Source organism: Prionailurus bengalensis, chromosome F2 (genome assembly GCF_016509475.1).
Source record: "Prionailurus bengalensis isolate Pbe53 chromosome F2, Fcat_Pben_1.1_paternal_pri, whole genome shotgun sequence".
Lineage (NCBI taxonomy): Eukaryota > Metazoa > Chordata > Mammalia > Carnivora > Felidae > Prionailurus > Prionailurus bengalensis.
The window spans coordinates 46,610,709-46,899,066 of record NC_057353.1 but is presented as its reverse complement, the minus strand read 5'-3'; the positions used below and the strand labels follow the sequence as shown (position 1 = coordinate 46,899,066).

Below are 288,358 nucleotides of genomic sequence, written 5' to 3'. Positions count from 1 at the left end.
TTCGCAGAGCCTGTCCCCCCACCCCAGCGTGAAGAGGCTTCCAGAACCATCCAACGAATGGCGCCTCTCCCTGAAGTCACTCCTGTCACGTGAGAGCAAGATGGCTCAACAGGCAGACCGACAGCATGACTGACAAGGCTGGGGCAGCCGCAGAAGGGATGGAAAACGAACACGGGAGAGAGAAACTTTTTAGGGAAGGGGATTTTTTAGAAATAATTTGACGTTCGATTAATTTCTTAAAGCATCAAAGTGTAAAACAAATAGCCGTGAGTCCATACTGGTACAAATAAATAACTGAAAAAAAATAAATACATGTAGGAGGAAGGACATATCCCCCTTATAAAAAATTCCTTGTAATCTGTAGAAAGAACGAAGAGAATCGAAAATAACTGTTAGAACACCACGGTAATCATTGCTGCAGGCAATCCGCTGATGGATGCTAAAATTAGGCAGAAGTCTGAGGAGAAACAGGATAAATGCGTAGTCTCAAAGTAGTTTCCTCATCATATTTATTAAATACAAAAAGAGTCACTTCACAGTCGGGAAATCCAGCAGACACTACCCTATCCAAGTGACCAAGGTTCACATCACCAGTAAGACACATCGACACCCATGTACCCCCTGACATTTTGCACCGGGAAAAGTTTTCTTGCCAAAAATGCGCAATTTTAACTCAACCACGAGAAAACATGGAACAACCACCAAGTGAGGGACGTTCAACAATACAACGGGTCAGTGTTTCAAAACTGCCGAGGTCGTGAGAGACCAGGAAAGACCAGGACCGTCATAGATTGGACCCAACTACACCTGGTGACTAAATGCAGCATGGGATTATCTGGATTGGGTAATGGAACGGGAGGGGGACACTTGTGGAAAACTGGTGAAATCTGAACAAAGTCAGTAGTTTAGGTAATAACATTGTGCTTGTTTTAATTTCTGAATTTTGATCATTATACAGTGGTTATTGCTAGATGTTAACATTCAGGGAAGCCTCGGGGGAAGCACCTAGGGGAAGGCTGTGTATTATTGTGCAACTTCTAAGTCAAACATTATGTCAAAATTTTTTTTTCTTTGAAGCATAAAGTGACAGGACTGTTGTAGGACCTCCTCACGTTGTTGAGTGCTTTGGTATTATATCTTTTTTTCTTTTTAAAATGTTTATTTATTTATTTTGAGAGAGAGAGAGAGAGAGGGAGAGAACATGTGAGCGAGTGGGAGCAGGGGAGGGGCAGAGAGAGAGGGAGACAGAGAGAATTCCCAAGCAGGCTCTGCACTGTCAGCACAGAGCCTGACTCGGGGCTCAGTCCTACGACCGTGAGCTCACGACCTGAGCTGAAGTCAAGAGCCGGATGCTTCACAGACTGAGCTGCCCAGGCACCCCCGTTTGATATTATTTCCATTGTGAGTTCCATCTTGGGGATGGGGGAGGAAAGATGAGGCACTAAGCTCATTTCTGGGCTCAAGGCCTGGAAATGCTGCTGTGGGCAAATTGATTTTTCCCCCAGAAAGTCACCAGGCGGTTCTATCCCTTACCCAAGCCCATTTCTTCCTTTCCTGGAGACTCAAAGAACTTAGAAACACCTGCTACTGTATCACCACACCCTCTTCCTGGATGGTTCTCAGGGTTTGGGCTCCTGACCCCCAGGGCATGGCCATACTTTATGGTGTCAGTCAGGCAATCGCACCAGGATAGACCATTCAACCTTAATTCCAGAGACAGCATGCATACTTGGGGGTAGGGTCATTTCCTTGGAGTAAGAATAGAACCTGTTTTGCAGGTTGTAGGAATTAGATGAGATAATCTATGGTACAGCACAGATGGACCTTGAAAGCATTATATTAAGTGAAATAAGCCAGACGCACAAGGATCAGTATTGTGTGATTTCACTTACATGAGGTACCTAAAAGGGGCAAATTCACAGCGGCAGAAAGAATAGTGGTTATCACCAGGGCCTGGGGGACGGGAGAAATGAAGACTTACTTACTGCTCAGTGGATACAGAGTTTCTCTCGGGATGGTGAAGCTCGGGAGAGGGAGAGCTCTGATGGTTGCACAACATTACGAATGTATGTACTGCGACTGAATTATACACTGAAAAATGGTGAAAGTGGTAATCTTTATGTTTCACATATCTTACGTAATAAGCACTTTTTTTTTTTTTAATTGAAAGAATTAGCTGAGCTGAATGCAAAGCTCCCAGAAAGCCCCGGCCCCGAGTGGGCCCTCAGATACCATTCGTCTTCCTCCTTCACTGAAGTTTTTAAGAGAACTATTACATAGTTGTTCAATGTGATTTGTGACCATGGCGGTCACATACGATTTTTACAACTAACCGCATTCTTCACTCCACCATGGCCTGGTTTTCAAAATTTATTTTTTTACTCCAGGCAACTGAAAGAGGAAATTTTTTTTTTTAAATAGTAGGTTCGAAAATCCTGTAAGAACGTTTCCGTTTAGAACAAAAGGTAAAGCTGAAGTGACCACGTGATTCACAGCGCTGCTATGGGGGCACGTGACCGCGGCTCTTGGTGCAACTTGACCAATATGGTTGCAGCTACGCTGCAATTCTGTTGATGAATTAAATCATGTTCCTTCCAAGATTTGCCCGATCACTTCTAACCCTCTCCCCCCCTCCACTGCCACTGTCCCTGCCACCACTTGCAACCAAGGACACCTGAGCACCCCCGCCCCCCCCGGGGAGGTAGTTTCATACCCAGGCTCACAGCCTAGGTTTGGCATTGCTTGTGTGGCCTCTGCAGCCGAACTTGAAAAGCACTCTTAGAGTTAGTGTTTTCATGACATCTTACTGCCGCTGAGCGTGTGGCCAAACTCCACTAATCCGCTGACACACGGCTGGCATTTCATTGCCCTTATCACTCAGCCCCGTTTTCTGACCAGGCGCCCCGCTGCCTGGTGAGACTTTAATGCTCAGCCTTTTGTTAAATGAGGCTTACGTGCAGGGTCCTGGCCTTGGAGGCTGGGGTGAGGCACCGTCTTGCAGAATAGTTCTGTTTTATGGTTTTCTGTGGTGGAAAATTGTATTGTTCCACATTTCGGCTTTGGTTTTGTAATCACTGATTATATAATGAATTCTGATTCCGTGCCTGCAAAATCCGTCTGCACTGTTAAAGACACAGGAGAGAATATAGCTGCTTTGGAACACACGGAGATGGAGACTCTGCGCCTCCCACCCCTCCACCCTCCCTGTTAATCTCATGAAACATCAGTCTCACGTTGTACTACAGTTTGGGGGTGGGGGCACAGCATGACACCTCCTTCACTTTTGCACAAAGAGTAGCAGATTCCAGGACGATCTGAAATTTGCCGTTTTGTGAAACATATGTTACCTTTAGTCGGGCTAACTCAATGGGCCGAAGTCATCTCCAAGCACTGTCCTTGACCTCAAGATTAGAGTTGCCAGAGAAGATGCCCAGCTCCCAGCTAAATTCCAATCGCAGAAAAACAGTGAATCCCTTTTTAGTGTAAGTATGTCCCAGTTATTGTGTGGCACATACTTATGCTGAAAAATGATTCATTATTTATCTGAAATTCAAATTTAGCGAGGCATCCTCTTATTTTATTTGCTAAATCTGGCAACTCTACTTGAGATCAGACTCTCATCACCGTTCTATCCTCCAGGTCTGTCCTTGTGGGACTCCAGTAATTCGTTCTGCCAAGAAGCCTGAGACAGAATGAGGCAAAGGAAGAATCTTAATCACACTTGGCTTTTTGTTCTTATCTAGCTCCAAGTGTCACGGATCTGCATTAAATTCATAAATAAATGAAAACCGTTCGCTTGGACAGCTGAGGTTTGGTTCATTTTTATCGTGAAACTTTAGCAAGATTGGATTCCACTGAGAAGGATAATGTGAAGAGGAGAGTGATCTAGAGATCAAGAGACATGGTCAGTTACCCCAGGCGAGTGGCCATGGTGTGGTACTCTCTCTTTAGACTCTGTTTGAAATCTTAAAGCATTAGATTAAATGACCTCTAAGGTCCCTTCCAAGGCCAAAAATGCCTTGACTCTAGCTTCAAAAAGTCTGAAACTTCTGAAGTATGTTACTAAAATCACAAGCGTAGACGGAAAAATGTTTAAACATCAGGAATTTTTATTTATGCTGAACATTTTTGTACGTTGCTTACCGAATATCCACCTGGGAAGAGTACAAATCTTGACATCCTCAGAACTCTTGCTATTACATTAAATATTTTGACCCAACTTTTTACTTAGTTAGTATCCAAGTATGAGATTTGCCTGTCAGGATACTCCAGTAGAATTTTCCACGTGTCTCACGTCCTTAAATGATTTTGGTGAAACCCAACAAGCTAAATCAAAGCTTTAACATGAACTCAAGTCATTAGGAGTTACTATAAGGAGAGATAAATATGGTCTTGGGTAGAAGGAAGACATTTTATGGAAATATTCTTAATATAGGCCCAAAATACATGCTGAGGAAAAAGGCACTTAGGTGAGCATACTATCTGTTCTTTCCAAGCAGACTCAACAAACATTGATGGCTTGGGTCATCCCACACAACCCCTCTGGCTTCCACCCCCGTGTATATGTTTATGGCGTCCAAATCACCATGTCCACATTTCATTTCTCTCCTAAGTTTCAGAATGAAATTTCCAACTCCCTACTAGAAATCTCCACCTAGATGTCTCAGAGGCACCTCAAACTCAGCAAACACAAACCAAAGTTCCTATTATCTTTGCCCCACGACCTGCTCTGTAGGTCTCCTCAAACTTGGTTAATGGTATTGTTATCTACCATCATTATTATTATTAGCACAAGCTAGAAATCTGGTAATTACCTCCACCCTGAGTCAACAGGCTACAGTCTACTCAGTTCTATCTACTACGTGTCTCTGGAATCTATGTCCCCTCTATCCATTCCAAGGCTGTGGTCTAGTTCAAGCCCTCTTGCGTGGACGACGGGAGGTAGTGGTCCTCCGAATCTTTCCCACCCATTTGCACAGAGGCAGAGTGGCAGTTCTCAAGTATGGCTCCAACCATCCTGTCGTAAGATGGCCCCTGATCGTGACAACTGTTCACTGCCTGGAGAAGATGGTTCAACATGGTAAATGTGGCCTTTTGATTTGTGACCACAGCTGACTGCTCCAACTTCATTTCCCTTCTCAGTACTCTAACACCCATTTGTCATTTCCCTGTACCATTATCTCCTTCTAAGCCTGTACTAATCTCTTTATGCAAATATTCCTCCTTCATCTTCTCCAGCTGGCAAATTCCTACTCATCCTTCGTGACCTTGTTCAAGTGTTACCTTACCTCTGGGCAGGCTTCTCTGCCTAGTCCCCTTCCTCGTTCCACCACATGCCCTGTTAATGACTCCTCTGTGAGAGGCCTCAGCACATTGTTTATACCTTAATTGTACTGCTAACTCTTTGCATTATAATTAGGTGCTTTTCATCTGCTTCCTCTACGCAACTAAGAACCTTTGAAGATGGGGCTGTGATTTATTTGGCTTTGTATCCCTAAAACCTAGCAAAGGGCCTGGTATGAGGCAAGGGCTCCATAAACATTAGTTTGGGGGCAGGGGGATGGATAAATGAAATAAAGAAGTGGCATTTTTACATAGGTATTGTCCTAGGTGATTTATCTCATTTCTTTCTTAGGACAACTCTATAGCAAAAGGTATTACTATCACTTTCATTTCATAGATTAAGAAACCAAGAATTTAAGCAACTTGCCAAATCTACATAGTCAGTAAGTGATACAGCCCACAAATGGCTTTTGTTCCTCTAGATTTCTTCCATTCTCAACTATGTGGGGGTATTAATGGGCAGAGGAGAGGTCAAATGTAAAGAGCCCTTAAAAGGCACTATAAGGAACAGGGAGATTCTACAGATTGGATAATCTGTTTCTCAGTTATTAGAAACTCATTATTAATTAAATATTCTGTAAATATTTAATTCCAGGCTTCCTGGTCTTTATTTTGACTTTTTAGATTTTTTATTATGAAATATTTGCTATTACAGAAAAAAAAGTACATAAAACATGTATGATTCAGAATAATCATTACATGCGTAACTTCCACCCATGTCAAGAAGTAGAATTGTCAGGGCCTCTTGTCTGTCTTCCTGAGCACTGGAGAAACCATTATCCTGACTTTGTGAGAATGATTTCCTTGCTTTTATTTGTTGCTTTGCTACATAGATAAATATAGGTATAGATAAGGTATAGATAGGGGCACCTGGGTGACTCAGTTGGTTGAACGACCAATTTGGGCTCCGGTCACAATCTCACAGTTCGTGGGTTTGAGCCGTGCATCAGGCTCTGTGCTGATAGCTCAGAGCCTGGAGCCTGCTTTGGATTCTGTGTCTCCTCCTCTCCCTGCCTCTCTGCCCCTCCTCTGCTTGTGCTCTCTCTTTCTCTCTCAAAAATAAATAAATAAACATTAAAAAAAAAAAGATATAGACATGGAGTATATCTTCCAACAGTTTCCTATTGCTGCTATAACAAATTACCACAGATTTAGTGGCTTAAAATTATCTTAAGAGTTCTAGGAGTCCGAAGTCCAGGGGTCTGCAGGGCTGTGTTCCTTCTAGAGGCTCTAGGAAAGAATCCGTTATCTGGCCTTTTCCAACTTCTAGAGGTTGCCTGCATTGCTTGACTTGTAGCCCCTTCCTCTACCTTCAAAGACAACAGCATGGCATCTTCTCTCCTTTCTGCCCTCTGCCTCTGTTTTCATCTGTCTATGACTCTGTCTCTCCTACCTTCCTCTTAAAAAGGACCCCTGTGGTTGCATTGGGCTCATTTGGATAATCCAGAATAATCTCCCTATCTCACGATTCTTAGTCACATTTACAAAGCTCCTTTTGCCATGTAAGGCAACACATTTTCAGGTTCCAAGAATCAGGATATGAACATTTTGGGGGGCCATTATTCAGCTTATCACAAACAACCCCTAAATAATTTCCTTTAGTTATGTCTGTTTTTTAACTTTATATGTATGGAATCATATGGTATATATTCCTTTGCTCAGTAATCCATTTACATTTAATATAATTATTTAAAGATTAGAATTTAAAACTGCCATCTCATTTATATTTGGCCCATTTATTATGTGTTGTCTTTTCTTTCTTCTTGGATTGGTAAAAATAAACAAAAACTTTGTTTTGTTGTTTTTTGTTTATTTTTACCAATTATTCCATTCTTTTACTTCTACTAGTATGAAAATTATATACTATTTTTTAGCAATTATCCAATAAGTTAATATACATCCTTAACTTAAAGTCTGAAAATAATCAATACTTTTACCTTTCTCCCACATAATTTAAAGGCATTTTTTAACGTTTATTATTTTTGAGAGACAGTGAGAACATAAGTGGGGGAGGGGCAGAGAGAGACGGAGACATAGAATCTGAACCAGGCCCCATGCTCTGAGTTGTCAGCACAGAGCTGACGGTGGGCTCAAACCCATGAACCATGAGATCATGACCTGAACTGAAGTCGGACACTTACCCAATGGAGCTACTCCTAAAGACTATTAAACATTTTAATTCCATTTGCCCTCCCAGATGTGTTTTTGTTGTCAGATATTTTAATTCTATCTTGTTTTTATTAGAAGTTTTGTCCTTCCAGACATTATTATCATTATTTTATAAAGTTAATGCTTGCTTAGATATATCCATATGTTTATCATTTTCTTTGCTCTTTCCTTCTTCTTTTTCAGGTCTTCCCTGTGAGATCACCTTCATTTTACCTAAAGGAAACGTCTTAAATTAAAATGTGCTGGTGGCAAACTCTCTCAGCTTTTATCTGTCTAAAAATCACTCTATTTTGACCTATTTCTGAGACATTTTGGCTGGGTATAGAATTCTAGGTTGGCAATTATTTACATGCATTGATGGTTTCATTCCACTTGCTTTTGGCTTCCTTTGTTACTTCCTTTGTTACTACTGAGAAATCAGTTATTGTCTAGTTGCCACTACTTTGAAGATAATCTTTTTCTCTGGTTGATTTTAAGATCTTGTCTGTCTTTGGTTTATTAAAGCCTCACGATGAGTCTAGGTGTATATTTCATTTTATTTTTCATGATTCTTATTCTTGCACCTGTGGATTTATACCTTTGATCTGTTCTGAAAAATTCTGAGCAATTATTTCTTTAAACATTATCTTCATCCAAGCCCTTCTATCCTCTGCTTTTAGGGGTCTCATTAAATGAATGCTACATCTTTTCATTCTGTTCTTCATATCTCCTAATCTCTCTTTGTAAATTTGCTTTGTTGTGTCTCTATACTATATATACTCTTGAATAATTTCTTCTGATCCATATTTTAATTTTCTAACTCTCTCTTCAGTTGTGTCTAAACTGCTTGAGCATATCTGTTGAGGTTTTAACTTTGGTTATTATATTTTTTTACTTTGAGTTCTATTTATTTCTTTTTCAAATCTGCTAAGTCAGTTTATATTGTTTCCTTTTCTGCACATATATTTTCTTTCTTTTTTTTTAATTTAGTGAGTATAGTTGGTTTTATAGACTCTATCTAGTAATTCCAAAACCTGAAGTGATTAGAGGCCTCTTTATATCCAGTGTTTGTTCTTTATGGCTTGTCCTTGTAGGCTTAGCTACTTTTGACTATATGCTGCTCATTGTCTTTCAAAATTTATTTCAGGGGGATTGTTTGAAGTCCAGGATGACACAAATTTTCTCCAGGGAAAAAAAGAAAACTTTCATTTGCCTTTAAACTAAGTTTACAACTTGAGAGGGTTATATAATTTCTTTTTGTTTTTATTTATTTATTGGTAACCAGAGTGATAAGGACTTGGAAGGAGTAAAATTATTAACTTGCACTTGTTAGAGCATGTTCCCACTATTATCAACTATCCTGTTCTGATCATCATAAAGGCAACTTGTCCTGTGATCTCCTGAGCCTTAGTGGGGGAGTTACATTTACATTTAGCTTCACCCTGCTCCTGAGGGTTTGACCCTTATTAGTGAGGGGAAGGGCAGGCCCTGAGCTTTGATCCTGTCCCCTTTGTCCTGAGAAGCTCTCAAAACCTAAGTTCAAGTTTGCCTAAATTGGCAAATGCCCTTAGTTCAAAAATAGCTTTAGGGTGCCACTTAACTTTCAGAGATCCTTTGATTTTGGATTTGAGTTTCTTATTAACTTGCCAGATCTTTGATGCTTTTAAACATTTTTTAAATTTGTTTTTTTTTTTTTCCCAGTCAGCAGTTTGGGTTGTTTTCTAGTAGGAGGTTGGTTTCATTCCTATCCTGTCTTGTTCCTGCAATGAAAGTCCTTCCCTTATCTTCCTAGGCTTGGTTGAACTGCACGCTTAGGAACTAAAAAACTAACATGACCTGCTCTAAGACAGTTAACATATGGAAAAGCAACCATATGTTTTTTTAAGTCTTTTATACTTCAGGAAAAGAATCACTGCAAGATTCCCTTAAATAGACTGTAAAAATTGAACTACATAAAACTCTTTGGGGACATATTTAAAATTTTCTAAGAAATGTTTTCCCCCCCAAAATTAAATTTTCCCTACTAAATTATTTAAAAATTGCAACATTTTATCCAGAAGTTACTTTTCCAGCAAACAGCCACCCAAGAATCCAAGAGTAAATATAAAATGACTACATAGTTCAATTTATTCATCAGAAAGTCCTTAAGGCCTCATTCAGTGTTGATTAACTCTTATTTCCTACACAATTCAAAGAAACCTCATTCTCTGGGTTTCTAGCCCATAAACTCTTAGAAGCAATAACTTGAAAGAACACATGCATTTTGAAAGGTGGGCTCTTTATAAAAGCCAGGAATGGCATCTGATGGCTCCATGAGTAGAGAGTAGATAGGACTATAAAATGTGTCCAAAAGGTCAAGAGAAGGAACAATGGAGACATTTAGCCCAACATTCAACAACAGCTCGTGGGAGGCTCATTGAACCTCTTCACAGCGTTGTGAACAAACATCCATGTTCCCGGTGCTGATCCTGCTGATCCTCGTGAATTCGAGCCCTGCATCGGACTCTGTGTTGACAGCTCAGAGCCTGCTTGGGATTCTCTGCCTCCCTCTCTCTCTGCCCCTTCCCACTCATTCTCCATCTCTTTCAAAAATAAATAAATAAACATTTAAAAAATAATCAGGGTTCAAAAGATGCATAAGGAAGGGGAAGTGAAGGGAGTCAAAGGAAAGAAAATTCTCCCAGATGGTCTTGCTTTTGTTTACCTCCCTTTTAGCACAAATAATGCTGCCCTTGCCTCCTGATATTGAAGGCAGGGCTCTCAACTTACACATTGATTTTGGATCCTACTGAGATCCCTGTTTCTGTGGTGTATTAGAATCATTACTTAAAAGGTTTCAGACTTTGCTGATCCCATGAGATGAGAGCCTGAGTTTAGTATCATTTTCATTATTGTATCATTGGTATCATTCTAAGGTCTCAGAAGCTGGAAAACTCAGCTTTTTGCAAGATGCTGGCTACTTCATATCCTTCCAATGTTATTCCCTGTATTTTCCCTGAGTATTTATCATACCTTCTTGACTTTTTAAGTACTTGATTTATATTTGTGAGTTTTCTTTTTTTATTTCACAAAGGCGGTTAACAACTGAACTGCGGTAGAAAGGACTTGTATTTTGTTTAGAATTGGCCAAAAGTTTCATTTTGCAAGCCAGTTTTGGTCAATTTGATGGAAGACCATGTGAGTTGTTTTTTTTTTTTAAGTTTATTTGTTTATTTTGAGAGAGAGAGAATGTGTGTGTGTGTGTGTGTGTGTGTGTGTGTGTGAGTAGGGAAGGGACAGAGAAAGGAGAGAGAGAATCCCAAGCAGGCTCTGCACTGATGGTGCTTGGGGCTTGATCTCACAAACTGTGAAATCACGACCTGAACCAAAATAAAGAGTCAGCCACTTAACAAACTGAGCCACCCAGGTGCCCCTGGAAAACCATGTTTTTGTTTTTGTTTTGTTTCTAATTTTGTTTTTAATTTACATTCGAGTCAGCATATAGTACAACAGTGATTTCAGGAGTAGATTCCTTAATGCCCCTTACCCATTTATCCCATCCCCCCTCCCACCACCCCTCCAGTAACCCTCTGTTTGTTCTCCATATTTATGAGTCTCTTATGTTTTGTCCCCTCCCTGTTTTTATATTATTTTCATTTCCCTTCCCTTATGTTCATCTGTTTTGTCTCTTAAAGTACTCATATGAGTGAAATCGTATGATATTTGTCTTTCTCTGGCTAATTTTGCTTAGCATAATACCTTCCAGTTCTATCCATGTAGTTGCAAATGGCAAGATTTCATTCTTTTTGATTGCCGAGTAATACTCCATTGTATATATATACCACACCTTCTTTCTCCATTCATCCATTGATGGACATTTGGGCTCTTTCCATCCTTTGGCTATTGTTGATAGTGCTGCTATAAACATGGGGATGCATGTGCCCCTTTGAAATAGCACACCTTCCCTTGGATAAATAGCTAATAGTGTAACTGCTGGGTCATAGGGTAGTTCTATTTTTAGTTTTTTGAGGAACCTCCAGACTGTTTTCCAGAGTGGCTGCACCAGCTTGCATTCCCATGGAAAACCATGTTTTAAAGAACATTGAAACTGCTTCCAGGCCCAAGAGGAAAGAGTTCTAAGATCCATTATCAATGTCTGTCCCAACACAGGACAGAGGCTGAAACATGCCTGTCAAATATTTGTTATCCTTGGCTTAGTTCATCAAATATTCATTGAATGTAAGGTGCAGGTTCTTTATTTGTTTTCTATTGTCTTTTGTTTTCAATAAAGGCGACATGGTTTCTGACTTTACAAAGTTGTAATAAATGGCAGACACATGAACAAACAACAAAAATACAGTGGGAAATAGCCAATAATGAAACTGTACCAGCGGGGAGAGAGGAAGAAGTGAGATGGGAGCATCAAGGGAGAGGTCTAAAGCAAGGTCAGATGTCAGCAGTTTCAGAAGCCTGGATGGTCTCAGTTTTGGTCTGGATGTACCCCTTCTTACCTCAGCCACTTCCAAATGGTAGACCACCAGGATATTGCCAGTTTCTGGGAAGGCTTCCAATAGGCATTCTAACAAGCAGCCCATACAGTCTTCTCTGTGTTGTCCATAGCCTTCCTCTCATTATTACTGAATACTGGCCAAATGTCACAAGGCTATGCCCTGTGAGCATGTGAAGGAGTCAAGGTTGGACTGCACAGAGAGTACCCCAAAGAGCTCAAGCTGTTAAAGTACACATGCTAACAATGACAGGTATGGCCCATAACCGAGAACAATTAACTTTATTATTTTTAATTTTTTATTGAAGCATAACACACAGTGATATATTAGTTTCAGGTGTATGACATATTGACTCAACGATTCTGTATATTACTCAGTGTTCAACACAAGAAGTGTAGTCACCATCTGTAACCATACAATATTATTACAGTATATTGACTATATTCCTGATGCTGTACTTTTTACCTCCATGATTTATTTGTTTGATAACTGGAAGCTTGTAGCTCTTAATCCCCTTCATCTATTTTGCCCATCCCCCTATCCACCTCCCCTCTGACAACCAGCAGTTTGTTCCCTGTATTTAATTTTTTGTCTGTTCATTTTGTTTTGCTTTTTAGATTCCATATATAGGTGAAATCATATGGGAGTTGTCTTTCTCTGGCACTTGACATAATACCTTCTAGGTTCATCCATGTTGTCACAAATGGCAGGACCTCATTCCTTTTTATGGCTGAGTAATATTCCATTGTGTGTATATACACATCCACACATACCACATCTTCTTCATTCATTCACAAGAGAATAATTTTTATTTAAAAAAAATTTTTTTTTCACCATTTATTTATTTTTGGGACAGAGAGAGACAGAGCATGAACGGGGGAGGGGCAGAGAGAGAGGGAGACACAGAATCGGAAACAGGCTCCAGGCTCTGAGCCATCAGCCCAGAGCCCGACGCGGGGCTCGAACTCACGGACCGCGAGATCGTGACCTGGCTGAAGTCGGACGCTTAACCGACTGCGCCACACAGGCGCCCCAAGAGAATAATTTTTAGAAGACACCTGCTTTGTGAGTAGTTCAGGAAGATCAAAATCCAGGATAATATGAGGTTTATGAGAAATGCTAAACAAAAGGCTTTTTACAAGCCATATTTAGATTAAAACCACCAATGAGATAAGACTATGATCAATTCAGGCACCTGGGTGGCTCAGTTGGTTAAGCGTCCAACTCTTGATTTCGGCTCAGGCCATGATGTCACGGTGGTGAGACTGAGCTATGTGTCAAGCTCTGTGCTGAACCTGGAGTCTGTTTAAGATTCTCTCTCTCCCTCTTCTTCCACCCCACCCCCTCTTAAGAAAAAAAAAAAACAAACGAACTACGATCACTTTTTGGGAGAGATATGTAACACTAACATATATAAGAACGTAAGAACATTGTATAAGACCATTACAAGAAAAATCATAATTACCGAATAACTTCCCATAATTTTTCACTATGTAAGGTGTTTCTACAAGGTGGTGCATCAGAATGTTTGTTAAAATGTGTATTCCCTGGTCCCATCTTAGAGATACTAAGCCTAAATCTCTGGGAACAGCCTGTGAATATGCATTTCTAATAGACTCTGCTTCCTCCAAGCGATTGTGATTATGCTCTAAAGATTTAAACCACTACTCTTATGGAGAGAACGACAACAGTTATAAGGAAATGACGTCCAAGATAAATGAGGAGATGATAAGAGAGTACCAGCTTCCTCAAATGGGTTTAATTCTGTAAATCTGACGGAATTCATTTAGGATAATAAAATAACTTGCAGATGTGATCATACAAACATCAACATCAATCTTTAAGCCGTCCTAGAGAATGGCAGAATCACTAGAAACTTGGAGATAGGCAAATACTGGTTGCCATTAGGCGGCATAAAGGGGGATTTGAGAAAATATAGAATTGTCAGTTTTATATGGATTTCCAGCAAAACTTTGCAAATAACAGTGTTATTAACAGTGTTTGTAAGCACTTAAAAATGCAGTGTTGATCATTAAGAGTCACCAGGAGTCACTACAAATGAATCTATATGTGGCCTTTTATTTTTAACTGCATCAATCCCTTGTTGAAAATAGTCAAGTTATAAATTATAAAAAAAACTACGCATACTAAACTGGTCTATTTCCTTTTTCTTTTTTCTTTTCTTTTTCTTTCTTTCTTTCTTTCTTTCTTTCTTTCTTTCTTTCTTTCTTTCCTTCTTTCTTTCTTTCTTTCTTCTTTCTTTCTGAGTCTGCTAAAACAGTGGAATGATGAAGTCAGTTTATATTGAGTTTTTCCTAGGCATTTGGCAAAGTGTCTCATGATATGCATTGAGCAAGACTGAGAAATCTGAGAAAATTGATAGAATCATTATTATTTTCTGAGAGCCCACTATATGTCAGGAACTGTGCTAAGCATTTTGTGAGTATTAATTCATTTAATACTCAACCCATCCCCATAAAGTAAAAAAAAAAAAAAATTACACATAAGGAAACTAAGCAGAGATTTATCAGGTAATTTTCTCAGGATCATGTAACTAGGGTTTAAGGGGTCTACTCTGAGATCAAAGCTTGGGCACCTAACAATTGCACTATATTTCAGAAGGGTGGACTTAAAACTGGGTAAAATGCCTGTACAGAAAGAGTTGATCTGTATATTCGTGCCAACCTGAGGGAATCACTAATGCCTGCCATGAATCTACAAAATTGTACCAGACTTGCTCAACATTTTTATTAATGACTTGGATAAAGGATAGAAGTTGTGCTTATCAAATTTATCGATGTCAGAAAGCTAGAGAGAAGATAGCTAATGCTGTAAATGAGAGAATCATGATCTAGAATGATCTTGGCAGATGGGAATAACAGGCCAGAGCCAGCAAGAGGAAATTTAATGAGGATCCCGGTAAAATCCTAAATTCTGGCTACAAAAGTAAGTACAGTGAGGAACACCCTGCTTAAGGGCATAATACAAAATGTGGAAAGCTAGGAAAATCATGAGATCCATTGATATAGTCAGTCTCCTACAGATTGAGTTCAATGTGATAAATATGCAACAATGGCCAAATGACCTCATGTACTTCTCTCACTGGCTCTCTGACCTCTACCTCTTCAAAGCTGAAACTACCCTATTTCATCTAATCTGAGATGCCATTGATTACAAGATGCACCAGGACTTAGAACCACTGAGAAGTGTGGAGGGAATGCCATCAATAGAACTAGGACACAGTGCTTTCAGATCACCTCGCACTTTTATTTTATAATCATTGAAAGAACTTTTTGAACTTTAATAGCTCTTTGAGGCAGATGTAGGGGGGTTGTTGCAGCTCCCAACTTACAGCTGTTAGCTCTTACCCAGGAACAGACTTTTGGGGTTTTTTTTGTTGTTGTTGTTGTTGTTTTTGTTTTTTAATTCTCAAGTTCGTTAACGTACAGTGTAGTCTTGGCTTCAGGAGGTTTTTAAGGACACCAGAAAGACACCCATGGAGCCAGAGAGGGGGATTCATGGAATTAGAGTCTCACTAACCAGCCTCAACAGAAAGCCCCCTGCAGAAGTGTCAGCAGACTTGATTGGAGGCATAAAGGAAAAGAACCTCCAAGTGAAAGTACTTAGTCTTCCACCAAGACTCTTAGGATCACTACGAGAAAAATTCCTCATGCTGCAGGGTCTAGGACTTGGGATGATTTCCAGATGAGAATCCACAAGTGACCATGGACTTGGCTATTTCTTCCAAAATTGTTCAGCAGATTACTTCCATCAGTGTAGAGCCAGGAATGCAGGTTGAAGTCACTATTGCTGATGCTGAAATTAGCTTTTTGAATTAGTTGATTACGAGTTACTAAGAAAGAGGCTTAATAGATTTTATCACATCAATTGTGCCTAGCACAGAAGGAAAATATAAGAGAAATAAATAGGTTAAACTATTCTCCCAAATGTCTCCTTTGGAGTCCGATCTTCTGAAATGCGTTGCACTTCAAAGTTGGGGTATATATGTCTTGTTTTTCCAAGCACAATTGTCCTCTGTGCCACCAGGAACATCAGTGAGGCAGCATTTATTTAAACGGTTCCTTCAAGGATTTTCTTCAAGCCAATGGCTCCACCCTCTACCCCCCACTTTAATACAGGTTCTTTATCTCTTTAGAAGGTGTCAGCAGAGGATTCCAGAAAACAACCGGGATTTTATTACTTCCTGAAACGGTCCTTAAATTGTTGAATGAAAAGTTGATGAGTTGCTGTTGTCCATTTGTGCCATTAGAAATATAAAGCAGGTTGGTACATGTACAGGCAGCTGGTGCTACATCATGTCTGGTGCAGCAATTATAGAATACCATGGATCAGAAGATGCATCTTAATTTCAGAGATGTTGAATGTGACAAGATGCGTATCTAAGAATCAATAAATTTCGGTAATTATGTTGTACCTGCAGGTTGGACCTCTTCCAGACTTTGGGATCTGTACTGTCCCGTGACAGGGGAAATTCAAAAGACTCTTACATTCATGAATTTAATAGTCACAGTGTGCCTACTTGGTGCAACTTAATCTGATAACCCATCATTTTGCTAAGAGAAGAAGTTGAATCCTCAGCTTCGAGGCAGGGGCATAAGTCAGTTACCCAGGTGGAGAGTGACTTTGGGTGACAATCAGTAGCCCACCTCAGTGTTCCTTCCCAGTCCTTTGCACCTCATGGAATGGGCAGTAATCGTCACATACTCAACGACGATCTTTCTTGAAATGGGTGGTGATGAAGCTAGGATTTCCAGATAACAGGATGCCTCTCATAAATATTACAGTGAAAAGCAAAAAAATTGAACTCAGGCTGACTTGGGTTCTATTCTGACACTTACTGGATGTATGATCTTGGCTGAGCTCATCTTGCTAAGCTTCAATGTCCCTGTTGGTACAATACCCCATTGGTATCATCATAATTATCATTATTAAATAAGGTAACATATGTAAAATGCTGAACGTTGTGCCTGGCACATACAGTGAGTGAACAATAAGTGGTGTATCAGAATGAATTTCAGATGGATCAAAGATTTAAATGTAAAAAGTGAAATAATAAAAATAGTTGAAGATGATGTGGGAGATGGTTTTTATAATGTCGGAATGGAGAAGGCTTTTCTAAATAGGATATATGTGAAGGAGGAGAAGGAGCAGAAAAAAAGCCCAAAATGAAAAGATGGATACATTTGACTACTCAGAAAAGAAAACTTTCTACACAGAAAAATATACCACAAACAGGGACACCTGGGTGGCTCAGTCGGTTAAGCATCCGGCTTCCGCTCAGGTCACGATCTCGTGGCTGGTGAGCTCAAGCCCCGTGTTGGGCTCTGTGCTGACAGCTTAGAGCCTGGAGCCTGCTTCCGATTCTGCGTCTCCCTCTCTCTCTGCCCCTTCCCCACCCTCTCTCTCAAAAACAAACATTAAGGGGCGCCTGGGTGGCGCAGTCGGTTAAGCGTCCGACTTCAGCCAGGTCAGGATCTCGCGGTTCGGGAGTTCGAGCCCCGCGTCAGGCTCTGGGCTGATGGCTCAGAGCCTGGAGCCTGTTTCCGATTCTGTGTCTCCCTCTCTCTCTGCCCCTCCCCCGTTCATGCTCTGTCTCTCTCTGTCCCCAAAAAATAAATAAACGTTGAAAAAAAATTAAAAAAAAAAAACAAACATTAAAAAAAAATTGTTTAAATACCATAAACAAAGGAAAGAGCCAAATGACCAACTGGAAAAAAGTAGTTGTACCATATAGCACAAAGGGTTAATTTCCTTAATATATAAAGATCTAATTAAGTAGAAAAGTCAGAACTACAACAGGCTATTTGGTTTCTGCACCCTTCCTCTAATAGTGTGTTTTACTCACCTGTCAGGACCTCTGCCCACCACCAAGGACAGGTTCTTCCTCATACTGCTGCTCTTCACCTTGGACTCCCTTTCTTGCCTCCTTCTAGAAATCCCCACTGAATGTAAGCCCACTGAGGAAGGAAAGCCTTGCCCCTCCACTGGCCCAGGACCTCCCCCTAGCTTCCAGGTTCTGAAGATGCTATATTGGCTCTCCCCAGTGAGGGCTGAGCTCCAATTAGGATAGAGTTTAAACTTTTGTTTTGTTTTGGGGCGCCCGGGGAGGGGGGGTGGGGCTCAGTCGGTTAAGCATTCAACTCTTGGTTTCAGCTCAGGTCACGATCTCTCCGTTCATGAGTTCAAGCTCCATATCAGGCTCCATGCTAGCTGTGCGGAGCCTGCTTGGGATTCTTCCTCTCAGCTCCTCCCCCACTCATGCTGTCTGTCTGTCTCTCTGTCTCTCTCTCTCTCAAAATAAATAAATAAAACTTAAAATGTGTTTTGTTTTGTTTTGATATAGTATTGCGATCATACTCAGGGAGCAATACTCTGGAATATTCTGCACTGATCAACTCACGTTCCTTTTTTAGATAAAGGGCAGTGCATTGAAAGGAAGGCAGTCATCTGGGGGTAGGAATGAAAACTATGTCATTCAAGAAGCAGCTGAAGGAACTAAGGATGTTAGGGTTTGGGGGAAGCTGCTTCAAGGAAACACAACTGTCCTTGAACAGGTGAGGGGCTGTCTGTCCTAGGAGGTAGGTTAGGCTTGCCGGGTATAGTAACTAACTGAAGGCAGAACTCAGGGCAAAGGGTAGAAGTCACGGGAGAGGATTCAATAAACTTCAGAACAATTAGAGCTTGCTAAAAATGAAATGAATGCCTTCTAAGGGAGTGACCTCTTTGTAGCTAGACATATATAAGCAAATGGTGGATGACAGACTTTTGAGGGAGAAATCCTTTTCAGAGAGACTGCCACTGGCCAACCTAATACCTGTCTCTGTCTCTGTCTCATACACACACACACACACACACACACACACATCCTCTGCCTCCCCTTCTGCACTTTATTTTTTCTCCATAGCATATAGCAACACCCAACATCCTATATATATATTACTTTTTTATCTTGCTTACTGTTAATCTTCCTCAGCTAGAATAGAATCTCTTGGAGATGAAGAATTTGGTCCATTCTGTTTGTTGCTATAACCCCGTTATTTGGGACATGCTTGGCACATAGCAGGTGGTCATTGCTGAATGAATGAATGAATGAATGGTCATTGTAGGAGATGCTGCCTGGGGTGAGTAGAGGGTCTGACTATCTCTGGGTGCTTTCTAGCTCTAGAATCTTGAGAGTTTATGTATCCTATGAAGTGCGCCCTGTGGTTCCAGACATTTGGAGCCACCCCTGGCTGGAGAGGCATGTGACTGAGAGGATCATCAAGGCCCTGTGTGAAGATTTCTAAATAGGTGCAGAATGTGTGTGGCTCGTGCAGAGCAGGGACAGGTGTGACTGTTGGGTCGGTGGGGGGAAGTCTTCAATGAAGGGAGTGATTTGAGCCATGAGCTACAGAGAGGCAGGCTTAGGTTTTGGATGGCAGCCTCAGCCTTTGAGCAAGTTACTTAATGTCTCCAAGGCTCAACTTCCTCATTTTCCAAAACCTCGTAGGATCGTTGTGAAAACGAAATGTGAGTCACTGGGCCCTAGGCCAATCGCAGAAGTTTGTTGTTCAGAAAGTGCTTGCTTCCCTTATGGTGATTCCTGTTGTGCTATTTAACTTGAGTTTCGATCGGGGGAGACTTTCTAAATAGAGATGTGCAAAAAGGACTTGCAAAGTAGAGGACGGGACCTCTGCCAAGGCTTGCGTGCAGGAAAGCAACAATTATATTGGAGCACCAAGGTCGGAGGCAGTGAGTCCAGACCCAGACTGTCTGGGTTCAGATCCCCCACCGGAGATTGGTGCCTTCCATGTACGTTTCCATGTACTGCATTGTATGATCATGTATGTGTTCATATTCTGCCTCACCAACTCAATTGTGAATTCATTGAGGAAGAAAAGAAAACACCTGTCCTAGGCCTAAGTTAATCCAGTCTCTTTTCACTATATTCTGCCATGAGTGTAAGAGGGATATGTGGGTGGATAAGAACAGCCTTGGGATCAGGCGGTCCTGCGTTTGAATCCTAGCTCTCTTCCTTCCCGAATATACGACCTGGCCAAATCGGTTCATCTTACTAGATCTGTTTCACTCCCTATAAAACAGAGACAGTTTTATCACCTACCTCATCGGGCTGCCGTGAAGATCGAGATGATGCACGAAAAGCATTTAGCACAGAGCCTGTGGTCATAGTAAACATTGGGTAAGTGGTAGCTTTGATTATGCTCAAGACAAAAGAGAACGTGGCTAAACGTGATCCTATCAGAAGCACAGTCTGTGATTTACAGTGGATTGGAGCAAAGAGGGCAAGGCGAGGCCCCCACTGCGACAGTCCAGCATTGAAGTGAATTTTGGTCTATTATCTTTGGTCCAGGGCACCCCACCCCGCCAAGGTGGAAGCACCGTTCATTTAACCCCATGAAAATGACTCTCTTGGTTTCAGTAGCAAAATGATTAAGTACCTACTATGAACTGTATCAATACCAATTTCCTGGTTGGGATGTTGTGCTACAGTAACGCAAGAAGTTGCCTTTGAGGGAAACTGGGGGAAGGCTATATGGGATCTCTATTATTTCTTCTAACTAAATATAAATGTACAACAATCTCAAAAATTATTTAAGAATAAGTACCTAAATTAACTCTTATTTTTCACACCCACTCTTTTGCGGCCTTCTTTCTCCCTAATTCCTTTTCCACAGGTCTTGATTATCCCCGTGTCCTGCACACAACAGCACTTAAATTGAATAATATTGAGGTCCCACCAAAAATACAGTGAGAAAAAAAAAATAATGGACCACAATTGAGTGTTTGGTACCTGCCAGAATGGTTCAGAATACTTTATATATAATAGCTCTTTTAATCTTTATAATAGCCCTTGAAGTTTTTATAATCCTCATCCTACAAACGAGAAAAATCAGGCTTTGAAAAATTAAGTAACTTGTTCAAGGTCGTGCCTCAGAGCCAAGACTCCAAGTTTACTGGGCTCCAAAGCCTCATTGGCCACTGTGCTTTGCAGATCTCATAAAATCTGAGAGCTCAGTCATTCAAAACAACATTTTAAGATGTATTTTTGATAACCATTGGGGTTTCCTTTATCTGTGCTCAACAGATTCTATAGACTGGCCCCCAGGAATCAAACATTAAGGAATGGCAAACCAAATCTCTCGCCTCTCTCAAGCCTTTGCCCAAATGTCTCCTTGTCCGTGAGACCTTCTGTGACCACCATATTGAATGCCTGCCACCCACCCCCCTGCACCCTCCCCTGCACACACGTAACCCTGCTAGGTGACCACTTGTCCCGGTCTGCCAGGAACTGAAGGGGTTCCTGGGATATGGGGCTTTTCACCTTTAAAGTCAGTACAGTCCATGGAAAACCTGGAGGAGCCGGTCCCCCTACCTTGCTGAGCCTACCTTATCTCCCTGCCCTGCAAGTCAGGCGGACATCTGGGAACAGAACATTCCAAGCAGAGACAATAGCTAGTCCAAGGCCTTGAGGCAAAACATGCTTGGTAAATCAAAGAAAGAGCAAGGAGGTGAATGTGGCTGGAGTGGAGTAAACGGGAGAGGAAATTATGACAGAGAGTGAGGGGAGGAGGCAGATCACGTGGTACCTTATAGTCTCAGTAACGACTTCAGATTCTAATTTGATTGAGAACAGAAGCCATCGGAGCGTTCAAGAAAAGCACTAACATGCTCAGACTTACATTTAAAAAGTATCCCTATGTTGATAATAAATTGGGGTGGTGGGAAGGCAGGGGCAGGGTAAGGGCAGACGCGGGATGAAGAGTTTGGAGGCCATCGCAATCATCCAGGTTGAAAGATGGTGACTTGGACCAGGAGGATGGCAGTGGATAGAGTGACAAATGGTTAGAATCAGGCTAGGTTCAAAGGCAGAGTTGGATTTGCCGATGGGTTGGACGTGCAGTATAAAAGAAAGAGGGGACTGACAGTGATTCTTAGGTGTTTGGCCTGAGCAACTGGTGGGAAGGAGCTGCCATGTGAAGAAGACCAGGGGGAGAGCAGGTTCCAGGGCACAAGTCAAGAGTTCAGTGTGGGAAGTGTAAGTCTGAGTCGCCTAGTAGAACACAAGTGAAATGCCATGTGCCGGTTTTAGACAGGCCAGTCTGGGGCTCCTCAGAGGGGCCAGAGACATAGAATCAGAGCCACCACCGCCTATGGGCCACATGCGATGTGGCGTCCTGTACGGGATCAAACAGAAACCGAACGTTACTGGAGAAACTGGCGAACCCCTAAGAGTGCAGCAAATAGTGATGTACGATGTTAGTTTCTTGGTTTTTTTTTTTTTTTTTTTTTTTTTAAATTTTTTTTTCAACGTTTTTATTTATTTTTGGGACAGAGAGAGACAGAGCATGAACGGGGGAGGGGCAGAGAGAGAGGGAGACACAGAGTCAGAAACAGGCTCCAGGCTCTGAGCCATCAGCCCAGAGCCCGACGCGGGGCTCGAACTCACAGACGGCGAGATCGTGACCTGGCTGAAGTCGGACGCTTAACCGACTGCGCCACCCAGGCGCCCCAGTTTCTTGGTTTTGACAACGTACCGTAATAATATAAAATGTTGACGTTAGAAGTAACCCAGGTAAGGGATTTTGGGGGGTTCTCTGTCTTACCTTTGCAACTTTTCTGTAAATACGAAAGTATTCCAAACCAAAGAGTTGGGGGAGGGAGGGGCGGAGGGAGCTAGAGAAAATGGAGAGTGAGCCATGAAAAGGACTAGCAAATACGGACACTTCTCTCAAGGCAGTACAGTTTGTCTGTGGATGGTTGTTGGGCTTTACTGAAATTCTACAACTACCACTTTCAACTTTCAACGGTTTGGCAAAGACTATTTCCCTACTTTTAAAGCAAATACTCCTGGGGCGCTTGGGTGGCTCCGTCAGTTAAGCATCCGACCTCGGCTCAGGTCATAATATTGCGGTTCCTGCATTGGAGCCCCACGTTGGGCTGTGTGCTGACAGCTTGGAACCTGGAGCCTGCTTCAGATTCTGTGTCTGCTTCTCACTCTCCCCTCCCCCACTCATGCTCTTTCTCTCTCTCTCTCTCTCTCTCAAAATAAATATTCTAAAAAATTAAAAAGAAAGAAAGCAAATACCCCTATAGAAGGTAATCCATGAATCATTGTTAGTCATTTATACTTTAGTATAAATGAGTTTATCAGATACTTTTCTGAAAGCAAGTAGAGGAAGAAGGCAGGAAGTCGGGGTTTGCTTCCTTCATAATTTAATCTAGGACTAGACATCTTGAGTGAGGCACTTTATGCATGTTTTGGTTTTGCTTTCATTCATTATATTACCCAAGTATAAATTCATCATTCTTAAGCCTGTTTCTTTTCTTTTCTTTCTTTTTTTTTTTTAAATAGTTGCTTACAAAATTAGCAAAATTGGGGGCAGAAACTTATTTCTCCCTTGGTTATGAGTGCTTTTAGGAAGTTACATTTTTACTACTTTGCTTCTGGCAGTAACCCAAGGGTAATTCACTTTAGAAAACTGTATCTGAAGCCCCAGATGGCATTGCCTAGCCAGAGGATGATGGTGGGAATGGCAGTCTCTCTGAAAATTGCATGTTCTTGCCTTATCTCACTGTCACAGATCCTAAAACTTTTTACTTCTCCTGTTATTTCGGCAGAGTGTTTGGGGTTCCTGGGAGTAGCAGAAAAACTCATAACAAGGTGAGAAGATCTTATATTTAAAGAAACAATTCTCTGCATCCTTTTTTTCTGAGTCACATACTATATTTGGAACTTTGTCATCCAACATTAATAAATGTCTTGTGAATGAAAGCAGTAAATATATTTTGAACTACCTGTATCTTAAATAAGAAAGTTCATAGTTTCTTAAATAAGAAAGTTCAGGGGCGCCTGGGTGGCGCAGTCGGTTAAGCGTCCGACTTCAGCCAGGTCACGATCTCGCAGTCCGTGAGTTCGAGCCCCGCGTCGGGCTCTGGGCTGATGGCTCAGAGCCTGGAGCCTGTTTCCGATTCTGTGTCTCCCTCTCTCTCTGCCCCTCCCCCGTTCATGCTCTGTCTCTCTGTCCCAAAAATAAATAAACGTTGAAAAAAAAATTTAAAAAAAAAAAAAAAAAAAATAAGAAAGTTCATAGTGTTGCAAACAACAAAACTTTGACTTTTCAAGGATGATGAAATCATACTTAAATAATCTTGTTTTAGTTTATCAAAGCAAAAACTTGAACTTCCAAAGGCAGAGGGAGATATATACTAGCCAATTAGGAACCATGCAATGTCTACTAAACTTTAAAATACAATTGAGTTTGGGGCGCCTGGGTGGCGCAGTCGGTTAAGCGTCCGACTTCAGCCAGGTCACGATCTCGCGGTGCGTGAGTTCGAGCCCCGCGTCAGGCTCTGGGCTGATGGCTCAGAGCCTGGAGCCTGCTTCCGATTCTGTGTCTCCCTCTCTCTCTGCCCCTCCCCCGTTCATGCTGTCTCTGTCTTAAAAATAAATAAACGTTGAAAAAAAAATTTTAAATACAATTGAGTTTGGTGTGCCTGGGTGACTCAGTCGGTTAAGCATCCAACTCTTGGTTTTGGCTCAAATCATGATCTCGTGGTTTTGTGAGTTCAAGCCCTGCATCTGGCCCTGTGCTGACAGTGCAGAGCCTGCTTGGGATTCTCTCTCTCCCTCTCTCTCTCTGTCCCTCCCCTACTTGTGCTGTCGCTCTCAAAATAAATAAGTAAACTTAAAAAAAAATTTTTTTAATATAAAACATAATTGAGTTCATTATTTCATGTGAACTCATTTCCATAAGATGTGCATTGTTTTTTTTTTTATTAGAAAAAAAAATCCTACCGTAGTATCCTTTTTCAATTTATAATGTTGTAATGGGGCCTTTTTGATCTTTGAACACCAAAATTCTCCTCAGCTTACGAGGCCTGTCATTGCCTTCAGGGCCAATTTATAGAAAAATGAGAACCTGCCCAAAACCTCATTAAAGAGAAACACAAAACCTTTTATGTTGATTGGATATTCAGCCTAAAATCACAGTGCTTGTGGAACCAAGGATCCTTGTGTCAAGTGTAATTTAAAATGCTGTGTTTTTACCTGGAAAGGAAAGGGGGTCCTTAGCTTGCCTTTACACACTGATCAGAAGGTTCCTTTGGCTTGGGTGGTTAGGAAGGACCCCTCTGGAAAAATGACACTTAAGCTGAGACTGAGCTTATTTTCATTTTGCACGGGGCTCCGCGAGTTATGTAGCCAGTTCCGCTTGATATAGACTAGCGCTTTGTGGCATATTTGCTCAGGGGATGACAAGAAGGAGCCAGCCGTGCAGATGGATGTGCCAGGCAGAAGGTCCAGCAAGTAGCAAGCCCTTGCAGTGGGAAAGAGCTCAGCGTGTGTAAGCTGGGCTGCCAGGGGCATCATCCACCCTGCAGCCCGCTGAAGAGCCCTCCTGGAGTTACACAGTGCACAACCTCCGCATCTGTACATGGTAGCCTTGTGTTTGAGAAACGGAAAACTCAGTGTGGATAGATCACTGTGAGGTGGAGGAGAGGCGGTGTAGACAGACTATTACAAGGCGGAGGAGAGCGGTATAACATGAGATGGAACAGTCAGGCAGGGGCCGGATCACATAGGGCCGCACAGACCATGGTAATGAGCTTGGATTTTATTCTGAGATGAGAAGGAACCCAGGTAAGTTTTAAGCAGATAAATGACATGATCCAATTTACTTACGAGATGACTCCAGGTTCAGCGTAGACAATTGTTGGAGGGGGTCAAAATAAAAGCAGGGAGACTGGCTAATAGCCCAGGTCAGTGACAGTGTCATGATGGCTTGGACTTTGGTGATAGCAGCACAAAGTTAAGTGTGAGCTGATTCAGTATATATTTTAGAACCAGTAAGGAGCATTTACTGGTAGCGTTCATGCCTGGTTTCTGCTGACAGCTACTAACCTTTGTTCTATGTCATAGGAAATCACTAAATTCTCAATCAAGGTCATCCCACGTGTCAAAGTTGACAGAGTCCTGTCTGTTTCACCTGTTACGAGAGTGTGCAGCTGCATCACAGATCCGGGTTTATTCAATCTGGATCATAAAGCTATGGTCTTACATGAAACAAGGGATGCGGGATTTATGAACGTGTTTGGTTTGGGTTATCAAGAGTCTATTTCCTGTCAATAGGAAATGAAATCATAAAAAATAAAACTACCGATAGGACTCAACACGGGAACTGCTGTATCATAATGACCGTGTTCCCATGGTGATCTCACAAGATATGCAAACACCCGGGGCCACTTTACCGTCAGCACACGATTTAGGAGTGACACTGAGCCCATTGGTAGATGGTAGGCGTCTGCCTGTAGCCTCAGAGGCCTGCCGACAACCAAAAACATTTTCCAGGAGCAGGATGCTGGAAGCTGCCATGGTATTCCACTCACTTGAAAGCCACCCTGATGCGTGATTGTCAAAGATTTAGGAATATAAAAGAAAAGTCAAATTGAGCGCTTTGGAGGTAAGCAACTTTGGTGCCAACTCCACGCTCAACCTCAAGACCCATGGGCAGCCTAGAGGACAAAGTCACACTGGTGGACCTTGTCCTTGATTCAGGTGTCTGGTGCCTCCAGCAAATCAAGCTGCCCACGCTTTACAAATCTGTGGAAGGTAGCATCAGCCATGCCACGGACTTGAACTTGAGTCAGGCCTGCTTGTCACGAGGCTCCTCTTTCCAGCGGAGCATGGTGGGTGGAGGCCTGCGACAGTGACTTCGCTTTGCTCTGAAGTTGGGACGCAGGCACAGCACACCATAAAGACAACAGGCAACATGACGGTGGAATGTTCGGGAAGAAGAAGAAAGCCTGGAAGCCAACCTGCTGTGTCCCGATTAGACTCCGGGTGGGTTGGCTCAAGCAAACGGGAGGCAGAAAGGACCTCGATCATTTTGGAAATCCGTGCTACCGACGGACAGAGGGCCATCATCCAGAGGACAATTTTTATAGCCCGGTCCGGTGTCGGGGAGAATGCTGAGCCTTTCTGTGTAGGCATGGTCTTAGAGGAGAGCAACCGTGGCTGACGGGGCACCTTCTAATGAGAAGATTAGAAACAGAACACACAGCTCGTCCTGGCTGTGCCTCCAGCTGTGGAACCCAGGGCACGTCCCTTAAGTCGAATTTCGGTTTTTCTCCTGTGTCACCAAAGATCACTCCTGAGTGTCCGTCCTATGTGTCGCTCGCTGCTGCAGCATTTGATACTGGTACCTGTCCCGAGCCTAAAACTCCTTCCTATCTGGTTCGAATGCAGATTCTGAATCCGTGGGACTGGGGGTGGGGCCCGAGATTCTGTATTTCTACCAAGTTTCTAGGGAAGGCAGGTGCTGGTGGTCCGTGGACCACGCTTGTAGTAGCACGGCCCTCGCCTAGTTCCTGGCCCTTCGAGGCACGCGGTGGCATTTACCTCTCCCCGCCCGTCTCTGCTCCTCCCTCTTGGTGCCTTTGACATTTTCTCATACCACTTGCACATGGCTCCCCGCACCATGCTTTAGTTAGGGGCTGTCTCCGTGTCTCCCACGAGACTGCGAGCGGTTTGGGGGTAGAAACTACACAGCCTTCCTTTCAATGTCATCCGTGCCCTGCGGTGGACCAGGTACATAAAAAAAAGGATCAATCAATGTTTGATGAACTAAGCCTGTAAATTGGAAATCAGAACATCAGTGCTGCCTGCCTCGACGAGTTGTTGTCGTGAGCAAACGCGGTAATTTGGGAGAGAGCGTGGAAACGGATCGTACGGTACAAACATAAAGTGTTATTATCAATCAGCTTTCTACTCTGCAGCAGTTCAGACCCCTGTAGCTGAAGCATGTTGGTTGTGGCATTCGCTCGGGCTCTGATGATTATAAGAACTCAGATTCATCTATGATTTCAAAATAAACCACATTCTCTCCAGGCTAACGAGGGTGGCAGTCTCTGCCCATGGTAAGCAAAGTCATTAGAATGATGTAAATGAAAAGGGTGTATCTTTCACCAATCAATCAGTCGACGAATCAGTTAATCGTGAAGCAGGTGCCTCTCCCCAAGTGGCAGCTGGGCTTTCTTAGCTGCCTCCCTGAAATGAGCAAGTGATGTCAATCAGCCTTATGCCTGTTTGGAGGTGGGGAGGCTGACGGGGGAAGGCGAGGTCAGAGGGTAGATGTGAGAGCAGTTCAGAACGAGGCTGGAGACCAAGAGGAAAACACCCACATCTCTCTTCGGGAGGGGCCTGGGCCATGAGGTGGGGGTGTTCCAAGTGGCTTGACAGCCACAGGCGCCACCCTGCCTGTGCCATTAGCAGAGGTTCCCAGGAGGGTTGGGAGGGCACGTGCCTGAAAACTAGTCACTTGGATGGAATTCGTTCCTGGAAAAAAGTTACACTTGCGAGCTCCTGCTGCGATTCATCTGAAACCCGTTCGGGTATGTTTTCCTTTTGTGTTGCAGATGATGATGGGAGCCAAGAGCTCTCCCAGGCTCGCCCTGCTTTTTGGTAGGGGTGGGTCGGTGGTAGTGATGGCAGGCAGGGTGGTGGCACAAGGGGGCTGGGATGAGAAGGTTCTGTGTAATCCTTAGGTGTCTCTGGGCAAGTGTGGGATTCCGGCCAGTTATTTCTAAGTAGGGATGGGAGGGGAAGAAAGTTAACGTGGAGGCCAAGTTCCTAAAAGCCAGCAACCCGGGGACCTTTAGCAAGGGGTGGCTAGTGTGTGACAGTTTGATGTAGATCGAGAATGAATGCCTACAAACCAATAAAATAATATTGTAAAAATAATTTCGGCGATAATGAGGTTGAGTTCATGGCAAAGAAAAATTGTAAGAAACCAAAATACAAAGCAAGCCATGTACTAAGAATGTTCAAAGTAAGTGGACTATGTATGTATGTATCATTCACAGAAGTATTAATTCTGGTTCTACGTGGGTGATTTTAATTTCCATGTTTGCTTTTTCTGTATTTTTCCTAACATGTATTATTTTATTCCGTGGGAAAATGTTTTCCTCAGAAAAAAAATTTAGGGGCACCTGAGTGGCTCAGCTGGTTAAGCATCCAACTCTTCATTTTGGCTCAGGTCATGATCTCACAGTTCATGAGTTCAAGCCCCAGCTTGGGCTCTCTACACTGACAGCACGAAGACTGCTTGGGATTCTCTCTCTCTCTCTCTCTCTCTCTCTCTCAAAAATAAGTAACTTTAGGAATAATTTGCTTAAGTTTAGAAATAAATGAACAAACCAAAAGATTAATAGTAATTGTGAATTTTGGAGTCATGAATATCTGATATTTCTTAATTTTACTTTTAAAAAATGTTTGCCACTTGCATCCACGTGGATGGAACTGGAGGGTATTATGCTAAGTGAAATTAGTCAGTGAGAGAAAGACAAATATCATATGACTTCACTCATGTGAGGACTTTAAGACACAGAACAGATGAACACAAGGGAAGGGAAGCAAAAATAATATAAAAACAGGGAGGGGGACAAAGCATAAGAGACTTTGAAATATGGAGAACAAACGGGGTTCCTGCAGGGGGTTGGGGAGGGGGGATGGGCTAAACGGGGAAGGGGCACTAAGGAATCTCCTCCTGAAATCATTGTTGCACTATGTGCTAACTAACTTGGATGTAAATTTAAAAAAAAATAAAATTAAGAAAATAAAACAAAATGTAAAAAAATTAATTAAAAAAATTTTAAATGTTTATTTATTTGTTTGGGGGGTGGGGGAGGAGCAGAGAGAGAGGGAGAGAGAATTCCAAGTAGGCTCTGTGCTGTCAGCACAGAGCCTGACATGGGGCTCGATCTCATGAATGGTAAAATCATGACCTGAACTGAAATCAAGAGTTGGACACTTAACCGACTGAGCCACTCAGGTGCCCCTTAATTTTACTTTGTGTATGTTCATGATGTTCAACATGAATACATACTGCATTTGTAATTTCAAATTTTAAGTTTTCTTAAAAAAAATTTTTTTTTTAATGTTTATTTAGTTTTGAGAGAGAGAGACACAGAGCATGACAGGGGAGGGGCAGAGAGAGAGGGAGACACAGAATCTGAAACAGGCTCCAGACTCTGAGCTGTCAGCACAGAGCCCGATGCAGGGCTTGAACCACGAACTGTGAGATCATGACCTGAGCCGAAGTTGGACGCTTAACCAACTGAGCCACCCAGGCACCCCAGATTTTAAGTTTTCATAAAGTATATAATAGCAGAAGCAAATAAAGAAAAGTCCACATTGCCCAGTTCTAAACCTCAAAATGATCCCTGATTCCTTCCCCTTTTACAACCTGCACTTTCCTTATCAGCAAACTGTGTTAACTCTGTTTCCAGAATCTCACCATTTCTCCCCTTCCGCCTCTTGCCCAGCACCTGACTTATACTGTGGTAACCTCCTGATAGCTCTGATTCCACTCTCTGCCCTCTACAATCTCTTCTCCACATTGTAGCCAAAGAGAGCTATTGACCCATAAATAGGGTCATGTCTATCTTCTGCCTAGAACCTTCAATGGCTCCCCAGTGCCCTTAGAGTAAAATCCAGATGCTTCACCCTGGCTAGAGCCATCTCTCCAACCTCTTCCCCTTGCTCATTTCACTCCAGCCATTGTCTTTCTTGCTGTTTCTCAGCTTAGGAAGAGCTTGCCTTTGTGGTTCCCTCTCCCTTAGAATGCTCATCCCACAGACCTTCAAATGCTGCTTCCTTCTCCTCAAGAAGAACAGAGCCTCCCACACAGGAGGTGCCGATAGTTTAGAATAAATTAGAGGTGGGGTGGCTAATGGAATTCCATGTCTATACTCATCAAGGCAAAGGAAAGCAAAATTCTTTCTTCTGGCCAATTCTGAGGGGCTTCATGGAAAAGATAGAACATACGGGGAGGTATACAATTCCCACAAACTGGTCCCAACCTACCCTTTCAGCCATCGTTTCCAAAATGTCCACTCTCTTTGAAACCTTTCCCCGGAGTATCCTTACTCTCTCTTTTTTCTTGTCGCTGGATACCTCCATTTCCATCATCAACCCTTCAATCTCTTGATCGCTGGTCTAACTTCAGGAGCAAGTCTATATAAGGACCATAGAAGCCCAGAAGCCTGCTTCCCCTTCCACGGTTTAGCTCTGGAACGCTCTGGTTCCAAAAGAAAACTTCAGATGTCTTCCTTACACCACGTTTCCCCTGCTGCTCCGTAGAGGCAGTGCTGAGGTTGGCGTAGTCTGGGCTGTAGAGCATGGGGCCCGGGGTGATATCTGACTGCTCTTCTAGAAACTGTGTGTAAGGAGAACTATGGCAGGGGAAAGTCCTGCCTTTGGGTAGTATTACCTGAGGACTTTGCATTTAATAGCTAAGTCCGTGCCCTCGTGCAGACATACGATTTTAAATGTATTAGATTCAATAATATATGTACATAGACCAGGATCCCCTGGATGATCTCCTACCTTTTTCCTACGTGCGGCCACTGTTACCAGTGTGAGAGATGATCGTTTAATTCATGAGATTTAGTTATGGTTCCTAGTTAAGGATCTCCAGGACTGCAAATATTTTCTCTCCCTTCCCCACATGTTCCACTATCACAAAGACTCTCTGTAAGGAGTATAAGATACAAAACCTGGAGACGGTTTGCTGATGTTTAATTCAAATTCTAACCAGGCTCTTGCCCGAACCTTTGAGGCCCTAAGCGAGCCCGTGCTGTGTGCTGCCATTGGACAGATTTCTAGACAAACTAAAATCCAGAACTAGATCGTATTCTCTAGATTCCATTCGCTGCCCTCTACCATCTCTTCTGGATTTCTACAGATCTCGGGGGCGATATTAGGGGGCAGCGAATCTTCCAGTCTCTGAAACCACCCCAGGGGTGTTATCCGTCCCCTGGTATATCACCCACATGGGCTTTCTGCAACAGGCACAAACTCCTCCTTTGTCCTGAGGCACAGTGAGGGTAACGTAGGGTCCTCTAAAGAGCATGTGTTCAACAGGCCTGGATTCAAAGCCCAGGTCCACTTGTACACTCGGTGCCCTCGGCCATGTTGCTGAACTCCCCGGAAGCTTCTTCCTCCCGCGTAAAATCAAAACAGTATCTACCTCTAAGGGTCGTTGTAATGATTAAATGCAATGATATGCAGGAACAGCTCTCCCCCGGTAGGCATTCCCCAGTTTGTGAAGGAACTGAGGGTCCACTCAAAATTCAGACGGCCTCCTCCAAGGGTATCTCACGTGCCTGGGTCCACCTGACTCTATGTAACACCAGCAATGGCTGGTTTCTCCAAGAAGGGGTCTCTCTTCCTGTTTGCGGCCAGCTCCTCTGTGAGCCATCCCGTCGCCCATCCCCTCCTGGCTCCTCCAGGACCTACTTCCACCATTAACTCTTTCTCTCCTGTGTCTTGAGTCTCTCTAGTCCACTGGCTCTTTGCTGTCGGGCTTGTTCACGCCTTTCACACTAAAAACAAAAGGCCCATCAGTGAATCTGGTGTTCTCTACCACCTCCCGCTCATTTACCTTCTCTTCTAACAGACAGACTTGAAGAGGAGCCTGGGTAAGAGGTCATACCCTGCAGGCCGGAATAGACTTTCAGAATCTGCTCACAGCTATAGGCTAAACCTCCCTTTTCTCTCCATGTTGGTGGTAAATGGGGAAGCCTTTGGATCCCACTTGCGGCCTGGAGCAGGGAAGGGAGGAAAGAGGCCCACGTCGTCTTCCTTCTTCTCTGCTTTTAAGAGCCCAGGGAGATTCCAGGTGGAAAAGCAGCCTTCCTTCCGAAGAATCATACAGACCATTTTAATTGAGTTCAAATGCCTGTGGTCTACACCAGCATCTCCACGGAGGAGCTCAGCAAGCCATGTGAAAGAATGGTCCACACTGTCTTCACCTCTTCCCCATTTATTCACTCCCGCCACACCCCGTGGACCGTCATCCCCAGGGTTACTGAAGACTCCCTTTGTGCCGAATCCAATGGACACTTTAAAGTCCTTATTTCCTGGGGGCGCCTGGGTGGCGCAGTCGGTGAAGCGTCCGACTTCAGCCAGGTCACGATCTCGCGGTCCGTGAGTTCGAGCCCCCCGTCGGGCTCTGGGCTGATGGCTTGGAGCCTGGAGCCTGTTTCCGATTCTGTGTCTCCCTCTCTCTCTGCCCCTCCCCCGTTCATGCTCTGTCTCTCTCTGTCCCAAAAATAAATAAACGTTGAAAAAAAAAAATTTGAAGTCCTTATTTCCTGGATGTCTCTTGGGAGATCGTCCTCTCCTCAAAACTATTCTCTTGGCTCCTGAAACTCTTCGATTCTGCTTCTCTTTCTCTGGTATCAGGACCTTTGTTCCTCTTCCTGGGCTCTTCCTCTGCCTATCCACTAAAAGTTGCTGCCTGGAAAGTTTTCCTTGGACCATGGTCCTTGGTTGCCTGGGCAACCTCATCCAGTCTCAGACCTTACCCACCACGTCTATGTGGAGACCTTACGAATCTTAAGTCTGGCCCTGGCTTCCCCTCTTGAGAACCCAGAAACTATATAAAACTGAATGCTGAACATCTCCACTTGGAGATCTCACACGTACCTCCAGATTGGCATTTTCAAAACTGGCATTGTTTTCACCCTACTTAATCCCACACCCCTCAGATTCTACAAACCAAACCCTGGGATGCCCTCCCCTCTGTTCCATATACGAGTTCACGGCAGTGCCATCTACTTGGATACACAAACTGGGACCCGGGTGTCCTCCTAGCCTTCCATCTCCCTCATGCTTCCTTTTGACATTTTGTGTCCAGATATTAAATCCTGCTGGTAGCTGCTTCTGAAATGTTTTTCTGGATTATAATAATTCACAACTACCTCTTCCTTTAGACCATAACCTCCTAACTGCCTCCGGACTAGCTGCTCCTTAAAATCATACTGTACCCTAGAGCTGGAGTGGTAAAAACAAATTTGCCCTGTCATTCTCTTGCTTAAAAAAACTCAAGGGGCGCCTGGGTGGCTCAGTCAGTTGAGTGTCCAACTCTTGATTTCAGCTCAGGTTATGATCTCACGGTTTGTGGGTTCGGGCCCTGCATCGGGCTCTGTGCTGGCAGTGTGGAGCTTGCTTGGGATTCTCTCTCTCCCTCTCTCTCTCTCTGCCCCTCCCCTGCTTGCGTGCTCTCTCTCTTTCTCTCTCTCTCTCTCCCTCTCTCTCTCAAAATAAATAAATAAACTTAAAAAAAATTCAAATGGGGTGCCTGAGGGGCTCATTCGGTTAAGCATCTGACTTTGGCTCAGGTCATGATCTCAAGGTTCGTGGGTTCAAGCCCCAGTAGGGCTCTGTGCTGACAGCTCAGAGCCTGAAGCCTGCTTCAGATTCTGTGTCTCCCTCTCTCTGCAACCCACCCCCCCACCCCCGCCAATCCCCGGCTCTCTCTCAAAAACAAACATTAAAAAATTTTTAAAAATCCTCAAATGATTGTTTCCCCATGAGATTCAAGAGGCTCCTTGATTTAACCCCTCTTTCTCCAGTCACCCTTCAACTTAAATTTGTTATTCCTGCAACTCACCATGCTAGTTCTGTTCTCCGTGCCCTGGATTATGCTGAGAATGCTCTGCCCATCCCTGTTTATCTGCAAACCCTTGCTCAGTCTTTCAAGATATAACTCAGATGTTATATCTGAGTTCAAAGGACCCTTCTTTGAACCCTCAGGGCGGGCTATGGCTCCATATCGTCATAGCCTGTCACCATATGTCCTGGGGAATAACGGGGAAGACTGGTAGTCTCCTGAGATGTTCTCTTGGTGAATGTACCAGTCTGGGCTCTGCTAGGAGTACTCAACCTGCCAGATCCAGAAACCTGATTTCATCAGCATGTTGAGAACAGAGCCACGTCTTAGCGGCTAACTCAAATTAACTAACTTCCTGAAAAATGTACAAAGTCAGAATATCAACAGATTAATTACAATAATTACCTGAACTTTCCTAAGGACTGTTTTCTTGGAGTGTGAGAGACCAGTGTGTTCTTGGAAAGCAACCTACCCCTGGAGGTGAATGAGAATCAGAACAAGGGCAGCTAGATAAATGAAGCAACTCATGGAATCAGGCTAAAGAAATGTGATGCCCTCATCCCCCCCATCAGGAATGGGCTTGCCGATGGCACCATATTAGAAATCTGTTCACCGATGTTCCTTCTCCCCCGGCCAAAGCCCGGGTAGTCACTGCCCAGGCTCGCCTCTGTAATTCCCTTTCGACTTCCCTGGCTGACCAAACCCCTCTACCTCCTGGCCTGGGTGCTCCTTCTCATTAATCTTCTAATGAAGTTACCGATGAGACCTGTTGGCAAAGGCCATCCTTTCAGCTTTTGCGTTGATCCTCTAAGTGTGGATTTCAGACTTTAAGAACTCGACCTTATTTCCAGGTACTTGAGGGAGGCCTCTCTGTAGCAGCCAAATAGAGACGGGCAACTTGTATCTGTCATGGGGAGAAGCGGGGGCTGGGACGCGGCAGGGGCTGGGGGGACTGGGGAGAGGTTTCGAATGGGTCCCCTCCTCCACCTCCCTTCCAGCACAATGTTGAGAAGCAGCAGGCTTTCAGACAGGGTTTTGGAGTTAGAAGCTGTGACTGCAGTGGTTCACGTTGTGGGGAGAAGACTAGAGGGCACGTGGCAGAACCCCGGTGGTCAGACCTGGAGACCCCTAGAGCAGGAAGGCACACAGGTTTCTCTGCACTCTTATACCTCCAGCCCCACACCACCAGCAGCCTAGGGCAGTGGTTCTCCTGGCAGTCCGGGAACCAGCAGCATCGGGCGTCACCCGGAGCTTCTCAGAAATGCAGATTCTCAGGCCCCACCCTGACCTGGGGAATCAGACTCTAGGGGTGTGGCCCAGGAATCTGTGTTGCTTTTTTTTTTTTTAATTTTTTTTAATGTTTATTTATTTTTGAGACAGAGCATGAATGGGGGAGGGGCAGAGAGAGAGGGAGACACAGAATCAGTCACAAAACCGTGAGATCGTGACCTGAGCTGAAGTCGGACGCTCAACCGACTGAGCCACCCAGGCGCCCCTAGGAATCCGTGTTTTAACAAGCCCTCAGAGTGAGCGTGATGTGCCATAAAATTTGAGAACTGCTGTCCTGTGGCCCTCCCACCGAGGCCCCACCTCCCCCTCCCAACCCATACACAGGCCGGCCTGTTTCCCAGCAGATTCCCCCTGCATCAGGAAGTAGCTTTACCTGGGACAGCCTCAGCCATCTTGTTTTCCTGCCGTCTGTCTTCTGTGGGTCTGGCACACTGAAGACGTGTCTCGCGTGGCTGACCAACTAAACTGAATTAGATGTGTCGGGCTAATTGCATTTATTCTCAGGTCTCTACGATTTGGCCCTCTCCGAGATCTCCTCTCTTTCATGCCATTTCTTTCCATTTTCCTCAGGGGTTCCTTCTCCCGCCCGCATCTCCCTAATTCAAATGGGCAGAGCTCTTGAAGTCCTGTGATGCACAGTCTGTTCTTTCCTCCCTAAGTTCAATCCCTCGGAAGCATTTACACTGTTTCAGACACCACTGCTGTGCCATTGCCTCCAGCCATAGAACTCGCCAGAAGGGTCCAGCGCCTCATACTCAACATGGCTACCCCCTGCCCTCTACCCTCTTCATTCCTTCCTGCCCAGCCCACCCCCAGTTGTCTGGCTCCGTTCCTTCTGTGAATGGTCTCACTGGCCTCTCTCAATTTGGCTCCCACTCCTATTGATACTCTCTCTTCCATCTGGGGCTTCCGCTCCTTTACCAGTCAACACCTCACTAGTATTTAAAGTCTCAATTCCTAGACAGTTGTGATTGACCCCCAACTCTTCTCTACCTCCAGTCTCTCAGCTCTGATGCAACCACACCTCGGCACTGTCAGGTTAATTTTCCTAGGACAGCGCTACGGTCCTGACAGAGAAGGGAACACCGACTGTTCCCCAAGAACATCACGTCTCCCTGTCCCAATGGTCCAGGCACCATTCCCATCAACAGGGAATTTTTATAGGCCCCTCCTGGCAGGGTCCATCCACCCACCTTGTCCTTACACCCTTGAGCTCAGCTCCTCTGTCTCCTCATTTGCCCTAATTTTTCTCCTCTTCTCTCTCATTCTGCTGTCTGGAACTCAAAGTTTATTCTTCATCATGCCAAGCCCTTTGACTCACTCGTAACTTATCCCCTTAGGACTACCTTTTGACAATCAAAAGGCCTGAGAAGGTGTTGTGCTAAGTCAAGTTCTTTAGCTAGAGGCAGTTTTTTCTCCTAAAGGGAATTCTGTTGACTGCTTTTAATCTTAGCTGTGTATTTTTTCTTCCCACTACAGGGTGATGAAGGATCAAAGAGGTTCAGACTACAGTGGGTTATCAAGGAGACTCGACCTGGTCCAGGCCTATGTAGGCAGCAGCTTAGGCCTCCAGAGGCTCCCTGAGTACAGTGGGATCCTGAGAGAGGGAAGGCACCAGCTTTTAAGCAGGTGACAAGAAGAAAGTACAGAACTGGAATCCCCTCTAGAGGGAAAGCTGAACCCTGCCTTTAGAGAGAAGCAAGAGAGAGAGAACCACTAGAGAGAAGGCAAGAATGGAAGACCCAGAGGCCAAGAGACACTCTAATCATGCAGAAACCTCCTAGCCAAGAAGGTAAACCCAGCCATTTCTTGGGAAGGTGTTCCTAAATTTGCTTTAGCTGACATAATTGTTGTCTTAGTAAATACGCATCCCTCAGTCCCGGGAAGATTTAGAATTAAAGAGAGCTACGGTGAAGGACATCACACCTCATGGTGTTATATTTTTTATAGTAAAGAATCTACCTAGTTGGTATTTTAAATGCCTCTAATGTTTAAGGTTTTAAATACTCATATTTAATAGAAATATTTTAATTTTAATAAAGTATCTGAAAATGAACTTTGCAATGCTGATTTAAAGTGTATAACTGACTGGGGCACCTGGGTAGCTCAGTAGGTTAAGTGTCCAACTCTTGATTTCAGCTGTGCTTTTCGCTCCCTCTCTGCCCCTCCCCCCACTTGTGTATGCATTTTCTCTCTCTGTCTCTCTCTCTCTCTCTCTCTCTCTCTCTCTCTCAAAATAAATAAATAAATAGGGATGGCTGGGTGGCTCAGTCCGTTAAGTGTCTGACTTCAGCTCAGGGCCTGATCTCACAGTGTGTGAGTTTGAGCCCCGCATCAGGCTTTGTGCTGACAGCTCAGAGCCTGGAGCCTGCTTCGGATTCTGTCTCCCTCTCTCTGCCCCTCCCCCACTCGTACTCGGTCGGTCTTTCTCTCACTCTAAAAAATAAACATTAAGAAAAGTTGAAAATAAAAAAAATAAAAATAATAAAGTGTGTAACTAATTGTTCAGGCTTTTGATTTTAAGTTAAAAATCTTATAAAAGCGTATACACTATATTGGAATTTTTAAGAAAACACCATATGTGTTTATCAGTTTTATGAGAATGACTTAAGAATTTGCGAGAGTTTGTTAGTCAGAAAATTGATGTGTTTGAAAAACTACTCAAATTATTAAATTAATGAACGCAGTTTAAAACGATTAGCCAAGTGAAGCAGACATCAATTTACTAGATTTAGAAATTGAATAATAAAATAGATATATTTAATGTAAAAGCTTCACCACAAATTTTTAATTTGAAGGTAACAAATATTAAACTTAAAAAACCAAAGTAATTTTTAACATATATATACATTTTTAAATGGTTATTCATTTGTCAGAGACAGAGAGAGACAGAGCATGAGCAGGGGAGGGGCAGAGAGAGAGGGAGACATAGAATCGGAAACAGGCTCCGGTCTCTGGGCTGTCAGCGTAGATCCCAACCAGAAGCTTGAACCCACGATCCATGAGACCCTGACATGAGCCAAAGTCAGATGCTTAACCGACTGAGCCACCCAGGCACCCCCAAAGTAACTTCTAAATAATCATTTCAGGGTAAAAAGTCTTACTGCAATTTTATTATTTTTTTTTTAATTTTTTTTTCAACGTTTATTTATTTTTGGGACAGAGAGAGACAGAGCATGAACGGGGGAGGGGCAGAGAGAGAGGGAGACACAGAATCGGAAACAGGCTCCAGGCTCCGAGCCATCAGCCCAGAGCCCGACGCGGGGCTCGAACTCACGGACCGTGAGATGGTGACCTGGCTGAAGTCGGACGCTTAACCGACTGCGCCACCCAGGCGCCCCACTTACTGCAATTTTAAAATCCTTTCCTTTTCCTTTTTTTTTTCATTAAAAAAAAAAGATTTTATTTAAAACATTTTTTAAATTTATTTTTATTTATTTTTTAATTTACCACCAAGTTAGTTAGCATATAGTACAACAATGATTTCAGGCGTAGATTCCTTAATGCCCCTTCCCCATTTAGCCCATCCCCCCTCCCACCACCCCTCCAGTAACCCTCTGTTTGTTCTCTATAATTAAGTCTGTTATGTTTTGTCCCCCTCCCTATTTTTATATTATTTTTGCTTCCCTTCCCTTATGTTCATCTGTTTTGTATCTTAAAGTCCTCATATGAATGAAGTCCTATGATATTTGCCTTCCTCTGACTGACTAGTTTCGCTTAGCATAATACCCTCTAGTTCCATCCATGTAGTTGTAAATGGAAAATTTCATTCTTTTTGATTGCCGAGTAATACTCCGTTGTGTGTGTGTGTATATATATATATATATATATATATATATACCACACCTTCTTTCTCCATTCACCCATCAATGGACATTTGGGCTCTTTCCATACTTTGGCTATTGTTGATAGTGCTGCTATTAACATTGAGATGCATGTGCCCCTTCAAAACAGCACACCTGTATCCCTTGGATAAACACCTACTAGTGCAACTCCTGGGTCGTAGGGTAGTTCTATTTTTAATTTTTTGAGGAAGCTCCATACAGTTTTCCAGAATAGCTGCACCAGCTTGCATTGCCACCAGCAGTGCAAAAGAGATCTTCTGTCTCCGCATCCTCGCCAACATCTGTTGTTGCCTGAATTGTTAATGTTAGCCATTCTGACAGGTATAAAGTGGTATCTCATTGTGGTTTTGATTTGTATTTCCCTGATGATGAGTGATGTTGAGCATTTTTTCATGTGTCGGTTGGCCATTTGGATGTCTTCTTTGGAGAAGTGTCTATTCATGACTTTTGCCCATTTCTTTACTGGAGTATTTGTTTTTTGGATGTTGAGTTTGATCAGTTCTTTATAGATTGTGGATACTAATCCTTTATCTGATATGTCACTTGCAAATATCTTCTCCCATTCTATCGGTTGCCTTTTAGTTTTGCTGATTGTTTCCTTTGCTGTGCAAAAGCTTTTTATTTTGATGAGGTCCCAGTAGCTTGTTCATTTTTGTTTTTGTTTCCCTTGCCTCTGGAGACGTGTTAAGTAAGAAGTTGCTGTGGCCGAGGTCAAAGAGGTTTTGCCTGTTTTCTCCTCTAGGATTTTGATGGCTTCCTGTCTTACATTTAGGTCTTTCATCCATTTTGAGTTATTTTTGTGTATGGTGTAAGAAAGTGGTCCATGTTCATTCTTCTGCATGTCGCTGTTCAAGTTTTCCCAGCACCATTTGCTGAAGCGACTGTCTTCATTCCATTGGATATTCTTTCCTGCTTTGTCAAAGATTAGTTGGCCATATGCTTGTGGGTCCATTTCTGGGTTCTCTATTCTGTTCCATTGATCTGGTGTCTGTTTTTGTGCCAGTACCATACCGTCTTGATGATTACAGCTTTGTAATACAGTTTGAAGTCTGGGATTGTGATGCCTATAGCTTTGGTTTTCTTTTTCAAGACTGCTCTGGCTATTTGGGTCTTTTCTGGTTCCATACAAATTTTAGGATTGTTTGTTCCAGCTCTGTGAAGAATGCCGGTGTCATTTTGGTAGGGATTGCTCCTTTTCCTTTTCTTATGATACCATAGAGAAAGTTCACAAGGAAATTTTCCAACCTATAAAAGTGAACTCTTCTCAACAGCGAATTGCCAAGAAAAGGGCACTTGAGGCTGTGTGGGTAGGCAGCCTGGGTGCATTTAGCAAAAATGACACAACATACATCCTGACTTCTCACCCTCTTGCCAGACTGGTTTCTCGGTTTGCTTACAGGCCTTCAGCTAAATATCCTTGCATTATCTCAGACTTGCATTTCACAAACTTAGTTCATCCCTTCTTTATCCTCACTCGTCTGCTCTTGGCCTCAGCTGAAGGGCTTCCCTGCAGAAATAACGTGTTTATTGCACCTATCAGCCCAGCTCAGCAGGCTGGAAACCCTGTAGTGGTTTCTCTTCCCTCCCCTTCCCCGCTCCTCTAATCCATCATTCTCCATGAGCCTTTCTCTGCAAGGTCCACCTCCCTTCCCGTTTCCTCAGTCACCACTGCAGTCTCTGGCTGTGTCACCTGGCATCAGGATTACTGCCCTGGCCTTCGGTCAGTTTCCCCTGCCGCAATTCCTTCTACACAGAGCTGCCAGAAGAGTCATCAAGATTTATTTTCATCTCGAATATTTTATTTGCACGAGCTTGTGCCAGCCTCTCAATATCTGTCAAATACAACCCAAGTTCTCCTTGACATCTAACGTCTTCGAACAACTAGGGGTACTCCACATCTTGGCATCCTCAGCTTTCATGATTTCTTGATGGAGCCCCTTATTTTTGTCAAGCTAATTTGCTTGTCATGTTGTCCACACAACACTGTGTCTACATGCACGTCTTTGCATACATAGCTCGTTGCCTCTGAATGGAAGGCTCGGATCCCTCTTGTTTCTGGCCCTGTGAACCTGATTTCTTCCTCTTCCTCCAAATCCTGTTAGCACCCACCCAAGTACAATTCATAATCTCCTTGGCATCTGTATACGTTTCCATAACTAATTTCCATGTCTCTATATTACCCTCTAAAAATTCTCCAGTTTTGCATTATATCATTTTCTTTTCTTTAAAAAAAATTTTTTTTTAATGTTTGTTTATTTCTGAGAGACAGAGCATGAGCAGGGGAGGGGCAGAGAGAGAAGGAGACACAAAATCCGAAGCAGGCTCCAGGCTCTGAGATGTCAGCGTAGAGTCCGACCCGGGGCTTGAACCATGATCCGTGAGATCATGACCTGAGCCGAAGTCGGACGCTCAACCGATTGAGCCACTTGGGTGCACCTGTATACCATTTTCTTAAAGAGACTATATAAGTTCTTCAGGGAAGGAATTTTACCAGCCTTGTCAACCACAGAGGATGAAATGAGATGGCTTATGTGGAAGTACTTCGTAAACTACCAAGTTTTATCAAACAGGAGTGTTAGAATAGCTGTGGTGTGGCCAAAAAAAGCCAGAGATTTGAACTTAGGAGTTTGGCTTGGGAGAGCTGAGTTCACTTATGAGCTCTATCTTTTACCAGTTACGTCGTTTTAAGCAAAATTTAATCTTTCCTGAGTTCCAGTAACCTCACCAGTAAAATAGCCATATGATGCCTTACAGGGTAGAGGTATTTGTGAAAGATCAAATGAGTTGACAGCAATAAAAAACTTTTTGCAAACTTTAAAGCACCGCATGAATGTATATTTTTCAGGAATGACGAGATAAGCACTTGCCTAACAAATGTTGACATAATGACCAACACATGTTGACATAATGACTCTAAAAGATTGCAAGATGAGAAGCACATACCATTATGGCCTCAGCAGCCACACTTCACAGATGACATATCACAGCAGATTGCAAGTAGCTTTTGTGATTCAAACATAGTAAACACCTCTGACTTACAAAAGAAATGAATAGGACTACAGATAGATGTTAGTGGAAGCAAAAGCATATAAAAACCCCATTTCTTTTAGAGTAATTTACTATGATTATTCAATTATGAGGGACTATTTGAAAGGCATGGAACTTGTCCAAAGGCCCTCAAGTTCCGGGCACTATGTGTGAAATGCATTCCGTATTTGCTCACTCAACATTTTTTTGTCTTGGCAAATATTAATTGTATGCCAACTGTATGGCCCTATACTGTTGTAGGCCCTGGAGATATATCAGTGAAGACGGTTCAAGTTCCTGCTCTCAGGGATCTTACATTCTACTAGTAGAGAGATAAAATGTAAATAAACAAAATAATTATAGATTATAATAAGCGCTCTGAAGAAAGTAATGTTGGGGTGGGGGTGGAGAGCTATGGATGGATGGCACATGGAGAAAAGACATCAGGAAGACAGTGACATTTAAGCTGAGGTTGAAGAATGAAGTAGAGAGTGACAGAAAGAGCCCAGGAAAGAGCAAAGTAGACTGAGGGAAGAGTGGGTACCAAGGCCCTGAGGCAGGAAAGGGCTGGCTCTGTTAAGAGGCCTATGTGATTGGAGCCTAGTGATTAAGAAGTCTGGAGCCCAATCACACAAAGCTTGGTGGGTCTTGGCGAGGAGTTTGGATTTTATTCTACGTGCAATGGAGAGCCACTAGAGAAGCTTACATGTTATTAAAATTGTAATCATTCTATTTTTTAAAAAAAATCACAGTCCGTGTTACCATAATATGACACCTTGGGTCATTTCACAAAAGTTAGCATGATTTGGTTCAAAATACAAGTTTAAAAGAAAAGGACTAGGTATTTTAAAGTTGGGGCCTCCTCTATATGGGGGGGGTCCACTGGGTAGGGGTGCCATAGATTCTACCTGCTGCTATCCTCACCTGTGTTGTGACATTAAGATTCTTCACATGCTACATGCAAGCTATCTCATCAGTTGTCAAGATAGTAGACAGGCCACCTTCTGGGACCCTTTCAAATAGATTGTTAGGACTATGTATTCATAAGGATAAAGGAGACTGTTGATGCACTGATACAGAGTGACCCCTAAAATATGTTAAGAAGGAAAAGCCTTGTATACATTAAGGGTGTGCTATCATTACTTGTGTATACGTAAGGTGTCTGTAGGATGCATAAGAAATCCTACATTTTTTTCCATATAGAGACTTACCTTAAAGAAAATGGGCAATGTTCCAGGATTGGTGAGAAAGAATGTATGTTGTTGGTTAAACCTAAAGTTATGCTCCATGATAACTACGAGGAGATTTAAAATCTACACCTATGCTGTCCAGTGCAGTAGTCACGGGCCTATTTAATTTTAAATTTAAATTAATTTAAATAAAATCAACTTTCACATTCAGTTCCTTGGTTACACGAGCCACAATTCAAGTGTTCAGTAGCCATTCGCTGCAGGTGACTAATGGCTGTCATTTGGATAGCACAGACATAAAACGTTTTCACATCATGGAAAGTTCTATCAGCCAGACTGCTGTAGAGTTATGCAAAATACCACCAGGGCTATGAACTAGCTCTTAAAACTTAGCTGATCAATACAAAGAGACTCAGGAGTACAATAATACAAAAATATTCCAACACTGATTTCTCCAAGGTGACTCACTAGAACAGCATTTAGAGGTGCAGTCGGAACTCCCAGCATTCGATTTCTAAGGCAGGTTGGTATATAATTTTGTCATTACAAAAAATCAGTCTGCACTAGTATAGCAGACTAGATTAAGTAAGCAGGTTAGATTAAGTAAAACTAACATAGTTGATAACTTACTGAATTCGATATTCTGCACTGATTCAATAAATGAGTCAATAGTGCTAACATGGTAAGGCTGAGTAATGAGATTCAATTACGTTCAACTTCTTTAGTACAATTTGTCAACTTTTATCATTTGTGCTGTCATTATGAACCCAGCTTTTCACAAATTAACACATTTGAACTAACCACCGTTATCATGTTGCTTTTTATACTCAAATTGACAGAATAAAGCCAGTGAGTGGTCCTTTAAGTCGGCCTCTGTGTTCTTCTGTGGGGCACCATTGCTTTTTTTAAAGCACAGGTATTGCTTTCCGCCGCAATAAAATATTCCAAGACTTACCTATATCTTCCCAGACCCAGACACGAATCAGCCATTTTTCGGAGACATATTGTGTTTCCTTCAATTGAAAAATAATATTAGACCCAAAACTGTCGGCATTAGAAGTGTATATCCTCAGGCTCGTGTGGGGGAGTAATATTACTCCTTGCCCATTTCACTGAACGGAGCTAGAAAAGACCTATTTTATGATATGTTATTAGTTGATATTAATATTTCCAACTTAGTTCTCACATTCCAATATGCCTATTTCAATTTTTTAAAATCTTCATTCAAATTATATTTCCTTTTTTTTACAATTCAATGAACAATTATCGCTGTAAATAAAAATGTTGGATTCTTGACAAAGTTAGCATAATCAGTCATTTCTTTTGCCTGATGATAAAAGGACTGAATAGTAATATAAATGTTAGCACTAACAGTGAAACTACCACACAACATTCAATTTTTTCTCTGCTTTTCTCTTCGAATGCATCTCACTAATCCAGATCAATCACTATCCAGATCAACTACTTTGCCACTCAGTGAGACTTCATTCTGCATGCTCAGATGATACGTAGGAGTTTTTGGTTCTGTCCTCTTGTCTTCATCCACAGACAGGCAGACAACTAACCCTTCTGAGTTCTGGGATGGAGTGGCTTCCAGCGTCTTAAGTTTTCTTCCTGAGGATTTTGCTTTGAAATGCAAATGAGTTTATCAATAGTTAAATGGCAGATAGGCTATTTTCATCTGATCTTTTAAAAATTAGTTTTTGTATGGAAAGGAATGGACAGTGTTTCAAAACTATTAGTGAAAAGGAAATGGTATCACCTGGTGAACCTAAAGTAATTCTAACTGATTAAAAGTAGGCTTGGGGTGGGGCGCCTGGGTGGCTCAGTCCGTTGAGTGTCTGAGTTCCGCTCAGGTCATGATCTCGCACACGGTTCATGGGTTCGAGCCCTGCATCGGGCTCTGTGCTGAATGCCTGCTCGGAGCCTGGAGCCTGCTTCAGATTCTGTGTCTCCTCTCTCTGCCCCTCCTCCACTCATGTTCTATCTCATTCTGCCTCTCAAAAATAAATCAATGTAAATAAAAAGGATAAATAAAAGTAGGCATGGGGTGATTGGGTGGCTCCGTCCGCTGAGCGTCGGACTCTTGATTTCTGCTCAGGTCATGATCCCAGGTTCGTGGGATCAAGCCCTGTGTTGTGCTAAGCACTGAGCATGGAGCCTACTTGAGTTTCTTTCTCTCTCTCTCTCTCTCTCTCTCTCCCTCTGGCCCTCTCCCTTACTTGCTCTCTCACTCTCTCTCTAAAATAAAGTTAGATTTTTAAAAAAGGCTTAAAATCCAGACTCTACAACTACAGGTTTCCCAGTCAGAGACACACTGGACAGGTGATTACACTCATGGTTCTTTAACTACAATCATTCAAAGTACACTTGTAAGGACATGGGCAGTTATCCACCATCATTTAGCTCAAGTATATTTTTTTCTAGAAAGGAGTTGTTCATACCTGATTGATATCCTTAAAGAAGAAGCAAAATAAACCAGTGAACCACAGTTATAGGATATGCCTAATAATAATAACCTAATAACCTATATGCCTAATAATTAACAATACAAAACCAGAGTTGAGTTTCTTCATTTAATCTGACAGGTAGGTGACTTATGACTTGGGAGAGCTGCCACAGGGCTCTCTATCAGGGCCTAACCCCGAGAAACTGTCAACCATCACCAAGTGCATCTCTTGTAGGCCTGGACCTGTGTCTAGCTGTGTCTTCACTTTGTTCTTCCCATGAGCTGTGTGAGTAAATGGGCTTGATAAATGGTGGCTGATATTAAATTAGGGAAACCCAGCCTGATTGCTCCTTTCACCTCTAGCCCCAAGCACCCAAAGTTGAATTCAATGCACCTGCCTGTGTATCCAGAACACCCTATGCTCAGCCTACGACTATATACCACATATCGTGTTGCATTGTAATTGTTGGCAATCATGTCTGTCACCCCATTAGACTGCATCTTTCATGTAATACTTGACAATTATAGAGGTCTCCAGAAAGCATACTTGTTCAATTGGAGGTTGCTTTGGTCTCTCATTAGTCACAACAAATAGGCCTCTTAATATTAGACTTAAAAGCCTCATGAACTCTGATTTGTCTTATATAATGAGATATAAGTTATTCTAGGTATATCCTAGAGAACAGTACCTTGAAGTTATTTATAAATCTCTAAGAAAGTTCAAATAGTCAAGTTTTCTAGAGAAACTCACAGTCCATTCACTAAGGTTAAAAATATATCCACACACACAGATGAAGTCAATATTAAAGTCATCACATATTCTTTTTTTTTTTTTTAAATCTTTTAATTTTTTTAAATATTTTTTTTTCAACGTTTATTTATTTTTGGGACAGAGAGAGAGACAGAGCACAAACGGGGGAGGGGCAGAGAGAGAGGGAGACACAGAATCGGAAACAGGCTCCAGGCTCTGAGCCATCAGCCCAGAGCCCAACGCGGGGCTCGAACTCACGGACCGCGAGATCATGACCTGGCTGAAGTTGGACGCTTAACCGACTGCACCACCCAGGCGCCCCTCATCACATATTCTTTAACGCAGCGATTGTCTTGCCATTTCTCTTTCTTTCTTCTTCCTTCCTTCCCTCCCACCTTCCTTTCTTTTTTCTTTCTTTCTTTCTTTCTTTCTTTCTTTCTTTCTCTCTCTTTCAGTAGACTTCTTGCCCAAAGTAGAGCCCAATGCAGGGCTTGAATTCATGACCCCAAGATCAAGACCTGAGCTGAGATTAAGATCTGAGCTGAGGTCAGGAGTTGGACACTGAACCGACTGAGCCACCCAGGAGCCTCTTTTCTTGCCCATTTCTATACCTGCAGTGTTTCAAGGTTCTTCACATATCACTCAGTAAATATATACTGAATGAGTAAAGTTCATATATGTAAATATATATATACCTTTTTAATCACCAATCCAGAGTACTTGTCCTTTAGTCACTGACCAGAGACCTCAGTTTGAAAGTGACTTCAATCTACCTTCTTAAAAAGCCTATTGATATAAGAAATATGTTGCCTCAAGGCTACCTGACCCTCAGTTTCTAGAGATTTGGTAAGCTTTATGTCAAATTTAGCTCTCAACAGAAATAACTTTGCCGGATTGTAATTAGCATTATTAAGAGTTGACAAAAGAAAAACAAAAGAAAACAAAGGAAAACAACCCACATGAAAATTGTTCCCGCAGTTTTGCAAAGTCACTAAGACAGTTGCCCAATTTTCTAGAAAGTAAGCTCTTGAAGGCAGAGACTTTACTGGTTTTAATATGTTATATGCAGTACTTTAAATAACACCTGCTACAGGCCTAAACGAGTATTTGGTTTGTAGTGAATGAAGGAATGAATGCCTGAATTCTATAATTTGATGGCTTTTATATAAAGAGTTATACAATAAAGCTTTTTTTCAGGTTTGCTACAGTAAAAAAGTTTGTCTTCCTGAATAAACTGGTGTGCTTCTTTTTGTTAGACAGTAAGAATGTGTTTTCTTTGACTTCACTTCCAGGAAGATTAATCCAGAACACTTCCAAGAATATCTTAATTGATCTTCCTTTGTCTCTCCTCTTTCTTTTTTTTTTTTTTTAATTTTTTTTTTTTTTTACATTTAGTTATTTCTGAGAGAGCACAAGTGGGGAGGGGCAGAGAGAGAGAAGGAGACACAGAATCAAAGCTCCGAGCTGTCAGCACAGAGCCCGATGCGGGGCTCGAACTCACAGACCATGAGATCATGACCCGAGCCAAAGTCGGACGCTTAACTGACTGAGCCACCCAGGCGGCCCCTGTGCTGGCCTTCTTAAATCCCACTGCCTGTGTTTGAATCAAAGTTGTTCTTTAAGCCTTGATTTCCTCATTGGCAGTATTGCAGCTTCATACCTGATAGGGTTATTGTGAGGGGGCATGTAAATGCTCAATAAATATTAGTGCTTAGTATTAACATAATTTCTTCTATTTTCCTGAAATGTATTTGTCTCATAGTTTATACTTGAACTTATGTAATTAGGCTATTTGGACCTTAGGAACCATTGTCCTAGAATGTAAGCCATTCAAAGTTCTCACATTGACCCTCCCCACTTAATCCACAACCTAGAGAGGCAGTTGACTTAACTTAGGATTTTTTTGGTTGCTCGTCTAATACTTATCATGGTCCCAATGTAGCCATTGCATTTTTCTGTTCTCTACATTAGTTTAGGACAGTGACCGTTTTATCTTTTGTAGGTCTACATGTGACTGTCTCTGTTTAATAGCTATACTTACAGGAGTGCCTGCGTGGCTCAGTCAGTTAAGTATCAGACTCTTGATTTAGGCTCAGGTCACGATCTCTGGGTTGTGAGATCAAGCCCTACAATGAGCCACGCTGTCAGCATGCAGCCTGATGTCCCTCGCTCTCTACTCCTCCCCCACTCGTGATTTCTCTCTCTCTCTCTCTCTCTCTCTCTCAAAACAAGTAAACACTTTGAAAAGTTATATTTATAGAAATAGGAGTTGCTCAAAAATGGCAGCCCTATACATTATGTAATTTAGACTTATAAATAATATCTTACTCAGGTCTCATCATAATCCTGCTGGGTAGGTAGTGGCTTTGCTGTTGCAGTACTAAGCCTGTCGTTAGCACTGTAACAAGAACACTGGCCTAACACAGATGGCAATGCCGTTGAAGAGCACTTTGTAAGGAAACCTAAATATTCTGAGGCTTCTCTGCGTTTCTCTGCAACAAAGCCATTAATTGTTTTTCTCTCCCAATATTGTTTGTGTTTATGAGCCTGTGTTTATGACCCTTATGATCCTGTTTCGGGATCTCCTTTCTTGGCAGCCATTTCCTCACAACAAATGTCATGTCATGTTACATCATCGGACACACAATGTTAGAGACAATTTCAAAGGCTTTTATAAATCTTTTTCTTTGTTCTTGATGTGAGGAAAATATGTCATGCGTGTGGAAGAAAAGACAAAATCTGAACAGGACCCTGGTCGTAGGAATTCTGACCATGGGCATAATTTACAAATTTGAGTAGGTGTTGTGTTCCTCACCAACCGAGCAAACCAAGGAAGCAGATAGCTAATCTTCTTAAACATTCTATACTTGGGTATTGTTATGGACATTATTTAATATTGTTCTATTTCAAGGATCTACGGAAAGTTTCTCTCTTCAGGTGGGAGAGGGCTGCTATATTTCATTATTCATCTCAACGAAATCTCACGGTAATACCTAAAGGTCTTATAAGGTCAGTCAACTTTTATTTGTCATACATTACATGAAATACTATAAATTATTCTAGATATATTCTGAATATATCTGGATATTGCTGAAAATCATTTATAAATCTCTGGTGAAGTTCCAGTGAACAAGTTCTCTGGAGTACTTTACATTTTATTTTATTTTTATAGGTTAATTGAATGATGTTGATGTCATTAGACATTCTCAGGCATCCACAGTGAGATGCTGCACATATAAAGACATTATTCTGCCCCACAGCTTGCAATCTAAAATTAGATATACACAGGCAAGCCAGATAAACATAGCACATTTTTTTAAGACCAAAAAGAAATGATGGGAGAGAAAAAAGAGTAGTGAATCAAAAAGTCGAAGGGAATTGACAAATATTCTGTTTTCTGCCTTTTATTCATAGCCTTGACTTCCTCTAACAGAAGTGATCGTACCGTGAAAAGTCAGTCATACTGTATAATGTCCTCAGCTTTGGAGGTCCAGAAAGTTCTTTCCCCCAGCAGTCATTGTCCCTGCTTGCTTGACTCTGGATACTCACAGTCTACTACCTTTAAGCTCAGCCAGTATGTTAGGAAATACTCCCTTCAGTAGCCTATGGAGTTTGAAAGTGGTACAGCAGGCCAAAAGATCTGGAGTTGAACAAGCCCTAGGTGCCCATCCCATGTGGACTTCAGGTTGAGATCTCCCTATTCACCCCTATGTGCTCCGTCCACAAGCCCATCTGGCCTTGTCCCTGAAGTTAGGATACAAAAAAAAGTCACCTCCAACGTGCCTGGCTTCACGCTCCCTGGTAGGAATCTAGATAAATAGGACATTGGCTGTCTTTTAGACCTTACAACTTATTTTGGAGTTTACCACTGTCTGGGGAGATAGCTCATAAATAGACTCTCTTAACATAACAGGGTAAATGCAGTGGCAGAGAGGTGGTCAGGCTAAAGCCCAAAGGAAGGGTACCCAGCCCAGTCTCGTGGTCAGGGAAGGGTGATGAGATGAGGGACAGTCTGAGAGCTGGACAGAACCAGGAGAGTTGTAGCTCAGAAGCCAAGAGAGTAGGTTTCAAAAAAGAGAAGGAGCGAAACAGGGTCAGATCCTACAAATGACGAGCAAATGGACCTCAAGAGAATCCACTGGATTTGCCAAAGAGAGGAGGGATCATTGGCAGGGCAGATTGAGTGAGTGTGGTATGGAGGTGAGAGACATATCATAGTTGGTTGACGAATTAAGGAGAAACAAGACGTGGAAATAGGAAGCTTGCCTTCTTAGAGAGGAATATGTCATTAAGGGAAAGTTTGATTAAAAAAATTTTTTTATGTTTATTTTTGAGAGACAGAGAGAGAGAGAGAGAGAGAGAGAGATGGAGCATGAGTGGGGGAGGGGCAGAGAGAGAGGGAGACACAGAATGTGAAGCAGGCTCCAGGCTCAGAGCTGTCAGCACAGAGCCTGACTTGCGGGGGCTCGAACTCACAGACCACGAGATCATGACCTGAGCCGAAGTCGGATGCTCACCAACTGAGCCACCCAGGTGCCCCTAGTTTGATTTTTTGATCAGAAAGACGGGTTTCTAATCTGAGAGAGAGGAGCTCGTTGGAAATAAAGGGAAATAGGTGATCGGTGGATCAATGGAACAGGTTCTTGGTTCCAATTCCAGATCCCACTCCTGTTTCCTCTTGAAATAGGATCTGACTCCCTCTCTCGATTCTAGTCGTTCCCTCCCCTCAGGGGTGGACTTTGCTTGTAATCTCCCTTGCAAACACTCAACTCTACCTCCCTAAAATAGAACGACATCCACTGGTTGTCACGAACGACAGCTGCACAGAAGTCCTGATTGACCAGCTTCCTTCCCAAAGTGCTTATTAATCCACAAAGAATTGATACATTTTTCCAGTGATTACAATACTTTTGTCTACCATGTAGGACATCCATTTCCTGTGTCAAGGTGCCCTGGAGGCTCAACTGTTAATTGGACTTATCAATTAGTAAGTTGCTTATTCAAAATGGCTTTGTAACAGAGAAGTCTTTTGAGAGTTATTTATTTTAAGAGAGAGCGCATGCGAGGAGCAGAGAGGGAGGAGCAGAGTGAAGGGGGGAGAGAGAATCCCAAGCAGGTTCCACGCTATCAGTGCAGGGCCCATGATGGGGCTCACTCTCACAAACCACAAGATCATGACCTGAGCCAAAACCAGGAGTCGGACGCTTACCCACTTACCCACTTAGCCACCCAAGGGCCCATCTTTTGAGATTTAATACAGGTTCTAGTGAAACCTGAGAGTGAGCTCTTTCCAATGACTGAAGTACAAACTTCACTCTTGTCAAACTCTTGCTCTCCGAAAAAATTTTCTAGACTCTACTAAGCAGACCTTTTTTTTCATCCTTGTTATTTACAATCATCTTTTAGTTGAGGTCCACCAAGCTGTACCCTCATCTTCCTTTACCAGAAATATTATGTAAAAGCCCCCAGATAATCTTAATAATTGTATATGGTTTTGGGTAGTTTTAATTCTTGCTGTAGACCAATTTCCAAGTTTTTGGAGGTGACCTCCCTTCACCCTCCTTTGAGTACACCTCTTCTTTTATCCCTGTTTTCTATTATCTGTAATTTAATAGAAATATTAAAATGAAGTTATGTTTTCTTTCAAAGCACAATAATGGAATTTCCACTCTCATTTAAAAAAAACAAATTTAGAATCTAATAGAGAATTGTCACAGGCAGACAAAATGCTGGGATTGGATGTTTATTGTACTGATTTTAACACTGATATTTACAATTACTGGAGAGCTCTTCATAAGCTTCTTGAGGACAGGAATTTGTCTTTATCTGTCACGTATCTTCCTTATTTACAGATACAGTACTCTCCACTCAGTAGGCGTTCAATAAATATATTGATGGATTGATTTAACCAGAGTTCTAATAGATTGAATGGTAATAGATGTGTCTCCCTAATGCACAATCCAAAGTTTTGCTCTTTTGCCTAATAAGGCACATGAGGCAGCGTGTTTTTCAAAAATATTATCTTCCTACCAAGATAGGGGCAAAATACCACTCATGTGGGATTCTGCTGGTTTAAATTTTAATTGAATGAAAATAAAGCACCCAGTCCACACCTGGCAATGTATCTGGCATGCATTAGAGTTTATTGAATTAAAGAATAAATTGGGCAATCATTTAAGTTGAGATTGTTCCCTTAACAGTAAAATAAAATTATTACTACGTGCTCCACCACCCACACAAGATTGCTGTAGGGAACAAATGATAGGATGTTTATGCAAGTGCTTTAAAAACTGTAAAGTACGTTACTACTTTAAAGTGGGAATTTGAATGTTGACCTAATGTCATTCCTATAAACTGGTATTTTTTTATGGCCATCAATTTATTAAATTCGGCATTTCTATTAAAGTCCAAAATTAATGTATAAAATTGTTTTAAACATTTGCAATACTGCGTTGAAACTATTCCTAATGTTGCCTGCTTGAGGGTCTGTGCTATGTACGAAAGTGAGACTCCTACTTTACGGAAAAACACTAATTTTCCTTGAGTCCTGTATTCTACTTCTAATTTCAACGAGAAATAGCACGAATCAATGACTCCAACCCAGCAACTCAAGTTAATAGTGATCACGATTCTTTAAAAAGGGAAGCGGACAAAGACACCGAAACAGTTTTCCCAGATTAAAGCCACTTTGACTAACGGCAGCGTCCGGTGGAGACCGAGGTGAGTCCAGGACTCGGAAACCAGGGGACGAGAAGCCCAAAGACCCCTCCCCTCCTCACCTCCCCCCCCCCCCCCCCCCCCCCGCCTCTACTGGAAGCACCGCGGGGCGGCGACCGGGATCAAGCGCCAGGACGGTTGGGGGTCCCCGAGCGGGCGGCCAGTTGGGAGTCAGCGAGCGCCTCGGCCGTTGGGGACTCCAGCTCCCAGCAGGCACCGCTTCCGCGGCCGACGCGCGTGGCGGCGCTGCCCGCTGGGACTCGTAGTGCGGTCCGGGTAGGAGAAAGGGGAGCCAGCCCCGGCTCCTTTCACGCACGTTTCAGAAACTGGGTCTGGAAGGGACCACGCCGGCCCACCTGCGCCCGGCGTCCCTCCGCGGCGGGGGCGAGCGGAACAGGGCGGGCCACGGCGGGAAAGGCCCTGACGGCCGTGCACGTGGGGGGTGGTTAGCGCCTAGGAACCCGGAAGCCCCGCGCACCGCCCACCGCCGCAGTGACGGGTTAACGCTTCTCCGGGGTGGAGGTGGGGGCGGGGTGTGTGGAAAGAGAGGCCGTCCCAACCCGACTCCTCTGAGAGCCGCTCGCGAGCCAGCCCTCCCCTCCCCCGCGAACCCTACGCAGCACAGGCCCCGCCCCTCGGCCGCGGCGCTTGCGCAGAAGCCCCGCCCCTCCGCCCCAGCCCCACCCCCACACCCGCAGCAGCCGCCGCCGCCACCTCTCCCTTCCTCTCTGCTCTTTCCTCCTCCTGTTTTCTTTTCCCTCCTCCCCCTCGCCTCCTTTTCTCCTCCTCCTCCGGCGCTGACGCTCGCGTAGGGCCCTGGCGTCAGACGCGCGGGGGCGGGGCGAGTGCGGCGGGGGGTATAAGTAGAGGGTGCAGGAGGCGGTGCTTCCCCTTCTCCCCGGCGGTTAGTGCTGAGAGTGCGGAGTGTGTGCTCCGGGCTCGGAACACACATTTATTATTAAAAAAACCCAAAAAAAATCTAAAAAAATCTTTTAAAAAACCCAAAAAAAATTAACAAAAAATCCGCGTCTCCCCCGCCGGAGACTTTTATTTTTTTTTCTTCCTCTTTTATAAAATAACCCGGTGAAGCAGCCGAGACCGACCCGCCCGCCCGCCCGCGGCCCCGCAGCAGCTCCAAGAAGGAACCAAGAGACCGAGGCCTTCCCGCTGCCTGGACCCGACACCGCCACCCTCGCTCCTCAGCCGGCAGCCAGCAGCCAGCAGCCAGCGGCAGCCGATCGACCCCGTTCTGCGGCCGTTGAGTAGTTTTCGATTCCGGTTGATTTTTGTCCCTCTGCGCTTGCCCCCGCTCCCCTCCCCCCGGCTCCGGCCCCCGGCCCCAGCACTCGCTCTCCTCCTCTCACGGAAAGGTCGCGGCCTGTGGCCCTGCGGGCAGCCGTGCCGAGATGAACCCCAGCGCCCCCAGCTACCCCATGGCCTCGCTCTACGTGGGGGACCTACACCCCGACGTGACCGAGGCGATGCTCTACGAGAAGTTCAGCCCGGCCGGGCCCATCCTCTCCATCCGGGTCTGCAGGGACATGATCACCCGCCGCTCCTTGGGCTACGCGTATGTGAACTTCCAGCAGCCGGCGGACGGTGAGAGCCGGGCCCGGCGGGCGGGCGGGCGGCCATGAGGCGCAGGCGGCGGCGGGCTGGCTAGGCCGACGGGCCCGGGGGAGGGGGGCGGGAGGGCATGTCAGCCCCCCACGGCCGGCGGGGAGACGCTCGGGCGCCGGGACCCCCGCTCCCGGTGCCCGCGGGGACCCGCGCTGCCGGCAGCCGCACGCCTGGCCACTTCCTCCTTTGCGACCATTTTCTCGGCCTCAGCCGCTCTCAAACTTTAGGGTGATGACGCGCCGGGAGGTTGGGTGAGATTGGGTTCTTCCACCGCGCTCCCGCCAGTAGCTGCGGGATTCTGGGGCGTCGGGAGTCGAGTCCCCTTCTCCGGTAATAGGTGAAGGCGCTCCCACCACCCGGGCTCTTGCCGGCGCCCCAGGACCCGCAGGAAGTGCGATTCGGTGCTCGAAAAATACCACGTGTTGAACCCTGTAACCTCACAGGCCCGAGGCCTGTTTCTGCTACTGGCCCAATCGCCTGGGGGAGCCACAGGGCCTTAGAATAAAGTTAATTTGGTGATGTGGTGGTCCTTGGGTTTCTGAATCCGTTCTTAATCACTTGTCAGTGACCAGTGGCTCTAGAGATGTAAATTACCAGATGAGACACGCGTTTGGGGGTTTCCCCGAGTTCAAGCATTTCTCACTCTAATACGAACAGCAGAATGGTAGAAGCAGAGGTTGCGGAGTATGGCCCTTTTGAAATCAACTGTTTGCTCAAGCAGTGTGGGTCATTTTGAATGTTTTATCCAAATTAGTTTCATAATACTGGTAATTTGTTCAGAATGTTTTTTTTTTTTCCTGTGCTTTTGAGAGGTTTTCCTTAGAACGTATTCACCAATTTTGGCTGTGAACTGTTTACTTACAAGTGTAGTGTGGACTGGACCATTATACTTAGTAGCATTCAGGTAGTAAAGGTTTGTTTTTTAAAGTGGTCCAGAATATCCGTACATTATGGGAAATTGCACAAAATAACAGATGAGAATAAGATTGAAATTCATGGAGAGAAATGTGGCTAACCTTGTATTTTTATTTTGAAGTTAAACCATTCACAAAAACAGTTTGGCAAACCGATAAGATAATGTGGCGTGGTGATGAGTTACCAGGATTTTCTTTCATATCTGGATGTATGACTTCTAAAAGTTGACTTCTAAAAGTCAGCTTCAGTTGACTTTATGGCCCAACTTGTTTTTTTTCCCCAAGCTGCTTGGATACATGTTAAGTAATACAAATTACAGGGAGTTGGCTTTTAAATTTTTATTTTATTCACTCAGAACTGAAGTTACTTAATGATCAGCTGTTTACCAAGTGAAGGTAATAGCGAGATTTGAGGTAGGCATAGTGACCCAGAGCCAGAAGTTGTAAAACTGCACTGCAGCTTTCCTGCCCTTTGGCTCTGTAAGCAGGAGCTCCAAATACCCCTCCATAACAATTCTTCCCGACCCTGGACAAGGTTTGCCACTGAATGAAAGATAAAAATTAGGGGAAATAACTTTGGGGCAGGTAATCACAATTTAGAGTCCATAGAGAAAACTTGAACAAACCCTGAAGACCATAAAATGTAAGTTTTGGAAATGGCTGTTACTTGGTCTCAGTTTAACAATTTTAAAACAAAAAAAACCCACTTTTTAGAATTTCTTGTGATTTGAAAAGTTGAACTTCAGGTTACCATGGTTACAGTACACTGCCTGTATTCTCAGTCTATTCCGTAGACCAGTACCGTAACTGCTCAAAAGAAAATAGCATTTTTTCATCTTCCATTTATTTGGTTTCAGTACAAATTACCGTCTTTCTAGTTACTCCAGTGGTTTTCTCTTTCTTTTCCTATTTACTGCAACACTGATGAACTTGTAGAATAGCTTCCAAAAGTGACCAGTTTCCAATTTAACAGGAAGAGGTGACTCATTCGAAAGACGCTCAAGCAAAGTCAGCTAAAAAACTAGGGGAGCTGAGTAGGTGTGGTCAATTGATAATGAGCTGACAGCTGATTGTCACTATCTTCTAGAAACTGGAGCTTTCATTTATAAAAAGAAGTGGCCGGAAAATTTGTCCTCTCAATAATTTTCCAGTTACATTGGCATGGAATTTGTAGAAACTGGTGTTTCAGGACTTCAGATGGACTATATTTTTTCTTTTAGGATTAATTTTTTTTTTTACTTAGAATACATTTTTCCATGGAAAGTCTCGATAAGTGCTTCATGGTAGAGGTGGACATAATTCAGTCCTTCAAAGACCCTGAGATCATAGGGTAGATTTTGAAATATTCTAGCACTATCTAGGAATAATGGATTAAATGATTAATAAATCGGTGACTAAAGAAAGAATTGGTTTTATGTGTCAGAGTGTTAGTGAATTGTGAATATTGTAGACCTGGTATTCCAAAAATTCTGTATTCAGTATAGAGCTAAGTATGCCCAACATCGGATTAGTTTTTGAAAGATGGATTCAAATCTGGATCTGAATGGATGTAGCTTTTTTTTTTGTTTAATATGGCAATAGGAGGTTGGGCCATGATTTCCTGAAATCACACCTACCCCCCCCCCATCCAGGAATTTTTTTTTTTTTTGATGGACTAATTTTTATATAATATTGACTGTGGTAAGGAACGAAAAGATTGATTTTGACAATAAGGGAAGGCATTGAAATGCTTGAAAATGTAAAAACTGTTGAGTCTGGATAATTTATAATTGCCTAATATCTTTTATATTGCTTATTAAGTAGATTGTATGCGGAGGTATCGTGGTTTTATATTGAGTAGGAACAAAAAGGTGATTTTAAATTATGGCAGTTAAAAATTGTTTCAGAAATACCTTATTAGTAATAGGTCATCTAGTAACATGGGAGATGGGAAATTTCTGATAATTCTTTTTTTTGCCTTATACAATTTAAATCTAGACCAGTGTGAGGCAAGGTCCAGCCATCTTGAAGTTTAAAGAAGTAGAGGCACTGCCCCCCCCCCCAATGATTTATATAATTTTTAGTAGCCTGAAAATGTTTCGAAGTAATATTCACTCTGAACATGTCTTTCCTGCAGCGGAGCGTGCTTTGGACACCATGAATTTTGATGTTATAAAGGGCAAGCCAGTACGCATCATGTGGTCTCAGCGTGATCCATCACTTCGCAAAAGTGGAGTGGGCAACATATTCATTAAAAATTTGGACAAATCCATTGATAATAAAGCACTGTATGATACATTTTCTGCTTTTGGTAACATCCTTTCATGTAAGGTAAGCCAAACTGACAGGTAAACATTTACAGTGTTTTAGCTTCTCGTAGTTTATTCCTTAAAAGAGTAACCATACTACATAGGTAGCTTTATTTCCCAAGTAACCCAGGCTAGGAGGCTGACAAGTTCTCTCTGAACACTGGGGGAAAAAATGCTAAATCAATAGCAAGTAATGAAAAATTGGTATCCGTTTTTCCCTAGGTGGTTTGTGATGAAAATGGTTCCAAAGGTTATGGATTTGTACATTTTGAGACACAGGAAGCAGCTGAAAGAGCTATTGAAAAAATGAATGGGATGCTTCTAAATGATCGCAAAGTGTAAGTATAAATAGTTAATCATATTTCAAATCTGTTTTTAATAGTTCAATTCATCTTACAAGTTAGTATATTTGTGTTCGTAAAGAGCTAGAGCTGGAGTGAAAGTTAATAAACCACATCTTGGTAGGTTTTGTAATTGTCTTTTCTGATTTGTTGTAACATACAAATAACGGTGAATTAATGTGATTGGTCAGCATTCAAGCCAAAAAGAAAATGAAGATAGGTATACTGAGATAAGAAACTTTTTCAGAATAAGTGCATAGTGAAAAAACTAGGAATCCAAACAAACTTAATCATAATTCCTGAGGTGATCATTGACCTATTTTACATTTGAGGAAACTGAGGCTGAAATAATTTGCCTGTGTTAACCTGCTGGTTTGACAGATGAGCTGGGATACAAACCCAGTGGTCTAAATTCAGAGCTTAAGTTGGCTCTTTACTTGGCCTTACTACTACAATTTATTGATGAAGTTTAAAGGTTTGGGTTTTGGGGGGCTTTTTGGTTTGTTTTTTTTTAACCTTGTGACCCCGCCCCCCCACCCATCTAAAGATAAAGTGGAATTAAACCGGAAATCTTCATAACTAATCATTCCTGAAAATAAACTTGTTTTTAAAAGTTGCTAACTTTTTATACAATAGCACTGATAAAACCTCTGAGACTATTTTTGCTGCAGGTTAAAATTGCAGATTTTGTGAGCCCAAAGAAATTACATCTTAAATTTTTTATCCTCCACGCCAGTCGATTTTGTTTAATTATCCAGGCAAATTCAACTGTAAGACCATACTGTAAATGATCTGAGTTCACATTGCTGTGTAAACTGCAGTGATAGCATGCATATTGGGTCTGGTTGTTCTTAGAACACCTTAAACTGCATCACTCTTAAAATGTGGTCACCTCGTCAAGTGGTATGGTCAGTCTGTACATGAAGGGATCATGCACGTGATGCACATGGTGTTAACCTATTTGAATTTTGTGTCCCTGCATGATTAAGGAAAGACTTGGTAAGGTGTAAAGAACCCATCTAAGTCTAAGAAACCAGCAGTTGCTCGATATGAACAATTTACAAAGGCTAATTCTTAGAAGTAGTGCATCATTATTTATTTTTGAAGTAGAACATCTTTAAATGAGAGAAATATTTAGCATCATTAGTATTGGAAGATAAGAATCTTACAGTTTGTCCACATGCTTGGGGGGGTGGGAAGAAGAATGTCCAGCATCGGTGGGGGTCTAGATTCAATAACTTATTGCTCTTTTGAGTGTGAAGTAATCCTTTTGGAAAGCCGTTTGTGTATGTAAACTTAAGGTCACTTATAGGCTTTTTGAACTACTGCGATTGCTGCAAATCTATCCTAAGAAATAACAGAAAGGCTCATTAAGTTCCAGCATTATTTACAAAAGCAGAAAGTTGTGATGTCCGCAGTGGAGTATTATGCTCCTGTTGGGAGTGTTTGTAAAACTGATAGCAAGGAGAAGCACTGCCGAATGAGTGGGGTGGGGAAGGTTAAGGAACAAAGTCACAGGTATGTCCATTAAAGCAAAAGGACTTAGGGACTAAGTCAGTCACGATTTGGGTGGTATTAATGGGAGATGGCTTTTTGCTTTGGTGTCTATTACAATATTCTTTAAGGACATGCCCTACTTTTAGGGAAAACTAAAATTTTAAAACATTCAGTCGATAATGCTGCAAAGAAAATTTGCGAAGGTGTTAGGTGTTAAGAGTACAAAATTCAGAAGTATAAATTTTCCTTTTAGGAGATTACAAAAAATGCACAGGGGCCACTTGGAAATAGCATTGACGAAAGGTTTTAGGTCTTTTCCTTGGTGTGGTGCATGTGTTACCCCCCACTCCTTTATATTGCTAGGCATGATCTCTTTAACCCTGGGTTAGCTAGAAGGAAGGGAGAGGAGTGTGTATGAAGAAAAATGCTTCCTTTTTTATTGTAGTTAAGAGGTTTGTTCTTTTATGCTTCCATTTTTTTTCACTTAAGGCACTTCTTGTTTTATCGTGTGCTCTTTATTAGAGATTCTGAAATTATCAATAACAATTACAGAATCAACCATCAGGCTTAATTAATCTGAACTTAATAAAATAGAACCTAATTTTATAGTCCTTACATATTTTATTAGATTTGTTGGACGATTTAAGTCTCGTAAAGAACGAGAAGCAGAACTCGGAGCTAGGGCAAAAGAGTTCACCAATGTTTACATCAAGAATTTTGGAGAAGATATGGATGATGAGCGCCTTAAGGATCTCTTTGGCAAGTTTGGTAATGTGTCTGAATTAAATTTTTACACTCAAAGTTCTGAGTAATTGCTCAACATTAGTTTTGGCTAATACTTTATACTAAAGTAAATGAAATGAAACTTAATATGGTACTTAAAAGTAACTGTCATTATGTGGATCAAACTACTGATAGTCCATTATACTACAAAGTAGTATATAAATAAAGGTTAATAGTGTTGTTATTAGCACAGTAAGGTGTGACTGCATAATTGGAACAGAGTTTAAAAGGTTATGCTACAGTAAGAAGTTGTGCTGGATTTATGCACGTACAGATCCCATCTCATCAGAGGCATGCACACGACACAGCCAACTTAGGTCAGAATGCAGTCCTTAGTTAGGGGACAGGAAAGCTGGCCAGCTTTAGGGTATTTGGCCAGTCTTAAAAGCCTCGTGTTTGAGCAATTTGAAACCATGACATTCAAAGACAAAGCCAGAGATCCTGATTTTCCCGTGATATCTCCTTGGGATGGCCTTCTGAATCCATGGGATCTTAAACTATTTGTTCCTTGCATTTCAAAATTAACTTCATTAAATTTTAAGTCAGCGAAGTGTAACCAGCCTCACTTTAGATAGTTGTGTGACTGATCAGAGGATGGACTTTAAATTGAATGCTTTTGCAGGTGATTTGCTTTTCCTTATCATTTGTTGAACTTATTAAATAGGTGGCTTTTTTTTTTTGAGCACCTCAAATGATACAGAATTAGGAAATGTAATTTTTTATTGCCGATCTAACATACCACATTGAACCCACTGCTCCTTTGAGCAAAAAACTTGTCCTTTTGCACAAAGGTAAATTGTGTCTTGCATCTTTAAATTCTCTTTAGTGAATGGTTTTGTATGTTTCATCTGTCTTTTTTAATTAGAAGCTGTTTCTTAAGTTGGATATTATTAACCAGTTATGCCAAATTAATGTGAGGTGACCACCAATATGTAAATTTGTCAAATAATTTTCTTGGCTATTTCTCAAAGCAGAGATTGGAAGTACAGCATTAGGACCAGAGGTACCTTAAAGGAAACAATCTACCTGTGCCCGTAGCTGTTCCATATTCTCTGTAATCAGATGTGATTTGAAACCTTTTTTTGGCCCCATCTCCCAGGCTGAGATAACACCCACCTCAGTTAAGTGTCTTTCACTTGGGCAGACGGGGGCCATGTGTCATCAAAAATGTGCCACCTTCTCCCAAGTGATTTCTGTCTTTCCAAAGGTTCCTGTATTCCCTCCACTCCCAGTTGAAAGTCAAGTGGGCCAAGGGTTGAGAAAAACCAGTTGTTGGCTTAAAAAAAAAAAAGCAAATCTGTTTTGAACAAAATAAAATCTCTCTCATTTACAATTGCCTAAAACATAACCTCCTTAAATGGAAGGAGGAATGAGTGTTTCAGGGAATAGAGTACTTAGCTTCTTAGTACAAATAAAAGGTCTTTGAAGAGACTTTTTTTTTTAATTTTTATTTTTTTCATGGCTTTGTTTTTGTGTGTTGAAATTTGAAATGTATAAATGTGTGAAATACCTTTGAATCATCTAAAAACTTTTTTTAGGACCTGCCTTAAGTGTGAAAGTAATGACTGATGAAAGTGGAAAATCCAAAGGTTTTGGATTTGTAAGCTTCGAAAGGCATGAAGATGCACAGAAAGTAAGACTCAAATATACTAACTAAAGACAGTGTGGGTTTCCCGTATTTTGTAGTAAGAAGGGAGATGACACATTTCCTTGCTCTGCTGCTGAAATTTACATGCGTTCTGGTGGCTATTTTACATGTATTGTTTTCAGTTACTTGTATTTGATTAGTTTTGAGGGTATAAATTGGGAACTGGTATTTCCCCAAACAAAACTTAGTTTTTGTGACAGATCCACCTTTAGCTCTCATAACCTAACATTTTCCGTATTGTTAAACAACTTCTTTCTCCGTTGCAAGTTAGTAATTAAAGTTTTTGTGATTTCTGTAAGGCTGTGGATGAGATGAACGGGAAGGAGCTCAATGGAAAACAAATTTACGTTGGTCGAGCTCAGAAAAAAGTGGAACGGCAGACGGAACTTAAGCGCAAATTTGAACAGATGAAGCAAGATAGGATCACCAGATACCAGGTTCATTTTTAATTGACAAGCAAAATAAGACAGGGATGAGCAAACCTAGTTTACGTTCATGTCAGTTACTGCCAGGTAACTGGAGGGTTTGAGAGGGGGGAGGGAGAAGAAACGTGGGATAAAATACTAGGAAGTGTGCTTCAGTACCACTGTGGTTTTCTTTTTTCCTTCAGTTCTCTTTTCTTTTTTTTAGGGTGTTAACCTTTATGTGAAAAATCTTGATGATGGTATTGATGATGAACGTCTCCGGAAAGAGTTTTCTCCTTTTGGTACAATCACTAGTGCAAAGGTAAAGCATAGGGATACTTTTTTACCATTTAGGGAAAATCCATGCATGTGGATATGTATGTATAAATTTCACATTAATACCCCTACTGGAATTTTTGTCTTACTTTGTAAATGAATAGAGAGGGGTTTTTTTTCTTCCAAAAAAAAACAGGCTTTCATTTTTCTGGAAATCAGGTTTCTGTCTCAAGTAGATGCAGCCTTGGTGGTTTATTTTTTGCAGGTGGTGAGTTCTGAATGCTTCCTGGGGAAGGCTACATTTGTTGACCATAGTTCATGATTGATCCTCACATAATTAATACACGTAGTTCTGTATACTCTGTTCAACTCGTTATTTTCCTGGTTAAAGAAGGCAGTTTAGGGGCACCGGGACCTTTGTGGCTCAGTCGGTTAAGCGCCTGACTCTTGATTTCTGCTCAGGTTGTGATTTCATGGTTCACGGGGTTGAGCCCCCTCACCACGCTCCACACTGACAGCACGGAGCCTGCCTAGGACTCTCTCTCCCTTCCTCTGCACACATGCCTTCTCAGTCTCTAAATACCTTTTTAAAAGCTATTTATCAGGAAACTGTAATTGTTACAGGGGAAATATGTATTCATTAACACTTCATTCTGGGGAGTCCAGTTTCAAGCCCCCCAAGCAGTAAAGATTGATGTACTTGAACTCAGAAATTAAGAATTACAGCAATATGTAATAGGTGGTTTTAATCTAAATTCCGGGATTTTAAGAACCTCTGCTCCAGGTGTTTTTTTTCTGATGTCCGTGATCCAAGAATTCCTCCGTGTGTAAAGTTCTGTGCATCTGTATTTTGGGATATAGGAGGAGTGTCAAAAACTTAGATTGGTTGTCTTTTGATTTAGAGAGAATTTTATGTCAATTTTGTTTTATAGTGCAAATATTCTCTCCAGTCTTTCACTTTGGGTTTTTTTTTGTCATCTTGTTTTCCCTATAGTTTACATTTTATGTTCAGAATCTGGCAATTTGATTTTTCAGTGTGACATGAATTAAGAGTTGTGACTTAATTCTTCTCATTTCTCTCAATGTACCATGTATTGAATAACGCAAGGTCCATTTTTTCATTATTTTAAAATGTTAACCTTAACACACTAAATTCCCATAATTGCATGGGTAGGTTTCAGGATCTTGTTTTAGGTAGAATTGACATATATTAAGTATACAACATAATGACGATGTTTGTGTGTGTTGTGAAACGGTCATAATAAATCTAGTTAATATTTGTCACTATACATAATTCTTTTTCCTCTCATGATGAGAACTCTTGAGATCTACTCTCAGGAACTTTCAAATGTGTGATATAGAACTATTGAGTATAGTCCCCCATGCTGTACATTAATTGCATCCCCCGGACTTATTTTATAGCTGGGAGTTTATACTTTTTAAAACCTCTTCGTTTCATTTCCTCTCCCCCCACCTCTCTGCTTCTAGCAACCATAGCTCAGTTTTTTTGTTTGTTTCTTGGTGTTTTGCTTTTATTCCCCTTACGTGTGAGATCCTTGGGCTGTGTTCCTACGCTACCCCATACTGCTCAATGTAGTTGTAGAACGTGTTTATTGCTGGGCTAAGGAGGAGTTCTTTGCGTCTCCTCGTTGCTCCTTTAAATGATCTTTGCAGTGTTTGGAAGCTTTCTTCTAGCCAATATTTATGGCCCTTTTGGTCTTGAATGTGAAATTTTTATTTGAAATTGTGAATTGTGGCTATTTCTGAGATTCAGCTGCTTCTCCACCCCACCCAAAGAATAGTAAAGCATGTTGTCCACTTGAATTGCTGAGTCAAATGTTAATGATGGTAGAGTTAAATTTAGCAGGCCCTGAATGTATTACTCAGATATTTAAACCTTAATATTTAAGGTCTAATACTTAATTGACTATCTAAAATCCTACCGCATTTGCTGTCCTACCTCCACCTCTTTACTTCCCGTTTTGTTTGGCTGAGGTGTACCACGTGTGTAGCTTGCCCTGAATATTTAGGTATTAAGGAAACATTGTAGAAAACAATGAAAGCATTAACAGTGTTTGAGTCAGTAGCTGTAATTGACAAGTTAGTAATAATGCTTTTTTCTTAGCGTCCTGTTCTGTCCTTGAATTAACTTTTTCTTAAATCTTTTTGTCTTCTAATAGGTCATGATGGAGGGTGGTCGCAGCAAAGGGTTTGGTTTTGTATGTTTCTCCTCCCCAGAAGAAGCCACAAAAGCAGTTACAGAAATGAATGGTAGAATTGTGGCCACCAAGCCATTGTATGTAGCTTTAGCTCAGCGCAAAGAAGAGCGCCAGGCTCACCTCACTAACCAGTATATGCAGAGAATGGCAAGTGTCCGAGCTGTGCCCAATCCTGTAATCAACCCCTACCAGCCAGCACCTCCTTCAGGTTACTTCATGGCAGCTATCCCACAGGTAAGTTTCAGAAGAGAACAAAAACCTAATGCAGGTTTTCATATTTGGTCACGTTTAGTGTCTTTGCCCTAAATAAAGGCATGTGAATTACGATCACGTTTGAAAAAAAACGCTTAGAGCGTAAGGACTTGCTGACTGTTTATTATAGAGTGTCGAGCTCGCTGCGTCACTTGCTTGCTTCTTTACCGGACGCGTGTGTTTGCTCTCTGCAGACTCAGAACCGTGCTGCGTACTACCCTCCTAGCCAGATTGCTCAACTCAGACCAAGTCCTCGCTGGACTGCTCAGGGTGCCAGACCTCATCGTAAGCCTTTGGTTTTTAAGTATGGTTGTGAATTGTTTGGACTAAAAGTGTGAGACAAATAAGCTGTTCTGTTTCAATGGTATATTGACTTTTTTTATAATTTAGGGTTATGGGTGTTCATTTTGGGGATCCTAGCGTTTTTTGTTTCTTGTTTTTTTAAGCAAAATCCTAAAATGCCTCCCCCTTCCTGTCTTACGGAGGCAGTAAATTCTGTGATTTGATTTTCCTTTATGACAAGTTTGGGAATGGATCCAACTCTTCATTTCACATTTGGTTAGGCAGTAATTTTAAAAGACCTTGTTCCAATGTGCGAGGATCAGCGTCCTGGCATTTTGAGCCTTGCCCTGTGGACCAGGGCTGCATCGCAGGAGCACTTGGAACCAGGTTTGTGTATCGTGTTCAGGTAGTAATAAGTACTTATTCTTACACGAATGAATTTTTTTATGGACTCATTCTCCGGGCAAGTGGCAAGTGAGAGACTAAGCTTTAAAACATGGTAGCTCTATTTAGTCATTTTTATCCTTTTGTTCAAACCTCAACTCTAAAAAAGAGTGAGTTTTTTAATGCTTTCGGTGAGTTTTTTCCCAGTTAACGTGTGTCTGTATCTTCAAATGCAGCATTCCAAAATATGCCCGGTGCTATCCGCCCAGCCGCTCCTAGACCACCATTTAGTACTATGAGACCAGCTTCTTCACAGGTTCCACGAGTCATGTCCACACAGCGTGTTGGTAAGTCAGAACACTTCCTGTAAAAATGGGTTTCCGCTTTGAAAGCACGGTCAAAGCGCAGACCCGCATGTTCGTTTTTTAGCTAACACGTCAACACAGACGATGGGTCCACGTCCTGCAGCTGCTGCCGCTGCAGCCACTCCTGCGGTCCGCACCGTTCCACAGTATAAGTACGCCGCCGGGGTCCGCAATCCGCAGCAGCATCTGAATGCACAGCCGCAAGTTACCATGCAGCAGGTGGGTCTTCGAGTTCTTGCCGAGAGGACGGGCCTTGGTTGCAGTTAAAGAAATAGGACAGCTGGATCATGAGAGCTTGAGGTGTCCAGAATGTCTTGTTAATTGGTGTCCCGTTAATTGGCCGTGTGAAAAAACGTCTTATTTGCCCTATACTGTGGGAGTTAGACAAGCATTCAGCGTCCCTTATCCCGACCTGCTTGTGTGGTTTGAGAGCTTTGTTAGGCATAGTCCTAAGGGAGAAAAGGCGAAATAAAGATTGGTCTGTGAGATTTGGCTCACCCCCTTTTTTCGACCCTGAGACAAAAATTGTCAACTGTCATTGAGTGTAACAGAAACAGAGCTCAAAAGAATATTCCAGGTAGAGAAGGAAGTATCCTGTGTGGTTATAATACTTGGGCTGTATTGCTGATTCACTCAGCCTCTCCTATTCATGTTTAGAATGCAGTCTTCATCATTTTGGGATTTTCTGGTGATCAGTGTTTTTATGTGCCATCACTTCTGTACTTTAAAGTTCGGAATTTTCCTGTTTTTCTAGCCTGCTGTCCATGTACAAGGTCAGGAGCCTTTGACTGCTTCCATGTTGGCATCTGCCCCTCCTCAAGAGCAAAAGCAAATGTTGGGTAAGTGCCTTTGTCCCACTTAGTGACAGAAAGACTGGCTAGAAAAGAGGAGGGAGATACTCAGAGCCCTGCTTTGCACCTAAAAATGGCAGTGAAGGTGGTGGGATTGGTTTGACTTGGTGTGTCTGCCAAACTTCTTGATAGCTTTCCAGGCTTTTAATTAAGTATTTTGCTTTTGATGAATAGGATAATAGGGTGTTACTTGCCATGGATCCCATGACATGTTGGGAACAGGGAATTTGAACTAAATGGAAAAAAAAACTGAGCACACATTTAACAACTTAATTGCCTTGGGGTAGAGCTTGATCTGTTTGATAACAGTATCAAAATGGTGGATTTGGGGTTAGCATTTATTTGCTGTATCCAAAAGTAAGGTTCTTCAACCCAGTTTTAATATTGGCAGGTGGCTTTATTCTTCTGATGAAAGGAATTTATGTTTTTGTTCCTAGGTGAGCGGCTCTTTCCTCTAATTCAAGCCATGCACCCTACTCTTGCTGGTAAAATCACTGGCATGTTGTTGGAGATTGATAATTCAGAACTTCTTCATATGCTTGAGTCTCCAGAGTCTCTCCGTTCTAAAGTAATTTAAATTCATCATTTATCTAGCAGCTTCTTATACAGTGTATTCCAGGGCTTTTTATAGAAACTTGAACATTAATAATAAGTGCTTTATACAAGCCACGCACCTTGTAAGTTTTATTACAAATGTAAATCCTGATGACCACCTGTGGTTCCGTCATCCCCATTTTTACTGTACACGGGGAAACAGTTTGGAAATTCTACCCTTTGTTCACACAGCTAGTCCATGGCAGAGCTTGGTTTCACATCCAGCATCCATGCTCTCTTGGCTGTGCTGTTTTCTTAGTGAAGAAAGACATGTTTGCCAATGTTTCTCAACTCTGGGGGAGTTTTGGTGAGGAGAGCGTGAGAAGCACAAGAGGGTTCATGATTCCAGGACGGTGGTGGATTGTAACCCCACAGGATATGGATACAGTTGAAATGTGTTCTGGAAAGCAGTTCCTTCCACTTTCCTCTGAGGAAGAGTTTGGTTTGCCTTTGGACATTTACATGTTGTGAATTGGAACTTCTTCCAGTGACTCCTTCACAGAGCCAATTTGTTCTTTAGGTTGATGAAGCTGTAGCCGTACTACAAGCCCACCAAGCGAAAGAGGCTGCCCAGAAAGCAGTTAACAGTGCCACTGGTGTTCCAACTGTTTAAAGTGAGCATTACTCCCTGGGGAGTTTCATACTGATTTCCTTATCTCTTACCAGTTTGAGTAGGTTTTGAGACGTCGCAAGAATTTGTTTTTACCAGTATTCCAAACCTATTGCTGACTTTTTAAAGAGAAGTAGAAATAGAAACTAAAGGAGATTTTAGTTTACTTGTTAGCCTGGTATTGACTTGAATTTTTTCAAACACTGTCAGACATTGTGTATTTGAATTACTGATTGAGTGGGCTGGGCTTTCTGTGTACTTACTCGCAGAGGACTTTTCATAGCTTACACCTTTTCTTGAGTTGCAGCAAGGACAGTTGCCCCCGGCCTCTAGTAGTGCCCTTCTTTACTTTAAGAAACAGGGTGATGTAGTTGTGTGGCCCAGACCGGAGATTGACAGGACGTTTTCCTGTAAAGGACCAGAAAGGAAATATTTTGGGCCTTGGGGGCCGTGTTGTCTATTGCAGTTACTCTGTTACAGTGTTAATGTGAAAGAGCTCCTAGACCTGATGTAAACAGATAGTTGCAGCTGTGTTCCAATAAGACTTTACAGAAACAGGCTGCACACTGAAGTTGGCCATGGGCTTTCAATTTGCTGTTGACAGGTACCAGTATTGGTTATCTTCTTTTGTTGCTGGTATTTGCCATTAGCATGCTGTGTACTTGAAATTTGCACAGCGCTACATTTGGTACATTTGCATACTGGAATATAATCGCAATAACTAGCAGCTATTATCACTTTATAAGGATTGTTGACTTTTATTTTAGCAACTGGAATCATTAAATACTAGCTTGGCAAGTCTGATGATCATAATTTTTTTTTCCCTGCATTCACAGATTGATCAGGGACCACGAAAAGAAACTCGTGCTTCACCGAAGAAAAATATCTAAACATCGAAAAACTTAAACATTATGGAAAAAAAACATTGCAAAATAGAAAATAAATAAAAAAAGGAAAGGAAACTTTGAACCTTATGTACCGAGCAAATGCCAGGTCTAGCAAACATAATGCTAGTCCTAGATTACTTATTGATTTAAAAACAACAAAAAAAAAAAAACCACAAAAAAATAGTAAAATATAAAAACAAATTAATGTTTTATAGACCCTGGGAAAAAGAATTTTCAGCAAAGTACAAAAATTTAAAGCATTCCTTTCTTTAATTTTGTAATTCTTTACTGTGGAATAGCTCAGAATGTCACTTCTGTTTTAAATAACAGAATTGATAACTGAGCAAGGAAACGTAATTTGGATTATAAAATTCTTGCTTTAATAAAAATTCCTTAAACAGTGCACAGTGGTGTTATGCTATTTTATTTCTTTGTAATTGGCTTGCGCAAATAGGTGATAAGCTGGGATTGGCAGAAGAACCTCTTCCGTGAACCTCTTAACCCGTGCTGTTAAGTTCAAGGGTATCCTAGTTTTACGAGAAAGAGCCAGAAGAATATCCCTAATGTGTTTTTACGTTTCCATGTGAATTCTTGAGCCAACGTATGTCTGTCATTAAATGACGAACCTTTTTTGAGATGATGCCAGTTTATGACTAGTAAGGTGTCTAAGCTGGAAAGATAATTAGCTTAAACCCTCATTTATATGGTGTAAAACAGCAACAGCAGTGACAAAGTGAGGGTAACTTTAAGTTGCTGATTGTGACTTCATGCCTTAGACTCTTGTCACCTAAAGTACTTGTGGAAAATCAGTATTTGGGGGTTCTACCTCTGGGGGATGGGTTTAGAAGGTGGGGGCCAGGACCCCCGGTCAACCTGCATAGAAAAAGACCCTGGCAATTTAAATACACTTTTGAGAATGGTCTAGTTTTAATCTCTGTTCCATTCTCTACACATACTTCTGCCAAAGTTCGCTTTCTAAGTTGCACATCTGACGATCTGAATCTCAACACCAGCTCTTTAGGAGCAAATAAATGAGTCCAAATAAAAACCATGGTTCCGACAGTGTCTTTTGCATGATGAAGCTTTGAAGGCTTTTCACCTCAGCTGCTTTTGAAACTCGATACACACATTAACCTCTGCCTCCTCCCATGGCTTAAATACGTACACCCAGTAGGCATTCTCCTTATTCTATTTTGCCTGACCATACACTTACCTCTAAGAGGCTGGATAGTTCATTTAGATTCCGAGTTGCCACGAAAGCTGTTCTCAAAGCTTTAGGAAGAGAGAAATATATACCTTTGTTAAATTTGAATACAGAATGGTCAAGTTTTGAGATTTAAAAGAGCAGACTTTAGAGACACCTTAGAAGTTGTATCTATACAAATCCCACAGTTCCCATTCCAAAATCTAAAGTAGCAGATATTTGCATAGACCGTAGCTTTCTTTGTATGTTGCGTAGTTGGAATTTCTTGTGTGATAAGATATCCCCATCTGTTTTTGAAAGGTCTCAGATGTCCTGACTGGAGACAGAAACCAACAAAAGTGTAGACATTTTTGATCTGCTTGTAGGAATTAGGAAAAAATAATAGTTGATTATTCTGTTAGGTATTTATTTGCAAATATGTACTAACGGTTACTTGTAGCCCAAAAAATCAACTGTGCTTTCAGTCATTTGCCAACATGGCCATGAAAATTCTTTGAGTTATCTGAAACATATTCCCAGCTGAGGTTGAATAAGCCTTCTAACTTTTTATCAACTTTCATACCATAAACAGGTCTGCTTTTTGAGGTCTGTTTAGTGCCCAGTTACTGACACTTTTGTGCCCATTGGTGATTTTGCTATTTAAATGGCCCCTAAGCATAGTGGTGAGGTGCTGTCTGGTGTCCTTAAGTACAGGAAGGTAGGTAAGCTTTATGAGTTACAGAGCCATTCGCTGTGAGTTCAAGGTTAACTATATAGTGAATGAAGTGTCTTAAAGCAGGAACACATAACAAGGATCTATTGATTGTTGAAAATGCGGCCGGCTTACAGGTGCCTATCTCCCCTAGGAGCACTGATTCAGTATTTGCTAATACACTGTTAGTGACACTTTATAGAACCTCTTAACTGCCACAATTAACGAAGGTTAGTTGCATCTGACAAAGGTATAGCTCATAATTGACAATGGTCTATTTTAAAGGACCTACTTTCATGTAGGATTTGAAGTGAAGCAGAAGAAGATGGCTGACCGCTGTATGGCTTTCTAAGACATGTGGCTGCTGCTTTGGAAATTTTAAGACAAATTGATACGTGACATTTTTCTGTGGATACTTCGATGTACAACTTGGGCTTCTTTGAAAACTTTTTAGCCTGCAATCCTTTCCTTTTCTCCATCTCCCCACGAATTACATGTTTGTGATCTAGAATGAGGGAACGAATTGTATGCTAAGACTTGCATGGGTAGATAAGCTAGAGTGATGGGGCTTGTTTTTACAGTTCATCATCTGTGATTGTAACTCCTTCCTTCCCACCAAACTGATGGAGCCCAAGTGAGTGATGTGGAGACTACTTTGAAATTTTCTTAGTCTTTTGATATAAAACCATGGTCCCAGAGTATTTGTTTGCTGTGAGCCAATGACTTTGAAGAAGACCTGGCTACTTGGGTTTAATGAGTACATTCTCCCTATTGAACAGTTCTCGTCCAACGAGGTGAATCAGAAGTTTGGTTCAAGTTGAAGCAAAACGGGTGGAGCTAGATTAATACCCTGGCCAGTACAATGAAGCCAGAATAGTTGCGGGCCCACTGCTGTTCTAGGAGACCAAAGGGTGACGAGGACATCCTGGAGTTTCTTATTCAGGACAGCCACACCTTTGGACAATGCCAAAGCCATACCGAATTTCTCTTTTCCTAGCCTTCATACAGACTCTTCTGTAAATATAACCTATCTTCAGTTAGACAATCTAATTGGTTAGATTTAAGGGTTCTTAAGTTACCGTTTTGATAAATTTCCGATGTCGCTGAGTCTTTACATCCGCCTAGTTGCAAGTGTTAAGTATATACATGGCAGAATTAGAGTAGCCCAATTTCACATTTTAGGTGTTAGCTTTTTATCCATCACAATCATGGCAAATTTGTGGGGTGGGGAGATTGTCTTATCCACAAAGGTAGAGAAACGCAATTAACTTTGTTACGGGCATTATTCCCAGAAAACTTGAAACAACATGGTATATTTATTAGCCTCAACTAACATTCTTTCTAGAGACAAAAAGGTCTTTGCATCAGAAAGCCAGATTTTGTATTTTGGGGGACAATCCCACAAATTACGTCATGACTGTTGATAGGTATATATGAGCAGATGGGTTTATGGTTGATAATGGTTTTGATACTGGGGGGTGTACCCCCCCCCAGTAAAAAGTAATTGGATAAGTATATAATATAGAATGAGTTGAAGATAAATTGTATGCTAAAACACATGTCCTTTCAATTTTTAAACTTGAGAGTCATATTTTTTAGAAGTAATTAAAGTTGGTGACTTATTTACATTACCAACCGTGTTGCCCTGATAATTCGGTGATGCCATAATTATGCTTGACAATGAAAATGGTGAACTAATACTGAGGAATGGCATTCATGCACTAAGAGGTATAGTAGTGTGATTTCTTAAAGGCAGGGGCATGAGAAATCAGAGAATCTTTTTTTTTTTTTTTTTTTAACAATGAAAGATGCCTGCCTTTGAATCAGTAATTATAACTGCTAATATTGAACATGTACAGCGTATTTATTTATCAAGTGAATTCTTTATGCGCACTATCGATTCTTATAACCACCCTGTGGGATTGGTTCAGTAATATATTCCCATCTTACAGTAGAGGAAACTGAAGCTTCAACAAGTTTAATGACTTGCCCAGAAGTACATAGTAAGTGGTGGTGAAGCTGCAATTTGAATCCAGACCCCCAGGCTCTACATAGTTCATGCTGCCTATAAACTACAAAAAAAGTGAAGTTCCAAAAAATCAGGTACTTGGGGTTACTACCTTCAGCCTAGGGGGTGAGAGGTGGGACGACACAGGTCTATCAAAGCACATGCTAGGAAACCAAAGCATAGAAACCGCTTTTCCCTTGACATTTTGGGGCAGGAAACAAAACAAACAAAACTAAGGAAAGAGTCATTATTTAGAAGAAAAAGGTCTTTAAAACAAGGCTGAGCTTAAAATTCTGAATCAGGATATTTTCCTTCTGAGCATCTTGGACTGCCTGGGAATATTAAACATTCCCTTTAGCAACCCTGTGATCGTTTTTCTGGGCTTGTTCATATGTCCATTCTAGGTTCTCTTGGAATTGGTAAATGGATTTAATCAAAACCTTTTATTTATCATGAGTTTTTATAAAACGTGTGAAATTAACCTTCTGACTCCTGTATTGCATTTCTGTGCCAATTAGGAAGGTATCAACATTTTCTCAACAGTTACTAAGAAATGCATTTGATACAATGCCAAGTGCTGCTGCTAAAGAAGAAATTTCCAGCAAATTAGGTATGTTTTAAGTAACACATACCGCTAGTAAGTGGCAAAGCCAAATCTCGAACTCTAGGAGCTGAGTCTGTGCAATTAGCTTTTACTTTAATTTGGCTTTTATTTCTCTTGCTAATCCTATATCCGGAAAAAGTTCAACACATAGGAATTCTGTGTATTTTCCTTATCAATATATTAATAGATAATAACTTTTTAAAGACAGAATTTTTTTCCTCTTGTCATTTAAACTTAGCTTTTGTCTTGTCTCAGGGTGAGCAAAGTGACATCAGAATCATGGCAATGTTAAGTCATTACTCTTTTCTCTCCCCTTTTAGGACAACTAGACATCCATAACTTAGCAAAAGTGTCTCCGCAGGTTTCCTTAAGGGACACGCAAGCCCACCTGTGCACCCAAAAATAAACAGGTCCTTAGTAAGGGCTGCAGATGCAAGCGATTTGGTGAACCTCCTCCATCTTCCACGATGAGGCATAAAAAGCCTGGAGAATGCAAAACTGAGCAGATCCCAACTGACCCAACTCCTGGGAAGTCCAGTCTGCCGGAGGGGAAATGTCAGCATGCCATCTGAACCTGAACGGGACAAAGTTTGGATACAGAGAAGAGGGAGGAACTCACCAGGGCAGCCCCCGCCTCCACGGGGTGACACCGCAAGGGGCTGGGCTTTCGGCAACCTCTGCGGCAGAGGAGATGGAAAGTCAAAGTGGTGAGTGAATGCCTGGCTACCTCCGTTGTGCGAGAAAAACCAGTTTCTCTCCCAGCGGCACCCAGATTTCTGAGGAAGGACTTCCACAACTTGGGTGGGTGGCTGGGAGGAAGGAGAAAGGGAAGGAGGCAGATAAGAATATCAAAGGGCATTAACGTTATCTGGTGTTTTGTCAGGACTTCGGCAGGAAGTCTGCCCACCGACCTCTGGGAATACCCTGCTCCCCAGCCCTCCTCCACCCGGCGTGGGCACCTTCAGTGCCCCAAGTACCAAACCCATACCTCCTCCAACTTTGCTGCCGGCTCCTTGGGTGCACTTTCAAGTGCATCCCAAGAGCCAGCTCCAGTGAACAAAGAGGGTGCCTGGATAAGAGGCCAAGCTCAGAGGGCGAGGGAAAAACCACAAACGTGAGCTAACAGAACAATTCCAGCTAACAGATTCCAGAACAATCTGGAAGATGAAAGAAAGGTTGCTAATAGCCAGCCTGTTGAAACGTAAGAACCGAAGAGGAAATGATACCCTAGTTAAGAAAGCACTTGCTACTTCAAATGCGAAAGCAGAAATGCATACCTACAAATTCCATCGAGGGAATATGGTAACACAAAAAGAATTGTCCATCAGCTGAATGAATGCCAAGGCACAGAACAGTATGATCTAACTGATAAAGAATTCACGATAGCTTTTATGAGGAAATCAACGAGCTCCAAAAAAAAAAAAAAAAAAAAAAACTCAGACAATTCAATGAACTCAGGAATAAAATTAATGAACGGGAGTTCTTTTCCAAAGAGATTAAAATTTTAAGAACACTACATTCTAGAGCTAAAGAATTCAATGTGTGAATGGAAGAATGTACTGGTCAGCAGCAGTAACGAGGCAGACCAGATGGAAAAGAGAATAAGTGACTTGAACGGGAATATGGAAATAATTCAAGAGGAGAGCTAGGATCTAAAAGGAATGAAGAAACACTGCTGGAGCTATTGGATTCAATCAAGAAGGCAAACATCAGAAAAACTGGTATAACAGAAGGAGAGAGGGAAAAGAGGGCAAAGAGATCATTTAAAGAAATAACAGCGGAGGCGGTACCTGGGTGGCTCAGTTGATTAAGTGTCCAACTCTTGATTTTGGCTCAGGTCATGATCTCACAGTTTGTGGGATCAAGCCCCCCATCGGGCTCTGCACTGACAGTGTGGATTCTCTCTCTCCCTCTCCTGCCCCGTCCCCTGCTTACACACACACACCTACACACACACACACACACACACACACACATTTTCTCTCTCTCTCTCTCTCTCTCTCTCTCAAAATAAATAAATAAACATTAAATTAAAAAAAGAAAGAAAAAAAGAACAGCTGAGAACTTCCAAAACCCAGGGAAGGGCTTAGACATAAACATCTCCAAAGCTAACAACACCCTATTATTTCTATGCAAAAAACTTTCCCCAAGACACAGTATAATGAAACTCAAAAATCAATGATAAAGAATCTTAAATGCAGGCAGGGAGAAAAAGAACGTGATCTACAAAGCAACCACATTAGGCTATCAGATTTCTCCGCAGAAACACTACAAGCCAGGGGAGAGTGGAAGGACATATTCCAAGGGTTAAAAGATAAAAAATGCAATCCAAGAATACCTTATATCTGAAGAATAAGTTTGCCTGATGAAGAAGAAATAACGGCTTTCCCACACAAAAGTTGAGAGAGTTCACCACCACTAGACCTGCCTGGTAAGAAATGCTGAAAGAAATTCCTAAAGCTGAGGGGCGCCTGGGTGGCTCAGTCGGTTAAGCGGCCGACTTCCGCTCAGGTCATGATCTCGCGGTCCGTGAGTTCGAGCCCCGCGTCGGGCTCTGTGCTGACAGCTCAGAGCCTGGAGCCTGTTTCAGATTCTGTGTCCCCCTCTTTCTGACCCTCCCCTGTTCATGCTCTGACTCTCTCTGTCTCAAAAATAAATAAATAAACGTTAAAAAAAATTAAAAAATAAAATTCCTAAAGCTGAGATGAAGCTATGCTAATCAAAGACCTGAAAACCTCTGAACGTACACAACAGTCTGGTAAAGGTGAAAAATAGAATTAGAAAACTTAACTCTATCTTAGAATAGTGAGTTAGCCACTTAACTATAGGATAAAAATTAAAGGAAAAAGCATTAAAAATAAGTATAACTAATATGATTTGTTAATGTATACACAGCATAAAAAAAAGTGTGACACCAAAAATATAAAAGGGGAGGAGTAAAAGTGTGGAGACTTATAGGCAAATGAAGGTAAGTTACTATCAGCATAAAATAAACCATTTTATCTATGACATGTTATATGTAAACCTCACAAGGTAACCACAAAGCACAAGTCGAGAGACTTATGAAACCAAAAAAAAAAAAAAAAAAAAAGGAAGCATTGGGGAAAAGAGCATACCACCATGGAGAAACCACCAATTTACAAAGAAACAGAAACAGAAGGAAAAAGAAACAATGGAGATCCAAAACAACCAGAAGTCGTTAGTTGGCCTTCATGATCTTTACATATCAGAAGTCACTCGGTGTGAATGCACAATGGTTGGATAGATAAAACAAGAAGCCTCAAACATATGCTGGGTAAAGGAGAGTCCTCTTGGCCCTAAAGACACATGTAGGTTCAAACTGAAGGGAAAGAAAATATTCCAGGCAAGTGGAAATGAAAACAAAGTAGGACAGATATATTCATATCAGACAAGTAGACTTGAAGCCAAAAATGGTAACAAGACAAAGAAGGTCATATAATAATAAAGGGGTCAATACAATAAGAACAATCACAAGTGTATATGAACTCAACATTGGGACACCCAAATATATTAAGTAGATATTAACAGATCTGAAGGAAGAAAGAGACGTACGATAACAGGGGACTTTAATGTTGGGGACTTAGCAATTGATCATCCACACAAAAAATTAACAGGGAAATATTGGCATCTAGCCATACTTTGGAGCAATTGACTGAATGGACAGGTGGAACATTCCATCCAACAGCAGAATATACATTCTTCTCAAGTACACATGGTACATTCTCCAGGATAGATCATATGATAGGACACAAAACCAGTCTTAGCAAATTTAAGAAGATGGAAATCATACCAACTATCTTTTGGGACCACAATGGTATGGAACTAGAGATAAATAGGAACAAAGCTGGAAAATGAACAAACCTGGAAACTAAACAACACATTTCTCAACAACCAGTGGGTCAAAGATAAAATACAAAGGGAAATAAACTTTAAAAAGTTATTTATTTTGAGAGAGAGCATGAGCAGGGGAGGGGCAGAGAGAGAGAATCCCAAGCAGGCTCCACACTGTCAGCACAGAGCCTGATGCAGGACTAGAACCCATGAACCTGAGATCATGACCTGAGCCAAAACCAAGAGTCCAGACACTTAACCAACTGAGCCACCCAGGCACCCCAGGAAATAAATTCTTTTAAAACAAATGAAAATTGAAACACAATATAATCAAATTCCATGGAATGGTGCTTGGAGAAGTTGAAAGCAATGAGTATTTTAAGAAATTAGAAAGATCTTCAATAAGCAACCCAACTTTATACCTCAAGGAAGTAGTAAAAGAACAAATTAAACCCATAGCAGAAGGAAAAAAAAAGAAAAAAAGAAATATTAGAATGGAAATAAGTAAAACAGAGACCAGAAAAACAATAGAATGGATCAACAAAATTAAGAGCTGGCTTTTCAAAATGGTAAACAAAATTAACAAACCTTAGGCTAGACCAAGAAAAAAAAAAAAAAGAGACAAGACTCAAAATTAAAAAGGAAAGAGGAAGCATTACAACTGATACTAGAGAAATACATAGGATTGTAAGAACCTACCATGAACAATTATATGCCAACAAATTAAATTACCTAGAAGAAGTGCGTAAATTCCTAGAAACACACAACCTACCAAGACTGAATCAGGAAGACCCGGAAAATCTGAACATAATAACTAAAGAAATTGAATCAGTAATAAAAAATCTCCCAACACAGAAAACCCCAGAACCAGACAGCTTCACTGGCAAATTATACCAAACATTTAAAAAAGAATTAATGCCAATCCTTTTCAAATTCTTCCAAAATATTGAGGAGGAGGAAACACTTTCACACTCATTCTATGATGCCATCATTATCCTCATACCAAAGCCAGTTAAGGGCAGTATAAAAAAACAAAACAAAAATATCAGTCAATATCCCTGAGGAATATAGATGTAAAAATTCTCAAAAAATGTTAGCAAACCAAATTCAAAAGCACATTAAAAGGATAATTCAACATGGTCTTTATATATCCAAAATATATAAAGAATCTATAGTAACTCAAAGCCCCAAAAAACCAAATAATCCAATTAAAAATGGGTAGAAGACATAAATAGACATTTATCCAAAGACGACATCCAGATGGCCAACAGACACATGAAGAGATGGTTCAACATCATTAATCATCAGGGAAATGCAAATTAAAACCACAATGAGATCACCTTATACAGAATGGCTAAAATCAAAAACACAAGAAACAACAAGTGTTCGCATGGATGTGGGAGAAAAAGGAATCCTTGTGCACTGTTAGGAATGCAGATTGGTGCAGCCACTGTGGAAAAGAATCTAGAATGCTGTTCCGCAAATGAACATTACCATATAATCTAGTAATTCCATTACTATGTGTTTACCCAAGAAAATGAAAATGCTAATTTGAAGAGCTATATGCACCTCTGTGTTTACTGTAGCATTATTTATAATAGCCAAGATATGGAAGCAACCCATGTGTCCACTATAGATGAATGGATAAAGAAGGTATCTATATCTATATCTATATCTATATCTATATCTATATCTATATCTATACCTATACCTATACCTATAGCCAGCCTGTTGAAATGTAAGAACCAAAGAGTAGATAATGCTTTAGTTACGAAAGTACTTGCTACTTCAAATGCGAAAGCAGAAATGCATACCTACCAATACTATCAAGGGAATATAGTAGCACAAAACGATTCTCCATCAGCTGACTGCCTATATCTATCTATCCATAGATATAGATTTATAGATATAGATATTGCCATTTGCAACTAATGGAAGCACCTAGAGGCTATAATGTTAAGTGAAATAAGTCAGTCAGGGAAAGACAAATAGGATATGATCTTACTCATATGTGGAATTTAAGAAACAAAATGAATTAGCAAAGAAAACCCAAAAAACCACCCCAGGCCCTTAGATATAGAGAACAAACTGGTGGTAACCAGAGGGGAGGTGGGTAGGGGCTTGGGTGAAATAGATAAAGGGGATTAAGAGTATACTTATTTTCATGAGCACTGAGAGATTGAATACAGAATTTTTTAAGCACTACGTTGTGCATCTAAGACTAATAGAACACTGTATGTTACTTATACTTGAATTTAAACAAAAAAGAAAACAAGATGAACAAGTGGGATTAATCACGAAGATGAAAGGATGGTGCGATATATGCCAATAAATGGCACACATTACATTAATAGAATGAAAGATAAAAATCACATGGTTATCAAAGTAGATGCACACAAGCACTTAACAAAATACAACATCCCTTCATGATAAAAACCCTCAACAACAAAATACAACATCCCTTCATGACAAAAACCCTCAACAGATTGAGTATAGAAGGAACATATCTCAACATAATGAAGGCCATGTATGAAAAGCTCACAGCTACCATCATATTCAACAGGGAAAGATTGAAAACATCCTCTAAGATCGGAAATAAGACGAATATGCCCACTCTCACCACTCTCATTCGATAAAATACTAGAAGTCCTAGCTGGATCAATTAGGCATGGGGTTAGAGCCCCATGTTGGATGTAGAGATTACTTTTAAATAAATAAAATTTAAAAAAAGAAAAAGAAAAGGAAGAGGTAAAATGATCATTGTTTTAGATGATACGATTTTATGTATAGAAAATCCAAAAGACTCAACTAAAAAATTGGTGGAACTAGTCAATGAATTCAGTAAAGTTGCAGATATAAAATCAACCTATAGAAATCAGTTGCATTTCTATATACTAATCATGAAATATTTGGAAAAATAAAACTGTCCCATTCACAATAGAATCAAAAACAACAAAATACCTAGGAAAATTTAACCAAGGGAGTGAAAGATCTGTACAACAACTACTAGACTTTTTAAAAGAAACCAGAAGGACACATAGATATCTTGTGTTTATGGATCCGAAGAATTAATATCGATAAAATGTCCATACTACCCAAAGCCATCTATAGATTCATCATGATTCCTATAAAAATTCCAATGGCATTTTTCACAGAAATAGAACAAACAACCCTAAGATTTGTATGGAACCACAAAAAACCTTAACCAGCCAAAGCAGTCTTGAGAAAGAAGAACAAAGCTATAAGCCAATACTTCCTGATTTTGAACTATACTACAAACCTATTATAATCCAATGGTATTGGTATAAAACTAGATATACAGGCCAATGGAACAAAACAGCAAGTGTAGGATTAACTCCTGCATATACAATCAACTAATGTTTGACAAGGGAGCCAAGAACACCCAATAGAGAAAGGATAGTCTCTTCAACAAATGGTGCTGGGAAAACTGGATAATATATGAAGAAAAGTGAAATCAGACTTACACCACGCACAAAAATTAACTTGAAAAATGGGGCACCTGGGTGGCTCAGTCAGTTGAGCATCCGACTTCAGCTCAGGTCATGATCTCACAGTTCATGAGTTCGAGCCCCGCGTTGGGCTCTGTGCTGACAGCTCAGAGTCTGAAGCCTGCTTTGGATTCTGTGTCTCCCTCTCGCTCTCTGCCCCTCTCCCACTTGCACTCTGTCTCTGTCTCTCAAAAATAAATAAACATTAAAAAAATAGAAAAAATAACTTGAAATAGATCAAATTAAACAGACATTTAAAAAACTTAAAAGAGACTTATGTATTTTCAGAGACAGAGACAGAGACAGAGCACGACCAGGGGAGGGGCAGAGAGAGAGGAGAGAGGGAGGCACAGAATTTGAAGCAGGCTCCAGGCTCCAAGCTGTCAGCATAGAGTCCGATGATCCAATGTAGGGCTTGAACTCATGAACGGCAAGATCATGACCTGAGTTGAATTTGGAAACTTAACCGACTGAGCCACCCAGGTGCCCCAAACATAAGTCTTGATAATATAAAACCCCTAGAAGAACACCTAAAGAAGAACTCTTCAACAATGATCTTGGCAATGATTTTTTGATAGGACCCCAAAAGCAAAAATCAACCAATGTGACTACATGAATCTTAAAATCTTCTTCACAGCAAAAGAAACAATCAAAAAATGAAAAGGCAACCTACAAAATATGAGAAAATATTTGCAAACTATGTATCAGGAATTAATACCCAAACTATATAAGGAACTCATAAAAACAAAACAAACAATCCAATTAAAAATGGGCAGAGGAACTAAATAGACATTTTTCCAAAGAAGACATCCAGATGGCCAACAGGTACATGAAAAGATGCTCAACATCACTAGTTATCAGGGAAATGCAAATACAAACCACAGTAAGATTATCACCTGACACTTTACAGAATAGCTATTATCAAGAAGACAAGAGATAACAAATGTTGGTGAGTATGTGGAGAAAAGGGAACCATTGTGCACTGCTGGTGGGAATGAGATTACTTTAGCTACTATGGAAAACAATATGGGCTTTCCTCAAAAGATTAAAAATAGATCTACCTGATTCAGCAACTACACTTCTGGGTATATACCCAAAGGAAATAAAAATTGGGTATCAACATACCTCGAGATTATAAAAGTCATATACGAAAGACCCAACATTAATATTATCCTCAATGGGGAAAAACTGAGAGCTTTCTGCCTAAGGTCAGGAACAAGACAGGGATGTCTACTCTCGCCACTGTTATTCAACATAGTGTTGGAAGTCTTAGCCTCTGCAATCAGACAACACAAAGAAATAAAAGGCATCCAAATTAGCCAGGAGGAGGTCAAACTTTCACTCTCCGCAGATGACATGATACTCTACGTGAAAAACCCAAAAGATTCCACCAAAAAAATGTTAAAACTTATTCATGAATTCAGCAAATTATTCATGAATGCAGGATAAAAAATTAATGCACAGAAATCGGTTGCATTCCTATACACCAACGATGAAGCAACAAAAGCGAAATCAAGGAATGATCCCATTTGCAATTGCACCAAAACCCATAAAATACCTAGGAATAAATCTAACCAAAGAGGTGAAAAATCTATACACTGAAAACTATAGAAAGCTTATGAAAGAAATTGAATAAGACACACACACACACACACACACACACACACACCAAAAAAAAAAAAAATGGAAAAAGATTCCATGCTCCTGGATAGGAAGAACAAATATTGTTAAAATATCGATACTACCCAAAGCAATCTACCTATTCAATGCAATCCCTATCAAAATAACACCAACATTCTTCACAGAGCTGCAACAAATAATCCTAAAATTTGTATGGAACCAGAAAAGACCCAGAATAGCCAAAGCAATCTTGAAAAAGAAAACAAAGCAGGAGACATCACAATCCCAGACTTCAAGTTATAGTACAAAGCTGTAATCATCAAGACAGTATGGTACTGGCACATAAACAGACAGTCAGATCAATGGAATAGAATAGAGAACCCAGAAATGGACCCACAAGCATATGGCCAACTAATCTTTGAGAAAGCAGGAAAGAATCTCCAATGGAATAAAGACAGTCTCTTCAGCAAGTGGTGCTGGGAAAACTGGACAGCGACATGCAGAAGAATGAACCTGGACCACTTTCTTACACCATACACAAAAATAAACAAAATGGATGAAAGACCTAAATGTAAGACAGGAAGCCCTCAAAATCCTCCAGGAGAAAGCAGGCAAAAAAACATCTTTGATCTTGGCCACAGCAATTTCTTACTCAACACGTCTCTGGAGGCAAGGGAAACAAAAGCAAATATGAACTACTGGGACCTCATCAAAATAAAAAGCCTCTGCACAGTGAAGGAAACAATCAGCAAAACTAAAAGGCAACCAACAGAATGGGAGAAGATGTTTGCAAACGACCTATCAGATAAAGGGTTAGTATCCAAAATCTATAAAGAACTTACCAAACTCAACACCCAAAAAACAAATAATCCAGTGAAGAAATGGGCAAAAGACATGAATAGACCCTTCTCCAAAGAAGACGTCCAGATGGCCAACCGACGTATGAAAAAAATGTTCAACATCGCTCATCATCAGGGAAATACAAATCAAAACCACCATGAGATGCCACCTTACAACTGTCAGAATGGCTAACATTAACAACTCAGGCAACAACAGATGTTGGCGAGGATGCGGAGAAAGAGGATCTCTTTTGCACTGCTGGTGGGAATGCAAGCTGGTGCAGTCACTCTGGAAAACAGTATGGAGGTTCCTCAAAAAATTAAAAATAGAACTACCCTATGACCCAGCAATTGCACTACTAGGTATTTAGGTAATGGAATGGATAAAAAACAATATCCAGCTATATGCTGCCTACAAGAGACTGAAAGACATGCAGACCCAAAGTGAAGGGATGGAGATACATTTATCATGCAAATTGAAGTGAAAAGAAAGAGTAGCAATACTTATAGTAGACAAAATAGATGTTAAAACAAAGGCTCTAATAAGATTCAAAGTACACTATGTAATAATAAAGGTGGCAATCCAACAAGAAGATAAAACAGTTGTAAATACTTATGCACTCAATATGGTAGTATCCAAATAAATAAAGCAGTCCATAGCAAACATAAAGAAAATAACCTATAATAGTAGTAGGAAACTTTAATATCCCACTGGTATCAATGGATAAATCATCCAAACAGAAAATCAACAAGGAAACAGTGGCTTTGAATGACACATCGGACCAGATGGATCTAACAGATATATTCAGAAGATTCCATCCTAAAACAGCAGAATATACTTTTTCAAGTGCACACGGAACATTCTCCACAATAGATCATATATTAGGCCACAAAATAAGTCTCAACAAATTCAAAAAGACTGAAACTATGCTATGCATCTTTTCTGGCACAATGCTGTGAAACTAGAAATCAACCACAAGAAAAAAACCTGAAAAGCCCACAAATACACGGAGGTTAAATAACATGCTACTAAACAATGAATGGGTCAACCAAGAAATCAAAGACAAAATTAAAAAAAAATACATGGAGGGGTGCCTGGGTGGTTCAGTCGGTTGAGGGTCCGACTTTGGTTCAGGTTATGATCTTGCGGTCTGTGAGTTTGAGCCCCCAGCTCAGAGCCTGGAGCCTGTTTCAGATTCTGTGTCTCCCTCTCTCTCTGCCCTTCCCCTGCTCATGCTCTGTCTTTCTCTGTCAAAAAATAAATAAACATAAAAAAAATTTTTTTTAAATACATGGAGACAAATGAAAATGAAAACACAATCGTCCAAAATATTTGGGATACAGCAAAGCTGTATTTGTGAGGGACATTTATAGCAATACAAGCCTACCTCAAGAAGAAAAGAAAGAAACAAAGAAAGAAAGAAAGAAAGAAAGAAAGAAAGAAAGAAAGAAAGAAGAAAAGAAAGACCAAAGAAAAAAATCTCAAATAAACAACCTAACCTTTAATCTAAAGCAACTAGCAAAAGAACAACAAAACCCCAAACCAGCAGAAAGAAGGAAATAATAAAGATTAGGTCAGAAATAAACAAAATAGAAACTAAAAAAACAATAGAATACATCAATGAAACCAGGAGCTGGTTTTCTAAAAAGATCAACAAAATCAATGACCCTTTAGCCAGAATCATCAAAACAGAGAGAGCGGGAGAGAGGACTCAAATAAAATCAGAAATGAAAGGAAAGAAATAACAGACCACAGAGATACAAAAGATTGTAAGAGAATATTATAAGATATTACATGCCAACAAATTAGATGACCTAGAAAAAATAGATAAATTTCTGGAAACCTAGAACCTCCCCAACTGAACCAGGAAGAAATATAAAATTTGAACAGACTGATTATCAGCAATGAAATTGAATCAGTAATCAAAAAAAACTCCAGCAAACCAAAATCCAGTGCCATATGATTTCACAGGCAAATTCTACATAACGTTTAAAGGAGACTTGATACCTGTTTTCTCAAACTCTTCAAAAAAAAAAAAAGAAGAGGAAGGAAGACTTTGTAATTCATTCTATGAAGCCAGCAGTACCCTGATGCCAAAACCAGACAAAATCACTGCAAAAAAGAACTACAGACCAATACCTCTGAGAAACATAGATGCAAAAAATCCTCAACAAAAATAGTAGCAAACTGAATCCAACAATACATTAAAAATATCATTCACCATGATCAAGTGGGATTTATCCCTGAGATACAAGGATGGTTTGTCAATCAATGTGATATATCACATCAAGAAGAGAAATAAGAACCATATGATCATTTCAATAGATGCAGAAAAAGGATCTGACAAGGTACAACATCCATTCATGATAAAAACCCTCAAGAAAGTAGGATTAGAGGAAACATACCTCAACCTCACTGAAGGCCTTATATGAAAACCCCGCAGCTAACATCATACTCAATGGTGAAAAATTGAGAGTGTTTCTCAATTTTCTTGTTCCTAAGGTCAGGAACAAGACAGGGATATCTATTCTCACCACTATTATTTAACCTAGTACTGGAAGTCCTAACCTCAACAATCAGACAGGAAGAAGGAATAAAAGCCATCCAAATTGGTAAGGAAGAAGGGAGACTTTCACTATCTGCAGATGACATGATACTATATATAGAAAACCCTAAAGACTCTGTCAAACTATTATTTAGAACTGATAAATGAATTCAGTAAGGTTGCAGAATACAAAATCAATGTTCAGAAATCTGTTGCATTTTTATATACTAATAATGAATCAACAGAAGAGACATTAAGAAAGCAGTCCCATTTACAATTGCACCAAAAAATAATAAAATACCCAAGAATAAACTTAACTAAGGAGATGAAAGACCTGTGCTCTGAAAACTGTAAAACACTGATGAAAGACATTGAAGACCTCATAAACAAATACAAGGATATCCCATGCTCATGGATTGGAAGAAAATATATTGTTAAGATACACATACTACCTGAAGCAATCTACAGATTTAGTGCAATCCTCATCAAAATGCCAATAATGTTTTTCATAGAACTAGAACAATCCCAAAATTTGTATGGAACCACAGAAGACCCTGAATAGCCAAAGCAATCTCGAACAAGAGCAAAACTGGAGACCTCACAATTCCAGATTTCAAGTTATACTACAAAGGTGTAGTGATGAAAACAGTATGATTTTGGCCCCAAAACAGGCACATGGATCAATGGGACAGAATAGAAAACCCAGAAATAAAGCCATGTTTATATGGTCAATTAATCTTTGACGCAGGAGGAAAGCATATGCAATGGGGTAAAGATAGTCTCTTCAACAAATGTTGGGAAAACAGGACAGCAGCATGCAAAAGAATGACACCATGTTACATTATACACAAAAATAATCTCAGAATGGATTAAAGACCTAAATGTGACATAAAAATCCTAGAAGAAAACACAGGTAGTAATTTCCCTGACATTGACTGTAGCAACTTTTTTTTTCTAGATATGTCTCCTAAGACAAGGGGGAAAAAAGCAAAAAACTATTGGTACTACATCAAAATAAAAAGCTTCTACCCAGTGAAGGAAACAATCAATAAAACTAAAAGGCAACCTACTCAAGGGGAAAAGATATTTACAAATGGCATATCCAATAAAGGGTTAGTACCCAAAATATATGAAGAATTGATACAACTCAACACCCAAAAAACAAATAATCCCATTAAAAAATGGGCAGAAGGCCTAAATGGACCTCTCTCCAAAGAAGACAGTCAGATGGTCAATACACACATGAAAAGGTGCTCAATATCAGTGATCATCAGGGAAATGCAAATCAAAACTACAATGAGATATCACCTCACACCTGTGAGAATGGCTAAAATCAACAACACAAGAAACAACAAATGTTGGAGAGGATACAGAGGATTAGGAACCCCCTTGCACTGTTGGTGGGAGTACAAACTAGTGTAGCCACTGTGAAAAACATTAAAATAGAACTACTCAACTCAAAAAGTTAAAATGGAACTACTCTACAATCTAGTAATTGCACCATTGGGTGTTTACCCAAAAAGTACAAAAATATTAATTCAAGGGGATACATGCCCCTCTATGTTCATTGCAGCATTATTTATAATAGCCAAACTATGGAAACAGCCCAAGTGTCCATTGAGAGATGAACGGATAAAGGAGAAGCATACATACCATGGGATATTATTCAGCCATAAAAAAGAATGAAATCCTGCCATTTGCAACATGTCTGGAGCTAGAGAGTATAATGCTAAGCAAAATAAACCAGAGATTGACAAATGCTGTACGATTTTACTTACATGTGGAAATTAAGAAACAAAACAAACTAGCAAAGGAAAAGAGAGACAGAGAGGAAGGGAGGGAGGGAGGGATGAATGGAGAGGGAGGGAGGGAGGGAGGGAGGGAGGGAGGGAGGGAGGGAGGGAGAGAGAGAGAAACCAAGAAACAGACTCTTAACTGTAACAAACTGATGGTTACCAGAAGGGAGGTCGGTGGGGGGATGGGTAAAATAGTGATTAAAGAGTGCACTTATCATGATGGGCACGGAGTAATGTATAGAATTGTTGAAACACTATATCATACACCTGAAACCGATATAACACTGTATGTAAACTATACTAGAGTTGAAAAAATTTAATAAAAAGAAAAAAAATACCTGGGAGTAAATTTAACCAAGGAGGCAAAAGACCTGCACACTGAAAATTATAAGACATTGATGGAAGAAAGTGAAGACAATAAATGGAAAGATACTCTGAACTCCTGTATTGGGAGATTTTATATCATTAAAATACTCACACTACCCAAGCCATCTACAAATTCAAAGCAGTCACTGTATCACAATTCCAATGGCATTTTTCACAGCAACAGAACCAACAACTCTAAAATTTGTATGGAACCAGAAATGACCCCAAATAGCCAAGGCAATCCTGAGAAAGAAGAACAAAGCCAGAGGCATCACACTCTGATTTCAAACCACAGTAGACCCTGAATAGCATGGGAGTTAGGGGCTCTGAGCCACCCATGTAATAAAAAATCTACCTATAACTTTGACCCCCCAAATTTAATTATGAATAGTGTACTATCAACTGGAAGTCTTATTTCAATAACAGTTGATTCACACATATTTTGAATGTTATATGTATTATATACTGTATTCTTACAATAAAGTAAGCTAAAAAATGTTAAGAAAATCATTAAAAAGAGCAAATATTTTTATAATCCTGTATTTATTTTTAAAAATCCACAATTGGGGCACCTGGGTGGCTCAGTCAGGTAAGCATCTGACTTTGGCTCAGGTCATGATCTCATGGTTCATGAATTCAAGCCCAGCATCGGGCTCTGTGCTGACAGCTCGGAGCTTGGAGCCTGCTTCGGATTCTGTGTCTCTTCCTCTCTCTGCCCCTCCCGACTCATGTTTTCTCTCTCTCAAAAATAAATAAACAATAATAATAATAATAATAATAATAATGATAATCCCCAATTAAGTAGATGCATGCAGTTCAATCCTGTGTGGTTCCAAAGTCAGCTATATATATTACAAAGCTCTGTAATAAAAATAGTATGGTTTTAGCATAAAAATTACTCATAGATCAGTGAAACAGAATAAATAGAAATAAACCCAGTCATACATGATCGATTCATTTATGACAAAGGAATTAAGAATATATAGTGGAGAAAGGATAGTCTCTTTAATAAAAGGTGTTATAACTGGACAGCCACATGCAAAAGAATGAAACTGGACCCCTATCTTACATCACAAACTAAAATTAACTCAAGATAGATTAAAGATTTGAATGCAAAACTTGAAACCATAAAACTCATAGAAGAAAACATAGGCAGTCAGTTCCTTGACATCAGTCTAGGCAATTACTTTTTGGATTTGACACCAACAGCAAAGCAAAAACAAAAAACTGGGACTACATCCACTGAAAAGCTTCTTTCAGCCAATAAAATCATCAATGAAATGAAAAGGCAACCTATGAAATGGGAGAACATGTTTACAAATCACATATCTGATAAGGGCTTAATATCCAAAATATGTAACTCAATGGCAAAAACAAAACAAAACAAAACAAAACCTAAAACACCCACAAATAATCAAACCCCAAAATGGGCAGACTCCCTGAATAGACATTTTCCCAAAGGTGGCATATGATGGCTGACAGCTACATGACAAGATGTTCAACATCACCATCAGGGAAATGCAAATCAAAACCACGGTGAGATTTCGCCTCCCGCCTGTTAGAATGGCTATTATCAAAAAGATAAGAAATGACAAGCAAATGCTGGTGAGGATGTGGAGAAAATGGAACCCCTGCACACTGTTGGTGGGGGTATAAGTTGGTGTAGCCACTATGGAAAACAGCATGGAATTTCCTCAAAAAACTGAAAATAGACCTACCATCTAATCCAGCACAACCGCTTCTGGGTATGAGAAAATGAAACATCTCAAAGAGATATTTGCATCTCCAAGTTTATTGCAGCATTATTTATAACAGCCAAGATGTGGAAACAAATTAAGTGTCCATTGGTGGATGAATAGAGAAAGGAAATGTGAGACACACACACACACACACACACACACACACACACACACACACACTGGAATATTATTCATCCATAAAAAAGTAGGAAATCCTTCCATTTGGGACAACATAGATGGACCTTGAGGGCATTATGCCAAGTGAAATTAGTTTAAGCTTAATTTAAGCAAGGCCCTAATTCTCTTCAATTCTTTAAAAAAATTTTTTTACATCTATTTATTTTTGAGAGACAGAGCACAAGTGGGGGAGAGGCAGAGAGAGAAGGAGACACAGAGTCCAAAGCAGGCTCCAGGCTCTGAGCTGTCAGCACAGAGCCCGACGTGGGGCTCGAACCCACAAACCGTGAGATCATGACCTGAGCCAAACTCGGACGCTTAACCAACTGAGCCACCCAGGCACCCCTAACTCTCTTCAATTCTATGAAGGCTGACAGAGGTGAGGAAGCTGAAGAAAACTGTGAAGCTAGCAGAGGTTGATTCGGGAGATTTAAGGAAAGAAGCCATCTCCGCAGAATAAAAGTGCAAGGCGAAGCAGCGAGTGTTGATGTAGAAGCTGCAGCAAGTTCTCCAGAAGATCTAAGACACTTTATTATGGTAGCTATACGAAACAACAGATTTTTCAATGTAGAAAACCTGGAAACAGCTACCAGCCCTGACAGCTTGCACCCAAAGACCTGTCTCATGAGAAGTACAGAAACCCCCAACTTGGATGTTACTGGATAGTGTCAGCCCAATGTTCCTACCAGTTTAGAGAAGACTGCCACCAGCTCTGTTTACTATTTAACATCCTCGTGACAAATACCCAGGACTTTCCCGTTTGTTGTCATTTTATGGGACAGCATCTTTTCTTTCCTTGAGTTTGGTTATCCTCTCTGGACGACTCGAACTTCTTCCAACACAGTTTTTAACAATAAGAGAGAGAGAGAGAGAGAGAAAAGGAAAGAAAAGAAAAAGAGAGGGACCCCCCCCCCACAAAAACAGACAACCCAACATACTAGACACAACGTTTGACTTTGCACACAGCCCTTCCACAATAAAGCCTGCGGCCACCACTGGACTTTTACAAGGACTGAGCAAACGCTGGCTGATCCACCTCCCTCACTGGATACACCAAAAGCAACACTATCATTTTCTTAGACAAACATCCTGGGCACTTTGGCTTCTTTTACTTTGTCATGAACACAACCGGTTTTGCGGAGTCCCTTAGGAGACCTTGAAAGACCAGTGTTATTTTAACCTCCTCACTGGCTTATCCCTTCGGTTTATGAGGCTAACATATTTGCCCATGGCTTCCCGGTACCAATGAAAGAAATACCTAAGGAAAAAAAAAATGCTCTTTATCTTCTTAAAGAGATTCGTGTTTCCAGGACATGATGGGAAAAGACTGAAGGAACACGCGGGTGTGTGGGCGTTGTTTGTGTTTACGTAACACCAGGACTAAGCTCCTGTTGCCACTTCCCAGTTTGGTCGAAGCTGCTGGAACTAATTCCTCTGCTCTTTTAACCTCTGATTTGAGCTGGAACCAGAAGGACACCTGGTTGGCCACCTCAGGGACCAGGAAAGTAAGTGAGAAGGGTAATAGTACCCCTACGGGTGTGTGCCTAGGACAGCGAACTTGATCATCAGAATTCTCACTCAGGGTCCTCCTGAAGACAGAGGACTGTGTTCCTTGGTATCTGGCCTGGTGACACTCTGGTGATTAATGGTGACTAAGTGTGGCACTTACTGCCAGTAGCTCATGGAGGCCAGAGACTGGCCCCTTCCTGTGATCGCTGCAGGGGGCTGTGGTAGCTATGGCTGGGGTCTGTAGGTCAGTTTTCCATTATTCTTTTCCTGGCAATAGTACCTCCTCTCCTTCAGGAAATGTCTCCCCCCACCAGGCAAAGCTAGCGGGTTTGACGAGCCACAGTGCCTGAGCCTGTCTAGGGGTGAGATTATGATCGAACCGGGCCAGGCTTAGCCCTGCACCCCTCTGGACGTGGTTGAGCAAGCTAGGGAGCTGGAGGACATCCTCGACACCAATCTGTCCTCTACCTGCCCCGCTCAAGCTGTCAAGGCCTGCCAATTATACCTTCCAGATTTCTTTCCTGTCCATCTGTCCTATCACCCCCATCCCAGCTGTGAGCATCTCTCACCTGAACAGTTGCACAGCCTCCTGAGCAATGTTCTCGAGCCCACCCCCGGCTGCCTCCGCCTCGCCTACTGCAGCTGGAGTCATTCTTTCAGAGGACAGATAAGATCGTGTCACCCTACACCTTCCCTGGCTTCGTGCAGGCTTAGGACAAAGATGAAATTCCTTAACGTGGCCCACAAGGCACTGCATGGAGGGTTCCCTCCCCGCTTCTCTAGTCTCACAGGCAGTGCTCTCTGCTGGGTATTTTCATTCTAACTGCGCCGGCCTTCTTGTAACCCCAGGCTCTGATGTTAACAGGCTGCTCTCCTCACACTGTTCTCTCCACCCTGCCTGCCTGCCCTTGCCCTAACTCTTCCCCCTGCGTTACTCATCCCTTTGATCCTAGCTCAAACGTCTCTTACTTAGGAATGCTTTCCCTGACCTCCAAGGTCAAATCCTCATGCACACCCTCATAGCACCATCTACCTTTTCCTCCGTGCGCTTGCCACAGCTCGATTTTGCACTTGTTGGCCGGTGGATTGATGTTTCATTTCCTCCACTGATCATGAGCTCCATTAGCCTAAGTATGGTGTCATTTTGCTCACAGTATCTGTTGAGTGACTGACAACGAATGAATTGATCCACGTGGCGGGCACCCAATAGGTGAGGCCCACTGTAGCCTTGCCTCAGAATTTCCTAAGTTAAAGGTGGAGGAGAATCGCCTTCTTTTCCCTGGGACTCGTTAACTACCAGGGGTCAGGCTCTGGATTGCAGATGACCGTCTTCTCTGCCTCAAGGCGCTCACGTGTCTACAAAATGAGACTTGGCAAGTGGAAAGAAGAGAAGGTCCTGCCAGAGTGGCCTCCCTCTTCCATCCCCCATGCCCCGGAGCTCAGGAGCTCTTCCCTCAGTTCTTCTGGGCTCCCCAAGCTATCCCCAGCTGCATAAGCCAGTAAACCCCCAGTTTATGTAAGCTGGTCTGAGCTGTGGTATTGTCACCCGCAACAGACAGCTCCTTGGCGAAGGCAGGTTAAGTGGGTGGTGTGGGCCAAGAGATCTAGGACTAGAGAGACATCGGGTCGGGGCTTTCACAAAACAAAAGGCAACTTAGAATTGTATTTGATGCAGCAACACTTTGCCCCACTACCACGAGAGTACGCAGGTCCCCAGCGCCATCTGCCATACGAATAGTGGCTCTAACCCGCCGGCGGCGAACATTTGGGGTCGAAGTCCAAGTATTTCAAGGCTGAGTTCGTCTCTGCAGCAAACAAGCAGCAACCATGCTAACTGCTATCCGTTCCTGCAACAAACGTGTGTCGTGCACCTACGATGTGCATCGCAGGGAACACAGAGTGAATAAAGATCCAGTCCCCGCGGGAAGGTGACCCTCCAGTTTGTTGGGGGGGGGGGGGGGGCGGATGTGGCATAGACACAAATAACAAGATAGAAAGTGCTCCGAATGGCTCTCAGGTAGCTCACTTCTGAAGGCTGCATGAGGGAGAGGGCAGCATGCCATTAAGAGCCAGAAAAACCTGGCTGTGAATGTTGGCTCTTCTGCCCACTGACACAGAGACTTAGGTAGTTTCCTCTGCTGTTCGTGGGGCTAATAACACCCTTGCGGGTTATGAAGGGAATGAAAACAGATGAAATACATGAAGTGCGACGCAGAAAGGCTTCCAGAAAATTGGCGTTAACGTTTTTATGCGCCCAGATGGGACGTTGAGAGCCACCTGCAAAGTGCCCCTGCCCCAAATTATCCCCTCGCCCATCAGCTGAGAGCACTCGAATTCCTGGCATTAGGGATTCGGGTTTGGGGTTTATGGGTTATGGGTTATGGGCTATGCTAGAAGATCCCCGTTAAAACACAAACATGTTACTTGAAAATGCCAACACAGAGAGCCGTTAGAAGCTGTGAACACTTAGCAAGGAGGGATTAAATGACTGCAAGACAGAACAGGCCACGGAGAATAAGGCAAATGATAATATGATCTAGCTCCGCGTCAGGCACTGTGGCCACGTGTGCTGCGTGCCCAGCTGATCTCGGGCAACTGACCTAAGCCCTTGGTGCTCAGTTTCCTCATCCGAAGACCCTAATAATAACAGTATCACTCTCATAGGATTGTTCTGATAATGATGATAACGCAGGAAAAGCGCAAGCCCCAGAGCATGGACAAGCTATAATTAGAGCACGGGCCTGAGTGACGAGGAAGTGGTTAGGAAGCACTTGGAGCCCCAGACCATCTAGTAAGAAGAGGGGGCAGCAAAAGGAGGAGGTATTCAGGTTCATCTATCACCCACAGCAGTTAAGGATGCTGTAAACGTGACTGCACCGTATTGTCCCCGCGACTGATTTCATTTCCTTCAGACGTATCAGCAGGAGTGAGATGATCGGTTCATATAGTGGCTCTATTTTTAATTTTTTGAGGAACATCCGTGTAGTTTTCCATAATGGCTGTACCAGTTTACAGTTCCATCAAGAGTGGATAAGGATTCCCTTCTCTCCCCCATCCTTCACCAAGATCGGTTATCACCACCTCAAAATAGCCGCTGCAGGTGAACGAGTGGATAGAGCCAGATCCTTTCATGGTGGAAACCCAAAAGCGAAAGAGTGATCAGATCTCACTTTTCTTGAGGAAGTTTGTTCCTGAACTTCCCCCGATTCTGCAAATACCAACTTCTAAGGCGTTTTCTCTCTTGTACTTTCCAAAGCCTAAGAGGTACTCTGCATCTAATATTCTTTTTTTTTTTTTTCAACGTTTATTTATTTTTGGGACAGAGAGAGACAGAGCATGAACGGGCGAGGGGCAGAGAGAGAGGGACACACAGAATCAGAAACAGGCTCCAGGCTCCGAGCCGTCAGCCCAGAGCCCGACGCGGGGCTCGAACTCCCGGACCGCGAGATCGTGACCTGGCTGAAGTCGGACGCTTAACCGACTGCGCCACCCAGGCGCCCCTCTCTGCATCTAATATTCTAAGACAGGCGGAAGGACGAGAAAATGACGCAGACAGGCAAGAACGGAGAGGTATTTGGATAAAGATATAAAAGCACTGTAAACACGGAGACTTTTTGTTGCAATAGTCCTCCGGGGTCACTACATGTCAATTCACAATTTGTGGGATTTCCCGTCTCATCACGAGACACTTGAACACAAACAACTCCTACACACAAATGACAATTTTGTTATTACCTTAATGGGGATCCTTTCTGGTCTTTATGAATTCATACTCCTCTTCTGATTGGAATGCAAGGGTTGATTTTTTTTTTTTTTTAAAGGGTCAAAGGCAACAAAAGCAAAAACAAGCAAGTGGGACTCCACCAAAGTAAAAAGTTTCTGCACAACAAAGGAAACCAACAAAATGAAAAAGGCAACCTACCAAATGGGAAAAAATATTTGAAATCATATCTGATAGGGAGTTAATAGCCAAGATACATAAAGAACTCAGAATAACTCAATAGCAAGAAACCCCCAAACGTTTTGAGTTAAAAAAAATGGGCAGAGGATCCGAATAGACCTTTTTCCAAAGAAGACAACAGCTACATGAAAAAGTGCTCAACCTCGCTAACCATCAAGGACATGCAAAGCAAAACTTCAGTGAGGTCCCAGTCACAATCAGATTCACAGTAGGCAATCACAACTCAGATTTTGTGGAATCTGGAAAACAAAACAAAAAGCTGAGCCCATGCACACAGAGAACAGACTGGTGGTTGCCAAAGGTGGGGATTTGGGGGTGGGGGTGGCGGGAAGGGGGTGATTGGGAAAAATGGGTGAAGGGGGTTAAAAAGGTACAGACTTCCAGCTATAAAATACATCCTGGGGATATAATGTACAGCATGGTGACTAGAGTTAATACTGTGTTGTGTATTTCAAAGTTGCCAAGAGGGTAGATCTTAAAAGTACTCTCACAGGAAAAAAAATATATAGCTACATAGGGTGATGGATATTAACTAGACTTACTGTGGTGATCGTTTCACGATATACACAAATATAGAATCATTATGTTGTACGACTGAAACTAATACAAGACATATGCCAACGGCCTCTCAATAAAAACTATATTATTAACTTAAAAAAAAGAAAAAAAGCCACTCAACCTGAGCTTTGTAAAGAACCACGAGTTTGCTGGAGATTCCCAAACACTGGGCAGCCGGCCAGTTGCACCAGATCACCTGGGGAGGTTTTTTTTAATGTTTGTTTATTTTAAAAGAGCGTGCTCACGCACACGGGTGGGGGAGGGGCAGAGAGAGACTCCCAAGCAGGCTCCAAGCTATCAGAGTAGAGCCCAACCCAGGGCTCAATCCTACAAACCATGAGATCATGACCTGAGCCAAAATCAAGAGTCAGAAGCTTAAGTGACTGAGCCACCGAGGCGCCCCTACTGGGGAGCTTTGACACACTCAGTTCTGCCCCTTGGAGAACCTGATTCAATCAATAGGTCTGGGGTAAGAGGGGAGAGAAAGGGGGTGGTAGAGACTTCCTTTCTTTTTGTTAACAGCTTTATCAAGATATAATTCACATACTGTACAATTTACCCATTTAAAGTATACAATCCAATGGTTTTGAGTATATTCAGAGTTATACAACAATATCTACAATTTTAGAATATTTTCATCATTCCCCTCTCCCCCACTCCCCCCAAAAAACAAACCTGTGCCCATCAGCCATCACTCCCTCATCTTCACATCACCCTAGCCCTAGGCAACCACTAATCTATTTTCTGTCTCTCTGGATTTACCTATTCTGGACATTTTATAAAAATGGAATCATATAATTTACATTCTTTATGACTGGTTTCTTTCACTTAGTATTCGGTCTTCAGGGTTCATCTATGTTGGATCAATTATTCTAATTGTTTTTACGGCCAAATAATATTCCATTGTATGGCTATACCATATTTTCTTTATCCTTTCATCATTTGATGGATGTTTGGTTTGTTTCCAGTGTTACACTGGTATGAATAATGCTGTGCACACTCGTGTGTTTGTGTGGACAAGACTTTTTTAAACTGAATCAGGTCGGTGGTTCTCAAACAGGGGTGATTTTGCCCCCTTTCTGCCACCCCGAGGAAATTTGGCAATGCGGGGAGACTGTTTTGGTGGTCACATCTGGAGGATACGTGCTCCTGGCATCAACTAGATAGAGGCCAGGGATGCTACTAAACATCCTACAATGTACAGGGCAGCCCAACAAGGAAGAATCATCCCACTGAAAGGGTCAACAGTGACCAGCTTGAGAACTCCCTGCCTGAGGTAATGAGCACAGCCAAGAAGGTTGGGAAGCACTGAGGATTCTCCTCCTTTCTTCCAGTTGAACCACATCTGGGCCATTTCAAACTTCTAAAACCCCAGCTTTATTTTTAAAAACGCCTCAAAAGAAAGAGGACTCATGTTCCTTCAGAATGGCCTGAAACTTCTGGTCTATACCAGGGGAGCTTAACTTGGCATCTGGGGCTGTGGGGGTTCATACAGACTAGTTGGTCTACAAAATTGTGTGCACAGGTTAATTTATCTGGAGACAGGGTCGCAATTCTAAGTGGGCCCATGAGCCAGATCTTAATGTCTTCTAAACCAATTTCCTCCTATTTAGTTCGGTGTTGCAATACCTCCTAGGCAGAAAATTCTGTTATCTAACAGTCAGTTAATCAAGGCTTAGAGATGAAAATGAGCTCCTGTGCAGATAAGATGGGAGGTAAGCTGTTTGTTCAAGGTCACTCTGTCAAGCCTAGACCTTTCCTCTCTCCGTGCCTCACAGGGAAAAGAGGCTTTTATAAAATAATCTAGCAAAGTGGTTAAGAGCCTGGGCCTTGGAGCCAGCTGGCCTGGCCTGGATTTCCTGCTCTCCACCTTGGGTCGTAAGATCTTAGGGAAGACCCTTAACCTTTTTGTGCGTCACCTTCTTATCCGAAAAATGAAGGTAGTAACAGCTACTAACTCACATGGTCAGAATTAAAGGGTCAAAGAGCTTAGCACAATGCCTAGTGGGTAGTAAGCACTTAGTGTTTGTTATTTACATAGTGCTGCTATTTTAAACATAAGAATAATCAATGTTAAAAATGTAAAATAATCAACAGCCAAAACCATTCTAAATGTAAATAATCTTCCTCTGACATCTGAGTTTTGTTTTTGTTTTTCTTGCTGCCCTTGAAGGTACTTTTTGTGCCCCAAATTAAAAAAAAAATATATATATATATATTTAATGTAATATTCAATATCTAATCTGTTGGACGGTGGGAAGCACGATGAAGAAAAATGAAGCAGGGCAAAGAGGACAGTGAGTGAAAGGGTGGGAGGAGGGCATGGAGGGTTTTGCACAGGATGGTCAGGAAAGACATCTCTGAGAAGGTGACACCTTAGCAGAAGAAAGCAAGGGATGAGCCAGGTGGCCATCCTGGAAAAGAGCCCTTCCAGGAAAAGGAACAGCCAAGCGCGAAGGCCTAGAAAGGGGGTACTTGGCTCGGCCACGAACCCAGAGTAAGAAAAGGAGAGAGCAGTGGGTGGGAGTCAGGGTCCCGAGAAAGGAAGCTGCTGAATGAAGTTTGGAGGAGTGACAGGACATGGCTTACAGGAGAGGGGCAGGTAGAAACAGGGGGACCAGTTTGGAGACTTCCTTCCTTCCTTCCTTCCTTCCTTCCTTCCTTCCTTCCTTCCTTCCTATATAATTTATTGTCAAATTGGTTTCCATACAACACCCAGTGCTCATCCCCACAGGGGCCCTCCTCAATGCCCATCACCCATTTGCCCCTCTCCCCCACCCGGAGACTACATATTTTAAATCCAGGTGAGAGGGGATGGTGGTTAGACTAGGGGAGAAGTAGTAGAGAAGGTGAGAAGGGGTAGGATTCTGGATAGATTTTTAAAGGAAGAGCCAACAGGCTTTGTCAATGGATCAGAAATGGGATGTGAGAGAGAGAATTGACACTATGTCCAAGGTAAACACCAGCCCCTTCTACAACTTAGTTCTAATTCCCGTAAATGCCTTAAGCTTTGCATATACGTTTCATATAATCAATTTTAAGCATTTCAAAAGCTGGACTAACGAGCATAACCTTCCCTAACACGCAAACAACTATAGAAAATCTAATGAGCTAAATGAGTAATGGCAGTGATTTGCCACTTATCTCAAACATTGCAGTATTGTTTATAAACTTGGGTACATTCTACTATACTTTTCAACTTAAAATCTAAAGTCTACAACTGATTATTCATTTATGACATTTTATGTTAGAATTCACAAGACTAATATGTTGGATACCTTACAATACCAAATCCTTTCAAACCTTCCAAATATCGCAGGTACCAATTGATATATATCACATAAGCCATTTCTAAATTTAATACAGAAATATTAACGCAATATACTTAACACTTCATCATCTCCAAAATTAAGCCCCAGACTTTCCAAGAATCAAGTTGCACACCCAGTAAGGCAACAGTTATCGCCCCAAGTGAACTGGGGAGGGGATATCTTTTTCACTGACTGGGCTGAGACTGCTAATCAATTAGATAGTGTTGGCCAGGACACAAGTTCTGAAGATGCAGAGATCCAGGGAGAGTTGTGTGGTAAGTGTTTAAGAATAAGAAAGAGCAAGTTTAGCTTACATCGAAGGACTCCTTGCCCGAAGGACTCCTTGCCCTCCCGCTAGGTTGTGATAGGATGAGAGTCTAATGTCCCATACCCCCTAGACTCAAGTTACTCATTCCAAATTCCTTTGTAATCTCGTCTATTTTATCTCCAGATTGATGAGACAATCTTAGAACCTCCACCCTAGTTTCTTCACCACTTGATCAGATTCAACTATGGGTGTGGTTCTCAAACTTGGCTGCACAGCCGAATCAACTGTAGAGCTTTATAGGCACCGAGGCCAGTGTCCAAGGCAGAGACCCCGATTTAACTGCTCTGGCATGAGGCCCCGGGCATCCAAGTTTTAATAGCTCCCAGGTGACAGCACTGTGCAGCCAGCATTGAGATCTGTTGCTGGAAGGTGTGGTACTTCTCAAAGGTGGGTCGTATTAGCCACAACTTCCCAATTCTTCTAATCTTGTAATGATTCAAAAACTCTTTAAAGTCGTGGAGTGCTCAGGGACCAGGGTCGGAATGCTCAGCGGCATCATTCATTCCTCCAGTGTTTGTTGGCCTGCTTACCTTATGCAAATCATTCCTCTAGGCCCTGGAGGTACAGTGGTGGTCAGTGGTCTTACATTCCAAAAAAGAGACTGTTGATAGTCAAAGAACAAAACAGATCAACAACAATGTGGAGAGCAGCCACATAACATAGTGGTTAATGCGGTCTTGAGCTGGCTAGAGTCTAAATCCTCGCTCTGTGGGACTCTGGGCAAGTTACTTGGCCTCTCTCGCCTCAGTTTACTCCCACATAAAACAGGGGTGATAATAGCAAACTCAATACCAAATCATAGGTTGTTAGAATAAAAAGAGTTAATCCACGTAAAACGCTTAGACCAGTTTCAGATGAACAGCAACTATTCAATAAGAATTGGCAATTATTTAACATCAGATACTGATAATATTGTGAAGACAAATCCCACTGGGTTAGGGGATGGAAGAGGTGGGAGTGAGAGAACAAAGGGCTGGGAAGGAAGAGAGAGGATTGTTATTTCAGTTGAGGTAGTCAGGAAAGGCCTCTCCAAGAAGGGGACATTGGTATAGAGACCTGAATGAAGAAAGGGACAGATTTGCCAAATAGCTGGGTTTGAGACAACAGCAAAAAAACAAGGTCCTGTGGCAGAAGACTGCTGGATAGGTCTGGGAAGAATAAAAGGGCTGACATGCATGCGTGGATTAAGGGGGGAGAAACAGCACACTGGGTCTCTCATCTGTTTACGGACTGTGATCTCTCCCTAGACTATGAGTTGCAAGTCTTTATGTTACTGTATGTCCCAGGCCGTGGAATATGTCCTATGAATGTTTATTGAATAAAGACCTTAATTATTAACCCTGTATTGCCCTCCATCAGCAAACTAGAATATCAGGATTCTAGGCTCAATTTTCACTCCCTAGTTCCATGCAAAACCCAACGGGGAGATGTGACATTTATGGCGATTTAAGGCTTTGTTTTATAAGACATTTAGTCAGCAGCCCATGAGAAGGAACACCAGATGGGCCACCAGTTGATAAGAACAATGTAAGTCCTTGGTTCTTACGAGTGGATACAATTCCCTAGAGTGCCATTATTACATACAGCTGCTTATATGCAGTCAAGGGTTACCAAAATTAGGGCTTTGCTAGTGTTTCCTAGGGACTCATTTGACATTCAACTGATGAGCCTGGCTGCCAAACCCTGTTCTTAAGTGTTGCCACTTCCCAGTGTGTATACACAGCATTGCTGGAATTCCTGCCAATTTTAGGTGGAAGCTTTGTTAGTATTGCATCATCAGTGTTGTTTACAGCGGATAGTGGTTCTTTCTTCCAGTTTTTCTCGCGTTGTAATGATAACTTTCAGTATCTCTTCATCCTCAGCAGTGCGGTTTGTTTCGTAAGCCTGGTAGTACAAAATGGTTCACCAACATTTTTCCATCACTTACATTTTAAGTTGTGTATTTATGTGTTTAAGTGATGTTCTTGTGGGTAGGTGTTGCTTTAGCCGGTCTAGCTTTCCTTCCACTTTCATTTAGTAACAGCACTCCACTTTTACTGTAGGGGACTACCCCTCCCAACTCCACTAGCCCTAGTAGGGCTGTGTAACTTGGAGTCTTGTCTCCCCTGCCTCCCTCCTTGTCCCTGCCCCCAAGGGTGCTCACCTAACGAGGCTAGCCCAGAAGAACACTTCCTTCCATTAGTCACAGTGAGTCCCGAGTTCAGGGATGGGTCCTGACCCATATTAGACCATTAGGGTCCTTACTATCAGTTGGCAAATCAGTGCTCATTAGGAAGGAGCAGGCTTCTCTCTTCCTCTTTCTCTGTGGTTGTTAAAATCAATACTCCTTTTTATAAGCAACTATTTTGTTATTATCCTTTTAATATACCAAAAGGAAATTCAGATAATGCCTACGTCATTTAGAAAAGTCAACGATGCCCTAACTCTGATACAAGAGTTATACAAAGAGAAATAAAAGTAGCTCATAGAATAAAATAAAAATAGTTCATCACAAAATAATAATGCATAAATCTGCAAGCTCAAGTGTGTGCCTACACTAGAAGACAGGATAATCAGATGTTTGCCACAAACGTGTAGAATCACTTTGAGTGTGATAGTGACAGATGGAGATGTGTGCAGGTAAGCTGTATGGAACCTCCAATACCATTAGTGACATAACCATTGGTGATTTCTGAAATAGTGAGCAGTACTTGGTAACATTTCAAACAAAAGAAAGCACAACTTTCCCTCCACTACAATGGTAGTGGTCACGGACAAGTCAGCGTGTATTAAAACTACGCAACCCACGTAGGGACCTGCTGAGATGCTCTCTGGGGACAGAGGACAGTGGATGTCATCTTTGGGCTCCCTTCCTCTGCCTCCTTCCAGGTCACCAGTATCTCCCAGTATACAAGGAACACCCCAGTTTTTGCAGCTGCAATCAAAGGGACACCTATACCACCTGGCTCTCGTGGTCAGTGGGGCTTATGCTCGTAGGTCCCACAGGGCTGTAAAAAAATGAAGAACGTGCTCTTAGCCTGCTACCACCGCAGGGAGACCAGAGCAGCCATGAGGCATCAGACTGAGGAGCCAGTTGTGAAAGAGGACTACTCACAGCTGTGACCTGAGGGACAGGCTTGTAATTAAAACACACATCTAAGGCCATGTGTGATCCTCACCAATGACCTCCGAGGATAGGTGCCATCTTCACATTCTCTGATATAGATATAGATATAGATATAGATATAGATATAGATATAGATATAGATATATAGATATATCTGGTGCTCTGATTTTTGTAGCTGCCACCCAGGGGATATCCTTTGATTGCCTGTCTCTGGTGGCCAGTGGGGCTTATGTTCAGAATTTCAATGGGATGGTAGCAAAGAAAGAAAAAGTTCTTAACTGGCGATCACCACAGGGTTCAGCAGAGAGGGAATAGCCAGAAATGCCCAACTCCCAGCCTTCCCCTGGAAGATATGTATTTGCATACTTTAAAAGCTACTGCCTGAAGGTCTGGCTTCCAATCAGCCTGAATCTAGGCGAACAAAATCCTCCCCCTTGGCACAATGACAGGTCTTGGCATTCCTTCGCCTACTGAGAGCCACTGAAAATAACTTAGGCTGCTGGGACAATTACAAAGGTTTAAGAGACAACCAGGAACCAGGGCAGTGTTGAACCATAAGGCTCATCTTCAACATGAGGCCACTCCTTCAAGACTGGGAAAGGTGGCTGTTTTATCTAATGCATAGAAACCAACACAGAGTCAAAGAAAGTGAAATAGAAATATGTTCCAACATAAAGAACACGATAAAACCTCAGAAAAAAAGACTTTAATGAAATGGAGATAAGTGATTTACCGGATAAAGAATTCAAAATAATTATCATAAAGGTACTCACCAAACTCAGCAACGAATGGATGAAGAAAGTGAGAATTTCAACAAAAAGATAGAAAATGCAAGAAAGTACCAAATAGGACTTTTAAGCTGAAGAATACAGTAGAGGAACTGAAAAATACACTAGAGGGATTTGACAGTAGAGTATGTAAAATAGAAGAAAGGATCAGTAAACTCAAGGACAGGGCAGTGGGATTCATCCAACGAGAGCAGCAAAAAGAAAAAAAGAAGGAGAAAATATCAAGGTAGCTCAGGGGACTTGCAGGACAATATCAGACTAATATTCAGATTATAGGGGGTTCCAAAGAAGAAGAAAGATAAAAGGACAGAAAAGTTATTTTAAGAAATAATGGCTGAAAACATGTCACACCTGGGGAACAAAACAGACATTCAGATTCAGGAAGCTCATAGTTCCAAAGAAGATGAACTCAAAGAGCCCAACATCAAGACCCATTATAATTGAAGTGTCCAAAGATACAGGCAAGAGAGAATCTTAAAAGCAGAAAGAGAAAAACAACTTATTACATACAAAGGAACCCCCATAAGACTATAAGCAGGTCTTTTAGCCGAAACTTTATGGGCTAAAGGGAGTGGCACCATACTTTCAAAATGCTGAAAGAAAAAAAACCTGTCAACCAAGAATATTCTTCCTGGTAGAGTGGTCATTGAAAATTGAAGGAGATATAAAGAATTCTCCAGAAAAGCAGAAATTAAAAGAGTTCATCATCACTAAACCAGACTTAAAAGATATGTTAAAGAGACTTGTTTTTAATCATAGTTTATGTGTATTTATTTTGAGAGAGAGTGAGCGAGCAAGCAGGTGAGGGGCAGAGAGAGATGGAGAGAGAACCCCGAGCAGACCCTGCACTGTCAGCACTGAGCCTGACTTGGAGCTTGAACCCACGAACCACGAGATCATGACCTGAGCCGAAAACCAAAATTTGGATGCTCCGCTGACTGAGTCACCCAGGTGCCCTGTTAAAGAGACTTCTTTAAGCTAAAACCAAAGGATGCTGAAACATCCTTGTAAAAGAAAACGTATGAACCATAAATCTCACTGGTAAAGGTAAATGTATAATAAAATTCAGAATAATCTAATGTTGTAAATGTGGTGGGTTAACCACTTAAAAAGCTAGTATGAAGGGGCACCTGTGTGGCTCAGTCAACTAGTTAAGTGTCAGAATCTTAGTTTCAGCTCAGGTCATGACCTCATGGTTAGTGAGACTGAGCCCCGTCCGTATCAGGCTCAGCGCTGACAGTGTGGAGCCTGCTTGGGATTTTCTCTCCGTCTCTCTTTCTCTCTCTCTCTCTCTCTCTCTCTCTCTCTCTCTCTCTCTGTTCCCCTCCCCACACACACCCCGCCCCCCCAACCCCCACATATGTGCACTCTTTAAAAGTAAATTTTGTTAAAAAAGAGAAGTAGTGAAAATAACTGTAAGTCCAATAATTTGCTAAGGGATATGCAAGATAAAAAGATTAAATTGTGACATCAAAAGACAAAACACTGTTGGGAGTAAAAATGTGGAGCTTAGAAGGTGTTCATACTTACGTTGCTATCAACTTAAAGTAGACTGTTTATAAGTCGTTTTATGTAACCATCATGGTAACCACAAAGCAAAAACCTATAGTAAATATACAAAAGATAAGGAAAAAGCAATCTAAGCATACCCCTACAGAAAAATCATGATATCACAAAGGCAGAAAGCAAGAGAAGAAAGGAACACAAGTCTTAAGAGACAGCAGGCAAACAATTCACAATAGGTGAGCAGTGAATACCTATCAATAAGTACCTTAAATGTAAATTGGCTAAATTCTCCACTTAGTCTCCAGAGTGTTGAGTAGATTAAAAAAAAAAAGACTTACTATATGCTGAATACAAGAGACTTCAGATGGAAGTACACAGACTGAAAATGAAGGAATTAAGGTATTTCATATCAGACACAATAGACTTTAAGACAAAGAAAGTGTTTACATAATGATAAAAGGGTCAATCCTACAAGAGGATATAATATTTGTGAATATTTATGCACCTAACATAGCAGCATTGGAATATAGAACAAATCTTAAGTGACCTGAAGGAACAAATACATTAACAGTAAGGGACTTTAATGCCCCACTTTCACCAATGGAAAGATCATCCAGACAGAATATCAAAATGGCCACAAAGGACATGTTAAACCAGATGGACTTAACAGACATATACATAACATTCCATCCCCAAACAACAACATACACATTCTTTTCAAGTGCACGTGGAACATCCTCCAGGATCAATCATATATAAGGCCACAAAACAAGTGTTAATAAATTTAAGAAGACTGAAATCATATCAACCATCTTTTGCAAGCACAATGGTATTCAAACTCAAAATCAATTATAAGAAGAAAATTGGAAAATCCACAAAATGTGAAAGTTAAGCAATATGCCACTGAAGAATCAGCAGGTTAAAGAAGAAATTAAAAAAACCTGGAGACAAATGAAAATGGAAATACAACATACCAAAACTTACGGGATGCAGCAAAAGCAGTTCTAAGAGGCAAGTTCATAATGATAAATACCTACGTCAAGAAACAAGGAAAATCTCAAACAACCTAAACTTACACCTCAAGGAACCAGAAAAAGAACAAAGTTCAAAGTTAGTAAAAAGAGGGAAACCACAAAGATCAGAGCAGAAATAGAGACAAAAAGGACAACAGAAAAATCAATGGAACTAAGAACTGGTTTTCTGAAAGAAAAAACTAACAAAACCTTAGCTAGATTCATCAAAAAACAAAACAAACAAAGGCAAACAGCAACAAAAAAAGAGGGGTGGCCTGGGTGGCTCGGTCGATTAAGCCTCCAACTTCAGCTGAGGTCATGATCTCCTCATTCACGAGTTTGAACCCTGCATTGGGCTCTGTGCGGACAGCTTACAGCCTGGATTCTGTGTCTCCCTCTCTCTCTCTGCCCCTCCCCTGCTCGTGGTCTGACTGTCTCTCTCTCAAAAATAAATAAACATTTAAAAAACAAACAGAAAAAGAGGACTCAGGTAAATAAAATCTGTAATGATAGAGAAGATGTTACTACTGATACCTCAAAAATATAAAGGCTCATAAGAGACTACTATAAACAATTATATGCCAACAAATTGGACAATGTAGGAAAAAAAAATGGATACATTCCTAGAAACATAAAACTTACCAAGACAAAATCATTCAATAGTAAATCTGAAAAGACAAATAGCAGTAAGAATGCTAAATCAGTAATCAAAATCCACCCAACAAATAAAAGTCTAGAACCGGATGACTTCACTAGTGGATTCTGCAAAACATTTAAAGAAGAACTAATACCAAGCCTTCTCAAGCCCTTCCAAAACCAAAAAAGGAGGGAACTCTTCCAAATTCATTTTATAGAGGCCAGCCTTACTGTGATACCAAAACCAAAGATGCCCTAAGACAAGAAAATTACAGGTCAATAACCCTGATGAACATACCTGCAAAAACCCTCAACAAAATATTAGCAAACCAAATTCAATAATGTATTAAAAGGGTCATATACCATGACCAAGTGGGATTTATTCCAGGGATCCAAGTATTCTTTACTATCCACACAATCAACATGATATCACATTAACAAAATAAGGGATAAAAATAGGATTTTTCTCAACAGACGCAGAAAACACACTTGAAAAAGATAGCATCCGTTTATGATTTAAAAAAAAAAACTCTAAAAAAAGTGGGTTTAGGGGAAACACACCTCAACAAAATAAGGGCAATATATAGAAAGCTCACAGCTAACATCATACCAATAGTGAAAAGCTAAAAGCTTTCCTCTAAGATCAGGAATACATGAGGATGCCCATTCTCCCCACTTTTATTCAACGTAACATTGGAAATCCTCATCAAAGCAATTAGGCAAGAAAAAGAAATTAAAGGCATCCAAATCAGAAAGGAAGAAGTAAAACTGTCATTATATGCGGATAACATATTATATATAGAAAATCCTAAAGACACCAAACGTTGTTAGAATAAAAAATTCAGTAAAGTTGCAGAATACAAAAATCAACATACAAAAATCTTGTGTTTCTATACCCTAATAGCAAACTATTAGAGATTATGGAAACACTCCTATTTACAATTGCATCATAAAGAATAAAATGCTTATGAATAAATTTAGCTAAGTAGGTGAAAGATGTGTATACCAAAAACTATCAGACATTGATGAAAGAAATTGAACAAACACAAATAAGTGGAAAGATATCTCTTTCAAAATCCCGATGGCATTTTTCATAGAAATAGAAAAAAAAAAACCAATCCTAAAATTTGTATGGAACCACAAAGACCCTGAATAACCAAAACAATCCTGAGAATGAAGAACAAAGCTGGAGGGATCACATGCTCAGATTTCAAACTATATTTGAACTAAACTACATATATTTGAAGCGACAGCACTCAAAACAGTATGGTATTGGTATAAAAACAGACAAAGAGATAAGTAGAACAGATAGAGAGCCCAGAAATATACCCACACATACATGGTCGGTTAACTTATGACAAAAGGAGCCAAAAATATACTATGGGGAAATGACAGTTTCTTCAAAAAATGGTGTTGAGAAAACTGGACAGCCACATGCAAAATAATCATGCTGGACCCCTATCTTACACCATACACAAAAATCAACTCAAAATGGGTTAAAGACTTGAATATAAAACCGGAAATCATGAAACTCTTAGAAGAAAACATAGGCAGTAAGCTCATTGGTCTCGGTGATAATTTTTTGGATTGGACACCACAAGAAAGGCAAAAAAAGCAACGTAAGTGGGACGACACCAAACTAAAAAGGTCTGCACAACAAATAAAATCATCAACAAAATGAAAAGGCAACCTTACCGAATGAGAAAAAAAAAAAAACCTGTAAGTCACATATCTGATAAAATATATAAATCCTTCACATAACCCAACAGCCAGAAACAAACCAACTGATTAGAAAATGGGCAGAGGATTTTTTTTTTTCCTAAGAAGACATACAGAGGGCCAACTGATGGTACCTGAAACATTCTCAGCGTCACTAGTCATCAGGGAAGTGGAAATCAAAACCACAATGAGATATCACCTTACACCTGTTAGAATGGTTATTATCAAAAAGACAAGAAATAACAAGTGCTGATGAGGATGTAGAGGAAAGGGAACGCTTGTCCACTGTTGATGGGAATATAAATTGGTGCAGCCACTATGGAGAATGATATGGAGAGTCCTAAAAAGCTAAAAATAGAACTATGTTATGATCCAGCAATTTCATTTCTGAGGATCCAAAGGAAGAACACGAACTCAGAAAGATACACTCACTGCCATGTTGCAGCATTATTTACAAAAGCCATAGGAACAACCTAAGTGTCCATGATGGATAAATGGATAAAGAGGATGTGTGTGTGTGTGTGTGTGTGTGTGTACATACATACAATGGAATATAATTCAGCCATAAAAAAGAAATCTTGCCATTTATGGCAACAATGACGAACAGACCTTGGTACATTATGCCAAGTGAAATGAGTCAGACAGAAAAAGGCAAATACTGCAGGATTTCATTTGTATGTGATATCCAAACCAACAAAAAAACGAAACTCCTAGATATAAGGAAGAGAATAGTGACTGCCAGAGGCAGGGGATGAAAGGAGTGGGTGAAATTGTGAAGGTCTCAAAACATACAGTCTTCCAGTTATAAAACAAATAAGTCCTGGGATGTAACATACAGCATGGTGACTATAGTTAATAATACTATGTTGTGTATTTGAAAGATGCTAAGTGTGTACATCTTAAAAGCACTCATAAGACAAAAATGTATAACTGTGTTGTCATGGATGTTAACTAGACTTATTGTGGTTGATAATTTCACAATATATATACAAGCATTGATCATTATGTTGTACCCTGAAACTAATGTTTTCTTTAAAAAAATTTTTTTTTAATGTTTATTTTTGAGAGAGAGAGAGAGAGACAGAGACAGAGTGCAAGCAGGGGAGGGGCAGAGAGAGCAGGAGGCACGGAATCCCAAGCAGGCTCCAGGCTCCGAGCTGACAGCAGAGAGCCCGACACAGGGCTCGAACTCACAAACTGTGAGGACGTGACCTGAGCTGAAGTCAGATGTTTAATCGACCGAGCCACCCAGGTGCCCCCAAACTAATAATGTTTTCTGTAAATTTTATCTTAGTGTAAAAAAAAAACCTGCAAGAAGGACTTTGTATATAAAAGAGGATTACATCTAGGCTCAATTGCAAATAGGCTCTACACCTCCATGAATGCCCATTGGGACATCAGAAATTTGTGTGACACGTGAGGTAATTCCTCCTTGTATAGGAGTGTCCCTCGCTTTGCAGGGTATCTAAGCATTAAATTCTAACAGTAGCTCCTTACCATCTTTGGGACAATCTGAATGTTTCCCCACAGATTTCCAAGAAACCCTCTAGGGGGCGCTGCTGCCACCCCACGCCCTACATTGAGAGGCGCTGTGCTGGCTTAAGTTCCAAGCTAGTGCTGCCTGCAGTCACCTGTCTCTCCCAGCTTCCTGGAAACAGCCACGGGTAGAACATACGAATGAAGCTGACGTCAAGAGGAAGGGAGAACTGAGAGGGGGCAAGAGAGAAAGAGCCCTGAAGATATTGCTTGAGCTCCTGGATCCATGTGTGCCTGAAGTCAGAAAGTGTGGATTTTCCAGCTTACATGAGCATTAGATTTCCTTTTTGTGTTACATTCAGTTTGGTTTACTGACACATGCAGCCCCCAGCCCCCCGCAAAAATTCAGTTTAAGACACAGTTCAAAATAAAAGACAGTTGTAGATATGATAATTATTATTTTGGCTTGTTCAATGATACTTTACCATTACTACTGACTTTTTTCTTCTCCAAGTATAAGTAGAAAGGGCAAGTGAACTCCAGAGTATTATTTCCCGGTAGGTCAGACTTAGTAAGGTCTTGAGCAAATGACTACCTTTTCTTTTTATTGTGGAACTGATCTACACACACACACACAAGCCCTAGCAGGCATATTTGAATACCATGACCACATTCTCTGGGCGTGCTGATTGGTTCAGAGATGAACCAGTCCAATTCCCTTTCTCAGGAATTTCAACCCAGTCCCAGGGGACTGAATCTATCTATCTATCTATCTATCTATCTATCTATCTATCTATCTATCTCCCACCTCCCTCCCTCCCTCTCTGGTTGGAACAGTTACAGGTACCATGAACATTAAGGTGGGAGAAGGGGAGAGCTGTACCAGGTGACTTAGGGAAAGAGCAAAAATTAATTAGCACATGTAAAAACAAGGTCCAAAAAAGTTTCATCCTTCCCAAGATCCAACTATATCCTGCCCTTGGGTATTCCAAGAACCCCTGTGTCTTTAAGTCAATTCCTTTTTGGTTATATCTCCAGGGTGGTTCTTTACCTGCCTTTAAAGAATTCTAAGCTAATACTTTATTCCGTAGGTATTCTAAATTCCCTCCTCACATCAAGTCAGATCACCAGGAAGTCATAGGGCTTGGCGAGGGTGGGCGGTGGGTCACGCCCCACAGAACCACCTCCAGGGGTCTGGGAGTGGGGACACGGGGCGGTAACAGGTTTCCTTTGGGTTTAATAAAACATCAACACGAGAAACAACCACTGGCTTTTGTATTCAAACCCAGGCTCTGACCCTCAGGCCAGGAGTCACTTTCTGAATCTCAGCTGATCTCTAAGATGGGCACATTTTTTAAGGGCTTATAGGAATAAAGCAGGATGACATGGCCGAATGCGCATGAAGAGGAGTCTTGATGGTCAGTTTCAGCTACAAAACCCCCGACACATTAGCTCACTTCTCAGAGCCTCATCACCCCCGTTAGCAATGGGGGCCCCATGGCCCAGTGCCCTCCACCCCAACCCCCATGGCTCCTGCTCTTCCATTCTAGCTCAATGGCCATGTTTCTTTCTCTAAGAAAACCCGAGCTTTCTCACATTTGGTATTTTTCTGCTTTAAACACTCCTCTTTCTAACCCTCTCCACAGGCTCTTCATCTGACTAACCCAACTCACATTTCAGGTCTCACATAAGCCTTCTGTGTGCCCCTGATTCAGGGCTGCTCCCCTCAACCCTGCGCATGCTCCACGCTCTATGCTTGTAGACCCGAGCACACCTGGAGTATATTCCAGTTGTGTTCTTCTTGCTGAACGTTTGGCTTTCCCGTGAGACTGTAGGAGCACAGGGACATCTGTCATGTCCACCGAGGTAGCCACAGACCAGGAACTGGGCCAGACACACAGTAGATATCCACTCCACATTCTGTCCCCTTTTGACGGAACACCGGTCCACCTGGCTTGACCAGCTCACTGCTGGAACCAGCAGCTCAACCTTGTTCCTACAAGTCCCTGACTAGAGATGCAGAAAAACCAGTTGTCTTCAAGTTCAGGTTTGTTGAACCGAAATCAAAGTCTGATAGCTGAACAGTAAGACAGCCTCAGCAGGTGGGACATACCCAGGCAAGGTGTCCTGGCATGGCTGGTAATGCCCTTCCTTTATTCCCAGCCATGGAGACATGCCTCTCATTTCTGTTGAAGGAACACAATCTTCTTTATATGAACCATTAGACAATAGGGTTTCAAATGGCAGAGAGAACCCCGTTCTGTTTCAGAGCTGTGGGGCATCGCTGTAATTCACCCGGTATCCTCGCAACAGAGGAAGAGGAGCCAGAAAGAATCAAAAGCAAAAACAAAACCACTTTTCTGAAAGGGCATTCCGCGAAAGCCCCATGCACGAAGAAAAGGGCTGGTTGGGTCATTTCCAGTTGTGCTGTCGAGAAAAGAGCTGTTTCTCTCTAACTCTCAACTATAAAGATATTACTCCATGACTATCATAGGTTTATGATTTTCACTCAGGTTTAAAGCAAATTATTCTTTAAAAATCTAGGCCAACTGTGTTATATTTGATTGTTGGAACAGAGAGGTCAGTGTTGAAGAAATTCATACCTAGAAATGTTCTCCACTCAATGAACAGCTGAGACAGATGTTCTAAGGGGGCTTAACAGGTGGTAGGACAGTTTAGATGGGACATGATGGCACTTATTAAGAGCTTGGGTACCACAAATACCAGGTACAACCACCATAGGAGCACCTGGGTGGCTCAGTCAGTTAAGTGATCAACTCTTGATTTCAGCTCAGGTCATTATCCCAGAGTCAGGAGATCGAGCCCCATGTCAGGCTCCACATTGCCAGCGCAGTGCCTGCTTGGGATTCTCTCTCTCCCTTTCCCTCTGCCCACACACCCCCTGCTCATGCACAGGTGCTCTCTCAAAATAATTATACTTGAAAACAAAAAAACAAGGTACAACCACCATCTCCCCACCCCGGCCAGTGACAAGCATCGCCAAGTGATGGTGACAGTTTAGCGTGACAGTAAAGAATGTGGGCTCTGGAATCACACTGGCTTTGAATCCATTTAACAGCTGGATGACTCTGGGTAGGTTACTCAGTCGTCCAGTGCTTCAGTTAGCTCACTGATAAAAGGGGAGAAGAATATCTACCTCATGTCATGGGGTTGACTGAAGGACTAAATGATTTTATAAATATAAAACACTTGGGAGAATGTCTGGCCCAAAGCCAGCACTCAAGAAATATTAAGTTCTTGAGCCAAAACCCAGACATAACCCAAGTGCCCATCAACAAGCAAATAGATAAATTAAGGTATATATACACAATGGAATACTACTCAGCAAAGAAAAGTGTAAAAAAAAAAAAAACTATTAACATGCACACCAACCTGGTTGGATCTCAAAATAGTTATGCTGAGCAAAAGTAGACCAAAAAGGTATACAGTATGATTCCATTTACACACAACTCTTGAAAATGCAAACCAACCTATAGCGACAGAAAGCGCATCAGTGGTTACTTGGGAACGGCAAGGCAGGGAAAGGTGGGTGGGACGGACCACAAAGGGTCAGGGGCAAACTGTTGTGGGTTATGGATACATTCACTGTGTTGTGATGATGGTTTCATAAATGTGCACACAGGTCAAAAGTCAAATTGTACAATTTTTTTTTTTTTAAATTTCAAAGAGAGAACATGAGCAGGGGAGGGGCAGAGGGAGAGAGAGAGAATCTCAAGGAGGCTCCACTCTCAGCACAGAGCCCGATCCCACGACCCTGGGATAATGACCCGAGCAGAAATCACAAGTTGGATACTCAACCGACTGAGCCACCCGGGTGCCCCAAAATTGCATGCTTTAAATGTATGTGATTTGTCGTAGGTCAATTCTGTCTCAATAAAGCTGTTTAAGGAAAAATACTAGCCCCTACTATTTCCCACTGACCCCGTCCCTGTTAACACCTCGCCCCGGGTGGTCACTGCTGGATCAGTCAACACTCCGTTGCAGTCTTATTGGCCATCCCTGGTTTAGATGAACTTTTTCATTCTTTCCCATTTATGAGAGCATCATAGAAGTTATAGAATCAGGACTTACTAATCTTTTGACCTAAGTCACTGAAGCTCAGTGTTTTCATCAGTGATACGGAAATTATAGTAACTACCTGCCTTTCTGGATGTCGCGAAGGCTGAATGTAGAAATGTTCATCAGACTACTCCAAAACACTGCATGGGGTTGGGCAAACTTAAGAGGAGGATACATGCTGTATTCATTTGAATATTTCATGTGTTTGCTAGGACTTAGTCTGCCAGTAGAACTTGGTGTATCTTTCAAAGCAGCCCTTTAGCAAATATTATTTGGATTTATGAACAGCATGTTTTTATGGTTAATCATCAGGATCTGTGGAGAAGAGGGATTCAGAGATGTCACAGTCTGAGGGACTCCGGCCAGGCTTCTTGGAGAGGCTTGGCCAGCGTCAGCAGGAATTGTTGTGTATAGAATGCCCCAGGCTGACAGTCTGCCACCTAAAGAACATTCTAGAGTCTGCCACCTAAAGAAAACCCAGAGTGAAAAAGACAGGAGGGGCGCGTGGGTGGCTTGGTCGGTTGGGTGTCCGACTTCGGCTCGGGTCATGATCTCACGGTCCGTGAGTTCGAGCCCCGCGTCGGGCTCTGTGCTGACAGCTCGGAGCCTGGAGCCTGTTTCGGATTCTGTGTCTCCCTCTCTCTCTGCCCCTCCCCTGTTCATGCTCTGTCTCTCTCGGTCTCAAAAGTAAAAAAAAAACAAAAACAAAAACAAATATAAATATAAAATAAAAAAATTAAAAAAAAAGACAGGAAACAGCAAATGTTAAAAGATCTCATTTGGGGGGATGGGAAGGAATTACAAACCCAGAGTGAAAAAAGACTGGAACGATACAAACTAAAATAGTACCAAAAGGTACAAATCAAAACATTAACAGTAGTTACTTTTTAGTCTTGGGGTCAGGGAAGTTTCTACTTATCTGTGTTTTGGGTGGCGATCACTTTTGCAAGAAGAAAACCAAATGAAAGAAAAAAAGCCACCCAGTATTTCTGGAATTGCTACCCTTGTTCAGAAAAGCAAGAAACATTCTGGCTACCTCGAATCAATAAAGATAGCCATCAGCCATAAACAAACAAAAATAATTTTCAAATGCCTCAAGCCTATGCATGTTCTGGCCAGCTCGGGCATCTGACCCTGAGAACTATACCACATGAGACTTTTTTCCGGGAAAGTCCTGCTGTGTCCCTTGATAACACCCAAATGAAAAGGACGGTGAGGTTCCCCCCAGCCTCCTTATGTCCTTTATTGTTAGATCTTACTCTGTAATCTATACAGAAATCTACGTTCTTGAGTCGAACATGTTTTCTGCCTGTAGAACTCAGCTTGAAATTAATTGTATTGTATCCTAAATTCCCCCCAGACCTACCAGCCAGTGGGGTTAGAGCAGGTCCCACCAAGAGTGATGGAACAGTGCTCACTGGTTCACGGCCTTCACGGTCAACCAAGACCTGGACCCGCGACAAAGAACCTTTTCAGGAGTATAGGCTCCCCAGAGGCAGCTCATGTGTGCTCACGCAAAGTTCACTCCGGCCACCCTTGTCCCGCTGTCTCCCTCGTGGGGTCTGTGGTGTCCTTCTGTCCTACGTTTCCCTGTAGAGCCCAAACAATTGGATTGCACATCCCGCTGTTGACGACCATCGGCTAGGTAACCTTGGGCGAGAGACTTCTCTGCATCTCAGTTTCTTTTTCAGTCAAATGGGCACAGAAGTTATCTATTTCATAGGGTTTTTGGAGTGCCCTGAGTTGTGCCTGGCACACAGTAAGTACTCACTACGTGTTAACTAGTGTTGCTATATTGGCCAATGCCTCTAGAGCTTTCTGGCACCCACTCGCTCTTTCTGTAGGTTCCTGGCAGCACGTGAAAGAATCTTCATTCTACAAATGGTTACCATTTGAAAAAGACTTTGAATAAAACCCCAGGCTTCAGTTTGGGTCCCCGCGAGCTGCTTGGATGAAGTTCTTAACGCGGCTTCCCAGGGAGGCATTTTTCCAGGGGGGCTCGATCTCATCTACTCAGAGCGAGCTGGGGCCAAAGTCAACCTTCAGAATCCTAAGAGCTGGGAGGGGCTCTGACCAGGTTATGCACTCTCCAGTAGCTTTCACACCTGGAGAGTTGTCAAAGCCTCATGCCCCAGCCCAACCCTAAACCAACTAAATCGGGATCTCTGGAGAGGAGGACCCAGGAATTAGTAGTGCTTATTTAAAAGCTCCCCAGGTGATACCAAAGGGAGTCAAGGCCGAGATGTGCTGCCACAGGAGTAACGGATCACAGGTGGCAGCATACGGCCACATCTAAAGATACAAGCAGATGGGGACCCTGGGGTGGCACAGTTGGGTAAGCGTCCAGCTCTTCATCTTGGCTCAGGCCGTGAGCTCAGTTTGTGAGTTCAAGCCCTGCATGGGGCTCGGTGTTGACATCAGCGTGGATTGGGCTTGGGATTCTGGCTCTCCTCTCTGCCCCTCCCCAGCTTGTGCTCTTTCTCTCTCTCTCTCCCCTCTCCAAGAAGAACAACTTAAAAAAAGATTTAAAAATAAAGACACAAGCAGAAGTTCATGAACCGACAAGATTGGGAGCCCACGAATGGGGTCGTTATGATGTCAAACCCCGTGGTATTTTCTCACCTTTTTGAAAGGCTTAGTTTGAGGGACTTTCGCGTAAGTACTGCTTATGTATGTCTTAGGTGGAGTTGGAGGAGGTGTTCCTTTTGTGAGCATCCCCCCACCCTCAGTTAGAACTCCCTGTAGGGGTCCAGAGGTAGGGCTGGGTGGAGGGAAACCCGAGCCCACAGCTTGAGAGTAGCCCTGCCCTGGAGGCCTGCGGTCTCTCCGTGGAGCCCATGTGGAGTGTGGGGCGAGAAGCTGTACCTCGCAGCACCGGGAGACTCTGGAGAGTTTCTGAAGAGGCTGGGGGCAGCCCAGCGAGGCCACTAGGGAGAGACCACAGGTATGTCCTTGGGGAGGATCCTCAACTGCATTGTGCTTCTGATTCTTAAAGGTCAAAAGGACAGTAGTACCTACGTCAGAGTCACTGTGAAGACGGAGCCAGCACAGAAGTAGGTAATGCCTGGCATGGAGAAAACCCTTAGCTGTCCTCGTCAGCATCATTGGTGCCCACATCACTGGGCAGCAATGGTATTCGACTCTTCTCTAACCCGGGAAGAATCTGCCTTGATAATATTCCCATCATCTTTGAGAGGCAGCAAACCCCTTCCCGTCGTCGCTTTTGGGTAATGCTTTGGGTGGTCCTTCAAGCTCCGCTGTTCAAGGTCTGTGTGTTATAACAGCGTGTTTCCACTTTATATTGCATTTCTCTAAGAAAGGCGTTTGTCCTTCTCGTTAAAACCAACTAGCTCCCCCCCCCAAAAAAAAGTTGGGCCACCCTTAGGGATAGTTGCCCAAGTAGGACTTGTGACCTGCCCACTCTACACATCATGGCAAGTGGCTCCTGGGGCCACCACGGGCCTGTCAGGGTACCCAGAAGTGGTCAGGCTCAGCAAGGACAGAAGAACCAGGCTCACAGGACATCACTATCCTGGCCAGGCTCCGATTTATTGAAATACCAGGGGGAGGGTACTTCTTGGTGACAGGATACTGCCGTCCGGGCTCTCCAGAGCACCATCCCCATACTGGCATCCCCCCCCCCAACCCAAATTACTAATCGGAGCGCTGTTGATGGATGAGCCTCAAGTCAACGCAGAGGAAATTCGATGGTCACGAGTGGGACCTCGTCCCAGCCGCACGAAAGCCCAGTGAACATTCTCTACCCTACAACTCTAGTGATTAGTATCTCCAAAGCGAGGAGGTGTAGACTTCACTTCCTCCTCTGGACACAGCTTGGAGGAAGGGCAGGGGGAGAAGCCTCGGCCTCCTGACAGTGCTTTCCCAGGTACTCTACCAATAGGTGGCTGTGAGGGGTCCACATCCTTTTTCAGGCCGTCAGTGGATGGTAAAATTGGCTAGGTTACAGCTCTGATTTCATTCATTCCAGAGAAAGTCTTCTAAGTCACCTTGACCACAACAGACAGGTTTTTCACTAAAGTTCCAAAGTATGAGCCCACTTCTCTCCTCACCCTCCTGTGCCTTTGTCAGGGGACTACATCCACTCCTATGACAGTGACCCCCACCTGTATCCCTGTGATTCCCAGTCACGGTTTCATCCTCCACCCCGGCCTGGATATCTGAACCCTCCCACTGGCTCTCCATCCACCACACCCAGCTTGTGACATCCAAACTCCATTTGGGCTCCCCCATCCCCTACTTGCTACTTCCCCGCATGGTGGCCCGATTGCCCATCAAGATGTTCCAACCCAAGCCCTGAGGCAGCCTTGGGTCTCTCTTGCCTTCTTTTCTTCACCCCCAGGCCAGTCAATCTGAGTCCCGCATAACTTTGTCTCCTAGAACTTTTGTGAACACTTTAACAGAATATTTGTCGCAAGGGAGGATCTACAGGGACATGCCGTCCTGCTGTCTGCACGAGCTTCGTTAGGGAGAAAAGCAACTGTTGAAATGTTTGCCCTTGCTCCTTTATTTCTTCAAAATTTAATCCCTAGTTCATGTTTTTCATACAACGTAGCTGCCAGCCCAGGACAGAGCAGGGTCAGTCACATCAGTGAACCCCAACCTCCTTGGCCCCGTGACGGCAGCCTTCAGAATCTCGGCTGCCTCCCACTGCAGCCCCCTCATGTAGTTCTTCAGGCCTCGATTTGCCTTTAACAAACTCATTTTGGTTTTGTTTGAATGTTTTTTTAAGTCATCGTAGGCCTTCACTGGCCTAGCTTCCCGGAAGGCTCTTCCCAGTTTACCTCTACTCATCTAGAAAGATCCCTGTCGCAGCCCATCTTCTGCAGAAAGCTTCTCTGCCTTCCCCCCACTTTCCACGCTGGCTGGCTAACTCCCTCCTCTGTGCTAATTCCCTGCACGCTGTGGTTGCAATCCTGGCTGGCCCAGTGTCCAGCCGTTTTTGTGTCTGCCTGGCCCCAGCAGGCAGGAAGTCCAGCCATCTTGCAATTCCCACCCCTGAGGTGGTGCCTGCACAGAAGGGAGCCTCCCAGCAGCATATTGACCCCCCCCTCTGAAGGGGTCGCGCTTCTGTAACACCCAGTTGCCAGCCATATCACTTCCCTAGTGTCATTTCCTCCAGACATCAGTGCCCAGCTCTGGGGCCCTTGAGTTTTGAGAGTTCCTCCCATTAACAGTTATGAACCGAAACGTTGTTTTTGTTTGAAGAAGCGAGTAGGGGTCCAGAGTCAAAGTTTGAATGCTGACTCCCAGCATACAAGCTGTGTGACTCTGGACCAGTGTTAAGCTCTGTCTACCTCAGTTTGGTCTCCCATCAACGGGCATGACATTGCTTTGAGCTCCTACAGTTGTTACGAGGGCTCAAGGAGTTTGTATATGTGAGCACACACAGTGGGGCCTGTGGTGAGCACTGGGTCAGCCAGTCCTGTGACCATCTTCAGGACACTGTCATTCAGATCCCAGGTCCCCTTTCCTCTTGGCTGCCCTCACCCGGTTTCATCTCCTCGGAGGTATGTGTGTGCGCGGGGACATGCACCCACATGGCCCCGGGGGGCATAGCCCTTTGTGCTCTGGCACAGGGCTGATTGTGGCCACAGGGCCGGTGTAGGAGTTTCCTGGGGCCTCTGCCACAAAGTACCACAAACTGGGTCGCTTACAACCTCAAAAATGGCTTCTCAGTTCTGGAGGCCAGAAGTCTGGAAAATCAAGGTATCAGCAGAGCCCTGTTCCCCGTTCCCTCTGAAGGCTCTAGGGGAGAATCCTTCCTTGGCTTCTCTTCTGTGTCTGTATGTCTTTGCTGTGCCTTGTAAGGTACTCCCTGGATTTAGAGCCATCCCAATCCAGAAGAAGCTCATCTCCATTTTTATCTTAATTGGAAATAGGGCCTTTGCAGATGTAATTAAGGCTATATTCTGAGGTTCCAGGTATACATGAATATCTGGAGGAAACTATCCAACTGACCATAGTCAATCTCTGAGTATAGATGTTCTAGACTAGAAAATTACCCAGGAGCCCCAGACATTCCAGAACTACCTATGACTAGTATAAGTTATTTTTATTTTTTACATTTTATTTATTTTTGATAGAGAGGCAGAACACAAGTGGGGGAGGGGCAGAGAGAGACGGAGCCACAGAATCCGAAGCAGGTTCCAGGCTCCGAGCTGTTCAGCACAGAGCCCGACGCGGGGCTCGAACTCACAAACCGCGAGATCGTGACCTGAGCCGAAGTCGGACGCTTAACCGACTGAGCCACCCAGGCGCCTCCGACTAGTGTAAGTTTGCAGCTCTCTCAGGTTTCCTATAATTGATGTTCTCTCCAGTTCCAAAGGGCTCTAAAGCATTCAACATAGCCTAACAGGTAGAATCAAGACCAAGAAAGACATACAGCTCAGGCTCTCTGGTCTTACCTTTCCAACCCAACCATCTGAAACTCAAGAGAATAAAGAGAATGCTGACAAATGAAGCAAGATACGTAGGGTGGGAGGACTTAACTCCCTCTCTCTCACCACTCTTACACCTTCAGCATTTGCTCGAAAAAGCTACCTGTGGACAGGAAACTTGCACATGCTTGTTCCAGTCTTTTTGTTCGTATAGTCCATGGCTTTGACTACTGATTCCCAAAGACTGGGCTAGGAGAGGAGCCAAGGGCACCTATGTGCACACCAGATGAACCCCTGTAGTGTATACGTAAGGGCGCCAACCATTAGAAACCACCTTGCTGGCTCTCTAGGAGACCTACTATGCTGCCTGTCCCAGAGGTCCAAGTATATGAAGGACTCTGAAGAAGTGGAAAGCCCCACAGTCAAGACAGAGCCATACTTCACCGTCCATAGCGCCAAAGACTGTGTGGGTCCCAGATATGAAAAGACCAAAGGTTATACAAAGTAGATGAGAGGCTACGTGCAAATAACATTTAAAAGGCTTAAGCAGTAAATAGTGTTCTCGTTTGGTCATAGCACAGATTCCATTATACAAACGGCCTCTTATCTGTAATCTAGGCTGTGGATTCTGTGAGGTTAAGAGACTGTATCTGTCCCACTGCAGTGCCCAACCCCTAAGAGGCACTCAATAAATACTCCTTGAATGAGGAAACGTTAAGCTTTTAATGAATGCCCACCATGTGTCAGGCACAGAGTAAATTAAAATAACCCTCGGAAACCATACAGAATTGATTCAGACATGGAACACCATAAAAATGCAGTGATTTAAAACTGCATTTAGAGTTAAGACTATAAATGGCAGGATTGTACAGTAATGGTACAAATTTCATAAGCCATCCTTGGAAAGCAACCTAATTGAGCATGGTCCGCAGGTGCAGACCGCCTGCCTGCCTTATACCCCAGCTTCACCACCTATGAATTCTGTCATGTGGAACAAGTTTCTTAACTTCTGTGCCTCAGTTCCCCAACTGTGTAATGATCATAACATCAGTACCTGCTTCAGGTGGCTGTTATGAGAAGGAGTTTTTTCACGTCAAGTGTCCAGACCACCACCTGACAAAAGAGGTTCTCTTGAAGTGTTAGCAATGATTAGGATACTCCTCTCTTGGGCATGTGTGAGCACTTCGCCTTGCACAGTGCAGAGTACATGGAAGCGGTCAGTAATATTCACTGATTCACTGTTAAGCATCCGATTTCAGCCAAGGTCATGATCTGACAGTTCATTTGTTTGAGCCCTGCTGTCTTCGTCTCTCTCTGCCCCTCTCCTGCTTATGCTGTCTCTCAAAAACTAAACGTTAAAAAAAAATTAAAAAACCAACAAAAACAATGAGGGCACCCGGGTGGCTCAGTTGGTTAAGTGTCTGATTTTAGCTGAGGTCATGATCTCGCAGTTCATGGGTTCAAGCCCCGCGTGGGGCTCTGTGCTGATAGCTCAGAACCTGCAGCCTGCGTCAGATGCTGTGTCTCCCTTTCTCTCTGCCCCTCCCCCACTCATGCAAGGTCTCTCAAAAATGAACATTAAAAAAATTTTTAAATAAGTAAAAAAAAAAATAGCAACACTAAGTCCTTACCTATCAGTAATTACTATAAATGTGAATTAAATTATCTGATTAAGGGGCGCCTGGGTGGCTTGGTCGGTTAAGCGTCCGACTTCGGCTCAGGTCATGATCTCACGGTCCGTGAGTTCGAGCCCCGCGTCAGGCTCTGTGCTGACAGCTCAGAGCCTGGAGCCTGTTTTGGATTCTGGGTCTCCCTCTCTCTCTGCCCCTCCCCTGTTCATGCTCTGTCTCTCTCTGTCTCAAAAATAAATAAATGTTAAAAAATAAATAAATAAATAAATTATCTGATTAAAAGAATGGTTGAACGAAAAAAAAAAAAAAAAGAAGAAGCCCAAACACTAGATCTGATAAGAGACTCCCTTTTGCTCGAAGCTCACACAGGCTAAAAGTGAAGGTATGAAATAAAGATATTCTAGTAACTACTAACCAGAAGAGCAGGGTAGTTTTACTTTTATCATAAAAAGGTAAAGTTTACGCTAAAAATGTTCACAAGTGGCAAGGAAGGTCATTGTATAATGACAAAGGGATCAATTCATCAGGGAGTTATAATAATTGTAAATTTTACGAATCCAACATTAGAGCACTGAAATATATAAAGCAAATACTGAGAGAACTAAAAAGACAAACAGCAATACAAATGGTAGGCAACTTTAATAACACACTTTCAACCACGATTAGATCACCCAGACAGAATCTAGAAGAACACAGTGGATTTCAACAACACTATAGACTAAAGGGACTTATTAGACCTACATAACATTCCATCCAACAACAACAAAATACACATTCTTTTCAAGTGGAGATACAAAAATCTTTAGGAGAGACATGTTAGGCTACAAAGCAAGTCTCAACTTATTTCAAGGATTTTTTCCCAACCACAGTGGTATGAAACTAGGAATCGAGAACAGAGGGAAAATTCACAAACACATGGAAATTCAACAACACAGTATTGAATAACCAATGTATCAAAGCAATCAAATGGCATATCAAAAAATATCTTGAGACAAATGGAAACTGAAACACAACATACCAAAACTTAAAGGATGCAGCAAAAGCAGTTCTAGGAGGAAAATTTATAGCTACAAAGACCTTCTTTAAGGGGGGGGGGGCATGAAGAGCCCAAATAAACAACGTAACATTATACATCAAGGAACTAGAAAAAGAACTTAACCCAAAGTTAGCTGAAGTAAATAAGATTAGAGAAGAAATAAATGAAGTAGAGAACAGGAAAAAAATAGGCAAGATAAACAAAATAAGAACTGGTTCTTTAAGATAAAAAAAACCAAAACCTGACATTTAGCTAGACTCACCAATAAAAAAAAAGATGACTCAATCAGAAATGAAAAAGGAACTATTTCAACTGATACCATAGAAATAAATACAAAGGATCAGAGACCCCTATGAATAATCATACACCAAAAAACTGGACAACCTAGAAAAAGTGAATAAATTCATAACATACGATCATCTAACAGAATAAAGAAGAAATAGAAGACCTAAGCAAACCAATAACGAGTAAGGAGATGAAGCAGTAATAAAAAACCTCCCAACAAACAAAAGTCCAAGACAGATGGTTTCATTGTTGAATTCTACCAAACATTCAGAGAAAAATTACCAATCCTTCTCAAACTTGCAAAACATTGAAAAGGAACATTCTGAAACTAATTGTAAAGGCCAGTATTACAGTGATAGCAAAGTCAGATAAAAATACAAGAAAAGGAAACTATAAATCAATATCCCTGATGAGTATAGATGTAAAAATTCTCAGCAAAGTATTAGTTGAGTTCAACAATACGTTACAATGATCACAGTGACTAAGTGAGATACATCACAGAAATGTAAGGATGGTTCAACATACAGAAATCAGTAAGTGTGATCAATTATATTAATAGAACAAAAAATAAAATCATCTCAGTGGATGTAGAAAAAGCATTTCATAAAATTCATTATTTGTGCGTGATAAAAAGTCTCAACAAATAGAGAAGGAACTTACCTCACACAAAAAAGGGCATATATGATGGGGTGTCTGGGTGGCTCAGTGGGTTAAGCATCCAACTCTTAATTTTGGCTCAGGTTATGATCTCACGGTTGTGGAATTGAGCCCCGTGTTGGGCTCTATGTTGAGCACGCAGCTTGCTTAAGATTCTCTAGGGGCGCCTGGGTGGCTCAGTCGGTTAAGCGTCCGACTTCGGCTCAGGTCATGATCTCGCAGTCCGTGAGTTCAAGCCCCGCGTCGGACTCTGTGCTGACAGCTCAGGGCCTGGAGCCTGCTTCTGTTTCTGTGTCTCCCTCTCTCTCTGCCCCTCCCCCATTCGTGCTCTCCCTCTGCCTTTCAAAAATGAATAAATGTTAAAAAATTAAAAAAAAAAAGATTCTCCTCATCCCTCCTCCTCTCTCTGCCTCTCCCCTAAGAAAGAGAGACAAAAGAGAGACAAAAGAGAGAGACAAAAGACACACACACACACACACACACACACACACACAGAGACAGAGAGAGACAGAGAGAGACAGAGAGAGACAGAGAGAGACAGAGACAGAGAGACATACAGTAAAACCTTGGATTGTGAATAACTTGTTCGGCAAGTATTCCGTAAGACAAGCAAACATTTCTAATCACTTTTAACTTGATAAATAAGCAATGTCTTACAAGTAGTATATGATGCCGAATGTCACATGATCACAACTGAGCCAATGGTTCTTCTCCATCTCTCTTGCTCTCTCTCTCTGCTCACTGCAGGATTGTGGGTGATCATCTCCCATGCTCAGATGCTTCGTCTCAGGCCTCCCGCGTTTGGCAGAAATCAATCATCTTTCAGAACGTTGGAAGGTGCCCACAATTGGCACTACTGTGTTTTTGTCACTTCAAAGCACCTATGGACAGTCCTTTGCTTTTCCAGACAAGAGTAACCTTAGGAATGCTTTGCTTCATTCTACGTCATTGGATAGGTTCCTTGTTAAAGTTGCACGAAGATTCCATTGAGCCAACAGATAGCAGGGATTCTGTAAGGGATAGTGAAAGTCCTCCTACACCATAACCCTCCTCTCTCTGGTCTCCTTCACATCAGCCACGAAGGTTTTCAAAGGTACGTGCAGGTTAATTTGTTCATTTTTCTTTATACTTTGTATTTTCTTTATTTTTACTATATTGCAGTATTATAATCATTTTTACATGAATATTTTCGGGTTGTAGAACAAATCATCTGAGTTTCCATTATTTCTTATGGGGAGATTCACTTTGATACACAAATGCTTTGGATTAGAAGCATGTTTGTGAAATGAATTCTGTTTGCGAACCAAGGTTTTACTGTACAGGAAAGGCCCACAGCTAACATCATACCCAAGAGCGAAAGATTGAAAACTTTTCCTCAGAGATCAGCAACTAGACAACGATATCCATTCTTACCACATCTATTTAACATAGTACTGGACGTCCTAGCTTGAACAATTAGGAAAAAAAAATAAAGGGCATCCAAATAAGAAAGGAAGAGGTCATGTGCAAATAGTGACAACTTTACAGGACATAATTTATAGAAAATCCTAAAGACTTTATAAGAATACTGTTAGAATAAATGATTCTACTGTTAGAAATAAATAAATGATTCTGCTTTGCTGAATTCAATGCACAAAAATCGGTTGCATTTCTGTATACTAGCAATGAACTGAATAAAGAAAACAATTCCATTTACAGTAGCAACAAATATTTAAGAATAAATTTAATCAGGGAAGTGAAAGATCCGTACACTGAAAACCATAAAATGTGGATAAAAGAAACTGAAGACACAGATAAATGGAATGTTATCCCATGCTCATGGATTGGAAGAATTAATCTTGTTGAAACATCCTTTCTTCCAAAGCCATCTATAGATTCAATGAAATCACTATCAAAATTCCAATGGCATTTTTCATAAAATAGAGAAAACAATCCTAAAATTCATATGGAACTACAAAAGGCTCTGAGAAAGAACAAACCTGGAGGCATAACACTTCCTTCCAAATATATTACAAAAGTATAGTGATCAAAATAGTATGGTACTGGCATAAACACAGACTTCTAGATTAATGGAACAGAATGGAGATCCCAGAAATAAAGTCCTGCATATATGGTTGCTAATATTGGATGAAGGAGGTAAGAATACTCAGTGAGAAAAACAGGGTCTCCAACCAATTGTGGTGGGAAAACTGGATATCCAGATGCAAAAGAATGAAACTGGACCCTATTTTACACCACTCACAAAAATTCACTCAAAATGAATTAAAGGCTTAAATTTAAGACCTGAAATCATGAAACACATAGTGAACACATAAGGAAAAAGCTACTTGATGTCGGTCTTGGCAATCATTTTTTTTAAGTTTATTTATTTTCAGAGAGAGAGAGAGAGAGAGAGAGAGAGAGAAAGAGAGAGACAACAAGCAGGGGAGGGGCAGAGAGAGGGAGGGGAAGAGAGAATCCCAAGCTCTGCGCAGACAGGACAGAGCCTGTCACAAGGCTTGATCCCACACACGAGGAGATCACAGCCTGAGCTGAAATCAAGAGTTGGACACTCAACTGACTGAGCCTCACAGGTACCCTGGCAATCAATTTTTGTATAGGGCATTAGAAACACAACAAAACAAATAAGTGGGCCTCCATCAAACTAAAAATCTGCTCAGGAAAAGAAATAACCAACAAAGTGAAAAGGCAACTTAGGAAACATGAGAAAATATTTGAAAGCCATGTATAGGATAAAGGATTAATATGAAAAACACAGAAGATAATCATGTAATGTAATGGCAAAAAAGCAATTATCTGACTAAAAAAAAAAAATGTGCAAAGACAAAACCAGTCTTACTTTAGAAGACCGAAATCCTAGTACGCATCATCTCTAATCGTAGTGGTATAAAACTAGAGATCAATTACAAGAGGAAAACTGGAGAATTCACAAATATGTGGAGATTAAACAATATACTACTGAATCAACAATAGATCAAAATAGATACTAAAAAAATATCTTAAGACGACTAAAAATGGAAATACAACATACCAAAACGTATGGGATGCAGCAAAAGCAGTTCTAAGATCAAGTTCATAATGATAAATACCTACATCAAGAGAAAAGGAAAATCTCAAACAACCTAACTTGACACCTCAAATTAGAAAAAGAACAAAGTCCAAAGTTAGTAAAAAGGAAATAACAAAGATCAGGAGGAAATAAACCAAACAGAGACTAAAAGGGCAATAGAAAAAAAAAAGACAAATGACTAAGATCCGAGGGGTTTTTTTAAATAAAAATATCCAAAACTTTAGCTAGACACACACACACACACATACACACACAAAATCAAACAATATCAGAAATGAAGGAGGATACATTACAACCAATAATACAGAAATACAAAGGATCATAAGCATACTATAGCAATTGTACACCAACAAATCAGACAATGTAGAAGTGATTAAATTGCTACAAACATACAACCTACCATGGACATAGTGAAGAATAAAAAAATAGAACATCTGAAAAGACAGAGTATCAGTAAGGAGATGGAGTCAGCAGTCAAAAACCTCCTGACAAAGGTCCAGGACTAGATGGCCTCACTGGTGAATTCTATGAAACATTTAAAAAAGAATACCACTTTGTAATACAGCTTGAAAACTAGAATTGTGATACACAGTATGGTTCTGGCACAAAAACAGACACATAGATCAATGGAACAGAGCAGAGAACCCAGAAATGGACCCACAAATGTATGGCCAACTAATATTCAATAAAGCAGGAAAGAATATCCAGAGGAAAAAAAGAGTCTCTTCAACAAATGGTGCTGGGAAAACTGGATGGTGACATGAAGAATGAACCTGGACCACTTTCTTACATACATCCATTTTGAATTTATGGGGTAATATCCAAAATCTATAAAGAACTTATCAAACTTAATCCCCCAAACCAAACAACCCAGTTAAGAAATGGGCAAAAGAAAGAAATAGACACTTTTCCAGAGAAGACATCCAGATGGCTAACAGACCAATGAAAAGATGCTCATCATTTATCAGAGAAATACAAATCCAAACCACAATGAGACACCACCTCACACTTATCTGAATGGCTAAAATTAACAACTCAGGAACCAACAGATGTTGGTGAGGATGCAGAGAAAGACAAACATTTTTGCTCTGTTGGTGGGAATGCAAACTGGTACAGCCACTCTGGTAAATAGTATGGAGGTTCCTCAAAAAATTAAAACTAGTTTTCTATGACCTAGTAATTACACTACTAGGTATGTATCCAAAGGATACAAAAATGCTGATTCAGAGGGGCACATGCACCCCAATGTTTATAGTAGTGCTACCAACAGTAGCCAAATTATGGAAAGAGCCCGAATGTCCATTGGCTGATGAATGGATAAAGATGTGGTGTATACACACACACACACACACACACACACACACACACACACACACAAAATGGAATTTACTTGGCAAGGAGAAAGAATGAAATCTTGCCATGTACAACCATGTAGATGGAACTGGAGAGTATTATGCTAAGTGGAGTAAGTCAGTCAGAGAAAGGTATCATAGGATTTCACTCATATATAAAATTTGAGAAACTTAACAGATGAACATAGGGGAAGGGAAGGAAAAATAAGATAACAGCAGGGGAGGCGGCACACCATAAGAGACTTGTAAATACAGAACAAACTGAGGGTTGCTGGAGGGGTGGTGGGAGGGGGGATGGGCTAAATGGGTGATGGGCATTAAGGAGAGCACTTTTTGAGATGACCACTGGGTGTCATATGTAAGTGATGAATCACTGGATTCTACTCCTGAAACCAATAGTATGCTGTATGTTAACTAGCTTGAATTAAAATAAAAAAAAAAATACTAAGCCTTCTCAAACTTCCAAAGATAGAATAGGAGGCAACACTTCTAAATTCATTTTATGAGGCCAGCACTATCCTCATGCCAAAACCAGACAAGGATACCCAAAAAAGATAATTACAGGCCAATATCCCCAATGAACACAGATGCAAAAATCCTCAACCAAATATCAGCAAACCAAATTTAACACATTCAAAGGATCACACCATGATCAAGGGAGATCTATTCCAGGGATGCAAGGATGGTTCAATACCTGCAAATCAATCAATGTGCCCATTAATAAAATAAAGGACAAAACTTGTATCTCGAGAGGCAGGAAAAGCATTTGACAAAATTCACTGTGTAGTTATGATAAAGAAAAAAGAATCTCAACATGTAGGGTATAAGGTGATGTACATAAACGTAATAAAGTCTATATAAAAGAAGCCCACAACTACTATCACATGCAATGGTGAAAGCTTTCAGCTTTTCTCCTAAGAACAGGAACAGGACAAGGATGCCTACTCTCTCCACTTTTATTCAACATAATATTGGAAGTCTAGCCAGAGCAATTAGGCAAGAAAAATAAAAAGTATCCAAGCTGGAAAGGAAGAAGTAAAACAGTCACTATTTGCAGATGACATTATATATACAGAAAACCCTAAAAAGACTCCAGAAAAAAACTGGTAGAATAAACAAATCTAGTAAAGTTTCAGGATACAAAAATCAATATATAAAATCTGTTATACTTCTGTACACTAATGACAAGCTATCATAAAAATTAAGAAAACAATCAAATTGTCTCCTAAAGAATAAAATATGTAGGAAGAAGTTTAACCAAGGAGGTGAAAGACTGGTCATTGGACAATATCAGACACTGATGAAAGAAACTGAAGAAGACACAAATAAATGGGAAGATATTCTGCGCTCATGGATTGGAAGAATTACTGTTGTTACAATGTCCACAGTACCTAAAGCAATCTACAGATTAAATGCAATCTCAATAAAAAAAAATTCCAACGTAATCTTTCACAGAAATAGAACAATCCTAAAATGTGTGTGGAACCATAAAAGACCCTAAATAGCCAAAGCAATCTTGAGAAAGAAGAACAAAGCCAGTGACATCATGATCTGGGATTTCAAACTGTATTTAAAAAAGCAATAGTAATCAAAACGGTATGGTATTGGAATAGAACAGACACACAGATCAATGGAACAGAATAGACAATTCAGAAATAAGCCCATGAGGCAAGAATGTGTAATAAGGAAAGGACACGCTCTTCAATAAATGTCCAGTTGGGGGGCGCCTGGGTGGCACAGTCGGTCAGGCGTCCGACTTCAGCCAGGTCACGATCTCGCGGTCCGGGAGTTCGAGCCCCGCGTCAGGCTCTGGGCTGATGGCTCGGAGCCTGGAGCCTGTTTCCGATTCTGTGTCTCCCTCTCTCTCTGCCCTTCCCACGTTCATGCTCTGTCTCTGTCGCAAAAATAAATAAACGTTGAAAAAAAAAATTAAAAAAAAATAAATAAATGTCCAGTTGGAAAAACTGGATAGCCACATGCAAAAGAATGAAACTGGATCACTACCTTATGCCATAAAAAAAAAAAAAAGTTAACTGAAAATGTGTTAACGAGTTGAATGTAAGACCTGAAACCATAAAAATCCTAGAAGAAAACAGGCAGTAAGCTGCTTGACATCAGTCTTGGAGGTGGTTTTTTGGATTTGAGGCCAAAAGCAAAGGCAACAAAAGCAAAAACAACTGGGACTACATGAAACTAAAAAGCTCTCACAGCACAGTAAACCATCAACAAAATGAAAGGGCATCGATGAGATACTGGCAAACTGAACCCAACAATACATTAAAAAAAAAAAGTCAGTCATCACAATCAAAGGAGAGTTATTCCAGGGATGCAAGGGTGGTTCAATATTTACAAATCAACATCGTACCTGACATCAACAAAAGAAATGATAAAGAAAAAAAACCATGCAATCATCTTAACAGATGCAGAAAAAGCATTTTACAAAGTGTAACATCCATCTATGATAAATACTCTAAAAAAAAAAAAAACTAGGCTTAGAGGGAATGTACCTCAACATAAAAAAAGGCCATGTATAAGACACCCACATCTAGTATCATACTTAATGGTGTAAAATTGGCTTTTTAGATGAGGAACAAGACAAGGATGTCCACTCTCACCACTTCTATTCAACATGGGTCAGGAAATCCTAGCTGCAGCAATCAGGCAAGAAAAAGAAGGCATCTAAATTGAGAAGGAAGCAGTCAAACTTTCACTATTTGCAGATGACATAATACTGTATATCGAAACCCTGAAGACTCCAGCAAAAAGCTATTAGAATTGATAAATGAGTTGGGTAAAGTTACAGAATACAAAATTAATATACAGAAATCTGCTGCATTTCCATACACTAATAATGAAGTAGCAGAAAGAGAAATGACAAAAACAATCCCATTTATAATTACACCAAAATATAAAAAATACCTAAGCATAAACTTAACCAAGTAGGTGAAAGTCCTGTACTGTGAAAACATTAATAAAGTATTGATGAAAGAAATTAAAAGTGACATGAGCAAATGGAAAGATATTCCATGCTTATGGATTAGACGAACCAATATTGTTAAAACAGCCATACTACCCCAAGTAGTCTACAGATTTCATGCAATCCCTATCAAAATACAACAACATTGGTCACAGAACTAGAACAAATAATACAAAAACTTGTGTGGAACCACACAAGACCCTAAATAGCCAAAGCAATCTGGAGAAAGGAAAACAAAGCTGGAGGTATCACAATCTGAGATTTCAAGATACTTATAAAGCTATAGTCATCAACACAGTATGGCACTGGCACAAACATAGACCCACAGATCAACAGAGTGGCCAGAAAATAAACCCATGCCCATGTAGTTAATTAATCTGTGACAAAGGAGAAAAGAATACATGATGGGTTAAAGACAGTCTCTTCAACAAATGGTGCTGGGAAATCTAGACAGCTACATGCAAAAGAATGAAACTGGACAATTTTCTTATGTCATACACAAAATAAACTCAGAACGGATTAAAGACCTAAGTGTGAGACTTGAAACCACAAAAATAAGCAGTCATTTCTTTTATACCAGCCATAGAAGCATTTTTCTAGAGGCCTCCTGAGGGAAAGGAAACAAAAGCAAAATTAAACTATTGGGACTACACTATCCAATAAGGAAATAATATACAAAACCTATAAAGAACTTCTAACACTCAACACCCAAAACACAAATAATCCAATTACAATGGGCAGAGGACCTGAATAGACATTTTTCCAAGGAAGACATCAAGATGGCCAACAGACACCTGAAAAGATGCTCAACGTCATTCGTCCTCAGAGAAATGCAAATCAAAACCACAATGAGATACCACCTCACATCTGTTAGAAAGGGGAAAATTAAGAAGACAAGAAATAACAAGCGTTTGGTGAGGATGGGAAGAAAAAAAAAAGTCCCTCATGCACTATTTGTGGAAATGCAAATTGGTATAGTTACTGTGGAAAAAAGTATGGAAGTTCCTTAAAGAATTGTAAACGGAATTACCATATGATCCACTAATTCCACTACCGGGTATTTACCCAAAGAAAACAAAACATTAACTTGAAAAGATACACAGATTCTCAGGTTTATTGCAGCCATTTACAATAGCCAAGATGTGTTAGCAATCCAAGTGTCTATATCCATAGATGGTTAAAAAAAAATGTGGCAGGTACACACACACACACACACACACACACACACACACACACACACACACAATGGAGTAATATATAGCCATCAACAATGAGATCTTGACATTTCCAGCAACATGGATGGGCCTAGAGGATATAAAACTAAGTAAAATAAATCAGAGAAAGACAAATACCATGATTTCATTCATATGTGGAACTTAAGAAATTAAACACAGGCACAAAATAAAAAGAGATAAACCAAAACTTTACAGAAGAAATCTTTTCAGGGGGAAAGTGGATGGGGGGCGGGGTGCGGATAGGTGAAACAGATGAAAGGGATTCACAGTACACTTATCATGAGGAGCACTGAGTAATGTACGGAAATGCTGAATCGTAATATTATACACCTGAAACTACTATAACACTGCAGGTTGATTATATTTCAATATTAAAAAGGTTAAATGGCCAAAAAAAAAAAGGCAGCCTTCTGAATGGGCAAAAAATATTTGCAAATTATGTATCTGATACAGGGTTAATATACCAGATATATAAAGAACTACCACTCAATAGCTAAAAGACAATTCAAGACTGTGCAGAGGATCTGAATAGACATTTTTCTAAAGACAACACAGAGATGGTCAACAAGTACATGAAAAGATTGTCAACATCACTGTCAAAAATGCAAATCAAAACCACAATGAGCTATCACCTTACACATGTCAGAATAACGACTATTATCGAAAAGACAGTAAAGAATATTGTCAAGGATGTAGAGAAAAGGGACAGGACCTCTCATGCACCGTTTGTGAGAGTGTAAATTGGCACAGCCACTATAAAAAAGTGTGAAGTTTCCTCAAAATGTTAAAAATAGAACTCCCTTAGGATCTAGCAATTCCACTTCTGTGTATTTATCTGGAGGAAATGAAAATATTCACTCAGAAAGGTATATACTCTCCCCATGGTCATTACAGATTATTTACAACAGCCAAGATAATGGAAGCAACCTAAGTGTCCTTCAATGGGGGAATGAATAAAGAAAATGTGGTGTGTGTATGTATTATAGAATGGAACATTTAGCCATAAAAAAGAAGGAAACCTTGTCACATGAGACAACATGGATGGGCCTTGAGGCCATGAGGTTAAGTGACATAAGTCAGACAGAGAAAGGCAAATACCATAGCATCTCACTTACTGTGTGGAATCTAAAAAACACAACACAACACAACAAGAAAAATAAAACCAGAAGAACTCTGAACTCATACACACAGAACAGAACTGTGGTTACCAGAGCCGGGGTGGAGGAAAGTTAGAGGGGGCATGGAATGTGAGAAGGTAGTCAAAAAGTACAAACTTCCAGTTATAAAGCAAATTCTGGGTATACAATGCACGGCATGGGGACTATAGTTAATAATACTGTATTGCATAATTATTAGGGGTGCCTGGGTGGTTCAGTAGGTTAAGCGGCCGACTTTGGCTCAGGTCATGGTCTCAAGGTTCATGGGTTCGAGCCCCGCATCGGGCTCTGTGCTGACAGCTCAGAGCCTGGAGCCTGCTTCGGATTCTGCGTCTCCCACTCTCTCTGCCCCTCCTCTGCTCATGCACAGTCTCTTTCTCTCCAAGATAAATAAACATTAAAACATTTTTAAAAATTCAAGAATACTGTATTGCATATTTGCAATTTGTGAAGAAGGTCTTAAAATTTCTCATCACAAGGAAAAAAATTTTAAGTGTATGTGGTAATGGATGTTAACTGGCCTTACTGTGATGATCATTTCACAATATTTACTAATATTGAATCATTATATACCTGAAACAAACATGTTTTATTTAGGTCATTTATCTTAATTAAAAAAAAAATGGGCAAAGGGCCTGAACAGGTATTTTTCTCAAGGTTTACTAATTTTCTAAAGGCCAACAGGTACATAAAAAGGTGCTCAACATCACTAACCATCAGGGAAGTACAAATCAAAACCACAAGGAGAGATCACCTCACACTGTTAGAATGGCTGTTATCAAAAACGAAAGAGAGAAGTGTTGGCCAAAGTGTGGAGAAAAGGGAGCCCTTGTTTACTGTTGGTGGGAATGGAAGTTGGTGCGGCCACTGTGGAGAACAGTATGGAGGTTCCTGAAAATATTAAAAATAGGACTACCATATGATCCAGCAATCTCACTTCTAGGTATCAGGAAAAGAAATCATACCTCAAAGAGGTATTTGCACCTTCCTGTTCATTGCAGCATTGTCCATGAATGAAGTGTCCATGAATGCATGAATTGATAAAGAAAATATGACACAGAGACACAGGATTATTATTCACACACACAGCAATATTGTTTGGCCATAAAAAAGAAGGAAATCCAGATATTTGCAATAATATAGGTGGACCCTGAGGGCATTATGCTAAATAAAATCAGATAGAGAAAGACAAATATACTATCTCACTTATATGTGGAATCTAAAATAACTGAATTCATACAAAGTAGATTGGTGGTTGCTAGGGGCAGAGGAATAGAGGTCAAAGGGTATCAACTTCCAGTTACGAGATGAATAAAGTCCAGGGATCTTATGTACAGCATGGTGGCTATAGTTAATACTATAGCATATATTTGAAAGTTGCTAAGAGTTTATTTTAAATGTTCTCACTACAAAAAAAAATCCCAAAACAAATGGTAACTATATGAGGCGATAAATGCATTACCCTAATTATTTCTCTGTATACACGTGTGTCAAATCATCACGCCGTATGTACCTCTCAAACTTAAACAAGGTTATATGTCAATTATATCTCGGGGCACTCGGGTGGCTCAGTTGATTAAGCATCTGATTTCGGCTCAGGTCATGATCTCACAGTTTGGGGGTTCTAGCCCGAGCCGGGCTCTGTGCTGACAGCTCAGAGACTAGATCCTGCTTCCCGGATTCTGGGTCTCCCTCTCTCTCCGCCCCTCCCCTGCTTGAGCGCCCCTCCCCTGCTTGAGTGCCGTCTCTCTCTTGCTCTCAAAAATAAACAAAAAAATTCAATTATATCTCAATAAAGTTGGAAAAAAGATATAATACTCTAGCAAAAAAATGTTAACTGAATGAGCGAATGACAGCTGATGGTCAGGAGCAGAGGTTGGAGGTAGAAGACAGGGACTTGCACAGAGGTTAGTCCTGCCCAGTTCAGCTTCAGGGGTAGCCTTGGTGGGAGGAAGGAAATGGCCCTTCGGCCTATGCTGGAGGTGGAGCCAGGCCCCAAACAGGTTGAAGAGAAGTCCCAGGAGGCTAGGCTCCACTTCGCTGTCCTGAAGACTGGGCCAGATCCCAGAGCCAACCTCATGAGCCTGTACCCCAGGGGACACTCAGGGACACCTGTAGTCTTGGTGTAGTGTGGCCCTCCCGTTCAGAGATGGCCCACCGGCAGGGGAAAAACCCTAAGGCCCATCTACCCTGGACTGAAAGTCCTTGAATACGGTTATTAACACAATTTCCTAAAGGGAAGAAAATGCGATGTAAGGGTCCATTAACTTGTCCAAGGCCCTTAAGTAGAAGCCACGGAGCTGGGATAGGAATTCCATTTGCAGTCTCTTCGTCTCTACATTATATTGCCTCCCTAACTTAATGGCTGCAAGTTTCCTTTTCCATAAGGCCTCTCACCAATGGTTCCTAGCCACTGTGCCTGGGGAAATTAAACGGTGCCATGTATGTGAGAGCCTGGCACACGTCAAGCATGCAGGAAAGAACGGGTGTTGGGCAAGTGTGGGGTCTCCCTCCCCGGTTTCAGATTCCCCCTTTGGGCACTCAGCTCTCCCCCAGTGAGGACTTGCCTCTTAAAGGGCTTTCAGTGGTATCCACGGAGTCCTAGAAAAAAACCAATCAGACCTATGGGGAAAACACGTGGAAAAATTACTGCACTCTCTGGGCCTTTTCTGTCATTGGAAAGGATGTTGCTCTTGATGTTTACCCCCAAGAGCTAGGAGAGCTACCAACAGGAGGAACCATGGAGGCAGCCCAGCACCTACCTAGTGACAGGCACACAGGTGCCTGGAGCATCCCTCCGCCCCAGTGACCGTGGCAGGAAGGGGGAGGGGAGAAATTCTATCCTCATTTCACTAAAATAAGGGAATTAGGAGGATTGCTTTACACAGCAACTAAAGATGAAAGATTGTTGAAAGAACTTGGGATGGTTAGTCCAGAGAACACAGCGTTTACAGAAACCCAGCTAACTGGGTGCTGGCACCTATTTAAAGCCGGGGCTTCCCGGGGACCAGGAGAGGCGCAAGCCACGCCCATGTGATAAGGTTTCCGGTAGATTAAGGAAACACATGGTTGAGGTTTCTGGTACTTTAGTGGGAAAAGTATTTCTTTTCTTTCTTTCTTTTTTTTTTTTTTTTTTTTTTTTTTTTTTTTTAAGTTCTATGGGGTTTTTTTTGAGGGAGAGAAAGTCAGGAGGAGCAGCGACAGAGGAGACAGAATCTCAAGCAGGCTCCTGTCATCAGTACAGAGCTGGATGCCTGGCTGGAACCCAGAAAACGTGAGATCAGGACCTGAGCCAAAGCCAAGACTCCCACGGACGCTTAACCCAGAGCCACCGAGGCGCCCCGATTTAACAAATTGTTAACACAACAAACGGAGGCTAATGTAACTACGCTAGTCCTAGATCAACTGCTAGATTTAAGGATTTCTTGAGAATCTTAATTCGCAGTGCACTGCATGCGGGCATTGTGGACAGGTAGTGAGACACGAGGTTTTTTTGTTTTTGTTTGTTTTTGTTTTTAATCCTGGTGGGGGGGCACCTACTTGGAAAAAATATCAACATTTTGAGTTTGAGGGCGCGTCTGCACGGGATCGGTCAGTCGCTCCGTCACTCCCCCTCACAGGACAGGCCCAGGGAAGGGGGATGGGACCTCCGACCAGCCAGGGAAGTCAAAATGGGGTCCGGGAGTGGACACTTGGAGAGAGCGACTCCTCCTCGCTGTACATTCCCCTACCGCCCCTCCCCCCCCCCCCCCAGGCCTCCCTCTCTCCCTCCCCAGGTGTTGGGGGCGGGGCAGGGGAGTCTTTACTTGTTTGGCACTGGACAGGACATCTATGTGGCTGGAGCAACGATTTTAAGCTTTTGTGGGTTCTGATGAAAATCTGAAGACCACCTAGGACCTTCTCCCCAGAAGGCTTCTAGCGATCCACCCGCCCACGCACGATTTTCCCGCCAAGGAGCCGGGAGCGGTCCACACACCCGGTTCGAGCCGCTGGCAGATCCGGCTTCTGCGAGCGCGGCTCCCCACCTTCCCGGGACCGACCGCTGGGCCGGAGCTGGGCGGGGACCAGGGGGCGGTGCCAGCCCCGCCCCGTCCGCCGCGGCGGGTCCAGACTCGCCCTTGCGGCTGCAGACCTGCAGCCCTCTGCTCCCCGGAGCCCTGACTCGCCGCCGCGGCTCGGCTTGCCGAGGGCCCTTCCCCGGCCGCCGCCAGAGCCATGAAGATGCACTTCTGCATCCCGGTGTCCCAGCAGCGGCCGGACGCGCTGGGGGGCCGCTACGTGGTGCGCGGGGGACCAGGGGTCTGATCGGGCGGGGAGACGGGCGGCGACGTGACGGGGCGAGGGCTCACCTGCTCGCTCAGCTAATTCGAGCCGCTCTGTCTCCGTGTTGCAGCTGTACTCCGTGTACCTGGACGGGTACCTCTTCTGCAGGGTGCGCTACAGCCAGCTGCACCGTTGGAACGAACAGGTGAGCAGGCTCGAGGCAGGTGAGAAAAAGCGCGCCCCAAGACACCGGACCTTTTGAGCGCTCCAAGCGCCTAACCTGGGAAGCGGGGTCGGAGTAAGGATCGATTTGATAACGCTGGGCCTACAGCTCCGTTTATATAGGTTACCGCTCCTAACCTTCTGCAGCTGGGAGGTGAGGGAATTGGCTCAGGTGATTCTCCCAACCGCTTTCCAGCCCAGTGATCGACCCCCAGCAGCCCCCGCTGGCAGGGTGCATTTCAGCTCGTCCCTAGCATTATGTCCCCGTTCAGAATGAGCACACTAAATCTAGACGGAGCTATAGTCTTAGGAATCTTGTACATAGATCGGTATTTAATTTTCTCTCTCCCAGAGTGTCTTAGGCTTCTTTGAAAAGGTGTGTGTATTTTTGTTTTCAAATGAGTGTATTTATAGGCTTCGAGTACTGGCAGGCTGGAAACCCAGGAAGCAAATGACTGATCAAGACCGGAGGCCGTTTCCCACTATAGTTTCTCCCTCTGATGTGGGGCATTTTCTTTGCGAGGCAGCCCGATTTATTAGCATGCTCTAAAGGGTTTTATTGTCCTAATAAGGAAGAGTTCCAAGTCTCCAAAATGGGTTACAGGAGTAAATGAAAGTTTGGAAATAAAATTCACCCTCCCTCTGCCTCATGCATGTTTTCTTTTTCTTTTATTATTTTTTTTTAATCTTTATTTATTTTGAAAGAGAGACAGAGTGTGAGCAGGGGAGGAGCAGAGAGAGTGGGAGACACAGAATCCGAAGAAGCCTCCAGGCTCTGAGCTGTCAGCACAGGGCCTGATGCAGGGCTCAAACTCACCCACCGACAGTGAGATGGTGAACTGAGCCAAAGTCGGACGCTCAACCGACTGACCCAGGCACCCCGTGCATGTTTTCTTTTTAATTAAAAACATTGGGGGGGGGGTTGTATCCTGATTTTAAAAAGCATATACAGGAAGGAAGGAAGGAAGGAAGGAAGGAAGGGAAGAAGGAAGGAAAAGAGGCCCCCTGGGGAAGGAAGGGAGGAAGGGAGGGAGGGAGGGAGGAAGGAAGGAAGGAAGGAAGGAAGGAAGGAAGGAAGGAAGGAAAAGAGGCCCCTGGCTGGCTCAGTCAGAAGAGTATGTGACTCTTGATCTCAGGGTCATGAGTTTGAGCCCCAGGTTCGTTGTAGAGATTACTTAAATAAAACTTACAACAACAACAGCCAAGAAACAAACTTGCCCAAGCAACAGCTATTTGGGGGAGAATCCTTCCAGGCAATCTGGGTTTCTAGCGAGCATAGAACACATTTCCTTTAACTGCCTTCTGTTGAAGGACAGGTCTCAACTCCATGTTTTACTGTTGCAAACAGTGCAGGGACGCTTCTTGCTCCCATCAGCGGGCGCTGGAAGAAAGTCCATTTTCCAAGGTAGGATGAAGTTTCTTTGGACTCAACATAAAACAGCTTTAATGTGCTCGTTACCTAATTCGTGTGGTCATCTCTGAGTTGCTACCGCCTGCTGAGGTGCCTGTGCCCCCGGAGGTGCTCAGGAATGACGGTTGGCTGACTCCATGAGGAAGGGCATGGGTTCAGACTTCTGCAAGATGAGCGGCTACTTGTGACCAAAATGTGTCTGGGGACTTGGGAGGACTGCTGAGGTAGGCAGATGGAGATCTGAAGGGAAGAGAAAGTACAGGTGTGTTTGGCACTTGGCGGAGGAAGTTGATGTGTCCTCTCGCCCAATAATCCGCCTTCTGTAACGAGGGGTGGCCTTGGGCAGGCTGCCGTCACAGTGTGAAAAGCAGGAGACAGCCGTGAGGAGCAGGAGGGTGTGGAATTGACTGACTGCTTCCTGGCTGGTCACCTCACCTCTTCTTTGACCTTCCATTTTTTTTTTTATCAAATAATAAGCAAATAGGTGCTTATGGGTGTCAACTTCCCAGATTACTTGTGAAGAGTAGGGGCCATTTTCTCCCGGAGCCTGGCACATAGCACGCGTTCAGTTAAGCACTTACTGATGGAGAGGCTTGAGGAATTCCTGAACCTGGCCCTCCTTAACCAACAGACTCGGGAAAATGCTCGTTTTCAGAAAAACTAAGACCTGTCAAGTCTTCGTAGGTTCATAAGCGGAGCCATAAAGTGAGTAGACTTTTATTCTGTTTTGGAAGCCAGGGAAAACAAACTGTTAGTACAGTGGACTCTTAAATATTGAATAGCCACAGCCTGGTGCCCAATTTGGGGTACAGGGTAGATATTAATTAATACTTCATATTTGTCCCAGATTTTTCAAAATCTGAAAGTGGAGATTTCTTTATCCAGTTTCCAACTATCTTATACCTTGCAACTTATCCTTTTCCTTGTTTCTACAGGAACGACTTCATTAAAAAGAAAACTACTTAGAACTTAGGTGAATATTGGTATTATTAATTTAAAACAGCAAGCAGTTACTGTGTGTTAAGGTTGGCGCCAAGAACTTTGTATGTAAAAGCACGTTTCATTTTAATAGGAGCGCTATGAGCCAGGATTATAATTAGCCCCATTTAACAGATGAGAAAACTGAGGCACAGCTTGCCCAAAGCCAAACTGCTAGTAAGTATTGGAGCCAAGATCTGATCGCCAGTACCTGCTCCGACCCATTACATTTTGTGGTTTTCTTACCACAGTTAACAAAATAAATTGTATCAGTAAAACAATGGAGTCTTAAAGTAACAAGCTTTTACTCTATTTGGGGATAACATTATAAAATCTCCCAATTTTCGGTGTTCTGTGTGGTGAATTTTGGTAAATGTATATGTTACTACCACCACAATCAAGACAAAGAACAGTTTTTGCACTCTGCATGTAAGTTCCCTTGCCCCTTTGCCCTTGATAACCTCTCCCTCCACCCCTGGCCCCAGGCAACCAAGATCTGCTTTCTGCCAGAGTTCCAGGCACGGGATTTTATTCAGGCTGCCTAGCAAGCCGCTGTGGGGTCAGCAGGGCACTCGTCATCATTAATCCTGTTGTGTAGATCGTCTGAGTAAGGTTGCCAGATTAGCAAATAAAAAAACACAGGCTCCCCAGCCAAATGTGAATTTCAGGTAAGCAACAAAGAAGTTTTGGGTCGAAGTAGTTCCGTGCAGTATTTGGGACATACTTACGTGGGCGTCCTGTGTTTTGTCTGGCAACCCGAAGTCGGAGACAGAACGTTTGGGGGACGTCTCTCAGGCACCACTCAGCTAGATTTTGTTCTTCTTATTCCACTGAAGATGTGAAATGGCTCGGAATTCTTAATCTGATTTAATACGAAAATACTATACGTAGGAAACAAAACAAGGCCCCATCTGTGTGTGGGTTTGGTATTTTTCCCAGGAAGTTCTGCATCCTGGTAGAACAGAAATTTCACCTTATAGAATTAACTGATTCATTCGTTCATTTAGTCTAAGTTCCCATTAGATGCCATGCACTCACTGTGGTACATTCAGGGCAGACGGCGCTTCAGCACGTGGGATTTTTGGCTTTAGGTATTGGATTTCTGTTTTGTATATTGGATAACTTTGGGATTGAGGAGAGGCACCCGCCCAGGTGAGGTGGCCCCTGCTCTTTCTCCGCCAAGTTGCGTGCAGGCTAACGCATGGAAGACTGAACTTGGCTGTGCTTTCAAGATGTCGGTTGTGAATGGTGCCCTCTGAAGTCATCGCCTGCAGGCTCGTCCCTCGGTGAGCTTCCTTCAGGGTCTGGCAGCTCGCCCCTCCGCCGTTGAGTGCTACTCATCTCTCTGCCATGTGAACTGCTTGACTGACTTCTTTCTGTGCCTTTGAATACGTAAAACCGGTTGGATTTATGCCCCGCTCTTGCCTACACCCCCTTCCTTAAAGGGATTTAAAGAGACCTGTGAAGGAAACGTTCAACTGGCTCATTTTGGCCTAGTGTTAAGGATGAGGCCATCCTGTGTAAGTGACACTGGACTCTATGAAAAGGATGCTTGCCTCTTTGCAAATGTTCTGTTAGTATCAGATACGGCAATAGGCACGAGCCACAGAATCTTGCAAAGGATCCTTCAGTGGAAGGCTTGGTGAGCCCGTATCTGCTGATTTAGTTTTCCTCCCTGCCAGCTGCTGACCCAGCCCAGCTCCTTTCTTCCCTCCCTACTCACATCCTCTGTCTCAGGTTGGCCCACTCATAACCTCTGTCTACCTCACTTCCCCCTCCTGGGCAGACCCCCTGCTTTCTGGCCCACTGGTTAGCGACCAGCCCTTTCTCAAGACCCATCTCAAGCCTCACCTCCTCTGGAAAGTCCTCCTCGATTTCACAAGATGCCTTTCTCTGATTCCTGTTTTACTTCGTGTTCAGATCTTGTCATATTCCTCTTTTCGTGCAGATATTTTGTTTCCCCTGATTATTTAGTTACAAAACCCAAATCTTTAAATGAAGGAATGAATGAGGACCGTTGGCATAGTATGCCCAGCACAGAATCCTTCTTTAGTAGATGCTCAAAAGAGATCTGGTGGAGGAGAAGGCAGGGGAGAAAGGAGGGAGAAGGGAGAAAAATGAGGGGGAGAAGGAAAAAGTAACGAAAATCCACCACTCAGTAGCTCGTAGGACTTTGGTTAAAGGCACTTCGTCTCCCTGAGCTTCAGGTTACTGTGATGGTCACATAACCTTGATATAAAGGTGGCAGGATGACAATGTTCGTGGTGACGATGATCATCTACCTCACAGGGCTATTTTGATGAACAAATGGGATAATATACAAGCTCCAGGCTCATGGTCTTTGGTACCAGATGCCACTGACCAGATTGCTTTGAACTGTGGCTCTAGATCTGGTAAATCTGGGGTTTTGTTTCCAAGGGGCCTTGGAGAGGCGGGATGGATGAGTCAACATTAGAAACTGACAGTAGAAAGGATGCCATTTGTATCTGTAATTCCGCTTGTCCCGGGTGACCACTTCGGAATAAGTATTGGGGGGGGGGGGCTGGAAGTGCATAAGCGGGGAAGGGGGTGATACTTTCCACTGACCGGTAAAGTCCTGTTCATGTTGAAAGACAGAGCTGTGTGATGGAGAAATGGTGCCGGAGTTTGTGCTGGGATTGAAAATGTATATTATCTGAAACATGGTCTTTCAAAAACAAACAAAAACCCCAAGCAAACAAACACATCTCATGATAAAAGAATAAAAGAGGTGTGTTTTCCTTTCAGTATCTGAACAGTTTTTGGAAAGAGTGTTTGGGCTAAACTCTGATGCCAGGTAATCCTTAATATGCTACTGGTTTTAATAGCTAAACTGTGTGCTCTCTGAGACCAATAGAAAAGGTTATATTTTGACGGAGTTGAACTTGGGGAGTCAATGATTGACTTTTGGCAGACTTTACTCAGTCTGTTATATGTTTATCTTCCCTCTTAGACCAGTATCAGAAAGGGGAGGGGAAAGATTCCTTGAGAAGTCAGCTCAGGTTGTGAAACCTGCTGGGAGAGTTTTTGTGCTGTGATGGGTACTAGAACCTTAAGTCTCGGTGGCTTTTCCCCCAGTTCTTGACCTTGGCATAGGGGCTTCCCCAAGATGCTCTGCTGCTGGTGGAAGACCCAGGCGGCTCTGGTGGCTCAAGGCTGCTGTGATTCAAACCAATTTGGGAGCATCTTCGACATTTATGAACACATGCCTAGGGAGAAAATTGCCTTTTAAAGATCGCTTAATCTGTTAGCTAGGAAATAATTGCATGCAAAGAAGACAATTTTCTGCTCTTATTTAATGGAATTAGCAGAGATAGGGTACATAAATCCCAGGTTGTTTGAACAGCCTTGCTTGGGATGATGCTCCAACCGGGGTGTCTTTGGACAGTGTTTGGCATAACAGGAAAACTGCCTTGAATTAAAAAAAAGAAAAAAGAATTGTTGCTATGATATTTTATACTAACAGATTTAAAGGAGGAATGGTTGCAAAAGTCGATGGCTACAGTGGTCAGGCAGGTAGTTTAAATGGGAGGTGTGAGTCAGGTGAGAGGCAATGGGAAATGGTGGGAACTGCTTAGGCTTCCTCGGGAGATGATTACCTGAGGAATGTGAACCCAGTGATTCCAGAACCTCTGGTTTTTCAGGAAGCCAGAATATCAGGTGTTTTTTTTTTTCTTAATTTTTTTAACATTTTATTTTATTTTATTTTTTTCGAGAGAGAGAGAGCGAAAGAGAGCATGCGTGCGAGCAAGCAGGAGCGGGGCAGAGAGAGAGGGAGACACAGAATCCGAAGCAGGCTCCAGGCTCTGAGCTGTCAGCACAGAGTCCGACGAGGTGCTTGAACACACAAATGTGAGATCATGACCTGAGCCAAAATCGGACGCCGAACTGACTGAGCCACCCAGGCGCCCTTGTTTGTTTGTTTTTTAAATAAACTTTCTTTTTGTGGACCAGTTTTAGATTTATATAATAATTGCAAAGATAGTACAGAACATCCCCATATATCTTTGCACCCAGTTTCCCTTCTTATTTTCCATTAGCATGGAGCGTTTATTACAGTTAAGGAACCAATATTGATACATTATTATTAACTATAGCCCACAATTCAGTTATGCTTCTTTATTGTTAACCTAATGCCCCATTTCTGCCCTGGAATCCCATCTAGGACACCATATTACATTTATTGTCATGTCTGCTTACACTCCTCTTGACTGTGTCAGTTTCTCAGACTTTCCTTATTTGTTTTTTTTTTTTTTTTTTAATGTTTTTATTTATTTTTGAAGGAGAGAGAGACAGAGCATGAGCCAGGGAGGAGCAGAGAGAGAGTGAGACACAGAATTCGAAGCAGGCTTCAGGCTCTGAGTTGCCAGCACAGAGCCCGACGCCGGGCTCGAACTCACGAACCGCAAGATCATGACCTGAGCCGAAGTCGGACGCTCAACCGACTGAGCCACCCAGGCGCCCCAGACTTTCCTTGTTTTTAATGACCATTCCGAGGAGCACTGGTCAGTGATTCTGTGGGATGTTCCTCTGTTAGGCTCTGATATTTCTCATGCGACCAGGCTGGGGTTATGGGTTTTTGGGAGAAAGATCACAGAGGTCAGTGCTGTTCTCATCACATCACAGGAAGATTACCTGCCATCAACATGACCTATCACTCTTGATGACTACCTTGATCACTGGGGTAATTCCAATGGGGTTATACTTCAATACTGCCTTAGTTTTTGCTATTTAGTTGTCCCATCTCTGGCCCATGGAGCTCTCTGAGTTTGCTTCTGTGCCTCTTTGACATGCACCCACTGTTGATTTGTGGTGGTGGTGTTTTGAGCACTTTCTTGTTTTCTGGTGCTACAAGATGCTCCAGATCCCTCTTATATATCCCCCGCTTCAGTCCTAAAAATCAACTATTTTCTTCACGGAGTCCTGGTTGCTTTAGTTGGAGCAAGAGAAACCAAGGAAAATGTGTGTGTATACATATCTATAAATATTTCTATATGTAACCTTCTGTATCTATGTGAAGCCAAACATGAGTTCCTACCAATATCTCCAACTCTAATCCATCGCCACATTGATCGTTCTGGCCTACTTCCCTTATCTGAAAATCTTCACGCCAAGAGTAAAAACCCTGACCCCCACCACCTGCCATCCATTCACTTAATGTATCTTACCTATAGGCAGTTACTAACCTTTCTAGATACTAAACCAATACCCTCTGGTAGGACTTTCTGTGCTGATGGAAATGCTCTTTGGCCATTTCCGTAGCTACTGAATTGCAATTTGCTACTTTCAAATACTCTTGCGTGTTTGAAAGGTGGCTGGTACAACCGAGGAACCGAATTTTAAATTTTATTTCCTTTTTGGGGTACCTGGGTGATCCAGTGGGTTAAGCGTCCACCGTTGGCTCATGTCATGATCTCGCGTTGTGAGTTTGAGCCCCGCATTGGGCTCTGTGCTAACAGCTTGAAGCCTGGAGCCTGCTTCCGATTCTGTGTCTCCCTCTTTCTCTGCCGCTCCCCCACTCGTGCTCTGTCTCTCTCTCTCTCTCAAAAATAAATCAACATTAAAAAAATTTTTTTCTAAGGTTTATTTCATTTTAATGAATTTAAGTTTAAAAGTAAGTAGTCCCAGGTGGCTGGTGGTCATCCTGTTGATTGGCACAGCTCCAAGGCCACTTGAAAGATCCTGGCTTTTCCTTGAGTGAGATAGGAACCCATGGAGGATTTTGAGGGGGGCAACGGAGTGACCTAGCTTGCATTTGCAGAATATCACCTTAGATGCTGTATTAAGAATAAACTGAAGGGGATCAAGGGCGGAAGCAGAGAACTATACTCTTGTATAGTTTCTGCAGTAACCAGGCAAAGAGGGGACAGTGGTTGGGACCAGGGTGATGGCGATGGGGGTGGCGACACGTGGTTGTATTGTATTTTGAAGTTAGGGCCTGTGCAAGGTGCATATTCACCAGATACACACTGTGTTTGTGACAAAGGCCATGGAGTTAAAATTCCTACCCGTTTGTTTCTCTTCGATCTGCTTTCATTTTCTTTAAGCTACTGGCTATGGTAAGAGAGCTTTAGCCCGTCTTCTCCGGAGGCACGGTGTTAAAACCTGATTTCTGACTAGTTTCCTTTCTCATAAAGAGAATGCTGGCCTCATCTCCAAGCTGCCTCTGTAAGTGCGGGGCTGGAATGAAGGAAGGTGCACTTTGGTTATCTTAATTTAAAACATATTTTTGATGCATCTACTATTAGCTTGCATAAAAATAACTGCCACCGTGATCTTGGATCCATAATTGGGTGGGTAGATGGGTAGCAGGATGGGAAGGACCTCACTCACTGGGTTCCTACGGGGGTCATATGTTAACTTTATGGGAATTTTATAAACAGTCTTTTTTTTTTTTTAATTTTTATTTATTTTTGAGAGAGAGAGAGAGAGAGACAGAGATACGGTGAGAGTAGGGGAGGGGCAGAGAGAGAGGGAGATACAGAATCCGAAGCAGGCTCCAGGCTCTGAGTTGTCAGCACAGAGCCCGACATGGGGCTTGAACTCACAAACCTGTGAGATCATGACCTGGGCCGAAGTCAGACACTTAACTGACTGAGCCACCCAGACGCCCCGACTTATAGGAATTTTATAAACCAGCACTGCACAATAGAAATATAATGTGAGCCACATGTGTAATTTAAAATTTTCTGGTAGGCCGATTAAAAGACTTTTAATAATTAATAGTTATTAATAAATTAATTTTATTTAATCTGGTATATCTAAAATATTACCATTTCAACATATAATCTGTATAAAAAGTTATTAGTGAAATATTTCCCTTTTCTTTTTCTTTGTACTAAGTTTTGAAGTCTGGAATGTATTTTATACGGACAGCGAATCTCAGTTCGGACTAGCCACTTTCTGGGGGCTCATTAGCACTGGCTAGTGGATACTTTATCAGCTAGGGTGCCGTAAACCTCTGCTGTTACGTTCAGATTTGGTGGACGTGGGGTAGGGGAATTAAATTCCTAACTATCATCATTGGTATCACAGATTCTACTGGGGACTGAATCTGAGAAATACTATATGGTGGAAGGGGTGGGCAGTCCGGCAAAAACAAATGAAAAATTACAACGTATCCCAGTCTACCAAACTCAGACTGGAGATGTCAGTCTGTAGCATGCTTAACAGCATCGTCGGAAACATGTACTGAAATAAACTCCTTGAGAAAATCAAAGCATCCCCTTTTCTTCCTCTTGGCCACCAGGCAGGGGTGATTTTAGACAAAGTACTCGAGTGAGACTTGCCGTAAGAGGAGGCTTTGGTGTCTCACCAACCTTGCATTGGAGGCTCGGCCTGAAGTGTGTGTTTTCTGGATCTTTCAGCTGAGGCGGGTCTTTGGAAATTCCCTGCCACCCTTTCCGCCAAAGTACTATCTCGCAATGACCGCATCCATGGCTGACGAGAGAAGGGACCAGTTGGAACAGTATTTGCAGAAGGGTATGTATTTGGATTTTATTTTTACAGATTTGTTGAGATAAATTCACCCATTGAAAGTGTACAATTCAGTGGTTTTTAGCGTATTTGCAAAATTGAACAACCAGCCACCATGGTCGAATTTGAGAACATTTTTGTCACCCCAAAAAGAAACCTCACACCTATTATCAGTCACTCCGTATTCCTCTCCCCCACCTGCCTCTATCACCCCCTATACTAATTTCTGTCTTATATATTTGCCTTTTCTGAACATTGTATATAAATGGAGTCATACAAAATACAGCCTTTGTATTTCGTTTTAAAAATAACTTTCAGATTTGCCCTCGGGTGTTACGTGTTGGCTTTGATTGTAGAAGTCACAGACATATTACCTGGATTCGACTGAAATAGAGGAGGGGTGCCTGGGTGGCTCAATCTGTTAAGCTCAGGTCATGATCCCACAATTTCGTGAGTTCCAGCCTTGTGTCAGGCTCTGTGCTGACAGTGCAGAGCCTGTTTGGGATTCTCCCTCTCTCCCTCTCTGCCCTTGCCCCCCACCCCAAGCTCTCTCTGTCTCTCTCAACATAAATAAACTTAAAAAAAAAAAAAAGACTTTTAAAAGGGGAAATAGTATATACGCAAAATATTTTAAAAATAGAATCTGTCCAAAGAGTATACAATGAAAAGTGCGTTCCCTTCCAGCCTAGACCCCGAGGCTTCTAGAAGTAAGCGTCATTACAAGCGCTTTATGTACTCCTCAGAAACAATTTTTGTATCTACTGGTGCGTATGCATATCTCTGTTAAACACAAATTGAAATTTATTCTATACACTTTTCGGTGATTGATTCTTAAAAACTTTATTCTGAAAGAATTTCTGACTTATAAAAAGGGTGCAGAAATAATGCAAAGAATTTCTGTATATTCTTCACCCAGATTTCCCAAATGTTAACGTTTCATATTTGCTTTATCATCCTCTCAATTTCCTGTGTGTGTGTGTGTGTGTGTGTGTGTGTATTTTTTTTTTTTTTTAATGCTTGTGTTACATACCCAAGCCACTTTACACTTAAATACTTCTGTGTGTATTTCCTAAGGTCAAGGACATTCTCTTCTACAATCACGGTATAGTTATCAAAATCAGGCAATTAATGTTATCTAATCTAGAGACCTTTTTCAAACTACACCAGTTATCCCACTGATATCCTTCACAGCACAAGGAAAAATGCTTTTTTCTTCTGTAAGTTGTTTTTTCCCTCTTAAAATCTATATTTTACAGGTCATTCTAAGTCAGAAACGATAGATTTACTTCATTATTTCTCATGGCTGCACACAGCTTTTTAAAGATAGTAAATAAAAATTCTAGAGGTCATCTATTTCCTATATGTCTTTTGTAATGGAGAATATACCTCTTTTAGACCCAGTAAATAAGCTTTTTTTTTTTTTCAACGTTTATTTATTTTTGGGACAGAGAGAGACAGAGCATGAACGGGGGAAGGGCAGAGAGAGAGGGAGACACAGAATCGGGAACAGGCTCCAGGCTCTGAGCCATCAGCCCAGAGCCCGACGCGGGGCTCGAACTCACAGACCGCGAGATCGTGACCTGGCTGAAGTCGGCTGCTCAACCGACTGCGCCACCCAGGCGCCCCGTAAATAAGCTTTTTCAAACTCAAAATGTAATATCTACTGAATTTTTCTTCTCTCTTGGCTTGATTTCTAATGTCTTAGCGGAATATCCTTTTTGAACCACTGGTCTTTTCACAAATGATCACAGTGCCTAAGGGGTTGCTTTTTTAGGCCTGGCCTTTGTCCATTTGTCATCAGGATAACTCCTGCATCCTCTAGCGAGGTAAAGCAAGGGGACAATGCAGCTTAGTGATGTGACTAAGATTTGGGCTGTGGAGTCAGAACTACAGTCAAATCCTACGTTTGTACTTCATTAGCTGTATGACCTGAGCTTCTGTCTGGTAAATGGAGATAATGTTTACCCCAGGGTTTGTTGTAAAGATTAAAGGAACTAAAATACACAAAGTGCTTAGCATTGTACCTGGTTCTTAATAAATACCAATTAGATGAACACTTGTTTCAACAGCTTTCCCCATCTCCAAGAGTCTATGCTAACAATTATGTTCATTTGCATTTACACCACATACGTTCCAGAAAATAAGACAAGGGCTTTTTTTTTTTTCCCCACTCTAAAATTGCCTCCCTTAAAAAAGAGGGAATATCTTTTGTAAAAAGTCTCTCATGATTTTCTTTTAGTTACTTTATTCTGAAAAACGGAACATTGTTTGGGAAAGGTACAACTCGAAATGACTTCAGTCAGTGCTAGTTGTAAATGCCGGTAGAAGTTATGTGATGAAATCATTTGAAACGTCAATAAAAGAAGAAAAGGAAAGAAAAGAGAAAGACATCTGACACAGAGTTAGTAAATAGGTAAGTGTAGCTAGAGCACAGGGCCCAGGAGAAGCATTACAGCAAGGAGGGTTAAGAAATGAGGAAGCAGTCTGGGAACGACCTCATGCAGGAATTTGAACTTCTCAGGGGGAAGTGTCTGCTCTGGCCACAGCACCTGAATATTGGTATCCGAGCTTTAAAACTAAGAGGGTAAATACTCTTATAGGTATAAAAGAATAGAAAACTTTATTACTTGTTTTCACCCTTATTTTTTTAAATCCAAGTTAGTTGGATTAATGATTGTAATAATGATTTCAGGACTACATTGATCACTAGTATGTAGTGATTGATCACTTACATAGAACACCCATGGGGCGCCTGGGTGGCGCAGTCGGTTAAGCGTCCGACTTCAGCCAGGTCACGATCTCGAGGTCCGTGAGTTCGAGCCCCGCGTCGGGCTCTGGGCTGATGGCTCGGAGCCTGGAGCCTGTTTCCGATTCTGTGTCTCCCTCTCTCTCTGCCCCTCCCCCGTTCATGCTCTGTCTCTCTCTGTCCCAAAAATAAATAAAAACGTGGAAAAAAAATTAAAAAAAAAAAGAACACCCAGTGCTCATCCCAACTGGTGCCCTCTTTAATGCCCCATCACCCATTTAGCCCATCCCCCCACCCAACACCCCATCAGCAACCCTCAGTCTGTTCTCTGTATTTAAGAGTCTCTTATGGTTTGCCTCGCTTTCTGTTTTTATCTTATTTTTTTCTTCCCTTCCCCTATGTTCATCTGTTGTGTTTCTTAAATTCCACATATGAGTGAAATCATAGGGTATTTGTCTTTCTCTGACTGACTTATTTTGCTTACCCTAATACCCTCTAGTTCCATCCACGTTGTTGCAAGTGGTAAGATTTCATTCTTGAATAGAAAACTTTAAATCTCTCTGACGGCCTTATAATCACTTTTGGGGCGGCGGCGGGGGTAACCTCTTGAGAGCTCCTGTCATTATGAGACGTGCTCTCTCAACCAGGGTTTCTTGGTTGACTTCAGATTTTCAGATTAAGAAATGTCTTGCCAAAGCAGGAGTCCCAGTCCAGGTTTAAAGATCTTTTTGCTTTTTCATATGAACTTCACCATCATCCTGCTAGGGCAGCAAGATGAATATTGAACGATACGGGCATGTGTGAATCAAGTGAGGTGCCTGGGACTGATAGGAGGGTTTATGTTGCTATCAAGGCTGCTGGGAGGAGGCAAGTTTTGTGGATTTTCATGTATTTGAGAGGTCTTAGCTCCACTGCCCAAGGAGGCGGTGGTGTACTGGTAAGGCCTGTAGGACTCCCTAGAGGACAGAGCAATTTAATAGAGAGGTCAACCGAGCCCCAGGCTAACCTGGCTCACCATCCGTATTTTTCAGTAACCATGGACCCAAACATGTTGAGAAGTGACGTCTTCATTGACTTTTTAAAACTCGTACAGCTGGTAAGCATGGTCTTCTTTACTAAGGTCATTATTTTGCTACAGAACATGTCTCTTGGTTGCCATGTGTGTATTTCCAGCCTGCAGCTCCACATTGGGTAAAATACACTCATCTGGAGGACATTGGGGAATGGTTCTTGTTTTGTTCTTTCGGCGGTTTAGATTCTAGATGGAAAATGAGTGGGTCGCTTGACTTTTGAACTCATTTTAATTCAGCAGATACCTTTTTATCCTGTACTAAGCATTGTACCTCTCAAAACGGGCCATGGAGAAGAGAACCTTTTATCATGAAGGGCCCCCGTGACAATTCTGGGACCCTGCCTCTGTGGCTGGGATCAAGTGGGCCACAGTGAAGACATCAACGCAGCATATCCTCTGCTCTTAACTTTGTTGTGAATGGATCACAGAGAAAATTCAGTCTGAACAGAATGACATATAGTAACTCCATTTCCTTTGTTGGCCTAAAGAACCACTGGCCACTTGCCCTGTCGAGGCTGGAAGTTTGCCGGGTAGGTTTGGTTAGCACACCCCCCGTTCTAGTCGTATATGTGGGAACATTTTTGTGCCTGCAAGTATGTTCTTGACTGAATGGAAATCTTTGAGAAGAATGAAGTCATAACGATAATATATTACCGAACTAGATCCCTAGCTAGGGGAGGAGTGATACTTTGACTGGAATTGGGAAAAAAAAACAAAAAACAAAAAACAAACCAAAAGGGAGCAAATTTCATTTACTCGGTAGGTCAACCATGTTGGTATAGTAACTGGTCCGTTCAACCCAAGAAATGATCTGGGCTTCTTCCATTGTGTCAACGTGTAGATTTTCACATATTTTTGATGGCTTAAAACACATGCACTTTCTTTTTCTTTGAACAGTTTGTTGTTGAGGTGGTGATGGTGGTAAAATTCGAATGGCACAAAAGAGTTCATGATCCCACCACAGACCCCCCAGTACCCCTCTTCAGAGACAACTGTTTACAGGTTTTTTTTTTTTAATTTTTTTAATGTTTATTTATTTTTGAAGGAAAGAGAGACAGAGCATGAGCAGGGGAGAGGCAGAGAGAGAGAGGGAGACCCAGAATCTGAAGCAGGCTCCAGGCTCCGAGCTGTCAGCACAGAGCCCGATGTGGGACTTGAACTCATGAACTGTGAGATCATGACCTGAGCCCAAGTCAGTCTCTTAACCAACTGAGCCACCCAGGTGCCCCTGTTTACAGTTTAATATACGCTCTTTCTACGCATTTTTGTGCACATATAAGCAGTCATATGTATGCGTAACCTTTTTGTTTTGTAAATAAGCACGTACTCTACACACTTACTGAATTTTTTTTTTTTTATTCTACATCTTGCAAATCATTCCTTGTCAGTACACAGAGGTACATTTGGCCTCACTTCTGCCCTCTTTTTTGTGTACATTATGGTTTTTGCTCTCAGTGCCTTTTAAAAACTGTCATGGACTGTCAGTGTTGTGGAGCTTTGTTGTGAGTGTCTTTTTTTCTGACGATGTGCAAGATTTTTACCCCATTTTAGTTCTGTTAGTATTTTACCATGCCTTGCTTCTTCTGATGAGATTTGCACTTGTCTAATGGCTTTATTTTTCTCTTCTGTTTCTTCCACCAACTTTGCAGGTTGCTTTTATATCCTTTTGTTATCTTATCTCTTTTTCTGAGGCTTTCATCCGTTCTCTGAGTTAGAGAAGGTGTATTTTTATTAATGCATCTATCCTTGTCATCTCCTCAGTGGCATTGTTTTGGGGATATATTTTTTACTCTTAGTTGGTTTCGATCCCTCCCTCCTTTGCCGCGGGAGTTTTGCCCAGGTCCCTCGCTATTTCTTCTCAGGCAATCAGTCAGCTTTAGAAGGGGCTGTGCTTTGTGAGTCAGCTGACATAGTGTTCAGGGAGGAGCTCCGGCTGAGTCTTGACTCTGTCTGTTGTACTTCTGGATCTTACCTCTTGTTTCTGAGCACTTTCTCTAATGTTCCGCCTGAGGGCTCGAGCAGTGTGTCTAGCCGTGAAGCCATAACCACACTTCCACATATTGTGATCTAGCATTTTAAACCCTCTTGTTGACCAAGTAGCCTCAGGACTGGCTTAGTGGTTAAGAGCACAGGCTCAGGAGTGAGATGGCTCAGGGTTGTTGTTGTTGTTGTTGTTGTTGTTGTTTATGTTTTTATTTATTTTTGAGAGAGAGCAGGGAAGGAGCAGATAGAGAGGGAAACACAGAATCCGAAGCAGGCTCCAGATTCTGAGCTGTCAGCACAGAACCCAACACGGGGTTCAAACTCATGAACTGTGAGATCATGACCTGAGCTGAAGTCGGATGCTCAACTGACTGAGCCACCCAGGCGCCGCTTAAATATCTCTTCAAGCACTTAAATATCATGTGGCAATCTTAACACTTATGAAGTATTTGCTGCCATTAACAATGTCTTTTTTTCTCTTCCCAACCATGCTGAGAGATTGCTTTCTGCAAAGATGATGTGTCTGCACATTTTTTTTTTTTTTTTGGTGTCCCTTTCCACTAGGTAGGGTCAAATGGGGCCCGGAGTTGTATTCCCAGACGCACTAGTCTCTGGTGATTAACTGCTTTAAGATAGCTTCTGTGTGATTCGAGTCCCCTGGCCCCTTGCTACCTCTGCTTGTCTCCTCCCGGACCAGGTCTGACTTTCACTGCACTTGGCGGCCCCTTTGAAAACCCAGTAAGCAGTTCAGGCTCGGGACAATTTTCAACGTCTTCGAGGATGATTTTCCTTCTGGTTGTTTTCTGTTTGTCTCCAAAAGGAGGGTAAAACAGAGGTCACTTTGCTGCTAAAGATGTTTACAAAGGAGGTTAAAGATTTTGACGAAGAAATCAAGGTTTTTTTTTTTTTTTTTTAATTTGATATTTATGCATTTATTTTTGAGAGGTGGGGAGGGAGGGGCAGAGACAGAGGGAGAGAGAGAGAATCCCAAGCAGGCTCCGTGCTGTCAGCGCAGAGCCCCGTGTGGGGCTCGATCTCACCAACCGTGAGACCATGACCCGAGCTGAAATCAGGGGTCAGACACTTAGCCGACTGAGCCACCCAGGTGCCCCAAGAAACTAAATTTAAATCAGGCAGGTGGTTCTATGTTCCTTGTGCCCCTGTCCTGCTTTATGCTGTCCCTTTTATTGTTCAGACGTTGAACAAATATGAAGTGCATGCCCGCTACCAGCCAACACTGCTCGAGAGGTGGGGGAGACACCAGCGAATGGCACCCAGTCCAGCTCACGGAGTTTACCGTCTTGTTGGGGAGACAGAAAGGTCACTGGGCATGTCGCTAAATGTAATGAGTACTGTGATATAGGACCACACACTGTGCTACAGGACCCCGCGGCATGATACAGGGCCATGCTCCAGAAGAGAGTGGGGGCTGTGTTGAGATTTCTACCTTCTTAGCCCTGGTGCAGCATTTGTGGGCCCTGCCGGTGGCTTTGTGCCCGCTTACCCCAGTGTGAAGGACAAATATCATTCTCTACGCGTGACCGTGTGAGAAAAGGGCCGGAAGGCCCTGCCATAGATGCGTGCGTGTCCGGGAGATCTTCCAAAGAAAGTGATATGTAAGCTGGCATTGGAAGATTTCTGGGGTGGGCAGGGAGATGAGATTATACTTTAGCTTTTCCTTCCCAGTAGCGACCAAAACAACAAGCCACATAGTATCTGGCGGCCTGCAAGACTCAGGACGGATATTAGCAAAAGGGAAGCGGGAGCCAGTTAGTATTGGGGGTGAGTCTACTCCAACGTCCAGTAGACCCTTCCCTGACCGCCTTTCAGGGCCAGAGCGATTTATTGGTGGCGAACAGATGCCGTCAGCGCGGGAGAGAATCGGCCCACCAAGCTTGCAGCAAGATCGCTACCGGAGGGCGGGTGGGAGCTGGGAGAACTGGAATGAGCCGCGGTGATATGTGGATGTGCCAAACTGAAAGAGCCCAAGGAACAGGGATTAGGCAGTTTGCCCGCCTCAATATTATACAGACCCCACCTGCATATTTTCACTGCTCCTGAAAGTGCTTGGCCTGCAGTTGCCAAGTGGTTATTGCTGGGCAATCGCACGCGCCTGGGCCTGGCTCTCCGGGATGCGGCAGGTACAAGAGCATCTTCCTGTCTCTGGGCAAGGACACACGACACTCGAAACACGAATGCATGCAACCTTCCTGGCGCCCTTCTCAGGAGAGCCTTTATCAAGGATGATCAGATGCAGGCTGGAAAAACAAGAGGGATTTCCCTCTACGGAGTGATTTAATCTGGGCAAGACCTGGTGCTTAATGCGCACTGTCTCATTTATCCTCTACAACTTGCTGAAGGAGGTGCTGTTAGTATCTCTTTTTCAGGTTAGGTCACTTGGCCGAGGGCACATATCTCAGAAGTGAAGGAGCTGGGATCTGAACCCAGGGAAGCTGGATCCAAAGCCCCTGCTCTATTGGTGTTATGAGAAATTTCTAGAGTGGCGGTAGCCTGCCCAGCCCTGCCCCTAACCATGTCCCTCTTGTTTTGTGTGTCTGGACTCCCCTGACTTCCTCCGTTTTCTGTTTTTGCCCTGCGGTCGCCTTGGAGATCAAGGCAATTTTGAAAAGGCAAAATTGAAGTCTGTAGACTGAAGACATTTTTATGTTCCTGATTCTTAAACTGCAGTGTTCTATGGCCTTGTGTGAACAACATGTGTGAGAAAAAGAAGACAGAGAAGGTATCTGGAGTAGCGTTGTGTGCCTTGGAAGTTAGGGGCAACTTAGCAAGTTTAGATCACTCTGGCTTTGTTCGAGGGGACCGGGGAAGTGACTCTTCCCCCATTTCCTCTTAAGAATGTTTCCCTTACAGTGCAACGATTATAGCCCATTATTAAGTGTGATGGAAAGTAAAAGCTTGGCAATCCAAATGTGGATTTTCTTGGGTAAGAAACCCCAGGAATAAGGACCATGGCTACCATTCTTCTGCCTCAGAGCAGAATACCAATAAAACACACGGATGGATCTTCTTGGAAAAATTCAAAACATTCACAAGTTGTTAAATTCAATTTGAAAAGAATTAGAAGGGGTTTTGAAGGGTGTTGAGGGAGCCCATGGTATTAGAGGATTGTGACGTTTCTTTTTTTTTTTTTTTTTTAATTTTTTTTTCAACATTTATTTATTTTTGGGACAGAGAGAGACAGAGCATGAACGGGGGAGGGGCAGAGAGAGAGGGAGACACAGAATCGGAAACAGGCTCCAGGCTCCGAGCCATCGGCCCAGAGCCCGACGCGGGGCTCGAACTCACGGGCCGCGAGATCGTGACCTGGCTGAAGTCGGACGCTTAACCGACTGCGCCACCCAGGCGCCCCAGGATTGCGACGTTTCTTAAAGACAAGTGCATTTGATTTTGCAGCATGAACTGTGTATTTTGATTCCTGATCCACCCTAGATCAAGATGACAGCCTAGGTAAGGTTTTATTTTTTACATCCCAAATCCACGAAGTTGGCCTTTCCCCCTCTGATTGTGTTTTTGTATTGCTCTTACATTTTATTAATTATGTATGTTCTGGCAAAATTCAAATACCACAAAGAGAGCCAAATTCCTCTTGGTCACCACTCCGGATCTAAAACGTGTCACCTGTTGTGCACTTGCTTGTATCTCATAATATGAAGGTTTCTTACTGCCATTATTTCTCCTCTTTGCCGTATTGTCATAACATGTTCATTTTTCTTTAATCAAAGCAAAATGTGCTTGTGGTTTCCAAAGTAAAATGGCACTAAAACAGATTAGAAGAACATAAGCTTCTCCTGCTCTTCAGAAGCAGTGACTTTCAAATATTTTAGGTTTTTCTTCAGGTATTTAAAAACCTGGGGGTTAATGAGATACATCTCTAATTTTCTCTTGTTCTTCAACTTGTAGACATAATCTGCTGACTGTGATGGAGGGTGAGGGTTGCCGCTTTCCTATATCACCTTCTTCCATTCCCTTCACCCCAATTTTGTTATGAAACTCTTTAAAAAAAGTTAAATTCTTAGCATTTTGATCCCTATAACATGTACAGATTTCTTACTACTGAACAAGTAATGTTCATGATTACTTTTACTTTCTTGAAAACTCTTATTTTTCCTGGAGTTAAAATGGCATCATGTAAAAGAAAAAAAAAATACTTAGTTTTCTTTAAACATATGACTCTTTCAAAGCCCATGGAAGTGTTGAAAAGAGATATTTCTCCCATGGGAATTCCCCCCCCCCCCCCCCCCGCCTTTTTCTTTCTTGGTGGTGATCCACCCAGAGTCTCTGTGTTTCTGTTTAAGATGACAGGGACATGGGGTGCCTGGGCGGTGGCCCAGTCAGTTGAATGTCCAACTCTTGATTTCGGTTCAGGTCATGATCCCACCGTTGTGGGATAGAGGCCAAGTTGGGCTCTGTGCTGAGTGTGGAGCCTGCTTAAGATTCTTTCTCTCTTTCCCTCTGCTCCTCTCCCCCACTCACATGCTCTCTCTCTCTAAAATAAATAGATGAGAAAAAAAAAAAAAGATCAAAGAGACTTGAGTAGGTTTGCCTGCTAGTGGGGAGTAACCACTAGAGAAGGAGTTTGAAAATGGGAGTGGGTGGGGTTGGCCTCAATAATGAATGGCACCAAGTACTAAAGGAAGGAGGACCCAACACAGACTGGGCTTGAGCGGAGGAAGGACACCTCTCACACTGAATGTGAGGCAAGGAGAGACACTGGGCATGACTACAGGCACAGTCTAAGGTGTGTGATTAGAAGTAGAGTGAGCCCCCTCTTGATGTTTCTTCTATGACTTGTAGAAGGTGAGGTCAACCGGTGGGAATGAGGAAGGAGGTACATGTGGTTAGAGTCTTGGGGAAAGTGGAGAAGTTGAAGGAGAGTGTGAATCAGAACCCTGTTGGCTGAGGCAACTGGTAGAACATATTGGTGAAAAGGAGGGAGATTGTAGGCCAGTGGCCACCAGTGTGTCTGATTCTAACCAATGGCAAAGAGTTGGGTGGTCCTTGAACCAAAACGTAATAAAATACCTAGGAATAAACTTAACTAAGGAGGTGAAAGACCTGTGCTCTGAAAACTATAAAACACTGGTGAAAGATACTAAAGACGTCATAAACAAATACAAGGATATTCCGTGCTCATGTACTGGAAGAAAATAAATTGTTAAAATATCCATACTATCTGAAGCAATCTATAGATTTAATGTAATCCCTATCAAAATACCAATGACGTTTTTGTGTATTTTGTGTATATGTATATTTTTATGGTTTCAGGTCTCATATTTAGGTCCTTAATCCATTTTGAGTTTATTTTTGTGTGTGGTCCAACTTCATTCTTTTACATGTAGCTTTCCAGTTTTCCCAAAACCATTTGTTAAAGAGACTTTTTTCCATTGCATATTCTTGCCTCTTTTGTTAAAGATTATTGACCGTATAATTGTGGTTTTATTTTCTGGGCTCTTTAGTGCACTCCTTTGATCTATGTGTCTGTTTGGGGGCCAATATTGTACTGTTTTCATTACTACAGCTTTATAGTATATCTTGAAATCTGGAATAGTGATATCTCCAGCTTTGTTCTTCTTTCTCCGGATAGCTTTGGCTATTTGGGGTCTTTTGTGGTTCCATAGAAATTTTAGGATTTTGGAGGCACCTGGGTGGCTCAGTCTGTTAAGCGTCCAACTTCAGCTCAGGTCATGATCTCACAGCTCATGAGTTTGAGCCCCGCGTTGGACTCAGTGCTGACAGCTCAGAGCCTAGATGGAGCCCTGCTTTGGATTCTGGGTCTCCCTCTCCCTCTGCCCCTCCCCTGCTCGTGCTCTGTCTCTCAAAAATAAATAAACATTTAAAAATTTTTGAAAAGAAAGAAATTTTAGGATTTTTGTTCTAGTTCTGTGAAAAATGCTGTCGGTATTTTGATAGGGGTTACATTAAATCAGTATATTGCTTTAGGTAGTATGGACATTTTAACAGTATTTGTTCTTTCAATACACGAGCATGGAATATCTTTCCATTTGTGTCATCTTCAACTTCTTTCATCAGTGTTTTATAGTTTTCAGAATATAGGTCTTTCACCTCCTTGGTTAAATTTATTCCTTGGTATTTTGTTATTTTTTTGGTGCAATTGTAAATGGAACTGCTTTCTTCATTTCTCTTTCAGCTACTTCATTATTAGCGTATAGAAATAGGGTGGATTTCTGTATATTGATCTCGTATCCTGTGACCTTGCTGAAAATTTGTCAGTTTTGGTAGTTTTTTCATGGAGTCTTTTGGGTTTCCTCTGTTTAGCAATGTGCCATCTACAAATAGTCAAAGTTTTACTTCTTCCTTACCGGTTTGGATGCCTTTTATTCCTTCCGCTTGTGTGATTGCTGTAACTAGGACTTCCAGTTCTATGTTAAACAATAGTGTACATCCTTGTTTTGTTTCTGATCTTAGAGGAAAAGCTCTCAGTTTTTCACCATTGAGTATGATGTTTGCTGTGGGTTTTTCTTATGTGGCCTTTATTATGTTGAGGTGTGTTTCCTCTAAACCTACTTTGTTGAGAGTTTTTATCATGCATGGGTGTTGTACTTTGTCAAATGCCTTTTATGCACCTGTTGAAACGATCATTTTTTTTATCCTCTTATTGATGTAATGTATCACATTGGATGATTTGCTAATATTGAACCACCCTTGCATCCCAGGAATAAATTCCACTTGACTGTGATGAATGATTTTTTTTAATGTATTGTTGAATTGGGTTTGCTAATATTTTGTTGAGGATTTTTTGCCTCTGTGTTCGTCAGGGATATTGTTTTCTTTTTTAGTGGAGTCTTTATCTGGTTTTAGTATCAGGGTAATGCTGGCCTCATTGAATGAAGTTGGAAGCTTTCCTTCCTCTTCTATTTTTTGGATTAGTTTGAGAAGAGTAGGTATTAACTCTTCTTTAACTATTTGGCAGAATTTGTCTATGAAGTCATCTGGCCCTGGATTTTTGGTTTGGGGGAGGCCTTTTTTTTGTTTGTTGGTTTGTTTACTGATTCAGTTTCATTAATGGTAATCAGTCTGTTCAAATTTTCTTTCTTCCTGATTCAGTTTTGGGAAGTTATATGTTTCTAGCAATTTATCTATTTCTTCTAGGTTGTCAAATTTGTTGGCATATGATTTTTCCTACTATTCTCTTATAATTGTTTGTATTTCTGTGATGTTGGTTATTTTTCCTATTTCATTTCTGATTTTGAGTCTGTCTTCTCTGAGTCTGGCTAAAGATTTATCAATTTTATTGATCTCTGAAAGAACCAGCTTCTGGTTTCATTGATCTTTTCTATCTTTTTTTTTTTTTTTTTTTAAGTTTCCATTTCATTTATTTCTGCTATAAACTTTGTTACTTCCTTTCTTCCACTGCTTTTGGGTTTTGGGTTTTGTTCTTCTTTTTCTAGATCCTTTAGGTGTAATGGTTAGGTTGTTTATTGAGATTTTTCTTGTTTCTTGAGGGAGACCTGTATGGCTATAAACTTTCCTCTTAGAACAGCTTTTTCTGTATCCCAAAGATTTTGGACTATTGAATTTTCATTTTCATTTGTCTTCATGTATTTTTTTGTTTTCATCTTTGATTTCCTGGTTGAACCACTCATTGTTTAGTAGCATGTTATTTAGTCTCCATGTATTTGTATTCTTTTCAGATTTTTTCTTGTGGTTGGTTTCTAGTTTCACAGGATTGTGGTTGGAAAAGATGCATGGTATGACTTTGGTCATTTTGAATTTGTTGGGACCTCTTTTGTGGCCTAACATATCACCTATTCTAGAGAATGTTCCATGTGCACTTGAAAACAATGTGTATTCTGCTGTTTTAGGATGGAATATTCTGAATATATCTGCTAGATCCATTGGATCCAGTGTGTCATTCAAAGGCACTGTTTCCTTATTGATTTTCTGTTTACATAATCCTATCGATTCATGTAAATAGGGTATGAAAGTCCTCTACTATTATTGTATTACTATCAATTACTTCCTTTATGTTTGTTATTAGCTACTTCATGTATTTGGGTGTTTTCATGTTGGGGGCATAAGTATTTACACTTGCTATATCTTGTTGTTCTCTTTATGATTGTGTAGTGTCCTTCTTTGTCTCTTGTCACAGTCTTTGTTTTAATTTGTTTTGTCTCATATAAGTATTGTTACCCCAGCTTTCTTTTCACTTCCATTTGCATGATAATGTATCTCTGTCCCTTCATTTTCTTTTTTTTTAATTTTTTTTTTAACGTTTATTTATTTTTGAGACAGAGAGAGACAGAGCATGAACGGGGGAGGGTCAGAGAGAGGGAGACACAGAATCCGAAACAGGCTCCAGGCTCTGAGCCGTCAGCACAGAGCCCGACGCGGGGCTCGAACTCACGGACCGCGAGATCATGACCCGAGCTGAAGTCGGCTGCCCAACCGACTGAGCCACCCAGGCGCCCCTGTCCCTTCATTTTCAATCTGTACGTGTCTTTAGGTCTGAAATGAGTCTCTTATAGGCAGCATAGATGGGTCTTGTTTTTTTTATCCATTCTATCATTCTGAGCCTTTTGATTGGAGCATTTAATCCATTTACATTCAAAGTCATTGTTGATAGCTCTATACTGACTGCTATTTCGTTACTTGTGTTATGGTTGTTTTTGTAGTTCTTCTCTGTTCTTTCTTCTCTTAGTTTCTCCTAGTTTACTGACCTTCTTTAGTGATATACTTGGCCTCCTTTTTCTTTATTTTTTGCCCATTACTAGCTTTTAAATTGTGGTTACCATTATGTTCCTATACAACATCTTACACATGTAGCAGTCTATGTTAAATTAATGGTTGTTTAAGTTTGAACCCATTCTAAAAGCACCAAATTGTTACTCCTCTGTCTCCCACATTTTAGGTATATGGTGTCATATTTCACATGCTTTTAGTTTGTGAATCCACTGACTTATTTTTATAAATATAGTTAATTTTACCGCTTTTGTGCTTCCTAGTTTTATCATTGCTGCTTGTGGTCTTCTGTTTCCACTCAAAGAGTCCACTTTAACATTTCTTTTCAGGCTGGTTTAATGGTCTTGAATTCCTTTAACTTTTGCTTGTCTGAAAAACTCTCTCTTCTTCTATTCTAAATGACAGCCTTGCTAGATAGAGTATTCTTGGTTGCAGATGTTTCCATTTCAGCACTAATAATACATTATGCCACTCCCTTCTGGCCTGTGACGTTTCTGCTGAAAAATCAGCTGATAGCCTTATGGGGTTTCCCTTTTATGTAACTATCTTCTCTTCTCTTGCTGCCTTTAAAATTCTCTCTTTATCACTACTTTTTAATTTTAATTACTACGTGTCTTGGTGTGGACCTCCTTGGGTTGATTTTTGTTGGGGGCTCTCTGTACCTCCGCATCTGGATGTCTGTTTCCTTCCCCATATTTGGGAAGTTTTCAGCTATTATTTCTTCAAATAATTTTTCTGCCCCTTTTTACTCTCTCCTCCTTCTTGGATCCCTATAATGCGAATGTTATTATGCTTGATGATATGCTGAGTTCCCTTAATCTTTTTTCATTTTTTATTATATTTTCTCTCTTTCCTGTTCAGCTTGATTGCTTTCCATTACTCTGTCCTCCAGGTCACTGATCCATTCTTTTGCTTCATCTAGTCTACTGTTTATTTCCTCTAGAGTATTTTTAATTTCAGTTTCCGAGTTGTTCTTCTCTGGTTGGTTCTTTTGTGCATTTTCTCTCTCTTTGTCAAGGGTCTTACTGTGGTCCTCCATGCTTTTCTCAAGTCCATTGAGTATCTTTAGGACCATTACTTTAAATGGTCCTATCTTTAGGACCATTACTTTATTTTATTTATTTTTTTTTTTTAATTTTTTTTTTTTTAACATTTATTTATTTTTGAGACAGAGAGAGACAGAGCATGAACGGGGAAGGGGCAGAGAGAGAGGGAGACACAGAATCGGAAGCAGGCTCCAGGCTCTGAGCCATCAGCCCAGAGCCCGACGCGGGGCTGGAACTCACGGTCCGTGAGATCGTGACCTGAGCTGAAGGCGGACGCTCAACCGACTGAGCCACCCAGGCGCCCCGGACCATTACTTTAAATGGTCCTACCGTTTCACTTGTAATACATTTTACTTGTAATGCTTGTAATACTTTACCTGTCCTAGGGCATTTTACTTACCTCTATTTCTTTTAGCTCTCTGGATGTGATTTTGTCCTTGTCTGTTTCATTCGGGACATTTCCCTCTGTCTCTTCATTTTGTGAACTCTCTGGGCCTGTTTCCGTGTGTTCAGAAAGTCAACTACGTCTGCTCTCGAAAGTAGTGGCATTGTGAAGAAGAGGGCCTGTAGTGCTCTGCAGTGCAGTGTTCCCTGTTCAGCTGAACCTTGTGTGTCAGGGATATCTGTGTGTGTTATGTGCACCCTGCTGTTGTGGCTGAGCCACGTTAGCCTTCAGTACGGTTGTCTGTAATGGCTCTCTTTGCCTGTTGTGGGCAGGGTTTGATCTCTGTGTTGTTACTGGGCCAGTCTGGGGTCGCCTTGGGCTTCAGTTGGCGCAGGCCAAGCACTTGCCAGAGCTGTGGTGGCACGAGACTGCAGAGCATTCTCCCTGCGATTGTCCCCTGAGAGCTTTCATTGGTGGGCAGGATCTGCAGTCAGGGCCCGTTGTCTGCCACCATCGCGCTGCTGGGACTGCAGTGCAACTTGGGCGGGGGGGGGGGGGGGACTCAAATTGAGATGGTGCTGACCCTTGTCAGGGGTGGTTGCACACTGCCATGCTTGGTGTGCCGCTTGGAATGGACTACTGATAGTGTGCTGGAAAGTGTGAGTCTACAGGAGAACACGGGGACGGGGTGCACAGTGTTAGAAAGGTTTGTGCTGGTCTGCTTCAGGAGGAGGTCAGGGTGGAGGGGGCAGGTCTGCAGGAGAATGTGGGGAGGCACGCTGCTAGTAAGCTAGGTGGAGAGTATTTGTGCTGTGCTTATTCCTGCAGGTGTCCGTGTATCTTGGCTGGGGAGAGGGAAGGGAAATGGTGCCTACCAGCCTCTTTGTTTCTTGGACAAGTCTCCCAAAGACCCCTGCCCCTCCAGCGCAGGCATGAAGATTAACAAACACATCTCTCTCCCGTACACCCAGGTGTTTTTCAAACGCTGCTTCTGTGCTGTATCTCAGCAGGGCAGTATATTATGCTGTTTCTTTAAGGGCCAGGATTTAGTTTCCATCATCCTCTGACTCCCCCAGAGCCAAGCCCGCTGATTTGTAAAGTTTCAAGTGTTAAAAGCCCCACGGGTGATAAGAACTCATGAAGTTAGGCCCCTATGGTTTTCAAAGCCAAATATTATGGGGATTCATCTTCCCAGTGTGCTGACAGCACAGAGCCCGACGTGGGGCTTGATCTCACAAACCGTGAGATCATGACCTGAGCCAAAATCAAGAGTCAGACGCTTAATCGACTGAGCCACCTAGGCGTCCCAAAACCTCTGTAATTTCTTGAGTGTTGGGGGTAATCGGAGTGCCTTACACAAAGCTTCCGATATTATAAGCCTCTCGAATCTCTGGAAAGATCACTGTGTCTTGTTGCGTGCTAATGAGAAGACTGGTGGCTGGGGGCTCCTAGGTCGCTTCAAGATGGGGATTGGTGGAAAGCATAGTTACAGGGTTGGGATTTCCAGCCCCACCCCCTGGTCTACAGGGGAGAAGCGCAGGGAAATTGAGTTGTTAATCACACGTGATGAAGCCTATGTGGTAAAGTCTCCATAAAAGTCCCTAAACTGGGGGGTTTAGAGAGCTTTGGAGCTGGTGAACATGCTCGGTGCGCCTGGAAAGGGCATGGAAGCTCTGTGCTCCTTTCCACATACCTTGCCCTAGGCACCTCCTCCATTTGGCTGGTTGTGGGTCGTTTCCTTTCTAATAAGTGGGCAATAGTAGGTAAAAGGAGCTTTCCTGCGTTCTGTGAGCCGTTCTAGAAAACTACCAATCCTGAGGAGGGTGTTGTGGGCACTCCTGATTTCTAGCCAGTTGGCCAGAAGTGTGGGAGGCCTAGATTTGCGACTGCCACCTGAAACCGGGGAGAGGAAGTCTTGTGGCACGGAGCCCTTAACCTGTGGGGTCTGTCCTAACTCCAGATAGTGTCAGAAGCGGTGTGAGTAGAGAGAAATTGTGTTTTTCCCTGGAGTGTCCTGTGGGCAGTGTAAGGCCAGCGTGGGTCGTATAGTGGCGAGCATGGCCGCCCTCTGTGAACAACGCAAGGACGTCGGAGCGTTTTACGCGAGGGAAGGACATTTTTAGATTTGCATTTTAAAACATCTCTCTGGCTCCAGGTGGCGAGTGCTTTGCAGTAGGGTAAGAATGGAAGCAAGGAGGCCATCACAGGAGCCGAGGGAGAAGAGGTGTGAGTTGGGTCTAAGGGGCTGGCAGCGGAGAAGAAAAGTAGACAGAGTCAAGAGATTGTGTAAGATGTAAAAATGACCCAACTCAGGCCTTCCTTGCTTCGATGTGAATGTTAAAATATCTTCCTATTTTCTTGAATCCTTCATATCTTATCTATTGGCACTACTTTTAATCAAAGGTACGTAACTTCCTCCTCATTTCTTCTGACAATAACAGAACAACACAGCTGCCATTTGAGTGTTTGCAGCGAGTGCCATTCCAACTTCCACATGTTGCTTCCTTGAATCTTGACCGCAGCCCTGCGAGGTGGGCACTATTACCGCCCTTATTTTAGAGCAGAAGGAATGAGGAATACCGGGGGCAAATAGCCTCTCCAGGCTTACATAAGGTCACATGGGGCAGGTGTAGCAGCTGGGCTTGGAACCCATTTCTTCACATGCTCCAGCCAAGTCCCTTGGTACCTGTGAGCAGATTACTGCGGCCAACTCTGAGTGTCCCCTACCCTCCAGTCTCTCTTCCTGCCCATTTTCACCACACTACCAGACAAGATCTTTCCATCACTCCGTTTCCATCCTTCTGCCTTCTTCTGCCTTTTTTTTTTTTTTAAAGGTTTATTTATTTTTGAGAGAGAGAGAACACAAGCAGGGGATGGGTGGGGGGGTGGGGGTGGGGGTACAGAGGATCTGAAGTAGGCTCTGTGCTGACAGCAGCGAGCCCGATGTGGGGCTCAAACTCACGAACTGTGAGATCACGACCTGAGCCGAAGTTGGACGCTCAACCGACTTAGCCACCCAGGTGCCCCCTTCCTTTTGCCTTTACAAAAAAATTTTTTTTTAATGTTTATTTATTTTTGAGACAGAGAGAGACAGAGCATGAACGGGGGAGGGGCAGAGAGAGAGGGAGACACAGAATCGGAAGCAGGCTCCAGGCTCTGAGCCATCAGCCCAGAGCCCGACACGGGGCTCGAACTCACGGACGGCGAGATCGTGACCTGAGCTGAAGTCGGCTGCTTAACCGACTGAGCCACCCAGGCGCCCCTGCCTTTTTAATAAAATCCTTAAGTGTCTGACTTCAGGGCCATCTATAATCTGACCTGCTCTCGCAATCCAATCTTTCTCACTTTTGTGGAGGAATTTAATAAAGGTATGCATTTATTTCATTTTAGCTGTTTATGTAATTTAGCTATCTTACCAGTCTGCAGTTTGGTCTGAGTTGGGAGCTGCACTGTGGTAATAAAAATTAATGCTAGGCTTTCCTTTAGAATCTTACCAAAAAGCAATAAAATTCTTTTCATTCATTTTGTGAGTGTTTTTCCCCTGAGGTAAGGGATGTTTGTGATTATAGGCCCCAGAACCCAAGAACCAACATCTAAGCAAAGGTATTCCTAGAAAGGGACTATTTGCAGCAATTATTCTGGGGGAGCCCATTACCCCTGACTACCTGTATCTCAGCTAAATATGGAGTCTTGGGGACCCTGCTGTGTTTCATCATCAATCAGTTATCATGACTGCAGGGGAACTAGGGAAATCTTCCAAAGGTCCCCTGGAAAGCAGAGGTGACGGAAGCGTGGCCTGAGGTCGTGTGGGAGCTCAGGGCCTGTGCTGTGGTGCAGGGAAACCAGGGGTTCTGACATTTTGTAGAAGAACTTGGAGTGATTCTCAAAGGATGCCGGGAAGCGGACGGTCCTGGCACCAGACTCTTGGAGGAAAAACCTGGTAAGAGGATCCGCGTTTGCTGATTCAGAGCCCAGTTCTGACAGGGAGGAGCCACAGGACTGTTTGAAAAGTGACAAATTCCTGTCACACAGACAGAAACCTATTGCATGCGGAGGGAGGCAGCATACCATGGTACCTCATGCTGGTGTAGAGGGTGGCGACATGGTAGTCATGTAACTTATCCAAATGTGGACGCTTTGAGAGTCAAAAAAGTGCTAGGAGTTACTCCATTTATATCGGACATTATAAAATGCAGGGCGGCTTCATAGAAATTCCTGGAACCATGAGAAATCTTTGTCCTCTTTGTGTACACATGGAAAGAGAACAGGCCCTCTGCTGTCCCTTCTCAAAAGGGGAGTAGTTCCATCACGAGGGACACAACCTCGTCCAGCTCTAATCACTTCCCAAAGGCCCCTTCTGCGCATCCCATCACACTGGAGGTGAGGGTCTCAGCACAGGCATTCAGGGGACGCCATAGCAGTGCTGGATGGGAGGCCTATTGTTGGGAATTCTTGGGTCCCTTATTTAGATCCCAGGCCTAGAGTCACGTGGAGCTGGTCTGGAATCCTGCCTCTGCCATTCCCTAGCAATGTGTCCTCCGGCAAGTTATTTAACCTTCGTGAACTTTTACTCATCTGACGAAGGGGGATTAATACGCGTATCTGTCTCAAGGCATTGCGACGAGAGTTAGATGAGTTACCCTATGTGAAGCCGTTGGCACAGAGCACAATTATGAGTATCACGCGTCATCAATATATTTGTCCATAATAAATATATGCATATTTATTCATAACTGATATACTATGTATACATGCTGCCTAAATGTGTAGATATTCATAAACATGGGGGGGGGCAACCCTTTGAATTTGGAAAATAGCAGATTTCCTCTTCTAAAGTGTTTAGATTCAGAATCGTAGAAACTTAGTAATTATAACACATGGCGGGCGGCGGCGGGCGGGGGAGGCAGGTGGGTCGTTAAAATTTAAAGACAAAGCTTGCCCTTTGATAACACAATTCAGAAAAATGAGCCTGTCGCTAATGTAACTGGCCGGCTGAGGTACCTGGGCAATGCAGTTGTGCTGAGTCTCCCAGGAGCCTGTAAAACCTGAAATGTTATCTGTGGATGTAGGGAGGGTGAGGAAAAGGGAGGTGTTGCCTGTTGAGGGGAAAGGTCCCACTTGGTCAGCTTGCCTGAGCCCAATTCTGTGATCTGCAAACAATCTTACAATTGGTCATTTGGTTCTTCTCTCCCCGCCTGGTACCAGGAAGGCGGTAACCTAGGCTGGGTGCACATTGTCTTGGCACTAAGAGGAGATTACCCTCCACCCCTCTGTATTACTAATATTCTGACTTGTATAGTAGGCTTAGAACACAGAAAATGATTTGAGTGACTCTCGTCTCCATTCTCCCCAGGAGAATACGTAACCACTGCCATTCTCAATGCCCAGGAGAGAAGTGAGCTCCTTGCCTACAGTGAATGTGTTGGTGCATTCGGGTTTAATCCTGTTGTAGAGTTGGGATGAGAGAGGCTCTGCCCTGAATCAGCCTCCCAGAGATGAGGCAGTCCTGCGGACCCACAGCATCCCATTTGGGAGGTGCTGAAAACAGCCTTCTGCCAGATGCAACTGCCCCGCGAGGCTCAGCTGAGCGGCCACTGGCCGTGCCTCCCCCTGGGGTCCCCCGCTCTGTGGTCACTGAACATCAACTCCAGCTTCACACTTTCCTCCACTCTGAAGGCTTTCCAGTGTCTCTAGCCTGTCCTTGACATTCCAGAACATTTCATCCAAGAGCTTCACAGGTCCCCAGATTTGCAGTAGTCTCTAGCACATAGGTATCCCCTTGCAGAATGCATAAATGTTAGCAAAGTAGGGCTGAGCTGGGAGTGCTGGCCCTCAGGTGGATGCTTACTCACCTGATACTGACATCCTTCTTCATTCAGAAGACTTTTTTTTTTTAATTTTTTTAAAGTTTATTTGTTTATTTTGAGACAGAGTGAGTGAGCAAGGGAGGGGCAGAGAGAGAGGGAGAGAGAGAGAATTCCAAGCAGGTTCCACACTGTCAGTGAAGAGCCCAATTCGAGGCTCGAACCCACAAACCATGAGATCGTGACCTGAGCCGAAATCAAGAGTCAGACGCTTAACCAACTGAGCCCCCCAGGCGCCTCCATTCAGAAGACTTTTATGGGACTTTTAGGGATACCTGGAAATATTCAAAGTGAAAATTAAAATCTGAGATTCCCCAGGGTCAGGTGGATGATTTTATCAAAAGCTTTTTTTTTTTTTTCCTAAAATGGATGCCTTGTTTATTTGAAAATTATTCAAGCGGCATGTCATTGCTTTGTCTCGGCCCCTCCACACCCCTCCTCACCCCAACACATCCATCAAAACACCATCCCCCAAATCTCTGCAGTCAGCTCTGTGTGTTTCTGGGTAATGTATGCCCTGAGGGTCCAGGTAGAGGAAGCTACTGACTTTTCCTGCTCTGTGTACCCCATTGAAGGGACTGGGGGGCTCACTGTGCTTTCCCTTTGCTTGCAGGACACATTTAGCATCACGATCAAGACAGCGGCTCTGGACATATTTCTGCCTGATGGAAGGAATATTCAAATCGAAATTCTAACATCAGATACTGCTGAAAGAGTTCTAGAGGTAAACTTTGTCTGAACTCCAGCTCCAGAACTGAATTCAGGAATCATTCTGTTTGAGGGCAGGGACTAGGATAAGGTTACCTTCCAGAAGCTTCCTGCCTATCATTTTACTCTGGATGATGTATCTGTAGAGAGGCTGGATTTTCTGGGAGACTGACCAAGGAATCTGAGCTACAACTTATCTTCCCGGGCATCTTTGGTTTTGCTCTCCCCGTGGGCATCAACTTCCCAGACGTCTTTTAGGCCCTTCCTAATACGGCTGTCAGTTTTCTGGGACTCAGCCAAAGATGTGCCCTGGAGATATGCCAAGTGCTTTATTATGGGATGCCCTCATGGTTGGGAGCAGGAAGGGGAGTGGAGTCCAGATGAGTCTGAAACAGGCTGTATCCAGGTAGGCTGGTGACAGGTTCTGGCAGAGGGACAGCAGATTTCTCGAAGGCTGGAGTAATTGTCCCTCCTGTCCCACAGGAAACCAAAACTCCAGCAGGTCTAATTCTGCATCCAGAGGGCCAGACCTGAGTTTAAGTTGGTTCTGTGAGGACTCTGAAGACAAGACACAGAGACTGTCCGCCCCGTCTTTAGATGTGGCTAATACCAGCTCTGTCCCTGGGGCCTTTCCTCCCTACCCTGGGTTTCAAGGGAACACCAGCTTCTCACACCCGCATACTGCTCCCAGGTCCTTTTTCTTTGGAGGGTGTTAGTTCTAATCCTCTAGAGAAGTATGTGTGGGAAAATATAGTTATAAACAGGTGGAAGTGATAAAGTTTCTACGGGCCTTCCCAAGGACAGAATGTTCTTGCGCTGGGGACATGGTACCTGACACCTTCTAGGTAGGAAATGAGCCATCCCTGTTGGGCTCCCAGCCCTGAAGCCCACCTTTACCTGAGACCATGGGGTGGGGGAGCCTCCTCCCTGAAACACGGCTCCTCTTTCCAGCCTGGAGGCTCAAGAAGGCCCATGCCCTCCTGGCCTCCAAAGAGCAGTTTTGTCCCCAGGCTAGGAAACATCCCTTCTCTGGGGTCTTTGCTCTGCCCAAAAGTGATCATTTTTGACCTTCCTTCCTAGGAAAGTCACTGCACACAACCTTTTTTGGCTCCTGTATTGCTGGCCTCGTTGAATGAGATCTGCAGCCACCTCATTGCTGAGGCCATCCATTGAGAAGTTACCCTAGGGTCCCCCTCCGTCACCCCCTGACCCCCAAATCCTACTAATCTTGTGCCCCAAGTCTTTCTCCTGATAATTCCTGTCTCCCCATTTCCTCCCCTCCATCCTTATCCTCGTTCGAGCCCTCATCTCTCAGCTAGATTTCGATAGCAGCCTCCAAACTAGTCCCTGCTTCCAGTCTTGCCAACCTTCTATCCTGGCTTCCAGAGTGATATCTCTAAAAAAGCATCAAAGGCCCTTGCTGCTTAATGCCTCAGGGGATTTATCCCCCAAAGCCCCCCAAACACAAAAACATGGTTCCGTAAATTGCCTTCCCAGGACCTGCACAGTGGGAGGCTGACATAGCGAAGGAGGAGGGCAGTAAGTCTATGGTTCCACAATACCAACTCTTTTCCCCAGTTTCTCTCGTAACAAGGAGCAGAAGTTTAACAATGTACGTTCGTGATCTCAGACAATTACACCTTCCCCGTTCTAATCACACTGACTTGTGAGACATTCAAACCCCAGACACTGACATCATTAGCATCAAATAAGTTTACCTGGAGGTGAGCAGGTACCAAAGTGAGCAGTTGGCCAGGCAGACATGTGACTTCTCTTCCAGGGGCTGGGAGATTCTCCAGCTTGCATAAAAATATAATTTAAATTTTGTAATTGAGAATCATTTTTGTGGTGGTGGGGGGGGGCTGAGTGACTCGGTGAAGTGTCCGACTTTGGCCCTGGTCATGATCTCATGGTTCATGGGTTCAAGCCCTGCTGTCAGCCCAGAGCCTACTTTGGATCCTCTGCCCGACCCCCCCCTCCCCCCCGCCCCTCCTCCACTTGTTCTCTCTTTCCCCGCCCCCCCAAAAAACCTTAAAAAAATCATTGTTTACATCTCCTCAAGCATACTTTCCTCCACCCTCCACCTCCCTGCCATCCTGCTGGGTTTCTTAAGGACCAGCAACAAGATGAAATCTCTTTTGGGGGTTTTACACATTTGTGCTAACGTGGTTTTACTGATGGTGCTTCTGTTTTGAAATCTCCTTAACGTTTGCTAAGAAGACAATATCATTGTGTCTCTTTTTTGTCCATGCTTACTCCTCTCGAAAGAAGGTACGTGTGTTTATGTCCTTATAAATGAAAAGGGCTTCTCCATTCTTTTCCCTACTCCTTTATCTGCCCTAGCATGTAAGCTTGCTGGTTTTCCCTGAACGGATCCGAGAAGAGAGTAATCAGTCCGAAGGGACGTGGCTCATCCTCTAGGAAAAGATGTCTTTGCAATCTGTTGCTTACCAGCACACACTCACCCTTGCACACACAGGGGCGCTGTGTTTGGTGTGGGGTGTCTGCAAGGGCATGGGGAAGGGTGAGATAGGAAGCAGGCGAACGGGGATGCGCCTTGAGTGAATGTCGTAAAACATTCCCAGGCCCTTCCTTATTTTCAAAGCCATGCCGAGCACACCCACTCATATCACGCACCTAGTAAGACTGCCTCGTGAGGCAATTTACAGATCTCTGACAAGAAAAGTGCCCCTTGGAGCCTGGTGTTTGTACGACTGCCACCTTGAGAACCCGGAGCCATGGTTAAAGCATCAGCTCACACCCCTGGCTGTGGAGGTGAAATCCTCGAGTGTTGCAGAGGTGATCTAGTGAATTCAGAGTGTGCAAGCAACGAAGTCACGCTGCAGCCCAGGCTTAAGTGGGGGGCGGGGGTGGGTGAGGAAGGGGAGAATCTGTGGTAGCATGGACATTCCTGCTAAGGAAAGGTGAGTGAATATAAAACATTATGACGTTACAGCCTCATGACCCGCTGGTAGAAATGAAACCGTGGGTGTTGAAATGAAAGCCGTTTGATGTAAAGGTCAGGAAGGAATAGGAAAGGAGAGCACCCTGTGCCTGGGATCCGAGGTTGCGCTGAGCAAATGGCGTGTAAATTAGACTTGACCGTCACAGGAGGCGCCAGACAGAAGGGGGCCGGGGCGGGGGGCGGGCAAAGGTGGCCAGTAGCTTGTACACTTTTCTATGGCAGCCAGTTGGCGGGAAACGTCCCTTCTCTGAGAATCCAGCCCGCAGGAAGGTAAATTGGGGTGAGGGCCCCAGGGGCAGGTATCACAGAAGGACAGATGTTCGTGGAGAATGGCTGCTGCCCTCCGGTGGATTATAACGACCAAACTATCTGGGAGATACATCCCTGTTCCAGGTGGGACAATCAGCCTCAGCGGAGGCCAGGTTCATGTCCATAGTGTTGGAGCTGATTTTTATTTTCTTCACCCTAATTTTTTTGATTTGTAAATTTTCTAAAATCAATGTGATCATTTTTAGATTCAGAAAAGATTCCCCTTTTTTAAAAGTTTTTATTTATTTATTTTCGAGAGCGAGCATATGTGGGGGAGGGGCAGAGAGAGAGAGGGAGACAGAATCCTAAGCAGGTTCTGAGCTGCCAGCACAGAGCCCGATGCGGGTCTCGAACCCGCAAAACCACAAGATCTTGATCTGAGCCGAAACCAAGAGTCAGCCACTTAACCGACTGAGCCGCACAGGCGCCCCTGGAGAAGATTCCTTTTAATGTCTGCAGCCCATTAAAGCACTCTCTATTGATGTTTACAGGCAATTTCTTTTTCTTTTTTTTTTTTTTTTAACATTTATTTATTTTTGAGACAGAGGGAGACAGAGCATGAGCGGGGGAGGGGCAGAGAGAGAGGGAGACACAGAATCTGAGACAGGCTCCAGGCTCTGAGCTGTCAGCCCAGAGCCCGATGCGGGGCTTGAACTCACGGACCGCGAGATCATGACCTGAGCCGAAGTCGGACGCCCAACCGACTGAGCCACCCAGGCGCCCCTACAGGCAATTTCAAATTCTGCATATCATGGTAAGCATGGCGGACACTCTCCCAACTCCCCCCCCCCCCCACCCTTTTCTTGTCTTTGTTTATTTCTCAAGGTGGTGTCACACAAAATTGGACTGTGTCAGGAGCTCTTGGGCTACTTCGGCCTCTTTCTCATTCGGTTTCGCAAAGAGGGCAAGCTCTCTGGTAAGGAAAGAAGGAATGCAGGGCAGCCGGGAGATGGGGTTGGGCAGGCGTGGGCACGTGCTCAGCCCAGGGGATGCAGGAGATACCGCCGAGTAGGGGCGATGCGTGGTCCCTACTACTGTTCTCAGTAGTCCCTGGATCAAAAGTTGGGGGATGGGCGGTTGTGTCTGTGTTCAGGGTGAGCTGGGGATGAGCCACTCCAGAAAGCTAGCATGGACCAGAGCAAGATGTCAGGCCCTTACCAGTAACTGCACTTGGCTCTTGTGCCTGCCCTGGTCCCAGTCCTAATGTCTGTCTCACCTTTACCCTTATGGCCTGGCTGCTGGCCACCAGCCATGCCCCGGCCTCCCTCTGGAGTGCTGGACTTCGGATGTCAGGACATCCCATCACGCTATCGCTTCTCCTCATTAAGGAATGTTTGCTATAAAATGTGGATGCCATAAATAAGTTCTCAGATTCTTAAAAAACGTAAGGAGTTAGTGAAAGACGACAGTGTGGTCCACATGGCTTTTGCTTTCCTCTACAGTGCATTTCTAGGTATTACAAGCTATTTAGTTGTGAAATGGTATCAATTATCTGAATGCCATTTACACATGTTCTCAAGAAGCTGCAGGGAAGTGGTTTTGAGTGGGAAGTTAAGGGGTTTGTGTGTTGGCTTCACCACTAAGATCTGTGGTGTGCTGGCGGAGGCACTAGACCTCTCTGGACCTCGGTTTCTTCATCTGTATTGCAGTGGAAAGTACCCCCTACGAACGGTGCTGCTGTTTTATGAGGGTGAAATGCTATTTATCATTTGGATGAATTTTGGGAAGTTAAAAATTACATACAAATGCGAGAGAATGTGATCAGGGTGATTTTATTCTTTCCAATGGCAACGCTTTATTGTCTCATTTCGAAGCCTCTGTATGTAAACTGTTTGTGCCGTTTCAACCAGGAAGACTCCCTTTCCCCTTTCTCTAGTCATGAAAAAACTGGCGGACTTTGAACTCCCTTATGTGAGTCTCAGAAGTGCTGGAATGGAAAACTGCAAGGTTGGACTCCGGAAGTGGTAAGCATTTGCGGTGATGGTAGATATTTGAGGATGTTTTCGGTTCCCGTTGAGATTTTGTCGGTCTCACCGGATCAGCTCACCACCTAACAGCTAGAGAGGGACCAGGAGCTTGCGGAAGGTTGAGAGGAAAGCAATAAAGAAGGGAGAGTGGGGAATGAACCAGACTATTTGTCCTAAAGAATGGGATGTTGAAGATAACTCCCACTGGTCTCCAGTAAGTACTTGAGGGATATTGTCACGAGGATGGTGGCCCTGAAGGTAAGTCTTGAAAAGCAAGTGCTGTTGGGGTGGGAATCAAAGCGGGAATTATGAGAAATGGCAGGTCACGGGCTTGCTTTGGAATGGATTATCAACTGTACTAATTGAAGGAATTTATTGATGATTACAAATAGGTGCAATTCATCTGTTGCGCTGTGGTGTTCCCTAAAGGCAAAGGGTGGACCCAGACAACTTGCAGTGAATTTGAACTCTTAAGTATTTGGCTTACATTCTTAAAGGATTCCAGTAACAAATGCGTATAAACCAGGGCCAGCCATGTTCGTAGACTGACTGAACACCTTGCAGAAAATACTATCCTTTCCCCCAGAAACAAGAAGCCCTATGGAAAGCGAACGAACAGAAAATAACAAGAAGCAGGACGCTTCTCTCACCCCACCCCGCCCCACATATATCCTACAATCTGTAGTCTCCAGTGTTTATTACCATGGCTGTATTGGGTTGCTTCTTTGGTTTACTCTCTCCCAGCCCAGCTATTCTGTAATCGGAGCACAGAGAGTATTAAAGAAAGGCATTTTGTAATCTAGGAATAGTAGTTATCTTGACCTCATGATGCCTTGTTTACAGCGCCAGTCTGTGGTTTTGGATTTTGGAAGGACATTCCTGGCAGGGCTAGAAGTTCATCTACTGCTATTCAAAAGTATTCTGAGAAACTGTCAAAATCTGTGGGGTGGAACCCTAAAAAGGCGAAAAGGAAAAACCCTTAGCAGTTCCATCTAGGTGTTTCTAGAGTAGCTGTTCTTCTAGAAGCTGATTAGTGTAACAAGTGGCTGAGCATGGTCGTTCCTAGGATCACAGTATGTGAGTCTAAATCCCAACCAACTCACTGGGTAGCTAAATAGCCTTAGCCAAGTTACTCAAGCTCAGTAAGCCTCAGTAAAACGGGAATAATAACAGGAGTCTAGCTCATATGATTAGTGTGAGGGTTAAAGAAAGTAATCCCACATGCTCAACAAATTTTGGTCTTGTTTCCTACTGTTATATTGAAGATAATAATAATTATAATAACAATAACAGCAGGAATCCCTGAGGCTTAGACTGCTTTGCTCATGGACTCTCCAGAGAACTTGAGATCAAAGGAGACCTGAGGACTCTGTCCCTTACCTTGAAGCCTTAATTGGTAATTGGGTTTTGCCCAGGTCTTCATTAAATAGGTATATTCTTTGGGCACCTGGGTGGCTCAGTCGGTTAAACTTCTGACTCTTGGTTTCAGCTCAGGTCATGATCTGGTGGTTCTTGAGATTGAACCCGATGTTGGGCTCTGCACGGACAGTACAGAGCCTGCTTGGGATTCTCTCCCTCCCTCTCTCTCTGCCCCTCCTGTGCTCACGCTTTCTCCTGCTCTCTCAAAATAAATAAATACAACTTAAAAAAAAAAAAAAGGTATATAGTAGATCATCAGCGTAAGATAAAATGTCACTCACACACCAGCATCTCGGATCCAGGCAGATGTCCTTTGCTAATGGGAACTGGGAAGGAAGGAGGCCCCCACTCCAGCTGTTAGAGCTGAGGGTCAGGTCACCCGAGGGGAAGAGCCTGGAGTAGGATCCTGAAGGGACCTGGTCATCTGTCCGGAAAAGTCTGAGTGGGAGCAGGGAGGCCAGCTTGGCTGCCGGGAGCTGTGGGATTCCACAAACATTGTGGCATTCCAGCAAACATTAGCCAGAGTTTTAGGGATTTTTCTGTCTGTGAATTCTCTGGTGCACCTCTCCAATTATGGTACAGTTCCTTCCAGATCAGAGGGAGGCTGCCCTGGCCTCTCAGAGCCCCAAGTGTGGGCTGGGTCCGGGGGCTCTCTAGCTCGGATTCAACAGTTGCTATTGTCAGTCATGGAGAACAGGGTGCCTACGCCGCGTGGGCAAATGAGCTAAATCGGACATAACTGCGCATGCTTCTCCCCGCCCCCCAGGAGGAAGGTGACCTTCAAGTACCATTTTCATCCTTTCCTGGTCCATGCCAATCCCATTGGTCTCTTAACCACACTCTCGTAAGTGCAGTGATTCGGCTTACCTCTGCCCTCAGATTGGTTTAGACCAGATGTGGCGCACCCTTTCCGGACCCTTTCTATCAATTCTTAGCAGCTCCTGTGCTCATACAGGAACTATGATTTCAGTTTAGCCTGGCGATTCTGGGCCCATTAGACAGACACGGAGCCCTGCTGTTTGCAAGTCACTTTGCAGAGTGGCAACTCCAAATAGGACACAGCCCCTATGTACCTGGCGCTAAGATCAACTTGATGAGAGCAGTGCTCAGGATGACTTTGGAGTGCTAAGGAAGCATAGAGGATGAAGTGGAAACCGTGAGGAGTGGGGACTGGAGGGGGGACACGAGGAGCCCAGGAGAGGCAGATGAGGCAGGGACGGAAGCTGGTAAGGGCACTGGTCTTCCAGGCAGAGGAGAGGAGAGAAAACACGGTTGGATGTCGAGTGCGACAGAGGAAGATGGGTAAGAGACAGAGCTGGAAATGAAAGGTAGGTGTCCCCTGACGGGCCAGGCCGTGGAAGGGAGCAAGATGAATGATCTAACTCCTGGGACCACGACAGTCCACAGGCTACTCAGGAAAGAGCCCTCAGGTTAGAACGCAGAGCCTGGGATTGAGGGGACGGGGCTGACGCAGAGGGCCTGACAAAGGGAGCAGTTCGGGCGACAGATGAGAGCAGCCTGGGTACAGGGTGGTGATGCAGGTGTGGGTTTGGGGCAACGGCGACACCAGGTACTATGGGGTGGGGAAAGGGCATGCGCACTTGGGGCCCGACAGTGGGGCAAGTGTGAACAGGGCCGTGGGCCATTCTCCCACAGCTTTATTGTTTGGCATCTTACTCTCAGAGCCCGCCAGACAAGAGCTTACAGTGTAAAGAAAGTAGGAGACAGAAAAAGCTAGGTGAGTAGAGGGCTGTTAGAAAGGGGGGCTCGTTTAAATATTTTTTTAATGTTTATTATTTTTTTTTAAACTTTTTTTAACGTTTATTTATTTTTGAGAGAGAGAGAGAGACAGAGCATGAACGGGGGAGGGGCAGAGAGAGAGGGAGACACAGAATCGGAAACAGGCTCCAGGCTCTGAGCTGTCAGCACAGAGCCCGACGCGGCGCTCGAACTCACGGACCGTGAGATCGTGACCTGAGCCGAAGTCGGCCGCTTAACCGACTGAGCCACCCAGGCGCCCCAATGTTTATTTATTTTTGAGAGAGGAGGGGGGAGGGGCAGAGAGAGAGGGGGACAGAGGATCCCAAGGCAGGCTCAGTGCTGACAGCAGAGAGCCCAACGCGGGGCTCAAACTCATGAACCGTGAGATCATGACCTGAGCTGAAGTCAGATGCTCACCCAACTGAGCCACCCAGGTGCCCCAGTGGGGGCTCGTTTAAAGCATAGGGGGCCACCACCTCAGAGAGCATGTGCTCCCAGGTGTGCTCATCGGCCGTGTCATATGAATGAACTTAATGCTCCTGAATTACACAGGTACATGGACCCATCCCTCGACTCCATGCTGATGGACTGCACAGCAGCCGTAGATTTGATCCATATGCAGGTAAGGGTGACCAAGGACTCTCAAAACACCATGTGTTATTGACCATTTGGGACGGAAACCATTAAAAAAAAAATTGTGATAGTTAAGAATTCTACCTCCATAACTAGAATAGGCAAATTCACAGAGACAGAAAGTCCAATAGAAGTTATTAGGGGCTAGGTGGCAGGGAGTTACTGTTTAATGGGTACAGAATTTTTGCTAGGGATGCCAGGGATGCTAAAAAAGTAGGTATAAGAGTGTTCATGGTTACACAACTTTATGAATGTTTTTAGTGCCACTGAATTGTACACTTAAAAATGGTTAAAATGAGGGGTGCCTGGGTGGCTCAGTTAAGCGTCTGACTTTGGCTCAGGTCATGATCTCACAATTTGTGGGTTCGAGCCCCATGTCGGGCTCTGTGCTGACAGCTCGGAGCCTGGAGCCTGCTTTGGATTCTGTGTCTCCCTCCCACTCTCTGCCCCTCCTCCCCCACCCCCCCCCTCAAAAAATAAATAAGCATTTAAGAAATTGTTTTAAATAAAAAAGTGGTGAAAACGACAAATGTTATATATATTTTACTACGGTAAAAAAAAATTTTTTTTAAGAAATAGAATTTAGAAAGAAAAAAAATTCTACCTCCATTTTAACCACCTCTCTGAGTTTTCTAGGTTGTCCCTGCGAATCTAGAAAGGTTGAGTCTAGAAAGGTTGTCCCTGCTAATCTAAAGCCACATGTGTTCCCATCTCATTTTAGCATAATCTTCTTTTTACCTGAGCCAACGAGTAGCATACTTGCCTCCAGGGCCTGCTTCATGGGCACATAGCCTGCTCAGAAGAACCCCACAATTGTTTAATATTTTGCTGTTGCCATCTTGATCCTTAATTTTGGAACAAGAGACCTCACATTTTCATTTTGCATTAGGCCCTGCAGATTACATTGGTGGTCCTGCCTACCCCTACCCCCTAACCCCCAGAAAGTACATTGAGAGTTTGGCCTCCTTTTTTTTTTTTTTTTTAAGGTTTATTTATTTTTGAGAGAGAAACAGAGTATGAGCCGAGGAGGGGCAGACAGAGGGAGACACAGAATCCTAAGCAGGCTCCAGGCTCTGAGCTGTCAGCACAGAGTCCGACGTGGGGCTCAAACCCACGAACCTCAAGATCATGGCCTGAGCCAAAGTCAGACACTTAACTGACTGAGCTACCCAGGCACCCCTGGCTTCCTTTCCCTTCCCTGATTCAGTGGTGAAGGTTCTGCTACGTGGTGAGGCGGTCACAGATGCTGCCTCTGTGATACCTCTCCATTTACCCCCCACCTCAGTTCTCCTGCCTCACCAGCCCCTTGCCACTACATACACTATGATTCTTCATGGAATGGGAGTTATCACTTTCACAGAGAGGCAAAGACAGAGTAGCAGTTTTCCCCTTTATATTCATAAAGCCAGAAATGACCACACTTCCAAATTTTCTTGTAAAGCAACCACCAGGGGCTTTACGTGCCCAGGGAGAGGGAACTGCTCAGTTTTTCACTAAGCTCTATGCAAAAGGACTGCCTGGCACAGGCCAAGAAGAACAGCTAAAGGCCAGAGGAATCACCAAATGCCTCAGAAGAAATAAAAGCAATGACCAGCCGGGGAAGGTCGGCATGGCCGGTTCACGCACCGTGCACAACTATCACAAGGCCCTGCGTCATAACTTAACTGGCAGTGTTTTTCCTTAGTGTCTCACAAAATCATGATATCAGAATCAAGGAGGTCTTCAATCGGACAAGCTAGAGCATCACTTGTGTCTATATCTCCCCCACTAGACCACCAGCCCCATGCAGGGACCTTGGCTTTTTCAGCACAGGGCAAAGCACCTGGGTGGGTGACCGAGCAGTCACAGGGAGCCCAGCAGCCAGCATGTCAGATGAGGAGTCACAGCCTAACTGCCCATTTCTCCTCATGTGACTTTTTAACAGGCCAAGGCAATCCAATAAATCATCTTCTCAAAGCTCTCCAAAATTCTAAGGAGCCAAATCAAAACATCACATATTGGATGTGCAATGGTCACCATTGTAGTTTCATGGCCAGTTTTGAGTTCATTTCTCGTCATACTTGGACCCATGTATAATCATGCTGAGTGTAATTAAAATCATGTTGTGTGAATGGGACCATACTTTACCATTTTACACGTTTACCGAGGCTCATCGCCGTCGCACCCTTGCTATTATAGTGCATTATTGGTTGCATCTGGTCTGTTTGATATCCCGTCCTTGGTGGAGGATGCATCACCTAATTCTGATATTGTTCTGGTGGGAAATAGTCTTTCTGGCCTGGTGATGAGAAGTAGGAACCCCCAGCATCACCGTAGGCATCGTATCTGTCTTCAACGAGGAGTTGTAAACCAGAGAGAAATGGACGGTGTTTCCTCTGCTGATAGCTGGGAAAAAAGATGGCTTCATGAAAAGCGCACGAATAGCAGTTTTGAAAATGCATTCTGGGGGCGCCTGGGTGGCGCAGTCGGTTAAGCGTCCGACTTCAGCCAGGTCATGATCTCGCGGTCCGTGAGTTCGAGCCCCGCGTCGGGCTCTGGGCTGATGGCTCGGAGCCTGGAGCCTGGAGCCTGTTTCCGATTCTGTGTCTCCCTCTCTCTCTGCCCCTCCCCCGTTCATGCTCTGTCTCTCTCTGTCCCAAAAATAAATAAACGTTGAAAAAAAAAAATTTTTTTTTAATTTTTTTAAAAAAGAAAATGCATTCTGTCCCTTGCTCTGTCACCGGCTGTCTCTCTCTGTGTCTCTCTGTTCACCCTTCCGAACTTTGAACTACAATGTCCCCCTGTTAAGTGATGGAAGGAACGGTTTCTAAGTTTTCTCTCAGCTTTACTAGACTGTTATTCAAACCACAGCTCTTCTCTTGCAAAGTCTTCAAAAAATTATAGTTGATGTTATGATTATCTGTGCCACTATCATCACCGTTGTTATTACTGAATCCAAGTGGGGGTACCGAGAAGTCAGCTCCGGGGAGTCAGGACCGTAACTGCTGCCTCTTTGGGGGAAACTTTTCTCAGTTCCCCTCGAAAGAAAATGCCTTCCTCCCTCTCTGCTCCTGAGTACTTGTTTGTACCCTCCATTAAGGGTGCTACTCACCCAGCCATGTAAATATCATTTACATATGTATTTGCCTAACTAGACTCTGAATGGCCCAGGGCAGACACTGTCCTGGGAGCTGAGGATATGTGAATATGTGAGGAGCAATCATCCTTTAAAAACATTAATGCAGAAAGTTCTTATGAATTCTTCTGATAAACAACAGTGCCATCATAATTATTAAGGGAAACGCTTTTGATTGTTCTAAAGCAGCTGTGCCCCATGGATGGATGTCCCAGGAGCCAATTGGACTCCTACACTGTTTCCCTTCTTTTATTTTAAATTTGAGTAGTATTAACAAAATGGGAGGTGGTAGATAAAAGTATAAATGTCTGGGTTTTCTAAAAAATACCGAGGCTTGGTCAATTCTGGGCCTGCATGTCAGCACCACTGGCCTATGTGGTAGCAAGGTGTCCCTTGCTCTAGGCAGGCTAACCCCGTAATGGGGCTCATGGCTTGGTGAAGGGAACATGGGCTGACCGTTAGCTTCCCCAGACCATCACAGCCTGGTGCCCTTGCACATGGCCCGGTCTACTCACACAGCCTTGGCCTAGCTGTGCCGTGCCTCAGCCAGCTAGAGCCCGGTACATGCCTTGCTCCCCACTTCTCACTGTTGTACCCTCTGCAGGGGGTGCTGGGGCATGTGTGATTGAAGCTCATGAAACCCATGGCTTAGGTGATTTCACTCGATTTTTAAAAATAGGTTCTACATAAGTTTCCAGCAGCCAGTCTTTGGGGAGCCATAGAACTGAGTAGAGCCATTCGTCTGAATTGGACTCTCTCATGGTTAGAGTGAGGCACTGTATGTGTTGTATTCGATGACTCGCGAGCCCATAATCAGGGTCAAGTCTTTTCAAAGGTAGTGAAACAAAAGCAGTTCTGTTCCTGCTGATGCAGGACATTTAAATCTCTGTATCTGAGAGTCCCAGGTCCCCTAATGGCAAATGACATATCTTCAGCTAGTACTTACTGTCGTGATTGCTGTTTACCTTCTTTATTTAGCTATACTTTCTCTTTGCTATCACTGCCGAGTGATAACAGTCCTTACAGGACTCTAACATCAAGCAGAATTCAGGAAAGGAAAGGTTCTAGGTGTCTAGGTCCAGTTTTGAGACTAGTTGGTGACCAGGGGTAAGTCTTGGTGTGCATAGCCGCCTACATACTCAGAATTCAGTAGCTTGGGCATAGAGACGCGGGTACAGTCGCCAAATCAGGGTTTTAACCCAACTCGTGCCACTTATTGCTGGGTTGTTTCGAAAGCCATAACCTCTCTGGACCTCAATTTACCCATCTATAGGATGAGGGGAATGTTCCTATCCCACAGACAATTTGCAAAGCTGAGAGAACCTATCTAAAACAGGTTCTCAACAAATATTTGTTATTTTTCTTTCTCTTCTCTAAATCCATTTCCTTGTCCCCCAACCTAAACAGCAAAATCAAAACTTTACTCATCTTCTCATTCTCCTGATGGAGATCAGGCGTAACCAGTGGAGCACAGAGACTTACATTCAGACCAAGGTATAAATGAGTGCCTGACTATTGGCAAAGAATTATTAAATGTTTGCTGTATGTAAGACCTTGGACAAGATACACTGAGGGGAAGGACTCAAGGTTTTCTCTTGAGGGCTTAACAGGCTAACTGAAGACCAATGGAAAACTTTCTGAAAGCCTGATAAATAAAAGCAACACAGGCTAATGGTACCAATTTAAATCCCATCGGCTCTACATGGAATTTTCGGTTTCCCCAAATCTTTGCCAGCCCTGAATATTATATATATTTTTTTAGTCTTTGCCAAGTTGAGAGGCAAAAAAAAAAAAAATTATCGATTACTAGTGAGGTTGAATATAGATTTAGAATTTGGAATTCCTTTTTGTCAATTGCCGATTCATATTCTTTGTCCATTTTCTTGTTGGGGATATTTACATTTTTCCTATTGCTTTATATAAATATCAACTCTTTTCCACATATGATGCGGTCATATTCTCTGGTTTGCCATTTGCTTCTTAGTTTTGTTCTTGATGGTTTCTATGCATAGAAGTTTTATATTTTCATGTAATTATATTTTCCTTTGTTACGACACTTTGATTCTGTATCTTAAAAATATAATCCTTACCTCAGCATCAGATTTCTTTTCCTGAATCTTTTTTTTTTTTAAACATTTAAATCTTTATCTGGGTTTGTTTGATTGGGTGGTGTGGGGAAAGAGGCTAACTTCATTTTCTCTCCCAAGTGTGGCCAGCTGTCCCCAAACCATTGAACAATCTCTTCCTCCACCCACTAATTTAACAGTCAGCTCTATAACATGCTAATCCTTATATATGTGCACTTGGCTCTGTTTTTATAGCCTTTCATACATGAGTGTGTTTTTGTCAGATTAGCTCACTTCTGCTAAGGTTGCTAATCTTACAACTTCTGTCGCTTTAAGGCACTACAGGACATTGAACAAGAATGGGCCAAACCCACACAGGCGCAGAGGCAGAAATTAGAGGCTCTCCAGAAAGAAGACAACCAAACAAAGGTGATCAAATATTGCACCAAGAGAAATCCCTTGGAGGGGAGTTAAAGAAACATATTGGAATTGAGCTGTTTCTTAATTTGTAAACCCATCAACCGCTAAACATGGGGGTCTTTTAAAAAAACGAGAACACCATCATTAATTTTTCTGATTCTATTCTTTAAAGATTCTGAAAAGCACAGACGATATATTGTGGTGAACCCTTTGCCAAGTTAATATAGACCCTCAGCATTCTTTTTAATGACCACAGCGTATTGAGTTTTATAGTTGTCATTTAACTAACCAATTTCTTATTATTGGAAATCAGGTTATTTCCAGTGTTTGCTGCTATAAATCACTTTGGCAGTGAGCGCCATGAGGCCCAGGACTGTGTCTAATTTAAACAGACCCTGTGTGTTCCCAACACCTGGTACAGTTCCCGGTTGAAGGTCCCTGAGCACCGTGGCCGGCATCCTCTTTTTTTTTTTTTTTTAACGTTTATTTATTTTTGAGACAGAGAGAGACAGAGCATGAATGGGGGAGGGGCAGAGAGAGAGGGAGACACAGAATCTGAAACAGGCTCCAGGCTCTGAGCGGTCAGCACAGAGCCCGATGCGGGGCTCGAACTCACAGAGTGTGAGATCGTGACCTGAGCCGAAGTCGGCTGCCCAACCGACTGAGCCACCCAGGCGCCCCATCCTCTGTCTTTGAGTACATACTCCATTATTCCTTAGAATATATTTCTAACAGTCTGTTTTTAAAGCTTCCATAAAGATGGTACCAACTCACACTCCCCCCTGTCCCCAAGCAGCGAGACGAGTCTGACAAACGGCATATTTTAACAGAAGAAATGGACCCTGCTTCATTGTGTTGTCTTCTTTATTCTCTAGGCTTTGCCAACATTCACTCACTGAGTGCAAACAAAGTGCAACTAAAATGTAGAGGACTCATTTATACCCACATTGCTATAGAAAGTAATTCTTCAAAAGCTCAGATATTTTGAGAATTTTACTGACAGGCAGGAAAAGAAGAAAAAAAAAAAAAGGAAAAAGCATATACTTCCACGATATAATATTTTCCTTCCTTGGCATTCCACCTCAGCTTTGTCACAAAAAGTTTGGAGTTCAATTTCTCTGTGTATTTGTAAATTTTGACAATTACAGTGTTTATTTTGAAGGATAGATTATTTGGATGTAATTGGATATATCAGCTACTTTGGATACAGTTAGAGATTCTAACTGAGATTCATTCCTGTTCCATCAACTTTTTGATTTAACGATTTAGTAGGAATATCGTGCTTACCGTGTGCTATACTCTACCAAAATCTGTATTCGTATTTTTGACACAAAACACATTTTACATCTATGATGAGTGTTTTACCTGATTTTACTATATTATCTGTCATAGTCATCTTGAAAAAGCTTTACTTTGAGCGGGGCACCTGGGTGGCTCAGTAGGTTGAGCATCTGACTTTGGCTCAGGCCATGATCTCACAATTCATGGGTTTGAGCCCTACATCAGGCTCTGTGCTGACAGCTCAGAGCCTGGAGCCTGCTTCGGGTTCTGTGTCTCCCTCTCTCTGCCCCTCCCCTGCTTGTGCTCTGTCTCTCTCTCTCTCTCTCTCTCAAAAATAAATAAAAACATTAACAAGTTTTTTAATAAAAAAATAAAAAGTTTACTTTGAGTGTATGAATTAGATGAAAAAATCTGAACCACGATTCAAATGAATTTAACCGATACTCTCTTGAAGCATCTAAGGATACTGACATCAAACTGGCATTATTTAAGTGTTTGTGATGTTCTTCTCCTGCTAATAGAGCCATCATGGTAACAACTATTGCTTTACTTTATGTACATGTGCAAGAAAACCTGGAGTTGCAAATGAGTGGAATTAATTTAAAGGAGGAACTCGTTGATCTAAATCATAGGCTAACTACAGCCCATGGACCACTGTTTTTGTAAATGAAGTTTTATTGGCACACGGCCATGCTCATTCATTTTTGTACTGTCTAAACCTGTTTGTGCTAGAATTGTAGAGGCAAGTAGTTACAATGGACACTGTATACCCACAAAACTGAAAATGTTTACTACATGGCTGTTTACAGAAAAGTTTGCCAACCCTCGATCTAAATGAAAATATGTGGACATACCTTCTGCAGTTACGTATGTTAAATTATGTTTTTTCAGGTGTAAGTTTCTTAAAGAAACTAATTTTCTTTAAAAAAAACTAATCCTTGGGGCGCCTGGGTGGCTCAGTCGGTTGAGCATCCGACTTCGGCTCAGGTCACGATCTCGCGGTCCGTGAGTTCGAGCTCCGCGTTGGGCTCTGGGCCGATGGCTCAGAGCCTGGAGCCTGTTTCCGATTCTGTGTCTCCCTCTCTCTCTGCCCCTCCCCCACTCGCGCTCTGTCTCACTCTCTCTCAAAAATGAATAAACATTAAAACATTAAAAAAAAAAAAAACGAATCCTTGCAGATTCCTCTTAGTTTTCGTAAAGTCAGTAACATTACCTGCTTCTCGAATGACAAATCCCAACAAGCATTTGAATGGCTGACGTATTCATCGCTGACTTTCTACAGAAATGGAGCTTAACTGTTATTATTTTTTTGAATGTTTATTTATTTTGAAAGAGGGAGGGAGGGAGAGAAGGAGAGAGACGGAGAGAGAGAGAATCCTAAGCAGGCTCCACACTGTCAGCGTAGAGCCTGACACGAGGCTCAGACTCAGTAACCAGGAGATCATGACCTGAGCCGAAATCGGATGCTTGACCAACTGAGCCACCCGGGCGCCCTGTGGAGCTTAACTTTTAAATACTTACGCTCTTTTAGAAGATCGCAGCCAAGAGCCGATTATAAAAAAAAAAGTTTTTAAAGGTGTTACCAAGCAATAAGGGCTTGTATCATATAAAAAAGAAGAAACTATTATAGCAAGAGCTTGAAACTACTCTTTCTGCTCTGTGGCAAGATAACTCCGCCCCCGCCCCACCCCCGCACGCAGTGCATCTACTCAGGACCTGTCATTTCTTTTTTTTTTTTTTTTTAATTTTTTTTTCAACGTTTATTTATTTTTGGGACAGAGAGAGACAGAGCATGAACGGGGGAGGGGCAGAGAGAGAGGGAGACACAGAATCGGAAACAGGCTCCAGGCTCCGGGCCATCAGCCCAGAGCCCGACGCGGGGCTCGAACTCACGGACCGCGAGATCGTGACCTGGCTGAAGTTGGACGCTTAACCGACTGCGCCACCCAGGCGCCCCAGGACCTGTCATTTCTGATGTTTCCCACTGACCCAAGGGGAGGAGGCCTGGCAACTTCATGCAGCTTCTAAGCCAAATAAATGAAGCACAATGAGCTGGTGTGAGGACGTGTGGCTGGAAGGGACAGGAGCCTCAAGTATGTCTCCTACCTCGTATGAACAGTCAGCTCTCCCTCACTGCTCATGTCTCAGCACATTTCACCTTATCAGAGAGTGCTTCATGTGGTCCTTGAAGGGACTTGGCCCCCCTTCAAAAACGGATCTGGAAAGTGCCAGGTTGTCACTGAGTGATCTTCTTTCTTCTTTGACCACGTGTTAAAGTGAGAACGGCTTTTTCTGAGCGCGCCTCTCGCACAACATCAGGCAGGACCCTGGCGAAAGCTGGAAGAACAAGATCGAGAGAGGTCCCCAAGCTAATATCAGCTTAGTTAGAAGCAGGGGTTAATAATAACACTTTGTGTTACAAAAATGAAAAGTCCTAGGAATAGATGTTGTCAGGACAGGGTGCCTGGACCACACTTGTGAACTGCAACTATCCTCTGTCCTTAAGCCAAGTCAGAAGCAGAGGGAAAGCTAAACCTTAAAAGTCACATAAAGGTGTTCCCTTGATACTTTGGGGCCGTCTGTAACCCTACTTAGAAAGCAGACTCACTCTCTCATTTCATTGCCATTCGCAAAATCTCTTCCTCCGACAATTCATATATTCATCATATAGAGCAGACTGTAAAAACTGTGTTCTTCCTACATAGACCTCAGCTTAGTTAAAAACAAAAAAAATTTTTTTTGAGGAGGCTCCACACCCAACATGGGGCTTGAACTCAAGACCCTGAGATCAGGAATCACATGCTGTAGGCACTGAGCCAGCCAGGTGCCCCAACAGCATTTTAAATATACACTTTTTGTGTATTTTGCTGTTGTAACCTGCTGAGATAGAATCATATCTACTCCTTCATTTGGTTCACTCTATTCGTCTCCATTCATCGTTCACTCCCTGAATATTTTCACTCCCACTATGTGCCGAGCACTGCAACAGAAGAGACACAATGGTGAATGAGGCAGAAATGGTCCCAGCCCTGGCGGGACACACCGTGAACTTCCCCAGGCCTTAGTGTCAGGGAGCACAAGGGACACCGTCTTCAGTTGTATCATCAGAAAAAAAGGCACTTTCACGGTGACTCCGTCCCATGTGTGCTCCTAGAATGGCAGTAGCTTCCGGCATGAGGCTGTTCCCTTTTTCAAGTCGTCTTTTGCTTCTTCCGACCTGCCCCCGCCCACCCCGCGCAGTTTTTGGAGCTGTCCCAAGAGGTACGGCACTATGGATACCTGCAGCTGGATCCCTGTACCTGTGACTACCCGGAACCGGGCTGTGGGGCCGTCCTTTCTGTCGGCAATGATGAGATCAGCTGCTGCATAACCCTGCCTGATAACCAGACCCAGGAAATCATCTTCCAGATGAGCAGAGTGAAGTGCTGGAAGGTCACTTTCCTCGTAAGTATCTTGGCACTTTGCCTTCCCCAGGATTTAAGGTCTCAACCCGTGGTTTCAGGATCCTAGTGTTCGGGGGTGACAAAGTTGGGACTAGGGACATAGGCCTGCCATTTGTATCACTCTCTTGAGTGGGCTGGCATCTAAGCCATGTTAAGCATCACCTAAGGTAAAACCTGTCAACGGGCTGGTACGAGGGTCCCAACCATAGCGGTAGAGACGCCCGTCTCTCCACTTTGCAGCAGCAGGCTCCTCTACTGCCGGAAGGGTGGCTCTTGTGATACAGCCCATAGAAACAATGGCTACTGCTTATTGAGTACTCACTACATCCTCAGTACTGACGAGATCTTTACCCTCGGAAACTGGACGCCGACCAGTAGAGAGCTCTTCTCAAGGATCCCTGGCATCATCCTGCCACTGCCGTCTCCTCCCAGAAGAAACCCTGTGATCAGATTTATTGAGTGCCTGCTTTGTCCCGGGTGCTCTCCCGGATGCTGCCACATCTGGTATTCAATTCAATTCTCGAAATAACTCAGTGAGCTGAGTGGGATTATCCCCTTTACGTGGGAAGCCAGATTAACTAGTAGAGGTGAAACACTATTAGAGCAACCGTGACCCCCAGTTGCTAAATCCATGGAATCCACGGGGAGTTTTTGGCCGGCACGATACTAGACCTCTCTGTGGCATTTGACTCTGTCAACCATTTCTTCCTTCTCAAAATTCCCTCCCCTCCTCACCCCCCGCCCCCCCCCACCAGTTTTGGGTCTGCTTCTTCCTCTGAGCACTTCTGAAGTGCTGGCTTCTCCTGGGGTTCCATTTCCATCTTTCGTCTATGTCTTCCCTGAAAGCAGTTATCCACGTCCCTGTCGAAACGTCCATTATTTCCTAACGCCTTCTGGACATCTTCACCAGCTGTCTCACAGGCATCTCAAACTCGGCCTTTCCCCAAACCAGACTCGCCCTTCCCCTCTCATGCCCATCCTAGAGACCTTCCTCCTATGTTCCCCATCTTGGTAAACAGGACTTCAACCACCACCTGCTAAATGTCAAACCAGCAATCTTGACATTATCGGCATATGATTTCAGTCTTTTACATTGATGGGAACTTGTGTTGTGGCTCCGAATCGGGTCTGTCTTGGTAAATGTTCCATGCGCTGTTGAAAAGTGTGTATGTGTATTCTGCCACTATTGGGTGGAATATTCCAGAAGTGTCAATTAGATCAACCAGTTGATAGTGTTTAAATCGCCTGCATCTTTATGTATTTTCTACTTGTTCTGTCAGTTATTGAGAGAAGAAGGTTAACACCTTCAAACGCAATTGTGGATTTATCTATTGCTTTGAGTTTTACCCGTTTTTTTCCCTCTTTTCCTACCTTTTGATGAAACTAAGTATTTTATGATTCCATTTATATATACCATTTTTAAGCTATGTCCTTTCATTTATTTATGGTTACTTTAGAGTTTATAAAGTACTTTTTTAACTTATTACATTCTACTTTTAATCATTATACCACTTTGCAAAGTATAAAAAAACCTTACAATAGTCTACTTCTATTTCCCCTTTTGTAATATTGTCATACTTTATTTTGACATGTATACATAACCTCATGCTACATTATAATTACTTCTGCTTTTATTTTTCAAAAATTTTTAATGTTTATTTTTGAGAGAGAGAGAGAGAGAGAGAGAGAGAGCTTGAGCAGGGGAGGGGCAGAAAGAGAGGGAGACACAGAATCTGAAGCAGGCTCCAGGCTCTGAGCTGTCAGCACAGAGCCCTACACGGGGCTCGAACCCACGAACCGTGAGATCATGACCTGAGCTGAAGTCAGACGCTTAACCGATTGAGCCACTCAGGCTCCCCATAATTATTTTTGCTTTTAAACAGTTGAATCTTTTCAGTTAAACTTTTAATTTTGACGTAATTGTAGGTTTGCACGCAGCTGTGAGAAATGGTACAGAGATCCTGTGTAGTTTCCCCCCACTTTTCTCCAGTTGTTATGTCTTGCAAAACTACAGTACAAACAATATCAACACCACAATATTGGCATTGATACAGTCAAGAGTTGGAACATTTTCTTTTCTTTTTTTTTTTTTAATTTTTTTCAACGTTTATTTATTTTTGGGACAGAGAGAGACAGAGCATGAACGGGGGAGGGGCAGAGAGAGAGGGAGACACAGAATCGGAAACAGGCTCCAGGCTCTGAGCCATCAGCCCAGAGCCTGACGCGGGGCTCGAACTCCCGGACCGCGAGATCGTGACCTGGCTGAAGTCGGACGCTTAACCGACTGAGCCACCCAGGCGCCCCAAGAGTTGGAACATTTTCATCATCACAAGAACCCTTCACTTATAGCTCTACCCACTTTCTCTCACCACACCTCTCCTTAGCCCCAACAAACCACTGATCTGTTTGCCATTTCTATAATTGTGTGATTTCGGGAGTGTTAGGTAAAACTTTGGAGGTGACGGATATATTCATTACCTTGATTGTGGTGATGGTTTCATGACTGTACCCATATGTCCAAACTCATTAAATTGTGTATATTAGGGGCGCCTGGGTGGCTCAGTCGGTTGAGCGTCCGACTTCAGCTCAGGTCACGATCTCGCGGTCCGTGAGTTTGAGCCCCGCGTCGGGCTCTGGGCTGATGGCTCAGAGCCTGGAGCCTGCTTCCATTCTGTGTCTCCCCCTCTCTCTGCCTCTCCCCCGTTCATGCTCTGTCTCTCTGTGTCTCAAAAATAAATAAAACGTTAAAAAAAAATTTAAAAAAAATTGTGTATATTAAACATGTTCAGTGGTTTTTTTTTTTTTTACATCAGGTATACCTCAATCAAGCTCTTTATTAAAAAACAGAAACACTCATAAAACAGTTATGTATTGATCAGTAGATGAAAATGTTGTAGCCACACGTTTGCAGGAACCTGGCCCCGTATTTCCCCTGGAACAATGATTCAGTGTTCAGTATTTCACTATGTACAGTGGCTTCATAGAACACGACTACTGTGAATAATAAGAATTGACTATATTTAGGATGTAAAAATATAAACAAAAACAAGGAACTGATTCCCTTAAAAATGTTCTGTAATGGAATCATATGGCATGTAGCCTTTAGGACTGGCTTTTCTTTACTTGGCGTAATTCTTTGGTAATCCATTCAGATTGTTGTTTATATCAGTAGTTTGTTTCTTTTTATTGCTGAGCAGTATTCCATGGTATGGAACGGACGAGATTTATTTAACCATTCACCCAATAAAACGTATCTGGTTGTTTCCAGTTTTTAGCTGTTATGAATAAAGCTCGTGTAAATGTTCGTATATATGTTTTGGAGCACAAATCTCCATTTCTCTGGCATAAACTCAGGAGTGCAACTGCTAGGTTATATGGGAGTTGCATGTTTAGTTTTTTTAAAGACTGAAGAGTTTTCAAGGTGTCTGTGCTAATTTTCATTCCCACCAGTGATATACGAGCCATCTTGTTTTTCTGCGTCCTCATCAGCATTTGATGTCACTGGTTTTATTTTCGTGTGTAATGATATTTCATTGTGATTTTCATTTGCATTTCCCTCATGGCTGATAATGTTGACCGCCTTTTCATGTGCTTATTTGCCATCTGTATATCTTCTTTGGTGAAATTTGTTTTTCATATCTTTTGCCTATTTTCTAATTGAGTTGTGGGTTTTTTTTACTGCTATTTTAAGAGTATTCCATACATTGTAGATACTAGTCTTTTGTTGGATATGTGGCCTGCAAATATTTTCTCTCACTCTGTAGTTTTTCATCCTCTTAACAGGGACTTTTGCCGAGCAAAAGTTTTTAATTTGATGAAGTCTAATCCATCAGTTTTTCCTTTTATAGACCGTGCTTTTCAGTGTCAAGTCTAGGAACTCTTTGCCAAACCCTAGATCCTGAAGATTTTTTCTTAGAGTTTTTTTTCCTAAAGGTGTTATAGTTATAGGTCATACATTTAAGCCCATGACTCACTCTGAGTTAGTTTTCATAGAGGGTGTGAAACTCAGAACCACGTTCCCTTTCCTGCCTGCGGAAGGGCACTTGCTCTGACGCCTTTTGCTGCAAAGGCTGCCCTTTAACTGAATTGCTTTTGCACCTTTGTCGGATATCAGTTGGGCACATGTGTGTGGACTTATTTCAGGGTTCTCTATTGTATTCTATGGTGTATGTGTCTGTCCCTCCACCGGTACCACACAGTCATTGTGTTCCTTTGTAACCGCTTTATCAAGATATAACCTACATACCACGCAATTCACTTGTGTGAAGTGTACAATTCGGGGGAATTTCCTACGTTCACAGAGTTTCACATCCATCACCATAATAAATTTTAGAGTATGTTCATCACCTCAAAAAGAAGCCCCCATGCCCCTTAGCTCACATCTGTGTCCCCATTCTATCAGCCCTAAGAAGGTACTAATCTGCTTGTCTTGATAGATGGACCCATTCTGAATATTTCATTATTATTTTTAAGTGTATTTATTTATTTTGAGAGAAAGAACGTACGCACGCATGCACCTGAGTAGGGCAGGGGCAGAGAGAGAGGGAGAGAGAGAATCCCAAGCAGGCTCCACGCTGGCAGCACAGAGCCTGACGCGAGGCTTGATCTCACAAACCACAAGATCGTAACCTGTCAAAATGAAGAGTTGGCCACTTAGCCGACCGAGGCGCCTAGGCGCCCCTGAATATTTCATTATTCATGGAATCATATATGATCTTTATGACTGGCTTCCTTTACTTAGCATAATATTTCCACAGTTTACCCTATCACAGCATGTATCAACACTTTATCCTTTTCGTGGTCAAATAATATCTTGCTGTATGGCTATACCGAATTTTGTTTATTCATTCATTCATTAATGGACATTTGGGTTGTTTCTATCTTTTGGTTGTTATGAGTTATGTTGCTATGAACATTTGTGTACCAGTTTTTATGTGGACATAGGCTCTCATTTCTCTTGGGTATATGATTAGGAGTGGAATTGCCAGTACCATAGGGGTATTTTTATGTTGAACTTTGTGAGGAACTTCTAGGCTGTTTTCCAAATAGTCTGCTCCATTTTGTATATCCACCTGCTGTGTACGAGGGTCCTCTCCACACAGGCACAGATCATTGTTCAACCAAAGATCTGAAAAGAGCTCTCGGAAGCTCTTTGCCTGTATCAGTCCTTGTCTTTGGTCCTTTTCTCCACAAATTCTAAACTCAACTTCAAACTCTTATCTCCTTCTCCTCAACTCAGCAAGACCTCTGGGCTCGGTTTGAGTCTCCTTCCCTGCACTGCATTCTGGAAACTCCTCCAGGCAGTGAGCTGGGTAACGATAGGGCTCACCTCATGTGTTTTCCTTCTCCTTGGGTTGACAGAACTGGATTATCTGTTGTTCGGTGTCTGAAAACAGCTATTTTTCAGTTCATATTTTACCCTGCTGCTCCCAGATCAATATTTCTAAAATATAAATCTGTGTGATTATCCAGCTTTTAAAATCTGTTCATGCATGTCTGCTGCCTTCAAGATGAAGTTTAGACTCCTTAACTTAGCTTATAAAACCTGTAACAGCTAGGGCTTTTTTTAGTGGCCAGCAATAGAAACCAACACTTCTGGCCCCAGGGGGAAAAAAAAAGAGAGAGAGAATTTATTGGAGGGATACGTGAAAACCCACTGATTTAAAGGAAAGGCTGAAGCAGAGGCTTAGGAAAGTCAAGAACCAAAGGAGCTCAAGGTTTCTAGGAAACCGGAATTCTTTATCAGGACCTGCTCTTTGGATCTCTCCACTCTGGAATCAAATAAGGGGCATAGAGAGTATTTGTCCAATTGCCCTGAACTTGGGTAATGTGTGTCCCCCCTCCAGGAGGGCAACATTCCCTGACAGTCCTACCTAGATGGCCACAGCAGAGGAGAGGTTCTCCCACGGGCATGAGACTCCATTACGAGGAGAAAGGAGGATAGAAGCTGTATAGCAAAACTCCAAGCTGCTTCCTACAGAGCTTTCAGGATCTGGCCCCAGGCTGCCTCTTCTCTCACGGCCCTACACGTCTTGCATTCTGGGCTTCGGCGCCACACTTGATCTCTTGCCACATTTCCAGTGTGCCAGGTCCCCTCCTGCCTCGTGCATTTGCACTTGTTATTTCTTCTACTAGGAATCACTTGTGCCCCCAGAACCCCGCCCCCACCCCCATCGCCACCCCCCACCCCAAAAAACCCACAACAAACTTGGAAATTTTCTACTGCTGCTGCTCAGATACCAGCCCCCTTCAGGAAGCCTGCCTTTGGATTACATGCCCATCCTACTTCCTTCCATAGACCTGTGTTTGCTTCCCTTGTAATACTTAACATAGCAAACTGTGGTGACTTACTTTCATAGCCCCTCCTAGACTGTTGGCTTCTTGGGAATAGCCACAGTATCACTTGTTTTGATATTTTGCCCGGCACATAATAGCCACCTGATTTTCTATTGAATATTAAATAATCTCTCTTCCTCTGTAGGGAACTCTGCTGGATGTGGATGGACCTCAGCGAACTCTCAACCAGAACTTAGAGCTCAGATTTCAGTATAGTGAAGACAGTCGTTGGCAATGGTTTGTTATTTACACCAAACAGGTGAGTTCTCAGGACAGAGCATGAGACCCTGTGCTGAAATGCTCTCTTGCCTGCTGGGGTGAACAAAGCACATTATCCTAACCCATCCAGAGCAGAGTTCTAGAATACACTGTACACTCCATTTTTGGCCTATAATACTGCTTAATTTGTTTATTTTTTGTTTTATTCTACTAGTCACTGCAGCCTTCATGTCAATTTGGGAAATGCATTAAGTTACTAAATAACAGAAGACTCAACTAATCGTGGCTCAGACCAAGGGCTGGTGAACTTTTTCTCAAAGGGCCAGATGATAAATATTTTAGTTTTGGGATCCATATGGCCTCTGTTGCAACTACTCAACTCTGTTGTTGGAGTGCAAAAGTAGCCCCAGACAATATGTGAACAAATGGGTACAGCTGTTTTCCAACAAAAATGTGTTTGTAAAAACAAGTGAGGGGCTGGATTTATTGATCTCTGACTCAGACAATATAGATTTTTATCATCTACACTTAATAAGAATACTAGAGGTAGATGATTGACATCCCTATCATAAAAGCTATCCCTTTTATCTAGAAGGCAAAAACTTTGCCTCAGAAGCCCCCACAGACTTTCCATTAGGTCTCATTGGTCAGAGCTGGGTCACATGACCACTCCTAGCTGCAAGGGAGTCTGGGAATCAAGTATTTACCAAAAAGAACAGAATTTGTGATCAGCTTAGAGTAAGCATGAGCTGGGCACTTTGTCATCAGACAAAATCAAGGTTCTGCTGGGAGGGGAGACAGCTGTTGGGGAGCAAACTCTCCAGGTCTTCTATTAAAGTTGGAGCAAACATTTTAAGATTTCATTTTCTAAACAACAAATTCAATTGAAAAATTCTATGAACTAACTTAAGCTATTTCAAATTGGAATCAAAATTACAGATATTCTAAAACGAAACCAAAATATCAAAGCAATCTTTGTGGCAGCATTACATTCAACTTAAGTCAATGGTGATCTCACTAAGTTCCAGGGAGCATTCTGGTTTCAGGTAACCAAAGGTCCCTGAGAATCTCTACCTCTCGTATAGTTGCAAATTCTGATATACCACACACCAAGGTCCTCTGAAAAACATGAAGTGCTAACCAAAGTCTAGATTAAAGAGATGGGCCCTCAGTTTCACCTTGAATATGAAACATCCTTAGGGAAATGGTAGGATGGTTTGCAGTCACTTGGAGAGAGGCAAGGTAGATCTTGGCAGTGAAATCATTTCCCCTTGCCTAGAATGCTAACTGCAGTAGTTAAATTTTATTATCATCTCTTAATCTAGTCTGTACCACATGAGTTGAAGCCACTATACAGAGTATAATAAACATTCTTTTAAAGGATTCCTAGTAGGGTCTTATTTCCTTTGGAGTGTGGATTTATTGATATGTACCCAAGAGCTATGTATGCAAAAGGCAGAAATACAGCTCGTTTGCCTTGCAAACACAAATGAGGGCTTGGACCCCAATATCTTCTAGATTCTTTAAACAAAAGCTCAGTGCCTTCATATTTAATAAATCCTACCTGATTTATAGCTAAGTCTTAACGTACATATCTGTGCACACTGTATAGGAATATGGAATCGGTTCACACTTGACAGGGCATTATTAAACACCTCTCCTGTCTGTATCAACTCAGATTATATTGTTTAACTATTTCATACCCTGGTTTTGTGTAGGTTATATATGTACACAGATAAACAGGGTTAGTTCTTAGCTAAACCAGGAAATCAAAATTTGTTTTTGTGTATAAATCCCACATCTGTTACTCTTTTCCTTATTGGTAGCAGTACCTTTCTTCTCTACTTCCTTTCTCTCCCCTTAAATAAAATAAATTCCTGTCATGCTCTACAGTCCTGCAAGACTTTGAGACGCTGTCTGTATGTAGCCATTCTCCCTCTAATTCTACTTTCTATGTCCTATCCTCCAAGGGTCTCTGCTTTGGCTACCATCCCGACTTGGGTTTTCTCTCTTCCCTTTCTTCTCCTCTCCATCATCCCCCCCCACCCTCCCCAGTGCAGTGACCATCCTTGAGCACAAACTTATGCTAAGGTCCTGTGACCACAAGCTTTGAGCTTTGTTGTCTCAAACTTTCGTAGGGCCAAAGGAGAAAGGTACAAGCCAAGAATTGAGAGCAGAACAAAAGAGAAAGAGGATTCGTGGGAAAGAAGCAAGTGGGGAAATCGTAGGGAACCTTATATTGGCACATGGGGTGAAGATCTTGGAAAAAGGAAACCCTAGCGTTTGTATGACAAGATGTCTAATGTCTGTGTCTTGGCACTAACAACGACGAGCCAACAAAAAGCCACAAGTGATATTGGGGGCAACCATCAGTCTTAAAAGTGAGTGATTAAAGATACTAGAAAAATAAGAAAGTGATAAAAAAACAAATTTTTTTTTAGTTCATAAAAGCCATAAGGTGTTAATATACCCTTTCAAATAGGTTACTATTTATACCTAGTAATAGGTCTCTCAATAATCATGCATACGATTAAATATAAGATTGACCATCATCGGTTGATTTGATTACAATAATAAGCAGTTTTTATTATTTGTTGCTTGTAAGACATGAGCAGCTTACAAAGAAAAAAATAGGGGAGAGTTTTAAGAGGGAAAAAGATTAGTAAATGTAATGAGTTTTCTGTCTTTTTAAAAATTTACTGTAAGTATATCTATGTAATTGAGAAAATGTATGGCTACTAGCTAATTGCATCGTATGTAAATTTATGGAAATTAAAAAAGAAATTTAAATTCTTAAACGTGTACTCTTGGAGAGCAGAGCTCAAAATCTGCCTTGTGGTGTGAGGAGAGAAGAAAGACGATCTCTTCAGCTGAGACACTTCTTTATTTCTGGATTTTCAGGCTTTTTTGCTGAGTAGCTGCTTGAAAAAGATGATCTCAGAAAAGACGGTAAAGCTAGCTGCAGAGAATCCAGAAATGGTAAGTGCTCTTATCCGTGTATATTTTTCAGTTAAGTTCCCACCATCAGCCTGTACTAACCTACACTGATGAATGCTGGTCCTCAAGGGAGGAACGTGACCTCCCAGAAGTGAGCTCCTCTGCCTTCTGGGAGCTGTCTTTAGAATTCAAGCCATTTTTCCAAGACAGGTGTCCTTACGTTGCTGAGAACTCTCCAACCCTCTACTCTGTATTCTTGTATTTCTGCTTTCCCCCAAATGAAAGATTCCAGGTTTACCATAAAAACTACCTCATAAGGTCAGGATCCTGAGAGGTCTGCAACATAGCAGCGATGAACTTCAATAAGCTCTCCAGTTTTGTCTCTAGAAAGAACTCACAGCTTCTTGAAATTTCCACCGTGCCAAATTAAGATGCCGTTAGCAGTTGGAAGAAGCCATAGAGTGAAAGAAGCTCTCAAGGCTATAAATTTTTCTCAGTGTAAGATTAAACTTTGCTTTTCTAGTCTGCGTCTCTTCAATAAAGGCCTAGTAACTCCTTGCAAAGGTTGCTGGCAAGCTCTAAAAAGAGACACTGAGATATGAAACTTGTCTATTTGCCTTGTTGCCATCATGATATGAGCATATCCCAATAAGACAGTACAGTTTATGTTTTAAAAATGATTACAGGGGCTCCTGGGGGGCTCAGTCGGTTGAGCGTCTGACTTCAGCTCAGGTCATGATCTCACGGTCTGTGAGTTTGAGCCCGCGTCAGGCTCTGTGTCGACAGCTCGGAGCCTGGAGCCTGTTTCGGATTCTGTGTCTCCCTCTTTCTCTGACCCTCCCCTGTTCATGCTCTGTCTCTCTCTGTCTCAAAATAAATAAATAAATAAACGTTAAAAAAAATTTTTTTTTTAAATGATTACAGGGGTACGTGCGTGGCTCAGTCGGTTAAGGTTCCGGCTTTGGGTCAGGTCATGCGTGCACTGTTTGTGAGTTTGAGCCCTGCATCAGGCTGTCTGCTGTCAGCGCAGAGCCTGCTTCGAATCCTCTGCCTCCCTCTCTCTCTCTGGTTCTCTCCTGCTCACGCTTACTTGCGCTCTCTCTCTCTCTCTCTCAAAAAAAAAAAAATAATAATTAATTAAAAATATTTTTAAAAAATGATTACAAATTCTAAAGCCTGGTTGACATTTATAAACGTATTTTTTTTTTGCAAAATGTTATACGATCTTTAAAAATGCAACAGAAAACATTTGGAAATGTTCCCTAATATTTTCATTTAAATTGAGTCCTTTCTAAGAAGATGGGTGACATCTTCAGTTTAACATTGCTCTTTCCTAGATTTTCCAGCTTTTTTCTAAGAAAATAGTTGCACTTTACCCTTACTTCTCATTCTTCTAGAACTGAAAATATTTTCCCAGGGAAAATAAAATTCACTCCCCCCTTGGTATTTGAAGAATTCAAAATGTATTATAGCATAGCAAATCAAAGCAATAAAAGAATTGTGGATGCTCTTTTTAATTTTTTTTTTTTTACATTTACTTATTTTTGATAGAGACAGAGCACAAGTGGGGAAGGGGCAGAGAGAGAAGGAGACACAGAATCTGAAGCAGGCTCCAGTCTCTGAGCTGTCAGCACAGAGCCCAACGCCGTGGGGCTCGAACTCCCAAACCGCGAGATCATGACCTGAGCTGAAGTCGGATGCTTAATGGACTGAGCCACCCAGGTGCCCCTGGATGCTCTTTTTAAAAGAGTAATAAAATCTAACCTCTTAGGATGGACCCCCTTAGGCTCCACTTATTATATATATATAAAGAAGAAGAAAGAGAAAAGTAATTAACTGAAGTAGCCCCGTTAAAAGGGAGAAGTGCTCTCAAATGTGGCTGAATAAAATGTAAGCCACTTGATGCAGGAAATACTTGTACAATGAACAGCTAAAGAGTTTGCTAAATAATAAGAGAAGGTAGTGACCTATTTAAAGTTTTCAAGAAAAACAACCACACTAACTACATTCTTCAGATTTGCACACAAATTGAAATCTACACTTTCTCTGTGGCTGATGGTGAAATCAGCATGTCAGTACTTGTACTGTTTTATCCTAATACTTAACAAGTTTTATTTCCACAAACGCTTTTTCTTCCCTTTCTTTCTTATTCTGGTTCTTGAAAAGTTAAACCCTTCTTCTGGAAAACTGGGCTTTCAAGGGGATGTTGTTGGGATAGTCCACCCTTAAACTTGAAATCTCATCTACAAATGCCTGGGTAGAATGAGACCCCGGAAGGTGAAAAGACCAGACAGATTAGCTCTCGGAACGTATGCTGGGTTCTGGGCTTCCTCACAAAGTATAGAACAAGTCATTTTGTGGAACTTAAAGTAGCCATATAAATTTATGACTGTGACATCCACTCATTTTCTAGGTAAACACGTAAAGTCTGAATTGACCCATATCACTTATAAAAGGCTTGTATGGACTAGGATAGAGAGGTCTCTATTTTGCAAGGCAGAATAGATTCCAAGATTTTGATCATCATGAAGAATCAGGAGCGGGGAGAGAAATTAAGGAAGCTGTAACTTAATGATCCCCACAAATAAAGCAGATAGTCCCTAGAAGCAGATTAAATAGTACTACTTTAGGGGCGCCTGGGTGGCTCAGTCGGTTAAGCATCCGATTTCGGCTCAGGTCATGATCTCACGGTTCGTGAGTTCGAGCCCCGCATCGGGCTCTGTGCTGACAGCTCAGACCCTGGAGCCTGTTTCAGATTCTGTGTCTCCCTATCTCTGACCCTCCCCCGTTCATGCTCTGTCTCTCTCTGTCTCAAAAGTAAATAAATGTTAAAAAAAAATTTTTTTTAAATAAATAAATAGTACTACTTTATCCTAGTAAGAAGAAAGATGTTGAAAGAAGAAATTTGTGCTAACTTAATTAACTTAGTTAGCTCTAAGCGATGCTTTCAAAGGTAAGACCTGAACCATTTCAGAAGAGATTGTTAAAATTTGAAGTCAAACAGGGGCACCTGGGTAGCTCAGTCAGTTAAGCGTCCGACTTTGGCTCAGGTCATGATCTCACGGTTTGTTGGTTCAGAGACTGGAGCCTGCTTTGGATTCTGTGTCTCCCTCTCTCTCTCTCTGCCCCTCCCCCTCTCACATTCTGTCTCTCTCTCTCTCTCTCTCAAAAATAAACATTAAAAAAAATGGGGCGCCTGGGTGGCGCAGTCGGTTAAGCGTCCGACTTCAGCCAGGTCACGATCTCGCGGTCCGTGAGTTCGAGCCCCGCGTCGGGCTCTGGGCTAATGGCTCAGAGCCTGGAGCCTGTTTCCGATTCTGTGTCTCCCTCTCTCTCTACCCCTCCCCTGTTCATGCTCTGTCTCTCTCTGTCCCAAAAATAAATAAAACGTTGGAAAAAAAAAAATTAAAAAATTTTTGAAGTCAAACAAATGTACTAAAAAAAATGTAAACACAACAACAAAATCATGTTACATTCTTAAAGGCAGTATTAACTACAAATCAGAAAGGGAAAAAATGTAACATTCTTTTTAGAGCTACACTCCTACATAAAAACCTTTAATAAATGAATTTTGTTAGTATTTGCTACTCGTAACTAGAACAGAATTTTAAGAATTATTTTATTGGAAACTAAAATGTATTTGTCAGGAGTAGGTTAGGCTACATATAACAAAGAACAAAACAAGACAGAAGAAGGGTCCCACGCAAAATAAAAGTGTGTGTCTCTCTCAACTAAAAGAAGCCCAGAGGTAGGCAGTCTCGGGCTGGGATAGCTGCTCCCTAATGTCACCAGAGACCTTTCTGCTCTTCCATTTTTAGTGTGTGGCTTTTACTTCATGTTGAAAATGGCTGCTGGAGCTCCAGTCATTACATCCACATTCTAGGCAGCAAGTATAAACGGAAAGTATGAATGGTTCATATCTTTTCTTTAAGGAGGAGTCTCTGAAGTCCCACCGAGTTTCTGCTTGGCTCATTGGCTAAGAGTTAGTCACACCACAGGCCAACACCTAGCTGCAGGGAATCTGGTAAATGTAGTCTTTTTACAGAGTATGCTGTCTCTCCAAATAAGTTTGGGTGGTATCACTAAGAAGGAAAGGCAGAATGGATAATACAGTAGGCTACAGCAATCTCTGCCATTGAAAGAAATCTAAAAGACATTAAGAAAAGAAGGCAGATGTATTTTATGCAATCCATGTGTTCCTAATGAATTTCTGAAAATGTATCAGTATTATTATCTTGTATATTGAACCATAATCCGAATATATGAGAGGTATCAGGCATAAGATGGTGAATAATTTCCTGAGCTGAAAAACAATTTATATTTTTAATAATCCATACCTAATTTGTCTTATTAGCTTGTACATTTTCTTCCTTAGATTTACTCAAAAGTGGGTCTGAATCTCTAAGTTGGTTTTCTGGAAAATGGCAAAGCACCAAACGGCTTTATGATTCTGGCTTGCCTCATACCTCACACCCCCAGCGCCAACTACCATCACCATATGTATTTTTCTCTCCACTCCTCTTTCATTTGGAGCAAGATCAGACTATGTAAAAGGTCACTGGGCTCAGAGATCATGATGTAAAGTGTGTTTCTGTTACGTGGCGAAGAGGGGAAACACCAAGGGCAGTGTTATCTGAGGTCCCAAGAATGTCAGCCTTTGAATAGTTGGCGTTGTCTAGAAAACAGAAGAAGTACAGACATACTACGGCTCTCTTGAGAACGGCCTGAGCGTGGCAGGTGGACAAAATTTTGGAGAGCCAAGGGGAAATTACCGTGTGGGAATAAGTAGTTAGATTATCAACAGAAACTACCTGGGCATGCAGGAATACCACATTATGACAAAAGGATTTGCTCTCTTCTCCCCTCCCCCAACTTTATTCCCGCCTCGTAGATAAAATGTTTAAAGCCTTTCTTGAAGTGAGTAGGAAATAGATTATATCAGAAATTGCTCGATAGTTTGTAGTGGGTTCTATTTTATTTATTTCGACATAAGGCAGGGGGGAAGGTGAAAGAGAACAGGGGAGAGAAACATTCTGAGCTGTTTTCACCCATATTCTGTGTATTTCATTGCACAAGACTACTTCCAAGCTATAATGTAATATTGTAACCAATAACAATACCATAGCAAAACATGTAAGACAACAGGGCATTAATCTCTCATTTACCAAGACTTAATAACTTATTTCTTAAAGTTATGAAGGTAGGCTTCAAATATATGAACTTGTCTATTAAGAATACCAACCTAGAGGAAGTCCTCCGCATCCCACAAGGCAATCTATTTTATAACGGTACTAAGTTAACTGTAGTTAAAAGACAGCGACCCTCTTTTGCAGGGTCATGTTCTTTATCTCACCTACTTTGAAATGTTCCACCCTGTACTCTCATGAATAGTAATCAATAATAAGCAATTGATTCACACCTCAATCGTTCACTTACAAATGCCTCTATTTATGATTATGCCTATATTCATAACATAGGTTGGGAACTGAGGATCCAGAGTCAAGGAGTTTGTGGGAGGAGAAAGGCAATTAGTAAGGAGGCCTTATGGCTAGAGAGTGATACATTGAGCCGGGCACATAATGCTAGTTGCTTAGTAATCGTGTTCTTTTCCTCTAAGAAGAGTCAAAGAACTCTTTCTCCCCCACCCTGCTCTGTGCCCTGGAGACTGATCTCTGTGTGCTACAACCTTGCTCCCTGGCCTCCCACTGGGCTCACCCGCTGGGAAAACCCAGCGAGACTGGAGTGTGGAAGAAAAGTGAGATGGGGGGGGCGGTGGGGGGGGTATTTCTCCAGTTCTGTCCCTGCTGGGTCTCTGTGGCTGGCACAGCCTTCTGCTGAGGGCCACGCTCCTGCAGGTGGCCTCTCCTCTCTGCAGTGATAGCTGCTCTCCGTCCAGTAGCAGCTGCTACCCTTGCCCCTTCAGGCCTAGACGTGGTAAAAATGACCCTCCAGCACCTCACTGCTAGCCCCTGGGGGCTCCCACATCCCTTCATTGATTCACTTTAATCCTGCCCTCACCTCCATTAAATAGTTCCTTTTTAAAACACCCCTCAGGAGTGCACCATCTGTTTTCCGCCGGGACCCTGACTGTTATATTAAGTTTACCTTATGTACACGAGGTATATTCAAGTGTCTTGAACTTCAGTTTGATCTTCACTTGATTAATGGCGCCTTTTGATTAATCAAAGCCCCATTTGGCTTTGATTCAGCGTATGGATTGGAGCTCTGTGGATTATTTCAGGATTTAGGAGTTCATTTCGTGTGAAGTCCTTTTAGAAGCTGTGTTAAATCACAAAATCTATAGGCAGCCACCAGTGTTAAACATTAAGCTGTGCTTCACGTTTGGGGGGCTCAATTTCTGCAACATTTGTACATTTGCAAATAAAGAGGGAATGTGCCGATGGGAAGCAGGTGTGCCTGCTGACTGGCTGCCTTCGAGACCATTAAGAGGATTATTGTGGAAGGGGAAATGTGCTAGTTAAATAGATTATTTGTGTGCTTGCTTCTCCAGGCTGTGCTGACTGACATTTTACTAATCTATTTAGCAGATTGAAGTTCCAGAACAAGGCAAAAGTAAAAAATGCCACATCCAACAAAGCCAGGTCTGTGAGTAAAATTATGTAACCGATACATTATAATTTTTGATAAATCTGCCCTTTTCCCCCCTTTAAGTAACCAAAGTCATTCTACTTTTAAGAAGCAGCCAGAATTTTCTTTCTCAGAAGCTCCTCCACGTAGGATTGGGCCAATTGGAGGACCATCACAGAAGTATGGTATTTTTACTGTGGTGCCCGGTGGAGCCAGGAGAAATGCTTTCCTGGATTTTTACATAGAAAATTTCCAAGAAGAACACAAAATTCTCTAGCAATTTTCTTCTATACTCAATACATTTTTTTTTTTTTTTAAATCCTCTTTCTGGCTTACATTTTAGTTTCGTGAGTTCTCTGCAGTGGACTCTTCATACAACAACCTTTAAGTTTATTAAATATTGTTTGGAGCATTTAGGTCTGTTGGGCAGTTAACAATAACAGTAAATATCATAAAGAAAGCATTAGTAGGCACTTATAGCCAGGCACTGTTCTAAGCACTTTTATGTGGATTAACAACATTCATTCTCACCAAAGTCTTATAAATAAATCACTGGAGGTGACGTCCAAGTAGCATTTGAATGAACTCATTTGACTGGGAAGGCCCACTCTTCGTACATGCTCTGCTGTGTATATAAAGGTACTAAGTATACAAGTACAGTACTTATAAATATATAAGGCCCTTTCGTGAGTGAATAAGCTCAGGAAAAACATTGAAAAACAGACTAAATGTGGGGCGCCTGGGTGGCTCAGTCAGTTGAGCATCCAAATTCGGCTCAGGTCATGATCTCACAGCTCCTGAGTTCGAGCCCCGCGTTGGGCTCTGTGCTGACAGCTCAGAGCCTGGAGCCTGTTTCCGATTCTGTCTCTCCCTCTCTCTCTGACCCTCCCCTGTTCATGCTCTGTCTCTCTGTCTCAAAAATAAACATTAAAAAAAAATTTTTTTTAAAACCAGACTAAATGCAAATCTTACTCTCTTTCATAATAACAGCATTTCTGCCTGCTTAGGTCAGAAACAAGAGATAAGAACTCCACCATGCACTGGTGATGTGTCCTCAGGCAAATCAAACAACTAAATGTTTAAGGGGCTCCTGAGGTGCTTATTAAAATGCAAATTCCTGGGCATCACTCCAAAAGATTGATTTAGTAGATCGGCATGGGTAGTAAGCACACCAAGGGGGAACACTGCACCAAGCTTCAGTTTCTTTACCCGTAAAGTGTAGGCGGTAGGTGTTCACTCCGTCGCTCAAATTCATCAGCAGCAGAGTGATAGCGCAGAGTTGTGGTTCTCGGTGAGCTGCACATTGGAATTACCTGGGGAGCTCTAAAAACAAATGATGGCTGGGCCCCACCCTCAAAGACTCTGATTTAATAGGTCTACGGGCCTGGCAACACAATTTTTAAAAGCTCCTCAGCTGGTCTAATGTACAGCCAGGACTGAAGCGATTATCCTAGAACAGCGGTTCTCAAAGTGTGGTCTCTAAAGCAACAGCATCAGCATCCCTTGGAAACTTAGACCTTTAAATTCTCAGGTCCCAAACCTACCTACTTCATCAGAAACCCTAGGGATGGGGGCCAGGAATCTGTGGTTTTAGCCCGCCCTCCAGATGCATCTGATGCATGCCCAGTTTTGAGAGCCACTCTTCCAAAACAACAGGCAGCACAATACACAGCACAACTATGATCGACATTGAAACTAATTCACGTGTCCTCTCTAATGAGCAGCAATGGTAAACGAGGCCAACCTCCCTCATGCCCTGAGCCGGGCCCAGCATATCAGAAGGTATTCAAGTATATTGAATCCCAACTTACTTAGCATACGTGCATTCCATGTATGACTTATTCAGTCCCCGTAACAACCCAGCTATTATTATTATCCTCGGTTTATAGCCAAGAGAACGGGACACAGAAAGGTTGAGGAGCTTGCTCAAGGTAACACAGGCAGTGAATGACAGAACCAGTAACAGAACTGAAGCACTCTTTGTTGTTTAACCCATCAGGTTTGTTTGTTCCTTTAGCCACTTTGCCATGGGTTCTATCAAGACAAATCCCTCATAGAAAAAAAAATTAGCTTAGCTGCCCATTGAGGCACACTTATTTTACCAGGGACAAAACCATAGGCTTTGAGATTTCATAACTACTGAAAGCCAACTATTCACTCACTGAAGGTTTATAGCCACCATAACCTCTTAAAAAGTTTTAGAGTAACTATAAACCTTGCTAAAAATTTGTGTTTGTGTGGCGTATGCCCTAAAGATTTGGAGTGAAGTTAAAAATTGGAAGTTGCTTAGCTTTAAGAGAGGGGGAGAAGGACAAGAGGCAGAGTTGAAATGTTACCTGGAGACATTCCGGTGCCTGGCAAGGCCTTCTGGACACGTCTACCTTGGCATACCAGCAGGAGGCACTCTCAGCCCGAAAACATATACACCTACCCCAAAGTAAAGCTTCTGCTGGAAAAAAACCACTCGGAATAACCATTGTTTAAATAAGTGTAACCATTCCTGTTGCCTTTTTAACAGTATTTTAACATTCTTGACTTTTTTATGGTTGTCATTATTGTTGTTATGGAAATTATTTCCTTTCGCATACATTCCTGACCTCTTTTTATTTCCTAACAGAAAGACTCTTCTCATTTTCCACCAAGGAAAAGCAAGATTGAGATAGCCAAAGCTGACTGTGTTTCAGGGACCATAAAGGAAGAAGATCTTTGATGAGAAACTCTCACTTTTAAAAATGTCCTTTAGGGGCTGTCTCGACAGTGAAAGAGCTCAGGAATTGGAAGTGGGCTTCCTAGCATGAGTGGAAGAAGTTAAACTCCTTCCCATTTTCTTCTGACGTTAAGATGGGCAGTGTTGACCAAGAGTACTTCAGAACTCTGTTAATCTCAAGATTAAAGAGAACTATGAACCACAGTTATATAGTTTGATTTAAGGACTCATAAATGACAAAGAACAAATCCAAAGCAATTAGTATGTCGTTTGTTCTTTTCTCCCCGCCCCAGAAGAGATGTGTGCCTGGCTTGACGAAGTCTTCAATCTGTTCTGATATTACGTGAATGAAAGGCTCGGCATAAAACACTCTAAATGTATTGGGGGTTAGGTTCTGAAGGCATGACTCAACATCTAAGGAAAATGTGGCTCTAAGAAATGGAATCATTGAAAAAGAAATCTGGATGGACTTCACTGATCTGTCCACAGCACCAGGGCAAGGAAGTGATGAAATACTTACTTGTTGGGGCGCCTGGGTGGCGCAGTCGGTTAAGCGTCCGACTTCAGCCAGGTCACGATCTCACAGTCCGTGAGTTCGAGCCCCGCGTCAGGCTCTGGGCTGATGGCTCAGAGCCTGGAGCCTGTTTCCGATTCTGTGTCTCCCTCTCTCTCTGCCCCTTCCCCGTTCATGCTCTGTCTCTCTCTGTCCCAAAAATAAATAAACATTGAAAAAAAAAAAAAAAGAAATACTTACTTGTTTCCTTACATAAGTCTGAGTCCACCAATAGCGACGTACTCAAAGGGATAGGCTGCCCAGTTCTCTGTTTCTCCACTGATGTAACTGTATTCTGTCTTTAGAATATGGAATTCAGTTCAGTAAGCATCACTATTTTGAATCTTTTTTATTTGGGAAAGCAATGGGGCCCTGCACTCACTATCGGATACTGTGTATGTCTCTTAGCTTTCAGACTATGGATACTTTTTAGTTTTTTCCTTATCTGGTTTCAGTTTATCATGATAATAAATGTGATTACATATGGAATTAAGACTGCAATTAGGGAGAGAGACAGAAGAATTTATGTAATGTAATTAGATAAAGTGCAATATTCTAATGTTCTTTTCTAACTGGATTGTGTAACTAATTATGTAATAAATATGAAATATATTCTAGTGAATATAAAATTTACTGATGAAAATTCCGAGACTGATCTTTTTGAAGTGTAGAGTCGATTAAAGCCCTGTACTGTTTATACAGCAATGCCTCCAGCCATCGCCTCTCGTACCATAAAGTTTTATATTTTAGGCGATAGTAGGATGTTTTGCAGGGGGGAACCGTTAGCATCCCAAGTCACCCACGCTGACTGTATTAATTAATTAGAATACATTGTCAGATTAAAATAGAAGCTTATCTACTGTTTTGCCAATTTCAGAATAGTCCATCTATTTCTTTTTAGTAGCAGATACCTACACTGTGTCAGGGCCTATTGGAGACACCGAGAATGCAAAGAGAACTTGTACTTGGGGTGAGAAGATGCAGACACTAGATTGAACCGTACCCAATTGGTGTTCTGCAGGTCAAACATCATTGAATGTTGTCAATTTCACGTTTCCACTTGATACTTAAGAGTGAGTAATCCCAGCCAGCATGTGGTAGGTGTCCAATGTGTAGTGTGGACCTGTGCGTCGGAGGAAGGTGGGGTGGTCAGGAAGAGAGACTTAGAAGAAGGTATAGAGCCAAGTGGAGGAGAGATGGGGGCACACATATGCAAGGGAAGGGCAGCTGATGGGAGAATGAGTACAGTGTTTGTGAAACCAGGAGCAACCCCCCCCCCCCCCCCCCCCCGTGCTGGCAAAGTTTTAGGTTGGAGAGTAGTCAGGAGATAAAGCTAAGAGAGAATAGGGATCAGTATCTATGCACACACAAATGCAGCACTCCTAAAAAATAAGCGGAGCAGCTTATCCCTTATTTGAATATGGCAAAACCAGAAGGATTACAATTAAGTTTTTTTTCCAAGACACTGAGATCATCATCAATGTCAGGAGATGAGAAGAAACAAGGGATGGCGTGCATCCCAAGCATATACTGGGATAGTAGAAGGCAAAATTCAAAACTTACTTTGTGAAATGGTACATCCCCAAGCAGTTATGTGGGAGAAGAAAGATTAGCCCTTTGGGGGATTATTGGGCCTGTCTTCATCTAGAAAGAGTTGGGGGCTTTGTTTACTTCTGGATCAAAACACTTCATCATTGGGTGAAAAGCCTAAACTCCAACTGCCAGAGTGGTCTTTCCTGATGCAAGCTTTGAGAGAAGCCAGAAATGGGGCCCCATCACTCCTGGGGGTGACAACGTCACTCTTCTGTGGTGCTGCTGGGCCGGACCTTCCCAGCAGCATGGTCCTGCCACACGGGAGGAGACATCAGCCAGCACATGAACTTTGTAAAGGTAGGTAGCTACTGAAATCTTTCCAGGAACTCCTAAGTGGTATAACATGGCTTGGGAAATTACCAGCATATGCTTTAGTCTACAGATTCACTCCATTTATACCCACAAAACTGGTCCCCGGTCAACCAAATTTTCTTCTGATTCATCTGCTTTCACCAATATCCCTTCTCTCCACTTCTAGACATATGTGTTTGTTCCTACTGCTGTTCATTCTTCTAAAGCTATTGGCGTATGCGCTCTGCTCACATGCAAACGCTAGTTTGAAAAGTTCACAAAATGTAAGATAAAAGGGCAGAGCTGACTCCATTGTGATTGGAGCCCCTGTACCCCTGTGCGGTCCTCTGGAGGGAAGCACGCGTGGGCTTTGTCAGAAGGGCTGACGTGCTCCCTAAAGCCAGGTCTCAGTCTACATCAGTATGTGGTGAGCTCATGGCTTGCACACATCTCCTCGTGGACACTTGGGAAGCGAACTTTATGCTAAATGTGTAAGTTAGAAATTACTTTAAGTTCGACCTCAAAGTGAATTTGAGAAGGGCTAAGTGATCTTAATTTGCGGGAAACCAAACAGGTTCTAAGCCTCAGTGGGAAAATAGTGGCCAAAGTGATCCTACAATACAAAACAAAATAAAACTCAGCAACGGAACCATCTACTTCTCTGGATGCTTTTTAGTCTTCCGTCTGCAGTGTATTGACCGAGGCCCATGAGGCAAACTGAGGCAGGAGCCCATGTGGACTCTGGACTGCCAGAGATGGAGCACAAGGTACTTCTCTCCATCACTACGGTGGCCTCAATCCTGTCATCAGGGATCCGAGAAAAATAGTCAAGAAAAACTTTGACGTGTTTTTCTGGCTCTTACCACCCCAAAATAAGGCATGCTGGGTTAACTTAGAAAATGTATGGCTGGGGCACTTGGGTGGCTCAGTCAGTTAAGCATCTGACTTTTGGTTTTGGCTCAGGTCATGATCTCGCGGCTTCACGGGTTCGAGCCCTGCATCAGGCTCTGTGCTGGCAGTGTGGAGCCCGCTTGGGATTCTCTCTCTCTCCCTCCCTCCCTGCCCCTCCCCTACTCACGCAGTCTCTGTCTCTCTCAAAATAAACTTTTTAAAAAAAGGTATGGCTAACACAAATAATCCTTTAGAAGATGGCTTTTCAACCTTGTAATTGTTCTTTCCCCCCACTTTATTGATGTATAATTGTACTTTGCTTAAAAGTTACTTTATAGTAGCTATTTGTTGCATTCTTAAGTAATCAGTTGTTTGTAGAACAGGTTTCCAGATAAGAAAACTTAGAGCTATGGAAAAAGTACATGGTGGGCGTGGCTCTTTGGTCTAGCCCTCTAGCCCACGTACTTTTCTGGAGGGCAAAGTCTTTTTAGCTAACCAAATGGGCTTTGGTTGTGTAACATCTTGGAAGAGGTTAGACATTCATTTGATTTAAAGGCACTGACCCTGGCGATTTTGCACTCCTCCTGCACTGAATGTGGTTTCTGTCCCGGAATTGTGGGAACACAAAGTTGGCTGTACTTCCTAATGGCTTTTCCATCTGTCCACATGAGCGCTTATGTGATGGGTTCTGCGGTGCAACAGTTGTCTGGGGTGGAGACGCCTGGAGCAGCAGGTTGAGACTGCAAGTGTGAGCTGGCTTTTCTGTGCACATGCGTGCTCTTATTCTTACTGAAAACTAGTCCCCACAGAATTTCCGGGGAGATCCCCCTCTTTGTAACTGGGTCTAGTGTGCAGAGGAAGAGGTGATGGAAATCTACTGCATCTGGGTCCCGATCCAGGGAAGTTGGAATAATGCGATTTTCTGCAGAACAAAAATGATGAGTAAAGCAAATGAAATGGCAGTTATGAATCATATATGTTGTGAAGTCAGCCACTTGGAGACAGGTTCTGTCCAACAATCAGCTGTAGAGATTTTGCTTCACAATAGCTGGTGGAGCATCGGGCTTTCCAGAGGCACTACACCAACAAGTATACCCACTTAGGCGCAAAGGGAAGGCGGTTCCACTCCCCATAACTTGTACAGCACGAGATTGAGGAAGAAAATAGGAAGGCTGCACATCAGAGTTTATCTTCATGTATCGACTGAATTCATGTTATAGTGGTTAAATCTATGGTTTCTTACGGGTAACTGGGTTTCTATCAATTATATATGTCAGCATTACTTTCTCTTTTGCAACTAGCGATGGGTTGTTTGTGTCAAGATGTCCTTTTTCCCTTTTTTCTTCTCATAGCCTCTTTTCCCTTTTCCTTCGTCAAGATTAAAACAAGTGACATGTGATCTCGGGGTGATAATGAAGATAGGCTGAGGTCTTAGTGAGTTCACTGCAGAAAAAAATTCCTAAAGCCTTACTGCTCCAGTGCAAGCGCTCTTACCTGGGATTTTCTTTTTAATCCTGCTGGATGATAAAACAAAAACACAAAAGGCAACTGCATTTATTTTTTAATGTACCTCGTGAGCTTGGAAGATAGACACATAAAATGCATTTTTCAGGGCGCCTGGGTGGCTCAATTGGTTGAGCATCTGACTTTGGCTCAGGTCATGATCTCGTGGTCTATGGGTTCGAGCCTTGCATCGGGTTCTCTGCTGTGCTCAGAGAGCCCTTTTCAGATCCCCTGTCCTCCTCACTCTCTTTCCCTCCCCGGCTTGCGCTCTCTTCTCAAAAACAAACATTAAAAAAAATACATTTTTCAGGTTTATAAGAAGTAAAAATCATTTGTAAGTCTTTCCCATTCTGTTTGCCTTAAAACAAACATATAGGGTAAGAGTAATTCGTATTACTTATCTACCCTTTTCTTTCCCCTATAAAAATGTCACAAGTTTCCTTTCTTGTTGGTTAGGAGTTTAAGTTAAAAAGATGTATTAGTCCAGTTGTATTGGCAGAAAATAGTTGTCAGAGGAGAAGAGCCTCAGGCTTTATCCTGACTGGGGCGCCAGAGTTTTGTAAAGGTGGAAATGAAACCACAGGATCAGTGTTTTTTGAGAGCTGAACCGCGGCAAGTTCTGAGAATGCTCATTCCCTGGAGTATGTTTCAGGACTGAGAAGGAGATGAGCTTTGCTTCTGTTTGAATGCTCGCCCGGAGTTTGTTTTGAGACTAATATGAGAGTTAAGATTCCCTCCAAGCCTAAAATGTGGGTTCAGCGTGAGCCCCTGGAGTGAGCTAAGCACTGTGCTGGGGCTAAAGCGAACCCTCTAACAGCACAGATTGCTGGAACCGGCGGCTCATTATCTGGACCAGCAGGAACCCTTCCTCAGCTTCTCCTTTGCCCACACTTAACCAACCCTGAACCAGCATGTCTCTTCAGGAGTGGGAATATTAAAAGGTTAGGAAGGAAATTTGGGACCAGAAAAGGAAGGAGAAAAAGCCAGGCTAGCCTGGGTTGTGAGCTTTTCGATATCTTCCATTGCCTTTCTTTGCCCGCTTCTGAAAAAATGCATAAACCTATTGACTTCTGAGTTTCTAGTGCTTGTTTTGAGGTGTCAAATAAGTGATCATAGATGTGGTTGGACGCCGTCATTTCTTGTGCACTCTGCAGAGTTTTTATTGACTTTTCCAGTGACACCCAGCGGTGCTCTCTGGGAGATCATTTCTTAGGTTTGCACATAATCCCTACATCCCAAGTAAGATACGACTTTCCCATGCCTAAGAGCTCATAACTCATTACTCAATGACTGAGATCTGGCGGTCACAGGCCTGACTCCTCACCAAAAGGCCCTTGTAACCCAGGTGCCCAGAGATTAATGGAATCGAGACAGTCTGATTTATGTGTAGTGATGACGTGCAGGCTACTTACCCACAGACTCTTGACCTAGGAAGGGAACTCAGAAGTGATGCTTGAAATTTTTCTAAGATTTTCTTGAAATACTTAAGAGCATTTAAGTACCACAAAGGAAGAGAGGCATGACAGTGGAGTGGAAGACGACTCCTGACTTGAATTCTGAGCTTGCTCCTGCTTTTCGTTGGCAATGTGAGCATAGCCAAATTATCTAACTCAACAGCCCTTAGTTTTCTCATCTGCAAAATTAGTTATAAGAGCCTATGTGTGTACTGATTTTTTTTTTTTTATCAACTTGGTTAAATTGGAACTATGTTGCCCAGAGTTCCCTCTCCTGTATGGTTACAGTTTAGAATGAACCCAAAGGGGGCTTTTTATGAGGACTGGGAGACAAAGCAAGGGAGCAGCCATTACCTTCTGAGGGTCTCTTCACCATCAGGTACAATGACATGCAGACGGGAAGTTACCCACAGTTTCTAATTCGTCCTTGCCCCCCTCCACTCCGTATCTAGCTCCTCTTCTCGCCTACTGGCCCTGCCTAGCCCTGGGCCCACCACCAGATGCTTGGTAGGGGACTCACAGAAGCAGTAGTTATTTAGGCATCAACCTGCATAGACCTCTCCATGAGCTTTCCCTTGGGGAGCCCACCTCAGAGAGACCCAAGCCATGCTTGGCATCCAGAATCCTCAGGCCGACAAGTTTGTGACATTTTATCTGATGCTTCAATACCCCCTTCTACACCTTCACTTCCTGGACTCCTCCCACAGGGAGGGAGGGAGAGAGAGAATCTCAAGCCGACTTCACGCACGCACGGTGTGGAGCCTGATGCAGGGCTCAATCCGACAACCCTGGGATCGGGACCTGAGCCCAAATCAAGAGTCGGATGCTCAACTGAGTCACCCAGGTGCTCCACATCATTTTTAAAGGCTTTGCAGAGCAATTCACTTGCTTAAACCCTTGCAAAAGGTATTCCCTTACTAATGATCAGCTCCTTAACTTTTGGAAGGGAAGCTTAATCAGGACTGAGCACTATATACGTTCCCATCACATACATTATTTCGTCTAATATATGTGTGAAAATCCGTGTGGTTCCGGCATGTGTGGATAAGTGCAAAGAAAAACAGCAAATGGCTGTTGTAGCAAGAAGCCAAGTTCTTTTCTTCTTTCCAGGGGTGCAACTCTTAGTAACTCCAGAAATTCAAGATCTAAGATGTTTCCTTTGCAAATGAATAAAGGGAGAGAGATCCCTTTCAGAAAGTTTTGCTTACATACTTAATTTCTAGTTGTGCTGGTTGCTGGAGGAACAGATTATTCTACTAGGCTTCAAATTTTTTCCTCAGTGTTGCAAACACAATGCCTGGCATACGTGCACCCTTCATTTTTTTTTTTTTTTTTCTGGTGGTTTCAATGTTTAAACTGTTGGGAAACTGAAATGAATCTTACTCTGGTGTAGACAAATATATGCTACATGCCTCATACCCTGTGTGTGACTTAGTCATTCAATGGTTAATCCTTGAGAATCCGCAGTGTTGTTAAAAATACCTGATTCTCTCCCTAGCCTGGTGTCAGAGATGGGCAACCCGGAGAAGCAACACTTACAGGAGCACGTCTCCCTCTGATGGCCATTCATTAGTACTACAAAAAAACCAACCTGGAACATTAAAGTTCAACAAGTAGAAGTTCCTCTTCCTTTGTAGGTAGGGTGTGTTTTTGAAACACCTTCCCATTCCGACACATCTCTTTTCTACGGAGACAACTGGTTACATGGGGATGGTTGCTAGATCACTTTGAGTCTCTTCTGATAGGTGTTCAATTATGTTTTTGAAAGCCCTTTCTGCATTTTCTAAGACTGGATCGTAATATACCACCAATATAGCCCAAACTCCTTTTTTTCCTAACCAGAAGCAAACCACCTAAAAGAAAATCCTATGCCAAGCAAATGTTCTCTGTCATTCATTCATTCATTCATTCACTCAGTTGTACGTGACAGAGTGGTTCTCAAGTCTGCACGCTGGCTGCACAGAATTCCCTGAGCAGCTTTTAAAAATACAGATGCCAGGTCTATGCTTCAAAACGCTTCTTATTTGGTCTCGGCTAGGACCTGGGTGTAGGTGTTTTTAAGCTCCTGCAATGACCGTAATGTGCTGCCAGGGCTGGGGACTACTAAGCTAATGTTATTGAGCACCTACTATGTGCCACTGTTGTTAGTGCTAAGGATTCAATGGTAGGTATACAATTTGGCCACAACGAACTTTTTTTTTTTTTTTTTTTTTTTTTTAAAGTAGGCTCCATGTCCAACGTGGGGCTTGAACTCACAACCCTGAGATCAAGAGTTGCATGCTCTACTGACTGAGCCAGCCAGGCACACCCATGCTGACCTTCTGACATCACCACTCCTGGGCCACGCGTACTACTCCCTTGTCTGGAACACTCCCTTTGTTCATTGCATAATTAACTCCTCCTCATTCTTTGTGTCTCAGATGAAACATGACTTCTTCAGAGGTATCGCTGCCCTTCCACCTAAATTAGGTCCCATGTTATTTGTCTTTTTTTTTAAAAAAATTTTTTTTTTTCAACGTTTATTTTATTTTTGGGACAGAGAGAGACAGAGCATGAACGGGGGAGGGGCAGAGAGAGAGGGAGACACAGAATCGGAAACAGGCTCCAGGCTCTGAGCCATCAGCCCAGAGCCTGACGCGGGGCTCGAACTCACGGACCGCGAGATCGTGACCTGGCTGAAGTCGGACGCTTAACCGACTGCGCCACCCAGGCGCCCCATGTCTTTTTTACAGCATTTCTTCTCTCTGCCCCCGTAACGCTTATCCCAGTTGTAATTACAGGTATTTCTCCCCGACGAAGTCTCACAATCAGAACTCAGGACCAAACAGATTTTGGTAATGAGGAAGAAGAGGCAGATTCACCTGAAGGGAATGGAGTTTGAGCTTCAGGGCCCTTGTAGTGGGATGAATAACATCCCCTCAAAGATGGCCATGTCCTAGTCCCCAGAACCTGTGATGTTGTTACCTAGTGTGGTACAAAGGACTTTGCAGATGCGATTAAGTTAAAGACCTTGAGATGGAGAGATTCTGGATTATCAAGGTGGGCCCAATGTAAGCCAAGGGTCCTTATAATAAGGCAAGAGGGTCAAAGTTAGAGAAGACGCAAGAATGGAAGCAGAGGACAGAAGGAGAAACAATGCTACATTGCTAGTTTTGAGGATGGAGGCAGGGGCCACGAGCCACAGAATGTGGGCAGCCTCTAGAAGCTGGAGAGGATAAAGAAACAGATTCTCCCTAGAGCCTCCAGAAGGAATGCAGCCCTGCCTACACTTTGATTGTAGCCCAATAAAACTGATTTTGGATTTCTGGCCTCCTGAACTGTAACGTGAGGAATTAGTGTTGTTTTAGGTCATTGAGTTTGTGATGATTTGTTACAGTGACAATATGGAATACAGCCTCCCCTCTCCCTTATACAGGTCCCTTCCAAGACCCTGGTAGGAACTCTGGAAGTATGTACACATGGTCAAACATTTCTGTAAAGCTTGCAAAATTAAAACATTTTAACTACAATAAAGACTGCTGTCTTTTTCCACTCAGACTTCCCAAGGCTCTCTTCTCTGGGTGAGTAACATTGGAGTGAATACAGACATTTTTGGGCTCTTGCTAAGCAGAAATGCAGTTGGGGATACTTTGGTTTGCATTTAATAGGACACGTTCATGGGTTCATGGTCATGTGCAGCATTAACTTATTGGAAGTGCAGGAATGGATTCTCTGAGCACTCCTAATGACCAGTCTGCTGATGTCCCCTGGTGTAGTGATAGGGAAGATTCACAGAATATGTGTAGCATACATTTCACTCCCTTAATCTCATCAGAGAAAAAAGGCTGTCTGCACAGTCCCTGCATTTTTTCAGGTCAAACAAAGGCAGTAATTCATAAAGGGGAGGGAATATGTTTGAAAAGAAGTAATAAATGGGCTTTCAGATTGTTTGGTAAACCAATTAATGAAGAGAAGTGCATTCTGTGAACACACTGGGAAAAGATTTAAATTCTTTCCCGATTTGGCACAATTTACAGGCATCGATGAAGATATTTTAAACTCAACCCAAACCACAAGGAAGACATCCATGATGAAGTGGTTAATAAATGTCATCAATTCAAAGAGTAGTTAATGCATTGGTAGTTAATGCACAAGAAAATGTGAAATGCCTTGAAATCATAATTCTTTTTTAAATTTTTATTCTTTTTGTTTTTTAAGTAGGCTCCAAGTCCCAGATGCGGGACCCACCCTGGGCTTGAACTCACCATCCTGATCAAGACCTGAGCTGAGATCTAGAGTCAGTCGTTTAACCAGCTGAGTGTGTGAGTGTGTGTGTGTGTGTATGTATTTTTTTTTAAGTTCCCAGTAAATGAATTTCTAACCATCCCACCACCCACCACATTTTCAATGAGTTTTGGTTGTATACAAGTTGCATTTAGTCCAGGAATCTTAGAAAAGTGGGATGTAAATATTCAAACCGTTTTTGAGAAAAAAACAAACAAACAAACAACAACTTCGCATCATATTTTAGAATTAGAGCAGTCACGACTATGTCCATTTGGGTTATTACATTAGACTTACCCAGAAGCCAGTGAGTATAGTTGATGCCTACAGCTTTTAATAAAACTGTCCTTGCTTTGAAGGCTTCATTTAGCTGGAGGTGGGATGTATATTTAGAAAAAGACATGAAAAGTGCGAAATGCTCCTGGACTCGGGTCTGAAAAGCCTCTTCTGAGGTTGTCATTCTCCTCTCCAGGCGCAGTTAATGGAGAGAGGGTTCTTTCCGAGTTTCTAGCTCAGGGCAGGCCGAGCCGCTGAGGGGGCCTCCCGCCTCCAGAGGGCGCGCCGACCGACGCGGCGTGAGGCCGCTCTGGCACAACTGGGGCTCCGCCTGTCTCGGTGGTCCGCCCCTCTCCTTCCCTCAGCCGGGAGCTGCCGCCGCCGCCGCCGCCGGTGCTCGGCCTGTTCGAAGGTACTTGGACCGGGGCCCGTAGGCGGCCCCAGGACGGAACCGCTGACACCTCCCCTCCCGACCCCGACGTACCGGAGAGCCCCGGCCGGGGGCCTGGGAGACGGGCTTTGGGGGAGTGAGTGGGGGAGGCGGCCCGGGGCCCCCGCCCCTATTCGGCGACCGGAGGGAGCCAGACCGGGGCGTCGCGGGTCCGTGTTGGCTTCCCTCTGGGTCGTGCCGCCCGTGGGGGCTGGGAAAAGGCCTGCGAGGCGAGGGTTCTTGTTTGCTCTTGCGGGTAAAGGCCGTGACAGTCCGCAGGAGGAGGCAGCCCGGGTGTGCGGCCCGCGGCGGGCGGGCCTGGGGCGGGGCCCGCTCGCGATGAATCGGGCTGCCTGAGCCGCAGCCCTCCGCCGGCGCTTCGTCTTTGCTCCCGGACCCAGCGCGTGCTGTCGCGGCTTGCGCACCGCGCGACGTGGCTGGTCGTAAAGACCCTGCAGTCTAGGCGTAAACAGCTGTTGCGGTGTGAGTGAGCGGTCCAGAATGGCACATGGCCCCGTGTTTAAAGACAGCACTTACCTCTTAATATGCAATGCTAGGAAGCAGGTGCTTTACCCGCCAGGTTATCCAGTACAGTGCTCTGCCTCGAGGAAAAGATACATTTCTTTAAAACTGGCTACTGAACATCACTAGGTAAAAACAAACAAACAAACAAAACACCATTGAATAGTAACACTTCTCACTAAAGAATAACAATGGTACCAAGGAGCTCCTAGCTATAGTATCAGTGGTATAGGAATTCTAGTAATAACTGTCTTCCGAGCTTACTATGTGTCAGACGTTGTGCTGAGTGTTCGAAATACCTAATACCTCTTGCAGCAACCCTGTGAAGTTCCATTTCCAGTTTACAGACAAGGAACCGAGCACGGAGAGTCTGAGTTAACTTGTCGCCGGTCAGACAGCTAGACAAGAGTGAGCTGGGATTTGAGCCTCATCTGCCTTACTCCAGTGTTCTGCTTCTGTACCTGTCACCTGTCCAGGCATGTTCTAGACATGTTTGATTGGATTTGTAGCCCGAACTGGTTTCTCTCGCGCTTAATTTTCATGGCTATGAGCAAGGGCCCCATACCAGCTTCTTTTTAGTTTTAAAGGAGTTTCATGAGAAAACTGTTTGCTCATTAAAGGTTACAGTGGATAATAAGTTAAGCTCATCGCTCCCAGTGCAGTTTGATTTGGAATAGAGTTGGGTTTATTTGGTTGTTTATGCACTTAATTACTTCTCTTCGTTATTTGTATTTCGATACCATTTTGAATGCGTTCGCTTTGCCTTTGCAATATTATGACATAGTGCTGAAGGGAAACGAGAGATTTTTCAATGACAGTAAGTTCATCTCTTACTGGATGTAGGAAAGGCATTGGAGAGAGACTGAAGTAAAGAGAATGAAGAGATTTTTGCCATGTTTAGAACACATTGAGTTACTCTAAAGGATAAAGACTTTGCACAGTTCCTATGAACGTCAGAAGGGATGTCCTATTTCCCATGTGGAAAGAGGTTGGATATTATCGTCTCCCAAATCCCTTCGCCTTATCAGGATCCAAGAGTTTGCGTATTCAGCATTCTTGTAGCAACTGTATATTGAGTGCCTTCCATGGCCAGGCACTGTTCTACACACTGGGGATGGAAGAGTGAACAAAGGAAAATCTTTGTCCTCACGGAGCTAACTTTCCATTGGAGGAATGTGCGGGTGGGTACAATAAACAAAATAATTAAAAAAAAATTTTTTTTCATGTTTATTTTTTTTTCAACTTTTTAATTTATTTTTGGGACAGAGAGAGACAGAGCATGAACGGGGGAGGGGCAGAGAGAGAGGGAGACACAGAATCGGAAACAAGCTCCAGGCTCCGAGCCATCAGCCCAGAGCCTGACGCGGGGCTCGAACTCACGGACCGCGAGATCGTGACCTGGCTAAAGTCGGATGCTTAACCGACTGCGCCACCCAGGCGCCCCTTTAATGTTTATTTATTTTTGAGAGAGAGACAGAGTGTGAGTGGGGAGGAGCAGAGAGACAGGGAGACCCAGAATCGGAAGCAGGCTCCAGGCTCTGAGCTGTCAGCACAGAGCCCGACACGGGGCTCGAACTCACGAACCGCGAGATCATGACCTGAGCCGAAGTCCGACGCTTAACTGACTGAGCCACCCAGGTACCCCTAAACAAAATAATTTTTAAGAACTAAAATAAAATATATCCAGTCAGATGGTAACAGTTGCTAAGAAGAAAAATAAAGCAGGGAAGGGGGATAGGAAGAACCAGAGAAGAAACAGATGTAGTTTTAAAATAAGGAACGGCGTCATGGAGAAGATTTTTGAACAAAACCTGAGGGAGTGAGGGACAGCTTTGGAGCTATCTAGGGAAGAGTATACCAGGCAGGTGCTGAAGCCCAGAAACTGTCAGTCTTACTGGAGGACCAGCAAAAGGAGGCCGGCAGGTTTGAGCAGAGTGAGGGAGGGTGGGGTGGGATCTGAGAGCTAAACTGGCCTTGGTAAAGACCTTGGCTTTTTCTCTGAGTGAGGAGGGGAGTGGGTGGAAGGTTTTGAGCAGAGGAGTTGGGGGATCTGACTCAACATTGTTTTGTTGTTTTTTGTTTTAATTTAACATTTATTTATATTAGAGAGCAAGATAGAGCGCGAGCAGGGGAGAGGCAGAGAGAGAGACAGAGACAGAATCCGAAGCAGGCTCCAGGCTCTGAGCGGTCAGCACCGAGCCTGATGTGGGGCTCGAACCCACGAGCCCTGAGATCATGCCCTGAGCCAAAGTCAGATGCTCAATCAACTGAGCCACACAGGTGCCTCTCTGACCCAATGTTTTTAAAGGATTGCTCTGGCTGCTGTGTTCAGAATCAATTGTTGGGGAAAGGATGGAGCAGGGAGACTGGTTAGGAGGTTGGTTCAGAAATCCAAGTGAAAAGGTGATGGGCGCTCAGACCAGGTGGTATCTGCCAGAATTTACGGATGGACTGGATGCGGAGTGCGGGACTAAAAGAAGGAAGCATGACTCGAAGGCCTTTGGCCTGCTGTTGGAAGGATGGAGTTGCTGTTTACTGAGATGGGAAAGATTTGAGGGTGGAGAGATAAGGGGAGGTGACTGGGATGGCAATCAAGAGTTTCGTTTTAGATGTGTCAGATTTAAGATGCCTGTTCAAATGAGGCTATAGGAGGCTGGAGTTCAAGGGAAAGATCCTGACTCGAAATAGAAATTTGGGAGTCATTAGCAAATAGATAGTGTTTAGAACCATGAGATTGTATGAGATCTGGTCTAAAGAAAAGAGGATTGAGCTCCGGGCTTTGTGGAAAGATGATTGGTGAGATTAAGATCTTCCTGAGGAGGAGAAGCCTTTGGAGATAGGAGTGTGGAGTGTTAGAAGCCAAGTGAAGAGAGTATTTCAGGAAGGAGAAAGTGATCATCTGTGTCCTGCTCGTTGGAGAAGTCATGTAGATGAGGATGGTGAAATGGCCAGTGGATTTAGCAACGCGAAGGTCATTCATTGGTGATGGTGCAGAAGCACTTTCAGGAGAACAGTGAGGGAGAAAACCTAGTCTAAAACCCGGTTTACAGAGAAAATAGGAGAGGGATTGGAGTCTACAAGTATAGACAACTCTGCAGAGGAGGTTAACTGTACTACATTTTCCATATGTAATTTGAAAGCACTGTAGTCATTTCCATAGTAAATAATTTTATTTCCAGCTTCTCTTACTTGGCAACTAGACTTGGATTATTTTATCAATGACTGGTGGAAAGAAATACTCCTACTACTGGTAATAATTTTCAGTGGTATGCCTTTCTTCATGTGGAGCTGATGAACCTCTTTTGGTGCAGAATTTTTCATTAACTCCACGTTGACTTTTCTTTTGTTATTCACCCTTTAAAAATGAAAGAACTTTGGAGATTGTCACTATGCTATGGAAATTGTCATACCAAATTTGCTTAGTACCATTCTACTAAAGACTTTTCCTAGATGTCTTACAAGGAAAATAGAGAATTAGATCGTGTGTAGGCATTCCATAAAGAACTCTTTTGTGTTGTGTGTAAAAGATTTACCTATTTAATATAATTTTTGCTATTAAAACTTAACTTTATGGTTATATCTTTGTAATAAAATTCTTTTTTTAAAAAACCGATACATAAACATTAGAATGATCAACTTAAACTTTATATATGAAAACTAAAATCATTGACAAAGGAGCTTCTAATTTACAGATTAAAAAGATGCTTGTTCCTTTTTCTTCCAGCTTTATTGAGGTATTGGTGACAAATAAAATTGTATATATTTAGGTAGCACAGCGTGATTCTTTAAGGGGTACAATGTGATGATTTAGTATTCTTTATCTGTGTTTTTAAAATTTTTTTAATGTTTATTTTTGAGAGAGAGAGAGAGAGTGCAAGCAAGTGAAGGAGAGGCAGAGAGAGAGGGAGACACAGAATCCAAAGCAGGCTCCAGGGTCTGAGTTGTCATCACAGAGCCTGATGTGGGGCTCAAACTCAGGAGCCTTGAGATCATGACCTGAGCTGAAGTTGGACACTTAACCAACTGAGCCATCCAGGCACCCCTTGGTATTCTTATATACTTATGTGAAATGATTACCACAATCAAGTTGATTAATGCATCTATCACCTCACGCAGTTACGTGTGTGTATTAAGGCACTTAATATCTACTCAGCAAATTTCAAGTACACAATACAGTATTACCAACTATAATCAGCATACTATGCATTAGAACCTCAGAACTTAGGGTGCCTGGGTGGCTCAGTTGGTTAAGCATCCAACTTCAGCTTCAGGGCATGGTCTCTCAATTCATGGGATCGGGCCCCATGTCGGGTTCTTTGCTGACAGCAGCGGAACATTCTTGGGATTCTCTGCCTTCTCAAATAAAGTCTTAAAAATAAGTAAAATAAATAAATAAAAAGAACCTTGGAATTTAGTCATCTTGAAACTGAACATTTGTACGCTTTAACCGATATCTTTTCCTCTACCCTTCAGTCCCAGACAACCACTATTCTATTTTCTGGTTCTTTGAGTTAGGCTTTTTAAAATTCCACATATGGGGCGTCTGGGTGGCTCAGTCAGTTAAGCATCCAACTTTGGCTCAGGTCATGATGTCATGGTTCATGGGTTCGAGCCCCACATCAGGCTCTGTGCTGACAGCTCAGAGCCTGGAGCCTGCTTTGGATTTTGTCTCCGTCTGTCTCTGCCTCTCCCCTGCTTGCACTCTCTCTCTCTCTCTCAAAAATAAATAATTGAACATTTTAATTCCACATATAAATAGGATCATACAGTATTTGCCTGTGTCTGGCTTATTTCACTTAGTATAATGTCCTCCATGTTTAATCATGGTATTGTAAATGATAGATTTTCCATATTTTTTTTTTATGTCTGAATAGTATTCCATTGTGTGTGTGTGTGTGTGTGTGTGTGTGTGTGTATGTGTATGTGTGTGTATTATTTGTCAACTAATACTTGGGTTATTTACACATTTTGGTTATTATGAATAATGGGGAGAGAATCCCCAGCAGGCTCCATGCTGTCAGTGCAGAGCCCAACGTGGGGCTTGATCTCATGCCCCATGAGGTCATGACCTGGGCCAAAATCAAGAGTCCAGCACTTAACTGAGCCGTCCAGGTGCCCCAGTGCTGTTTAGTTTTTCTGAAGCTTGTCTTTGTTCACTAGGATTGTTGCACTTCCTCCAAGGAAGAGTTTAGAAACCTTAAATACTTATTTATTATTATTGTTATTGCCAGTAATTATTAGAGAAACAAAACAATTCTAAGACCAAACCATGTTCGGCAAACAGACATATACCCATCTGATTAAAAAAGGGACAGTTTGTTGTTTTCTTTTTTTTTTAATTAAAAAAAAATTTTTTTTTTAATGTTTATTTATTTTTGAGACAGAGAGAGACAGAGCATGAATGGGGGAGGGTCAGAGAGAGGGAGACACAGAATCTAAAACAGGCTCCAGGCTCTGAGCTGTCAGCACAGAGCCTGACGCGGGACTTGAACTCATGGACCGCGAGATCATGACCTGAGCTGAAGTCGGCCGCTTAACCGACTGAGCCACCCAGGCGCCCCCAGTTTGTTGTTTTCTAGTTCTCTGTCCTTTAACCATAAACACATATATACCAAAGAAATACTGATATTTGTATGTATTCAACAAGCTAGCCAATAAGTGGTATTTGTTTTTTTCCTGGAAGTTTGTGCCTCTTAATCCCCTTCACCTCTTTTGCCCATTTCCCCCACTCCCCTCACCTCTGGCAACCACCAGTTCTCTCTATTTATGAGTCTGTTTCTGTTTGTTTGTTTTAAATTCCACATATAAGTGATCGTATGGTTTTTGTCCGTCTGATTTATTTCACGTAGCATAATACCCTGTTGGTCTTTCCATGTTGTTACAAATGGCAAGATCTCATTCTTTTTTACATAGCTGAGTAATATTCCATTGTATGTGTATGTAAACACACACACACACACACACACACACACACACACACACACCCCATATCTTCTTTATCCGTTCATCTATAGATGGACACGTGGGTTGTTTCCTTATCTTGGCTATTGTAAATAATGCTTCAATAAACATAGGGGTGCATATATCTTTTCAACTTAGTGTTTTTATTTTCTTTGGGTAAATAGCCAGCATTGGAGTTACTAGATCCTATGGTATTTTTATTTTTAATTTTTGGAGGAATCTCCATACTGTTTTCTATAGTGGCTGCACGAATTTGCATTCCCACCAACAGTGCAGGAGGGGTCCCTTTTCTCTATATCCTTGCCAACATTTGTTATTTCTTGTCTTTCTGTTCCTAGCCATTCTGACTGGTGTGAGGTGATACCTCGTTGTTTTGATTTACATTTCCCTGATGATTAGTGATGTTGAGCAGCTTTACATTATTTGTCTCTGGCCATCTGTATGTCTTTGGAAAAATGTCTATTCAGGTTCTTTGCCCATTTTTAAGTTGGATTATTTGTCTTTTTTGGTGTTGAGTTCTATAAGTTCTATATATATATTAGATATTAGCCTCTTATTAGGTAATATCATTTGCAAATATCTTCTCCCATTCAGTAGATTGCCTTTTGTTTTGTTGATGGTTTCTTGTGCAAAAGCTTTTTACTATGGTGTAATCCCAATAGTTTATTTTTGCTTTTGTTTCCCTTCCCTGAGGAGACATATCTATGAAAATGTTGCTCAGTACTAATAGGTAGTACATTTCATAAATTTCTGAATACGGTCAATTAAAAGATACATGCACAATGCTATTTAGGGATGGTAGCAAGTGAGTCAGAAAGAAATGCAAGAACACAAATTCGTAGTTTATTTAGCTAATTTTTCCACGTTGGGTCTTTATGAGACTAGATACTCTTCTATATGATACTTTTTAAATTCAGTATATCAGGGGCGCCTGGGTGGCTCAGCCGGGTGAGCATCCGACTTCGGCTCAGGTCACAATCTCACGGTTCATGAGTTCGGGGCCCACATCAGGCTCTGTGCTCACAGCTCGGAGCCTGGAGCCTGCTTTGGAGTCTGTGACTCCCTGTGTCTCTCTATCCCTCCCTCACTCATGCTCTCTCTGTCTCTGTCTCTCTCAAAAATAAATAAACATTAAAAAAAAATTAAACTCAATATATTAAAGCTAGCCAAATATCCTATATATTCTATCTTATTAATTACAATGTCTTTTTTTCCCCCTTTAACCAAAGTTTAATTTTAAAGTAATGTCCTGAGGGGTGCCTGGGTGGCTCAGGTGATAAGCATCTGACTTTGGCTTAGGTCATGATCTCATGGTTTGTGAATTCGAGCCCCACTTCGGGTAAAAAATACGAGCCCAGCTTTGAGTGAGCCCTGCTTCTTTCTCTCCGTCTCTCCCCCCTCTCCCCCTCTCTCTCTCCCTCTCTCCCCCTCTCCCCCTCTCTCTCTCCCTCTCTCCCCCTCTCCCCCTCTCTCTCTCCCTCTCTCCCCCTCTCTCTCTCCCCCTCTCCCCCCTCTCCATCTCTCCCCCTCTCCCTTTCCCTCCCTCCTTTGTCTCCCTCCCTCACTCCCTTTATCTCTCTCTCTCTCTCTCTCTCTCTCTCTCTCTCTCTGTGCCCCTCTTGGGATTCTCTCTCTCTCTCTCTGCCCTCACTTACTTGCACCCTCTCTCACTCAAAATAATAATAATAACAATAATAATAATAAATATCCTGAGTGTAACATTGTTGGAAGAATTTAGGCATTTGTAACTTTGGTGGCACTTTCAGTCCTAACATCAGTCATTTTTTTTCCAGTTGCCAACTGACACTGCTTCTTCAAGTCTCTCTGCCATTCCCCATCTTTTGGCTGTTTTTTGCCTGTTAACTGTTACATTGATTGTTTTCTTTTTTTTTTTTTTTTTTTTTTTTTAAATTTTTTTTTTCAACGTTTATTTATTTTTGGGACAGAGAGAGACAGAGCATGAACGGGGGAGGGGCAGAGAGAGAGGGAGACACAGAATCGGAAACAGGCTCCAGGCTCTGAGCCATCAGCCCAGAGCCTGACGCGGGGCTCGAACTCACGGACCGCGAGATCGTGACCTGGCTGAAGTCGGACGCCTAACCGACTGCGCCACCCAGGCGCCCCTACATTGATTGTTTTCTTAAAAACAAAAACTAGTATTCCCTATAAAGAGTTTTCCCACAGTGAGCGTATTTTTATCTCACTTGTTTATTCAGAGTATCTTTTTAGCTTGTTCTGCTGGTTATCTCCATGGTCAGTTCCTAGAATTTACTTAGTGCTCTGTCAGCATCCGATCCCTTGTGCTATTTGTTCCATTTAGATGTGGGTTTTCTTAGACCATAATTCAGTTCATCTCATTCTTGAAGAGAGTTTGGTATCATTACACCCCACCCTTCCTTTGACCTTTGTCTTTTGCTGAAACATGGAACACAAACAATATGTTTTCCTTCTTGGAAAGCAGTGACAGGCGCATGTAGCAGTAGGTTAGGTATCAAGTAGTAATGACCACTTTCGATTCTGTCTCATTTAAATATTTGGCTCTAAGTAACAGAAAACCCAATTTAAGTTGTCTTAATATGAAAGGTACTTTATTAATGCCTGTATTTAAAAAGTCCAGAGTTAATAATGTGCTTTAAATGAGGTTTAATCAAGGCTTGGTTCCATTTCTCTATCTACTCTTTGTGCAGGCTGTATGTGTGTGTGTGTGTACATGTGTGTATGTGTGCACATGTATATAAAATATATGTCAAAATGACTAAAGCAGTTTTAGGTGTTTACATACCATATTTTCAGGAAAAAAAGATAATGTATCACTCTAACATTCCAAGCAGAGTCTTACTGGACTTGTCACATGTCCACCTCTAAATAAACACTACAGCTGGGGGAATGTAATTATTACATGGCTTAAAATAATCAGGGATGACCCTTTCAAGGCATATGAGCAGTGAAAATTTATACCGTTGGGTACTATAGGCAGCAGAAGGTAAGAATGGATACTAGATAGGCAGCCGACGTGTCCACTACAATGACACTGGGCATCTGAGGATAGAAAAACACATATAGGGACTCCTGGATGGCTCAGTCGGTTAAACGTCTGACTTCAGCTAAGGTCATGATCTCGTGCCTGGTGAGTTTGAGTCTCACGTCAGGCTCTGCGCTGACAGCTGGGAGCCCACTTCAGATTCTCTTGCTCCCCCCCTCTCTCTGTGCCTCCCCAGCTTGCGTGCATGTGCGTGCTCTCTCTCTAGAAAATAAACATAAAAGAAAAACACATAATTAGTTTTAGATCAAAATGGTATGTTAAGTTCATATTTCAGCACATGGCCATAATTGATCAAACATAAAAAGAGAAAGCCAGAAAGGTGTAGTCAGAGCAGTAAATAAATTAAACATGGGGTGAGCCCTGCTTCTCTCTCTCTCTCTCTCTCTCTCTCTCTCCCCCCCCCTTCTCCCCCCACCCCTTTCCCTCCCTCTCTCACTCCCTTTATAAAAGTAAAAGCAAAAAGTAAAGTAAAAACACCGGGTGACAAGTGGAGCTGCAGCTGTTCTGGAGGTGGGCAGTGGTGGGCAAGTATTTGGCTCCTGCTGGGTGCTGAGGGTTGAAAATGCTCCGCACAAGGCAGAGGTGGAGTAGGGTTAAGTAGGGTTACAGCTTCAAGTCAAGGCCTTGGGTAGAGATTCCCGGAGCACAGGAGGAGTCCCAGTAAAACTGTTGGCTGCTGCCAGAACCAGATGGCTTCAGGAAGCTGGACCTGGCAAGGCACAACATGGCAGTCTCCTGGCCAGGAACTGAACTGGACTTTGGCTCTGGAACTAAGTCTGTAATAGCCCCACTATCACTGAGAGACAAGAGCTCAAACTTACCTTTTATGAGACCTGGTTCTGAACTACATTCCCAGGCGGCAAGGCAGAGGCAGCTCTCAGAGGGAGTAAGCACAGGGGGAGAAGGAATGGGGAACAGAAACAACTAAACCTTTGTCTCAAAATAAGCTTGCAGCACCAATTCCAAAAGGAATGAAGATCTAATGCTAAGAAAAACTCACCCAGTGATATTAGCATTGGAACACAAGTTCAATTCTGATGTAAAGAATTTTAGGAAACCATCCAACAGACTTGTAAGTGTCTATATGCTGAAAGAGAAAAAGGATTCATTTATCAAAAATGAACAGTAAATTATGAAACAAAAAGTAACAAGAACAGGTGGATATGAAGAATTAATTAGAACTCTTAGAAATGAAAAGTTACAGTAGTTGAAATCCTTTTTTATCTTTTTTACTTATTTTTTATTTATTCTCAAGTTGGCTAACATAAAGTGTAGTCTGGCTTCAGGAATAGCTTCCGGTGATTTGTCACTTAAATCCACCCAGTGCTCATCCCAACAAGTGCCCTCCTTAATGCCCATCCCATTTTCCCCACTCCCATCAACCCTCAAAATATTCTCTGTATTTAAGAGGCTCTTAGGGTTTGCCTCCCTCTGTTTTTATCTTATTTTTCCTACCCTTCCTCTATGTTCATCTGTTAAGTTTCTCAAATGCCACATGAGTGAAATCATATCTTTCTCTGACTTATTTTGCTTATTTCTATCCACATTGTTGCAGATGACAAGATTTCATTCTTTTTCATTGCCAAATAGTATTCCATTGTATGTATATACCACATCTTTATCCATTCGTCAGTTGATGGACATTTGGGCTCTTTCCATAATTTGGCTATTGTTGATAGTGCTGCTATAAACATTGGGGTGCATGTGCCCCTTTGAATCCACACTCCTGTATCCTTTGGATAAATTCCTAGTAGTGCAGTTGTTGGGTTGTAGGGTAATTCTATTTTTAATTTTTTGAGGAACCTCCACATTGTTTTCCAGAGTGGCTGTACCAGCTTGCATTCCCACCAACAGCACAAGAGGGATCCCCTTTCTCCACATGCTCACAAACATCTGTTGTATCCTGAGTTGTTAATTTTAGCCACTCTGACCAATATGAGGTGTTGTCTCAGTGTGGTTTTGATTTGTATTTCCCTGATGATGAGCGATGTTGAACATCTTTTCACGTGTCTGTTTGCCATCTGGGTGTCTTCTTTGGAAAAGTGTCTATTTCATGTCTTCTGCCCATTTCGTCACTGGATTATTTGTTTTTCAGGTGCTGAGTTTATTAAATTCTTTATAGATTTTGGATACTAATCCTTTTGATCTGTCATTTGCAAATATCTACTCCCATTTCGTCAGTTGCCTTTTTTGCTGATTGTTTCCTTCACTTTGCAGAGGTTTTTTATCTTGATGAGGTCCCAGTTGTTCATTTTTGCTTTTATTTCCCTTGCCTTCAGAGACATGTCAAGTAAGAAGTGGCTGTGACCAAGGCCAAAGAGGTTGCTGCCTGTTTTCTCCTGTAGGATTTTGATAGTTTCCTGTCTCACATTTAGGTCATTCATCCATTTTGAATTTAATTTTTGTGTATGGTGTAAAAAAGTGGTCCAGTTTCATTCTTCTGCATGTCACTGTCCAGTTCTCCCAGCACCATTTGCTAAAGAGACTGTCTTTTTTCCATTGGGTACTCCCTCCTGCTTTGTCAAAGATTAGTTGGCCATATATTTGTGGGTCCATTTTTGGGTTCTCTATTCTCTTCCATTGTGTCTGTTTTTGTGCCAGTACCATACTGTCTTGATGATTACAGCTTTGTAATACAGGCTAAAGCCTGGGATTGTGATACCTCCAGCTTTGGTTTTCTTTTCTAACATTACTTTGGCTATTTGGGGTCTTTTGTAGTTTTTTACAAGTTTTAGGATTGTTTTTTTCAAGCTCTGTGAAGAATGCTGGTGCAATTTTGATTGGGATTGCATTGAATGTGTAGATTGCTTTAGGTAGTATCGACATTTTAACAATATTTGTTCTTCTAATCCATGAGCATGGAATGTTTTTTCATTTCTTTGTGTCTTCTTCAGTTTCTTTCATAAGCTTTCTGTAGTTTTCAGTGTACAGATCTTTTACCTCTTTAGTTAGGTTTCTCCCTAGTTATTTTATGTTTTTTTATGCAATTGTAAATGGGATTGATTCCCTGATATCTCTTTCTGTTGCTTCATTATTGGTGTGTAGAAATGCAGCTGATTTCTGTACATTGATTTTATATTCTGTGACTTTGCTAAATTCTTGTGTCAGCTCTAGCAGTTTTTTTGGTGGAGTATTTTGGGTTTTCCATGTCGAGTATCATGTCATCTGCAAAGGGTGAAAGTTTGGCTTCTGTTTTGCCAGTTTGGATGCCTTTTATTTCATGTGGTTGTCTGATTACTGAAGCTAACACTTTCAACACTATGTTAAACAACAGTGTTGAGAGTGAACATCCCTGTCATGTTCCTGATCTTAGTGGGAAAGCTCTCAGTTTTTCCCCATTGAGAATGATATTAGCTGTGGACCTCTCATATATGGCTTTTATGATGTTAAGGTATGTTCCTTCTATCCTGGCTTTCTTGAGGGTTTTTATTAAGAAGAGATGGTGTATTTTGTCAAATGCTTTTTCTGCATCGGTTGACAGGATCATATGGTTCTTATCCTTTCTCCTTTCTCCTTTTAATGTGAAGTATTGTGTTGATTGATTTGCAAGTGTTGAACCAGCCCTTCAGCCCAGGAATGAGTCCCACTTGATCATGGTGAATAATTCTTTTAATCTACTGTTGAATTCGATTTGCTAGTATCTTATTGAGAACTTTTGCATCCAGGTTCATCAGGGATATCGCCTATAATTCTCCTTATTAGTGGGCTCTTTGTCTGGTTTTGGAATCATCGTAATGCTGGCTTCATAGAATCATTCTGGAAGCTTTCCTTATGTTTCTGTTTTTTGGAACAGTTTGAAAAGAATAATTATTAACTCTTCTTTAAATGTCTGGTAGAATTCCCCTGGGAAACCATCTGGCCCAGGACTCTTATTTGTTGGGAGATTTTTGATACCCAGTTCAATTTCTTCACTGTTCAAATTTTTCTTCACTGGGACTGTTCAAATTTTCTGTTTCTTCCTGTTTGAGTGTTGGTAGTGTGTGGGTGTCTAGAAATTTGTCCATTTCTTCCAGATTGTCCAATTTGTTGACATATAATTTTTCAGAGTGTTCTCTAATAATTGCTTATATTCTGTGGTGTTGGTTGTCATCTCTCCTGTTTCATTCCTGATTTTATCTATTTGGGTTTTCTCTCTTTTGAGAAGTCTAGCCATGGGTTTATCAATTTTGTTCATTCTTTCAAAAAACCAGTTCTTAGATTCATTGATGTGTTCTACTGGTTTTTTGTTTGTTTGTTTTTTGGTTGTTGTTGTTTTTTTGTTTTTGTTTGCTTCTATATTATTTCTGCTCTAATATTTATTATTTCTGTTCTTCTGCCGGCTTTGGACTTTCTTTGCTGCTGCCTTTGTAGCTCCTTTAGGTGGAAAGTTAGGTTGTGTATTTGGGACCTTTCTTGCTTCTTGAGATAGGCCTGAATTGCAGTGTATTTTCCTCTTACAACTGCCTTTGCTGCATCCCAAAGGGTTTGGACTGTCATGTTTTCATTTTCACTTGCTTCCATATATTTTTTAATTTCTTCTTTAATTGCCTGGTTGACCATTCATTCCTTAGTAGGATGTTCTTTAACCTCCCTGTATTTGGAGGCTTTCCACATTTTTTTCTTGTAGTTAATTTCAAGTTTCATGGCAGTGTGAGCTGAAAATATGCATGATATGATCTCAGTCTTTTTATACTTGTTGAGGGCTACCTTGTAACCCAGTGTGTGATCTGTTTTGGAGAATGTTCATGTGCACTCGAGTAGAATGTGTATTCTACTTTAGGATGAAAAGTTCTGAATATATCTGTTAAATCCATCTGGTCCAATGTGTCATTCAGATCTGTTGTTTCCTTATTGATTTTCTGCGTGTATGATCTGTTCGTTGTTGTAAGTGGAGTATTAAAGTCCCGTACAATCATGGTATTATTATGTATACATTTGTTTATGGTTGTGATTGATTTATGTATTTGGGTGCTTTCACATTGGGGGCATGAACATTTACAATTGTTAGCTCTTGATGGATAGACTCCTAAATAATGATATAATGCCCTTTTTCATCTCTTGTTACAGTCTTTGTTTTAAAATCTAGTTTGTCTGACATAAGTATGGCTACTCTGGCTTTCTTTTGCCATCCAGTAGCATGATAGATGGTTCTCCATCCCCTCACTTTCAATCTGCAGATGTCCTTAGGACTAAAATGAGTCTCTTGTAGGCAGCATATAGATGGATCTTGTTTGTTTTGGGTTTTGTTTTTGTTTTTCTTTTTGTTTTTATCCATTCTGATACCCTGTGTCTTTTGATTGGGATATTTAGTCCATTTACATTCAGAGCGATAATTGAAAGATATGTATTTAGTGTCGTTGTGTTAACTATAGGTTTCATGCTTGTGGTGATGTCTCTTGTCCTCTGTAGTCTTTGCTGCTTTTCACTCACAGAGTCCTCATTAGGATCTCCTGCAGGGCAGGTTTAGTGGTCCTGAACTCCTTTAGTTTTTGTTTGTCTAGGAAAGCCTTTATCTCTCCTTCTATTCTGAACGACAGCCTTACTGGATAAAGGATTCTTGGCTGCATGTTTTTCCTATTCACCACATTGAATATTTCCTTTCACTCCCTTCTGGCCTACCAAGTTTCAGTGGGCAGGTCTGCTACTACCCTTATGTGTCTACCCTTGTAGGTTAAGGCTCGTTTGTCCCTAGCTGCTTTCAGAATTCTCTCTTTATCTTTGTATTTTGCCAGTTTCACTATGATGTGTTGTGGTATTGACCTGTTTTGTTGATTTTGCAAGGAGTTCTCTGTGTCTCTTGGACATGGATGCCTGTTTCCTTCCCTAGATTAGAGAAGTTCTCAGCTCTAATTTGTTCAAATAAACCTTCTGCCCCTTTCTCTCTCTCTTCTTCTGGAACTCCTATGATACCGATATTATTTTGTTTCATTGAATCACTTAGGTCTCTAATTCTTCCCTCGTGGTCTAGTAATTTCCATTCCCTCTTTTTTTCAGCTTCATAATTTTCCATAATACCATCATCTATTTCACCTGTTCTCTCCTCTGTTTCTTTTATCTTTGCCGTTACTGTCTTTAGTTTATTTTGTGTCTCATTTATAGCATTTCTTATTCATCATGACTATTTCTTAGCTCTTTAGTCTCTGTAGCAATAGATTCTCTGCTGTTTTCTATGCTTTTTTCAAGCCCAGCTATTAGTCTTATGACTATTATTCTAAATTCTTGTTCAGATATATTGTTTATACCTGTTTTGAGAAATTCTCTGGCTGTCATTTCTTGATGGATTTTCTTATGAGAATTCTTCTGTTTCATCATTTTGGCTAGGTTTTTGTCTTTTGTGTGTTTTAATAGCTTGTTATGTGTCCTGCACATACTACTGCAAGTACTCCTGCAAGTACTACTATATTAAAAATGGGTCATACACTGTCCAAGGCCTGGCACTTCAGGAAGTGTTTTTCACAGTGCGTTGTGTTTCGACTGCTCTATCCAATTGGTCAGTCCTCTGCAAAACTCCTCCTTGCTTGTAGTGGTGGAGCGTTTGGACCTTCCACCAGGTGTGCTTTGATTTGTTGGTTGAAGTAAGCCTGGAAAAAAGGAAAGGGGGGTGGGGAGCCTGATCCCATACAAAGAGAAAGACAAAAGGGACAGAAAAAAGACCAAGCAGAGAATAAACAACAACAACAAAACCCAAAAACCTATAAGGCTTAATGCAGAGAGAGAGAGAGAAAGGAAAATAAAGGAGACATAGAAAAGGTGTAAAAAGAATAGAGTAAAAATGCCTAATTAAACAAACAAACAAAATAGAAAAAAATTACATATATAATAAGATTTGACCAAAAACCAAATCAGAAACTATGAGCCTGATTTCAAAAGAAAAAAAGTATAGGGTAGAAAGAAAAAGAAGAAAAGCAAAAGACAGACTAACACACAAAAACGCAAGACAGTGGTCTGTTGGTGCCTGGGACCAGTGGCTGTGCTCCTGTGGAGAAGGGGCCATCTGGTTGGCCCAGTGTCAGTCCTACTCCAGTAGGTGAGCAGTTACCAGGCACAGAGGGGCAGGGTTTGATGTAAGTGTCCCACCTCCACTGGGGGAGCTCTGCTGCTCCCTGAAACCCCACCATGTTGGCGATGGGGATCGAAATGGCAACACCCCAATCTCTCCTCCCCAGACTGGGTGTTTCAAACCACACTGTTCAGGCAACCCTCACAAGTAGCGTGGGCGGTCAGCTTGTCCTGCTCCACGGTCCCCTGTGCCTCCTAGGTGCTCGGCTGGGATTCAAAACGCGATGTCTTAAAGGGCCCTACACCAACTGGATCCTGTTTTGGTACATAGCGCCCCTCAACCCTGCCGATAAAAGGCCTTTGGCTGGTGCCTGCGGGGTCTTTTGTCCTTGGGGAGGCAATACACCCTCTTCCCACCATACTCAAGGGAGGGGTCTGTTCTCTCCCAGTGCACCTGGGAGCCCCTGAGATCGCTGCTGCACCCTGGGGGTGGCTCCCCTCCCCCACAGGAGCACACACATGGCAGTGTCAAAGAAAAGTCACGCAGTCTGCTGTCCACAGAAGTGTTTCTCATGTCCTAACACAATACCGCAATTCCAGTCTCCCGGTCCCTTTTGTCTCTCCACAGAAGGGGTTTGCTCTCCTCTGTGCCTACTCTGATAAAACAGAGATCTCCCCCAATTCACATACACACACCTCAATCTGGCCAAGCCGTCTCCCTCCACCTATGGAGATCCTTCTGCCACTCTGCAGATTGATTCCCTGGGTGTTCCACGTGATTTGACCTCAGTACAGCTGTGTTGGAGGGAGGAGGAAAATCCCAGTCCCCCTACTTCTCCACCACCTTAACGCCTCCCTCGAGGTCCTTTTCTGAAGTGGAACAACCATTTGGACTCCAACCAGCCTGAGCCTAAGTGAATTAGAAGAAGGTGCTAGAAACTGCACCTAGAATGTAGCATAGAAGAACTTTTTTTTTTTTTTTTAAGTAAAGGATAAATTGAACATTGAGTTTCCAGCACATATCTAATAGGAAGATAGGGTTGAAAAGCTCTATTTGAAGAGAACTCGCCAGAATTCTAGAAAGGCATGAGTGCTTTACATTACAAATACATTATGAATCCCTAACATGATAAATAAATCCTCCCACGTAGACCTTAGTGAAACTGTAGAACATTAAGCAGAAAGTGAAAATTTTTAAACCAAACAAAGAAAAAAAGACATTCCTACACAAGAACAACAATTAGACTGAGGCAGACATCTCCTGGCCATAATAGATGCCCGGAAGCATCAGAGCGAGAGCTTCAAAGTGCTAATGCAAAGTAACTAGCAACTACAGCCTCATGATCACCTCAAAAGAATAAAGTCAAAATCGAGCCGTTTGCAAATTTGCAAAGACTGGGACAGGTTACTGCTCACAGATCCTCACTGAAAGAAGTGGAGAAGTGAACTTCAGCTAGAAAGAAGAGTGAATCCAGAGGGGAGGCATGGGATTTTTTTGAAAAAGAATATGATTGATGGGGGCGCCTGGGTGGCTCAGTCAGTTAAGCGTCCGACTTCGTCTCAGGTCATGATCTCACAGTTCCTGAGTTCGTCTCAGGTCATGATCTCACAGTTCCTGAGTTCGAGCCCCTCATCGGGCTCTGTGCTGACAGCTCAGAGCTGGAGCCTGCTTCCGATTCTGGGTCTCCCTGTCTCTCTGCCCCTCCCCCACTCATGCTCACTCTCTGTCTCTCTCAAAAATAAATAAACTTTAAAAAAAGGAAACAAAGGTAATAATGAAAGAGATGGTAGAAAAAAAGCCAAAAAAAAAAAAAAGGTAATAAATAGACAACACAAAATAAATGGTGGACATAAGTCCAAATACATTAGAAATCATATAAAATGTAACTTGATTAAGTTCACCTATGGGAAAAAATTCTTCAAAACAGTTAAAAAGGAATCTAGTTTCCTGCTGTTTACCAGACATGCATGTAAGACAAAAGCTATACATAAAGGTTGATATAGAAAAATATTCCCCCAAAGTTATAAACATAGAAAGCTAAATAATGTCAAATGTTGAGGCAAGAAACATTAATAGGAATAAAGAAGCACATTAATAAGTCTTCCAGGAAGATAGAGCAGTGGTGCATGTACCTAAATATAGTCTCAAAATGTAATCCAAAATTAGATGGGATTACAGAAATAACTGATAAAGCCACAATTCCTGGGGGAAAATTGTAACATTGCTTTCAGAAACTAGTATATCAGATGGCAAAATATGGGAAGAATGTAGAACATTTGCACAACAAAAGTAACAAGATTGATGAAATTTATATCGGGAGTAGAATCCTGTCTTCAACTAATATTCATACATTCTTTTCAGATATATATGGCACATTAACCAAAAGGAAGTCAATAAATTTTAATAAATTCTTGCCCAAAGGCCCATTTTCTTTTACCACAATGCAAATGAATTAGAAATTAACAAAAAATTTTTCAAATCCCATGTTTGGGTATTTCAAATGCATTTCTATGTAATTAATAGGTTAAAGAAGACATCGCAGAAAAAATATATTTAAACAACAATGTGAAATACTACATGTGAAAGTCAGTAGGGTCCAGTTGACACTTCAGTGTAAATTTATAGATTTAAATAAATTTGTTGGAAAAGTAAAAGTGAGTTAAGGGTACAAATCAAGGTAGAAAAAGAAACCACAAAACTTAAAGTAGAAAAAATAAATACATAACAAATTAACAAAAGAGAAACCAGAACCAGAAGCAATAAAACAGCAGAGCTGGTTCTTTAAAAATTAAATATACAAGGGTGCCTGCGTGGCTCAGTTAAGCGGCCGACTTCGGCTCAGGTTATGATCTCCCGGTTTGTGGGTTCGAGCCCCGCATCAGGCTCTGTGCTGACAGCTCAGAGCCTGAAGCCTGCTTCGGATTCTGTGTCTCCCTCTCTCTCTGCTCCTCCCCCACTCATGCTCTGTGTCTCTCTCTCAAAAATAAACATTAAAACCTTTTTTTAAAAAACTAAATATACAAACTTCTATCAATAACAATCTAGGAAAGAAAAAACAAGGAAAAGCACACACACACACCAAGAAAACCACCGGAAACAAGAAAGGAAACAATACAGATATAATAGGGATTTTTTAGTCATGAGAGTATATAATGAATAACTTTATGCCAATAAATTTGAAAACTACAAAGGTTAACAGTGGCTGTGGGTCATGAATTTGAAAGTGACTTAGCTGAATGGTTTAAACTCGGAGTGTTTCAGTCAAGATTTCAGCCTGGGCTAGTCATCTGAAGGCTTGGCTAGGTCTGGAGGATCTTTTCCAAGGTGGCTCACTCACGTGACTGTTGGCAAAGAGCTTCAGTTCCTTGCTGTCTAGTGACAATGCTTCATCACACAAACCTCTGTAGGACTGCTTAGGTGTCCTCATGACATGGCAGCTGGCTTTTTTTTCAGAATGATCCATGAGAGAGTAAAGAGGAGGCTTCATTGTCTAATTTATGACCTATCTTGGAAGCCACTTCTACCATATCTATTTGCTAATAGTGAATTAATAAGCCCATACTCAGGGGGAGGGGATTTTGACTCCTCCTCTTGAAGAAAGGTGTAGTAAAGAATTTGCGGGCATGTTTTTAAACTAACACACTGTACTTATGTAAGTGATACGGTAATTCAACAAAGAAAATTCAAGAGAACCTATAAATGTATTAATAGAGTTAGTAAGAATTCAGCAAGGTTGCTGATGTGAGTCAACACACATGTATCAGTTTCATTCTTAGTACTAGTAATAACAAAACTGTAATAAAGACCTCAATCATAAGCAGAAATAAAGGCAATAAGTTATTTAAAAATAAAATTTGTAAAAGATGTATAAGACCTTAATGGAGAAAATTATAAAAATGTATTAAAAGGTACCAACGAATACCAAAGATACCAAAGAATATCCAGATATTCCATGTTATCTGGGCATGACTTGTAGTAAATATAATTTCCAGTAAGGTTTCTGTCATGTTATCTGGGTATGACTTGCAGTAAATATAATTTCCAGTAAGGTTTCTGTCATACATGACAAAATAATCCTGACATTCAGATGGGATAGAAAATGGCAAACAATTGTTATAATGTTTTTGAAGAACAAGGTTGGGAGACTTGCCACATAAGATACCAAGAACTATGATGAAGCCAAAGTGATTAAAACAGTGTGATATTGGCACATGTATATCCCGTAGACTATCAGAACAGAATAGAGACCTGGCAACAGACATACACAGACAGAAATTTGTTGTATATTAAACTACATTGTCCACTATTGTGTCTATTTAAATTTTAAATGTAAAGTGCCTAGCATTAATAACTACAGTACTGGTTCTCAGCATCCATCCTGGTGTGCCAGTATTTAGTGCTGTTTTTAAGTATTTTTCATGATACATTTTTGTCGAGCTTAGCGTTATTTTTTAAAACCTTTAAGTATTTATGTCTTGGGACATACCAAGGGAATTATATGAAGAGTCATGTTGCTATTAAAACTTGAGATCCTTAGTCACTAACCACCCTTTCTCACATTGGTCACAGCGACCTGGTAGGTCTCTGGGCAGTCTGTAAAAGTAGTTTCTTAGGAAACTGATATAGGGATTTGCCAGCCCTATTCCCATTTCTGAAAGATTCTCTAGAACTCTGAATACATAGACTTAAACTGAGCCAACTCATGGATCTGCCATTTTAACAGGAGATGCTTTCTGTTAAGCCAGGTCTCAGTCGGAAAGAAGATTGCTATAATTCATTGTCCCTTTCACTTGGGATTTCTATGCTGTTGAACAAGCTATCAGGACCGCTGATTCAGCTGTGCCTTAGAATATTGGCATTTCCCACATCTTAGGTTCCTGAGTGGCATCACGAGAAAAGCCCCAGCCAAAACAACTTCTTCCTGTAATCCTTATTTTTATCCTCACAAACTGGCCTAGAAAATTTAGGGGAAAAAAGTCCCTATTTCTCTTTCTTGAACCTAGAGTCATTTCTAAGTATGTCACTCTCTACTTTCTTTTCTCTGGGTATCAGAAGATGCCTTCCCACAATAGGTTGCCTCCAGTCCAAAGAAGGGGTGACACTTTAAGTGTCCTTTAAAGTCTCAGACACTTCTCAACCCTTTACTCGCTTCCTACCAAAGTTCTTAACTTCAATTCTTATTTCCAGTAGGGAGAAATAGGAAATGCTTCACACCCCAAATGGTGGTCCTTTTTTGCCTATAAATAAACATGCCATTTTTAGAGGCTATGTGGTAAGTTGGTTCCTTAGTCTCTCTTCAGTTGGTTTTTCATTGTGTCTCCTTATTTACCAGGGCCCCTGGAAGTTGAAATGAGTCGGGTAGGATGTGGGTCTAATAATGTGTAAGGAGCTCTTGCATTTTAAGGGTTGTCTTAGGCCGTAAATGTAAGCAGTATGGAGCTCTAGACTACGGTGATTCATATAGCTTCACACGCAACCAGAGGACACCTCAGAGATGTCTACTGGATCCTCTGTGGGGTTGCAGGGTATAGGGAGGCCCTTGTCCGCCCTGTGTCACTAGAATGGGTATTTTGCACGAAGGGTGCAGGACATGCTAGCACCCATCTGGTGCGCAATGTAAAGCATTAGGTGCAGACAGATGACAATAGAATTGTGGTAAACATTATGTTGTGTAGATGATGTATGTTTTATTTTCACTGTGGCTCCTGAATGGAGCTAGAACCTTGAGAATAAGGGCTGGTTTGTAAAGTAGCCTATGAAGTTACAGCCTCTCTGGTTCTCAGTATCCTTATCTGTAAAATAAGGAGATTGGGTTGAATAATCCTGAATGGGCCTCCTGGCTGTAGAAACCTCATGGAAGAATTTAAGTTTCTCCTGAGAACACTTGTGCCTTCAAACTATTTGATGTGAATCTGATTTAAATTTTGTGAACTATTTAGAAAATAAGGAATAACTTACAAAAAGTTGTAGTTCCCGTATTTTTTAAGTAACACCAAATAAATGAATAAGTAGGAACATCACTTTTTTAGCACTTCAGTTTTGTGTAAACGAAATCTGCTATGGTGGGTTTGAGATTTAGATTTCTGAATAATCCTAGAGTCGTCATTTATACTATTAATGTACTTTAATTTTACTTTAAAAATTAATTTTTTAAATTGAGGTATAATTGATGTACAGCATTATGTTAGGTAAACTTTTTTTTAAGAGAGAGAGGGCACGAGCGGGGAAGGGGCAGAGAGAGAGGGAGACACAGAATCCGAAGTAGGCTACAGGCTCTGAGCTGTCAGCACAGAGCTCTAGGTGAGGCTCGAACTTGTGAACCACAAGGTCATGATCTGAGCTGAAGTCAGACGCTTAGCTGACTGAGCCACCCAGGCGCCCCTAAACTTTTATTTATTTATTTTTAATTTTTTTTTCAACGTTTATTTATTTTTTGGGGGGACAGAGAGAGACAGAGCATGAACGGGGGAGGGGCAGAGAGAGAGGGAGACACAGAATCAGAAACAGGCTCCAGGCTCTGAGCCATCAGCCCAGAGCCTGACGCGGGGCTCGAACTCACGGACCGCGAGATCGTGACCTGGCTGAAGTCGGACGCTTAACCGACTGCGCCACCCAGGCGCCCCCCTAAACTTTTTTTAAAAAGGAACATTGAGCTTCATCCCAACTCTGAATTTTCACTAATTAAGGATTATTGAGAATTATAATGGTAAGTAACGGTGAAATGAAACAAAGAGAGGGGTGCACCTGGCTGGCTCAGTCAGCAGAGCATGGGATTCTTGATCTCAGGGTTGTGAATTTGAGCCCCACGTCGGGTGTAGACATTACTAAAAATAAATAAAGAAACTTAATTTAAAAAACAACTTTAAAAAAAATGAAATGAAAGAGAAACTTACAAACACTCCCTCTTGCTTTATTCTCGTCCTAGATGCTAAAGTTGCAGTTGAAGCCCAGGTGGGCCACAAGGTGGCACCATTAGGTCATATAAATAAAGTGCTGCTGTTGTAGATAAAACTGATATTTTTAAAAATCACTTTATTACAAAAATAATACATGTGCATGAAAGACTTCAGATTGACTTCCCAGTGCTTATTTAATATACTTATTATATAATTACAAAATATAAGCTGAAGACTTCCTATGGGGGAAGGTCCCTTGCTAAGCATTTTAAACGGCGTAAAATTGGCACAGTAAAGATTTTGGAAAATACTGAAAAGTATTAGAATAGAATAAAATATCCAGGATACCAGTACACCCTTTGGAAACAATTAATTTTATTTATTTTAAGCCAATATCTTTTCAAAAGTTGAATTGTAACTAAATTTTAATAATGCAAAACTATAAGTAATACAAACATCAGAGGAAATATATATCGGAAATCCTTATTTGGTGTTTTTTTTTATTTTCTGATGGAGAAAGAGAAGGTTAGACAAGCATTTTCTCATTATCCCAATGAGTAAGAGATATTTGAGAATAATGAGTCCAGGAATTTAGTCACTTCCTATAAAGTAGAAAATATTTCCAAATATTTTGTGGTTGTTTTCTCACACTTAGAAAGGATTATTTTGAGATGATTGCAAAGAGTTAATTCATAATGTATGGCTGAATGTTTCCTGTAAGCATGTGATCAATACTTCCTGTAAAGAAACATTTCCAGGTATTTATTGGGTTTTTTCGCAGTTTGAAAACTTTACTTTGCATGAGATGTTTGAAAGGAGTTAATTCAGAGTGTGTGGGCTAGACTAATGTTTCCCTTCATGTAATCTTTGAGGAAAAAGTTTCCAAACTATTTCATTATATGGAAAAGAATTTTATGAAACCAAACTTAATGCCATAGGTTTTTTTGCCCATAAAATGAGGATAATGATAATACTTACCTTAAGGGTTTATATGAGGATTAAATCAGGTATTCCAGGAAAAACACTTAAGTAGTGCCTGGAATGTAATAACTTAGTAAATGTTAAATATTTTCTATCTCATATTGCTAAGCAGTTTCTGCATAGTAATAGCAGACATATAAATAAATCCTTGGTTTTTTTTTTATCAGTGAGTTTTCTTTCCTAAGAACCTCTACTAAGTAATACCTGATTAGCCTACTTCCAATTATTATATGGACTTAAAAATAAAGAACTGGCCTCTAGTAGCATTCTGTAGTTCACACATTTCAAATCAACCTCACCTTTATTGCATTAATAAGGCTTTAATTATGAAGTAATTGAAGAAATCACAGAATTAAGAATTTTATTTTAGAGAGAGAGTGTGTGCATAAGTGGAGAGCGACAGAGGGAGAAGGAGAGAGAGAATCTCACTCAGTCTCACGACCGTGAGATCTTGACCTGAGCTGAAATCAAGAGTTGGAAGCTTAAGTGACTGAGCTACCCAGGCGGCCCAAGGATTTTAAATAAATCAAATTAGTCTTGGAAATACCACAAAATTACATATAAAGTAAAAATGTATCTGTAGCAGATCCAGATCTATCTTAAAATTACTCTTTGAACTTCTGTCAATTATTTTTGAGACTCAGAAGTAAAATTCAGAAGGTTCTACTTATAAACTTCCTCCTTCCCATGTTCTTCATGGTGCTGCAGTATCCTGAAAGGGTAATATTCTCAGTCCTTTTTAAAAAATTTATTTCCATGCTTTCAGAAGAGGGCTACCCTTTTCCTTTTTTGAAGCTCAAAATAAATATCCATATATTTTGCCTTTATTTTGGACAGATACCTCAAAGGTTAAGAATTGAGATCCTCATCATATGATCTATGAGAATTTATTTCCCAGGGTCTTCTAAGACAGCTTCCAAAAAAATGGATATACAAGGATTCTATAAAAGGGATCCTAACTAAAGTGAACTGTAGTTTAAGATTAACGGAACAGCAGAATCTTTGAAGTTTTATAGTGAGTAAAGCAAGTGTTGCATCAGGATTGCTGTCAAAGTAAAACTGTTCATAAATTAGACTAGTTCCACAGCCAGATGTTATAGCCAGATCCACTTGTGTCCCATCTTTTAAGTACATTGCCTGTTAACCCATTATGATAGTCAAATTTTGACCAGAAATGTTATTTTAAAACTCTCTTAGACTGTTTTGATTGGCTTAAAATGTCAGCTTAAATGTGTGTAATGGAAAAATACGGAACAAAAATTTTTTTAATGTGCTAAGGAATTTAATAAAATTATGGAAAATTATTGAATGTAACCATTAAAAATTAAAAATTAAGAATTGTTTTGGAAGACTGGTAACATGGAAGTATGTTCACAATACAGTAAGTAAAAAAGTTTAACATTTGTATTTAGAGTATGAATTAAATATATATTCATACAGAGAAAAAAGGCTGGGGGATCATAGCACCCAAAATAGTAATAATAGTTATTTTTAGTTGGTAGGTAGCATTATGGGTAACTTTTATTTTCTTCTCTTTGCTCATATTCATATTTTGTAAAAATTTATAACAAAATGTAGAATTAGTCATAAGAAAAAATGTTCCCTTAAAATCTTGTTAAGATGAATTTAATTGAGTGTATAACCCACAAAGAATTCTTGGATTCTCCCAAGTTTAGATTTCAAAAAGAATGTGCCAGGCACTATGTCATCTACAAGGATACACAGATCAGATCCGTTTTTTGCATTCTAGAGACGAGTTCTGGCAGGAAGTTTTGCAAACAGTTGTGAACAAACAACTAAGCTTTGTATGAACCATTTTCTACTGATTTTCTTAATTGTGTAGAGGTGGCACGGCCTATTCGAGATATTGCAGACTAAATTTGAAGCCACTTCCAGCAGTGCGGCCTTAGACTCATTAACCTCTCTGAGCCTTGGAAATTATTAAGAGCACTCTATTAGAGAAACATAGCTATTGAAGATAAGCAGACAAGGAACACATTATTAATGTTTTGGGAAGGAATTAAATTTTTGTTACAATTTTTACTTGGACAGAGCTAGATTTCTTTTAGATGCGGCTTTTTTCCCTTGCCCACTATCTGTGGATCTGTGCAGCGCTTGGGTTTTAAGAACAGTCATTCTAAAGTGCTAGCAGTTTGGATTTAATGACTCCATTGGAAGTTCTTATTTTATGGTTCTTTGAGGTTATTTTTATATTTTAAAACAACTGTATCCTTTTAAAAGGTTAAGAATAACCACATGAGGTGTAGAGAATCCAGATTTGGGTTTCCATTTGCTGTATACCGCTCAGTTTTAGTACTTCCCTCTGACATTAGAAAATGTAGGCAGTCAGATCTGAAAATGCGTCTCTCTCCAGGTATGCCATTTTTCCTGTGCATTTTGCTGAAGTGTCTGCTGCTTTGATCTCTGATCAAAGTTGCTATGTAAGCATAATGTCAGTCCATTTGAACCAGGAATGTAGCACTTAGTCTTGCCTTTTCCCAGTGGCCTTTCAAAATGAAAAATAAATCAATACATTATGTATATATATATTGGATATAGAAAAACAATTTAAAGTTAGGTTTAATAAGTATATATTAAAATACAACAGATTTTCTCCATTAGTTCTTAACCATCAAGAATACTATCTTAAAGTTCTATAGATGTGATCCAATATTAACAAAAGAAAAATATAAAAGAGAAAGATTATTAACTAGAACTTTCCATCAAGTCAGTGACTCACATGCTTCCACTAAAACCTCCTTATTGTTTTGTTATTTGGATTGAGACAAGCACTGTGTGGTGCTGGGAGCCCTTGTTACTGACACCTAGGTGACTACCTCATCCCAAAGGATGAGTGGCTCCAGCCTCATGAAGTCTCTTAGGTGGTGCCACAGAGCATGGAGTTAGGAGTTTTAAATGTTAGGCCGTGCCAGCCCTTCAAGACTTACCCCCAGAGTCCTGCTTTTCACAGTCCCAGGGAATTAGTCTCTGAACCAGTCACTGTCTCTCATGGACACTAGGAACTAGGAACTAGGCTGTGGTGAACAACTAGAGGATTTGGGGGGGCTTGAGTGTTCCCACTGTTGACCATTCCTGTGGATTTTTCCTCTGCCAGGAATCCGTTCTCTTTTCCTTTCTTGGAGGCCTTTACTCCCCACTAGAGGTCACCCCATTGCTGGACGGTGCTCTGTTACCAGGGGATCAATGTTCAAGGCTCCACGCAGGCTCTCCTCAGTACAGTAGAGAACTGTCTCCCCAGAGCTGTGCCTGTCCTTGGGAGGGGCGTAACTATTATCTTTTGAGTGCTTAAGTCATACAACTGACCCGGAGTCCAAACCTAGGCAGTCTGGGTCCAGATAGCATTCTGGGTGAAGTAGCCAAGTTCTTTTAACAGCCTCTGACAGTAAAAAACTGCCTCTAGAGTATTATACACTCCTAACAGTAGTCCTTCAGGAAAGTCAGACTGTATCTTGTCTTTCTCCCTCCTGCTTTCCTACCTTGAAAAGAAATCTTCACTCTGCTCAGCTTTTACGTTCATTCACAAGGGAATAGACTCAGCCGTCTGTGAATCTCAAAAGATACTAGTTCCCTGTTCATACTCACACATTAGTGTTTCTAACGCTACTTGTGGAATGGTTCTTACTACACACTACCTTTGGTGAATACCAGGACCCCTGTGAATGCTTGGTCCAGCAAACTCTTCGATAAATAACCTCTTAACTGTCCTGGTTGCCTGAGTCACCCAGACAGATGATCCCAAAGAAGACCTTACATTCTTTTTGTTTGTTTTGATTTTGGTTTTGTTTTGTTTTTTGTTTTTTGCATGGGGACAATAGGTACCTTCAGACTCAACTGTCTTTTGTCCAAAATCTTTAAGCCTCCATACCAGCAATTTGCACTGCTGGCCATTTATCCTAGAGAAACGAAGACTTAGGTTCACATAAAAATATGTACCCGAATGTTTTAGAAGCTTTAACGCCCCAAACTGGAGACAACCAGATGTCCTTTGAAAGGTGAATGGCTAAACAAGCTGTGACACCCTTGTCCTTTGAAAGGTGAATGGCTAAACAAGCATACCCTGGAGTGCTCCTCAGATACAGAAAAGAATCACGCTATTGCTATACATGACAACCTGAATGAATCCTCAGAGAATTATGTTGAGTGAAAAAAACCAACCCCAAAAGGTTACATACCGTGTGGTTCCATTTATATAACATTCTTGAAATGACAGAATTGTAGAAGTAGAAGACAGGATACTGGTTTCCAGGAGATGAAGAGGGTGGGGGTGGGAGGGAAGTAGGTGTGGCTGTAAAAGGGCAATATGAGAGAGCTTTGTGGTGATGGAAATGTTCTGTATCTTGACTATCAGCGTCTGTATCCCAGTCGTGATATTATACTGTAGTTTTGTGAGATACTAACACCAGGGGAAACTGGGTAAAAGTACACAGGATCTCCTCGTATTATTTCCTACAACTTCATCTACAATTATCTCAAAAAGTTTAATTAAAAAAAACCTTTAGTCCTCCTCACCCCTTGAATAATAGTTAATAGATGTTCTCAATTTTATTCACTTTTATAACTTCCGGAGAAGCAATAATAGATTCCTAGTGATTAAGGTCTAATTGGGGTCCAGACATTTTCTTTCAGGTTTCAAGTGTAATTAGGTCTAATGCATTTGTATGATATTAACTTTGAGATCACATAAATAAATCTGTAATTTGATCAAATGTACTGTCTTACGGGGCTTGTCTTCAAAAGAAAATGGCAGAGGCATTGTCTTTCCTGTGAATTTAAAGGAACTTTCTTGTGAATTTATTTTTAAGTTTTTATTTAAAATCCAGTTAGTGAATATACAGTGTAATATTAGTTTCAGGTGTACAATATAGTGATTCAGCACTTCCATTCAACACTTTGTGCTCCTCACAAGTGCATTCCTTAATCCCTATCACCTATTTCACCCTTCCTCCCCACCCACTTCCCTTCTACTGACCAAGAAAGTTTAGGAACTTTCTTGTGAATTTAATGGGTCATTCGAGGGGGTAACTATATAATCTATAATTCTATCTCCAAATGAGAAGCAAACTTTGTCCTTTTCATAGTGCGAACCCTACTATCTTCAGACTAACACCTGCACCATTTTAACTTTAAAAATCAAATATTAGAGATAAGCTCTAGTCATGAAGATTCAACCCCCAGTTGTTACAATAAGAAAGTAAAGATATACACTGTGGGTGAACTCAGAATTTTGTTAAAGCAGATTGATTAAGTGGCTCAGTAATACGAAGTTTGTCTAAAATGGTACATGTAATTTGTCAGTCCTCATCTTCCAGCCTAGCGCTGATAACCCTTATGATGCAAACTGACTTATGTATTTAAATGGAGCTTCAAAAAATACCATTAATTATTCCCATATAAGTTTACTTAAAGGAATTTGATAACAGCATGAATGACCTCTAAAAGCTTAACCTGAATTTCAGCCTGAGCTACAAATTTGAGATTTTGTACTTCTATCCTACCACTTAGTGTAGTATCTGCCATATTTGGGGCATATAGTAAATGTTTAATGAATTAACACTGATATGCTGTGGACCATACTGTCTGTGCATGACCCTACTTCCATCATCCCTCAAGAGTAGAGTCCAGTGGGGCAGACCAGGCACTCGAGATGTCCCTGAGTGCAGAGGGGAAACCTGAGTGGGTCCCAGCAAGAGCATAAAGGACAGGCAGCAGCATGTTTCAGGAGGAGCAGAATCTGGTGTATGGCAAAGATCGCAGGCAGATTTGAGCCAATTTTTCTTTCACGTTGAACAGCAAAAGGGGCAGGGGACAATATCGTGGGCAGATTTAAGTACCGGCATTCAGGATGGATTAGAAATATTTTTCCTTAAATATATCCTGTTTGGTTTAAATATTAAGTATTGATTATTTTTACTCCCTCCCCCCCCCCTTGCAAATAGCATTTTATTTCTAAAAATGCTTTTGTGTGCTACTCTGAGATCTAGCCACCATTTATAATGTGAAAAAATGCATTCTGAATTCCAGTTACTTGGGGTGAATTTTCTGAGCCCAGTTTGTCCTCTACTGATGGCACATAATTTGATTCTTTTTCTTTTATCTTTCTGACCATGCTTTCTTGTTTGTGGGCGACAGAGCCTCTCCTTAATAAGTCCTTCAGTTCTCCCGTTTCATTACTTTATTACTTGTTATTTTACCAGCCTCACAAATTGATGCCTTACCCATAGATTTTCATAGCCCCACTAGTTTCTCTGTTTGATAAAACAGCTAGACTTTCTTCATGTCACACCCTTGTTATAACTAAATTTTCTATTTACTATAGATCCTTGCCAGCACATTTCTGGATATTCTGTTGAACCTTCTTAAGATTTCAGAGAAACTGCTGGGTGACCACTGAAAAAAAAGATCTAATCTTAAGTTTTACGTGAGTATTTTTCTACTGTCGACTTCCTCATAATATGTGAAAGCTTTGATGCCTTGCTTTATGGCAGATTCAGTTATGTGATCAAGATGAAAAATGTTATCTCTCATTGACCTTATTAAATCTGGGGGCAAAGTTAGTTTCTCAAGGACACAGAAACACTCACAAAATGCACCACACTTCTTCTCACTTAAAAAATAAACAAGAAAGGCTTTTTTTTTTTTAACTGAGCCAACATTCGAAAGAATCCCAAGTGTTTAAACCACAAGAATTCGTACTGTGTTTGAACCAAAAATACCAAGTAGCTTGTTTTTCATTGTCTATTCTTACAGAATTTAACCAAAACACATTATCTCTTGAAAAGCTCTTGATACGTGATATTTTACTTTTTAAAAAGTTTCAGATAGCTTTTCCTTTTTTATGATAATAATCCAGTGAATACTATAGGGGAAAATAAGGAGGTTACTGTTCAAAGAGAATTCTTTTTTTTTTTTTTTTTTATGTTTTTATTTATTTTTTGAGACAGAGACAGAACATGAACAGGGGAGGGGCAGAGAAAGGGGGAGACACAGAATCTGAAGCGGGCTCCAGGCTCTGAGCTGTCAGCACAGAGCCCGACGTGGGACTCGAATTCACAGAGTGTGAGACCATGACCTGAGCTGAAGTCGGACACCCAGCTGACTGAGCCACCCAGACGCCCCCAAAGAGAATTCTTGACTATTTTAATGAGTAATTTCTTCTCGACAGGATACTTTCTTTAAAAAGTGTTATATAGTGGCATAATCTTAAGTTTATTTTATCTTGATCTCTGTAATTCTTAATCAGAAGCAGATTTCCCACTTATTTAGAGTTATCCTTAACAACTGCTTCTTACCCTTTATATGTAGTGGGTCATTAAGTTGAGCTAATGCTATTTTTCTGTCCCTCTCCAGTGTGCTCCCTTCTCTCTGCCACTGCCTTAGATCGGGCTGTCATCATTTATTCCCTAGATTTCAACAGTGACCAGCTGATTGATCTCCCTGTCTCCAACCTCGAATCTAGCCTCCAATCTAGCCTCTCTCCCCGTTGCCAACAGGGAATTACTCTTTCCGAAAGACTGATATCATGAGACCATGCCATTTCCTGGGGTTGAAATCCTTCAGTGACTCCTTATTAAAATTCAATATAATAACCCTTATTATAGAGTTGTGAGGAAGATTAAACAAAATTTACTGGGAACCCTGGGTGCGATGCCTGGCTTGGAGCAAGCCCTTAGCGTGTATTAATGTTTCCCCTTGTTACAGGGAACCATGGAGGCAGCGGAGCTCTAGTGGAAAGTAACCTGTGTCTAGAGGGACAGAGGCTCTGCTGGGAAACCAGGCTAAAAGGAGAAGGGGCCAAGAATCTCACCAAACTCCGTAGCCATGCTTTCTTGAATCCCCTTGAGGTTAGACAGAAGCATAGATTGGTCTAACATCCAATTCCGTCAGTGTTCCAGAAAGAAAGACTTTGTCTGATAAATTACAAGGCAACCCTGTCTGTGACTCAGCTTTTGTAACTGTAGAGGGAGGAAGTCATCTCTATAAAGACATTGGTCTCTGCCTTTGTGTTTTCTTCTTTGGGTTTGTTTTCTCTTCAATTTCTTAGTAAGGTTTCTTTTGTCAGGCTTTAACTTTTTCTTAAAGCAACCAAGAGGGGGCCAGTTAGAGACACACACACACACACACAGACCAAGAGATTGCTGGGGCAGGGAAGTATCAGTGAAAGAGGTGTGGACACACTGGTGAAGCTGGGAAAGCTGAGTTACTCAGATGGATGAAATTTAAAGTGGAGACAGTTGGGATTGCTGCCTTTGCCCTGCCTCTCTATTCCCAGACAGACCTGTTTTTTTTTTCATCTCTCAGTTTTCAGGAAATGGGAATTTGGCAAAATCAGGTATTTAGATAACCACAGAACAGAGCCGAATAGGATCGATACTGTAAGAAAGACACTCTGAGTTGATTCCATGATATTTCCAATTTTTAAATTCAGTTTATTGCTCTTCCTAGCTTTTTTCTTTCTATGAAAATAGAGGTTTGTGCTATAGACACAACACTTAGCAGGTCCTTACTGAATGTGAATTAAGTTATTTCATTGTTTTTTTTCATGCTGATTTAGTTAACTTTTGAGCAGATAGTTTTGTTTATTTAGAGTTGTTTATTTAGAGTTGTTATGGAATATCTCAATTATGATAAGAGGCAAATATGTGAAAGAGGATTTTTTTTTGTTTTAGGTAAGAAATCTCTATCAGCAGTAGCATGTGTTTAAAGTTTAAGGATAATGTTATATATGTCTTCTGACAATGCAATGAATCTAAATCTAAGCCATTATATCTTTTTTAACTTTGAAAATCTTTCTTAATCTTTTTACATAATGAACAACGAAATAGAGCTTTAGAATAATTCAATTGCGGTTTTGATTGAATGGATATGAATAAAAGGCATTTTAATGGAAAATAAAATATAATTGATAACTTTGTTGTTGTTTCTGTTTGGTGAGGTAAGTTATTAGAGGCAGGAGGCCAAGAAGGATAAGAAATAGTGCTTTTCTAAATGACTTCATTGTCTTGATTTAGTTTGGCTTTACTGAATCTCACTTACCTCATATTTCGTTGCAGGCATATTCCATCCATCACATCAGAATAATGTCCTACGTTTTTGTAAACGATTCGTCTCAAACTAATGTGCCCTTGCTACAAGCCTGTATTGATGGAGACTTTAACTATTCCAAGCGGCTTTTGGAAAGTGGCTTTGACCCAAATATTCGTGACAGCAGGGGCAGAACAGGCCTTCACCTCGCAGCAGCCAGAGGGAACGTAGACATCTGCCAGCTGTTGCATAAATTCGGTGCTGATCTTCTGGCCACAGATTATCAAGGAAACACAGCTCTTCATCTCTGTGGCCATGTGGACACTATTCAATTCTTAGTTTCCAATGGGCTCAAAATTGATATTTGGTAAGTTCTCTGTGGTTTTTGAAGTCTAGTCATTTCTTTCCATTAGGTTGTCAACCAGTGGTCCAATCTCAGAGTCTGTTGATTCTGCTTTCTCATTGATCAGCTGCAGTGACAAGTTCAAAAAGGCATTGAGGACAAGGTAATCTTGTTAGGGGGGTGAGGAAACAAGAGGCTGACTTCTGGATTTATGCGGAAGCAGTGCAAGCTTGTTTATGAAAATAGTGGTGAGGTTCTGCTAACAATTGTGGTGTGAGACAAGGGAAAAAGAAGAAAAGAACTGACATTTGTTGAAAATCTGTTATGGACCGGGCACTGTGTTTACGTAACGTTAGCTCATTTAATCCTTAGAATGAATAGCTCTTGAGGTAGGTATTATCCTCCTTTTACAGATGAATTAGTTGAGACAAGAAGAGTTTAAACAAAGGCAGAGGGCACACAGCTGGAATTTGAACCTTATGTGGTTGCTTTAGACTTTTGTTTTTAATTCTTAGACTTTTTGTAATGTATTTTTTTGCTATAAAATATAAATGTCAGATAAGAGTAAATCTAGAATCTGGACCTTTCCAATTAATTTCTAAGAAGCAGCTCTCTTTTTCATTTATTTATTCTCATTTATTCACTTTTACCTGTATATTCTTCCTTTTTCCCTATAAGAAAAAAAATAGGTGAATTCAAAATTCAAGTTCTAGTTCAACTATTGGTTCTGCACTGCGCTTTAATTTTGAGTTAATTTGGCCTGTGCCTTATCACTTAGATATACACAAATGGGTACTAACAATACAGTCCAGCTGTTACGATAACCTCTTTATATGTATGAACTTTTTTAGCAATCATCAAGGTGCTACACCCTTAGTTCTGGCAAAGCGCAGAGGAGTGAATAAAGATGTCATCCGATTGCTGGAATCTTTGGAAGAACAAGAGGTGAAAGGATTTAACAGAGGAACTCACTCAAAACTGGAGACCATGCAGACAGCTGAGAGTGAAAGGTACTTACGATATAATTTTTTAAGGGGCAAGCCACTTTAAGTCCTTAGATCTTTTATGACAACTTTGTGAGCTTTCTATTTATTTGCTTTCAAGTACAGAGCTTTGGTACTTTCTTTGAACTTTATATAGGTCCGTATGGCTCCAGATTACAATTGAGAAGCTGTTAACAGAAAGGACTACGTGCCCACATGCATGTAATGTTCTGTTAGACCCGTGCAAGGAATCCTGCAATATTGTCAGCATAAGAGAGAAGAGGTAGTTAAGAGCTGCGTATTAGGGAGGGAAGCAAAGAGTTTGAGAATTTTAAGTGCAGGTCACAAACAGAATGGAATTCAGAAAATGGGGAGAAAGATAAGGCTCAAAACTTGGACAGTATTAGAACTAAGACCAAAAAGGCCCTTTCAAAGGCAGGAAAGTGGAGTGCTGAGGACAAGCAAAAACCGGAGGAGGGAAATTAAGATTTAACACACAATTCTGTAATGGGAAAATGAAAGTGATTCTCCCATGAGTTGAAACAAATGAAATTTGGGCTTTTGTAAGAAACTGAGGCTAAGATGTGGTGACTGACAGGGTCTTTAGTGTCTCATCGTTTCTCATCTAGAAGCAGTTTACAGTACAATTCAGGGAGCTCTGAAACTCCTGGCCCCACTGGCTTATCAGGTAAAGTTAGTAGGCCAGACTGAGTTGTACTAGCATGGGTTTTAGTTGACTGCCATGGAGTTTCAGCCATCCAGATACTACAGGGTAGGAAGGATGATGCACCTACTATCGTCCCCTCCCAAAATTTTCAAAAGAATATATTTCAAGAGCCCTCATCAGCTGTTGACCCAGTAGCTTGACTGATCTGGACTGGGAAATAGGATAATATGGTCCACGTAGACTGCTGGGGTCATGGTTTCTGTGAGTGCTAATGGAATCATCTCTATTTCTTATAGTTGACCCTTAATTTGATTCCTTTGTACCCACGATTGCTTTCCCTCCTCTTCATGTGCTGGCTGGTGTACTCTGTGGGAACCATTAATTCCACTCTCAAGCTTAGGACTATTTGTTTAGATACTTTCAAGAACTTACTGCTGTCCAGAGTAAGTTTTACTTCTAGAACAGCACATGCTGCTCATGAGTTATCACTGGAAGCTGACAAGTAGATAAAATAAGCAGGAAGTCCAAGATACATTGAGATACCTTGACAAGCCCTTTTCTCACACCTTTGTACCCCGGATTGACAGAATGCTATAAGCAACATAATAACATTGAGTTATCTATTATTTGTTAAATATGCTCTTCCAAGATAACTTGAAGTTTATTTTCACAAATACTTTAAGCTTCTTTGCCGTGAAAAATGTCCAAGAATGTGTTTCTGCTTGGTATATTTTGGGGACCTTTCTTGCTATATTTTGTTAATAGCCAGTTTCTTGGCATCTTCTTGTCAGAAGTATACTTTTAGCTTTATTTTGCCTCAGTTGTGATTACTTATTAGCTAAGTAGTACGTATAATTAGTCATTTGAGTGGCTCAGTATGAAATATTTACTCCTGCTTTTTTCGCATACCTGTCATTTCCTTTAGTATAAGGATTTGTATTATTTATAGCATTGTGTAAAGCCAGTTCTTAAAAAATTGAATTTTTTTTTTGATGTTTATTTTTGAGAGAGAGCGAGCATGCACATGCAAGCAGTGTAGGGGTAGAGAGAGAGGGAGAGAGAAAGTCCCAAGCAGGCTCCATGCTATCAGTGCAGAGCCCTTCTTGGGGCTCAATTTCACGAACTGTGAGATCATGACCAGCCGAAATCAAGAGTCGGACACTTAACTCCATGAGCCACCCAGTGCCCCCAAAGATTGAATTGTTTTTATTTTTTATTTTTTTAATGTTTATTAGAGAGAGAGAGAGAGAGAGAGAGAGAGAGACGGAGCAGGAGCCGGCGAGGGGCTGAGAGAGAGGGAGACACAGAATCTGAAACAGGCTCCAGGCTCTGAGCTGTCAGCACAGAGCTTGACATGGGGCTCAAACCCATGAACTGTGAGATCATGACCTGAGCCGAAGTCAGACGCTCAACCGACTGAGTCACCCAGGTGCCCCCAGAGATTGAATTATTAATGCTTGTACTACCTCGTTGCCCTATCTTATTCCTGCCCCTCAGTATCATGGTAGACATGTGGTGGTTAACGCTTAAAAAGCTTAAAGGCAACATCGTTGGTCATTAGAAAAATGCAGAGCAAAGCCACAGTGAGTTACTACTTCATACCCAATAGGATGGCTGTAATCAAAAAGATGGAATGACAGCAAGGATTGGCAAGATGTGGGGAAACTGGAACCCTCATACATTGCTGGTGGGAATGTAAAGTAGAGTAGCTGCTTTGGAGAGCAGTCTGGCAGTTCTGAGAAAGTCACACTGAGTTACCATATGAACCAACAGTTCCACTTTAGGTGTATACCCAAGAAAATTGAAAACATACGTTCACACAAAAACTTGTACATGAATGTTTATAACTGTATTAGTTATAAAAGCCCAAAGGTGGAAACCACCTAAAAGTCCATCAGCTGATAAGTGGATAAACAAAATGTCATTCATGCATCTAGTGGAATATTCCACCATAAAAAGGCCTGACATACCATATATCAATATGCTACAACATGGATGAGCTTTAAAACCATGCTACATGAAAGAAGCCGGTTAAATAAGACATAGATAATTCCATTTATATGAAATGTCCAGAATCAGCACGTAGGAAGTAGATTGGTGGTTGCCAGGATCTGGTAGAAGAGGCAATGGACGGTGACTGCTAAGCGGTACAGAGCTTATTATAGAGGCGATGAATATGTTCTGAAATCAGTGGAGATGGTTGTACAACTTCGTGAATATACTAAAAACCACTCAATTGTGCAACTTAAAAAGATGAATTTTATGATATGTGAATTTTATCAATAGAAAAGGTTAAGGAATAAAGCTTAATGGGATTGGCTAGCACATGGCATTGTGGCAAAGCTGTGTGATGATTAGCAGAACATGAAGCAAGTTTTGAATGTACCTAGCATTTTCCATTACCCTTAGGGTTCTCTGAGACAAAGCATAACTAAAGGGCCCATAAATCAAGATGGTGAAAAATATTTTCCCCACTCCCCCATATGTCCTAAGCTTAATGTAGTCATTTTTTAATTTGTGAGCATAGGATGACAAAGACAGTGTTGATGACACACGTACAAAAAAAATATTATGTGCACACATACAGTAGAAAGCATTTCACTGGATAAGGTCACCCTAGGAAATTCTGATTGGCAGAGCTTCAATGAGCTCCTAGAGAATGCCCAACTAAATTCTTATTTTATACCCAACATCTTTGAGTATGAGATTATGTCAACTTGGACATAGTCAATAAATTTTGGATAAGTCAAAATTAACCTGTCCTGAACTTCTTTATCTATTTATGGTATTATGTATTTAAACCTCCTCAAAGTTCCAATCTTATTTTTGAACTTGGTTTTTTTAAATTTTTGTGTTCTGGTAGACTCCCACTGAAAATGTCCTTTCTTATTTAGAAAATAAACATCTTTTCATATATAAAGAAGAAAAGCTTGGATGTCAGGCAGACTGGTCAATTAGGAAGTCAGCTTCCTATGATTCTAGAGAAGACCTCTAATACTAGTAAATGCTGAAGGACCTCTGATTAAGTATCAAGAAGTAAAGTAAAATTGTAGGTTAGATAAGAATGCCGGTTTTTGCATGATGAACCAACCGGTTTTGCATGATGAACATTCTTCCATTGTTCTATACCCAGATAGTTGGAAGAATATGAAGAGAAGGGGTTGAGGACGGGTAGTAAATGACCTTTTATAAGCAAGAGAGAGTTGGCACATATGATTATGGTCATTGTGGTTTTAATCTAAATGCTACCCTGTTATTGGGCCTGTATGTTGTGACATAGTTGTGGGTGCTAATCCCTTTGAGCTTTGAATTCATCACAGTGTGGCCTTCCAAATACCAAAGTCAGATATCCTGTTTTCTACTTATAGGGGTCATATTTCTCACTGATAGAGTTCTGAAAACCAGAATCAAGAATCTGTGTTTCTTTGTTTAGTGTTTTCAGAGTTTATTTATTTTGAGAGAGAGAGCACGTGTGCACACCCGGGGGGAGGGGGCAGAGAGAGAGGGAGAGAATCCCAAGCAGGCTCCACACGGTCAGCGCAGAGCCACACATGGGGCTCTATTTCCCAAACCGTGAGATCACGACCTGAGCTGAAAGCAGGAGTCAGATGCTCAACCAACTGAGCCACCCAGGCGTCATAAGAATCCGTTTTTATGGCACTTGTGCTACTGTATTTTCAATTAGATTCAGCCTTTATGCAGAAGTGAAATAAACTTATTTTGTATTACTGTACCAGATAGAACTACAACCAGTAGGAGGAAGCTATTAAGAATTCCGTAATGACTAGGCCTGTTCAGATGTACAACAGACTGAGCTAAATGTCCGTTTTTAGAGGATTACAGTTAAAAGAAGAAATTCCTTCATTGGTCAGATAATTGAACTAAACAAATGATAATTTCCTTTTAACTCTAAGAGTCACACACTGTATATAAAATGCTTTTTTAGATTTGCCCATCTTGACTTATTTTCATTAACATGAATTCTCAAGGTATGAATCTTTGTTTTGAATTCTAAATTTAAAGTAACCAAAATTTGGTTACTTAGATACTGTGAGTTTGAAACAACTCATTTTACAAACTTCACAACTTCTGCTTGGGGGAGCGGTCGGGTAAGCATCCCTTGATTTTGGCTCAGGTCATGATCTCACGGTTTCATGAGTTCAAGCCCCACGTCGGGCTTCCTGCTGACAGTGTGGAGCCTGCTTGAGATTCTCTGTCTCCCTCTCTCTCTTTGCCCCTCCCCCTTTCTCTCTCAAAAATAAACTTTAAAAAAATAGACTTCTGCTTAGGACCTTTTCATTAGAAAATGATTTTTAACTCTGGCTCTGCTGGATACTAAACCAAGAAACATAGTCATTGTGGTTTAATTTACAGTCAAAGGTAGACTGTGCAGATATATGCAGATACGTACATGAGTATCTGAATGTGTGCGAGTAGGAATAGGTCAGTTTTCTTCTTATAAGTGTTGTGTCCTGTCTTTTCTAAGTTACGTGGCTACTGTTGTATGTCTCCAAAATGGGTGGAATGCGTTGTTCATGTCTCTTTCCTTTTTCTTTGCTCCTTTCACAGTGCCATGGAAAGCCATTCTCTCCTCAACCCCAACCTGCAGCAAGGGGAAGGAGTCCTGTCCAGCTTCCGAACCACATGGCAGGAGTTTGTCGAGGATCTGGGCTTCTGGAGGGTGTTGCTCTTGATCTTTGTCATTGCTTTGCTGTCTCTTGGCATTGCCTACTATGTGAGCGGGGTGCTCCCCTTCGTGGAGAACCAACCTGAACTGGTGCATTAAAGGGGCTAATGGGGATGAGGCCAGTGCCTCAACGTTCTGAGTTTCTCAAAGGTTTTCTCTTAGGCAAGGCAGTGAGGGCTGTACATTTTTTTCGTTGTGCATTTTTAGGTGTTGTAATCCTTTTTGAACAACGTAACGTTTTCATTTGAACTAACCACATGCCGTAGTCAAGTATACTTCATCCTAAAGCTACCTCTGACTCAGCCTGACTTGTTAGGAAAGCCTTCACATAGCCTTGTTTGATAAAAACGTGGAGGTGATTGAAGAATGAAAGACAAAGGAAGAGACTAGGGAGTCCTTGCTACGGAAACCTTACCCTGATTATGGGACCAACTCAAGTGAGGTGTTCAAAAAAAAGGGTTTTCTTATATGATTACTTTTTGTTAGCTCGTTGGTTTTGGTTTTATTTTTGCAAGAGTCCCCCGCTTTTTTTTCTTTTCATTTTCTGGGAGTAGGGGAGAGAATGAAAGATTCAGCTTAAAACTTGTGCTTTTTTCACATAGCAAATCAGTATTGCAGGAATCTGTTTGGTTTATTTTAATATTTTCGAGTCTAGTTACAAACCAAACAGAACTTTTGAAAATGAGCTGTATTTTCTTCAAAAACGATTGATTTGATCATATATTTATTTGTTTATAGGACAACTTTGGTTTTCTTTTTTGTAAACTGCTTTGCTTGTTGTTAATGTCTGTGAAAAAGAGAACTTGAGTTTGTTTTGTCCACTTTCCAGTTTCCCCTAATGTTTACTTCAAAGATCTCCTGTTCATCAAAAACATAGTCAGAAAACTCTTTTTCTACTTAATAGTCAACAGGTAAAGAGGACTCTGACACATGTCGCTGTCACTGTAATTCTGTAGTGTTATTATTGTGAAAAATTCAGCTCTACAAGCTAGCTGTGTTGTCACAGCAGTCTCATAGTTTACAATCATTTCACTTTACACGCAGTCCTGTTTAGAGGCCCTGTGAGAATTGTTGTAACAGTCCCATCCATGTCAGTAATTCTCTGATGCAGGAACGGATGGAGCGTTTCTGAGTTGACAGTGCTGAGCACTATGTGCTGGGTGCCATAAACTCTTTATGAATGGCAATACTGGAGAAATTGAAATCTGGTCCCCAAACTATGTTGCAGCTTTCAGCAGTATGTCTGAAGGTCTCTTTTGTTTGTTAACGATCCTGTTCCATATAAATCATATTCTTGAGTTTTTAAAAAGTATATGAAGAGTTCCTAATTATTCATTGAGTATAGTCAGAAAACTGTAGTGAAAGAACTAATGGTTTTATTTTTTAGAACAAAGGCATCTAAGCTACTGCTAATTGAATTGTCGCTAGAAGTAGAAATTATAGTTTAGAATAGGATTGGTATTTCTGTGATTCTTGTTGCTTCTTGATATTTTCTCTTGTATTTATATATGTAGGATTAGGCATTTTCTCTCATGTGGCTTTATCCTCTCTTAAAGAGCTGTTTAAAAATTCCTGATTTAACGGACTGCTTCAGGATCAGCTCACAGAGTCTTGTTTTTAGGGTAGAAACAAAATAAATCATACTTGGTAAAAACAGCAAAAAAACAAAAAAACAACTGACTTTAGAATGGAGAACACTAGAACTCAAAATCAAAGTATACTCAGAGTGAAAGCTTTGGAATTTGCTCTATGTTTGTAAATCTAAATAGATATGCAGAATTGGTTAATGTGTGTGTAAAGATACTGCATTTTTAAAAGATTTTAAGTGCTGATTTCTTTGTATTTTAATCTCTGCATTCAGCATTCAGTAATACTACCAATAAATGCATTTGTAGTCTCTTAATCACAACCCATTTTCTTAGTGTGTCATTGTCTTTTAATTTAGGGCACTTTGGAATACGTTGCAATTGCAACCTTTGAAAAGTTTTTTTCAAACCTGATGTAATAGGTATATTCAGTTTCACATAAGTTTGTCTTGTAAAGGCTCTGAAACTAATTTGGGTGAATTGCTTGTGGATTTAAAAGTGGTAATAACTGGGGTGCCTGGGTGGCTCAGTAGGTTGAGCGTCCGACTCATCGTTTTGGCTCAGGTCATGATCTCAGTTTGAGCCCCACATTGGGCTCTGTGCTGGCAGCGCGAAGCCTGCTTGGGATTCCCTCTCTCTCCCTCTCTCCGCCTCTCCCCTGCTTGCACTCTCTCTCTATGGAAATGAATGAATGAACATTTAAAAAAAATTTTTAAGTGATAACTACCACGATCAAGTACCTTTCTATCACATGTTACTTAACACGCCTCGTCTCGTGTCATCTCTAGGCCCCCGACCCAAGCTGCATTTTCCCATTTTGTAAAGTGAGGAGACTGACACAGGGAGGGTTGTTACTTGTCCAGAGTCAGACAGATGGACATAGTGGAACAGGCATTCCAAGTTGAAGCTCTGTCTCCGATTATAAGTTTTTTTTTCCTTCTGCCCTACTGTGTCATGAACCTGACAGTGGAGTCGTCTAGAACCTTACCTGCTGCCATCACAGCAGTATGTTACTGAATTTCCACGTTCCTAAATACTTAACTTTTCCTCATCCTGTAATGCACCATTTGCCACACCCTCTCAGTATTACCAACCTTTAAAATTGAAGTTCAGACTCTGGCATGTTCAGAAAACCTTTCCTCATTAACCTTCTTTGCTGTTATTTCTCATCAGTTACCATACTCAATAAACATGGTTTTTTGTTTGTGTTTCATTTGTCTGTAATTACAAGCTTCGTGAGACCAGGGGCTTAGTCCATTGTACTACCCTGTCTGCCCACAGCGCATCTTGTGCTGTGGAGAACTCTGTACACAAATATACTATTACTCTTTCACCTGCAGCTATATATTTTTTCAGCTTAAATAGCTGTTTACATTTCACATGTTTTCTTTAACAGGCTGCATGTGTGACCTGTGTTGGTCATTCTTCTACAGTATGCTTGCCACTTGATGGAAGAATTGCAGTCTCGATCAGCGTAGCTCCTTTACGTGTGAGCGTGCAGGCTCGTTTACTACAGGTAAAAAACAAACGAACAAAAAAGCATAATTGGTATATACATGGTATAGAAGTCCAGGAATAATATTCACCTGCTATCGTTTGTTACTTTGGGTTGTTGTTTTTTTTTCAATTAGGCTTCTGTGGTATGAAATTGTTCGTGTATGTATCAAAGTGCTTTCAGCTGCAGGAAACCAAAATCCAAATTGAAAGTGGTTTAGGGGTGCCTGGGTAGCTCAGTCAGTTGAGTGTCCCAACTCTTGATTTCAGCTTGGGTCATGATCTCCCGGTTCATGAGTTTGAGCCCCGAGTTGGGCTCTGTCCTGGCAGGGTGGAGACTGCTTGGGATTCATTCTCTCTCTCTCTCTCTCTCTCTCTCTCTCTCTCTCTCTCTCCCCCCCCCCCTCCTTCCCTCTCTCCCCACTTTCTGTCCCTCCCCCCTCTCAAAATAAGTAAATAAACTTTAAAAAAAGAAAGTGGTTTAAACCATAGGAAATTACGGAACTGGAAGTCTCGAGGTAGAGTAGACCCCAAGGGTGACAATTCACATTTACCTCAAGTTCTCCTATGCCTCTGGCTCTGCCCTCCTGCTTGTTGACTTCATCCTCCAGCTAGTTTTGAGAAGAGTTTAGAATTTTCAGGCCTCAGCATCCATCTGTAACCATGTAGAAAAGAAGAAAGAGACTGTCTTCCTGTAGTGTTCTCCTGGGAAACTTTTCCTGCCAGGCCCCCAGCAAACTTTCTCTGGGTTTCATTGACTGACATTACATCATGTTCCCTATTCTCAAACCATCCAAGGCCACGCATTGGACGATTAACCCCGGATTGATGAACCAGTGATTGGTGAGGGTGGAAGTGATACAGTTTATATGATTGGCTTGGAGCAGAGGTTTTAGAAATGATTGGAGGTATGGCTGGCAATTAGAGGGCGGGGGCCGTAGATGTTTTCTGTCCCACAGCACATGGGATGGTTTAGCTCAACAAAGAGTGATTCCTTATGTTACATGATTCTTGAATGTTCTGTTGAACGTTCAAAACATAAACAAAAAAACAACTTAGGTATTTGAGCCCTAAACCCAACTGTATTTTTTATACAGTTTTAATATACACTGAATTCTCCAAGAATACACCAATGAGATCATACTTTTATTTTGTTAAAACTTGACCAAGAATTCTAGTACCTGTTTTAAAAAATCTTATTACTGACAGCAGTGCCACTGATGATAATTAAGTCACCGACATGCGTAGCGTATAGGTACTAATGATTTTATTGCTTCTTCTTGTGTGTCTTTGCCTGAGCACTTATGTATTGAAATACACATTTTATTATCAATTTTTTCCACTTATTTTGCCTTTATATTACATGACTTACATGAAATCGTTCTACTGATTTTAGCAAATATTACTTTCATCCGGGACTCACATTCATACTACGGCTTCTCTTATTTAGTCATTTTGGCATGCCTTTTCCACATAGTTTATCTTAGAGGGTACACCAAGAAGTAGCATTTCTCAAAGTTAATAGAACACTGTGTGGGGGATGCAGGGAAGAGACCAGCATCCGGTGAAACTACTCTCTAAAATTGCTCAGGTCCAAACCATTCCAACTGTGCTAGACGAAGTAGAACTTTGGGATCAAGACATTTCTTTGTGCTCTGAAGTAGCTTCAACGCGGTGTTCTAGGGACGATTTTAGCCTTGCCATGGATACCTCCTTGACTTTCCTCACAGCACAGATAGTCTCGTGTTCTGTTCAGCCACCTTGGACTTTGCACATCAAAAACGGACAGTTCCAAAGCCCAAGGCATAGCGTCTACGTTAACCAGCAGTAGAGGTGGCCACACTCCAGTTAGATATCAAGGAAAGCAATATGGAGTCCTTGTTGCCTAATATTCGCCAAAAACTTATAATGATATTTGTAGGTTATTGCTTGGAAGATGTTTACAGATTAGTACTGTTCAAACTTTCTGAAATTTCTGTATCCCTGCTGTCCAGTGTAATAGCCACTTGTTACTAGTGGGTTATTTAAATTAGAAATTCAGTACTTCATTAGCACAGTTATCTGAGCCTAAAACCCAATTCCACTGTACATTTTAAAATAAAACTAGCCACATTTCTAGTGCTCAGTAGCCACCAGCGGCTATTATATTGATCACGAGAAAGTTGTTTTGGACAGCACTGTTCTAAAATCTATGAAGTCAAATCAGATCAGCGTAAAGCTAGATATTGAATTGTATTATGGCAGTGCCCACCCCAATTACTTTCCCTAGCTCTTCATTAATAGGTGGTAATATTATGCAATGCTTTTTGACTTGCAAAATCTTTGCAAATTGCTGTTATTGTTCCTACCTCACAGTTAGAGAACTGAGGCACCTGAGGCAGGTTGGAATAGCATGCCCAGAGTCACACAGCAGAGCTGGGATTTGTGTTCGGGCAGTGTAGGACTGAAATCTCTTTTAACCCTCGTGCTCTGATGCTTCCAGAATTGTCCTGAGGACTAGTCCTGTGTACCCAACCACTGCATTTATTTAAGGAAAGTTACTGAGGATGCTGTTGGCACAATTCTTTATGAAGACGCCTGAAGAGGAACTTTTGCTTCTTCCAACTGCAAACAACTACATTTCTTCTGAGCTTTTGCTTTCATCTTATTTTCTCTATGACTTATGTAATCGATTAGGTAGAATTTTTCATTCACGCTAGATGCTGGAAAGCTTAATGCCAAATTTGGGTTCCCCTAGAAGGAATTGCAATGTAGGTCAGTATGGTGTTTTACTAGAACCTCATTCCTGGTTTAGTTTATATGCTCATCTTTAGTTTTATTTTCCTATTCTAAATGTTCACTTTTTATTTATGTAATTCTGTATTATTGAAGTCCCTTTATTTATTTTTGAATCGTGATAGGGGATGGATAGTTAATTAGACAGGTATTTTTATTAGTGTGGATTGGTAGGACTACAACAAAACTCAATTTCTGGAAACTAACGGCAGAAAATGCACTGACCTTTTGCAATTGGAAACAATAGTTTGTTGCCTCCTATTCAAAATACACTTATGGTTTCTGGTGTAGCTGCAATTGTCCGTTTCCCTTATTCATATGTCTCTCTGTTCCAAAAAGGATTTAAGTTCTGCTGAATAAGCAGGTATTATTCTAAACTATGGAAATCGAATGTCCTGGTTCTGTTCTAGCATTCTGATGAATCATTTGAGTGAAGCCTGAAAATTGGACATTAACAAGATACTATAGTCACAGAATTTTAAAGATGAAGGGACATTAGGAGTCATCTAGGGAGGGGAAGAGAACCAAGAGGGACTGAATGACTGGTCCCACAAGTAAGAAAGGGGCAGAACTGTTCATGTGAATCCAGATATAATGTGTTACTCTTATCACACTTTCCCTTATCCACATCTTCCAGCCTCCCCACAGGCTATTGTAAATATGATTTAAAAATACAAGTATCTAGTGTTAAACACATAAATATAACTTTCTTGCCATTGTGTTCTGTGTACTTTTTTTTTTTTTTTTTTTTTTTTTTCAATGTTCATTTTAGTTTTGGGACAGAGAGAGACAGAGCATGAACGGGGGAGGGGCAGAGAGAGAGGGAGACACAGAATCGGAAACAGGCTCCAGGCTCTGAGCCATCAGCCCAGAGCCTGACGCGGGGCTCGAACTCGCAGACCGCGAGATCGTGACCTGGCTGAAGTCGGACGCTTAACCGACTGCGCCACCCAGGCGCCCCTGTGTACTTTAAATAGATAACCAAAATACTGATCTGGTCAGTATACCGATAATGTCACAAGCCAAGAATGTATTTTCCTGTAACCCCACTCTATTTGTTTATGGGAGAATCACCATAAACCTATCATCTTCTCTTGGTAAACACTTTGAGAAATCTTTCACTTCTCAAAAAGAAAAAAAAACCCCACTTTGAATAATGCATTTTCTCTGTAAAGCACCTCATACCGTGGAGACGCTGCAAGCAAGCTAGGCAGAAGGCCCCCGAGTTTCTGCAGCACTTTTTCACTGGTCAGTCGTAGTACTTTTTCTTACGAGACCAATGATTTCTTCAGTCCTGTTGTCTGCTGTATACTTTTAATTAAAAGTGAGGGGGTTGATGGTGGCAGGACTGTTTGTAAATGTCAGCCCTGGAGTTCTAAAATGCCCTGCTTGCCGGTGCTTCATAGGGCACACAAGTGCTTAGTTCTCTAGTGTGGCAGAGCTGTCTGTGGGTGTTAAGTGCGTACCTCTAGTAGGTGTTCCCAGGTGTCCTTTCCCACGTCTTTGAAGTCGTTCTAAAAAGGCAGTGAGAAATGAGTGAAGATAGAATAACCCTCACTCAGAATAAAACTGTCATTGTATCTGCTTAGGAATCAATCCCTCATTTAGGGGTGCTCAGTAGATCCTTCTTGCTCCCTTTTTTCCCTAAAGGTTCTGTCTTCGTTTTAATCTGGGTTATTGTTTCATGTCCAAATTCGTCTAAGGGTCAATTTCATAATAAGCTCTGATTTAGGGTAGTTCCAACTTGAGATGTACAATAGTTAGTCTACTCTTGAGATAAAAAAAATAATAGATGGCTAAATTTTTGTTGGTGTTGTAGGAATCATTACAAGTTAACGTGTGCATATATTATTTTATGAGTAAACATAGTTAAGCAAGTTTCTGTTGTTTCTCTTTTTTACAGTATTCTTTAATGTGCCTTTAAAATTGTATGGTGTGTAGTGTTAGCTCCACAGAATCCTTGTGCATTTTTGTATGTGTCCATACGCCAGAAAACCTTTTTGGAGGTTAAAGAATAATTGCCAGCCTAATTCTCTTGCAACTTCATGCTATAAATTGCAGGTATTTAGAAGTGTGGCCTTACAGAGTTAGTTATTTCTTCATATAATTGGGCTACGAGAAGGTTATTCTCTGTCACAATAAAAATTAATATTCCCTTTCTTTGGGGGATTAATTTCTAAATTTGAAGACTCTGGGTCAGAGTTGGCTGGGCTATTTCACTGAAATTTCAGCCCCTAAGAAACAAAAATAGGTTTTGGAATAGTTTCTAGGTCACTGGCACAGAAAGCTGGCAAAAAGCTATAACTTACTTTGGATAGTCCTAGTTAGCACCATTCCATCAGTACAGGCTGTTCTTTTAAGCCTGTGACTCAAGTTTAGGAGAAAATAAAATGTAGGGATCCCCAAATTCTTACTCTTATAACGTTCAGGCTTTGATTCTCCTATAGTTTAGTAGGGCCCCTGACTTGGGGGAAGGGAGACATATTTAATCAGGTGTCAGTTCTGTATTTCACCTTATTAAACTGTCCACATTCATCTTTTATTTTAGCTTTTACTCCAGTTCTGGATCAGACAGTGGAGGCTGTGGTTATACTGAAAAACATGCAGACTTGGGAGGTGATAGATCCCAGCTATCATTAGTGTAGACTGACCTTGGTCAAATAACGTAAGCTTTCTAAACCTCTATCTTCATCTGTAAAACAATTAATACCTACCTCACAGACTTAACAATGAATAAAACTTATTTATTTGTGTGCTGTGTGCCTGCGTGTGTGTGTGCCTGACCCTATAAATTTTGATAGTGTTGTTATTCCCATAAAGAATACAAGGCTTAAAAAATTTGGTCCGTTTCCTAAGGTCACGGAGTAGACCATATCAAGAGTCTGATTCTTCCAGTTTAGTGCGTAGCCATTAGAACATGGTGCTTCTCATAGTCACCACATCTGAAAGTACTCAGTACTCTATAGGGATTCAGTGTAAGTTCTCCTCTTCTCTTGACAGAGTAAATTACGTGGTTTATTAACTGAACTCTAGCTTTTTATGTGCAAATGATCTATGCATTATCACACAATTTCTGATTTACTGAGGAAGCTTTAATAACTGCTTTATTAATTAAGACCCCTGTCCATGATTTTTCATAGCTGCAGCTCTAGAAGAACCCATAGAACCTTCCAGGCATCATCTCATTAGCTCTTGCTGCCCCTTCTTAATAATGGAGCTTCTTGGCCATGAATAGAGAGCCCAGAGACCTCTCTAGTGACAGGGAGAAGGAAAATGTTCAAGCTCATGACAGCTGGACTGCCCAATCTCAGGTTTACATTGAGAAGGGAAGTGTACCTTTTAAACCAATTGTGAAGTTTTAAAGTGTGAAACGCATACTGTGCAAGACTGAAGAGGGTGATTTCCATTGAGTGCCATGAAAAAAGATCTGGATGTGGGTAGCCACATTGACTATATTCTTTCAAAAGGGTTCTTCTAATGGAGCTACTCTTGAATATCACAGAGTAAATGAAAGTTATGGAAGCCTGTATTTTCTTTCTGGTTGAGTTTTTTTTTTTCTGTTGGAGAAGCATGATATTTTTCTCATGATTTTTGTATCTTAGATTATGTTGACAGTGTCAGATCCCCAGAGATGTGGTGACATCATCTTGCCTGATTACAAAAATATTTGAATGGCTGGGCTTAGAAACCCACCATTACTTCTTATGATCTTCAGTAAGTACGTGTTGGTCACATGAAATGGGAATGCACTAGATCCTTAATTAAACCTTCAGCCATACTGGAATTCCCATTCTGGAAAGTGGCAGCCCCAGGCCCCAACACAGAGGAGCTCTGCACTATCTCATTTCCCCTTTGGCAAACCCTTCACCTTTGCAAGGCCTGCCCTGCCCTTGTCTTGAGCTACAATTGGAAGAGAGAGAGAGACTTGAAAAGCAAGGAGTTCTTGTTCTTTTGGTCCTGACTCAAAGAATGCTATAAATAGAAGGGGCCTGGAGCTCCCATCCTACACTATGATTCTCTTTGGACAGACTAAACATTTGACCCTACTCAGAATACAACCTCTATTTAATCAAAAGGCAGTATGGCTGCTATTAAATCAAAAGGCTTATTCTTATTAGAAATTATTTCAATTCCAGAGATAAATGGCTAAGGCCCTTTTCTCCTGCTGGTTGAGATTCTCTGTCGTCGTTAATAGAGCCCTAATTACTAAGACCGTGGCCTAACTTTGGTTCGCTGGCTTACAACTGCTCAAATAACATTTCCGGTTGTGGAATAAATATAGATGACCACCTTATGTCAAATGTCAGCCTTTTAAAATGTGTTTGGATGTATAATGTTTTTTACTAATTTAATTTTGATAAAGTAAGATGTAACAGTCTTGCTTCTGGTGCTTCTGAGTTGCAAGAATGGGTATGAAGGGATGAGACAAGATGCCCTACATTCAGCGCTCCACAGGAAACACACACAAACCCACAACTTGGTCTCTCTACCTCGCTATTTACCAGGTTTACAGGAAAACAAGCAAGGCACGCCTTTTCACAGACACCCTCTATTTGTGATTGGGAGGCAGAGTGGCTTAGTGGTTAAGCACATGGGCCTTGGAGTCGGACCTGGCTTTGGATCCCCAGCCTCCAGTTACAGTGGAGGGGCCTTGGGCAGGTTAACCTACCCTTCTTCCTTAGCCTCAGCTTCGCCGTCTGTTACATGAAAATAGTAACACGAACCAGAGGCTCAAATGAGATAAAGTATGTAAAATACTGGATGCAGGCTCTGATAGCTCTCAGTTATTACCATATTTACATGATTTCTTTCCCTTTAGGCCAACCACTACCTAGAACTGTGCCAGTCCCCACCCTGCACTTTAGGAAGCATTTATTTGCAGAAAGGTAAACTTCTGGTTTCTTGTAATTGGCCAGACCCTCAGGCGCTGGCTGATTGGGTTCCCAGATGACTGGATGGCTTGCACTCTTTTTTGAGCTTTCTTTAAATAATACCTTAATTGTTAGCTCAAGAGGATGTTGACCAGTCTCTACCAGTCTCCCCTAAATCTTCCCTGCCGGCAGCCCAGGACATTTGAGGAGCTACAGAGCACTTTCCTCTGGGTGTTGAGAGATGTAAGGGCAAGAACTGGAGAAGCAGGGCCTGTGCTTGCCAGGTCCAGACATTTGGTCTCTTATTTGCTCCCAGTGCATGGCTGTAGGGTAGCAGAATTGGGATTTTTTACCCTCCCCACTTCTACAGCGGAGGAAACAGGGCTGGGAGCTTTGCAAGGCGAGACAGAAGTTGAGCCCAAACCACCTAACCTCCCCCGGTCAGTGCTCTCTGCACCTGGCTGCTGTCGCCTCAGCATCAGAGGCCAAGAAAGGAGAGACACAGACGTCAGTGTCACTGACACCTGGGGCTGTCCCCATGATGACTGGTGTCATGGAGCGGCATCTCTGAAGCTCTGCAGTTGGAGAAGAAGCAGAAAGACCTCACCACTGGGCCCCTCCTGTCCAGTCCCACCCTGCGGTCTGCCCAGCGTACCCGCTGCCCTGGCAGTTCCTCAAGCTGAAACCAGAGGACCATCCCCTCTGCCGGAGCAGGATGTGACCTCCACTAGGCAAAGCACGTCTATTTGATCTTGAACAAAAGACTGCGATGGTGTCGAAAATGACAGCTCCCCGGCGGTGATGTCATGGTGTTTTGTTTGTCTCCATGGAATGCGGGGATCTGATTTCAGTTGTGAAGAAAAATGGTCTGGGGAAAAAAATTACTTCATTCGGAAAATTCCGAGAAGCCATAAATACGGTTTGCAGCTGATGAAAGCACATTCACAGGCAGACAATGGCTTTGGGATGGAAGCAGAGCCCTCTGGAGAGGCCAAGCCCTTCACCCCCACCCACTGCCACCAGCAGTCCTGCTTCTCCGGGGCTTCTGGCAAGACTGAGAGCAATTCCTCTGTCCGCTGAGGAGATGCTCCGTTCCCCAGTGGCAAGTTGGCTGGGGACAGATTTTCCCTGGTTCTCATCTGAAATTACCTCCTGCCCAGTTCATCCCTGGAGCATCTGGCACAGTTGCGTCCACCTCCCCTGTCCTAAATGATTGACCTGCATTTCTGAGTTCTGAAAGCAAATTAAAAATAACATTTTGTTTTGTTGTTTTCATTTCTTATTCACTTTCTAGCCTTGCAATCTCTTGTGAATCCTTTTCACTTTGCATATTCTTTTCTTTTTTTTTCCTACAGTTGGCACAGTGAGAAAGGGGAGAAAACAGAAGATGAAATTCTATTTTGCTTTTCATGAGAAATTTAAGAGTATAATTCCTAGTCCAGATCCTCAGCCCTGAGTCAGGAAGGAGTCACCACTGCCAGGAAAGACCAGAGGCAGAGAGCTTAGAACCAGGGGCAAGTTTTCAAGTGCTCAGCCTCCCTCTCCCCCTCCCTGCCTCAAGAATATAAAAACAATATGGCGAGATTATAGAATTTCGGGAGATCAGAGAAAGTTTCCCTAACCTAGCCCTTCCTTCCATCATTGTGTCTTTCTGGTGCCAGGTCCCTAGGTCACTGAGCCTCTCATTCTATATTGTCTGTTCCCCTGCCCCCAGCTTTGCAGCGCCCTTCTCTTGGGGCCTGGCCTCCGAGAAGTCCATGGTGTTTCCAGGCCATGGGAGTTGGTTTTTCTTGCAACTCACTACAGCCTTTGATTTCCATCCACAGATTGGTTGCCAGAGACAAGCCCCTTGCATTTAGTCCTGAGAAGAGGAAGCCCTTCCCTTTGGCCTATGGCTTGGTTGCCAGCCCACACAGGTCTGCCCCAAGTATCTCAGCCCACCAGCTGCCCCATCTGCAGGTCTGAGCTGGGCCATCGTGGCATGGGCACTGTCCCATGCCTGGCAGGCACCTCCTGGCTCCCACCTCCACCCTGTTAGCCTCAGTGACCCACCAGGCCTCAGGTTCATGCTCTTGAAAGGAGAGCTTGAAAGGAGAACCTTAGTTTGTGCTCTTGAAAGGAGAGCAGGTGCAAGTTCAATGTCAGAGGAATCTCAGGAGGAGACTGCATATGTCCTTTGTGGGGGCTTTCAGCCCTCCGGCCACAGCATCACCAAATGATAGAGGAATAAAAACAAAGCCAAAGCTTCTTCAAATGTCCCCATTAACCCAATTAGTCAAATCCTGAAGGGGAATTTGTCTTAATGGAATTTGACTGTATCTCAGTAGAACTTGAAATTAAAAAACCATCAGTTCACATTTAGGAAATGTGGATTTTCAAGCTCCTGGGATTTGATTTCTAGATACGTGTAGTTTTTCCTCATAGATCAGTGTTGCCCCATAAAATAGAATACAAACCAACTGAGTAATTTTAAATTATCTAGTTGCCACATTTTTATTTATTTATTTATTTTTTTAAATTTTTTTTTCAACGTTTATTTATTTTTGGGACAGAGAGAGACAGAGCATGAACGGGGGAGGGGCAGAGAGAGAGGGAGACACAGAATCAGAAACAGGCTCCAGGCTCTGAGCCATCAGCCCAGAGCCCGATGCGGGGCTCGAACTCCCGGACCGCGAGATCGTGACCTGGCTGAAGTCGGACGCTTAACCGACTGCGCCACCCAGGCGCCCCTAGTTGCCACATTTTTAAAAAGCAGTAAGAAGTAGTCGAACTTAATTTTAATAGTATATGTTATTTAACCCAATATATCCAAAATAGTAACGTGGAGTCGATATTAAAAATTATTGAGATATTGTATATTCTTTTTGGTACTACCTTATTTTGGACTGGCCACATTTCAAGCCACAGTAGCAGCTTCTGTGCTGGATGATGCAGTTATAGACAAGTGTCATCTGTCCTGGGAAGTGGGCAGTGGCTCCGAGAACACAGCTGTAGCCCAGCAAACCAGAGGCCCGCATCTGTTTGAGATCATAGGGTATGACCAAATCAGTGAGGGAGCCCATTAGAAAGTAAGTGCTATGGAAACAAAGGAAAAATAGAGCAAGGTAAGGGAATAAGTGCTGATGGTGGGTCAAGTTGCAGTATTAAAGAGAGTAGGTCAGTAGCACATCTGTATGCTAAGAGTTGAAGGAGGTGAGAAAGTTGGCCAGGAGAGCATCCTGATAGGACAGCTAGAGCAAAGACCCTCAGGTGTGCAGGCATACGCCTGGTGTGTTTGAGAAATAGCAAAGATACCAGTGTGTCTGGAGAGGAACGAGCAAGGGGGAGAATATTAAGAGATGAAATCACAGAGGTAAGGTGAGGGGGGGGCTAGATCATGTAGGGCCCTCGAGGCCATTGCAAGGACATTGCTTTTATTCTGAGAGGGAATCACTGCAGAACTTTGATGTGATCTGGCTTGAAATTTAACAAGGTCACTCCAGTTGCTGTGTTGAGAACAGAGTGTAGGAAGGCAAGAGTGGAAGTAGGAGGACCAGTTAGTTTATTTCCAACAAGATGATGATGGTTGGACCAAGGCTGTAGTAGTGAAAATGACAAAGAATACACGCCTTATGGATGTATTTTCAAGGTAAAGCCAATGGAGTAGGAGAAAAAGAATAGTCCAGTATGACTCCTAGGTTTTTGGTTTGCATAAACGGTGAGATGTCAGGACCATCTGCGGAGATAGAAGAGGCTGCAGGTGGGCAGGTTTATGGGAGAAGATCAAGGGTTCAGTTTTTTTTTTTTAATGTTTATTCATTTTTGAGAGACAGAGACAGAGTGCCAACAGGAGTGGGGCAGGGAAAGAGAGGGAGACACAGAATCCAAAGCAGGCTCTAGGCTCTGAGCCATCAGCACAGAGCCCGACGCGGGGCTCAAACTCACGAACCATGAGATCATGACCTGAGCCGAAGTCGGACACTTAATCGACTGAGCCACTCAGGCACCCCAGGGGGTTCAATTTTAAACATGTTTACTGTAAGAGGTCTGTTTGACATCCAAATAGAAAGGTCAAGTAGGCAGTTGGAATTATGAGGCTAGAATTTGGGAGCGAGGCCTGGGCTTGAGGTACAGATTTGGGAATTCTCAGCATATGGATAGAACTTAAAGCCCTAAGATGCAATGAAATCAAATCATCTGAGTGCATACAGGAAGAGCATCCCAAGGCCCTCCAACAGTAGATGGTTGGGAAGATGGGGAGAACCAAAGAAAGACACTGGGGAAGAGTAATCAGAGATGGAAGGAAAACCAGGAGACTATTGTGCCCTGGAAACCAGAGGAAGAGAGAGATTCAAGGAAAAAAATATGAACTGTATGGGATGTTCTGGCAGGTCAGGTCAGATGTGAGAGATGAGAACTGACCGTTGGGTCTAACAACAACATGGAGGTCACTTTAGTCCTGAGGAGAACAGTTCCATGCGCCAGGGGAACGAAAGCCTGACTGGTGTGGATGTAAGAGAATCTGGGGCAGAACTGCAGACAGTAAGTATAGATAACTCCTTCAGGAGCCCTGCAAAACAGTAGCTGGCAGGGTAAGTGGGAGCAAGAGGAAGCTTTTTTAAAAAATCAACTTTATTGAGGAATAATTTAAATTTGAAGCATGCAGTTAAATGAGTTTTGACAAATGTATACACCCATGTAATCACAACAATCAAGATATAGAACACTTCCGTCACCCCAGAAATTCCCTTGTGCCCCTTTATGGTCAGTCTCTCCCACCCCCCCCTCCCAAACCCAACCCCAGACAACCACCGTTCTGCTTTTTATCACTGAGCTTTGTTTCGCCTTTTCTAGAATTTTGTACAAATTGAATCATACAGGATGTACTCCTATGCCTGGCTTCTTTTGCCCTGCATGTATCATAGTTCCTTCCTTTATATCACTGAGTAGTATCCTGTCATACAGCTATACCTCAATTTGACTACTCATCCACTTGTTGTCAGACATTTAAGTTGTTTCTAGTTTGGGGCTATTATGATTAAAGATGCCATGAACATTTGTATACAAGTCTCTGTGTGGACATAAATTTCACTTCTCGAGTAAATTTCTAGGAGTAGAATTACTGGGTCATATAGTAATGTATGTTCAATTTTATGAGAAACTACCAAAATATTTTCTAAAATGTAATTTTACACCCTCACCAGCGATGTATGAGTTCCAGTTGCTTCACAGATTTACCAACACTTGATATTGTCAGTCTTTAAATTGTAGATGAAGATTTTTTTTTTTTTTTTTTTTTTTACGGGGGTTGAGTGGATAGACTTGATTTCAGAATAGCTTTAGATTCCCAGACAAGTCTCAAAGACAGAACAGAGAGCTCTGGTGCATCCTTTGCCCAGCTTTACCCAATGTTACCTTCTTATAGCACCATAGTATATTTGTCACAACGAAGAGACTGACGTTCACATTATACAAGTAGCCCCTCTACAGTCTCTAACCGTATTTTACCAGTTTTCTCACTCATGGCCTTTCTCTGGCCCAGGAGGCCACGTTGGGTCAGGCCTCAGTCTCTCCAGTCTGTGGCCCTCTCTCCATCTTTCCTTGTTTTTAATGCCTTTTCAGTTTTGAAGAGTACTGGTCAGATATTTCATGGAATGTCCATCAATATGAGTTTATCTGAGCTTTTGTTATGATTCAGCTGGGGTGATAGGATTTGGAGGAAGAACACCCCAGAGGTGAAGTGCCCTTCACATTAGATCACATCAGGGGCACATGACAGCAACATGGCTTATCACTGGTAATGTTACCCTCATCACTTGGTTAACATGGTGTCTGTCAGGTGTCTTCCCTATAAAGTTACTCTTTTTCCCTTTCCATGCTCTACTTTCTGCAAGCCAGTCGCTGAGTCCAGCCCACCCTCAGGGAAAGGGGATTTAAGTTCCAGCTCCTGGAAGGGGGTGGCATCACATGTATTACTTGGAAGTCTTCTCTAGGGCAGATTTCCCCTTCTTTATTTACTTGGTTGAATCATTTTTACAGAGAAAGCTTTCTTTATATTTTAATTTTTTGTTTATTTTAGAAAGAGAGAGAGAGAGCACAAGAGGGGGAGAGAGGCAGAGGGACGAGAGAATCTCAATCAGGCTCCATGTTCAGCCCAGAGCCCAACACGGGGCTTGATCCCACGGTCCTGGGATCATGACCTGAGCCGAAATCATGAGTCAGATGCTCAACCAACTGAGCCACCCAGGCGCTCCAAAAACCTTCTTTTTAAATGATGGGGAAATAACAGCACATTTGTATGTTGGTGGAGCCAAATATTGTGAGAGTTTCTTTCATTTTTTTCAGCAAGTGTTAACAAATTTTTCATCATTAGAGTCCCCACCAGGCCTTTTCTTGTGTCATTTTAAACGTCACTTTTACCCATTATTCAGCTTCTTTAGGCCCCATTGGAAGTCAGAGGACCTGTAGAGGTCCGGGCAGAGTTTTCATAGATGGCCCGGCATTAGATCCGGTCATCCAGCAAACCCCTCAGTGCTTACGGAAGGATGGCCCCTCTCCCCAGCCCTCACCTTCCCGCCTTCTCCTTCCTCAGCCCACAGGATCCCAGACAGGACGGGGATTCCAGAGCTGGGGAAGAGCCCGTGTTTTCCTTGGGTAGGAAGGAGCCAGACATCTGTCATGAGGAACTGTGTAGCCGGGGCCGTCTGGCGGGGACTGTGGGAGCTGACAGTGGCTGAGGGGAGGGTTCTAGGGGAAGGAAGAAGCAGATGGAGCTGCTTGGCTCCAACTCAGAATCCAGAACTGTGGGCTCTGTTTCTTCTGTCCCCTCATTGGGAGGACAGAGCTCTGAGGACAACAACCAAGGCTCTGAGCCCTGGCAAGGAGCTCCAAGGAGAGCCAAGTCTGAGCACCCCAGGGCAGCGGGGATGAGATATGAAGGACTTTGGAGGTTCAGGTCAGAAACTCAGTGGTGGAAGAGACAGCCCAGGAGAGAGAGGCCCGCGACAGGCCCTGGAAGGGACTTGGGCCACTGCCAGCCAGCTTATCAGCCCCACTTCCCCACCCCCACCCCCAATCCCTACACAGGGAGACTCTCATCTGGCCTCCAACTGGGGAACCCCAGGCCCACATGCCTGGGCCCGCAGGGTGTGGGGGTGGTGGACAGAGGAGTGGTGACAGAGGTGACCTATTCTGGGCGGCAGAAATGATCTCCAGGCATGTATTTTGCAGAGGCTAGCAGTATGGTGTCTATATAGATCTATATATTTGTAGATGAATCAATCCATACCCTGCTGTGACACCAGAAGAACGGCCACCATAAAAGAAGGTGGTAAATTCCCTCTCATTCAGAGAATACCGCTGTCTTCTCAACCAGCTGCCCACGGGTTTCTCATCAAGATAGTAATTCATTGTACAAGGAAGGGAACTTACCGTGTGGAAATTCCCGCTTCCTCCGGATAACAGTATGCGCAGTGTTAACCTTGGTGAGTAAGAATCTCCCTGTCCCCCACCACCCCAAAGGCAGCTCTTCTCTGTGGAAGCCTGCAGCCACTCGAGGCCTTATCCAAACCCTCTGCACAAGTCTGAAAACTGCCCAGGACAGACCTCAGGGTGAGCTCAAAAGAACCGATAACCCCATTGGTCGAAGCAGATGTGATAATGTTCTTCCTGCCCAGCATCTCCTTCTTGTGAGGGCAGCACAAGGCTTTTCCTTTGGGGCAGCAGCTCTTCCCCGTCTGTTCATGTGCTTCCACGGGCCCAGGCCTGGCCCAGCACAGCGGCACATTTCTCTGGCTGCAGGAATGGACACAGGCTGAGCCAGTCGGAGTCGACTTTGGCAAGCACTGCTAGACTGGGGGCCAGGGCGGAGCCTGCCCGACGACGGAGCTGATGCCGAGGGCAGGAAAGCTAAGGGGTGGACAGAGTCCTGACTGAATCCTCGGAGCGCTTGGCTCCAGCTGGTCTTGTCAGTTACAGACCAAGCAAATTTCTTTTTTCCCTCCCTCCCTCTCCTCCTCCTCATCTTCCTCCTCCTGCCTTTTTCTCTCTCTTCTCCCGTTTATTTTGGCTCGGTCCAGTTTGTGGTTTTTATCTCTTGCACTAAAATTGTTTCAACAAATATCCTCATGGCATCTCTCCCTCACATGCCTGCCGGGGACACAACCACCGACCCCCACACAACCCCGGCCTCTCACCCAACACTGTTTGAGAAAGGCTTAAGCTCTGGTTTTTCACGGGTGCCACAGGGCTACTGTGGGAACCATCCCATGGTTCCCCAAAGGGGGGCAGCCCCTTTTGTCCCCTACAGCATAAATGAGAATGTATTTTTAAAACTGAATCCATGTATCTTCCTGTTAAACAAGAACTTCTTGTTTTTTAATTAGAGAAAAGGGGGATATTATTCCTAATGCACCTACCATGAGGACTTTAGCATATTTCCTTACAAATGTTTCCCCAGTACACGTTTCCTTGGGTCTAGCCCTGGTGCCTCACTGTCAGCAGCAGCAGCAGCAGCAGCAGTCAGGTAATGTCATTAGCATTTCTCTCTCACTGTGGTTTTTTCATGGTCTCTGTTTTCAACAGCTTCCCTACTCAAAGGTCCAGTCATGAGACTGGAAAGCAAGTAACTCACCTAGAACCAGGTGAGCCCTCTTGTCTAGGAGGGAGCTGTTACTGGAATTAACCATGCTTCTACCATTTCCGGGAATCTGGCCTTCATCACCCGGAGTTTTATACTGATGCCTGGGTCGGACCCCTAGGGAGTCTGCGTCAGTAGATCTGGGGTGGGCTCCAGGAATCTGTATTTCTGAGCAGTTGCGAGATGATACCAATGCTGCAGACCTCAATACGCAGGACTCACCTGGGAGCTAAAATGCATTTGCTATTTGGGTGATTCGTAGACCCACTCAAGTTTGAGAGCCCTAACTTTCAATTTAATAGTCACTTACTAAACACTAATTCATGCCTCTGTGGTTTTTCAGAAGCCTACCTTTCTCTTCTTGGGGGCCAAGTTTCCGAGTGGGGTATGACCTATAGCTTCACACCTAAAGCCCCTGGGAACCCCCAATGTCACATCACCTAAAATGGGAAACGTTAGCACAAGGTTTCTTTCACTCTTGTGTTATAACCTTCCTCCAGCTGGTTACAGATTAAGGGGCAGGCTGCGGAGGATTGGAGGCTCAGTTCAGTTTCATATTTACTGAGTGTTGGGGACTGTGTCAGGGGCTACAAAAATAAATACAACATGGTTCCCATCCTCTAGGAGCTAATGGATAATGGGGAGGTGAACATAAAATAAATAAATGCTTGTAAGCTGAGAAGCAGCAGAGTAGAGGAAGGCGGTGTTCCCTGGGAGTCCAGAGTAGGGGCACTCAGCCAGTCTTAGGGACGGGGAGGCTGAGCCGAGTAGGATTTAGCAGTTAGCCAGGTGAAGGAGCATGGGAAAGGCATCCTCAGCATGAGGAACAGTGAAGGCAAGGAAGCATGAGACATCCAGGTGCTGGCAGGTGTGGGATGGTGAGAAATGGAGCTGGGGGAGGGGGTGGTGGTGAGGTGGGCCAGGTGCAGACCACTTGAGCTGAAAAGACGATTTAGAACCTCCCAGATCTCTGGTCTTCCAGCCCGAGAGCCGGACCTGGAACCAGCATAGGACTATTGGAGGATTTTCAACCAGTCCACTAAGTGGAATGACTTGGTTTCTCTTGTTGCTTATAATCTCACCTCAAAGGCAGCAAGTTTGGTCAATAATCGCCCAAGCCTCATTGAGGCCTGCACATACCTGGCCACTGCAAGACTTCCTCAATGGCTCCTGCAGCCAGAACCACATATCTGTCTAAGGAGGAGGATAATGTGTTTAGGTCAGGTTGCTGGTAATAGGGAACCATATAGCAGTGAGTTAATTCAAATCCTGCCATATTTTCTCCAGAAAACAGTCCAGGGTTCATATGGGGGCCCTGTGGTCAAACTCAGGCACTTCTGGCATTTGAATCCATCATCCTTGACTGCCTTGCTACTCAGAGTGTGGCCTGGTGCCCAACAGTGTCAGCATCGCTGGAAACTTGTTCAAAATACAGAAAGGGGTCTGTTCCAGACCCGCTGAACCACAGCCTGCCTTATAATCAATCCCCAAGTGACTTATTCAAATACCTGTAATTGAACAAGTTGGCCTATACTCACTGCAGCGAGGGAGGCTGCACACCTTGGGTAACTGTGGACCATCTCAGTTAAAAAGGGGTTTGAGGGGCGCCGGGGTGGTTCAGTCAGTTAAGCGTCCGACTTCAGCTCAGGTCATGATCTCGCAGTCCGTGAGTTCGAGCCCCGCGTCAGGCTCTGGGCTGACGGCTCAGAGCCTGGAGCCTGCTTCTGATTCTGTGTCTCCCTCTCTCTCTAACCCTCCCCCGTTCATGCTCTGTCTCTCTCTGTCCCAAAAATAAATAAACATTAAAAAAAAATTTTTTTTAATAAATAAATAAAAAGGGGTTTGATAGAACTGGCAGGGCTTGGGCTTTGGTTAGGTGAATTTAGGGAGAGCCCAAGAAATCAGGCATTTGTTCTGGAGTGGATGCTCTCAGGAAATGGGACAATTCTATGGCTGAATACCTTCATAACTCTTACCTATAAAGAAGGTAGACCAGATACAAGTTACACGTGTAATTGGTAAAGAAGCAGCCATCACTCATATTAGCAAGGAGTAGAAGGTGTTTAGTATTTTGTGGTGGTTTTTGTCTGTGCTTAAATAAAATTACGAGGCAGTCTGTTTTGACTCACCTCGTCGCAATTGCAGAGTGACCTTGACTGATGGCATTCTGTGAGATTGTTTACGTTCAATGAGAAAACATCTAGGCCAGCTTCAAACAAGACTAATGCCTAGCTGAAAGTGTCAGGCCAGTTTCCAGATGTCAGGATCTGCTTTCTCCTTTCTCACTATTAAGGACGGAGAGTCAGTGTTTTAGAGTGTGGCTTCCTTATTCAAGGTTGTCTCGTGGCCCAATATGGTTGCTGGAGGACCAGCAATCCTATTAGTGTTCCAGAGACAGGAAGCAGGGGAAGGGAGAATCAAGAGCACATTTCCCAGCTCCCTATAAAGAGCTTTTAGGAAACCCCATCCAACTCCTTCCATTTATACCTCATCGGCCATCCCTAGTTTCAAGAGCACAGGGAAATGTAGACTTTTATCTGGCTATGTTGCTGCCCCTCTCCAAATTAGGTCGTTTGGTAGGGCAGAAGGGGAAATTGGGTCTAGAATAGGCTACTGGCAGTCTCTCTCTCTCTCAGACAAGGAAGACTGGGCTTAAGAATGGGGAAATTCCGGGCCCTGGGGGGCAGCAAGATTTTATCTTCCCCTCTTTATCAGTATTTAACATTCCAACAACCAGAGCAAGCCAGTCATAGTAAAACAGAATCAGGGTCTCTCCAGTGTCTGCAAGAAATTCTTGTTAAAGGTAGAATTTGCTTCTCAAGTCTTCCACACCACCTGCTGGGAGAGCAGGAGCAATGTGAATGTACCAGCCAGAAGAAGGGCCCCCACGGCCACAGATGGGAGAGCCGTCGGCATGAGACCCGCACCTGTGAACAGAGTCCGTCTCATCTCCTCTGTTAGAAGGCTATATCCCAGCCCTGGGGAGATGAACAGCAGGAAGAGGGGGGAGAGAACCACTTAAAATGAGGTATGGGAGCTAATAAGATAGAGGCATCCCTTCTCTTTCCTTCCATGAACTAGCATAGCAGCTGGGAATCCCAAAGGTCACTGGCCTGTATGCACAGTAGGGTCGCACGGACGCCCAGGTCACATGACTCACCCCCACCCCCGTCACACACACACCCTCCACCTTAAGTAGACCTTCACTCCCTTCGGGGTGGCCCCAGTCATTTCCCAGAAGCTCCACAGGGACCCCCTCACACGTGCCCTTGGCTGTATGCCAGCTGTCTGCTACACTGCCTCCTTTGACACACATCGGCTGAGCAACTTCAAGCACCCAAGCCCTGTGGTAGACACCAGCGATTCAGGCGTCAGTGAGATACATCGTTATCCTGGAGAGCTGACAGCTTTTGCAGAGGACACACAATGATCCCGAACACATAAATTACAAATTGCGGAGAAGCTGTGTTAGAGAAGAAACCCAGCGGACCAGCAGGTGATAGGGTGTTCCTTGAAAATACCCCCAAACAGCCAGGCGTGTTCCCACTTCAGGGCACAGCTGCTGTGCTTTCTGCCAGGAACAAGTTTTCCCCTACAATCCCCATGACTCACTCCCTCGCTTCCTTCAGGTCTTTGTTCAAATGTCACCTTCTCAAATGCTGCCTTCCCCGATGCCCACCCCCATCCTCTGCTCTCCCCAGTTCCTGGCCTCACTCTGTTTTCTCCACTAACACTTTAACACTTTGTTCCACAAGATCCGGGGGTTTTGTCTGTTTGGCCTCTGTCACCAGTGTCTCCAAATATATGCGATCGGCCTTCAGTGAATGTGTGTTGAGTGAATGAATGAGTGAAAAGCTAGCACAAGAACCGGGCAGTCGGGGAGGGCCCCTCGTGCCCTGCTGACCAGGAAGCTGATGAAGCACGAGAGAAGGTGATTTATGTTTTATCACTAGTCCTCTGGCTATTTGAGGCAGAATGGCTTGGAAAGAACTGAGTGTGGAAGAGGGGAGGGGGACAAGGTAGAAGGCCACTGCAGTGGCCGAGGCAGGGAGATCAGGGGGATGGGGCGCTGGAGGAGAGTGGGCGGTGGGGAGCCGCTTGGGAGGTGGAGCAGAGAAGACTTGGGCTTGCACACCTGGGCTCTGGAGCCATGGTCTCTGCGGCTTGAGTTGGGGCAGATGGGAGGACAAAGGAGTACGGGGCAAGTCAAGCGGCCCCCTCTCCAACTCTGCCCCATCGTGGACCTCTGGAGCCCCGAAGCAGCTTGCAGAGAGTCTCAGCGTGGCTGCAAGGGTGTACCACCTGGGAAGCCCCGCCCAGTTGGGCCTTGACCCCTGCCGAGTCCTTGGGGAGCCTGGGGCTTGCCGGTTACACGAAGAGCAAGGGGTGTGCCCACCCCCGCCTCTGGGAAACTTGTGCTCAAGCCCTGCTCGGGGGCGTCGGGATGGGAGGGGAACAGACCTGCCCTTTCCCACCCTCTCTCTCCTCTGCAGCACCCACTGCTCCAACCTGACCTACCTGGCTCAGCTGACTAAAGTGTCCACAGGGGTGAGATGCAAGTAATTAACTAGCAGAAGCTCTGAAGCTCCCCAGATAATGATCGGCCCCGCAGACACCCGCGTCAAACCCTATCCATAGAGTTGGAAGGAGGAGGAGGGTCAGGCTCCCCAGAATCCTGAACCCAGCAGGTGACAGACACCCAAAGTCCAGTCCAGCACCCTTCTCCAAGGGCTCTGTCCCCACTTCCAAGGCTACCAAGAGTGGCCCCTGACGAGCCCATGGGCCACCAAACCATGTCCGGTCTCTTCGAGGTTTGCACCTTCTCAGTTTCCCCAACTTGCCCTTCTGTCCCCACCTTCCCATTCCCCAGACATACTCTGATCCCATCCCCACTCTGCCTCCTCCATGAAGTCACCCCTGGCTGCCTCGCCTTCTTTGTGTTTCTTTTCTGGGTTCTTTATCATCTGTATCCTTATTTCGGCATTTGGGGCTGTTCTGTTTCATCCGCTGGCTTTTTAATTCCTATGGGCTGAAGGGTATGTTTTACATGCCCACAGAGTGGTGGTGGTGAGAGCAAAGAACTACAGCAGACCGAAGGTGCGTTCCGGTCCCACCCGCTACTGTGTGACCTTGGGCAAGGAACTTCTCTGTGCCTCGTTGATAAAGAGGCTACTCATGCCCACTTGAGAGGTTCCTGGAAGAATTAAATAGAACGCTCTTTGCAAAGAACCCAGCCTGGTGTCTTGTGCTCAGTAGGGACTCCACACATGCCAGCTATTACTCCAGTATGACAAATCTCCATATCTGACATTGCACCAGGCATTCAGTAGGAGCCCAGTAAGTGCTCAGTGGCTACATGTGCTCAAGCTCTGTCTTTAGTTGCTTCACATGGGTTATACATCAGAACATTTGTTTCCATTTCTCTACAGACTCAGATCATGACTGCAGGACTCCAAAAGCACAAGGCTGATCTCTCATTTCCTTAGAGCCTGAGCCAGCAAAGAGACAACAGATCAAGTTCACAGGTAAGTGTACAAATTGACCTTGGACCCCTCTCAAGGGGCGGAGAGAAACTTTCTCACAAAAATGTTTGCTATTCCTCCCATCCTTTTCCTCACAGACATCCCCAAAGTAAAAGCAGTCTCTGGGGAACCCTCTCCTTCAAAGACAGATCCCATGTGACCTGTTGCAGTGACTGAGGCTCTATCGAAGACTGGTGTGGTCACCATGACCCCTCCCTTATTGACCTTCAGGCCTCCAGGTCCTGGGCTCAACCATTTTATATACATATGTCTCCTGTCATCGTCACAAAAACCTCATTCTACAGGTGAGGAGACTGAGGATTGGCAAGGTTAAGAAACTTGCTCAGGGTCACACAGCTGGTGAGTAGCAGAACCAAGATGTCCACTCAGTTTGACCTCTACCAGTCCATGCTCCTGCCTCTGGGCCACTCCCTTTTGAAGTGAGGCAGTCACTGGCTTAGAATCTGGGCCAAGTGATAGACCCTCCTGCTGGAACCTCAGTCTCATCCCTTCCTAGACAGAGGGAGGAACGGCCACCCTCCCACTGCCCAGGTGAGGGCTTTTGGATGGGGGCAGGAAGAGAGTAAAGGGTAAAAAAAAAAAAAAAAAAAACCTCATTTATGGCTAACCAGATTTCTGTCTTGCAGCAATTTATATCTATTTCCCCTAATTTAGGCAACTCTGAATATGAGAAAAGCATTCAGCCATTTGAAGAATGCTATTCAACTCATGACAAAGAACAATTCTTTTGAATCTGTGAGAATTTTCTGGAAGTCACATGTCATTTTCACTTTCACCTATTAAAATTGAAGCTTACATTCAGCTTTTTAAAAAACTCCTCAGTTTGCAGAGGCAGCCAGCAGCCAGTGGCGCAGGCCGGGTCTCGGGCCCTTGCCAGAGGTCGTCACTCTCTGGAAGCACCCACCAGCTCAGCAGACCACAGCCTTGGGCTCAGACATGAACTGACCTTGAAAGAAAGAAAGACCTGCACAAAGATCATAATGAACCAACAGAAAATATTCAACATCCGTCATTATCTCCACTTACGTGGGGCTTGGGAGCGGGATGTGGCACATTCCAAGAGCTGCTTTAGGGAAAACCAAGCCACGAGGAGATGGCGTTCCTGGGCTGGACGGGAGCCTGAGGCCTGGATGGGGCCTGCTTTCCGCACATCTGCTTCCCTCATAAGGGATCCCTGACTCCCAGGCTAGGGGCCAGAGCAAGGACTTACCTGGAAGAGACATCTGCTAAGCAATTCGACCAAATGCAAATGCTGCTAGTTTAATGATCATAATTTCCTACAGCAGGTTCCCCCAGCACCTCCGCTATCGTGTTAGTGGAATCATTTTTCAATTTACTAGGTACAGAGGAGACCCAGTGCACAGGGCCAGGCCAAGGGTGTGTGTGCATGTGCGTGTGCGTGTGCGTGCGTGTGTGTGTGTGTGTGTGTGTGTGTGTGTGAAAAATGCCTGCATTTTTCAGGAGTGAGGATATTTGCATAACACAGATATCTTTGCAGATACCAGACAAACAGGAAGTTTCAGAACTGATGCCATTTCCTTTCACTGTGAATCAGCAGCCTCTCTCTTCTCACACACAAATGATGAAAATCACAGGGTCCAGCCCTGGAACGTGAAGTGCGAGAGAAGAGCACAAAAGCATCAGAAGTCACCTTCTCTGGTGGGGTGCTTCCCTGGGCGCCCACCTGCACTCCTCAGGCCATCCCCTTCCAGCTACCCAGCTTCCTGGAGCGCTTCAAGATATGTTTGGGTGCCCACCCTAAACACATTAGCAAAACAGTCTTCATCCACACAACCTATGTTATACCAGTGCTTGGGATGGGGCCCAACCGGCTCTAGGGGGACCTCCCTCGTCCTTGTTCCCGGCCCCAGGACTGTATTCCAGAGGAGCTCTGTGAAGTAACACGCCCTGGATGTGGCACCAGAAAACCTGGGCTCAGATCCCTGCTCCAACCAGAGAGGCCCTGGGCAAGCCACTTTCCCCTACGAGCCTCAGTTTTCCTATCAGTTACACGGGACTGATAGTGGCTCCCTGCACGTTTGGGGCTAATAATAATACAAGCGCAAGGCAAGAAATATAAGGCGGCAAATAAAAGCACAGGATTTGGAGTCGGATATCTGAGTTCAAAACCCAGCTCCCGTGTGTACTTGGCCGTGATGCTTGGGGCAAATTGCCTAACTTTGCCAAATGTTAATTTGCCCAGTTATAAAATGGAGGTAACGACAGTCTGTTGAGAGGATTCAGAGATATGACCACCTTGCACGGAGCAGAGTCTGGCTCACAGGAAATTCTCAACAACATGAACCAGTTTTCCTGCTGCCCGGCCCCCCCCTCCCCTCCCCCCCCCCGTAGCACTCCTCCCTCCTCCAGCGCCTCCA

At 42.5% G+C, this 288,358-nt stretch overlaps 3 protein-coding genes and 1 pseudogene across 5 annotated transcripts; all 4 read left to right on the top strand.

Annotated features, from left to right (window-relative positions):
• Positions 1 to 15,828, top strand: part of LOC122495989 — a 16,774-nt pseudogene extending 946 nt beyond the window's left edge.
• Positions 15,829 to 54,417: 38,589 nt separating this feature from the next.
• PABPC1 (poly(A) binding protein cytoplasmic 1) lies at positions 54,418 to 70,340 on the top strand. The gene is made up of 16 exons (XM_043601478.1): positions 54,418 to 54,979; positions 55,093 to 55,321; positions 58,373 to 58,566; positions 58,767 to 58,882; positions 61,011 to 61,150; positions 62,704 to 62,798; positions 63,113 to 63,250; positions 63,444 to 63,539; positions 65,674 to 65,946; positions 66,159 to 66,249; positions 66,867 to 66,977; positions 67,060 to 67,214; positions 67,750 to 67,834; positions 68,284 to 68,414; positions 68,961 to 69,054; positions 69,887 to 70,340. Exons 2-15 carry the CDS (start codon positions 55,129 to 55,131, stop codon positions 69,051 to 69,053), a joined length of 1,911 nt encoding a protein of 636 aa, XP_043457413.1. The 5' UTR covers positions 54,418 to 54,979; positions 55,093 to 55,128; the 3' UTR covers position 69,054; positions 69,887 to 70,340.
• A 68,459-nt stretch (positions 70,341 to 138,799) lies between these two features.
• Positions 138,800 to 209,990, top strand: SNX31 (sorting nexin 31). The gene is made up of 14 exons (XM_043601477.1): positions 138,800 to 138,958; positions 139,071 to 139,145; positions 148,937 to 149,051; positions 152,823 to 152,887; positions 171,476 to 171,586; positions 175,670 to 175,760; positions 176,721 to 176,808; positions 180,544 to 180,613; positions 186,142 to 186,234; positions 190,747 to 190,950; positions 197,431 to 197,544; positions 200,406 to 200,483; positions 206,987 to 207,043; positions 209,647 to 209,990. Exons 1-14 carry the CDS (start codon positions 138,893 to 138,895, stop codon positions 209,737 to 209,739), a joined length of 1,320 nt encoding a protein of 439 aa, XP_043457412.1. The 5' UTR covers positions 138,800 to 138,892; the 3' UTR covers positions 209,740 to 209,990.
• A 10,885-nt stretch (positions 209,991 to 220,875) lies between these two features.
• Positions 220,876 to 269,705, top strand: ANKRD46 (ankyrin repeat domain 46). 3 transcript variants are annotated; one of them, XM_043601474.1, is made up of 6 exons: positions 220,934 to 220,972; positions 221,853 to 221,988; positions 251,710 to 251,811; positions 254,444 to 254,781; positions 255,609 to 255,767; positions 260,977 to 263,003. In XM_043601474.1, exons 4-6 carry the CDS (start codon positions 254,471 to 254,473, stop codon positions 261,191 to 261,193), a joined length of 687 nt encoding a protein of 228 aa, XP_043457409.1. In that variant the 5' UTR covers positions 220,934 to 220,972; positions 221,853 to 221,988; positions 251,710 to 251,811; positions 254,444 to 254,470; the 3' UTR covers positions 261,194 to 263,003. The 3 variants fall into 3 exon arrangements, with proteins under 3 accessions (XP_043457410.1, XP_043457411.1, XP_043457409.1); XM_043601475.1 differs by lacking the exon at positions 221,853 to 221,988 and having other exon boundaries at positions 220,876 to 220,972; XM_043601476.1 differs by lacking the exons at positions 221,853 to 221,988; positions 260,977 to 263,003 and adding an exon at positions 269,498 to 269,705 and having other exon boundaries at positions 220,885 to 220,972.
• The last annotated feature ends 18,653 nt before the right edge of the window (positions 269,706 to 288,358 follow it).

Coding starts and splice junctions, on each gene's coding strand:
- ANKRD46 (XM_043601475.1), top strand. CDS start 254,471: ATGTCCTACGTTTTTGTAAACGATTCGTCTCAAACTAATGTGCCCTTG. Junction 254,782..255,608: donor GGGCTCAAAATTGATATTTG/GTAAGTTCTCTG, acceptor GAACTTTTTTAG/CAATCATCAAGGTGCTACAC. Junction 255,768..260,976: donor CAGACAGCTGAGAGTGAAAG/GTACTTACGATA, acceptor CTCCTTTCACAG/TGCCATGGAAAGCCATTCTC.
- PABPC1 (XM_043601478.1), top strand. CDS start 55,129: ATGAACCCCAGCGCCCCCAGCTACCCCATGGCCTCGCTCTACGTGGGG. Junction 66,250..66,866: donor TCAGGGTGCCAGACCTCATC/GTAAGCCTTTGG, acceptor CTTCAAATGCAG/CATTCCAAAATATGCCCGGT. Junction 66,978..67,059: donor CATGTCCACACAGCGTGTTG/GTAAGTCAGAAC, acceptor TTCGTTTTTTAG/CTAACACGTCAACACAGACG.
- SNX31 (XM_043601477.1), top strand. CDS start 138,893: ATGAAGATGCACTTCTGCATCCCGGTGTCCCAGCAGCGGCCGGACGCG. Junction 138,959..139,070: donor CGCTGGGGGGCCGCTACGTG/GTGCGCGGGGGA, acceptor TCCGTGTTGCAG/CTGTACTCCGTGTACCTGGA. Junction 149,052..152,822: donor GGAACAGTATTTGCAGAAGG/GTATGTATTTGG, acceptor CGTATTTTTCAG/TAACCATGGACCCAAACATG.